Genomic DNA, 288358 nt, shown 5'->3' with positions numbered 1-288358 from the left:
CCCAGCCCCTGGTAGGCAACACACCAGCCCCGAGTCCCTACCATTACTTCCGACTCTCCTATCCGTCCCCTTAACTGTAGAGTCCCCAATCACGAGGCCCAATCTTTTACATCCCCTAACCACCTGAGCTTTCACACTAGGCTCACCCCCAGAGACCTGCCCCCTTCGGTTATCCCCAGTTGATTCTTCCTCAACTGTAGCCTCCAGGACCGAAAACCTATTTTGGAGGGGAACAGCCCCAGGGGATTGTCCCCCCAATTGCTTCTTTCCCCTCTTCCTGGCAGTGACCCAAGACTCATTCCTAGGAGTGACTATCTTCTTATAACTCCTATCGATGTCCTCCTCCGCCTCCCGAATTATGCGGAGTTCCTCTAATTCCACCTCCAGCTCCTTTACACGCTCCTCCAGAAGCTGCAATCTAACACACTTCCTACAGGTAAAATCACCTGAAACACTACTAGAGTCCCTCACCACATACATCCCACAGGAGATGCAGCTTACTGCCTGAACTGCCATCCCTGAAACAATTACCAGCAGAAAAATAAAAATATATAAAAAAAAAACCAACCTTCCCCCACACTTATAATTCGGTTAGAGGAGGTGGGAGGGTGGGATTCTCTACCAGTGTAGAGGATCGGGTATCCTCTCTGCACTAATTTATAGGGTTGGGGCCCGAGAGAAAAAAACTACAACTACCGGCAAGCGTCCTAGTGACGACTTCCGGCTTCTAACTAATTTTAAAAAAACCGCCGAAACTCGCAGCTTTAAAACTATAAATAAAAAGTTAAACAATATAAACAAAAAAATGTACCTTTCTGCTGCCTCCTCACACGCCCAAAAATCGCTGCCTCTCGATACTGCTCCTTAGGAACAGATAGGAATGTGTTAAGGATTTACGTCAGAGCAAGGAAGTCCCATTGGAGACTCCCAGGAATGGTTCTTAGGCTTTCTACTATTTGTGAATCAAATTTGTGAACTAATGCTAACAATTTTCCAGACGTCGCTGGATTCCGGGGAAGTGTCGGAAGATTGGAAAACGGCTAATGTTACGCCGTTGTTTAAGAAGGGTGCCAGGCAAAAGGCAGGGAATTATAGGCCGGTTAGTTTAACGTCTGTTGTAGGTAAAATGTTAGAATCCGTCATCAAGGTGGAAATAGCGAGGCATCTTGAGAGGAATTGCTTGATAGAGCAGACGCAGCACGGTTTTGTTAAAGGGAAGTCGTGTCTGACAAATTTACTGGAGTTCTATGAGGATGTGTCTAGGGCGGTGGATAGAGGAGAGCCGGTGGATGTGGTCTTTCTGGATTTTCAGAAGGTGTTTGACAAGGTACCTCACAGGAGGTTATTGCAGAAGGTCAGCAGACAGGGAGTTGGGGGTAGGGTGTTAGCGTGGATAGAGGATTGGTTGTCAAATAGGGGGCAGAGAGTGGGGGTCAATGGGTGCTATTCGGATTGGCGGATGGTGACTAGTGGAGTGCCTCAGGGGTCGGTGCTGGGGCCTCAGCTATTTACCATTTATATAGATGATCTGGAGGAGGGAACCGAGTGTAGGGTGTCGAAATTTGCTGATGACACCAAGATTGGGGGAAAGGCAAATTGTGCGGAGGGTGTGGAGAGTCTACAGAAGGATCTAGATAGGCTGGGAGAACGGGCCAGGAAATGGCAAATGGAATTTAATGTTGGCAAGTGCGAGGTGGTCCACTTTGGTAGGAATAATGGTAGGAAGGATTATCACTTACATGGCGAAAAACTGCAGCAGGCGACGGTGCAGAGGGACCTCGGGGTCCTTGTGCATGAGTCGCAAAAACCCAGCCTGCAGGTGCAGCAGGTGGTCAGGAAGGCTGATGGGATGCTGGCCTTCATAGTGAGGGGGATTGAATATAAAAGTAGGGAGGTCTTGCTGCGGCTGTATAGGGCATTGGTGAGGCTGCAGCTGGAGTACTGTGTGCAGTTTTGGGCGCCGTACTTACACAAGGATATTTTAGCCTTGGAGGGAGCGCAGAGGAGGTTTACTAGGCTGATGCCGGAGTTGAGGGGGTTGAGCTATGAGGAGAGGCTGAATAAACTAGGCTTGTACTCGTTAGAGTTTAGAAGAATGAGGGGAGATCTCATTGAGACGTATAAGATGATGAATGGGATGGATAGGATAGAGGTGGAGAGACTCTTCCCGCTCAAAAAAGACAGTAGGACTAGGGGGCACAGCCTCAAGATAAAGGGGGGGCGGTTTAGAACGGAGTTGAGGAGGAACTTCTTCACTCAAAGGGTGGTGAATCTCTGGAATTCTCTGCCCGTTGAAGTGGTGGAGGCTACCTCGCTAAATATTTTTAAGACGCGGGTTGATGAGTTTTTGATAAGAGAGGGGATTAAGGGTTATGGGAGAGGGCGGGAATGTGGAACTGAGCCATGACAGATCAGCCATGATCTTATTGAATGGCGGGGCAGGCTCGAAGGGCTAGATGGCCTACTCCTGCTCCTATTTCTTATTTCTTATTACATGGCAAGATCACAGCCAGGAAATGGCAAATGGAATTTAATGTTGGCAAGTGCGAGGTAGTCCACTTTGGTAGGAATAATGGTAGGAAAGACTATTACTTACGTGGCGAAAAACTGCAGCAGGCGACGGTGCAGAGGGACCTCGGGGTCCTTGTGCATGAGTCGCAAAAACCCAGCCTGCAGGTGCAGCAGGTGGTCAGGAAGGCGAATGGGATGCTGGCCTTCATAGTGAGGGGGATTGAATATAAAAGTAGGGAGGTCTTGCTGCGGCTGTATAAGGCACTGGTGAGGCCGCAGCTGGAGTACTGTGTGCAGTTTTGGGCGCCGTACTTACGCAAGGATATTTTGGCCTTGGAGGGAGTGCAGAGGAGGTTTACTAGGCTGATACCGGAGTTGAGGGGGTTGAGCTATGAGGAGAGGCTGAATAAACTAGGCTTGTACTCGTTAGAGTTTAGAAGAATGAGGGGAGATCTCATTGAGACGTATAAGATGATGAATGGGATGGATAGGATAGAGGTGGAGAGACTCTTCCCGCTCAGAAAGGACAGTAGGACTAGGGGGCACAGCCTCAAGATAAAGGGGGGGCGGTTTAGAACGGAGTTGAGGAGGAACTTCTTCACTCAAAGGGTGGTGAATCTCTGGAATTCTCTGCCCGTTGAGGTAGTGGAGGCTGCCTCGCTAAATATTTTTAAGACGCGGGTTGATGGGTTTTTGATAAGCGAGGGGATTAAGGGTTATGGGGAGAGGGCGGGAATGTGGAACTGAGCCACGACAGATCAGCCGTAATCTTATTGAATGGCGGGGCAGGCTCGAAGGGCTAGATGGCCTACTCCTGCTCCTTTTTCTTATGTTCTTATTTGCTGGCTGCTTATCTCATTACCTTTGTGGGACTGTGGGTGCAAGTTTTCTGCTGTGTTTGCCTACGTAACAAGAATAGTGTCTGCTCTTCATGGTAGCACAATGTTTGCACTGCTGCCTCACAGCAGTAGGCACCCAGGTTTGATTCCAGCCTTGGATGACTACCTGTGTGAAGATTGCGTCTTCTGTCTATGTCTGTGTGGGTTTCCTCCTGGTGGTCTGGTTTCCCCCCCCACAGTCCAAGATATGTAGGTTAGGTGGTTGGCCATGTAAATGAATGGAGTTATGGAGATAAGGTGGAGGGATTGGGCTTAGCTAAGATGCTCTTTCAGGGAGTCTGTGCAGACTCTCAATGGGCTGATTGGCCTCCTGAACTTCAGGGATTCTCTGATTCAAATGTAATGCATTGACTCTGATCTGGGACTTCCTGAAAGTCTGGGAGATTCTATATAAATGCAAATTCCTTCTTTGTTTCAAAATTTGAATGCAAACTGATTGAATTTGTAAATGATTACCAAATTATGATTTCTTTAGTCATTCTTTTCCTTTAAGTTCTGTTCAATCTTCTGACTTAACAATAACCTTTGCAGAATTGTACAGTTCTTTCCATTTCAAGCTATGCTTAATTTGATAAGTTAGCCATGGATGGTGCCTCCTTCTACTGTCTTTCTTTCTTACTGAAATATATCTTTGAGTGATAAAAATGTTCTTAATTGTCTACCATTAAACTAATTTCCCAGTTCACTTTAGCCAGCTCTTTATTCATACCCCTGAAATTTATTTTATGTTTAAAACAGTCTTACACTCACTTCGCGCCCTCAAACTGAAAGCAAAATTTATAAATGTTGCACTGATACCTGGATGCTCCTTTACTATGAGATCATTAATTAATTAATCCTGTCTCATTGCATGTTACTGGATCTAAAATGGCTTGCTTTTTGATTAACTCTAAGACATGCTTCTCTAATAAATTGCTCTGAAATTACTGTAATGAACCCATCATCAAGGCTGCCTTTGCCAAGCTGATTGGTCCAATCTTGACATAGATTAAAACTACCTGTGATCATTCCTGTATCTTTCTTACAACCCTCCATTATTTTCTTCTCCTACACTTCGGTCTACTAGTTACTGTCAGGGGATCTATAAACTATTCCAACAAATGACTACTTTTTGACTTTGAAGGGGTGTCTTGACAAGTGAATAGGCTAGGAATGGAAGGATATGGTCCCCAAAAGGGCAGGGGGTTTTATTTCAGTCAGGCAGCATGGTTGGTGCAGGTTTGGAGGGCTAAAGGGTCTGTTCCTGTACTGTAATTTTCTTTGTTCTTTGTAGTTACCTTTGCTATTTATTATCTCCACCCACAGGGCTTACAGCATCAGGGACCTAGGTTTGATTCCCGTCTTGGGTCACTGTCTATGTGGAGTCTGCATGTTGTCCCCATGTCCACGTGGGTTCCACCAGATGCTCCGGTTTCCTCCCACAGTCCGAAAGCTGTGCTGGTTAGGTGCATTGACCATGCTAAATTATCCCTCAGTATATCCAACCACGTGGCGACTAGGGGATTTTCACAGTAACTTCATTACAATGTTAATGTAAGCCTACTTGTGACACTAATAAAGTAAACTGTTCATACATTTTGATGTTTAGAATTTAAGTGATCTCACACTATTGCACTAATATCATTCTTAATTAAGAAAGCTACCCCACCACCTTTTCCTAGCTTCCCGTTCTTTCGAAATGTCAAGCACTCTTGAATACTCCAACTTTGGTTACCTTACAACCTAGATTCTGTAATGGCTATCAAGTCGTACAGATTAATTTCCATTGGAGCTGACAATTAATCCATTCTGTTAGGATATGTCAGATACAATGCCTTTAGTTCTGTCTTTTTACTATTTTTGCAAACTCTAGCCTTATCTGCAAGTGCACTGTTATAGATGTATGCTCTTTCCCTTCCTGCTTTAAGTCCAACCGATTAATTTATAAATCGGTTGGACTTAAACCTGGACTTGTCAGACTTTTTACTGTGTTTACCCCAGTCCAACGCCGGCATATCCACATCATGACTTTCCCTTCCTGCCATTACTCATATTGCTACCTGGTATAATTGTCTTGTCCATTCATAAAAACATAAGAAATAGGAGCAGGAGTAGGCCATCCAGCCCTTCGAGCCTGCCCCGCCATTCAATAAGATTACGGCTGATCTGTCGTGGCTCAGTTCCACATTCCCGCCCTCTCCCCATAACCCTTAATCCCCTCGCTTATCAAAAACCCATCAACCCGCGTCTTAAAAATATTTAACGAGGCAGCCTCCACCACCTCAACGGGCAGAGAATTCCAGAGATTCACCACCCTTTGAGTGAAGAAGTTCCTCCTGAACTCCGTTCTAAACCGCCCCCTAGTCCTACTGTCCTTTCTGAGCGGGAAGAGTCTCTCCACCTCTATCCTATCCATCCCATTCATCACCTTATATGTCTCAATGAGATCTCCCCTCATTCTTCTAAACTCTAACAAGTACAAGCCTAGTTTATTCAGCCTCTCCTCATAGCTCAACCCCCTCAACTCCGGTATCAGCCTAGTAAACCTGCTCTGCACTCCCTCCAAGGCCAAAATATCCTTGCGTAAGTACGGCGACCAAAACTGCACACAGTACTCCAGCTGCGGCCTCACCAATGCCCTATACAGCCGCAGCAAGACCTCCCTACTTTTATATTCAATCCCCCTCACTATGAAGGCCAGCATCCCATCAGCCTTCCTGACCACCTGCTGCACCTGCAGGCTGGGTTTTTGCGACTCATGCACAAGGACCCCGAGGTCCCTCTGCACCGTCGCCTGCTGCAGTTTTTCGCCACGTAAGTAATAGTCTTTCCTACCATTATTCCTACCAAAGTGGACCACCTCGCACTTGCCAACATTAAATTCCATTTGCCAGTTCCTGGCCCATTCGCCCAGCCTATCTAGATCCTTCTGCAGACTCTCCACACCCTCCGCGCAATTTGCCGTTCCACCAATCTTGGTGTCATCAGCAAATTTCGACACCATACACTCGGTTCCCTCCTCCAGATCATCTATATAAATGGTAAATAGCTGAGGCCCCAGCACCGACCCCTGGGGCACTCCACTAGTCACCAACTGCCAATCCGAATAGCACCCATTAACCCCCACTCTCTGCCTCCCATTTGACAACCAATCCTCTATCCACACTAACACCCTACCCCCAACTCCATGCCCCCTTACCTTCTGCAATAACCTCTTGTGAGGTACCTTGACAAACGCCTTCTGAAAATCAAGAAAGACCACATCCACCGGCTCTCCTCTATCCACTGCCCTAGACACATCCTCATAGAACTCCAATAAATTTGTCAGACACGACTTCCCCTTAACGAAACCATGCTGCGTCTGCTCTATCAAGCAATTCCCCTCAAGATGCCTCGCTATTTCCTCCTTGATGACGGATTCTAACATTTTACCTACAACAGACGTTAAACTAACCGGCCTATAATTCCCTGCCTTTTGCCTGGCACCCTTCTCAAACAACGGCGTAACATTAGCCATTTTCCAATCTTCCGGCACTTCCCCGGAATCCAGCGACGTTTGGAAAATAACCACCAAGGCATCCACTATCATTCCCCTTAGTTTACCCCATCCCACCCCACTTGAGATTAAGAAGCAATTTTTTTTTTTTGGGTTGAGTTTTCTTGAAATCTTCAGAGAGTTTCAACTAATGTCTTTACTTTTCCCCAGAATATGAAGAAGAACTGGCAGAAACGCTTAAAGGACGTTGAAATTTTGGCTAGTAGTTATCAAAAACACCCCATCAATCCGGCTTACAAACCTAAACTTTCGAAGCCATGGCAGCCACCATCAATTTGGAAGTTGTTTCATCGCCAGCAGCCAGCCTTTAATTTTTCCAAGAGCTGTAAGGCGGTAAAGTAAACTATATTGCTATATTTCACAAACCTGAATTAAGATTTGTTACACAGTGAATAACAAATGGACTTTCAGGAAGAAAATAGATATTCATTGAATTGCTGAGGTTTCTAGGGGTATCACAATACATTTTTCACACTGATCAAAGTGGGGGCAGGTAAGAATTAGGTGTGAAACTGCTACATGAGACATTAAACTGAAGCCCTGTACGACCTCTCAGATCTATCTCCTTTGTTTTGTTGACTCTGAGGGAGCGATTATTGTCATTGCATCAGTTCACCAGATCTCTACCTCTTTCCTGTGCTGTGGCTTGTCATTGTTTAAGATCCAACCCACTACAGTGTTGTCATCATGGTTGATAATAGTCTGTAGCTGGACTTTATGTTGGAAGGCATTAGTTAGATGTTCAAGGATAAATTAAAACAAAAGTAGTTGTATCAAAGGACGTCTTTGTCAGGAGATTATCATTTTTCTTTTTAGAGAGCCGAAGTGGGAATAAAATGCTATGTGGAAAAAACATAATGTAGTCGAGAAGAATTACATGAAATTAAGGCCGGAATTCTCCAGCCGTTCATGCCCACCTCCCCCCACACCATTGCAAGTAAGGACAAAGTATTTAGCATTCAACCAAATCTCTTCACTGCAGCAGGACCAGGGAATCCCATCTTCAATTAAAAATAAATAAATTGAGAGGTGCAGAGACAGAAGGGATTTAAATTGTCAGTTTATGGCACTAGATAGTAGAAGAGCACAGATTCATATGCCCTCTTTCCTAACTCATCCACCCTACGTGACACTTTCAGCCTTAAAACAGCAGCTGGTAAAGCAGAGGCAGCAGACTTCCTGTCAGTAATGAGGATGTAAAAGCAGCTGGTGAATCTTCTGATCTTGTATGTCTCTTAGTGACTAGTCAAGGATGACAATGATGTTAAATTGAGAGTGTGAGTCTAATCAATATTTTTAGATACAGAAACTAAAGGCAGAATTTTCCCAAAGGGTTTTAGGACCCTGCTGCCAGACTGGCTTGGGGGTCAGAAGCTCACACCTGTGAGGAACATTCACTCATCTGATTTTCCTAGTTGAAGGCCCACCACATCTGAACAAGCAGCAAGTTACCTTAGCAAGTAAGTGAGAGGGCACCCTAAGGGTTAGGTTCCTCGTCTCCAACTCAGAGGCCAGTCCAACACAACAGGAGTAGGGAGTGGAAGAGGAGTGAACCCCCTTGTAGGTAATTCTTGAAATGCTGGCCACAAGAAGGCTGCCTCAGCCTGCTACACTGTTTCTCAGTGCTTCTGCGGACCTTGAAGTCAATTGGAGTCTTTAGTTGGCCTCTGAAAGTTAACTGGTTATCAGCCCTTAACTGCTTGAATTGGCTACTTATCTCTTATGGGTGGGCAGCCCTGGAACTGTCCCCTTCCAATCCCCATGACCCAGGGACAGGATGGAGCCAGGGAATTGGCACAATGTTCTGTCCCTGTCCCCAGCAAGGCTAAAATTTTCACCTAAGTTCTGGGGATAGGAGGAAATAAGGAATGCTAAAAAGGGTATAACAAACAGGTATTTCAAGGGTCTGCTTTGCTGCTGATGCAAAAGTCAATACAGAGAAATCTAACCAAGCAAATAGTTTTGTTACTGTCAGATCTCAGGATCGCAAGCTTAACTCGCCAGGAACATATGGGCAAACTGAGAAAGGTATTCATATTTCAAATTGAAACATATTTAATATATCCTTATTCTCTCACTTCCATATACATCTCTATTACAAAAAAAGATATCGAACAGAACTTTCTAGCGGCCAGAGTATGTTAGGATTTAAAAACTTAAACACAGCAGGCAAAACAGGGATTAGTGCCTAAGCACATATTAATTTCAGCATTTTCATTGCAGGATGTTCATGTATTTGCTTTGGAGAAAGAAAGTGAAAAGGAAACTGTGCATGGACAGCGAATTTACCTTGTCACAACGTATACTGAGCTATGGTTTTACTATCAGTAAGTGATCATATTCCTGTTAATGATTAATTCATGTGAATTTCAAAGGTAGGGTAAATTTAAACTTTACACATGGGGCCTTACATTCTGCTGCTCCACTGGTGGAAAGCTCCTGTAAAATTCTGTGGGTATATTTCCTTCAGCCCTCCAAACCGTTGAGGAGAGTTACAGAACAAAGAGATCTAGGGGTACGTGTTCATAGCTCCTTGAAAGTGGAGTCACAGGTGGACAGAGTGGTGAAGAAGGCATTCGGCATGCTTGGTTTCATCAGTCAGAACATTGAATACAGGAGTTGGGACGTCTTGTTAAAGTTGTACAAGACATTGGTAAGGCCACACTTGGAATGCTGTGTGCAATTCTGGTCACCCTATTATAGAAAGGATATTATTAAACTTGAAAGAGTGCAGAAAAGATTTATTAGGATGCTACTGCGACTTGATGGATTGAGTTATAAGGAGACGCTGAATAGTCTGGGACTTTTTTCTCTGGAGTGTAGGAGGCTGCAGAGTGACCTTATAGACGTCTATAAAATAATGAGGGGCACAGACAAGGTAGATTGTCAATATCTTTTCCCAGAGGTAGGGGAGTCTAAAACTAGAGGGCATATGTTTAAGGCGAGAGGGGAGAGATACAAAAGTGTCCAGAGCGGCAATTTTTTCACGCAGAGGGTGGTGAGTGTCTGGAATAAACTGCCAGAGGTAGAAGTAGAGGCGGGTACAATTTTATCTTTTAAAAAGCATTTAGATAGTTATATGGGTACAGTGGGTATAGAGGGATAATGGCCAAATGCAGGCAATTGGGATTAGCTGAGGGGTTTAAAAAAAAGGGTGGCATAGACATGTTGGCCGAAGGGCCTGTTTCCATATTGTAAACCTCTACAACTCTATAACCGCCCTTATTTAGCTGCAATTTAATGTGGTAAAGTATGTATTAATCACAAGTAGGCTTATATTCACACTGCAATGAAGTTACTGTGAAACGCCCTAGTCGCCACCCTCAGGTGCCTCTTTGGGCACACTGAGGGAGAATTTAGCATAGCCATTCCACCTAACCAGCATGTTGTTCAGACTGAGAGGAGAAACAGGAGCATACGGAGGAAACACGTGCAGACACAGGGAGAACATGCAAACTCCACATGATGATCCAAGCCGGGAATCGAACCCGGGTCCTTGACGCTGTGAGGCAGTAGTTCTAACCACAGTGCCACCATACCGGTGGGGACAATACAAGCAGTGTGGGGGTTTTTTTTAAACACATTTCAGCAGAAATCTGCGAGATCGATTCAAAATATTGTGCAATTTTAAGCGCGTATTACATTCAGAGTAACATGAATTTCCTCAAACTTATGCCAGAGTTTTAAAAAAAATTCAATCTAGAATCAGGCCCAATCCACGAAATTGCCATCGGCTCCAAGGTGAATTAATCACTAATAGTTGCTTGTTAGTACAGAACTTGAAATTTTCTGAAAAGAGATATGTTGCTGAAGTTTTTCATCTTGCACTCATCAGAACATATGCAAGAATAACAGATTTCAAACTATCATATTGATTGGTAGGCCAGCTGAATTGTTTTTGTTTGTCATGATGAGTACAAGACAAAAAGCTTTGACAACATGTATCATTTTGGCTATAATTGGCTCTTATTGTACTTGTTTGTGGATCGTCAAGTCAGTTCTAACAATTAAACTGGGATCTTTTAGATGGAAGAGCACAAATGTGTGCATTTTGAAACTAATTTTTAAAAAGTCTACCACAGTCTAACTAGAAAATAGTTTTGTAAATCTTTCCATCTATTTATGGGGATCTGGGCATCGCTGGCTGGCCAGCATTTATTGTACACCCCTAGATGTCTGAGGACAGTTGAGAGTGAACCACATTGCTGTGGTTCTGGAGTCATATGTAGGCCAGACCAGGTAAGGATGGCAGATTTTCTTCCCTAAAGGAATTAGTGAACCAGATAGGTTTTTCTGACAATCGACGATAGTTTCATGATCATCAGTAGACACTTAATTCCAGATATTTTTGTTATTGAGTTCAAATCCCACCATGATGGGATTCAAACTTATTCAATAATGAAAAGTTTGATTAGTCACAGATGGAGAATTAGCATTGTGACTAAAAATGCTTCTTTATGTAATAAATCCATTTTCAGCTATATTAATCAAACTTTACCAATGTCACTATTCAATATATCAAGGAAAATTTTGAAACCAGAATTAAAAATAATTACATTTTAAAACGTTACCAAATTGAACTGGTTCATGGCAGATTTTGTGTCAATTGATTTGCAAATGAATTGAGTGGAAATTCAGAAAAAGCACTTCTCAAAACTGTTGCTTTTTTGACAATCAGAAGCTTGCTACCCCACATTATGCACAATATTATTGATTTATCTTTGTATGGAACTGTTTTTAATTCTTTAGGTACAGTATAATCATGTCATTGACAGGTGTGTCCATAGTCACGTACACGTATAACTATTAGAGTTCGAAAGGGCAAACTTTAAGCTGCTCCTTGAGCATGCAAGGTAAGATTGGCCCAGGTAAACAAAATTATCTTAATGACCCAAACTGGTTATGCCTTATCTGTTTTTGTCTTTTGACTAAAGGTTTACAAAGAGCTTTTGAAATGGTTTGTTGTACAGTCCGATATCTAAATTTTGGACTGAATTTTAAAGGTTATAACCCTCAAATGCAAATGAGTTCCATTTGCTCTCAAACTTATGGATAAAAATAAACCTATATAGCTATTCCAGGCTGGATAGGAATTCAATGCACATCTGGAATACCCCGAGCTTCCAACGTTTCGTGGTTGTTTTCCAGGAAATACCGGAAGTCATTAATGCATTGCTATGAAGTAATTCCAGAAGGATCTGTCTGCCATTTGTACTTTGACTTGGAATTCAATAAACAAACAAATCCAGAATGTGATGGGAGACGGATGGTGACAAAGTTAATTCAGGTGCTGATATATTTATTTACTTTACCTTTATTTTCTTCCTGACATGCTTTATTTAGTTTAGATTGATTTCATTTGATTAAAAAGAACTTTTTTTGATGTAGTGACTTTAATGCAGAAAAACATCCCAAGATCAGTCAGAGATGGTGGAAGGGGGCGGGATTCTCTGGCCTCCCCACTGTGGGTGGTGGTGTACTGTTCGCCAGCACGTGAGTTTCTGGTCCAACTGCTGTCAATGGTATTTTCCATTGACTGCACTCCATGCTGCCAGGAAACCCTTGATGTTGGTGCACCGTTGGCAGGACCAGAAGATCCCGCCAGTATGAACAGCCAGAGAGTTCCCTCCATAATCAGATGGTTATTGGTCAAAGAGATGGATTTTCAAGAGGATCTTAAAGAAGTTGAGGGAGTTGATGAGGCAGAGAGATTTATTAAACAGGAAGTTCTCCAGTGGGGTTGTAGGATTGGAGCAAGTTACAGAAATAAGAAAGTGCAAGGCCACATAAGGATTTGGACATGAAGGTGAAAAGTTAAAATTTGCAGGATTGGGGAATTGGAAATCAATGGAAGTCACAGAGCACAGAAGTAATGAGTAAATGGGACTTGATGCAACTACCATATAGACACCGAGATATTGGGTGAGCTGAAGTTTGTGGAGGCTGGAAGATGGGAGGCGTACTAGGAGAGCGTTGCAGTATTTGAGTCCAGAGCTAACAAAGGTGAACAAGTGAATATGATTTTGCCAGCCGATGCTTTTTGGCAGGGAATAGTGGACTTTTTTATTCTATCCTCTCGTTGGCAAAGCCAACATTTGTTTTTGCGACAATGGTAGTGAACAGAGTGAAGGTAGGCTGTCTTTGAGTTGGAAGGGAAATTGTGCCAGAGTTCAGATCAGGATTAAATAGGATGCCAAGTTTGCAAACAATTTGGTTCAATCTGAGAAAGTAGCCAGAGAGATATAATTGAGGAAAGGGAAATTACAGGGATGGAGCAGCAGGCAAAGATTTCCAATACTTAACTCATCCAGGATTAAGTGACAAACAAGCAATCTGACAGTATAGAGTGGTGGTAATCTAGAATCGGGTGTCAGTGTTCATGTGGACTCTGATGCCGTGACTGCGATTGTTTCAAAAGAATTCTAAGTTCTCAACGTGCAGGAAAATGGGAATAAATCCTGCTGAGTTTTTTAGCATGATTTCCAGAAGGAATTTCTGACACTCTGTGCACTGCAAATTGCCCCAGCATGATTCTCTCTGGAAATCTATGGGCAGGACCTGTTCCCACCTGAGTGGCTGGCAGCATAACTCTTCCCCACTCCTCCCATATTTATTCCTGTAATATGAGAAGAGGCCTGTCAGATGATGCAACTTCTTGTAAACATTTTTAAGGATACCAGTTAAGAGCTAGAACATTACTTTGTGGGCGTTGTGATTTTCTTAGCCACATGAACCACAAAAGTTTCAAGATAAATCAGAGTTAGCAGATTTCGTTTAGCAGGAAAAGCGGAACTGCAATCAGCCTGTGTCCCTGGGATAGTGGGATGAAGGTTAATGAGGTTTCCTGCCTCTAATTACTGTCTGCTGACCGCTGTTGGAAAATGGGAACGTGCAGATATTGGGTTGAGAACAGTGATGTCCTCCTAGTTTAGTGACTTGCTAATGTGGGGGGAGAAAAAGAGTAATTGTTGAACGTAATAAAGGACTGCTGGTTATTGTGGAACTTTAACTCCCAACTGAAGACACACTCTAGTATTCTAGACATGCTTTAGTAAATGTAATGTAATTGATTTTGCTAGAACATTATAAAGCAAGATTTAAGATTGCGCATTCAGTCATCTTTAAATCAAAAAGATGGTACAGTTAAAATCATGCAGTACAGTGAGAGCTTACAATCACTTTTAAGCATAGAATTGATACCTTTGTGGAAGGACTTCTGTGATATGTCCTGTGATCAAGCATTAATAGCTGAGTTTTACTTTTTTTTATTCAGTATGTTTGCCAAAAATTGGAAGAAATATACGACATAAACTGTTCATTGAAAGATATTTTGAACTTGGACTCCAGTACTCATCAAAAATTTAGCCGCCATCTCGTATTTCATCTTCCTAATGCAGCCTTTAAGAACAATGTGCATGTTGGTAAGTCTTCTATGAACCTGTATCTTAACAAGGTTTGATATCCTTGCAGCACAACAAAGGCAAAATATCCCACTGTCAACAGGGGCAGACAGCAATGTCAATAGTATACCTAGACTCCTGATAATATTACTCTATCTCTAGCATATTGGGATGTAAAATATTTTGTAGTACTTTCCAGCTACTATGGTTAATAGGGAAGCACAAAAATGAGCAATAGTTAGATTGAAAAATCATACAGCATTTGCAGTTAGAGAAAACGTTTTGTCAGCCTTAGTCGTTTTTTCCAAAAGGCAGAAAAGTTTTATTTAAACCGCAGATCTCATTAAGCACTGCACAAGTTTTCATCTGTTTAGAACTGGCAGCACTTTCCCTTCGATGGGCTGAATGGTCCCCTTCTGCACTGTAAGGATTCTATCTAGCTGGGATTTGCTGAAGGAAAGCTCCAGAGAATCTAAAGAGACAGAGGCTTTTTTACCCATTTATATTTAATTTTCAGTTTCACAGTTCGTTTTCAATATTAGTTTTATTAATGTTTTTATGAAAAGCTACATATTTTAAAATATTATTTTTGGAGGTTTTTTTGTCAGCGTAGTACATAATCCTGATATTGTCAAACATTTGTAACTGAAGCATTTCTAAGACCTTGGTTGGAAAGAATGAGCGAAAATATTTTTATTGAAAAACATGTTACAAATTTTCAGAAAACCACAAATGCAACCAAGCATCTTAATTCAAGTTGAATTTAAAGACCGCTCCAGGACAATGTTTCTTGATCGAAGAAAACATGTAAGGGTGATAATGGGTAACACAACCAAAGAGCCAGCATGCCTCTGACCTTACTTGTGGACTGTATATGGTGACTGAGGTGAGCAGGCTGCAAAATATGGGCTTGAAATTAATCTTCTAACAAAAAAATGGCAGGGACTGGATGCCTGTGATTTTTGTGTAATTAATGCCATGCTGATTTAATCATCAGAATATGGGCTTTGAAACGTGCAGTTTTTTTTGTCACTAATTGTACAGAAAATCAGGCGTTCCCCAGCTTCTATCAAAAGCAATTTCACCCTGCATTAAGCATGAAGTTGGTCACATTTATTAGTGGGTGATTGTCCATGGGACACTAAGACCTCTGATTAACATAGGTTCATTTAGCACAAACAAGGGTTTCAACCGAGGACCTTCCAGCTCTACTATAGTGTCAACCATCAAGTGTATATACTCATAAGGCATAATTTCATGATATCTGCTGCAAAACTCATTTCTACAAATGTATAAATGTACACAGCTGATTATCTATGAGCTTCTTATTTTCATGCACATGTCTATGTTATTTCTACTTCTCTGGGGAAGCAAAGGCTCAGGGGTATTATCGCTAGACTATTAAACAGAACCTCAACTAATGTTCTGGAGATCCGGGTTTGAATCCTGCCACGGCAGTTGGTGGAATTTGAAATCAATAAAAAAAATCTGGAATTAAAAATCTACTGATGACCGTGAAATCATTGTTGGAACAACTCATCTTGTTCATTACTATCCTTTAGGGAAGGAAATCTGCCATCCTTACCTGGTCTAGCCTACATGTGACTCCAGAGCCACAGCAATGTGAGTGACTCTCAACTGCCCTTGGGAAACTAGGGATGGGCAGCAAATGCTAGCCAGGCAGTGATGCCCATGTCCCACAACTGAATAAAAAATTTCAATTTTTGAAAATGTGGTCAGACTAAAATGGTGGCAAAGTGCTGCCTGTGAAGCACTGCTGCCTCACAGCGCCAGAGATCTAGGTTTGATTCCTGGCTTGGGGCACTGTCTGTGCAGTGTCTGCATGTTCTCCCCATGTCTGTGTGGGTTTCCTCCAAGTGCTCCGGTTTCCTCTCAAAGCCCGAAAGATGTGTTGGTTTGGTGCATTGGCCATGTTAAATTTTCCTTCAGTGTATTCGAAGAAGAAATAGCGAGGCACCTAGAAAAGAATGGTTTGATCGAGAAGACGCAGCACGGATTCGTTAAGGGGAAGTTGTGTTTGACAAATTTATTGGATTTCTATGAGGATGTGACTAGTGCTAGACTAGTGATAGAGGGGAACCGGTGGATGTGGTGTTTTTAGATTTCCAAAAGGCGTTTGATAAAGTGCCTCACAAAAGGTTGCTACAGAAGGTTAGGGTGCATGGAGTTGGAGGTAAGGTGTTAGCATGGATAGAGGATTGGCTGTCTAATAGGAAGCAAAGAGTTGGTATCAATGGGTGCTATTCTGATTGGCGGTTGGTGAATAGTGGAGTGCCGCAGGGATCGGTGCTGGGGCCTCAACTGTTTACCATTTATATAGATGATCAGGAGGAGGGGGCTGAGTGTAGGGTGACGAAATTTGCTGATGACACGAAGGTGAGTGGAAAAGCAAATTGCGTGGAGGGTGTGGAAAGTCTGCAGAGAGATCTGGATAGGCTAAGCGAGTGGGCGAGGACCTGGCAGATGGAGTATAATGTTAGCAAGTGTGAGGTTATCCACTTTGGCGAAATAATAGTAGGAGGGATTATTATTTAAAAGGCGAAAATCTGCAGCATGCTACGGTGCAGAGGGACCTGGGGGTCCTTGTGCACGAGGCGCAAAAACCCAGTCTGCAGGTGCAGCAGGTGATCAAGAAGGTGAATGGAATGTTGGCCTTTATAGCGAAGGAGATAGAATATAAAAGCAGGGAGGTCTTGCTGCAACTGTACAGGGTACTGGTGAGGCCGCAGTTGGAGTACTGTGTGCAGTTTTGGTCGCCGCACTTGTGGAAGGATATATTGGCCCTGGAGGGAATGCAGAGAAGGTTCACTAGGCTGTTACTGGAGATGAGAGGGTTAGCCTATGAAGAGAGACTAAATAGACTGGGTCTGTACTCGTTGGAGTTTAGAAGGCTGAGGAGGGATCTTATAGAGACGTATAAGATAATGAAGGGGATAGATAGGGTAGAGGTAGAGAGATTCTTCTTGTTTAGAAAGGATAGCAGGACTAGAGGGCGCAGCCTCAAGATAAAGGCGGGGGCAGTTTAGATCAGAGTTGAGGAGGAACTTCTTCACTCAAAGGGTGGTGAATCTCTGGAATTCTCTGCGCGTTGAAGTGGTGGAGGCTACCTCGCTAAATATATTTAAGTCACGGGTGGATAGGTTTCTGATAGGGGAATTAAGGGTTATGGGGAGAAAGCAGGAAAGTGGAACTGATCCACTTCAGATCAGCCATGATCTTATTGAATGGCAGGGCAGACTCGAAGGGCTAGATGGCCTACTCCTGCTCCAATTTCTTATGTTCTTACGTATCTGAACAGGTGCTGGAGCATGGCGAGTAGAGGGTTTTTACAATATCTTAATTGCAGTGTTAATGTAAGCCTACTTGTGACGCCAATAAATAAACTTTATAAACTAAAATGAAGATGCTCACAACAAATTATATATGGTAGCCGGGCATTGATAAAGATGTTGAAACTCTAGTAAGGCGTTGTGACCGGTGTCAATCATAACACTGCCTCCTTCAGCTCAGTCGCACCTGTGGGAAATGGCCTGGCCGATCTTGGGCATGATTACCTGTGAGTTTTGTTGGTCCTTTCATGGGCACTATGTTCCCAATTATTACTGATGCCCATTCCAAGTGGCTTGATATCCATGAAATGAGAATAACGTCATCCACAACGATTGAAAAACTATAACAAACTTTTGCTACGCATGTCCTGCCAGAAGTATAGGCCTCTGATAATGGCATTGTCTTTACAGCAGCAGAGTTTCAGCATTTTATGCTAAATAATGTAATAAATGACAAGTTCACATTTACCCAGCTGCCATATTTTTTGCCCAATCATTTAATCTGTCTATATTCCTTTGTAGAACTTAACCTCCTCTTGACAGCTTACTTTCCTACCCATCTTGGTGTAGTCGGCATCATCTAAGTTATTGTTAAATTGTAAATAGCCGAGTCTCCACGTTTAACTGCGCATGTGCTGAATCTGGATGTTACTATACTATTTGCCGCATACTACTTGCGGCACGGTAGCACAGTGGTTAGCACTGCAGTTTCACAGCTCCAGGGACCTGGGTTCGATTCCTGGCTCAGCTCGCTGTATGTGTGGAGTTTGCACATTCTCCTCGTGTCTGCGTGGGTTTCCTCCAGGTAGTCCAGTTTCCTCCCACAGTCCAAAGATGTGCGGGTTAGGTTGATTGGCCATGCCAAGAAATTGCCCCTTAGTGTCCTGGGATGTGTAGGTTAGAGGGATTACTGGGTATAATATGTAGGGATATGGGGGTAAGGCCTGGGTGGGATTGTGTTTGGTGCAGACTCGATGGGCCAAAGGGCCTCTTTCGGGTTCTATGATTCTATGATAATAGTACTGAGCGCTGTTATTCTGAGGGCAAAATCCAGGCAGTTATTTCTGAGGATTTTTCAGCAGCTTGGTCCAGAGACTTTAGATGATGGCTTTCCACATTTGGAAGAGACTTCAAAACAAAAAATTCCAAATGCTTTATGAAAAAAATTGAAATAATTGAATCTAATCAATTGAAGCCAACAGAGCCCTGTGATTGAATAACCACACTAATTAACTATGAAATTTGTTTTTTTTAAGGAAATTTTATACGAACAGTTCTGCAGCCTGTGATCAGAACATTGGAAACAAGATGTGGGAGAGCTGGCCAAGGTGCTGGTGGCAGTGCTGAGTTGTCAACCAGTACATTTATTCCAGCCAGCAAAGACACGAGGGAGCATTTTAATGTTGAGAGTTCTGAGAATCCCCCCTCAAAGAGGATTAAATATGCAGGGTGGGAAAAATTGGAGGAAAACCATTTGGATCCAGATTTGTCATTTCTAATTGTTAAAGATAAAAATGGAAGTGACCAACTGTTTGTGGATTTAGGTAAATACTTATTTCATTTATACCTACATGTGTAATTAATATTCAAGTAATAACTGATTCCTCCTGATTGAGGATAGTAACTGAAGAATGAGTTAGTTCAATAGCCTCAATTTGCCAAATAAAGTACAGATGATGTGGATGGACAGGGCAGAAAACCCCCAGGAGAATACATTTTAATTACACCATAAGCTGTTAAAAATAATTTAAGAACACATCAATTAGGAGCAGAAGTAGGAAAATTCAGCCCTTCAAGCCTGCTCCACCATTCAATCAGATCATGGCTGATTTCTCTCTGGTCTCAAATTTACCATTGTACCTGTTCCCCATCTCCCCTTATCCCTTTTTATTAGAAATATATCTTTCTCCTTCTTGAAACCATTCTACTCCTCCACTCTATGGGGTAGTGAGTTCCATTGTTTGTGACAGTAGCTGTTACAATTTGCAACAGTAATTTTGAATCTTTCATGGTTTTGAATTTCTCTAACTTTACTATTTGGCTTTAAGAATAATAAACATTAAAACTACAAGTTAGGAATCAGAAAGGTGGCAGATCAGCAGGTAAAAATAGTCTCTAACCATAACTACGGGAATGCTTCATGGGTCTGTGGGATTTCATACATAATGCTTCATAATCTAGATTCTCAAAGTCACGTTAGCCCATTGGTGAAATCTACAAAACAGCCTCATTCAGAAACAAATGCAAAAAGCAAAATACTACAGCTACTGAAAATCTGAGATACAAACTGAAACGGCTGACCAATTAAGTTTAGGAGAAAGATGTATTTAAATATTTTCCTCTGATGCGGGTAACGTTGTTAAGCACAGATGTGCTTTTATATGTTTGAGGCTTCCTCAAATTACAATGCAACCTAAATTGTTCCATTTTTAATTTTGCTGTAAAGACGTTTGCTTTGATCTTTGTTAAAGGCGTGTATACAAAGAACAGAAACTTCCGACTGTATAAATCATCCAAACTGGGAAAGAGCACTTATTTTGAAGTTGCTGAAGAAAATCAGTTTGTTCCCAAGCCGGAAAAGAATGCTTCTCGGGAAGAGCTATTTTTCTTAAGCTCTCTTGTCAGCAACGTTAGGTATGACATCAATAAAGTTACAACACTTTGGAGATGCTGGGGAAAACAACATACAATGTTATCCCACTATCTTAATTACTTTGAAATTAAAACACATAAAATGAGTTTGAAACTTCCATCTAATACGGAGTTGTTTTCATTGTCTTCCTGTTTAGTTAAATATTTAAATCTTGACAGGAACTGAAGAGTTGTGAGTTCTCCCAGTGTCTCTGTGAATCTTTCTCACTCAACCACTATCAAGAGAAGATTAAGTTCTTGTTTTATTTATTGTTGTTTTGATCCTGGATTTATGCACAGTGGCTGCTACATTTGCCAAAATGACACTTTAAATTAATCATACATGAAGTCTAGAGTGATATGCTAAAGTGTTATATAAATACAAATTCACTGTTTTTGTGAGAGTAACTTATGTGAAATGTTAATAATGGTGTAGATAAGATTCTAGCTTTGGACTTTTGTTAAGGTACGTATTCGAAACAACAGGCTATATTATGAAATTAGACAAGACCCCAGTTATTTGCTGGTTTTGCATTAATGTGAGGATAAGGTGTGTTTCACTCCCAAGTGTGATTTTATTTAACAATACAGTTTACCTATAACAAATGAATCAGTTTAACATTTAAATAGTACTTAAACATGACAAGATACAATTCTTAACTGCTAACCCATCTCTATTAGTTCCAGTTTAAGCAATATTCCTCTTACAGACTTAAAACCCCTCTTCATCTGTTAGCAAACACAAGCTTTCATGCATGTACTAACAGTACATTTCATGTATTAATACATGAATACATTTCATGTATTAACAGTACTAGAGCTTTTTGAACATCTCTGGAGAAAGAGAACCACCTCTTTTAAACAGCTCCAGTTAGTAACTGCTCTTGATTTTTAAAAATGAAACTGAAATACTGGGCCTGATTTTGCCATCAAGTTATACCTGTTTTTGGGCGTGAAAACTTGATACGTTCGAGTGTGAGGCAACTAGAGCGATCCACGCCCACCTCCGCGCTAGTTCCCCCTTTACTAAGACCCAAAAATGGTCATAATCAGGATTGTGCCCAAAATGCGTGCGACGGCCAATAAAATGCATTTGCATGTATTTAAATTGATTTAATCGGCTGCATGCCCAACTTTACCGGCACTTCCTCCTTTACCATTGGGTTTGCCCATCCAGAATCAGCGCGAAACAGACATGCTTCATTCATAAAAGTCCGATCAGGCACTCCAGTTGTGAGGAGGTAAGGACCGAGCGTCCAACGGTTCTCTGCTTGAGATCAGTGGGGTGTGGGGGGGGTCTGCTGCCACTCTGCCTGAGATCAGTGGGAGGGAAGGGGGAGGAGCCTGAGATCAGTCTGGGTGGCGGAGAGGATGGGGGATAAGAGGGAATGGGATAATGTCTGTGGGGGTCAGAAGGAGGCATTATCCAGCCCGGGAGTGATGTGGCACGGAGCTGCATTCTATTTTTTTTCTGTGCATGCGCAGTTGGAAGCGCCAATTGGAGCTGCAGGATTTTGGGCACGTTAAGCCCGCCCACCTACACGCTTCTGCAGAGCGATTCAGAATCACTGATATTCTTTCAGGCAGCATGCATATGGGGGCACCTGAGAGCGTGTCTAACAATCGGATCTGAAACACTCCCAGTTTCAAGTCTACCCAGTACTTTGAATCAAAATGGTAAAATAGGGCCCACTGTCTTTCCTGCAAGCCTGGCTCCTTCTATTAATCACATGGTCAATCAACCTAATCAAAACCCTACTCTCAAACCCAGAGGGAAACCTAAGTAAACGAAAGTGCATTAATTCTGCTTAAATATACCATTCACTAAAATAAATTATCCTGCATTCTGAACATTTAAGCTGCCCATCGCCCAGGCAAATCGGCACCCTATAAAACAGCTGACCTTTGAACATGCGCCTTACAAGAAACATGATTAAAAACTACACTTCTTAAAGGCACAGTATCATCACACCACATTTTTTTTACTTATATTGTTGTACATACAATAATCCTATTTTTGAATTTAATAATTTAATGCTGTTTGATCAAACAAGAAATTATGTAAGTATATTGCTATTTTCACTCAGATCATTGCCTATTGCATATTTAAACAAGCTATTTTCCTGATTACATAAATTTAATGATTTCATTGCATCATAATTTCTTCCTATAATTGTAATGAATAAAAGGGAAATACTATTCAAAGAGCACAGTAAATAGCATTTATTGACCTGTTTTTTTTAATATGTGATCCAGAGCAGCCAGTGAAGTATTGAAGATTTTGTATTAGAAAAATTCAAAGTTAAGTGCAATGATGCATGCTAGATGGTAGTTATCAGAAAGAATGTCACTTACTGATAAAATTATATTTAGGTACAATTTACAGTTTTGAATGACAAAAATACTATAAAATTTTCAGATTTTCTGATGGCTTGAGAGTTCTGACTTGTGATAGCTTAGATACAAAGAAAACCAAAGGAAGGCATGCTCAAGATAACACACATCTCCCTGCATCAGGTATTTTGTTTGCTCATAATTTGTTTGCATATTACTTAGATGGAGCATCAAAGTAGCCCTTCAATCTGCCATTATCTGTTAACTTAAACTTGTTTCTGTTATAATTATAAGGATAAAGATGTTAATGATATTTCTGCCCATCACTGATAATATACATTATTTTATTTGCTACATTCAATAAGCTCCAAATAGGGGTTTTCTCTATTTGTTTCAGTGTTAATTTTTCAGAATTAAGTGAAAAATGTTCAGTAGTGGAGTTATATACCTTTCATTTAGCTGCTGTTGCCATCTGATCCGCTGACCAGTACATTCATCACCAGTATCTCTTCCAAATTTTGAAGTATAAATGAGCATCATTAAGTATAGTCATGTTCATCTTTGCAGTTTGAGCCCTTGGCTAAAAACTAGTTTTTGTCTTACCCACAAAGTGAAATGTAGAGGAGAAAATAAGGGATTTAAAGTACACAATTCTGCATCTTTACTGAAAATATATGAACATATTGGATGAATTAGTAAATCTTAAAAGACATAAAATAGGACAGATGGAATTGGAAAAGAAATGGGGAATCAAATTAACTGGTTTGTTTTGTGCTACTGCCCCACAGTTAATGTGACTGGACTGGACAGGGCGGCATGGTGGCACAGTGGTTAGCACTGCTGCTTCACAGCACCAGAGACCCAGGTGCAATTTCGGCTTTGGGGACTGTGTACAGAGTTTGCACATTCTCCCTGTGGGTCTGAGTGTGTTTCCTCCAGGTGCTTTGGTTTCCTCCCACAAAGATGTGCAGGTTAGGTGGATTGGTCCTGGTATGGTCAGGGGAATTGGCAGGATAAATAAGTGGAGTTATGTGGATAGGGCCTGGGTGAGATTATTGTCGGTGCAGGCTCAATGGGCCGAACAACCTCATTCTGCACCATAGGGATTCTACGATTGATGCTTCAAAGACAAGTTCAAATCACACCATGGAAGTTGGGGAATTTAATGAATCTGGAATAAAATACTAGCATCAGTAATGACCATGAAACTACTGGGTTGTCATAAAAGCCCACCACAAAACATAATCTGCTATTTTTACCTAGTCTGGCCTCCAGATCTAAAGCAATGTGGTTAATTCTTAACTTCTGTCTGAAGTGGCTCAGTAAGCAGACCACTAGAAGATTAAAAAAAACATTATGGGTACACCTACTCCACATGGACTGCAGTGGTTCAAGGAGGTAGCTTATCACCACTTTCTCAAGGGCAGTTATGAATGGGCAGTAAATCCTGGCCTGGCCAGCGACGCTGTTATTCCAAGAGCAAATAAAAGTGTTAAAAGTGGAATTTCTCCTGCTTGCATCCTAAAAAGTAGAGACTGAGGAATAAGCAGGGGATGGGTTGGAAATAAATGGGGACCAAGAAACGTGGGTTTTCTCCGGGTGCTCCGGTTTCCTCCCACACCCCAAAAATGTGCTCTTAGGCTGATTGGTGTAACAAATTATCCCTAAATTAGTCTTCCCTCATTCTTCCCCCATAGGCGTAGACAAAGGTCATAGGTAGAGGAGGGCACTCATAATGTTAAAATGGCGGCGTGGGCTCGTTGGGCCGAAGGGCCTGTTTCCCATGCTGTGTTGTTCTTTGTTCTAACTAGGAATGAGTAAAGCTGAACAGAGAAAGGTAAGCTAAGAGAGAAGATAAGGGAGAACAATCAATGGAATGCAGGAATTCTTGAGAAAAAGCAGAATTTAAGAGGACATTATCGTTACATTATTCATCTGACTGTAGTTGACCAATACCACGCACTTGACCAAATCCAGAACGATTGGCAGCAAGCAATGCAAATATCCTACAATTCAATCCATATTTTTAGGCACAAAGGTTAATAGGACAGATAGCTTGAATGTTCTTCAAATGTTTGTTTTAGAGGAGGGGGAGGCAAGCGTTGGGTCAAGTTGAATCAGAAGTAACCAGGTTGGTGAATGATTGGGGGTGGGGGGTTGGTCAGTTACGTAGTTACCTGGCTTTTAGACTATGTTTTAAAGTCTCTAACATTTCTTGGGTAAGTGCCATGAAACTGTCCAAAGTCTCAGAATCTAGCTCAGAGTTAAAGACAATCAGGAGGCTCCGACAGAAGTTGGGAAATTACAAATCAGAAGTTTAAGCTTCCGGAGCAATTCCCACATAGATGTGTGCATTAGGCCTTTCACAGGGACCCAATGCACCTCTTCAGTTATATGTTCAGTCCCTGACGATCTAGAAACTGGAAATAATTAATATGACTTTTTGCAGATCAAATTTGACCAAGCTATTTAGAAATAATTGTTCACCCAGTCTTCTTGTAGTCTGTATGTATTTCACAGAGAAGGCTGAACTCTGTTTTACAGGTGCAATAGTCGGTTACCATTGTTCCCCATACCCTGAGATTGACAGTTTTATCACTAGTCAAGTAAACAAGGGAGGAATACAAGGTGGTAAGTTTTTAATCAATTTAACCATCAATACACACTGGTATTAAATATTACACAAAGCAGAAATGTCAGTTTCATATCGCTCTGATTTAAAAATAGCTGAATATAATTTAATTTCCTTAGTCTTGCGTCGATGGAATTACTTCTCCTCTGAAGAACTGATTGTATATGACATCAGCAAAAACCACTGGTGCAAGAACATTGGTAGAGCTCATAAAAACAACAATATTATGTAAGTACAATTCACACATTAGTGCAGTCTCTAATCATTGGTGGACCCTCAGTGTACAACAAGTCAGGCATCCCACTGGTTCAGTAAAGCAATGCACTAAATAGACAAACCTGAAAGCTTCCAGATTAGAAAAGCAAAATACTATCAATGCTGAAGTCTAAAATAAAAACAGAAATGCTGGAAATACTCAGCAGGTCAAGCAGCATCAGTGGAGAGAGAGACGAGTTAATATTTCAGAACTGATGAAGGGTCATTGACCTGAAATGCTAACTCTCACATACTAAAATCCCATTTTACAAAATGTATGCATAATTGCACTATCTTTTGAACTATTCTAAAAAATTCCATAGAGCTATAGAAAAATTAAAGCATACCTTTAAAGAATCAGGATGAGCAGGTATGAAGAGACTGTTTGTTCCTACAGCACACAACCTGTACAAACTGCTTAAATTAGCCTACAGTTCATTTTATGTCATAAAATTTTCTCCAGCTTGTGCATAGTATGAAAGGTTTAACTTCATTCCTATACTTTAATTAGTTCTGTTCCAATGTAGAGGCTTCAATGTTCATTCCGGGTACTTGTGAAATATTGGGCCTGAACTTACTGGGAGCGGCAATCAGATGTATTAGTGCAGCATGTTCCCAGGGCCTAGCATTGAGGGAAGTTCTGTCTGATGCAAAGTCATACCTCCCTTTATTTTTTTTTTAACAGCATTAACAGCCTTAATTCAGTTAAGCTTAAAGATCTAGCCAAGTCCTTGACCAGCCAGGGAAAAGGGCCCATGATAGGTAGCTGGGAGCGGGGAAGCAGGGGGGTGGTTGGTGGTGTTTCTGTTGGGTTTGGGATGGAGATTCTGTCTGAGTGTGGTCCTGTCGGTGGGAAGACGGGGGGTGTCAGGGACTGGGGTAGTCCTAAGGAAGGGCAGTCTGGCTCTGTATAATAGTTATCCAGAAGTTGAAGTGATTTTAATTCTTCTGTTTCTGGGTAACAATTGACCTAACACAGTTGGAACCATCTGAAGCTAGTCTTTTAAGTCATATTTTCAGATGATTCCCAGCACATTTTTGGAGTAACCTCTAAAATGACATCCTGTTGCAACTCATTGTGATGATACATTTTTTCAATGTTTATTTCTGGCTGGGGGAAAGAGTTCATGAGGAAGATCTACTAATGATTAATAGCTGGCAGCAAAATTTCAGTAACTATTTTTGAAATACGATGTAAGGAGTTGTATATTCTTTGGCACTTTCTTATATCATAGGATAGTGGTTGACTTGAAGAAAGAAATCTGGTACCAGAAATGTTATGATCCTGTGTGCCGAGCTCAGAAGTTCAGGTCTGAAAGTAAGTACTAATCTTATTCCATTGAATTATAACATTTTTTACAAAATCCAGTAGATCTACTGTAGACTAATTTATGCTGAATTCCTTTTGGATTCAAGGTCACCCATTACCCCATGAATGCTGTTTGGATTTCCTCATTGATATGGTATGTAATAAAACCAATGCATAGATCAGTATCATACCTTTGTATAAAACGAAAAAGAATTGAGTTCCCAGTAGAATAAGCATGTATTTCTTATTGAGCTGCATTTTAACAAAAGTTAATTCCATTGTACTATTGAAGATTTGAGTGGGCAAAACTATGGAAGATGCAGTTCAATGTGAGGAAGTGAGGTTTGTTAATGATGAGAATATGGTGTGGCAGAACGTATGGCTTCAGACATACATCATGTGAAATCACTAAAAGTTGGTGCATAGGTAAAAAGCTAGCACAAAGGGCAAATAAAGCTCAAAGAAATTAGAATTAAAACATTAACCGGTTGTATAAAGCTTTGGTTAGACTCCAGGAGTTGTGTGCAGTTTTGGGCACTGACCCTGAAAAGAATGTTTTGGCCATGGCAGATTCACCAAAATGGGCTTAAAATGATAAATTGTGAAGTTGCATTGAGAAATTTCATTAGGTTTTGGAGTGATAAATTGAACTGTTTAAATTAATTTTAACACGGTAGATGCAGAGCAACTACTTCCTCAGATAAGGAAATCCTAGAACAAAAAGGCATTCACTGTTCATAGTTAAATCGACTCACCTGATGAAGGAGCAGCACTCCAAAAGTTTGTGATACCAAATAAACCTGTTGGACTTTAACCTGGTTTGTGAGACAACTTAATAGTTAAATGAGAAAGCATTATTTCATACGAAAGTAAATAGAAATCTGGAACCATCTTGCTAAAAATGTTGTGGATGCTGCATCTGTTGTAATTTAAGGTTTGGATTGGTAGCAAATAAAATAGAAACAAAAGGAGATAGTGGAGTTGAGGTTTGGATCAGGATTAGCCATGATTGAATCGAATGGCTGAACAGACTTGAACTGAATGAGCAACTTCTCTTCGAAGTTTTCAAAAATTGCTAATAATAATCACTTTAAATATTTTGTATAAGAACACCAAATTATTGTGAAGTGCCATAAAGTAAGGTAGAAGTGGAAGCGAAGCTGTTTAAATTGATACTGAAAAAATCTTCAGTGATAAATGTTTAAAATTTTTTATCTGAAAGCAAAACGATGGTGTTCAAAATACAGTTCAACTGCATAATTTGTTAGTGATGAAGTCGATGGACTAGTTACACTGCAATTGTTGAGCATTTGTTGGTTGTTCTCTGGTATTTTGCAGGTGCAGCATTAAATTCAGTGTTTTCACTTGCTAATTCCTGTTCTATAAAATGTTTATTCAAACAGCTGAAATATCGTGAACCAAAGTGTTGCTCCTAACTTATCAGTGTGTATTTTCTTTTAATATCGTCTGAAAATAAGCTTTCACTGTGTAACATCAGATTTGTTTAAAGCTGAACCTGACTCTCTTTCAGGATAATGAGGTTGTTTTTACCATGGATGACAATGGGAACATTGAGCCAAGTCAAAATAATGCATGCCCAACATGGACTAATGTGCAGCTTGGTGACATTTGGCTACAGTCTGGAACACAAAATTCTACCCTTACAGAAAATCTGGATACAGCATTTATTGACAACAGTGATGATGCAATGTTATTAGAAGCTGTTGAAGACAGCGAATTTAATATTGCACTTGATATGCAGTCAGAATTGAGCATGAGCAGTGAGGAGACTGAAGTATTGTCTGATGATGACTTACTAGCAGCAGTGAAGGAACTGGAGGCATCTGTGAATATGGAGACTAAATAGCTACTGCTGAAAATACAACATTAATGTTTTAGCTGGGAGTAGTTTGAATCAAAAACAATGTCTTTGTATTTCACCCAGAAGTTTAATCAGCATCTATATTCAGGATAATCCCATGTTTAATTCTCTTGGAACATGAAGCTTCTTGCGTTCTCTATTTATAACTTTCAGGACTTTTTCTCTCCATTATGCTATATACAATGAGTGTGTGACATTTTATTTATGAGTTGTACATAAGTGAATTTTTCATTTAAGACATATTAAATACCACATTCTAAAATGAATGAGTATACAGAACTTTTATTTTGATGCATTATTTGCTGATACATGAAATATAAATTTAAGTTAGCGACAGAAGTAACTTCCTGCAATGCACAGCAAGAAAAAGGTTTCACCTATATAAATAGTCTTCCACTATTTGTGTTAAAAATACAATAAAGAAACTACAAAGTTTGTTTTATTAATATAAACCACATAAGTAAAAATAATACATGTCCATAAACAACATGCAGATTTTCAGGATTTCTGCAAAGATAGCTGATAAAAATAGAAGTACATACCCCTATCAGAGTCTATCCAATTTTCCACTCAATGGAAATGGCTGGCAAATTGCAGAGCTTCGTTACAGACACATGTTCATTGCTGCCTGATTTTTCTTTATCTGTTGTGACTAGTCAATTCAATAATCCCAAAACATTTGCCCTAAAATGTCTAATAAACATTACTAATTTGCAATAAAGCAATTTTAGTTCTAGGCTTCTTGGCTGTGCTCTTATTATACAACTGTTTTACTACTTATCCAGTGCTTGCTGTAATTTTGTATTTATTATCTGCAGCTGTTTTTCAGCTCCGAAAATGCCACGTGCCTCTAACAACAATGCAGGAAAACTGGAGATATTATACTGTAGATAAGAGAGAAGAAAATTAATAGTACCAGAGTAAAAGTTATATAAACAGTTGCTGTCATTCTTAGTTTTTGTCTTTTAGAATAACCAAAAAATGAATTACCTGAGAAATTTGTCTTTTTATTGTAAATAAGAAATGTTAAGGGAACTGTAAAATACCAAGTTAATTTCTGTCAGAAGTTGTCTTTAAATGAAATGGGTTTGCAGATATAATTATCCCAAAACCACAATTAATTAATTTCTAATTGGGACAACAAATAGTGAGCAAACATGTTATAAGCAGTATATTCTGAAGAACAAGAACAGTAAAAACAAATCTATCTCAAAATGTAAAGCTAAGTCAGGGGACAGAGCAAGCTATTTGTTCAAATATATACTTTAAAATTTCTGAATAAGTTGCAGCATTCCATTTTAAAATGTACTAAACTGCTGAAACATCTTTTTCAAATCTAATTTCCCAATCGAAGAGTTTGAATGTACCTGCCAGTAAGAGTGGTCACTGGCCTATGCTGTCAAACCCCTCCAGATGAAGCTGTTCTTTGAAACTGCCTTCCTTCTTCCCCAGCATTTATCTACAAACCCTTCACCTTCCCTTTGTTTCAACCCTCACCTCTATTTCCTCCTCGTTAAGAGCCTGGCAGGATAATTAATCAGTTAAGCTTACTGCTCGATCTGAATATTCCATTTGGCATCTTTCCACATGCAGTGCTGTCAGAGGCTGACTAATAGATCTTCAGAGTGGGAGTTAAACTTGCAAGTTAAAGAACAAAACCAGTAACCATTCCTCAGCTGTACAGTATTTTGGAAGCAAAAAATTGAGAGGCTCTACAAATCCAAGTGATCTCAAACTTTACCTCCAATATTTTCAATTAACTGTTCATCTATTTCCACTATTCTCATTGACCTGAACTTATTTCCTAGCTCTCCTTCCACACATGCCAAATTTAAAATTCTCATCTTTATAACACTCCACTCTCTAACCCCATCCACACACTCTCTCATCCTGAAACTGGTCTTCTGAAATTGGCTGCCTTTTTCCTACATTACAACAGTGACCGCACTTAACTGTTTCACTAGCTATAAAGCACTTTGGGATGTGAGTAGTGAGTACTAGGAAGCAGAGAGTATCAATGGGTGCTATTCTGATTGGCGGTTGGCGACGAGTGGAGTGCCGCAGGGATCGGTGCTGGGGCCTCAGCTATTTAGCATTTATATAGATGATCTGGAGGAGGGGGCTGAGTGTATGGTGACAAAATTTGCTGATGACACCAAGATGAGTGGAAAAGCAAATTGTGTGGAGGGTGTGGAAAGTCTGCAGAGGGATCTGGATAGGCTAAGCCAGTGGGCAAGGACCTGGCAGATGGAGTACAATGTTAGCAAGTGTGAGGTTATCCACTTTGGCAGAATAGTAGGAGGGATTACTATTTAAAGGGCGAAAAGCTGCAGCATGCTACGATGCAGAGGGACCTGGGGGTCCTTGTGCATGAGTCGCAAAAACCCAGTCTGCAGGTGCAGCAGGTGATCAAGAAGGCGAATGGAATGCTGGCCTTTATAGCGACGGGGATAGAATATAAAAGTAGGGAGGCCTTGCTGCAACTGTATAGGGTACTGGTGTGGCCGCAGCTGGAGTACTGTGTGCAGTGATGGTTGCTGCACTTGCACAAGGATATATTGGCCTTGGAGGGAGTGCAGAGGAGGTTCACTAGGCTGATACCGGAGATGGGGGGGTTGGACTATGAAGAGAGACTAAATAGACTGGGTCTGTACTTGTTGCAGTTTAGAAGGATGAGGGGGGATCTTATAGAGACGTATAAGATAATGAAAGGGATGGATAGGGTAGAGGTAGAGAAATTTTTCCCGCTTAGAAAGGATAGCAGGACTAGAGGGCACAGCCTCAAGACAAGGGCGGGGGCAGTTTAGATCGGAGTTGAGGAGGAACTTCTTCACTCAAAGGGTGGTGAATCTCTGGAACTCTCTGCCCGTTGAAGTGGTGGAGGCTACCTTGCTAAATATATTTAAGTCACGGGTAGAAAGGTTTTTGATAGACAAGTGAATTAAGGGTTATGGGGGAAAAGCAGGAAAGTGGAACTGATCCACTTCAGATCAGCCATGATCTTATTGAATGGCGGGGCAGGCTCGAAGGGCTAGATGGCCTACTCCTGCTCCTATTTCTTATGTTCTTATAAAATGATATATAAATGCAACTCCTTTTTCTCTACCAACATTTAATCATTTAAAGCCTGCAATTAGCATATTTTTCAAGCTATTATTCTCTTTTTTCAGCATCAAAAATCTCAAAATCCATCTCTTTAATCAAGCTTTTGGTCACTTATGCTAACTACTATAATGGCCATCATCCTCCTTTCATGAAGCACACCTGGACTTTTTTTTCTACAATAAAAGCACTATAAAAGAAAGAGTCTCGGTCACTATCATAAACTGTTATAGTTGATTCTACCTGAGGGCTTGATTTATAGGGAACCTGAATCTGTCTGTAAATACCAAGTCACTAAACAACATTTTACAGATGACCAACACTGATGGATATATTAAACAGGAGTCTTACCGTTTGTTTATCACCAGGGTTTTTGCTTCTATGTTGAATATACTGTGTTTGCAGTTGTTTAAAACCAGAAACAAATTGCTTTGCAAGTAGCAAATCTGATTTCTTTTGACTCAGTTCAGAATATTCCTTCCGCAAATATTTGAGTTGTGCTTCCTGCCTGTAAATAATCATAAATTTACTTCCTGATTTGGATTAGAAATGAAAGTATTTCAACTGATCTGAAGTAACTTAATTATGATTTAAATTCTTAATAACATTTCACCGTACATTTAAGTAACATTATTGGAGCGGCATTAGGTTAGCACTACTGCCTCACAGTGCCAGAGACCTGGGTTTGATTCCCAGCTTGGGTCACAGTCTGTGTGGAGTTTGCACGTTCTCCCCGTGTCTGCGTGGTTTCCTCCCACACTCCAAAGATGTGCTAGTTAGGTTCATTGGCCATGCTAAATTGTCCCATAGTGTCAGGTAGATTACAGATTAAATACGTCGGGTTACGGGGACAGGGACTGGGTGAGATTGTTGTTGGTGCAAGCTTGATAGGTGGAATGGCCTCCTTCTGCACTGTAAGGATTCTATTACAATGGTACTGGAATTAAGTATCTAAAATCATCAAAATGGGCAGAAAGAAAAATTAGTATGCTTGAAATAAAGATAGATTGTACCATTTATCCAATAACAACACAAATGGGGTACTTATTTAAGAAAAAGCTGAATTAAATTGGCATTACTCATTTAATTCCTTTTGAGCTACAAGGAAGTGCTGTCTTGTCTTGTTGAAAGTTGTCATCACCTATAAACAATGAATATTCATGTCAATTCAATTTTTCACAATTTTATACAAACTTGGAAACATTTGATATTGATATCAAAATAAATATTTACCTTTGCATTTTTTCTTGCCAAATTCTTCAGATCTTGCATATGTTTGCTCTTTAAAAAGGAAAGAAAATTGTCAATCTGGGCAACAGTTTGCTATGAACTGATATTTTCAGATAGCAATTTGGAGAAATGTTTCCACATTTAGAATTGCTGTTGAAAGTCTTAGGCTATGTGAAATTGTAGACAAATATAACACTGGATATAAAGTAGGTTGCCAGCTCTAAATCACACCTTCCAAATCCACAGTTTATAAGTGATACTGCCTTAAAAATATTAGTGAACTTCTTCAGACAGCTAAACGTATACAAAGAATTGCTGGATGATTCAGTGTATATGGACTGCCAAAAGGCTTTTGATGAAATGCCACATAATAGGTTTCTATTATAATGCTGTGCTATTAATATACTTAATGTTTAAAGTAAGACTGGTTTAAGATTGTGTTTTGTTGCAAAGTCAGTCAGTTTGTCTGGGGAGAATACAGCTGATGCTGGGAAGCAGAATAATTCCTCATTTTAACCATGTAAGTGTTTATTTAGCAGAAGGCTTACTGAGCTTTTGCTTACCAAAGAAGACTCTTTGGGCTGTTTTCTTGATTAAAGTAATGGAAAGCTAAATTAGGTATACAAAGTCATTTAGTCATATGCTATTAGAAATGGGTGGAGCTAGGTTTGCAGCTGAGAAAAACAGCTTTGAGTTTGGTTGTTGGATTTGCTGACTATTTTAAAGTGGGGTTTAAGATATTTAAGATAAGTATTGCTGAATTGGAAGTGAATGGTAATAAATTAGAAGTTGAGTTATTTCTTTTCACGTTTAAAGATTATTCAATGATTTAAGTGTTAAACTGTTTAATTTTGTAAGAGTTATATTTAAACTGTGTTATGAATAAAGCTCGTTTTGTTAAAAAGATTCCTAATTTGTCAGTGGAATTACTCCTGGAGTAAAGCATCCTTTCCTCATATTTATGCCAAAATATAAAAATTGTTGGGGTCTAGTTTGGCTTCACAATATACCTTGGGGTTTCTGATCTGGCACCCTACCTTGCCAGCAAAGTTGAAGCCCATAGGTAAAAAAGACAACTGCAGCAATGATATGAAGTAGGCTAAGTGATGAATAGTTTTTTTGTTGAAAGGTGGAAGATATACAGTGTGGTTCCTTAGGGTTTGGTACTTGGACCCCTGTTTTTTGATATATATTAATGGCCTAGACTTGTGGAGCACATTTCATAACTTGGATGCATTATGTATAGACTTCAAGGGGACACGGACAGAGTGGTGAAATGGGCAGACACCCGGCAGATGCTTTTTAGTGCTGATTTTGATAGCAAAAATTAGAATAAAGTGGAGGTACAATTTGAAAGGGAGTGCTGTAACAGAGATCTGGAAGCATATATGCCTAAATCGTTAAGGTGGAAAGACAGGTTGAGAAAATGGTTAAAAGGCATACTGAGATGCTGAGTTTACAAATTGAGGCATAGAGAATGACAGCAAGGAAGTCTGTTAAACCTTAATAAAATGTGGATACATTGAAGTATTGTGCCCAATCCTGGAATTAGGAAGATTTGTGAAGACATTAGAGGGTGCAGAAAAGACTTAAGAATGGTTCCAGGAATGAGGGACAATCACATGAAGAAACTGAAGATGCAGGGATTGTTCTCATTAAGAGAAGGTTGAGAGAAGCCTGCACAGAGTAAACATTACTCCCGTTGGCAGAAAGGTCAAGAACCAGAGGACATCAGTTTAAGGTGAATGACAAAACAGCCAATGGTGACATGAGGGAAGCGTGGCAGAAGCAGATTCAAACTTGGCTTTCAAATAAGCAGCTAACAAGAAAGGATGAGATTGTAGGGTCTGGAGTTGTTCCTTAGAGAACTGGCACAGATACAATGGGCCAAAAGATGTTTTTTTTGTTATAACCGGCTGAGCCTGTCTATGCCAATGTTTAAACTTCACATGACCATCCTACCACTATTTACTCCAGGTTCACCCTATAAAACTATTTTGCAATTTTAAAAACCTCTACAAAGTCTCCTAATAGTCTTTTCCAGATTAAAGAGCCCTCACCTTGCTCAATCTTCTTTGATAGTTATATTGTTTCAATTTTGGCAAAATCTTTGCAAATATTTGCTGCGTTTTCTACCCCAGTAGAAAATATCCATTTTTGTTGTATCAGAACTGCACACAGTAGTAGTCTGAGTAAGGAAGCAAATACATTTCCTTGCTACTTTTGTATTTGATTTTTCTAAAAAAAAATCACAATACTTTGCTTTCAATATTTATACTTCTAATATTTATTGCTTTGTAAACTTGAACACATCAAATACCAAAGTACTGAGATTAGAAAATTCCAGCTTCAATTCCTAGACTCTGTTGTGCAGCTTATTTTTACCTGCTTCAGCAATTCCTGATGATTGTTATTTAAACAGAGCAAAATTACAGTATAGTACTGCATTCACCTCCAGCAAATTACGTACAGATACAGACAGAGTCTAAACAGAGCAGGAAACTGATCAATATGTGCTGCCTTGTATCCAAAACCACTCCAATCTGTTACAGAGCTTCAATGTGCAGCTGACATTTGTGTACACACTCACTCACACTGAGCTCCAGGTAATTGTTGACTCTTGCTGAAGAATATGAGAACATGGACCTGTCACTTAATATCCAGAAAACTAAGTTCCTGTTTCAATTTCCTGGAAAAGTATAATCACTGCTTTACAACCTTCTGTAGAATCCACAGGAACCCACCTTTTCAATCCATCAAGTCAAACACCTTCCTCACACTTTCCCCTACTAGGAATTGAAGGCTATGCTCAGAAGTAGAGAATCATTAAGGGTAAATGGCATACATATAAATGACTTTCTTTACACTGAACCTTACCGCATCTCTTTAAATATTTACTGAAATATTGGCAGAATAATTTAAAACAACCAGTGTGATCTGCTAAAAAGTGTGATACGTTCCCTCGCAGGCACAGAGCTGGCACGCTCTCAGTAATTTGCAGGTGAAGAGGTTACAGCCAGAAATAAGGAATTCATATCAGGGAACAGAAAAAAGTGGCTGAGGAACTAAATTTGTACTTCCTTTGTGAAGACAGAAGCAATATACCGGAAGCTCTGAGAAACACAAGTTTTAGTGAGGTCACTGAGACAATGGGACGGCGGCGCGGGCTCGTTGGGCCGAAGGGCCTGTTTCCCGCGCTGTGTTGTCCTTTGTTCTTTGTTTGTTCTTTGAAATCAGTATTAATAGAGAAATGGTTTTACAGAATCCCTACAGTGCAGAAGGAAGCCATTCGGCCCATCAAGACTGCACTGACAATCCCACCAGACCCTAACCCGATAACACCACGTATTTAGCCTGTTAGTCCTCCTGACAATAAGGAGAAATTTAGTACGGTCAATCAACATACACACCTTTGGAGTGTGGGAGGAAACTGCAGCACTCGGAGGAAACCCATGCAGACATGGGGAGGATGTGCAAAGTCCACAGAGACAGTGACCCAAGGCAGGAAATGAACCTGGGTTCCTGGTTGGGGAAATTAATGGGATTGAAGGCAGATAGAAATAGTAGATCCATTGGCGGTCATTTTCCAAACTTTTATGGTCTTTGGAATGGTTACTAAAGGTTGGAGAGTAGCTAATACAAGCCCACTATTCAATAAGGGAGGTAGAGAGAAAACAGGGAACTATAGACCATTCAGCCTAATGTCGGTAGCAGGGAAGTTGCTGCGGTCCATTATCAAGAATTTCATAACACAGCATTTGGAAAACTATGGTTTAATCAAACAAAGTCCGCACAGATTTACAAAAGGGAAATCATACTTGACAAAGCGACTGGAATTCTCTGGGGATGTAACTAGTAGAATTGAAATGAGTGGGTGTGGTTTATGTAAACTTTCAGAAGACTTTTGACAAGGTCTCACATAACAGATTACTATGTAAAGTCAAAGTGCATGGGATTGCAGGAAATGTCTTGAGGTGGATAGAAAGGTGGTTAACAGACAGGAAGCAAAGTTTGAATAAATGGGTTTTTTTCCAATTGGCAGTCAGTGACTAGTGAGATACCGCAGGGATCTGTGCTAGATCCCCAACTGTTCAGCAGAATTTGGTTAGGCTGAGTGTGTGGACATATGCTTGGCAGATGCAGTATAATGTAGATAAATGTGAGGTTATTCACTTAGGTATCAAAAATAGAAAGGCAGCTTATTTGAATGGGTGTAAATTGAGAGAGGTGGATACTCAGCAAAATCTCGTGTCCTTTTGCATCAGTCACTGAAAGTAAGCGCACAAGTACGGCAGGCAATACAGAAGTCAAATGGTATGTTGGCCTCCACAGTGGGAAGATCTGAGTCTAGGAATAGTGATGTTTTACTGCAGTTATATAGGCCATTGGTGAGGCCACACCTGGAGTACTGTCTGCAGTTTCAATGTCCTTATTTAAAGAAGGATGTTCTTGCTGCAGAGGGAGTGCAGCAAAGGTTTACTAGGCTAATTCCTGGGGTGGCAGGTCTGTCATATGAATAGACTAAATCGGTTAGAATTATATTCATTGGAGTTTAGGAGAGTGAGAGGGGTTCTCATCGAAACTTATTATTTTCTAACAGGACTAGACATGGTGGAAAGAATGTTCCAGGTGGTGGGAGAGTCCAAAACTAGGGCAAATAGGGAACATGGTGATGGATACATAGGATTCTCACTGGATTCAGGGTGCATCACATGCTTCAGCAGATATAAGAGGGCCATATATGGCCAGTGGGCAGTTCATACGAATGCTAGAAAAGTTGGGAGGTGCACCTCTCTATGCTCCACATAAGGGAAAATAATGAAACTTTCCCCATCATTTCTTTAACCACGACCATCAGCCTGTGCAGAAGGGTCCTAAAACATCTACTTGACTCCAATTTAAATTGATCCAATGCCAGCTGCCAACGATGTCTAACAGCACTGAGCAATACTGCGGCTACATGCCACCGATGCAGATTAGTTCTAAGACCTCATTCCCATAAATTGTTAAACGCTAAACCCTTTTACACCTAAAAAAAGAGAGAAAAGGCATAATTTCAAACCAAGTGGAGTCAATTAGTTTTGCTTAATATAACTCATGCTTGATGTCATTTCAGCCTGTCACGTAAATGAAGTTCAACACCCCCGATCTAAGGCATAACAAAAAAAGGGAAAAAAAATAAAGGCTCATCGCTGCAGTACTCACTGTTTCAGTAAATTCCTCCTTCAAATCAGTGAAGAATCCATCAATTACTTTTTTACAAACATCAAATTCCACAGACTGCCTATTACATTGAACAAAAAACAATTTTAGTATGAGACATATACTGCAGATTTATAATTTTTCATGCTTATATTAGCTTTATTCTTCATGTAAACAATAAATTAGCATGGAACTCAATTTTTAAATATCACAATAGGAACAGATAGAAACGTGTTATTTAATCTGCTGCTTCAAGTTCTACAATGTGAGTTGCTGTGTTTTCATTCTCAGTATTCATCTCAACACAGGGATCATTTTGTTCGCTCCTACAAACAAGCTATGTATTATGATTGACAAGAAACAAGGGCATAGCATCAGTGATACTAGGTCAGGTCAGTCAGCAACAGACTACTCACTGAACCGGATGATTCTTAAACAGAAATTATACAACCCAGCAAATCAGAGGTGTGATTTCAGATTTCAAATATTACAGGTGGAACACGCTGGTCTACAAAAAAAAAAGCAATTACTGTGATCCAAGACGCAGTCAAGAGCACAGATGGAGACCAAATGCAGCCACGGGAGACTTCTCAGGCTGTGTGGCAATACTGAATTCATGAAATATGATGTAGCATTCACATCTGAGCACTGAATGAGTGGTCAACATGAGGTCTATGTAATACAGTGCGTGTTCGGCTTTGTAGTGATGACAAATTACTGTATGAATTCCTGCTTTTGTGCTATTTAGGGGCTGATTATTGGTACCTTTGGCCAAAGTATGGCTTTAATGTCTGATTTTGAGGAGTGAAAAGCCCCAGATTCCTTTACTGAATTACGCATAAAGCTCACTGTCATATTGTCTTGTAATATCCCATTATTACCTTTGAAATCCTAAGTAGGAAAATGCAACGACAATTCAGCACCCAGCAAAGTCCGACAAAAAGCAAGTTAATGGAATGACCATAAAATCGTGTTTCAATATTGTTGATTGAGGGAGAAATATTGAGGATGACACCAAATGCTACTTCTGTTCTTTGAATGCAATGGTAACTTTAATCTCCAACTGAATAGGCAGGTGGGCATTAAAGGATGCACTAATATCTCTTCGACAAGTTGTTCTGCAGTGGCTCACGGATATTGACTATTTTATCATATGTTACAATACCAGTCTTGGACTTACTTGTATTCTTTAACAATGTCCTCAAATTCTCTGAGAACTACATCCAGTTCAGTGACAGCTTTTGTTAGCCTCTTCTTACCCTCAGGACGTGAGACTTTTGTGGATGATGGACCAGCCTCTGAAAGGAAGGAAACTATCGATTATTATATATTGTTGTTCTGTTGTGTTGCTATCATAATTCCTTTAAATGCTACTTGTGAAACACATTATTTACAAGGAACTCAAAATTATGATACTTTCTCCCTATGATTTACATGTTTTATAAGGAATCAATGAATGAGAAAGGGAATTAGAGACAGGGTGCTATTTTGATATTAGCACAGTTAAACAAATGGAAATAAAGGAAGGTTTAAAACTTATCCATAAAACTCTATACTGAAAAAAGTATCTCAAACAATAGACAAGGTAATGATAGTCTTGTCTGGTCACCAGGCAAGACTGCTCCCTTCCTGTTGACAAACACTTAAGTGGTCACGGGCATTTGGCCTCTGATCTTCAGGTAAATGTTCTCCAAGGTGGCCTTCGCAACATACGACAGTGCAGAGTCACTGAGCAGAAACTGATAGCCAAGTTCCACACGCATGAGGATAGCCTCAACTGGGATCTTGGGTTCATGTCACACTATCTGTAGCCCCCGTGACTTGCCTGAACTTGCAATATCTCACTTACTGTCCTGTCTGGATACAATATACATCTCTTTAACCTAATCTTAATGCTATCTCCACTCACATTGTCTGCACCTTTAAGACTTGAATAGCAGATTAGCTATAAAGACTCGCATTCTAATCAGTATTCTGTAAACTGTGGGTACCTTTATATGCCCTGTTTCTGATCAGAACTCTCCACTCATCTGATGAAGGAACAGTGTTCCAAAAGCTTGTGGCGTTTACTATCAAATAAACCTATTGGACTTTAACCTGGTGTTGTATTTTCAATTGACCCAGCTCAACAGCATTTTATCTATCACCAGCAAGGTAGCCTAATCTCTTGGGTAGGAACTTGTTCTTGAAGTACTTGTATTTGAAAAGATGCTTCCCTGCATTACAATAAGAAAGAAATGTATACAATCACTGTTCCCATTAATATGCCTGTGCTGCATTATTCGTACCCTAACCTGGAGTAGAAGGTCTTGATACAGACGACTTAGGAGAAGTATCAGATCCAGTTGTTCTCCTGTCCAAAGATTTTTTTCTCTTCCGTCTAGAGGTTGCAATATTATTTTGTAGGGAAGTTTCCTGTCAAGTAAAAAGCTTGATTTTCAGTAAATAGTGCAGGGAAAGATCAAAACAACTAATCCTTGTGATTACACATCTACAAGTTTATTTTTTAGTATCACAAGTAGGCTTACATTAACACTGCAATTAAGTCACTGAAAATCCCAAGTTGCCACACTCCAGCACCTGTTTGGGTACACCGAGGGAGAATTTAGCATGGCCAATGCACCTAACCAGAACGTCCTTTGGATCGTGGGAGAAAACTGGAGCACCAGGAGGAAACCCACAGACACGGGGAGAACATGCATACAGACAGTCATCCAAGGCCGGAATTGAACCTGGGTTCCTGGCGTTGTGAGGCAGCAGTGCTAACCACTGCGCCACTGTGCACACATTGACAGTGTGCATAACAGTTAACATTGAACTTAAACCAATGCCAATTTTTAAAGACTTCTGTTTTTCCTGCTGAAATGTCTTCCAATCCGCCTTGAAGATGTTGACTCCTTGATGGAGTGCAGCATTGCAGGCACAAGATGTACTTGCAAACTCTGAAGCATCCAATCTATTCCAGCAAGGATTTTGTTACTGGCAACTAATTTGTTCAACTAATTTGTTAAAAGATTTTTGATGAGATAACAGAGGATTGATGAGAGCAATGCTGTTGACATGGCGCACAGACTCCAAAAGGCATTTGATAAAGTGCCGCATAAACAAAGTTGGAGTTTGTAAAATAAAAGAGACAGCAGCAACATGGATATGAAGTTGGGTAAATGACGGGAGACAGAGTAGTGGCTAACAGTTGTTTGTTGGACTGGAGGGAAGTTTGTATTGGAGTTTCCCAGGAGTCAGTGATAGGCTCTTCCTGGGGCACAGTAATGATTTAGACACTGGTGTACTGAGCATAATTTCAAAATTTGTGGACGATATAAAACTTGGAGGTAGAGTGAACTGTGAGGAGGATAGTGTACAACTTCGAATGGACATAGGTTGATGGAATGGGTGGATAAGTAGCAGGTGAAATTCAAAGCAGAGAAGTACAAAGTGATTCGTTTTGGTAGGATGTGGAGAGACAATATAAAACAAAGGGTACAATTCTAAAGGGAGTGCAGGAGCATCTGGGTGCATGTGCATAAAATATTGAAGGTGACAGGACAGGCTAAGAGAGCATTGTCTGCACCCATAAAGACTCGATTACCTGTTAAGACTCGTATTCCAACCATTATCTTGCAATTGAATCTATGTCTATGCATGCTGTGTCTGTGAACCCAACTCTCCACTCACCTGAAGGAGCAGCACTCCGAAAGCTCGTGCTACCAAATAAACCTGTTGGACTTTAACCTGGTATTGTAAGATTCTTACTAAGTTTCAAGATTAATGCTTCTAAACTACCAGGCATGGGTTTTCTCTTCCTCCTCTATCTATTGGCAACTAGGCGATTTTCACAGTAACTTCATTGCAGTGTTAATTTACTTTGAACTGGCCAAAACAAAAGGAATCACAAGTGAATGAAAAAGCATGTTCCTTACCCTGGAAGGCTCTACGTGAGAAGAGTCATCCCTGGTGCGAGTTGCTGATGCAGCTGCTCTCCTGTTACTTTGCTTTTTAGGTCTTGAAATTGATACCCGAGTTTCAACCAGTGACTTCTTTGGGACAACAGCTGAAGCAGTTCTCCGCTTAGCTCCAGACTTCCCCTCACCAGGATTCTTTACTGCATCTGTCTGTGACCAAATTTCCTTAGACTTCTTGGAAGCTTTACTGAACAGCGAACTGGATACTGTTTTTAACTTCACTTTCTCAGCTCCTGTCTGCGAGATATTATTGTTAATCAAACAAAGCACTCAAAACAAAAAGGCACTTTAGGCTGAAATACCCTGTGAATTACTTGCCTCAACATTGTCATTCATTCATGTGGAGGTACATTTCTCCTGACAACAGAGTAGCACAGTGGTTAGCACTGCTGCTTCATAGCTCCAGGGACCTGGGTTCGATTCCCGGCTCGGGTCACTGTCTGTGTGGAGTTTGCGCATTCTCCTTGTGTCTGGGTGGGTTTCCTCCAGGTGCTCCGGTTTCCTCCCACAGTCCAAAGATGTGTGGGTTAGGTTGATTGGCCATGATAAAATTGCCCCTTAGTATCCTAAGATGCTTAGGTTAGAGGGATTAGCGGATAATAATATGTAGGGATATGGGAGTAGGGTCTGGGTAGGATTGTGGTCAGTGCAGACTCGATGGGCCAAGGGGCCTCTTTCTGCACTGTAGGGTTCTATGGTTACAACTAAATTGAAACACATCAAATCCTTGTAGATGCTGAAAAAGTGTTTCCCCTGGCTGGGGAATCTAAAATACAAGGTCAGAGATTCAAACTGCAAGGTTTGAGATAAGGAAAACTTTCTTCAAGCAAATGAATTTGAATCTTTGTAAGTAACTTGCCTAGAAAATGGGAATACTCAGTCATTGAATATATTCATAAGAACATAAGAAATAGGAGCAGGAGTAGGCCATCTAGCCCCTCGAGCCTGCCCCGCCATTCAATAAGATCATGGCTGATCTGTCGTGGCTCAGTTCCACATCAGGACAGAAGCACACAAATCTTTGGGTACTTAGGGAATTAATGAATAAGAGCACAGTGTGAGTGGATGGAGTCAAGGTAGAAATTCAGCCATGGTCTTGGTGAATAATATTGCAGGCTCAAGGGGCCAAATAACCTATTCCAGATCCTATTTGCCATGTTGTGGAGAGAATAGAAATGTCAATGAAAGTCATCTTGGATATTATCTGATTTAATTTTGCAATAAAAAGAATATTTTTAATTGTACCTGCAATTTTCAAAATATTGTCATGTCAGTGTTCATAATATCCCTACAGTGCAGGAGGCCATTTGGTTCATCAAGTTGGCACTGACTCTCCAAAACAGCATCCCACCCATGCTTGGAGAGTCAATGCCCACTCTATCCCCATTCCCACACATTTTTAGTATGGCTAATCCCCCTAATCTATACAGCTTTGGACACTAAGGGGCAATTTAGCATCGGCAATCTTCTAACTTGCACATCTTTGGACTGTGGGGGAAAATCGTAGCATCCAGAGGAAACCGACGCAGACATGGGGACAACATGCATTGCCAGTTAACCTATACCTTCTTTGTAGTTCTCAACAGTAGATGGAAAGCCGAGGATAAAACCTTTCCTTGGGATTATGTTTAGTAATAAGAAATTTCCATTTTGCTGTTACATTATAAGATGACTTGTGGTAGTAAAATGATTACATTGATCATGAAAAGTTTCAACAAACGCAACATCATATGAGAAAGCACCTTTTGAACAGGTTCCATTGCATTGTCATTCAATGCCTCATTGCTAATACTTTCTGTATCCACTTCATCTTGTTCTGCTTCCACACGTTCAGATATACGTGTCAACGCACTGGAATATACAAGAAAAGAAAATCAAGAACGATGAGAGATGGCAGATTTGCAAAAGGCATCCAATTGGCAGCAAGGTTTATTGAAACCTGGTGTTATACTGGACTAATTGGATTCAGACTCTGAATATTAGAGTTCCTAATCACAACCACATTATTATGGGAAGGTAACTGGCAATTCCCCCACAAGGGAAGTAAAACTGGGAGAGGCACAAACTTTCTCCCACTGTTTCCTCCCTGCACAATTCATGGTGCTCTCAGAGCATTGCCTGCCAGTTCTCCTACTGGACAACAATCACAGAGATCAAGAAAAGGGAAACAGCAAGATGGAAAAGAAAGGTAAAGCAATTTGCATTTAATATTAAATAGTGCCAACTTGTTTATGGAAAATGAACACCAAGCAAGAAGGAAGATTAGGTGCAATAACAGAAGTGTGATGGGACTGTGGAGGGAAAGGCTTTCACAAGGTACCCCGTGGCCACAGCTGTGGTTAGGAAGATAGAGTGAGCCTTGAATCCTGCCTGGAGTACCAGCCACCAGACTGCCGCTAGAATGCCGTATCCACAAAGCTGCCTGGGTTGCAAAAATTCCAGTCAGCCTCTGACATGAGGCCTAAGGCGACCTTTAACACCCTGTCCTGCTATCCACTATTCCACCTCTGAGAAAAAGCACAGGGTGGGGAGTTGGGGGGGATGGCAAGACAATTCCAGCAAACCTGGCCAGTGATTCAGGATTTGGCACCTGTCCACCTTCGTGCATACCCTCCCTCATTAGGCCTGGAGGCCAAAATCCTCCCTACGCAATCTGACGACAGTGAGGATTATATAAATACAGCTGTTGCTATTGAAGCCTAATAATAAGGTGCCATTCTTCTAGTGTACATCTGACAGTAAGTAGTGGCAGATTTTTAAGATTGTGGAGCATTCTAGCTGTGCTAATTGTGCCCCATTCAATGTGTAGGGTTGCCAACTGTGATCAAGTGTTTCCTGGAGATTCCATCACATCACCCTGTGCTTGTGCCATCAGTCAGCCAACACATTAGACTCATTACGCAACAGGATAATGCGTGATTGTCAGCCAAAGAGCCTGTATTGTCCCATTTTCTATAATTTTTATATCTGTTCAAAGAAAATGACAGGAGCATCATTTTCTCTTACGTTCAATGATTTCTCTTCACTGCAGCACTCTAGAGATTGATCTTCAATTCCTGGAGATTCCAGGTCAATCCTGGAGATTTGCCAACCCCATCCATGCAAACAAAACTTTCAGCGAAAGTGTCTGAATGACACACAGGAGCAGGAGCAGAGGTTGATTTTTCCCCTTGGCTTGTCTGAGTCCCAAATTAGGCCTGAGCTAAAGAATTCCTGATAGGGAAGCTAAGTAAGCAACTAAATCATTTGTCAAGGAATGCTTTCTACTTATAAGTTTTGAACTTTTTACCTAAGAAGGCAGTTTAGCTAATTGATTCCTCACACAATCAAAATTACACTTTGAAGCAAATTCTGTAGCAATAAATAAAAATGTTTAGCCAGCTTTCTTACCATTTTTCACTCCGAACATTTTCAATCAGAGGCACAGGCCGTACAGTTGGCTTCCTTTGATTATTACTCTGTACAGGACTTTCTGCTTTACCATTTCCTTCATCATTTAGCTCCGATTCACCATCAAACACTGCCGTGCTGTGCAATGGATTACCTGCATGAAAAACATTCAAGCACAGGAGAAAGGTTAGGAATGTTTTGTGGCACTATAATTAAATAGCTTTCAAGGATCACAAACTGAATGTGTAGCAGGGCAATTCAATAAAAAAAAGGTGGTTCATGAAAAAAATACAGTGCTATAAGAATGCACTTTATTATTACTGCAGTATGCTTCGGGGCTGAAGATCAGGAAGGGAAATCTGTCAAGTTTTAGCAAGGAACAATCGTTGAACAGAATGGGCGGAACAGTGGCGTAACTGCTGTTGATTCCAGCCTTGGATGACTGCCTGTGTGCAGTTTGCATGTTCTACCCATGTCTATTTGGGTTTCATCCGGCTGCTCCCATTGTCCAATACATGTTCAGTTTAGGTGGTTTGGCCATGCTAAATTGCCCCTTAGTGTTCCAAGATGTGTAGATGAGGGAGATTAGTGAGGTAAATGTGTGGGATTACGGGGATAAGGTGGGAGTGGGTAAGATGGTCTTTTGCAGAGTCTGTTCAGACTCAATGAGTCTAAATTTAATGCCTATATTTTGATTTGACTTATTGGTACACAGTGAGAAAGAAGTATTGTTTCTTGCTATACAAAACATACCACTCACAGAGTACATAGGGGAGAAGGAGAGGATGCAGAATATAGTGTTATAGTCATAGCATGGTGGACTGGGCTATGTTCACATCCCTTTGTAGTTTCTTGTGGTTTTTGTCAGAGCAGGAGCCATACCAAGCTGTGATGCGTTCGGAAAGAATGCTTTTTATGGTGCATCTGTAAAAGAATTTGGCCACAGTCATAAATGTATAACGAGTATAGTAAGGAGCTGAGAACACAGCTTTGCGGGGCACCGGTGTTGAGGATAAATGTGGAGGAGATGTCCTTACCTTTACTTACTGATTGTGGTCTGTGGGTTAGGAAATCTAGAATCCAGTTGCAGAGGGAGGAGCGGAGCCCTAAACCAGAGTTTAGAGATGAGTGTTGTAGGGATAATGATGTTGATTGCTGAGCTGATGTCAATAAGTAAGAGTCTGATAATAGGTATCTTTGTTATCCAGGTGCTCCAAGGTTGAGTGTTTGATTTGATTTATTGCCACATGTATTAGTATACAATGAAAAGTATTGTTTCTTGTGCGCTATACAGAAAAAGCATACTGTACATTGCGAAGGAAAGGACAGAGTGGAGAATATCATGTAACAGTCATAGCTACGGTGTAGAGAACAATCAACTTAATGCAAGGTAGGTCCATTCAAAGGTCTGATGGCAGCAGGGACGAATCTCTTCTCAAGTCAGTTAGTATGTGAGCTCAGACTTATGTATCATTTTCCTGGTGGAAAAAAGTGGGAGAGAGAATATTCGGGCTGCGTGGCGTCCTTGATTTTGCTGGCTGTCTTTCTGAAGCAGCAGAAAGCGTAGACAGTGTCAATGGATGGGAGGCTGGTCTAAGTAAAGGACTCGGCTTCATTCACGATCCTTTGTAGTTTCTTGTGGTCTTGGACAGGGCAGGAGCCATACCAAGCAGCGATACAACCACAAAGAATGCTTTCTATGATGCATCTGTAGAAGTTGGTGAGGACTGTAGTAGACATGCCAAATTTCTGTAGTCTCCTGAGAAAGTAGAGGCATTGGCAGGCTTTCTTATCTATAGCGCATGCAGGGACCAGGACAGGTTGTTGGTGACTTGGACATCTAAAAACCTGAAGCTTGCGACCATTTCTACTTCATCCCCACTGATGCCGACAGGGGCATGTTCTCCTTTATTGCTTCTTGAAATCGATAACTATCTCTTTCGTTTTGTTGACATTGAGGGAAATGCTTTTATGGTCAATTCAAACATTTTTCCCTGGTTTCCATCTGGTTTAAGCCAATTGGAGACTACGATAGGCAAACAATGGAACCCATGTTGTAATGCAACTTGGAACCATAGAAAAGTTATAGCACAGAAGGAAGCCATTTGGCCCATTTTGTCTATGCCAGCCCAAGGACACACAGGTGCCCTTTCCAATTCCAGCCCATAACCCTATAGCTTACAACATTTAATAAATAACGGTGCAGATCCAGCTAATTTTTAAAGCAGTTTAGGGTCTCTGCCTCCACCACCACCTCAGGCAGCAAATTCCAGGCACCCACTATCCTCTGCATTAAAAAGTTCTTCCTCAGGTCACTCTACACCTTCTGCCATTTATCTTGAATCTATATCCTGGGTTCTAGAATTCTCCACCAGGAGATACAATTTTGTCTGTCCCCTCTATCGCTTCCTCATTTGTGGGTTTACTTGTATAGTGATAACTTAGAAAGAATTTACAAGGGAGTGGTTCTGCTCAACAAGTTTGATAAATGGATTTGTAGTTGGATGAAAAACTTCATGAATCCTGGATAAAATACAGCAGATATGAAACTGGTTAAAGAAAAGAGTAAAGTTGTAGTCTTAATGGCATTGCGGGCAGGGACGGGGAGTGGAAGTTTTTTTTATTCACAGGATGTGGACATCTACGCACAATTTTAGTACACTAAACACTATTGTAAAGTAGCAACCAAGCAGAAATAGATTATTTGAAGTAATACCTCAATTATTCCATAATTGAAAAATAAGCAATTAATCAGATGATAAATGAAAATCAGATTATCCTTATTTCTGTTTTTCTACCAGAACTCCTATCCACATGCCATGACAGCACCTGTGGTAAGCAACTGCATTTTTCTGCCAAAGCCCCTATTGAAACAAACTGTTCTTGACTAAGTATAATAGTAGATTTAATGAATAAGGCACTTGTGAAATATTAAGATAACAAATACCTCTCAAAATAATCCAGTATTTAATGTTTACGGCCATGTGTTTAGATGAACAAATCCAATTAAAATAATCCTTGCAACATTATTGATTAGTTAGCTTTTAACAGCAAAATGGTTTAGGGAGCCATCTTGTTTGTGTTCACCAAAGGAAGGAAAATTGGTTATATTATGTATTCTCCAGGACAGAGGCAGATATCCTATCAGAGCAAGAACAGTAGCAGGTACAGGGACATTGTCAGAGTTCCTGCTGGCATGAACCCCGAATACTGCCATTTCTGTCCGAAGGACTGAGGTGATTTTCCGCTCATTCTGGACTGGCCATCCATTTGAAGTTGTGAAAACTGTGGTGTATTATTGATAAGTATACCCTCTTGTTCTTTTGCTCTTTCTGCACTCTAGATATTCTATAGTTCTATGGTTAATGGTAGTCATGTCATTTATGTCCAGATAATGGGGGAGTGGTGGTGTCTTAGTATTGTCACTGGACTAGTAATCTAGAGAATCAGGGCAAGATGTGGGGACCCAGGTTCAAATTTCACCAAGACAGATGGCGAAATTTAAATTTAATATTTAAAAAAATCTGGAATTAAAAGTCTATGATGACCATGAAACGATTGTCGATCGTTGTAAAAATCTATCTGGTTCACTAATATCCTTCCGGGAACTAATTCTGCTGTCCTTACTTGGTCTAGCTTTCATGTAGCTCCAGATCCACAACAACATATTGTTTCTCAAATGCCCTCTGAAACAGAGGGCAGTTAGGGATGAGCAATAAATGCTGACCCAGCCAGTGGCAGCTACATCTCGTCAACCAATATTAAAAAAGTACAAATGTTCTGCTATGTCTTAAAATGTACTAAGCATAGTTCACACTGTCAAAATGGTGTCCCATTTTCATAATATCATAGAATGATATAACACAGGAGGTCATACAGGGTGTCTCAAAAATATGTAACTGCACTAGAAATGGGTTCAGAAAGACTCATCGTGTATGTATACAAGAGCTATTATTTCCTTCTTAATCTAGACTGGTAAGGAGAGCGACCATGAAATATTATCCCTCCTTCACTTTGTCCTCCTGTCTGATTCAGTTTGAGCAACTGATCAAGGGAGAACAGAACTGGATCAAAAGGACAGTTTTTTTGTTGCCAGGAGCCAAATAAGAAAGGCGAAATTAATGCTGAAGATGCACTGACTTCAACAGGACAATAGGATTGAAAGCAAGCTAGAGTGGCAATTCTCCGGAGATGGGTCAGAGGAGAGATGGCTAAGAAGAATGCATCGGTCAGTGGTATCAAGAACCGTGGAGAATGAGTAATAACATTCCATGATCATAGTCAAACAACATTTCACTGGTCTCACAGCATCTGTAAGGAGAAAAGAACTGACGTTGAGTCCAAATGACGTTTCGAGTCAAAGTGATTATCGGACTCGAAACGTCAGCTCTTTTCTCTCCTTACAGCTGCTGCAAGACTTGCTGAGATTTTCCAGCATTTTCTCTTTTGATTTCAGATTCCAGCATCCACAGTAATTTGCTTTTAACATTTCACTGGTGACTTAAACTAAGAAAGAAGTCTCACAACTCCAGGTTAAAGTCCAACAAGTCTATTTGGTAGCACAAGCCACTAGCTTTCAGAGCGCTGCCCTTTCATCAGGTAAGTGGGAGTTCTGTTCACAAACAGAGCATATAAAGACACAAACTCAATTTACAAAATAAGGCCCGCACACATGACGATGGCCTCAACTGGGGTCTTGGGTTCATATCACACTATCTGTAACCCCTACAACTTGCCTGGGCTTGCAAAATCTCACTCACTGTCCTGGGTACAATATACATCTCTTTAACCTGTGCTTAACGCTCTCTCCACCCACACTGTCGGTACCTTTAAGACTTGATTACCTGTAAAGCCTTGCATTCCAATCACTATTTTGTAAATTGAGTTTGTGTCTTTAAATGCCCTGTTTGTGAACGGAACTTGCAATTACCTGATGAAGGGGCAACGCTCCGAAAGCTAGTGGCTTATGGTACCAAATAAACCTGTTGGACTTTAACCTGGTGTTGTGAGACTTCTTACTGTGTGTACCCTAGTCCAACGCCAGCATCTCCACATCATGACTTAAACTAAAGTAGCCTTCATGAAGGTATCAAAATGAAGGGATTTTAGTTAAATATCAATAAGCATATGGCTCATTGAATATAATTGTGTCTTTACATGCCCTGTTTGTGAACAGAATTTCCACTTACCTGACAAAGGAGCAGCATTTCGAAAGCTACTGGCTTTTGCTACCAAATAAACCTGTTGGACTTTAACCTGGTGTTGTGAGATTTCTTACTCATTGAATATAAATTAGCTGTATTTAACCAGAATGGGGTTAATTATCATTTGGAAAATTTTATAACGATTGTGTCAGTTTAAAATTCCTCAAAACTAAAATCTCTCGGTGCACAGAGTGCCTGCAACTAGAAAGAGCTACTTCCATCAACTCCACAATGTACATCAGTGATAAATAAATAATGATTTCAACAATAAAATCTTATCAAAGCTCAAACAATGGGTTATGAACTGCTCCAGTCTCAACTACTCATTAAATGACCTACTCAGATCACCATCTCACAAGCCACACCTTGTCAATTCAATATACTGTATGCAATAGAGGGAAATTTTCTGATTATCAACTGAAGACTATAGGATTATTTTTCAAATGTGCAATAGTTATTCTACTGTCATTACCAACAAGACAGAAAATTAATGAGACATGTCACAAAGACTCAATTCATGTTGCACCAACAGCTGTGGACAACGCTGTGCCTTAGTGAATGGCTTTAATTTAATTAACCATGGTCTGCAACCTTAATTGCAGAGCTGATTCTTGGTGCACTGGGTTGTTGCCTCCTGTGATGTGTACAGCTTAGACACCACTAGGTGGTCCTGCAGAAGTTGTCAAGAATTCTTTATTAACATTGCTGAACTATCTACATATTAATAGTCGAATACATAGGTCTGGAGAACACTCCCTGGCATGTCATTACATGTTGCTGCCTAGCTCTAGACTGCTCTGACCTCTAGCCTTCATACATCACTGGCAGACAGTACCGTACTCAATCCCAGTTTAATCCTTAATGAACAAGATCCTACTACTACAATTCTAGCCTGTGGTCATGAATGAAGACTTTTTTTTTGCAGTGTGTCATTGGTATCACTGCCTTTAGTTTGAGTTTGGAAGAGACCTGGACTCTTTTCTGCTTGTCCGTAGCTGCTTTAGAATTGCCTTTAACTGTTTACAGACAACTCTAAAAAATTGGTATCCCAGCTGGTTTTGTACCTTGTTCCCAAAAATGATGTTTATCCAGCCAGCAGTTGGATGTCCCATAATACTGCCCATATACACTTTGGTAATATTTTGCTAACGCACTCGTGCACCTGGCTGAAAGATAGCTGGTAACCACTTAAATACAGATTGTTTTGGAAAACTGAACATTCATGTTTAGTGAAAGTATTGAATGTGTCTTTTCTTTTAATTTTGAAAAATAAACTTTATTCTATTGCTAAAGGTTTGTACAGCATTTCAGAATTGGATTCAATTTTTCACATTTTGAAAACATACAGGATTTCGAACTTCCACTCGGGAAATCTATAAATATTCTGCAGGTTAATCTTCTACATCTTTTTACAGAGCTCACGTAATTATTTCAGAGACACTGTGCACATTTCATGAACATTAAATAGTTTTCTGCCAATAAAAACTCTCTAAAAGTGTATCACTAGCTGATTTCCACCCAGTCTGCACTTTAAGGGTTTGGGCAAATATTGAATATTGCCAATAACAGTCACTTGCATTTTCTTTTATTCATTTGTGGGACATGGGTGTCGCTGGCCGGCCAACATTTATTGCCCATCCCCAGCTGCCCTTGTTCAGAGGGAAGCTGAAAGTCAACCACATTGTTGTGGCTCTGGAGTCACATGTAGGCCAGGTAAGAATGGCAGATTTATTTCCCTAAAGGACATTAGTGAACCAGCTGTTTTTCCTGATAATCAATAATGGTTTCATGGTCATCAGTAGATTCTTAATTCCAGATTTTTTAAAAAATTATAATACCACCATCTACTATGGCAAGATTTAAACTCGGGTCCCCAGAACATTAGCTGAGTTTCTGAATTAATAGTCCAGCGATAATACCATTAGGCCATCGCCTCTACTTATTCAAGAAAACAAAAATATTTAAGGTGCACTATATACCTCAGTGCTTACAATGCCCCCTTTAATGAGGTGCAAAATTAATCCTCTACATTTCAGTTTGTACAACTGAGAAACTTCAACCTAAAACAGAAACATTAAGAGGCATGAAAACATATAACTGAACAGAATTTCAAGCACTCGTGATTTTAATGCTATCAATTAAGGGAAGCTCTCCTGGGATAAAGGTCTAAAAAGCCCAATAAATGCTTCCACAGTTATATTAAGAGGTTGTTAAAATTAAAAGCCAATGCACTGTAGTAGGAATGTTATTGGCTAACTAGAGAAAAAAACCTCTCTGATGACATCTTGTGGCAAGTCTACATCAGCAAGTGATTTTCATTAGGCTAAAGGAGATTTGTTTTGGATTCAATTCTGGAGTAACCAAACACTCCTAATCCCACTGTTTTTTAATGTTCTCACTGGGCATGATTTAAAGATGTCTAATATCGCGTTCTAGTTGCTCAAAATAAATCAATTAACTGCCTGTACAGTTCTAGATTTCCATTCAGAATTCAAATCCCAGCAGTGACTACACAACCCTCAAAGAACAAAGAATAAAGAAAATTACAGCACAGGAACAGGCCCTTCAGCCCTGCAAGCCTGCACCAACCATGCTGCCCAACTTAATTAAAACCTTCTACCCTTCCGGGGACAATATCCCTCTATTCCCAACCTATTTACGTAATTGTCAAGATGCCCCTTAAAAGTCACTATCCTATCTGCTTCCACTACCTCCCCCAGCAATGAGCTCCAGGCACCCACCGCTCTCTGTGTAAAAAAAATCTGCCTCATACATCTCCTTTAAATCTTGCCCCTCGCATCCTTAAAGCTGTGCCCCCTAGTAATTAACTCTTCCGCCCTGGGAAAAAGCTTTTGACTATCCACTCAGTCCATGCCTCTCATAATCTTGTTGACTTCTATCAGGCTGCCCCTCAACCTCCGTCGTTCCAGTAAGAACTAACTATGTTTCTCCAACCTCTTCTCAAAGCTAATGCCCTCCACACCAGGCATCATCCTGGTAAATCTTTTCTGCAGCCTCTCCAAAGCCTCCACATTCTGGTAGTGTGGCGACCAGAATTGAAGCTATATTCCAAGTGTGGCCTAACCAAAGTTTTATAAAGCTGTAACATGACTTGCCAATTTTTAAACTCAATGCTCCAGCCATTGAAGGCAAGCCGTATGCCTTCTTGACGACCTTCTCCATTTGCACTGCCACTTTCAGTGACCTGTGCACCTGTACACCCAGATCCCTTTGCCTATCAATACTCTTAAGGGTTCTGCCGTTTACTGTATATTTCCTATCTGTATTAGACCTTCCAAAATGCATTACCTCACATTTGTCCAGATTAAACTCCATCTGCCATCTCTTTGCCCAAGTATCCAACCGATCTACATCCTGCTGTATCCTCTGATGGTCTTCATTGCTATCTGCAAATCCACCAACCTTTGTGTCATCTGCAATCTTACTAATCAAGTCAGGTACATTTTCCTCCAAATCATTTATATATATTACAAACAGCAAAGATCCTAGCACTGATCCCTGAGGAATGCCACTTGTCACAGCCCTCCCTTCAGAAACACACACTTCCACTGCTACCCTCTGTCTTCTTTGACCGAGCCAGCTTTGTATCCATCTTACCAGCTCACCTCTGATCCTATGTGACGTCATCTTCTGCACCAGTCTGCCATTAGGGACTTTGTCAAAGGCCTTACTGAAGTCCATGAACATCCACTGCCCTACCCCCATCAATCATCTTCATCACTTCCTCAAAAAACTCAATCAAGTTAGTGAGACATGACCTCCCCTTCACAAAACCATGTTGCCTCTCACTAATACGTCCAATTATTTCCAAGTGGGAATAAATCCTATCTCAAAGAATCCTCTTCAATAATTTCCCTACCACTGATGTAAGGCTCACCAGCTTGCAATTACCTGGATTATTCTTGCTACCCTTCGTAAACAAAAGAACAACATCGGCTATTCTCCAATCTTCTGGATCCTCCCCGGTACCCAGAAAGGATACAAAGATTTCTCTCAAGGCCCAGCAATTTCCTCCCTAGCCTCTATCAGTATTCTGGGGTATATCCTATCAGGCCCTGGGGACTTGTCTATCTTAATATTTCTCAGGAACCCCAATACCTCCTCCTTTTTGATCTCAACATGACTCAAACTAGCTACACACCCTTTCCCAGACTCATCATCCACCAAATCCTTCTATTTGGTGAATATTGATGCAAAGCACTCATTTAATTCATGTCCTTGCGTGGTCCAACCCTCTCCCTGGCTAACCTCCTGCTCTTTATACATGTATAAAAAGCCTTGGGATTTTCCTTAATCCTGCTGGCTAATGGTTTTTTATGACTCCTTTTAGCCCTCCTTACTCAAGTTTCTTTCTACTTTCCTTGTATTCCACATTTGCTTCGTGTGTTCCCAGCCTCCTGGCTTTGACAAATGCTCTCCTTTTCTCTCTGACTAGGTTCACAATATCTTTCACTATCCAAGGTTCCCAAAACTTGCCATACTTACCTTTCACCCTTACAGGGACATGGCGGTCCTGAATCCCTATCAATTTGCACTCCCACATGCCATATGTGGATTTGCCCTCAAACATCTGCCCTCAATCTACATTCTTCAGTTCCCGCCTAATATTGTGGTAATTAGCCTTCCTTCCATGGGTAGATTTTCACAATTCTTGATTGAACCAAGAAACGATCAACTTTATCTCTAAGTTGGGAAAGATAACCAAAATAACCCAATCAAATTCCACAAACTTTTAAACCTATCCAAATTGACAAGCACTGAAGGTAACCACAAGGCTATGGTCCAAACTATCTTATCTTTGTGTTAGAAAGCTTACATTTGAGACAAAGGGGCTGACAGAATAGGCAAGGGTGTCTAAACTGCAAAGTTCTGTAGAATGCAAAAACTATAAACTGCTCCCTTTACCATAGCATTCAAGTCTGAGTTGCAACATTTGCAAATTAATTTCCACTTAAAGGGAGTTTGGAACAGCCACATTTTTACTGTGAGTAGACCAAGCTAATTAATCTGAAACCACTATAGTTCATGCAAACTCAACCGATCTAGAAGATCCCTTAGTCGAACATTAAAATTATCATTGTGTATGATGGCAGGGCTCAAGTTTTAGATTGCCAAAGGCAAATATGAGGAGTTCATTTGCTGCTCAATTTCATATCTATCAGGGAAGATTTTTACTTCATTTCACTAAGTGGAAACAGGGTTGGGGTGTTCGCATTTAAAAACTTAAGGTTCAAATAACACCCACCCTGAGAGGGGCCTGAAAGAGAGCTGGCATTAGGCCTCTTTACAATGCTAAGCAAGTTATTATGAAACTTGTTTTGGGAAACAACTGGGCAAAGCCAGCACTGGATGAGATGCCCGATGATTGTACAATGTTCAGCACCATTCACGACTCCTCAAATACTGAAGCAGTCCACGTTCAAATGCAACAAGATCTGAACAATATCCAGGTTTGGGCTGACAAGTGGCAAATAACACTCGCACCACACAAATGTCGGGCAATGACTATCACCAATAAGAGACACTGTAACCACCGTCACTTGACATTCAATGGTGTGACCGTACTGAATCCCCCACTATCAACATCCTTGGGGTTACCACTGACCAGAAACTCAACTGGACTTACCACATAAACACAGTGTTTACTACAGCAGGTCAGAGGTTAGGAATACTGCAGCAAGTAACTCACTTCCTGAATCCCCAGAGCCTATCCGCCATCTACAGGGACAAGTCAGGAGTGTGATGGGATACTCACGACTTGTCTAGATGGCTGCAGCTCCAACACCACACAAGAAGCTTGATACCATCCAGGACAAAGCAGCCCATTTGATTGCACCACATCTACAAACATTCAATCCCTCCACCATCGAAGCTCAGCGGCAGCAGTGTGTATTATCTACAAGATGCAGCAATTCATCAAAGGTCCTTAGACAGCACCTTGCAAATCCACAACCACTTCCACCTAAAGGACAAGGGCAACAAATAAATGGGAACACCACCACCTACAAGTTCCCCTCCAAACCAGTCACCATCCTGACTTGGAAATATAAAGCTGTTCCTTCACAGTCGCTGGGTCAAAATCCTGGAATTCCCTAGCAGCATTGTGGGTCAACCCACAGAACATGGATTGCAGCGATTCAAGAAAGCAGCTCACCACATCTTCTCAAGGGCAACTAGGGATGGGCAATCCTGCCCATCGTGGGATGGGTGACGCCCATGTCCCACGAATGAATTTTTTTAAAATCCATCAGTGATGAGACCTAGCTTTCAAAACAGGCCAAACCTCTTGCTGTTTCTATTGGCTGACTGACAAAAAAAATTAAAATCTATATTGCAGAGTCATCACTTCAGTTGACAAAACTCAATAATTGGTTTAGAATTTGTATACAGTCATTCCTACTGCCATGTTGTATTGCAGCATTATATTTCTGGGATACCAAACATTCATACAAATGAGAAACTGAATCAAAGAGTAAGCACACTGCGTGTAGTATGTGCTTGAAGAATGTCCTACTTGCCACCAACTCCTTACCATAATCTTCACTTTCTTCATGACTGTCCAGATTTCTAAAAATGCAGGAGAGGTTTGGTGAAGGCTCTGGATGCTTCTGACTTGGCGATCTGTGTCTATTTCTCTGGGCAGGAGTCTTTTTTCTATTTGTTTGACTTACTCTATTTTTTTTAGACCTCACACCTTTCGAAGTCTGAATAAAAGAAAAGTCAAATAAATTCCGAGTTCTCATTGTTAATATGGTAAGAAAGAAAAATAGCAAAACTAAATCACCACAAACATAGCAAACTTCATGAGTTATTTTGGTTTTACCTTTTCTGGTATCCAACTATACTGCCCCCAAATAAATCCGCAGTGATATTCTCATAATTGTTAATCCTATGGTATGAAGATAGTGGCAAATACAGGAGCTGGTTGGAGGAGTGCGGTGGAGGGTGAGGAACAAAGGGCCAGTAATGATAATGGGCAGAATTTAATACCCGCTAGTGGCGAGTTTGACTGGGGGAGGCATTTAATCAGAGAGGGGGGCCCTGTCACTTTCCTGTCTCATCACCAACTGAGGCCCTTTAATAGGCAATTATTGTCCACTGAAGAGTCTCATTCCTTCTACTGCTAGCATTCTCTCCATAGTGGATGCAGAGGTCACAATGCAGGGAGCACAACAAGCAAACCTGTGCAGGATTGCTAGCAAGATCTGAATGCTTGGGTGGGCCGACTTGTTTAAAGGCATTTGGTGTCTGATCAAAAGATCCAACATTGGGAAGCAGCAGCCCACTGAAAGCCACCTCTGTGCCCTTGCTTTAAACTGCTGCCCTATCCCAGCTCAGATGGGTGCCATACAAGCATCAACCAGCCACCACTACCAGCAGCCCTGTTGTTTAATACATCTACCAGCCTCTGGTTCCTCCTGCTCCTGTTTCTTACATTCTTTTCAAATGTAAAACAACACAAAAAAAACAACTTGAAGAATGAAGCACCTCAATTCTTGTGCTTTGTTGCATTGACAAATTGGATCCTTTTGAAGTGGCAGCACCTTTGCTTTTTCTCATTATTACTTTTTTCAGATGTTTTGCATCAGGTCAAAATCTATGAATAAAAAATGTTGAACAGCAAAGATGAGACAGAATGAAGTTATTCGAAAGTAATCTTGATGCAACTTCTCTCAAAACAAAGCATGTTACATGAGATCCAATAAGAAATATTTGAAATATCCCAGAACAAATTACTCTGAAAAACAGAAGGACATTCCCTTACACACATGTTCATTTACACAAATAGTCAGACACAGTACAGAAATAGACTGTTTAGACTCTAGTCAATAACACCATGGCTGGTCTGTGACCTAACTTCATTTATATGCCTTTGCCTCATATCTCTCAATATGTTTGATAAACATTTGTTAATTAATCTCAAAGTTTAAACTTAATAATTGACTTAGCATGAATGCCATTTACAGACGAGCATTTTAAATTTCTACTAACTTTTGTGTGCAGCAATGTTTCCTAACTTTATTTTTTTATGCTAATTTTTTTTAAGACTTCTCAGCTTAGTCTTCGACCTCAACTAATGGAACAATTCCAAAGAGTCATATTGGGCTCAAAATGTTAGCTCTGTTTCTCTCTGCACAGGCACTGTCAGGCCTGCTGAGTTTTTCTGCTTTTATTCCAGATCTCCATGGAGCAGCATGGTGGCACAGTGGTGAGCACTGCTGCCTCACAGCGCCAAGGACCCAGGCTTGGGTCACTGTGCAAACTCCACACAGACATTCTCCCAGTGTCTGCGTGGGTTTCCTTCAGGTGCTCCGGTTTCCTCCCACACTCCAAAGGTGCGCAGGTTAGGTGATTGGCCATGCTAAAGTGCCCCTTTGTGTCACAGATAACTAAACGCATAGGGTCATGGGGATAAGGCCTGGGTGGGATTGCGGTCAGTGAAGACTCAATGGGTCAAATGGCCTCCTTCTGCACTGTAGGATTCTATAATTCAAGCATTTGCCATATTTTGCTTTATAGTAGAACAATTTGTCTCTCCGACCTGAGCCATTTCCCCTTAACATCTTGAAAACTTTGATAAAATCACCCCTTAAACTTTTAAATTGCCATGAACGCTACCATAATTTGTGCTATCTCTCCTTGTAATTTAATCATTAAGAGTCTAGAATTATTCTGGTAAATATATGCTGCACTCCCTCTTAAGCTAATGTGTACTTCCTTAGGTGTGATGCCCAGATTGCTCTCAGTACCTAAGTGTGGTCTAACCAGGCCCTTTGTATAGATGAAGTATGACCTCTACCTTCTTGTATTTTAGACCTCTAGGTATAAAAGCCAGCATTCCATTATCCTTTTGATACTTTTCTGTCCATGGCATTTTAATTCCCTTTGAACACAGATTTCCCGAATCTCTTTAGAAGGACATCTTCTAGAAAGCATTCTGTTTGAAACTTTTCAGATCCAAAGTGGTTAACCTCAAATTTGCCTACATTGAAATCCATTTGGCTCAGTTCTTCCCAATCATTTAAGCTATTAGTATCTGCCTGGATTTAAATCCAACCATGGTGAAATTTGAACTCAAAAATCTGGAATCAAAAATTTAGTGATGGACATCAAACCATTGCTGTAAAAGCCCATCTAGCGCATAAATGCCCAGCAGGAAATCTGCTGTCCTTACTTGTGATTTCAGGTCAGCAGCAATGTGGTTGACCCTCAACTGCTCTCTGAAATGGCCTAGCAAGCCACTCAGTTTAAGGGCAATTAGGAATGGGCAATAAACGCTGGCCAGCCAGTGACACACATCCAATGAATAAAAAAAGGTAGGATTTTCCAGACAACACGGAGGTGGCCCACCAATGACATGCGGCCAGATCTTCTGCTCCCATCAGTCTCAGCAGCGGTTCCCACTGAATGCAATGCTTGCTGCCAGGAACCCCATGGCAGGAGTGTGCCATCCAAAGGTTCGAAACATCCTGCCAGCCTGAATGGCCGCAAAATTCCAGCCGAATACTTCAGTCAAGCCACTTTTCACACTTCTAAACTCCAGGGGAAACAAGCCCAATACGTCCAACCTTCCTTACTCAACCTGTTTAGTTGATTTTTTAACCAGGCCAATAACTTGCTTTCAATTCCATGAACTTTCATTTTAGCGAACAGGCTCTTTATGGAAATATATCTGCACTCACTCACATTGGAGTACCACTCTCTATCTCCCCCATTAGAATCTCACTGTCGCTCCCATGGATTCTCACTAGTTTCCCACTCTCACTCCCACGAGATTCTCACTAGATTCCTGCTCTCACTCCCTCTGGATTCTCACTAGATTCCCACTCTCACTCCCACTGCAATCTCACTAGATTCCTACTCTCGCTCCCACTGCATTCTCACTAGATTCCTACTCTCGCTCCCACTGCATTCTCACTAGATTACCTCTCTCGCTCCCACTGCATTCTCACTAGATTACCTCTCTCGCTCCAATTGCATTCTCACTAGATTCCTGCTCTCACTCTCACTGCATTCTCAGTGGATTCCTGCCCTCGCTCCCACTGGATTCTTATTAGATTCCCACTCTAATTCCCATTGGATTCTTGCTAGATTCCTGCTCTCGTTCCACTGGATTCTCACTAGATTCTCGCTCTTACTCCCACTGCATTCTCACTAGATTACTGCTCTCGCTCCCACTGGATTCTCACTAGATTCCCACTCTGGCTCCCACTGGATTTTCACTAGATCCCTGCTCTTGTTCCACTGGATTCTCACTAGATTCCCACTATTGCTGTCATTGGACTCCCACTGGATCCCCACTAGATTTCCACCGTCTCACTGGGTTCCCGCTCTCGCTCCCACTGAATTCTCGCTAGATTCCTGCTCTCATTCCCACTGGATTCCCGCTCCCGCTGGATTCCCGCCATCACTACCACTGGATTCTCACCAAATTCCCGCTCTCGGTCCCACTGATCCGCACTGGCTCCTCACTGGATTCCCGGTCTCTTTGCCGCTAAAAAACAATCAAACTGTGTTCGCGATCCTGAATCATCCATTGGGGCTTTCGGGAACAGTTGGTAGCTGTCAGTGAAGCATTATTGAGGAATTAATTTCCTAGCAGTATATTTACCAGTTGTTTCCAGTTTGTAGGCTATCAGTTGTGTATTTGAAGCTGCTCTGAATCAGGCTCCCTCTCTCCCGCCCCCATTTTGAACCGTCTACGGCTGTGAGCGGTTGGAGAATCTGCGCACGCGCAGCTGCCTGGTGCTGGGTCGGTGGCGCCCCCTGTGGCTAGGAGGACTCAGCGTCAGTGGCTGCAGACTGAGCTGCAGCCCAGCTCCCTTCATTCAGAGTCAGTGTGAGAGGCTACAGCCCAGCTCCCTGCATTCAGACTCAGCTATAGCCCACCTCCCTCCATTCCCTCTCAGCTAAAGCCCAGCTCCCTCCATTCAGACTCAGTGTGAGAGGCTGCAGCCCGGCTCCTGGCACTCACAAACTGCTGGTTGCTAAATTCAGGATTGGCAATTCTGTGAGAGGCAATACAACAGGTTCAATTTCCTCCACTGGAAACCTTTGATGCATGGTGTGGAGATGCCTGCGTTTGACTGGGATAAACACAGTAAGAAGTCTCACTTGACGAAGGGGCAAACCCCGAAAGCTTGTGAGTTTACTATCAAATAAATTGGTTGGACTCTAACCTGGTGTTGTGAGACTTCTTACTGTACAACCTTTGATGCAGAGTGAAATATGTTTCATGCTATCTGAGGAGGCACAGAAATACATCATCTAAAAAAATTGATTTGCTTTATTATTGTCAAATATATTGGTATACTGCAAAAAGTATCTTTTCTTGTGTGCTATACAGACAAAATGTTCATGGAGTACATAAGGAGAAGGAAAGGAGAGGGTGTAGAATGTAGTGTTGCAGTTATATATGACAGGTCCATATGAATGGTATTTCACCTTACTCCCGTGATACCCCTCCGCTGCTCTGTCTGCCCTGGTTTCCAATCCCTTGTGTTGGGACCTACCAGTGTGGTTCCAGAGGGACCTCAGACTTCATTTTGTCTAAGTTTCATGGCTCTTCTCTTGCAAGCAGTCCCAACAGCTGAGTTGAAGACAAAATAGGATGTGGTGGGGGAAACAAAATGGAAAGTGAGATTTTTAAGAGGTGGACGAATGAACTGATGGAAGAAATTAAAATTTAAAAAATTTTTTTAATTATTGGGATGTACCCAGGCTCCTGTGAAAAGTGAGGGAGGAGATTGCTGAACCTCTGGTGATGATCTTTGCATCATCAATGGAGACGGGTGAGGTTCCGGAGGATTGCGAATGTTGTTCCTTTATTCAAGAAAGGGAGTAGAGATAGCCCTGGAAATTATAGACCACTAAGTCTAACTTCAGTGGTTGGTAAGATGATGGAGAAGATCCTGAGAGACAAGAGTTATGAACATTTTGAGAGGTATAATATGATTAAGAATAGTCAGCATGGCTTTGTCAAAGGCAGATCGTGCCTTAGAAGCCTGAGTGAATTTTTTGAAGATGTGACTGAACACATTGATGAAGGAAGAGCAGTAGATGTATATATGGACTTCAGCAAGACATTTGATAAGGTGCCCCATGCAAGGCTTATTGAGAAAGTGAGGGGGCATGGAATCCAAGGGGACATTGCTTTGTGGACCCAGAACTGGCTTGCTCGTAGAAGGCAAAGAGTGGTTACAGATGGGGTCATATTCTGCATGGAGGTCGGTCACCAGTGGAGTGCCCCAGGGATCTGTTCTGGTACTCTTTGTGATTTTTATAAATGACCTGGATGAGGGAGTGGAGGGATGGGTTGGTAAGTTTGCTGACGACACGAAGGTTGGAGGTGTTGTGAATAGTGTGGAGGGATGTCAGAAGTTGCAGCAAGACATTGATAGGATGCAAGACTGGGCGGAGAAGTGACAGATGGAGTTCAACCCAGATAAGTGTGAAGTGGTTCATTTTGGCAGGTCAAATAGGATGGCAGAATATAATATTAATGGTAGGACTCTTGGCAGTGTGGAAGGTCAGAAGGATCTTGGGGTCCAAGTTCATAGGACGCTCAAAACAGCTGTGCAGGTTGAAGCTGTGGTTAAGAAGGTGTATGATGTACTGGACTTCACCAATTGAGGAATTGAGCTTAGGAGTCGAGAGATAATGTTGCAGCTATATAGGACCCTGGTCAGACCCCACCTGGAGTACTGTGCTCAGTTCTGGTCGCTTCATTACAGGAAGGATGTGGAAGCCATAGAAAGGGTGCAGAGGAGATTTACAAGGATGCTGCCTGGATTGGGGAGCATCCTTATGAGGATAGGTTGAGGGAGCTTGGCCTTTTCTACTTGGCGAGACGAAGGATAAGGGTTGACCTGATCGAGGTGTATAAGATGTTGAGAGATATTGATTGAGTGGATAGTCAGAGGCCTTTTCCCAGGGCTGAAATGGTTGCCACAAGAGGACACAGGTTTAAGGTGCTGGGGAGTAGGTACAGCGGAGATGTCAGGGTTAAGTTTTTCACTCAGAGAGTGGTGGATGTGTGGAATGGACAGCCGACAACGGTGGTGGAGGCGGATTCAATAGGGTCTTTTAAGAGACTTTTAGATAAGTACATGGAACTTAGTAAGATAGAGGGTTAGAGGTTAGCCTTGTAATCTCTAAGGTAGGGACATGTTCAGCACAACTTTATGGGCCAAAGGGCCTGTGTTGTGCTGTAGTTTTTCTATGTTTCTAAGAATATAAAGGGATAAGAATAGATTAATAAGTTAAAAAAGAAATGAAATAAAATAATTGGAGGTGGAGTAGAGTTCATCTTCCTAAGCTGTTGCACTCAATCTTCAGCCCAGAAGGCTGTAAAGTGCCTGTAGAAAGAAATCATGGGTCCTAATGCTTCTTCTCTTTCTGGGCCCCTTATTCACCCACCTCCCCTCACCTACCCCCTCACCCTCCCAGCCCCCCCCCCACACACACATAATCACCCCAATTCACCCTCCCCCTCAATCATGCATTCTAATTTTACTCCTTTCAAGACTCAGCTATCAATTCATCAATCACAAAAAGGTGTTATTAAAATGATGATGCCCATTGTTGGTACCGAATATTGTGATATATATGCAGCATGGACCGTTAATATCTTTCTCTACACCCTAGCTATGACTGTAACACTACATTCTGCACTCTCTCATTTCTGTCTCTATATACAGTATGCTTTGTCTGTATAACATGAAAGAAACATGTGACAATAATAAATCAAGTCAAATCAAATTAATATTAAGAGCAGCAATGATTTAATGCAGTTTGTGTAAATCTTTTAAATTATCCCACCATGAGTATTAAACAAAAGAGAGTATAGATTTTACTTTCTAAATATCATATGAATTGATAATTTGGCAGGAAAATATCCTATTGGCTATTTATAACATTGTTCAGATGACAGTACTGTTTTTGGTGACAGCCTCAGCTCCTGTTAATCTGTTCTACACGTTGCTCTTATTAACATAGTGACAGGATGGAATGATGAAAAATTACTCCTGAGCAACAAAGTGGAAGGATTGAACAACATAGGCTGTCACCATCAATGAGAAGCATTTGAGCCTTCAAGTGTCTCTGTGCAACACGATCTTTGAAGAGGCCAGAAGACAAAGACAAAATGTTTCACAATTGTATTGCTGTTTTCTTGATCAGCAAGACTAACCAATTGCTACTTTGCACTACAATATATTTTCAATACCTACCATGCAACACAACTTTATCACAATAGTTAATATCTCAAAAAATTCATAGACCCACCAAGATAGTGTAGGATAATACGTAAGTAGACAAAAATTGAAGTCAAGCAGACACAATTGAAGTCAATAGAAAAACCTGAGGAATCAAATTACTGATTCACTATGAGCTCATTAGGCACTTCTGTCCTATCAATTTCACTGTACAAAGCCTACTCACTTCTATTAGCAACAAAATAAACAGCTGCAGTCATGATTTGATGCTGTTTGTAAGATAATTAATTATAGATGACAAATGCCAGCTTTTGTCATCTATAATTAATCCAACTCATCTCATCTCATCCATATGTATTTGGAGGAAGAGTAAGCCATTTGGCCCCTTGAGCCTGCTCCTCTATTTGATCACATTGCCTACATTACACCAGTGAGTAGTTTAAAGTTTATTTATTAGTGTCACAAGTAGGCCTACATTAAGTTACTGTGAAAATCCTCAAGTTGCCACACATCCAGCATCAGCTTGATTACACTGAGGGAGAAATTAGCGTGGCCAATGCACCTAACCAGCACATCTTTCAGACTGTGGGAGGAAACAGGGGCACCTGGAGGAAACCCACGCAGACGCGGGAAAAATGTGGAAACTCCGCACAGAAAGTGACCCAAGCCGTGAATCGAACCCAGGTGCCTGGCACTGCGAGGCAGCAATGCTAACCACTGTGCCAACCAGTACAACTGACGTGGATTCAAATGGCTGTAAAGTGATTTTAAGACGTCATGAAAGATGCTGTATAAATGTAGGTTTTGTCAATCTTTCATTGCACCTGCATGCAACAGGCAGAGTAACTGTAGCAAAGGTGAAATTGGAGGACCAATTCTGATTCCTTGAGTCAGGTCTTTCAGGTCTGCAGCCCTGCGTGGAGGTGAACAAGAAAATCAAGGAGCCTGGAGCCTTCTATCCCCCATTGTTTGGCACAGTCTGCACCACCCCTCCCAGACTCTGGTAGGAACCAATCTATGTAAATGGCAAGTGTTCTGGGTGTTTGGATGTACATATACCATTACCTATGATTTCCTCAGCAGCTGTTTGAAGAGATGGCTGAGAAGTAGTTTGTTCTTAGAATTACACTTTCTTTAAATAAAACCCATGCATTGATTTAATTGATCATATTTGTAAGTTAGAACATTTTTTCACATTGTGATAGGAAATGTTAACAATTGTGAGAATGGGTTAAAATAAAGCGATGTGATTTTGTTCGTAACTTATGCATTAAAGTAAATGCAGACACTGGAGGCGCAAGGAAACAAGGGATAAAAATTTGTCTATAATCTAAATGGTCCCAGTTACAAAAATGGGGAGGCAGGCGGTGATAAGAGATAATCTGCAGCCTAAGCCAATGGAAGAGGTGAATTTGAACTGTTGAAAATAGGACAGGAGGAATTTTGAGAAGTGAGATAAAAGTTGGAAAATCATAATCCTCAATGGCACAGTGTTACCATAACTTCTGGAGTATGACTCACCCAGACACATTTCAATGTCACTTCAAAGACAAAGAGAGAGACATCATCTGTGCTGGCAACATACAGGGTCTCCCAGAAACTTGAGGGATGAGGGACTTTCATGTTGTCTTCACTGCTTTGTGTTAAATAAGTCTATATGTAAAATTTTGCTCAAATTCTTCTTGATTCATAAATATTGGTTATTCATACCTTGTTAGATCAATGACCTTCATATTAGAAATTAAGAATTCAAACCTTATAGGTTTTAATTAGAAGAGTCTTATACCACAAAATCCACCTTACACTGAGAAGGCCAGCATTTGTTGCCCATTCCTAATAGCCCTTGAATTGAATGGTTTGCTCGGCCACTTCAGAGGTCAGTTTAGTTAAAAGTCAACCACACTGCTGTGGGTCTGGACTCAGATAAGGATGGCATACGTCCTTCCCTAAAGGACATTAGTGAATCTGATATGTTTGTGCAACTATTAGTAAAACTAACTTTCAATTCCCAGATTTTTATTTTCTTATTAATCGAATTGTCTATGTGGATTCCTCCAGGTACCTGACTTTCCTCCGAGTTCAAAAGACATGGTGGTTAAGTGCATTGACCATCCTAAATTTCCACGAACAGGTGCCAGAATGTGGTGACTAGGGAATTTTCACAGTAACTTCATTGCAGTGTTAATGTCAGCCTGTTTGTGATACTAATAAATAAACTTTAAACTTACCAAATTCCACCAGCTGCCAAGGTAGGATTTGAGCAAATGTCCCCAGAGCACGGGCCTGGGTCTCTGGATCACTAGTGCAGTGACATTACCACTACATCACCATCTTCCCTACATCTCAGAAGTATCTAAAAATAACGATTCTCAAAAATGTTACTTTAACAAGTAGCTGGAACTATCAGGGTCAATTTTCACACCACACAAGGGGTGGAGTCAGTGATGCATTGGGCTTGAGAATAGCACCTGAAAATACCTGTGTCAGTTTTCCCATCACCATTTCCGGCATGGTCATTTTAGCAGATGCATTTGGGGTCCAAGGAGCTACCCACCTCCACATGGTGGGTATCTGTTTAGCACAACTAAGACTTTTCAGTCAAATTAAAGGAGGAGAACTGGGATTTTCCAGCCAGCCTCCATATGTCAACATAGCAGCGACAGATCAGCCATGATCTTATTGAATGGCGGGGCAGGCTCGAAGGGCTGGATGGCCTACTCCTGCTCCTATTTCTTATGTTCTTATTCTTATGTTCTGCAATCAGTGGGAGTCCAATTTAGGGCTTGGGTACCTAGAGTGGGCACCTGGCAGAAGGCCTGGGAGCCAACTCTCCAGGCAGGTCCACAGGCCTATCTGCCTGCCTGTGGTGTGAGTAGCCACCCTTTGGAGGGACTCCCCTTCCCACAATAGTGGTCTGGCTTCAAAACTCACCTTTGAACTTAAGTTTTTATAAACTTGGAAAGAGGCATCTCCTTGTTGAAGCACGCACTATAATTTACCTACCACCACAGGCTGCTGCTTCATTCGACTGGGAAGGAATCCACTTGGTCTTCAGGTAGCTTCTGCTCTTTAATTGGTCAGGGAGCCTGTGTCCATGTCAATGAAAGGGCCACCTCTGTGCAATCCCAGGGAGTGTGTCACAATGGTGAGGGATAAAAGACCTCTGTCCTTTAATGTAACAGAGCATTCAGACAGAACACAACTCTGGACCCCACTGTGGAGCTGGATTCAACAAGATGACACTGCCTCCTGTGAGAAATTCCCTGCAGCTGCCACGGACTTCTGTTGGCCAGATCTTTTCCAGCATGGGGTAATGGAGAACATCATCTTCAGAGGAAGGAAAGAGAGAGAAGAGGGCCAGGGGTGATAGTGGTAAAGCCAGATGCTTGAGCACGGGTTAAAGAGGGGGCAGAGCAGAATCCAGGAGAAGCAGCAGCAGGGAGAAAGAACAAGAGCCTAAACAGAGCAGCCTGAAGCCTCCGCTGAGACAGTATAGTCAGTTCAGAACCTGCTACCAGTCTCAAGAAGCCCTGAAGGGCAAGGAGATGCCATTTATAATCTAGATAGCTCAAAGAGTAACTAGCAATGATTGCCATGTGTGTGCAGTCTTTCAACATTCTTCCTGTACTGCACTTCAACTTCAGGTGTAACCTCCAACCCATGTTGCGAAGAGACAGAATCATAGATAGAAATGAAAGGTTCAGGACCACTAGCCATTACTGAATACAAGGCAACGCTGTTGCCACGATTCAATGACTTAGTTTACAATACAACTGATTCAAAACTAGCAGTTAAACTTCCAACAGCTTCCTTTTTTCCGTCTGGAGTGTTGGACCATGGTCATCCATTTTAAGAAGTTAATTTCTAAACTTTTAAGACCTGATTCCAGAGCATCAAGCAAACAGGCCGTAGTTCAAAATCTCAACAGCTTGGACAGGCAAGTAACGTTTGGGAATAACCCTTGAAGGGGGATACTTGCTTGAGTGGTTGGGGGGGGTGGTTTAAATCAATATGCCAGAGAGATGGGAACCTTTGCAAGGATGCAGAGCAAGGGGTATTAAGAACAAGAGGAAAAGACAGCAAGGAGAATAAGGAAAGTGATAGGCAGAGAAATCAAGGGTCAGAGTCAGATAAGAACCGAGTAAAAAAATTAGCAGGAAAGGGAAAAATGTTAAAAGTGCTCACCTTAAGGCTTTGTACCTGAATGCTTGAAGCATTTGAAACACAATGGATGAATAGTTGTACAGATAAGTGTAAAGGGACGTGATATAGTTGGCATTATGAAGATGTAGCTCCTAGTTGACCAAATAAACAATAAGGGCTATTCATTGTTTAGTAAGGACAAACAAAGGAAAAGGTGTTGCATTGTTGATCTAAGATGATATTGAAGAAAGATATTAGCATAGATTATGTGGAATCTGTATGGGTCGAGTTAAGAAACAACAAGGGGTAAAAAATATTGGTGTGGATGGTATACTGACTACCAAACTGCAGTAGTAATGTTGGCAAAAGCATTAGACAGGAAATCAGATGCATGTGCTAAATGAGCAGTGATTATGGGCGACTTTAATCTGCTTATAGATTGGGAGAGTTAAATTAGTCACAATACTATAGAATTTTTGGAGTGCATTTGAGATGGTTTTCTGGAGCAACATGTAGAGGAACCAACAAGGGAGCCGGCCATCTTGGACTAGGTGTTGTGCAATGAGAAAGGAATAGTTGGCAATCTAGTTGCGAGAGAACCCTTAGGGACGTATGACTATAATATGATAGAATTCTTTGTCAAGGTGTATAGTGATGTAGTTGATTCTGAGACAAGGGTCCTGAATCTAAATGAAGGTAACTATGATGGTATGAGGCTCGAATTGGCCATGATGGACTGGGAAACATTACTGAAAGGCAAAACAGCGGACAGGCAATGGCAGGATTTAAAGAACGAATAGGTGAACTCCAGAAATTCATTATTCCTGTTTGGTGTAAGACTGGTGATGGAATTGTGGCCAAATCATGGTTTATAAGAAGCATTAGAGATGGTATCAGATTCAAGGAAGAAGTATACAAATTGACAAGAAAAAGCAATAGGCCTGAGGATTGGCAGCAATTTAAAATCCAGTAAAATTCAGAACCAATGGATTGATTAAGAAGGGAAAAATAGAATATGAAAGCAAGTTAGCAGAAAACATAAAAACTGACTGTAGAAGTTTCTATAGGTATGTAAAGAGAAAAAGACTGACAAAAATGAATGTAGGCCTCTTACAGTCAGTAATAGAATTCATAATGGGGAATAAAGAAATAGCTGGGGAATTAAATTTATACTTCGCTTTAGTTTTCACAAAGGAAGATATGAATAATGTAACCGAAGTTATGAGAAAAACAAGTGTGAGGAGCCAAAAATCAGCATTTGTAGAGAAATGGTTTTGGGGAAAGTGATGGGATTGAAGATAGCTATATCTCTAGGTCCTGATAATCTTCATCCCAGAATACTTAAGGAAGTGGTCATGGAAATAGTAGATACATCAGTAGTTACTTTCCAAAATTCTTTGGACTCTGGAGTAGTTCTTATAAATTGGAGGGTGGCTAATGCAAGCCCACTATTCAAAAAGGGAGGTAGAGAGAAAACAGGGAAATGTAAGACCAATGAGCCTAATATCTGTTATCAAGGATTTCATAAGCATTTGAAGGAAGTGGTTTAATCAGACAAAATCAAGTTGGATTTACAAAACACAAATCATGCTTGACGAATCTATTGGAATTCTTTGAGGGCATAACTAGTAGAGTTGACCAAGTGTTGACTAGTAGAGTTGACTAGTAGAGTTGACTGGAGAACATAAGAACATAAGAACATAAGAAATAGGAGCAGGAGTAGGCCATCTAGCCCTTCGAGCCTGCCCCGCCATTCAATAAGATCATGGCTGATCTGTCGTGGTTCAGTTCCACTTTCCCGCCCTCTCCCCATAACCCTTAATCCCCTCTCTTATCAAGAACCCATCAACCCGCTTCTTAAAAATATTTAGCGAGGCAGCCTCCACCACTTCAACAGGCAGAGAATTCCAGAGATTCACCACCCAGTGGACATGGTTTATTTAGACTTTCAAAAGGCTTTTGACAAGATCTCACATAACAGACTGCTATGTAAAGTTAAAGCACATGGGACTGCAGGTAGCATCTTGCTTGAGATGAACAGAAAGCTGGCTAGGAGATAAGAAGCAAAAGAGTTGGCATAAATGGGTGTTTTTCTGATTGCCAATCAGTGACTAATGGGCTTCTGAGGCATCTGTCTAGGCCTCCAGCTGTTCACATTATATGTTGATTTGGAAGAGGGAACTGAATGTATTATCTCCACTTTTGCAGAGGATACGAACTTGTGTAGGAGGGAGAGCTGTGAGGAAAATGCAAAGACGCTTCAGTGTGATTTGGACAGGCTGAGCATGTAGGCACATATATGGCAGATGTGCATATATGTACAATGTGGATAAATGTGAGGTTATCCACTTTGGTAGCAATAATAGGAAGACAGATTATGACTTGAATGGGTATAAATTGAAAGATAGATATTCAGCAAGACTTTGGTGTCCTTGTACATCAGTCGTTCAAAGTAAGCACGCAGATACAGCAGGCAGTTAAGAAGGCAAATCTATGTTGGCTTTCATCATGAGAGGCTTTGAGGATAGGGAATCAAGATGTTTTGCTGCAAAAGGGCATTGGTGAGTAACACCTGGAGTACTGTGTGCAGTTTTGGTGCCCTTATCTGAGGAAAGATGTCCTTGCTATAGAGAGAGTACAGCAAAGATACCAGGCAGATTCTTGGCTTGGCAGGTCTGTCAATTGATGAGGGACTACGTCGGTTAATGATTACATTCACTGGAGTTTAGAAGAGTGAGAGGGGATCTCAGAAATGTACAAAATTCTAATAGCATTAGACAGGATACATTGGCAGGGGAGTCCAGAGCAAGGGGTCGTAGTTTGAGGATAAGGGGCAAACCTTTTAGAATGGAGGTGAGGAGAAATTTCTTCACCCAGAGGGTGGCATTCACAGAATGTAGTTGAGGCCAAAACATTGTCTGATTTCAAGAAGAAATTAAATATAGCTCTAGTGGCTAAAGGGATCAAAGGGAAGGGGGGCAGCGGTGGGGAGATAAATCAGGATATTGAATTTGATGATCAGTCATGATCAAAATAAATGGCAGTGCAGGCTCAACGGGCTGAATGGCCTACTCCTGCTTCTAGTTTCTACGAATAGAAGCAGCAGGAGGATGAGGCAGCAAAGAGAGAATTTTCAGCTGTGGCTGGGAAGCACAGAGCAACGTGATCAATTTTGTTCAACAGTGACACAATGAGGAACACTGAATCAACACTGCACTATATCCCGGCGTAAACAGACTTGCTGCACAACATAAAAAGCGTGGTTAGTGACCCAAAAAAGCTTTGTAGACAAGTGTGGACCAAATGCAATACCTTTATTATCAATAGTGTTACTATATAATAATGGGCAATCGAACAAGAGTCACCATGGTCCACGAACAAAACATGTTCACCAAGCAGCAATCCTATAAGTGTCATTTGTTCCCTGATATAAAATCATTTTGTAGAAAACATAAAAACTTCCTTTCCTTTACGAAAATGAATGGGCCTCAGTACACCAAGGTGGATAGGCAAAATAAGCCAGCATCGCTTACTTGACTTCAGAGCACTGTGCATAATTCACACCTTGCTTTAGAGGCACAAAAACATAGGAAAAATAATTGGCATTTGCTCAGAGTGTATACCAGTTTAATGGAACAGAATCTTCAGAGCACACAGGGGGAATTAGATTTCACTGATTCTCCACCCCCGCCAGAAACGTGAATGAAGGGCTTTTAGGGTGGAGAAATACTCATGCCAACTTCAGTTAGTATTATTTGATCCTCAAATTTCAGAGTGTACCAGCACTGTACAATTTACGGCATGTTCGCAACCGGATGAAATAATTACTTCTGGAGTTTTGAGAGTTATGGACATTTCCTCTGCAATTATTCCACTTAAAGACTGCATGATGGTTGAGAGTGCAGAAGGTGCCAATTACAATATGTCGTTGAAACTGGTTTTATTGTCCAGGTGATAAAGTACCATTGAGCATGCAGTGAAAAAGGGTCACTTAACGCATACTTCACAAGGGGATCATATCCATCTCATTTCAGCACAGCAGGGCTGTGTTTTGTGATCAATGGACAGAATTTATTGCAGTGATGAACCAAGGTACACAAAAACATACTTTTATTTTAATTTTACTGACAAATTTTGCAAATTCTCTTTTGGTTCTGTGTACAAAATCATTTACAATGCCAAGCCTTCTTTTCCTTGTACATCAAATATTAAACCTCACGGAGACATTATAAATTAAATATGTAATCTTGTTAAAGCTTTCAGTGTTAATCTTCATTTCATCTTTAAAACATTTGTGCAACAGTTGCTGTGTACATAGATACAAAAAGAATGTTACTCAATAGTGCATTTGAGACAACTGTACATCCTTAAACTCAAGTGCAACTCAGTTTGTGCTTCCATTTCATTTCAAGTTTGCTATATCATTCCCCCATGATAGAGATGAATGTTTCAAATATAAGGCATTCTGGACATCCATATATTTAAACTGTGATCTGCACTGATATTTTTGGCTCGTAAGGCTTGTTGTACAAAATATGAATATATATTTTATATGCTCTTGTTGGAGATCATTGCAAAGCATCTGTTAACAGTTTATCATTATCAAAAATGATCAAGGCCATTAATTAAACTTGCTTCAAATAAGTGTGTATTTTTTATACAGTGACATTTTTGTAAAGTTCAGCAATCTGCGAGCTGAAGAATTTCTTCAGTTCTGCCCTCTTTGCTTTGAATGTTGGTGTCAGAAGGCCATTTTGAACAGTTAGCATCTCGGGATGGAGATAGATATCCTTCACCTATTCAAAATGAAAAGAATCCGTTATTAAACAAGTCAGGTCATCTTTCAGCTCGATTCAGCAGCAGGTTATCCCAAAGGTCATTAGCGACCCAGTTGGGATTAATTCCTCAATTGTCATGGTGGGACTGGAAATCAAGTCCCTGGATTATTAGTGTAGGGCGAAGGGCTGCAGGCACATGGGATGACCACCACCAAAGTTACATTCCGAACTTGGCAAATATTGGCGTTCTTCCATCACCACTGGGTCAAAATCCTGGAACTCCCTCGACCACGGACAACAGAAATTCAAGCAAGTGGCCACGACTACTATGAAATTGTTGCACATCTACCAACAGATTATACTCTGAAGATACTTAAATGGGTGTGAACTGATTTGGGATACCTGCAAACATGAAAGATACTAAATTTTTTAATAAATGACTGAACCACAGCAATTGGGTCTTGCAGTGTTAAGGTGAGCTAAAAGTAATTCACAATTATGTGGCCAATTTGAAAGCTCCTAACCAGTTATAAATTGCACAGTAGACAAAAATAACTGCAGTGTGTGAAGTTTTTGTAAGAAATGGAAGGAAACACAGACAGTGAAAACCACAATTTATAGCTAAAGGGCATCAACCGAAATGCAGTGACACATGGAGGCACAGATAAGTGCTCTGCATGTTGTGAAGAAGCGAACCATGCATGCATGGAGACTGATGTGGGAATGCCAGCGTTGGACTGGCGTAAACACAGTAAAAAGTCTGACAACACCAGGTTTTAGTCCAACCGATTTATTTGATAATACTCACAAGCTTTCGAGGGGACTGCCTCTTCGTCAGGTGAATGGAGAGTTCTGGCCTCAGACAGAGCATATAAAGATCAGTAATCTCTAAACTGTCTGTGCTTTATATGCTCTGTCTGAGGCCAGAACTCTCCATTCACCTGACGAAGAGGCAGTCCCCTCGAAAGCTTGTGAGTCTATTATCAAATAGATCGGTTGGACTAAAACCTGGTGTTGTCAGACTTTTTACTGTGCATGGAGACTACCAGCTTTGCAGTAATCACAAGAGTCACATGGCTTGCCAGAGGGATATACATGAGGATGAAGGATAAAAGGTGCCAAGGTGGAAAGTGAAGACATCCATAAGAAAATGGAATCTATATGTATAGCCAACTAAATAAACAAAAACAATTGCTGACCATGTTTTCAGCCTATAACTTAAAAAAACAAATTAAGGGATGTTTTGCTGACTGGGCCAGCATTTATTGCCCATCCCTAATTGCCCTTGTCGTGCATTTGTTTTAAAAAAATGAGCCAGCCACTCAACACTGCTGGAGTCACATGTAGGCCACACTGGATAAGGACGACAGATTTCCTTCTCTAAAGGACATTGGTCAATCAGATAGGTTTTTCTGACAATCAACAATGGTTTCATAGTCATCATTAGACCTTTCATTCCAGATTTTTATTCAATTCAAATTTCAATATCTGCCGTGACAGGACTTAAACTTGGGTCGTTGGAACATTATCCTGGGTCTCTGGAATATTAGTCCAGTGACAATACTACTATGCCATTAATTCCCCCTGCAATTGCAAAATAACAATGATTGAGAACTTAGTACAACAGCCCCCAAACCAGGAAAATGCCACTAAAGGAAACCCAAAAAATAATTATAATTCACACACACAGCTTGCAATTACAATCTCTTCATTTGGCAGTTTTACAGCTTTACACCTGACTTACTGAAGTGCCGCACCATACCCACCACCCTATCCTTCTCCCTTCCGACAATGTCTGATATTGTGCTGTAGCGATACCTCTCATAGCTTGGATTACAATTACCCTCATTCGGCTTCGGGGAGCCACACAGACACAATGTACTGAATGGCTGCCTTCAGTATTCTCCCACTCCAATCCAAATTGTTGTTGCTGATGTCTGGGATGCTCTGTTCTTTAGTAGTACAGCACACATCACTATCAGAAGCATGCTGTGGGTGTGGAATTAGCATTAGATCCAGTCCAAGATCAGGTTCATTGCCTTTTCTTGTCAGCCTGACTCTTGTATGTCTCTCTTGTGGTGACCACAAATTGGATTCAATTTGAATTTGAATTGATGTTTGGAGCAATCCAGGAGATGGACTAAACGCTCACCCAGTCTGTTCTGTGCTTTGGCTTTGTAACTATAAGAACGGAGTAAAAAGTTCTGCTATGTGATTACAATAGCGCCCAGAGGCAGAACGGTGGCACCGTGGTTTAGCACTGCTGCCTCAGAGTGCTAACTGCCTATCTGGAGTTTGCACATTCTCCTCTTGTCTGCGTGGGTTTCCTCTGGGTGCTCCGGTTTTCTCCCACAGTCCAATGACATGCAGGTTGGGTTGATTGGCCTTGTTAAATTTGCTCCTTAGTGTCGGGGGATTAGCAGGGTAAATATGTGGAGTTATGGGGATAGAGCTTGGGTGGGATTGTGGTCAGTGCAGGCTCAATGTGCTGAGTGGCCTCCTTCTGCACTATAGGATTCTACGATTCAAAATGGTGTAGAGGGCACGAAAATTCCCAAAATCATGTATCTAGAAAGACAAGGAAGGTTGAGCCCCTACCAGAGGGAAAAAAATGAATAGCTTTCATTATTCCAAAAATGTCCTAACCTACCAGGGCAAAAGCATGCACTTTAATTTATTTGCTACATTACAGGTACTAGTCTGTCATATATGCTTGCAAATTCTTATCTTAGGGGAAGCTGCAATCATTGCTGTTACTGTTCACATCTCATGTGCAAGATTCATAAGGTTTGGGTTTTCACAGGAAAGACGAGCTGAGGTAGAGAAGGTGTTGGCCAAAACAGTGGTTAAAAGACTTCAAACCTCATGCCATGGAAAATGTATTCTAACTTGGCTTGGGCCCGAGTTTGGCCCTGATATGCAGGTGGCAGTCTGAAAGCTGGAGTGCCAGTTTGTCAGCATCATTTTCACAGAACCCCTACCTCCCACCCCCCACCCACCCCCTTCCCCCACCTTAAATTATTTTGCAGCCCGATTGGAGGAGTAACGACTGCCTGCCTACCATCAAGTTACGGGCAATGATTCTGAAACCGAGTGGAATTTTTCCCTTTGAAAATTGGGAGCATGGCAAATTGTTGGGAGGTGACCTTTTGGATTGACGCAGCAGTTCCTACCGACCAAATGCTGCCTTGTTCCGTAATGGAGGTTTGGCAGCTGTGGCTTTTTTTTTTAGTTTAAATATTTTAAAGTTGCTGAAAGGGCAATTCACAATGGAGGCATCTAACTTTTCTCTCTTCCCCCCCGCTATGGGCCTTCTGATTTTGGGAGCGTGCCTTCCATCTTTAATGAGAATGATAAGCACACCCTCTGGCCATTAACTGGCCAATCCAAGCAAAAATCAATGTCAGGTGACCACTCAACATGATGCCTGAGCTCAGGACCTTTATTTGACTCTAGAGTCCTGACTGAAAAAGAGAAAAAAACTGCCCCTTAATGCTGCCGTCTAAGATTCATAGAGATTTACAGCATGGAAACAGGCCTAACTTGTCCATGCCGCTCACTCTTTAACCACTAATCTAGACCTAATTTGCCTGCATTTGGCCCACATCCTCTCATCTTACCGATGTAACTGTCTAAATACTTTTTAAAAGGCTAAAGTGTGCCCGTCAGATTGTTCCAGATATTCATCACCCGCTGAGTGACAAGAGGGTCTTACTTGAATTCTACATTTTGATTTAATTTGTTTGGAGTTTTCTGGAGCTGTAATTTTAAAGTGGTTGGTCATCTTTGAGTTTTTGTTTTAGTGAAAAACATCAGCCTGTATGGGAAATACATTCATACTTATTTTCACTCACAATGTGAATTGATTGATATGCAGAATCATAACACACACTCAGCAGCAAGTGGCCACATTAGTAATGGATGAAGGAAACCACTTAGTTTGAAGGAAGGAAGGAAGGAAGGAAGTGAAAGAGAGAGAATAGCCAGCAAAGGATGTAGAACACAGCCAGCAAAACAATCACTTGCTTACTTGTTCAAATGACTTGAGTCCAGCTTCTTTTCCAACTTGTATCAAATTTGCTAAAATAGCATCCTTTAAAACCTTTAGGAAAAACAAAAGTGCAAATAATTCTCCATTGGAAATGTGAAAATTGTTAAAGGCCTTGTGAATTATGAGACAAGTATTTAACTAATGCAAAAAAAGTGGCAAATTTATACAACACAACCAATGCTTCAAGTTTTTTTAGTCTACATGAGCAACTTCTTTAAGCATGCACCCCCTTTAATTTTTTCCCCCCACATACATGCTGTAATTTAAAGGAGTCAGCTGGAGCATGATGAGAATGGGAGCTTGTAGGTTGCTGCAGAGCTACACAGCTTAGGGGGAGCATTAAGCCAATCTCTTCCAAAACCAGCCCTCAGCTTGGCTCAGTGACTGCACACTTGCAGTCAGAAAATCAAGAGTCCTGCACAGAATCGGATAAGTAGTCATGATGTGGGTATGCCGGCGTTGGACTGGCGTAAACACAGTAAAAAGTCTGACAACACCAGGTTTTAGTCCAACCGATTTATTTGATAATAGACTCACAAGCTTTCGGGGTTAGTCCCTTCGCCAGGTGAATGGAGAGTTCTGGCCTCAGACAGAGCATATAAAGCACAGACAGTTTAGAGATTACTGATTAGAATGCGAATCCTTACACCTAACCTGCTGTTCAAGACCTGAAGTGGCTGACAATGTGAGTGGAAGGAGCACTGATCATAGGTTAAAGAGATGTGTATTGTCTCCATACAGTACAGTAAGTGAGGTTTTGCAAACCCAGGCAAGTCACGGGGGTTACAGATAGTGCGACATGAACCCAAGACCCCTAATCAGTAATCTCTAAACTGTCTGTGCTTTATATGCTCTGTCTGAGGCCAGAACTCTCCATTCACCTGACGAAGGGACTAACCCCGAAAGCTTGTGAATCTATTATCAAATAAATCGGTTGGACTAAAACTTGTTGTTGTCAGACTTTTTACAGAATCGGATAAGCCAGAGGGATATTTGATACCAATCCAGTGTTGCATTTTCAGGTGTGCCACCTTTCAGAGATGGAGGGCCTGTCTGCAAGTTTAGGCAGACATAAAAAAAATCCCAAAGCACTCTTCGACCCGTAGTAGGCTAGTCCTACTATTGGGCTGATTTTCATTAATGGCTCAGCCTACGCCACCAAAGCAGATTTCCTGCTGTCTGGGGGGAATTTTGCGATCTGGAAATTGGCTGCTGCACTTGTCTACAACACAGTAACTATATTCCCCAAGGAATTAAGTGGCTGGGAAGTAACGTGGAACACCCTGAAGATACAAGTTATTTTCTTTCCTCTCGAATCTAGTAATAGAAAGAATGATAAATATTTGTAACATAGACTGCATACTCCTCCCTACCAATCACAACTACTTTATGGCAATGGAAATAAAGTCACCCACAAGCAAATATTTGCTCTTCAATACTGATAAACACACAAGACTTGCCTTGTTTTTACACAATTCCTCAAACGACCCAGAAATATTTCTCTTTTGTGCCCACACAGGTAACACTTCAGGATCAGGTATTACAATTCCCACCAGAAAGGCCTGTAATAGAAAAAAAATCAACATGACACAACACGAGATAAGACTTGGGAGACCATCAAACGTCTTTGTCCTTGCTAGAAATGGGGATGCACAGGATTAATTCATAAAGAATATCTAAAATATTATCCTTGAAATTTCAAAGGATGCTGTAAGTATGCGTAGGGTAAGTGTGTGAACAAAAAAATGTTAAGTGTAGGAGAATCTCACATATTTAAAAAGAATATTTGTTTGCACAAACTGGTTTAAAAATGTATAAAATGTAAAAAAAAGTTCCTGCCTTCTAGTAACATCATTTAACATCAAACAACGCACAATAATTATTTTCTCGTCTGCAATGGCACATTCTGTGGCATTTGGGCAGCATGGTGGCACAGAGGTTAGCACTGCTGCCTCTCAGTCCCAGGGATCCGGATTCAATTCTGGTCTTAGGTGACTATCTATGTGGAGTTTGCATGTTCACCCCACATCTGAGTGGATTTCCTCTGGGTGCAGCAGTTTCCTCCCATAGTCCAAAGATGTGCAGTTAGGTGATTAGCCACACTAAAAAACTGCCCCTCAGTGTCCCAAGTTGCATAGGTTAGGTGGACTTAGGGGTTACGGGAGTTGGGCGAGTTGGGGGGTGTACGGGGGTAGGAGCGTGGGCGTTGGTAAGTTTCTGAGCTGATGCAGATTTGATGGGCTGAATAGCTTCCTCTTGTAGGGATTCTATAATTTCTTTGTGGTCTGAGGATAGAGAATAGAGATAATTGCGCCTGCAACTCTATAGCATCATCCTGACTCATCAAAAGGTCTCTAAAAAGTACGTAGAAAAATATAGAACAGTTTTCCAGTTTTTGATCAATTTTGATGAACAGTAAGTAGAGTTGGAAAGCCAACCCAGTTCCTTTCATCAGTTATTGGACAAAAATAAATTCATACTTTGTACAAAGTCTATACTCCTTATACAACAAAATATGACAAATCACATTTAAAATATTGATCCTGCGCTTTACATGCAAACCACTTACTGTGCATTCAAAATGTACGACATCCATCTCTTTATAGCATCAGGCCTAGCAACATTTTGCTTTGGCACAGATGGGAAGCATCTTGTTATTTTCCCAGCTCCGGGAGTAGCCTGACTGTCAAATACCCCAGGTGTTGCGCTTTCGCAGAGGTTGCCCCACACTGGGAGAATGTACACACTCAGCAGAAAAGCATGAAAGTAGGAGGTGGGGTGTGGCGGGGTCTTCAACCTGCTGATAGCAGGCAGAGCATGCAGCGAGTTAAACCCGACAGGAGGCCAAAGCTACGCAGCTTTCGTAGGCCTCTGGAACTTTTGTTCAGAAGGCTGCAGCATCAATAGAATATACATACAATATGAGTGTATTATCCTCTACCACCACCCACTTCTGATCCAACTCAATGGCCAGTGAAACTCGTCATGTAAAGGCCTGCATGGTCTGGTCAAATGGCCTGGTTCTGTATTGCCTGTTCTATGCAATTCCATGCACAAACCTGCAAGCTACCTGGCCATAAAGCACAGTGGCACAGTGGTTAGTACTGCTGCCCCACAGCACCTGGGATCCAGCTTCAATTCTGGGCATGGGTCACTGTCTGTGTGGAGTTTGTATGTTCTGCCCGGGTCTGCGTGGGTTTCCTCCGAGCACTCCAGTTTCCTCCCACACTCCAAAGATGTGCAAGTTAGGTTGATTGGCCATGGTAAATTGCCCCTTAGTCTGACAAGGGCTAGCAGGGGTAAATATGTGGAATTACGGGGATAGGGCCTGGGTGGGATTGTGGTCAGTGCAGACTAGAAGGGCTGAATGGCCTCCTTCTACACTGTAGGGATTATGCCTTGTCACTAAGCAGCCCCACCATAATTTATAAAACTATCTGCAAGAATTGCAGTCTTTTAAAAAAATTCACTCGCAGGATGTGAGCATCGATGGCAAGATCAGTATTTATTGACTGTTCCAAACTGTCTCAAGGTGGCGGTGGTGAGCTAACTTCTGAAACACAACCAAATTTGTTAGGCCATCTTGGAGAGCAGTTAAGAGTCAAACACATTACTGTGGGTTTGGAGTCACATGTAGGTCGGGCCAGGTATGATGGCAGATTTGCCTCCCTCAAAGACATTAATGAGCCAAATGAGGTTTTACAACAATCTGGTAGTTCCATTCTCACCATTATTATTAGCCTTTTAGTCCAGATTTCTGTTTATTAATTTATTGAATTTAAATTCTCCAGTCATGGTAGGTGTTGACCTGATATCTCCAGGCTTTTAAAACCAGCCTCAGGATTAGTGTTATATAACCACTATACCCCTCACAAATACTGTAGTACACACCCTGCACTGCACCAGAGCACCTATAAATATCCTTATGCAAAACAATACAAATTTCAGAACAAACTAAGCCAATTCTATTCAGCCTTTGGCTGGAAATCCAAATTTTACATTCAGACAATGCACACTTGGAGGGAATGGTGCCAAATATCTGGCAGGTTAACACTCCGGTCCATTCCAGATGCTGCTATGTTTCACTAAGGCTTACAATCATTAGTTAAAAGTTAAAGCTTATTTATTAGTCACAAGTAGGCTTACATTCACACTGCAATGAAGTTACTGTGAAAATCACCTAGTCGCCATACTGCAACGCCTGTTCGGGTACACTAAGGGAGAATTTAACATGGCCAATGCACCTAATCTGCGCATCTTTGGGCTGTGGGAGGAAACCCACGCAGACACAGGGAGAACATGCAAACTCCTCACTGATGGTGACCCAAGCTGGGAATTGGACCTGGGTCCTTGGCACTGAGAGGCAGCAGTGCTAACCACTATGCCACCGTGCTGCCCCAAGATCGATTTCAAACATCCACATATTAAACATTCTTTTGACAAAGTGCAGACACAATTTCTGGAGCCAGACAAAAGAGAACTTTGCCCATTGGCTTATGTGCCAATTTTCCAGCTCCTTCCACCCCCTGGCCAATTTCTTGAAGACTGGTGGTGGTGGTGGTGATGGTAGCAGGCTAGCTAATTGAAGCACTTAAAGGCTATTGTCTACAACCCACTGGGATTTTCCAGGCAGCCTCCAGATCCCCACAGCTGGCGAGGGGACAATGCAGCTACCTCTAGGCGGCTCCCCTGGTAACACACCAGGGTAAACACAGTAAGAAGTCTCATAACACCAGGTTAAAGCCCAACAAGTTTATTTGACAGTAAATCCACAAGCTTTCGGGTTTGCCCCTTCGTCAGGTGAATGGAGAGTTCTGGTCTCAAACAGAGCATATAAAGGCACACACTGTTTACAGAATACTGATTAGAATGCGAGTCTTTACAGCTAATCAATTCTTAAAGGTGCAGACAATCTCCACATCTTGACAGAACGGGGTGCCAATGCTCCAGGAAGGCCAAAAGTGGAGGGGGCGGGGGGGGCATGGTGAGGGCAGCACAGTGGTTAGCACTGCTGCCTCTCAGCACAAGGGATCCAGGTTCAATTCTGACCTCTGGTGACTGTCTTTGTGCAGTTTGCACGTTCTCCCTGTGTCTCTATGAGTTTCCTTTGGGTGCTCTCATTTCCTCCCACTCCACGGGGTTAGGTTAATTGGCCATGCAAAATTGTCCCTTAGTGTCAGGGGGGACTAGCAGAGTAAATGCTTGGGGTTACGGGGATAGGGGCTGGGTGTCATCGGTTGCAGGCTCAATGGGCCTAACGGCTTCCTTCTGCGCTGTAGGGATTCTATGAAAGGCCCTTTCCCATTTGCCTGGTTTTAGTTGCAGTCGCAGGTCACCACATGGATCTTTTTATTTTAAATTTAAGATTTTGGGATACCCTTGCCCTCATTTCCCTGTAATGACATCCTGCTGCTGCTTTTAAGCTGCAGGGATTCCTATGAGGCAGCAAAACTGCCCTCTGGCCACTAATTGGTCAATTCAGTGAACATCATATTTCCTCCTGATGCCGGCATCGAGAGGCCTGTAGGATAATTCTGTCCAAGTTTAAAATTCAACTTGGATAGCAGCATAAAACGGGCGACACCAATTCTTATTCAACAGCCTGCTCAGTGTTCAAACTAAAACTCACCTTATAAGAGGCAACAACTGACTTATGCCTCTATTCAGTGGTAGTCCCAAATTTAGAAATGAATCTTACTGGAATTACCTGCAGACTGTCACCATGAACAAATATCTGGGCCACAAGCTCAGACCGCAGATAGATGTTCTCAATTTTCTCTGGTGCAATGTACTCGCCCTGCGCCAGTTTGAATATATGCTTCTTTCGGTCAATTATCTTCAAAGTGCCATTCTGTCGAGGCAAAACAAGTTCCATTTTTTAATCACAAGCTGCTACATATTTCTGACAGAAATTAAATCTCATCACAGGAAGGTTTCACAGCTGTGAGATTGTATGTCAAAAGCATCCCTCTTTCCTTAGCTCAGTAGAGAGGCAGACACTGCAGAATGGAGTTGGGGGGGGGGGGGAGGTTTGAAAAAGAGAGATATTAGTAGATTTGGGGGGGGTGGGGAGGAGGAGGAGGAGGAGGAAACAGCAGTACAGCATGACTTTTGGGCCTTTGAGACCAGCAGTGATGATGAGACCAGCGGGTAATAATATCATGCAATAGGTATCTGCCTAGAATACAAGTGCAAACCATCTGATTTGATTTATCGTCACATGTATTAACATACAGTGAAAAGTAATGTTTCTTGCGTGTTACACAGACACAGCATAGAGAGGGAAAGGAGAGTGTGCAGAATGTAGTGTTACAGTCATAGCTAGGGTATAGAGAAAGATCAACTTAATGCGAGGTAAGACCATTCAAAAGTCTGACAGCAGCAGGGAAGAAGCTGTTCTTGAGTCGGCTGGTATGTGACCTCAGACTTTTTCCCAATGGAAGAAGGCGGAAGACACATCTGTCAACGTTAGTTAAAATCCATCTTTTCTTTTGTTAAGTTTAGCCATTATGTGGGAACCAACAACAACACTTTTTTCCTTCCTTAAATCCTGTGGTAGGTGATTGGCATGACAAGAGACAAGTTCCAAAGCCACAGTTAAGCCACCGCCAACAGTTCTCCACCGAGGTATGTTGAGTATTGGGATGGAGTGGGGAGAACAGGTCAGTGCTTTGCACAAACTTATTACTTCCTAAGACCTTTGTTCCATCCTTCTGACTGTATATTTGTTAGCAAATAGGCCAGCCTTTTGAATTTTATCTTTTCTCCCAAGGATGACATGTGGGAAGTGTGATGGAGGGGAAGTGATTCTGTTTATTTGTTGTGAGGATTGAGTGCAGTATTATGCTTGCAAGTCTTGAAAGTCATTATGCCGCAGTAGTAAAGTATGATCAAATACAGTTAAATCCAGTTAAGGTGAAGGAAAATTGCGACAAAAGTATTTTTAAAGGAACATACTTGAGAGGTAATAAGCCGTGGATAACGAAGGAGGTGAAGGAAAGTGTTAAATTAAAAGCGGAGGAATTTAGAGTAGCTAAGAGCAGTGGGCGAGAAGAGGATTGGGAAAGGTTTAAATGTCAACAAAGATTGACAAAGAAGTTGATAAAGGAGGGTAGGAGAAGCTATGAAGCTGGGCTAGCACTTAATATAAAAAAGGATAGCAAGAGTTTTTATAAATATATAAAAAGGAAGAGGCTGGCTAGGGTGAACGTTGGTCCTTTAGAGGATGAGAAAGGGGAGCTAGTGGTAGGGGATGGGGATATGGCTAAGGTCTTGAATAACTTTTTTGTTTCTGTCTTCACGGAGGAGGGCGTGAATAATTTGCCGGGTGTTAGCGATGGAAAGGTGGTAGGACTGGAGGGTCTTAATGACATTACTGTTACTAGAGAGGCGGTGCTCGACAGACTGGAGGGGCTGATTGTGGACAAGTCCCCAGGACCGGATGGAATGCATCCGAGGGTTCTGAAAGAAATGGCGGAGGTTATAGTGGATGCCTTGGTGGTTATTTTCCAGACATCGCTGGATTCCGGGGAAGTATTGGAGTATTGTGCGCAGTTCTGGTCGCCTCACTATAGGAAAGATGTAGAAGCTATTGAAAGGGTGCAGAGGAGATTTACAAGGATGTTGCCTGGACTGGGAGGCATGCCTTATGAAGTTAGGTTGAGGGAGCTGGGACTCTTTTCCCTGGAGAGACGAAGGTTGAGAGGCGACCTGATAGAAGTTTACAAAATGTTGAGAGGAATAGATAGGGTGGACTCTCAGAGGCTATTTCCCCGGTTTGAAATGGTCACTACGAGAGGACACAGATTTAAGGTGCGGGGAGGGAGGTTCAGAAGTGATGTTAGGGGTAAGTTTTTCACTCAGAGGGTGGTGAGTGAATGGAATCGGCTGCCGTCAGTGGTGGTGGAGGCGAACTCGCTGGGGTCTTTTAAAAGACTTCTGGATGAGTATATGGGGTTTAATGAGATTGAGGGCTATAGATAGGTCTGTAGGTTGGTAGGTGATGATGTGATCAGCGCAACTTGTGGGCCGAAGGGCCTGTTTGTGCTGTAGTGTTCTATGTTAAGTGCCGGAAGATTGGAAAACGGCTAATGTTACGCCGTTGTTTAAGAAGGGTGCCAGGCAAAAGGCGGGGAATTATAGGCCGGTTAGTTTAACATCTGTGGTAGGTAAAATGTTAGAATCCGTCATTAAGGAGGAAATTGCGAGGCATCTTGAAGGGAATTGCTTGATAGGGCAGACGCAACATGGTTTCATTAAAGGGAAGTCGTGTCTGACAAATTTACTGGAGTTCTATGAGGATGTGTCTAGGGCAGTGGATAGAGGAGAGCCGGTGGATGTGGTCTTTCTGGATTTTCAGAAGGTGTTTGACAAGGTACCTCACAAGAGGTTATTGCAGAAGGTCAGGGGACATGGAGTTGGGGGTAGGGTGTTAGCGTGGATAGAGGATTGGTTGTCAAATAGGAGGCAGAGAGTGGGGGTCAATGGGTGCTATTCGGATTGGCAGTTGGTGACTAGTGGGGTGCCCCAGGGGTCGGTGCTGGGGCCTCAGCTATTTACCATTTATATAGATGATCTGGAGGAGGGAACCGAGTGTAGGGTGTCGAAATTTGCTGATGACACCAAGATTGGGGGAAAGGCAAATTGTGCGGAGGGTGTGGAGAGTCTGCAGAAGGATCTAGATAGGCTGGGCGAATGGGCCAGGAAATGGCAAATGGAATTTAATGTTGGCAAGTGTGAAGTTGTCCACTTTGGTAGGAAGAATGGTAGGAAGGACTATTACTTACGTGGCGAAAAACTGCAGCAGGCGACGGTGCAGAGGGACCTCGGGGTCCTTGTGCATGAGTCGCAAAAACCCAGCTTGCAGGTGCAGCAGGTGGTCAGGAAGGCAAATGGGATGCTGGCCTTCATAGCGAAGGGGATTGAATATAAAAGTAGGGAGGTCTTGCTGCAGCTGTATAGGGCATTGGTGAGGCCGCAGCTGGAGTACTGTGTGCAGTTTTGGGCGCCGCACCTGCGCAAGGATATTTTGGCCTTGGAGGGAGTGCAGAGGAGGTTTACTAGGCTGATACCGGAGTTGAGGGGGTTGAGCTATGAGGAGAGGCTGAATAAACTGGGCTTGTACTCGTTAGAGTTTAGAAGAATGAGGGGAGATCTCATTGAGACGTATAAGATGATGAATGGGATGGATAGGATAGAGGTGGAGAGACTCTTCCCGCTCAAAAAAGACAGTAGGACTAGGGGGCACAGCCTCAAGATAAAGGGGAGGCGGTTTAGAACGGAGTTGAGGAGGAACTTCTTCACTCAAAGGGTGGTGAATCTCTGGAATTCTCTGCCCGTTGAAGTGGTGGAGGCTGCCTCGCTAAATATTTTTAAGAAGCGGGTTGATGGGTTCTTGATAAGAGAGGGGATTAAGGGTTATGGGGAGAGGGCGGGAAAGTGGAACTGAGCCATGACAGATCAGCCATGATCTTATTGAATGGCGGGGCAGGCTCGAAGGGCTAGATGGCCTACTCCTGCTCCTATTTCTTATGTTCTTATGTTCTTAGTATGCAGAATGACATTTTTACACTGTTTAATGCTTGGAACACCAAGTGGCTGATGATCTACAATTTACACCACCAAGTTAGAGAGGTCCATGTCTAGATCATATGTTACAAAGTGTCACGTTTGGAAGGTACCTTTGGGTATTTACCAAATCCAGTGGCACTGTGGGTTTATAGTATCCTGTCACCCCTGGATCTGAATATATCCTATATCAACAGGGTAAAAAGGTCACTAGCTTTAAAGATTCTACATCAACGGGCACAATCCCAATCAATTCCCTTATGGTGGGCAATGCAATACCCTTTATTTTAGCTCTGACTAATAATCTCTTGATTTAGGGAAGGCAAAAGGAATAGTGTGACCTGGAGAAGGTGATACTTCTCAGAGGTGGGGGCTGAGACATATTCTGGGCAGGAGTGGAGGAAAACTTTGAATCTGCATTGAATACCAGTTATTGTTAATACAATGAGAGTTTGAAATAGGCATGGATTCAATTGCTCAGTAACTCCTCGTTCTAGCTGAACTTATTCTAATTGTTTTAGCTTCTTCTGCAGTAAAGAGTATTCAGACAATACATCATTCCTGTTTTGTTTATATTAGCTGGATTGGATTCTCTGATCTCATTCACTGCCACTACCTATATTAGAATGCACTCTTCCCAATAACATGCCTCAGCTCCCACCTCAGAGTATTGCCCTCTGCAGGTTACACTATTCCTTCCAACTTCTCCAAGAAAGCTTATTAGTCAGTGAGAATGGAGAATCTGACACCCAGCCAAAACTCCATTCACCGCCGTGGGACTGAAGAATCCCAGCAGCGGGCAAGGTCAGACAATTCCAGCCATAATTTTCATTTCGTTAAGATAGAAGCACTGAAAAAGTGCCTACTGACACTTAGGCTCAGTCATTTAGTTGAAGTGCTATTTCTATTCACACTAATACCGTCAAATGTAAAGATATCAGGTAATGTAGATTCCAAATTGGGATACAGATTCAGTGGCACCACTCAGAACAGTTACCCAAGTATACCAGCATTCATTTCAGCTCCCATTCCTAATTGCTATCCTGAACCCTCAATGAAAGTTCGAAGTGACAACAGAATCACCATGATATTCCATCCCTTGAATAACCATTTCATAGAACCCTTACAGTGCAGAAGGCAGCCCTTTGGCCTCCCAAGTCTGCACTGACTCAGCATCTTACCCAAGCCCAGTGCCGCCCATGGGACTGAGTTGCCAGAAGGAGAGTCGGTGAAAAAAATCATTCAGAGTGCTGTATCGAAATAGAAGTCCACATCTCATAAAAAAGTGGTGGATATTTGTAACAAAGTACAGAAGGGAAAAAAAGAGGAAAAATGAAGAGTGTATTCTAATATAATTGGTATTTAGGAAAGTCAATATCACTTCTGGGTCTCTGGGACTCATTTATGTCCTAAAGCAGCATTAGTTATATTAAAAACCAATTACACTTATACTGTACAAGGAGATGATCAGAAAGAATTTCCTCCTTACCGGCAGCCATTTTCCTACATCCCCTGTGTGCAGCCAGCCACGGTCATCTAGAGCTTCTGCTGTTTTCTCAGGGTCTTTTAGGTAGCCAAGGAAAACATTTGTCCCTTTTACACAAATCTGGAAGATGAAACACAAACAAGTTTCCAGCCCTGTGAGCAAAGTGTTGATGATTAAAAGTTTATACTTACAAGTTATGTCCGTCATTTCTCCACAAAATAATGTGATGCAAACAAGGAGGATATCAATGCTTGGTTTAAGCAGACTTGGTACACCATGTGCTATTTCCACATTTTGTTTTCAATCAATTTCCCAATTAAAATCAAAACTCCTAATATTAATGCCACACATTCTTAAATTCTATAAACTGACTCATATGCACATTTTCCCCGTGTCTGTGTGGGTTTCCTCTGGGTGCTCTGGTTTCCTCCCACAGTCCAAAGATGTGGGGGTTAGGTTGATTGGCCATGCTAAATTGCCCCTTAGTGTCAGGGGGATTAGCAGGGTAAATACATGGGGTTATGGGGATAGGGCCTGGATGGGATTGTGTTCTGTGCAGATTCGATGAGCCAAATCGCCTCCTTTTGCACTATAATAATTCCATGACTCCAAGATGAGCATCTGGACCATTCTGGTTCAACAGGTTTTGAGATGACTGAGATGACCAATGTGTGACTGACAGACTGTGCCACACGAGGCATGTGGTGCTTGAAGGAACCTTGGGACATCTGTGTGCTTTCTCTGACACGTTGACTTTGCCTCTGCACATTTCTGATGTAGTGTCTTGATGTGTTCGGTGCCTTTTCGGATGAGCTTTCTCCATTCTGGTTGGTCACAATCCATGGACTCCTATGAGTTGGCGGGCATGTTTGACCTGCTTTGGGACATCACTAAAACATGTTTTTGCTGACCTCCTGGGAATCTTCATCCATGACTGACTTTCAAATAGAGCGACTGCTTTGGGAATCTAGCTTCAGGCATATCAACAACATGTCCAGCCCAATGGAGCTGGTTTCGAGTGATTAGTGCCTCAAAACTGGCCACATTGGCTTCGCAAAAAGCATGGCTATAAGGCCATCTTTCCTGCTACCAGCCAAGGCACCACTGTAGATACTTCTCCAGTGCTTCTAGATACTTACCGTAGGCTCTCCAAGTCACCAAAGCTTATAGAAACATGGCGATTACTGTTGCCTAGTAAACTGCGACAGTAGTTTTGGGTCTGAAATTTTTCTTTCAGTTGCTTTTTTTTATTCATTTATAGGTTGTGGGCTTCACTGACTAGGCTAGCATTTATCGACCATCCCTAATAACCTTTGAAAAGGTGGTGGTGAGCCACCCTCTTGAACCGCTGCAAACTCCGAGGTGTAAGTACACCTTCAGTGCTGTTAGGGAGGGCGTTTCAGGATTTTCACCCAGCGATAGCGTAGGAACAGCAATATACTTTGAATTCGAATGGTGTGTGGTTTGGAGGGGAAATTCTCACTGGTTCCCATGCATCCCCTGTTCTTCTAGATGGTGATGGTGTAGAGATGCTGACGTTGGACTGGGGTAAACACAGTAAGAAGTCTCACAACACCAGGTTAAAGTCCAACAGGTTTATTTTGGTAGCAAATGCCACTAGCTTTCAGAGCACTGCTCCTTCGTCAGGTGAGTGGGGAGTTCTGATCACAAACAGGGCATATAAAGGCAAACACTCAGTTTACAGAATCTGATTAGGACTCACATTCCAATAAGTATTCTGTAAACTGAGTGTGTGCCTTTATATGCCCTGTTTGTGATCAGACCTGGGGAATCCTGTCAATTGCCTCATTGTTAATAGATGACGGTCGGTTGAGGACGGCTTCGAAGCGTTCAGCCCATCTCTGCAGGTTCTGAGCCCTTTGAAGCCATCCTCATCCGACCGTCATCTACTAACAATGGGGCAATAGACAGGATTCCCCAAGTTGATATCAACAGCGCCATGGATGACCCCACCGGTAGTAGCCGAAGTCACGAAAGCTGTCAGCCAGCTATCCAGTGGCAAAGCCCCAGGGGCAGATGCCTTACCCGCAGAGATCTACAAAACAGCTGCTGGTCCTGTACTTATCAAGAAGCTCACCGAGTTTTGGAAGCAAGGATCCATTCCTCAGGAACTTAAAGATGCTTCTATCGTACACCTCTACAAGAAGAAGGGCAATTGGCAAGTATGCGAAAACCACTGAGGAATCTCGCTGCTTTCCATTACAGGAAAAACCCTCGCAAGAGTCCTGTTAAATCGTCTGGTCACTCAACAGGAGCTGGGCCTGCTTCCAGAATCACAGTGTGGCTTCCGCAAAGGTTGCGGGACTATTGACATGATTTTTGCTGCGCACCAACTTCAGGAGAAGTGTCAGGAGCAGAATCGCGAGCTCCACACAACCTTTGTTGACCTCGCGAAAGCCTTTGACACTGTCAGCCAGCAAGGCCTGTGGAGGATCATGTCAAAGTTCAGCTGCCCCCCCCAAATCATTCAGATGGTACGCCGGTTCCATGATGGCATGATGGCCAGAGTACTGGATGGCAGAGAATCCTTTGAGGCATTCCCAGTCACCAATGGTGTCAAACAGGGCTGTGTGCTTGCACCCACTGTTCAGCATGATGTTTGCTGCCGCCATGCTGAATGATGCCTTCCAGGATATTGTTGCTGGAATCAAGTACAGAGTAGATGGGAAGCTCTTCAACCTGAGGAGACTTCAAGCTATTACCAAAGTGAACGAGACTGTTCTGAGAGATTTCCTCTTTGCCGATGACTGCGCCCAGTGTACTGGCTTAGAGCCATAGTATGGACAAATTTTCCACGGCTTGTGACAACTTTGGACTCACCATCAACATTAAAAAGACCGAAGTCATACACCAGCCTGCTCCTTATGCACTGTGCACAGAACCCATAGTCACAATCAAAGGGCAGAAACTACAGGCGGTGGACCAGTTCACTTACCTTGGCAACACCCTCTCCCAAGCAATGACTATTGATACAGAAGTTAACTGCAGAATAGCAAAGGCAAGTTCTGCTTTTGGTAGACTGCGCTCCACTGTATGGGAACGTTGAGGAATCAGCCCAGCAACAAAACTGAAGGTCTACAGCACCGTGGTACTCACTACTCTCTTGTATACCTGTGAAACGTGGACTGTGTATCGAAGACATGCAAGACAGCTCAATCATTTCCACATGACTTGTCTTCGCAGAATATTACACATCAGATGGCAAGACAAAGTACCAGACACTGAAGTTCTCTCTGGAGCAAATCTACCATCAGTCCACACACTGCTGACGAGAGCACAGACCCGGTGGGCAGGTCACGTCATCCATAAGCCAGACGAGTGCATACCCAAGCTTTCTGCTGGAATACACTCGCATAGAGGGCAGAAGAAATGTTACAAAGACACCCTTAAGGCCTCCCTGAAGTCGCTCGACATAGACACGACCACCTGGGAAACGCTGCCACAAAAATCGCCCTACCTGGCGCTGCCTCATCCACAAGGGCTGTCAAGTTTACGAAGCAAGGTGCATTGCTGAAGCACAACTTAAACGCAAGCTGCACAAGTCTACAGCCAGCAGCACAACAACTACAGTGCCTACACAAGTCTGTCTAATACGTGCCAGGATATTCTGTGGCCGAATTGGCCTGATCAGTCATCTTTGGACACATCGCATCCAGCCGCAAAATGACTAACGGTGCGGTGGTCCTCATCAACGACGATGGACGAACAACATTACATTGTGATCAGAACTCCCCACTCACCTGACAAAGGAGCAGGGCTCCGAAAGCTAGTTGCACTTGCTACCAAATAAACCTGTTGGGCTTTAACCTGGTGTTGTGAAACTTCTTACTGTGCTTCTAGATGGTAGCAATCATGGGTTTGGAGCCTTGACGAGTTCCTGCAGTGCATCTTGTAGATGGTGCACACTGCTGCCACTGTGCATCGGTGGTGGAGGGAGTGAATATTTGTGGATGGCCTGCTTTGTCCTGGATGGCATAAAGCTTCGATAGTTGTTGGAGCTGCATTCATCAAGTCATGTGCAGAGTATGTCATCACACTCCTGACTCATGTCTTTGTAGATGGTGGACAAGCTTTGTGGAGTCTGGAGGTGAGTTACTCACCACAAAATTATCAGCCTCTGACCTGCTATTGTAGCCACTGTATTTATATGGCTGGTCCAATTCCATTTCTGGTCAATGTTAACACCCAAGATGTTAATTGTGGGAGATTCAGTAACTGTAATGCCATTGAAATCAAGGGGTGACAGTTAAATTCTCCCTGGTCAGTGGTGATCTTAGCCTGGCATTTGTTTGCCGTGTGTGTTACTTACCACTTATCAACCCAAGCCTAGATATCATCCAGGTCCTGCTACAATTGGACATGAACTGTTTCAGTATCTGAGCAGTCATAAATGGTGCAATCAGTAAATTTCCCTACTTTGGACCTCATGATGGAATGAAAGCCACACACCAACTTGACCTGGAACTATGTTCTCATTTCTTCACGGTCATTGGGTCAAAACTCGAACTCCCTCCCTAACAGCACTGTGGGTGTACCTACACCTCAGAGACTGCCATGGTTCAAGAAGGTAGCTCTCTCCTAGCTTAAGAACAATTAAGGAGGTTAAACACATGCTGGCCTAGCCAGTGATGCTCACATGCAATGAGCAAATAAGAACACAATTTATAAAACTGACTGCAGTATCTACAGTGCTATCACCCTACAGTTAACAGCTACTGAATTATTGGTTTGGGTGGCACTTGCTTTTGTTAAGAACTCTATGACAGACAAACACCACAAACAACAGCCATGAGAATAGTTCAACCGTTGAATAGATATTTATACTAAAGCAGATGGCAGCTAAATCATGCAAATAAATACATTTGCTATGACAATCTGAAAAAAAAGCTTTTGATTCACCGAGCAGAAATTGGATCAAGTGTCATTCAGAAAACATTGCATCATAAGGTTTAAGTTGGCTATAGAAAAGGACACAGAACAATCCAGAGTAAGAATAACTAACTGGGGGAAATGCAACTTCAATGAGGTAAGATTGGACCTGAGCCAGGTTAACTGGAATTAAACATAAGAACGCAAGAACTAGGAGCAGGAGTAGGCCATCTGGCCCCTTGAGCCTGCTCTGTCATTCAATATGATCGCGGTTGATCTTTTCGTGGACTCAGCACACCACTTACCCACCTGCTCACCATAACCATTAATTCCTTTACTGGTCAAAAATCTACCTTTACCTTAAAACATTCAATGAGGTAGCCTCAACTGCTGCACTGGGTAGGGAAGTCCAGATTCACAACCCTCTGGGTGAAGAAGTTTCTCCCCAGCTCAGTCCTAAATCTGCTCCCTTTCATTTTGAGGCTATGCCTCCTAGTTCTAGTTTCACTTACCAGTGGAAACAACCTTATAAATTTATGAAGGGAATAGATATATTTCTGTAAGATCCCCCCTCAATCTTCTACATTCCAATCGGTATAGTCCCAGTCTATTCAGTTTCAAATTGGCAGAAGCAGAGGGACCTGGGTGTAAATGTCCACAAGTTATCAAAGATGACAGCACAGTTGAGAGAGTGGTTAATAAGGTATACAGTACTAAGATTTGTTAATAGGGCTGCAGAGTAATGTTAAAATTGTATAAAACACTGCTCTGGTCTCAACTGGAGTTCATTGCTGGGTTCAACACTTTAGACTTTGGAAGGAGTGCAGAATGGTCCCATGAGGATGAGGGACTAGTTACACAGATACGTTCCAAGGGGTGAAATTGTTCTTCTTGGTGAAGAGATTTGATCGAGGTATTCAAAATTATCTGGACAGAGTAGATGGGGAAAAATTGTTGCCGTTGGCGGAAGGATTAAGAATGAGGGGGCACAGACTTAAGTTGGTGTAAAAAAAAAATTCTGTTTTCTGGTACTCTACCGATTGGAACTGTACATGACAGGGAATTCAATGGGTTGGGTCAGTTTTTTGATTGGATTTGTTACTGGTAGTCTACTCACTTCGGTCTCAGCCGCAACCCCCGCATTACTCTGCAGCACTCCTGCCTCTTAGCACCACGCACTTGATGTGCGCATTCCTGTACCCCTCCAGCCTCCTCAACGCCCACATGATCATCCTGGAGATTTCTCCTTGGATGAAAACATGGAACTTACATCTCAGTTAACCAGAATATATAATTAACCAGCACTTTTCATTCCTGGAGCTTGCCAGATAACAGATTTTCCTGTTACTGGCAAAAGGATCAATGGAGATAAGAGGAAAAACTTTTCTGTGGTGAGTGGTTAGGATTTGGAATGTGCTGCCTGAGTGCACAGTGGAAGCAGGTTCAACTGAGGCACTCAAAAGGGAAACGAATTATTCAAAAAGGAACAATTTACAGGGTTACCGGGAGAATGCCACTAAGTGCATTATTCAGAGAGCTAGCATAGTTACAATGGGGTGGATGGTCTCCTTCTGGGCTGTGAAAATTCTGTGACAAATGCTTAGAAGAAGAACAAGCCTTTAAGGAGAGCCTTTAAAGGGGATGGTGGAGGGAGGAGGGGTTCAGGGAGGAAAGATGCCCAGTCAGCTGGCAATCACCTGCAGTTACGTTATTGCAATATTCAGATCCAAAACAAACCTTTATAATATGCTGTTAATAATGCAAGAACACAGAACATTTTCCACCTACCTCACCCTCCCCTTCTCTTGCAAAATAGTTCATTTCTTCCACATCAACAAGCTTAATCAGATTGCAAGGCATTGGAGCTCCAACATGGCCTGTAGGTGAAAGCAGAGAAGTGGAATTGAAGGAACTAACCTGTACGTGCTAGAATGCTACCCTTAATGGGGAGTCTGTTTTAATAGTGAATAATGTTCAGTATTTTAACTTAAATGGCTTCAATCAATATGCTTACTTCAAAATCCATATAGCATTTGTATGGGATGTAAAACTGACCATGGTAACAAGGGAAAAATATATAGTTCAGTATTCTGGGCTGACTTAGTGTTGCAGAGCAAAATTTACCGACAAGCTCAAGCAGTTTTTTTCCTCCTTTGAAATATTTTCAACCAGCATTACAATATTTGCTCCTGGTTGGTGATTGAATATTATAGGTACTCTCCATCATTCTGTGAAGCACACATTATATTCACGTATATTGCTGGTAATATTTCAAACTCAAATCTGAGTGTTATGGGTATACGCATGCTAAAATACACATTAACTACACTACTGCAAGTGAACAAATTAACTTCAGTGCAACTGAACCCAACATTTACAAGATATCACAAATCAGGAACAGAATTTGCGGTACAATCTTTGGTGTAGGGGCTGTGTGGCCATTGTACTGTAAACTCTTGGCAAAATTGATACATATTTTAACCACTCAGGTTGTTTTGTAATCTGAAACATAAAGTACTGTGCTAAGCTTTTGCGTATTCTCACTACTTTGTAACAATACCTTGTGGTCAGAAAACTCAATACATTCAAGTCAGAAATGTGACCGTCAACAAATTTCAAAACGTCGCAGTCTGTTTAAACAAAAAAAAAACACCTGGCTAGAGAGGGTCTACTGGAGAAATAATAGATTTCTAAAAGGGAAGCAAGGAAACAAAGCTAGGAGATACGTATCAAGCAGTTGTGTTCTATATACTGAACAGTAGCTTATTATCATGAAAGCCTGCCCACTATTTACATTGATAGACAAGGTGTGTCGGGGAAATCACTTTTGTACAATCCATCATCCAAACCACTCATCTCCTGAAAGCTCTTGTATGGACACTAGTGGGAATACAAGAGCAGGAGTAGGCCATTTGGCCCTTTGAACCTGCTCCACCATTCTGTAGGATCGCAGCTGACTGGTTGCGGTCTCAAGCTTTACTTTCCTGAGAGCTGGACTCTTTGGCCACACGCATCTGAAAACTAGAGTTCCTCTCCCACACCTGCGCTAGAATTCCAGTGGCAGACAGAATGAGAGAATTCTGGCATTGGGGGCAGTTCAGAGGAGGTTCACTAAATTGATTCAGGGGATGAAGAGGTTGACGTATGAGGAGAGATTAAATAGTTTGGGCTTGTACTCGCTGGAGTTTAGAAGGAGCAGAGGGGATGTGATTGAGGTATACTAAATTTCAAAAAGGATTGATAAAATAAATGTAGACCAAATGTTTCCTCTTATGGAGCAATCTAGAATAAGAGGTCACAGATATAGGTTGAGAGGTAGTAGATTTAAATCGGAAATGAGGAACTACTTTTCGCAGAGGATGGTGAATTTGTGGAACTCGCTGCCCCATAGCGTGGTGGAGTCTCAATCATTGGATGGTTTCAAGAAGGAGATAGATATATTTCTAATAAAAGGGAAAGAGGGATATGGGGAAGAGTTGGACGAGGTGGATTTGAGACCAGGAAGAGATCAGCCATGGTCTCATTGAAGAGCTCGAAGGGCTGAATTTGCCTACTTCTGCTCCTAATTCCTACATTCCTATATTCCTATGTTGAAGAGACACCAACGGTTTACGTTAGGGATGGGGAAGCAAAGGTAAAAGAGGAGGATCCTTTCGATTTTCTTTTTGAACAGTTGGGAGATTGGGAATTCTCGAGAGCTGCCAACAAGACTGTGACGATAATGCTGTTCAACCAAAGTGTTTTTTCATTCCATTTCTTATAAGGCTTTATCACTGGATCGGAAGACTGAGATTACACTGACATCTCTAAAGTGGAACACTTCTCCTTTCATACTTAGCATTTACTTTGTCGTTTTGAGTTTTCAATTCTCAAGCTGATTAAATCTATCCCCCGATCCCCAACTGGAGAAATGAGATATCTGCAGCTCTCAATCAGTAGAAATCATGAACTTGTGTACTTGTCTTCATTCTTGGCACTTCTCATAATTTTTTATAAATTAGCGCAAAAAGGAGCAAGTAATTTTTACACTTTGGCAGAGGATGGCTGAGTGGTGTTCCCCCAGCTGCCTTTCATTGCCCTGCTGAAAAAAACCCCACAGACAGGCCGGGGGGCCCCACCACCTTCCTCCACAGACCGGCCTGAGGGCCCCGCCCCCTTCCCCCATAGACAGGCACGGAGACTCCACCAGCTCCCGCTCCCAGCCCAGGGGCTCCACCACCTTCCCCACCAGGCCCGGGGGTTCCACCCCCCTCGCCCAAACGGCCCGGGGGCTCCACCACACACCCCACCCCACCATCCCCCACCCCACCCCACCCCACCTCCCCCCCCGCCCCCCGCCACGGCCCGGGGACACCACCATCCCCCCCCCACCCCCCCAACCTCCTCCTCTCCCATCGGCCTGGGGGCTCCATCACCCGCAACCTCCCCCCGCCCAAAGCCTGAGGGCTCCACCACCTTCCCAACATGTGATTTACCAGGGGTCCCACGGCAGCAGACCGATTCTGGGATGGTGTGCAATTATCTCACCCATGATTCAGCTGGGCAGACCCAGAACTCACCAAAAGTAACCCATCAGACACTTCTGAATTCATTTGCTGATTTACCACCAGTGGTCACTTCAATTACCTTTGTCAAAAATGACCATTTAGTGTGAGCAGTGCAGTCCACTTTCAACCCGGGAATCCTGGTTTTCATAGTGCGAGGTGTTCCCACCCGCATCAGGCAAATGCCTGGGCCACCCTGATGGAGGTCCAAGCAAAATGAAGGCAAGCAGGCCAGCAGCCAAGAGCAATAAGCACTGACGTTGGGACGACTAAATCAAATTTGCCCCTCATGTTTCTTTAATCAACCAAATCATTGCTCAAGTTTATGAGGAAACAGAAAAGACTTGCCTGCTGACCAGTCTCCAGGAATAGACATGGAACAGCCTGCCGTGCACTCAGTCTGTCCGTAGCCCTCATAAAACTGCAAAAAGAAAGACCAAGACTAAAGTGCATTACTTTTAAAACGAAATATACTGAAGAGAAAATTCTCCCTCCCCCCACCGCACCCTCCCGGACCCAGAGAATAATCTGTCAGCAGCTGGCAGTTAAGGTGAAAATAAGAATCAGAATTCTGAAGTGACAAATACTCCATTTGATGTATGTGACAATTGCAGCAACTGTTCGAGTTGGCATTTTTGTCAACTGACCCACATAACACAGGGCTGGATTTTAGGGGGCACCGCGAAGCACTTGTGCACCCTGGTGAAAATGTTGAGGGGAAAGCATACAGACATCTAATGCTTACAGGGGCGTTAGGTGAGATGTTTCTACCCCCCCCCCCACCCCCCCAACTCCCAAAATAAAATCTGGTCAGGAGATCCCACCTCTGAGCTGCCAGCCAATCAAATGGCTGGGGCACCTTTGCAGTCCCAGCACTGCCCATCAGGCGCAATAATAACGAGGAGTCAGAATGAAAGGAAATTGCAGGGATATCGCTGGGGCCAAGCTGGCAGGCCGTGGAGGGGAGATGGGTGGGGCTAACTCTGGCAAGGGGCTGGACACTTGGCACGGCCCTTTGTTACTGATGCTTAGATCTCACCGGCAGTGGAAATGAGGCTCGTAAGGTCTCAAATGGGCACAAATTGGCCCACGGACAGTCAGGATGCAGTGACAATGAACTGCTTTGGGGAAGAGGGAGACGTAGGACTGGGTGTTCAGGGAAGAGCGTAGGTGTGGGGCCCAGCACTTCCTGAAGGGCCGTTGAGCAACAGCAGTGACAATGTGGTGAGTGGCAGCAGCCTGTGAGAAAGACAGTCAGTAAACAGATAAGTGAAATCTGGGAACTTCAGTGTGGGAAACCAAGACAAGACTAGTTTCTATTGGTGGGTGAATTGAAAAAACCAAGGGGAAGTGAGTATCTTAAGCAGAAGCATGTTAGATCACGAGATGCTTCACAAGTGACTAGGGGGGTATAAACCAAAGCACCAGTTAAAAGGAATGGAATAATTATTTGAAAAGGAGGAACATAAAAGGATCTGGAAAGTTTGAGGTTACAGAAGCAAAGAACTGTACTAGAGGCCTACTCCTGCATTCCAATTTCTATTAAAAGTTGGCTTTATTCACTTAAGTGACTTACACATATTGAACTGAATTTAGGATGATTCATCCTGTAGGAGGTGTCCCAAACGTCAATCTTTCAGGTGCAGGTCATTCTGCACATGTCTGTCTTGACGTTATGGAGTCCAAGTACAGATTGGATCCGTGTGAAGGAGGAACTGAACTGGGAGCCTTGGCAAGAACAAGAGCCCGAGGAGATAGGGCAATGGCGAGACCTGATAAAAGCAGTATCAGAACCTGACCATGTACATACAGGAGTCTGGATGTATTCACAGTGTGAATACAGCAGATTAAAGAATTACTATTAGATATAGGTAGAATTTCAGATTATTACACCTGTTACCACTAGTTACACATGTGTCATTGGTGAGTTGGTTATGAAGGGAATTGAGAATTACCAGTGTTACTTTGATGGATGGAACCAAAGTTCCTCCATCTTTGGTTTCTCCAAAGAAGGCGTTTGATAAGGTGCCTCACAAGAGGTTATTACAGAAGGTCAGGGGGCATGGAGTTGGGGGTAGGGTGTTAGCGTGGATAGGGGATTGGCTGTCAAATAGGAGGCAGAAGTGGGGGTCAATGGGTGCTATTCGGATTGGCGATTGGTGACTAGTGGAGTGCCCCAGGGGTCGGTGCTGGGGCCTCAGCTATTTACCATTTATATAGATGATCTGGAGGAGGGAACCGAGTGTATGGTGTCAAAATTTGCTGACGACACCAAGATTGGTGGAACGGCAAATTGTGCGGAGGGTGTGGAGAGTCTGCAGAAGGATCTAGATAGGCTGGGAGAATGGGCCAGGAACTGGCAAATGGAATTTAGTGTTGGCAAGTGTGAAGTTGTCCACTTTGGTAGGAATAATGGTAGGAAGGACTATTACTTCCATGGTGAAAAACTGCAGCACGCGACGGTGCAGAGGGACCTCGGGGTCCTTGTGCATGAGTTGCAAAAACCCAGCCTGCAGGTGCAGCAGGTGGTCAGGAAGGCGAATGGGATGCTGGCCTTCATAGCAAGGGGGATTGAATATCAAAGTAGGGAGGTCTTGCTGCAACTGTACAGGGCAGTGGTGAGGCCACAGCTGGAGTACTGTGTGCAGTTTTGGTCGCCACACTTGAGCAAGGATATTTTGGCCTTGGAGGGAGTGCAGAGGAGGTTTACTAGGCTGATTCTGGAGTTGAGGGGGTTGAACTATGAGGAGAGGCTGAATAAACTAGGCTTGTACTCGTTAGAGTTTAGAAGAATGAGAGGAGATCTCATTGAGACGTATAAGATGATGAATGGGATGGATAGGATAGAGGTGGAGAGGCTCTTCCCGCTCAGAAAGGACAGTAGGACTAGATGGCACAGCCTCAAGATAAAGGGGGGGCGGTTTAGAACGGAGTTGAGGAGGAACTTCTTCACTCAAAGGGTGGTGAATCTCTGGAATTCTCTGCCCGTTGAAGTGGTGGAGGCTACCTCGCTAAATATATTTAAGACGTGGTTTGATAGGTTTTTGACAGACAAGGGAATTAAGGGTTACAGAGAGAAAGCAGGAAAGTGGAACTGATCCACTTCAGATCAGCCATGATCTTATTGAATGGCGGGGCAGGCTCGAAGGGCTAGATGGCCTACTCCTGCTCCTATTTCTTATGTTCTTATGTTTACATTAACACTGCAATGAAGTTACCGTGAAAATCCCCAAGTCGCCACATTCCAATGCCTGTTCAGGTACACAGAGAGAATTTAGCATGGCCAATGCACCCAACTCCCAGCATGCCTTTTGGACTGTGGGAAGTAACCGGAGAGCCCGGAGGAAACCCTCACAGACATGGGGAGAACGTGCACACTTCGCACAGACAGTGACCCAAGCCAGGAACTGATTTCAGGTCTCTGGCATTGAGACAGCAGTACTAACTCCTGTATCACTGTTCCACTCATGTCACTGTACATGACAGGTTAAGTTGGTGTTACCAGCTTGTGCCAAAACTGACCTCAGGCTATGAATGTTGATGTCAAGAGATCATACGCAGACCATTAAAAAGAGAAACACAGATACAACCTTGAAGCACGTCCCACAGAGACTGCACTGGTGCAGGAGAAGAAAGCATTCGAGGAAATGTGACTCCTGTAAATCCACAAGGATTTCACTATATTTCTGTCTTGCAGGGAATCACCCAGAATTACAGTCTGAGTCAGCAAGACTTCCTGCAGAATTCCAGGGCCCCCCAATGCCTGCATTGGCACTGATGGCATGAGAATCAAATGATAGCAGGTCAGCAGTTGGGAAGAATGGTTAACAGTGCATTGAGGAGGAAATGTCAAGAATGACAAACAAATGTCAAGAATGACAATGCCACTTGGTCAGTGGCATTGGCCAGGATATTGCAGATGGCAGGGACTCAAAAGGAGAAATGAGATTGCTTTGGGGAGACGAAAGCTTGGGGGTGGGGGTGGGGGGGAGAGGAGGTGGGGAGAGAAAGAGGAAGGAAGGAGGAAAGAGAGAGATGACAGCTCCTGGCATGACTACTGCCTCTCAGCACTGACTAATACCACTCAAAAATCCAACCTCTGATTGTGCGTCTGAAAATAAGACTGGCCAACAGTTCCAGGAAACCAGAAAAGCTAATTTCCCACCAGAATCAAAACCAAAACAAAACAAATGTCAGCAAAATTTAAATATGAATATAAATTGAAAGCACAGCTTACCTGACAACCGATAGCAACTCTGATAAAGGTAAGCACAGTCTCAGACACAGGTGCAGCTCCAGTTACCATCAATCTTATCCGACCACCAAGACTGTCCTGTAGACAGAAAGTGGATTGGTAACTATAATATTGATAAAATCCAACGGTCAAGTACTGACTGAACTTGAATATTTCTGAGATTTATTAAATGGAGGATCAGTATTTTTGTTGTTGAATTATATATAAAACACCATGGAACAAATTTCCTTGAACAACTAATTTGAATTTCAATGCCAGTGTGATGGTAGATACATCAGTCAATATGTTGCAATGATTGACTTATTTGAATCAAACAGCATGTGCCTTTGATTGCTTGTAACAGGCTGAGTACAGACTGTACTCAGCCAGCCCATGCTGGCAAAACCCAAAACAGAATTTCTATTGTTAGATGCGACTCTGCAAGTGGGCAGCACTTGCTGAACAATCCAGGGTGTGCTGATAGTTACACTAACAACCAATTGAAAATCAATCAAGCTTGTAATGTGGCTCATTTGCGAAAAGCAGCATATATTCAGATGCCGAGATCTGTTCTCTGCAAAAAGGCACATATTCAGGACTTGCCCCTTGAATTACCCAGAAGCTTGGGGAGCCACAGAAGCATTGAAAACAGGAGCAAGAGTAGACCATTCAGCCCTTCCAGCCTGTCTCTGCCATTCATTATCATGGCTGATCATCCAATTCAATAACCTGATCCTACCTCCCCACCACCCCCACCCTGTCGATATCCTTTGATCTCCTTCACTCCAAGAGATCCCCTTTAACTCCAGCTTGAAAGCATACAATGTTCTGGCCTCAATTTCTTTGTTGTAGTATATTCTACAGGCTCACTACTGAGTGAAGAAATTTCTCTTCTCCTCAGTCCTAAGACCGAGGTGCAGACTTAAAGTTTTGAATGACCTCCTTCTGAACTGTCAGGCATTCCATCAATTAGCTTAACCTGGTAATCCAGGTTAAACTAGCTCAGTATCAGTTGGGCCACAGTGCCTGATTTACACTGGAGCAAGAGTCAAATGGAAGAGAACCAGCTCCTCTCACCTCGATGCTAAAAAAGCTCAGGAACTTTTGATCCAAACTGTGATTTTGTATTCCTGCCCTAGATAACTCCATGTGAAAGCTTCATTTCAGGGCATATGTGAGAAATCTTAGCATTACCGCTCTGTTAGGGCCTTATGATTTACATGATTTGGCCTACAATCTGCACCCACATCCCTGATAAATCCGTAACTTGCCCAAGCTACAATTAATTCCGCACGAGTTAATTACAATAATTCATCAACATGCATGATTTAAGTAAATGGAGAAATTTGTCCTGAAGATTAATCCAGGAGGAGGATATGTTTGGTGTGAAGACAAAAGTGTCATATTGATGTACAAAGCATGGCCCATTGAGAGCTGGTACTAACAGTTTTCTTACAAATGCCCCAAAGCAGCAGCTCTTGATACCAATGGTTAGTGAAACTTGCACATCAAGTTGTCTCGAACAGGAATTCAACATCACAGTTTAGATCAATAGGCTAACAGTTTTTTAAGCTCACAGTATCCAGAGGGATGAGCTGATTCTCTATCACTCAGCCTTTAACTCCAGCTAAATCCAGCGCCGCAGGCTAACAAGCAAAACAAGATAGTTTTCAGGCTAAGCAAATTTTAAAATACTTTTCATCTTTTTGTAAAGTATCCCAGGCCCCACACTGAACATCAAACAATCATTCCAGATTGAAGTTTACGTTCAGACAGCCAAACAGTAAAGGGGACCAAACTGATCCAATAAGACAGGAAGAAAAAGGATGTCCAAAGGATCCCAACATATAAAAGCAGGAGCACAAGGACCTTGCAGAATTTGGAGCATGCATTACATTGCTAAATTAGAAAACATGAACATAAACTAGCAGAAGTGGGTGGGCCAGATACAACCGCTGCCCCCCACCCAACCAGAACCCACCTCTCCAACCCCCGCAATACCCAAAGCCTGCTCTGCAATTAATTAAGAATCAGGACTGATCTTCTACCTCACCCCATGTTCCCACTTTGTTGCCATATCTCCCGATTCCCTGAGTGCCCAAAAATCTGTCAACCTCAGCCTTGAATAAATTCATTAGCTGAGTGCACACTGCTCCCAGGGTGAATTCCAAAGACTCACAACACCCTTGAGTGAAGAAAGTTTTCCTCATGGTCCTAAATGGTCAAAATCTCATCCTCAGACTATGATGCCCAGTTCTAGACTCTCTGACCAGAGGAAACAGTATTTAACCCTGTCAACATCTTGTATGTTTCAATCAGATTACCTTTCATTCTTCAAAAATCCATAAAATAGGGGTCGATTCTATTCAATCTCTCCTCAAGACTTGGGACACGGTCATCATAGAAATCAATCAACTGTGCAATGATGGTTAGCATCCATAGCAGTTGGTGAATTTTGGAGCTAATGCTGATGCTAATAATTAGCCATCAGGTCCAAGTCTTTTTTTTGAATGAACATCAGACAACCATGAGCCACAGATCTTTCAGTTAAACTACAGTTGTAATGCCTAGGATATTTGAAACAGGGTAAACCTGTCTCAGGAGAGATTTTGTACAGCAGAGCATTGTCAAACTTTTCCCTTCATCAACTTTTTATTAAATGAGAAAAAAATTTGCATTGTTATGCTACCCTCAAAAGTAATCACAAAAGTAATGTACGAGGTATTTGGGTAGAGTCAAAGCATCAATTAAATGTAATTTTAAAATGGCCATGTCTGCAATAAAACCTCTCTCTCTCTCATGTACATTTTCTTTACACAGTGAAAAAGAGCAACAGAATAGTACTTCCACATCAGGATTCATTGTTAAACAGTCATTATTGAATAAAACCTCTCTTATTTCTCCAGCAATCACTCATGTCTGACACACACCTGGATTTTACGAAAGACCAACATGTCCCATATGCTGCTGCGTCGCATTATTCCCTTTCGAAGTTCTGCTGTTTTTCTCCAAGTAGCTAACTCCAATATCCGCCGTTTTATAAAACTGTTAGCTTGGCTGTGAACCTTCAAATCAAACTCAAGTTAGATTATCAAAAGAAGCAAATACTGGAGTTATTATAAAATATGAACTGACAAGCGAGTGGGAAGATTTACAGAATCCAATTTTCATCCTATTCCCAAATTAAACAATTGCACACATTAAAACAAAAGGGCTTGTCATGTGGATCCATGACCAAAGACTTTTGCTTCACATCTGTTAGGAGGACCATAAATTTGGTAATACAATTATTCACTAATGAACATACAAATTAGGAGTAGGCCACTCAGTCCATTGATCTTTTGTCATGGAATCATGGAAAAATTAGGAGTAGGCCACTCAGTCCATTGATCTTTTGTCATGGAATCATAAATTGTTGCAACACAGAAATGGGTCATTCAACATAAAGTTTGGGGCTTTCCTAATCTCCACCAATCATATTGTCTAATATCATGCTCCTGATCAATCCCATTCATATTCTTCTATCTGGGGCAACTCTCCACTTGACCATACATTAGACTCCCTACAGTGCAGAAAGAAGCCATTGACCCTGCACTGACTCAGCGAAAGAGCATCTCATCCAGGCTCTCCCCTCCGCTCTATCCCTGTAACCCTGTGATCTAACCACGGCTAATCAACTAACCTACACACTGTTGGGTGCTAAGGGGCAATTCAGCATGGCCAATCCACCTAACCTGCATATCTTTGGACTGTGGGAGGAAAATGGAGCACTCGGAGGAAACCCACACAGACACAGGGAGAATACACAAACTCTACACGGGCAGTGACCCAAGGCCAGAATTGAACCCAGGTCCCTGGCACTCTGAGACAGCAGTGCTAACGACTGTGCTACCATACTTTATAAACAAAGTCTCAGAATCAGTTAACTGCTTGTGGCAGAAAACTCAATATTCTAACCTAAATGTCATTACTGTGTTGAAACCAGTGGAAATATTCTGCTGCTATAATTCCTCATTATAACTGTGACCAACCCTTATTCTCCAACTCTGGTAAGAAAAACAAGATAGTAAGAAGCCTCTCAACACCAGGTTAAAGTCCAACAGGTTTATTTGGTAGTAAACGCCACTAGCTTTCGGGGTTTGCCCCTTCGTCAGGTGAGTGGGGAGTGTCCTGTTTGTGAATAGAACTCCCACTCACCTAACGAAGGGGCAAACCCCGAAAGCTAGAGGCGTTTACTACCAAATAAATCTGTTGGACTTCAACTGGTGTTATGAGACTTCTTACTGTGTTTACCCCAGTCCAATATTGGCATCTCCACATCAAGAAACACAAGAACAAAGGAAGCTGGAGAAACACAGAAGGTCTGCCAGCATGTATCAGGATAGAAATACAATTAATATTTCAAGTCATGGCCTGTTTGTCAGAAATTAAAGGAGGCACAATGTCAGAGCAAAATAAACAAAAAGCAACAACTTTAAGAAGAAATGACAAATGGCCAGGTTTGAAAGGGGGTGTTTTGCATTGAAGCAATATGTGTATAGAATATTTTAAAAGCGAAAAAGAGAGGGGAGGGGGTTTAAGATGGAGGCGAAAGGTTAAAATCTAAAAGTTGCCAAACTCAGCGTTGAGTTCTGAGGGATGCAACTTGCCCAACTGGAAGATGCTATGTCGATCCTCCAGCTTCACTCAAGCACTGCAGCAGGCCAGGGACAGACACATGGGTAATTTCTCAAATCTGTCTTCATAACAGTAAACCCCAATAATAGAACCCCTAGCCCATCAAGCGTGTACCGACGACAATCCCACCCAAGCTCTATCCCCATAACCCCATGTATTTATCTTACTAATCCGCCAGACATTAAGGCACAATTTACCATGGCCAATCCACCTAACCTACGTATCTTTAGACAGTTTGATGAAACTGGAGCACTTGGGAGGGAATCCATGCCAACACAGGGAGAATGTGCAAACTCTACACAGACAGTGACCCCAAATGATGGGTCAAGAAGTTTAAACAGTTTGGGAAAGGTACAAAATATCTGTTGGTAGCTGTAAATCACTTTGATGTCTATCATCTAGAACAGTGGTCGCAGGGTAATTCCCACCAACTTCTTTTTAAAAGCCCCACCAACTATTGTATTCATCTTCTAGAGAAAGCCACACAAGGCCCCAGGAATAACAGAGCACTTAAACAAAACATAATACAATTATCAGAAGGGGGTCAGGAGAATTAAAAAGAGACAGGCTGGCAGGCAAAGAAACACACAGATGAGGAAGAAAATGAGCGAGTGAGTGGAAATGGCTGCCGTCGGTGGTGGTGGAAGCGAACTCGTTGGGGTCTTTTAAGAGGCTCCTAGATGAGTACATGGGATTTAATGGGATTGAGGGTTATAGATAGGCCTGGTAGGTAGGGATATGATCGGCACAACTTGTGGGCCGAAGGGCCTGTTTGTGCTGTAATGTTCTATGTTCTATGTTAAAATGAACAAGCATGACAGATATTATTGGATGATTTAATGGAGGTGTTTAAAATTATGATGGAATAGGAGTGGATAGGTAAAAGTACAGATCTCGAACAAGATTAAATACTTAAGAGGTTTAGGACATGGAGCATGAAAATCTTCTATTGTTATGTAGAGGGCTGACAGATTGTAGAATGCATGGTCATAAGAACATAAGAACATAAGAAATAGGAGCAGGAGTAGGCCATCTAGCCCTTCGAGCCTGCCCCGCCATTCAATAAGATCATGGCTGATCTGTCGTGGCTCAGTTCCACCTTCCCGCCCTCTCCCCATAACCCTTAATCCCCTCTCTTATCAAAAACCCATCAACCCGCGTCTTAAAAATATTTAGCGAGGCAGCCTCCACCACTTCAACGGGCAGAGAATTCCAGAGATTCACCACCCTTTGAGTGAAGAAGTTCCTCCTCAACTCCGTTCTAAACCGCCCCCCCTTTATCTTCAGGCTGTGCCCCCTAGTCCTACTGTCTTTTTTGAGCGGGAAGAGTCTTTCCACCTCTATCCTATCCATCCCATTCATCATCTTATACGTCTCAATGAGATCTCCCCTCATTCTTCTAAACTCCAACGAGTACAAGCCTAGTTTATTCAGCCTCTCCTCATAGCTCAACCCCCTCAACTCCGGTATCAGCTTAGTAAACCTCCTCTGCACTCCCTCCAAGGCCAAAATATCTTTGCGCAGGTGCGGCGCCCAAAACTGCACACAGTACTCCAGCTGCGGCCTCACCAATGCCCTATACAGCTGCAGCAAGACCTCCCTACTTTTATATTCAATCCCCCTCGCTATGAAGGCCAGCATCCCATTCGCCTTCCTGACCACCTGCTGCACCTGCAAGCTGGGTTTTTGCAACTCATGCACAAGGACCCCGAGGTCCCTCTGCACCGTCGCCTGCTGCAGTTCTTCGCCACGTAAGTAATAGTCCTTCCTACCAAAGTGGACCACCTCGCACTTGCCAACATTAAATTCCATTTGCCAGTTCCTGGCCCATTCGCCCAGCCTATCTAGATCCTTCTGCAGACTCTCCACACCCTCCGCACAATTTGCCGTTCCCCCAATCTTGGTGTCATCAGCAAATTTCGACACCCTACACTCGGTTCCCTCCTCCAGATCATCTATATAAATGGTAAAAAGCTGAGGCCCCAGCACCGACCCCTGGGGCACTCCACTAGTCACCATCCGCCAATCCGAATAGCACCCGTTGACCCCCACTCTCTGCCTCCTATTTGACAACCAATCCTCTATCCACGCTAACACCCTACCCCCAACTCCATGTCCCTCGACCTTCTGCAATAACCTCTTGTGAGGTACTTTGTCAAACGCCTTCTGAAAATCCAGAAAGACCACATCCACCGGCTCTCCTCTATCCACTGCCCTAGACACATCCTCATAGAACTCCAGTAAATTTGTCAGACACGACTTCCCTTTAATGAAACCGTGCTGCGTCCGCTCTATCAAGCAATTGCCTTCAAGATGCCTCGCAATTTCCTCCTTAATGACGGATTCTAACATTTTACCTACCACAGACGTTAAACTAATCGGCCTATAATTCCCCGCCTTTTGCCTGGCACCCTTCTTAAACAACGGCGTAACATTAGCCGTTTTCCAATCTTCCGGCACTTCCCCGGAATCCAGCGACGTCTGGAAAATAACCACCGGGTGTTAGTGATGGAAAGGCGGTAGGACTGGAGGGTCTTAACGACATTACTGTTACTAGAGAGGCGGTGCTCGACAGACTGGAGGGGCTGATTGTGGACAAGTCCCCAGGACCGGATGGAATGCATCCGAGGGTTCTGAAAGAAATGGCGGAGGTGATAGTGGATGCCTTGGTCAGAGTTAGTGATCACAGAGGAGACAATGTCGACATTTAGATAGGTAATTTAAGCAAAAGCCAGGGAGGGGTGGGTACAGGCTCATGAAATGGGTACATGGGATTAGGATTTTAGCTCATAGATGAATAAGCACCAGGTTGGGCTGTTTGGACCAACTGGCTTGTTTCCATGTTGCAATTCCTTTATAATTCTATGTAAAATCCAACTGAGAACTCTTTAGACCTATTGTCAATAGATCAGACAGGATTAAGCTGACTGTTGGGTGTCGGAATTCACCGAGTTGCTTGGCAGTATATACAAAGTTTATATAATAAGAATCAGAATATAATAATAGAATAATAATAATAATAATATAATAATCAGAATAGTATAATAGAATTAGAATTGCGGCTCAAAAGCTGGCATTCAGCTCTGGCTTTTAGACAAAACCACTTTCTCAACTTTACTTACAGGTATCTTATGATTTTAGCTTTATTTGGAAAATATCCTGTTATAAATCACTAGCCTGATCTACAAGTTACAATCGGAAAAGAACAATCAAAATTCTGATTTGCTTCACCAAGGAACATAATGCATTTGATTTGTTCTTGCAAATTCTAGCACATCACAGATATGGAGAGAATTTAGGCACACCTTATCATACATCCTGTTCAGCAGCCGAGGAACCACAGGGAAAATAGTTGGCCGCAAAACTTTGATGTCATCCATCAACAGTCTGATGTCTCCCTGAAAGAATCCAATCCGTGCACCATGAGACAGAACCACAATCTGCAAAGGAAATCCCAATCTCAGTGTAAAAGTCATCATTTTCATATTTTAAAGAAACAGGAAAAAACTGCTGCTGTTAGTCCGCATTGGTTAAATTCCTGGGCTCTGACATTGGGTTATTCTCAAAACATTAATTGGTCTTTTCTCTTTATAGAATCACAGAATCCCTACAGTACAAGAGTTGCCAATTGGCTCATCAGGCCTATACTGACACCAATCCCACCCAGGCCCTATTCCCGTAACCCCACATATTTACCCTGCTAATCCCGCAACCCTAAGAGACAATTTAGCACGGCTAATCAACCTAACTTGCACATCTTTGGAGTACGGGAGGAAACCCCTGCAGACACGGGGAGAACGTGCAAACTCCACAGATATTCGCCCAAGGCTGGAATTGAACCTGGGTCCTTGGCATGGAAGGCAGCAGTGCTAACCACTGTGCCACCCACAGATCTGGACTGAAGTTGTTGCACGTTTCTTGCACTGTTTTGGTTTCCTATAATTCTGATGGCCTCTATTCCAGAAAGCCAGTGAAGAATAGCTAAGGAACCAAATCTTTTACACACTTCTATAAGCAGTTATTTACAGAGATGCACAGAACCCACCTCAAAACCCAACAACCCCAGTTTCAGTCTTGTTCTTATTCCCCAGTAAACGCCCACCACCTACATACAATTAAACACTACTAATAATCTCTCTTAAGTCTTCAATATTCAGGACCACTTACAGTTGCAGCACACAAAATTACAAACTTGCAGTTTAACACAATATTTGACGATCATAATAAATGGTGGAGTAGCCTCAAAGGACCGAATGGTCTCCTCCTGCTTCTATTTTCTCTGTAGGCTCTGACATATTTTCTTTCTGTTTAATTGCACTGAATGAACAATTGCAGTTTCCTGTGAATCCTTAGATTCCAAAAGAAAATTGTGGAACTCAGTAATTCTGTAACAACCGATGCTTTCTCTTTATTTGCATTGCAGCTCCACTGTGGTGGGTAAATTGTTGGAAGGTATTTTGAGAGAAAGGATCTACAGGCATTTAGAGATGCAAGGACTGATTAGGGACAGTCAGCATGGCTTTGTGCATGGAAAATCATGTCTCACAAATTTGATTCAGTTTTTTTTGAAGGGGTAACCAAGAAGGTAGATGAGGGCAGTGCAGTTGAAGTTGTCTACATGGACTTTGGCAAGGTCTTTGACAAGGTACCGCATGGTAGGTTGTTGCATAAAGTTATATCTCACAGGATTCAGGGTGAGGAATCTAAATAGATAGAGGGTGGTTGTAGAGAGTTGTTTTTCAAACTGGAGGCCTGGATCCACTGTTATTTGTCATTCATATTAATGATTTGGATGAGAATATAGGAGGCATGTTTAGTAAGTTTGCAGATGACACCAAGATTGGTGGCATAGTGGACAGTGAAGAAAGTTATCTCGAATTGCCACGGGATCTTGATCAATTGGGCCAGTGGGCTGACGAATGGCAGATAGAGTTTAATTTAAATAAATGCAAAGTGATGCATTTTGGTAGACTGAACCAGGGCAGGACTTAGACAGTTAATGGTAGGGCGTTGGGGAGAGTTACAGAACAAAGAGATCCAGAAAAAACCAAAAAAACCAAACACACTTAAAAAAAAATCTTCATTGCTCTGTTTAGTGCGAGAGCAGCAACTCAGTCAATTTTAACTCCCGTACCTTATTAAACACACCACTCTTTGGCCACAATGGGTGGAGGGTCAGTGGATAGCAGCTACCAAATGGCAGAGGGCCAAGGTGGCCAGGGAAGGCACTGCTTCCAGGAAAAGCCCCTGGCACAATGTAGATGGATCAGAATGGGTCGTCAAGGAATTCACCCCCCCCCAACCATTTAATTCTTTCTAGAAGAAATGTAGAATTTCAAGAAGGGAACTATTAATGATACGAAGAATTTCATGCTTCCCCAAAAATGCACCTTTACTTCAATGTCTGCATCACTCTGATTTATTCACTTTTCACGATGAAGGAATTCCTTTCTCCAGACACCACTCAGTATTATGTATGATATATAGCACAGAGACTTGCAATACAGCCCAGTCAGTGCATGCCGGTATTGATGCTCCACTCAAGCCTCGCCTTATCTTTTCTCATCCAAATCTAACATCGTAACCTTTCTCCCACATAAGTTTGTTTAATCACCTCTTAAATACATCTATGCAATCCACTTCAACCACTCTCTGTAATAGTGAATTCACCATTCTCACCACTCTTTAGGTACACATGAACTAGGAGCAGCGGTAGGCCACTCAGCCCCTTGTGCCTGCTCCATCATTCAATAAGCTCTGATTGTAACTTCCCCATCATCCCCGATAGCCTTTCAACACTTTGTTTATCAAGAATTCATCTGCCTCTGCCCTAAAAATATTTGAAAATTGTGCTTCCACTCCCCTTTGAGAATTGGAGTCCCAAAGAATCACTATCCTCAGAAAAAATTTCTTCTCATCTCAATCTTAATTTGGCAACCCTTTATTTTGAAATGGTGACCCTTAGTTCTAGATAAAAAAGTTCCTTTTGATTCCATTTTTGAAGTTTTGGTGACTCTCACCCTGATGTCCACTTACCCACATCCTCTTGAGCCATCTATAAACCTTCCAGAATTTTAAAGACCTCTATTCAGTTCAAAGTTCAACAATTTGGTAAACTTCATCATTAACAAACTTGGCCAACGTGAAGCAAAAGTGGTACATACTTACCTTTCCTCTGTCCAGAAAGATAATGGACAAATACATATTGAAAATGTTACTTATACACATTGCAAATTATTGCAGATACTTTATTGAGAAAGGATTGAGCTGTGTGAGAATGCAAGTAACTATCTGTAATTTTTCAAAGCAAATCATTCTGGCCCCTAATAATTTCCAATCAATTTGCCTTTTGAAATCAACTATGCACAATCTTTTCACTATCTATCAGATCCAAAATGTACAATATAGAATATTTGCACAGCTTTCCAAGCAAAATGGTTTGTTTTTAAGTGAATTGGTTTAAACTAATTCTCTATTTTTTTGAGGGTATCAAACTTTAAGTTTGTATATTATTCATACAAAAAAAATCTGAAGGTAAACTCTTTGTCTCTTTATACGGTTCCCCGGCTGATCTATTAAATTTAATGGAGCTACACAGAGGTATTAAATTATATGTCATCAATAAATTTATTGCATAGACTTGAAATGTGTCATTTACGGGACTGTGACTATTCAATCAAAATGCTGCAAAAGATGAAGTTTTGTAGTTTTCCACGGCTACAGAATGAAAACCCAAAACCTTACCGTGCTATACAAATACCTAACATTAATAACAGTTCGTGTGAATTGTGCACGGTCTTTCTTAACCATTTTAAATTTTTAAATACAGCTCAAGGTCCTGAAGTTCTGTTTTCTTACCTGTACCAAGCGTTCAAACATGTGTGCAAGTGGTAAAAAGGAAATGTGTATGTCAAGGGGTGAAGCCACCCACTGTCCCTGTAAAAACACAACACACAACTCAGGCTTGGGTTTAATCAAAAGAGACCTACCTCCACCAATCGTTCAAACATATGACCCAGAGGCAAGAAAGAGATTAGAACATCATCTGGAGTTGGGACGTTCATATTCTGCATGATTATGGAGGAAGGAAGGAAGGCAGGCAATGAAGTGAAAGGAAAAAAAGATAAGATAGATGCATCCGTGTTTGAATTGAAAGCAAAAATCAAAGTATAGAAGAAGAAAATTTTGAAATTTTAACATCCAAAGTACTCCATGCTTGTCAATCATATTTGTTTAATTGTTAAAAGCTCAAGTGTTCAAATAACTAATTACCTCAGAATATTACAGCTAAAGATTTTATAAACAACTGCTTATTGCTTATGTCATAAAACGTTACATACATAGGGAATCACAGAATTCTGCAGCACAGGAAAAGGGTGTTCAGTCCGATACAGCAGTATGAGCTCTCTGAAACAGTTACCTGCCTCAGCCCATTTCCCATACATTTCAAATATTTAATAATAACTTTGCTTTTAAAAATTATTGTAGATTCTGCTTGTGGCTTGACATGCTATGTGCAGTTGACACTGTAAAAAGAATACAATATATACCAACTTTCCAATCGTTTCTTTCGTGGAGACTTTGCAATCATGTCCCATTAGTCACTGATTCATTGAATTGTGAAAATAGTTGCTTTTTTAAATCTAAAGCTTTCCAAGTCTGAATACCTCTCATCAGGATTGTGAAGTGAAATTGGCAATTTCATTACAATGCCAGTGCTAGAGTTCTGCAATAAATGCTACTTGCTTTGAAAGAGAGCGCTCCATAAAACAAACAACTCATTAAATATTTAATGTCACAGGAGACCGCCAGTAGGAATACATAAAGATGATAGAATAGACACAATTGACACACTGCCTTGTAAAAGTTTCTGGCCATCATTCTGAAGTTGGTCGGAAAGCAGATCAGATGCTTAAATTTCCTCTGCATTAAGCAGTATTATGTCACTTAACTGCCAATGTAGCCTGTCCCCTTTAAGGTCATTCCTGTGGCTATCCAGGTAGCTGGAGCGACTCAAAACGTATTCAGGTCAAATGGAAGTCAGTACAGGTCTCTATAATTTTATAAAATACTTAACTTTCTCTCAGTAAGAGAAGGATATGTTTACATTAAACCTTTAGCATCTTTACCATGGATTATCTTTGTAATATGAAGTCAGCTTTAAGGCCTGGTCTAAATCCACAGAGAAACAGAGAAGGTTACCTCAGAAGGGTTAGACACAATGCTTTGGTTTGACATCACAAATAGAACAAGGTGTTCTCCTGGCACACACACCAACATTCTGCCCTCAAATAACAAAAGAACATACAGGCAATAAGATAGTTCATGTCACAGCAGGAAGTGGGACATGGCTGTTAATTAAATGGCTGCTGCAGTACACACGAAACATCTTCCAAGCCACATAATAAATACAGTATAAAATCGCAAAAACCCAGCTTGCAGGTGCAGCAGGTGGTCAGGAAGGCGAATGGGATGCTGGCCTTCATAGCGAGGGGGATTGAATATAAAAGTAGGGAGGTCTTGCTGCAGCTGTATAGGGCATTGGTGAGGCTGCAGCTGGAGTACTGTGTGCAGTTTTGGGCGCCGCACCTGCGCAAGGATATTTTGGCCCTGGAGGGAGTGCAGAGGAGGTTTACTAGGCTGATACCGGAGTTGAGGGGATTGAGCTATGAGGAGAGGCTGAATAAACTAGGCTTGTACTCGTTAGAGTTTAGAAGAACGAGGGGAGATCTCATTGAGACGTATAAGATGATGAATGGGATGGATAGGATAGAGGTGGAGAGACTCTTCCCGCTCAAAAAAGACAGTAGGACTAGGGGGCACAGCCTCAAGATAAAGGGGAGGCGGTTTAGAACGGAGTTGAGGAGGAACTTCTTCACTCAAAGGGTGGTGAATCTCTGGAATTCTCTGCCTGTTGAAGTGGTGGAGGCTGCCTCGCTAAATATTTTTAAGAAGCGGGTTGATGGGTTCTTGATAAGAGAGGGGATTAAGGGTTATGGGGAGAGGGCAGGAAAGTGGAACTGAGCCACAACAGATCAGCCATGATCTTATTGAATGGCGGGGCAGGCTCGAAGGGCTAGATGGCCTACTCCTGCTCCTATTTCTTATGTTCTTATGTTCTTATTTTCACCCAAAAGATTTTGGTGCTGGTTACTACTCGTGCTCACTTGGAAACTATTACATCTAGAGAATCAACGTGCCTGATTACTGCACAACATAAAGACAAAAGTAGGGACACCATGTGGAAATATAGAATATTATGATAGCGCTTGGTGCTTACCTCTGTGGCTTTCACAAAAGCAGAGAAATTGGACACGATGTTTCTATGCGTCAGCATTGCGCCTTTGGGATTTCCTGAAAGAGTAACAGTAATAATGAACCCATTGTCAATCAGCATCAGTCCACTGTCAGAGTCAAATCTGAAAAATATGTGAATATACATCAACATGATTTGAAGAGAGAACTCATCAGGTTGATATCGCACGAATGAACTATCTGGCGGGCTGAAGATTCTCTGCATTTTACAACCTGAAACTAATCTGGATGAAGTATGAAAAATAACTGATTCACACCTTTTAATACCAATACAGTTTTGTGATTTTAGTTCCTAGTGGAAAAGACATTTTGACATCGGAACTCAGGAATATGTACTGGAAAAGAAAGAGGTGAAAAGGACTTTTAAGCCCCAGTTGTACTTGCCTGTGGTTCCACTTGTGAAACAAATAATAGCCAAGTCAGTAGGCTGCGGTGGCTGTGAAGACAGAAAATAAAGTTAGTTTATTAGTCACAAGTAGGCTTACGTTAACACTGCAATGAAATTACTGTGAAAGTCCTCTAATCATCACACTCCGGCACCTGTTCAGGTACATGGAGGAGGAATTTAGCATGGCCAATACATCTAACCAGCACATCTTTTGGACTGTGGGAGGAAACTGAAGCGCCCGGAGGAAAACTCACGCAGACACAGGGAGAACGTGCAGACTCCGCAGTGACAATGACCAAAGCTGGGCAATCAAACCCGAGTCCCTGGCGCTGTGAGACAACAATGCTAAATAACAGGTTACATGTTAAAACAGCCTGAAGAAAATCTCCTGATGACCTTTTAAAAATTATTTCATTGGACTGGGGGTCGTGGGCAAGGCCTGCAATTGTTGCCCAAACCTAATTACCCTCGGAAAAGTGGTGGTGATGAGCCACCTTCTTGAACCTCTGAGTCACCCACAAAAGAAATAAGGCACAAAATCTGAACTTAGAAGAATCTGAAAATCAAAATACTTGAGCCATTAGGTGTCAGCTTGCCACAAAAGCCATATTCTTGTTTTGGAATTGTTTCTCAGCCTCTTAGCAGAGATCAAACCCAAGATGGGATTACAATGCCTTATCTTGTCAGCTTGGAACTTGTTTGTCTCTCTCGTAGGGACCATGAATTGGATTCAGTTGTATTCTGAATATGATTTTTGGAGCAAGAAAAGGAATGGATTTGTGTTTGCCCGGTCCACTGGGGGCATTGGCTTTGTCACTTTTAAGAACGGAGTAAAAAAAAATCTTGTTTCCTAATCAGAAAATAATCAGAAGGGACATAAGTAATGCAGGCTGACATGTCAGTGAGGGAATGAAGAAATGTTGCTAAATTGGGAGGTTGCGTGTTTTGAATGGAGCTTAGGCTCCACTGGTCCGTTTTCCCTTTCGGTTGAGTCAAAAACATGAGCTGATACTTTACCTCATTGACGTTTGTGGGACATTGCTGTGTGGGACGTTGCTGGGTACAACTTATCTGCCTATCTAACAGCAGTGATTGAGAGACAGAGCACAAATCCAAAAATGATCACTATTGCTTCAGTTAAACTGTTTTGATATATCCCCTTAGGATTTGTGAATTTTATAGCTCTAGCCAGAGGAAAAATACTATCCTGGTTGACCAGATAAAATGATGACAGGTGCCAGGATTCTAAGTTATGAAGAATGAGAGATTGGTTAGTCAATAGGAAACGAGGACAGGCAAAAATGGATCATGTTCTTGTTGGCAAGATGTGACGAGTGGTATGCCACAGGGATCAGGTTGATGCCTCAACTATATACAACATTTATATCAATGACTTGGATAAAGGGACTGAATGCGCAGTTGCTAAACTTGCTGATGATGCAAAGATAGGTAGGAAAGCAAGTTATGAAGAGGACAAAGAATCTGCAGAGGGATAGAGACAGGTTAAATGAATAGGCAAAAAATTGACAGAGTGGAATGTGGAAAATGTTAACTTATCCACTTTGACAGGATGAATATGAAAACAGCACATTATTTAAATGGAGAGTTAACAGAACTCTGTAGGTACAGAGGGATCTGGATGTCCTGGCACATGAATCATAAAAAGTTAATATGCAGGTATAACAAGTGGAAAGCAAATAGAATATTGTAGTTTATTGTGAGGGGAGTGGAATATAAAAGTAAAGATGTTTTGCTACATTTGTAGGGTATTGGAACTCTAAAAGATTGTGAATGTAGCCTAATCCTTCACACAAACCAGCCTCCCATCCATTGATTCTGTCTACATTTCCCGCTGCCTCGACAAAGCAGCCAGAATAATGAAGGACCCTACACACCCCAGACATTCTCTCTTCCACCTTTATCCTTCAGGAAAAAGATACAAAAGTCTGAGGTCACATACCAAATAATTCAAGAGCAGCTTCTTTCCTGCTGCTGTCAGACTCTTGAACGGACTTACCTTGCATTAAGTTGATCTTTCTCTGCACCCTAGCTATGACAGTAACACTACATTCTGCACACTTTCCTTTCCTTTAAGAACGGTATATTTTGTCTGTATAGTGTGCAAGAAACAATACTTTTCACTGTATGTTAATACATGTGACAATAATAAATCAAATCAAACTATTGCTGAAACCATATCTGGAGTGCTGTGTACAGTTTTGGTCCTTATTTAAGAAATGGATGCATTATCAGCAACTCACAGGAGGTTTTCTTGCTGATACCTGGAAATAGAGAGCTATCTTACAAGGAAAGGCTGCGCAGGTTGGGTCTGCATCCATTTGAGATTGAAGAATGAGTGGTGACCTTAGTGAAACATGTAAAAAAAAAGCCAGGAATTGAACCCTGGTTCTTGGCGCTGTGAGGCAGCGGTGCTAACCACTGTGCCACCCGAATGTTTATACCTGCTCCTACCATGTTTAATCTGCATGTGTCTTTTTTCCCACTCCTGGCTAAAGAGTTTTATATGGACAACTGCCTCCACAAAACATGCATGAGCAAATCCCAACATTGGTCCATTTCCACTCTCTGCAAAAACGTTGAGTGTTGTGTTCCGGAAGGGACTTCTGAATTTCAGCCTCTTCCTCCATTTTGGCAAATACAGAGAGGTTCTCCATCTTTGCAAAGCCCGAATCTATCCATTGTTAGCACAAAAGCTGTGACATTGTCTCCAAGTGTAAATTCTTTACACCTCCTTCCCAGTAAAATAACCTGGGCCCCCTTTAATCTCTAACAATCAGGCCATCAGGCTTGCTGTCAGGTGGGCTTTAACACAGGTCACATAACTCCCTTCATTTTACCCTACATTGAAAGATACAGTCCCAAAACAAAATAGTCTTATAAACCTCATAATTGAAATACCAGCACCTTGTCAAGAACAATTAGAGGTGGGCAATAAATATTGTGCTAGCCAGAAACGTCAGATGCCATAAATGAGTAATAAAAGAAAACACATTTAAAATCACACTCTTGAAAATGCAAGGTATTTAGGAATAAGATAAATGTCTTTAAAAACAACTGAATTTTTTTTTAATCGTTAGCTTAATAGTGAATACTGGGTAAACAAAGTTTACTTACTCTTGGGTTCCATTTTTTAATCCTTCCCGCATTCTAGGAGAAATATAGAAATTAATAAATTTGCAATTTATGTACACATTTTGGTTCTGGCGTACAGATAAAATACATTTAATAGATCAGATCTACATCACATATTTGTTAAGGAAACAGCATACTAGTGCCTCGACCCTGATCCAAGTTATTCCAGTTCTACCCTGACAGAGCAATCAGAGAAGTACATCAGCAGGAATTATGAGGCACATTCTAAATGCTGCCCCTGCATCATCCAAAAACACAACATCAGTTTCTATATATACACCCACCACTGGATGAGCAGAAATGTCCTCCGACTAAATAGTGAGAAGGCTGAAGCCATGGCCTTCAATCCCACTAATTGTTCTCTATGAGTGACTCCATCCTGCTCCTAGGTAACTGACCAAGGCTGAACCACACCTTCTGTTGTATATGACCCTGGGATGAGATCCCAATTACATGTCTGCATCATGACCAAGACCGTCTAATTCTTTCTTCATCACAAAACTCAACTCCACCCTGCCTAGCTCATCTGCTGCTGAAACCCTTAAATCACACTTTCTTAACCTCTACATTTAATGCATTACTTGCTTATCCCCACGTTCCACTGTATGCAAACTTGAGGCCCTCCAAAGCTGTGTTTTAACTCGCACTGAGTCCCATTCATCCATTACCTTGGTTGTCTACAGTGACCACCCCCCCCCGCCCCCCACCAATTATGCAAAGGAAATTTTAAAATTCTCATCCTCGCTTTCAAATCCATTCATGAAGTCACTCTTCCCAACCTCTGTATAATCATCTCCTCCAGCCCCACAAGCCTCCAAGTCAATTGGTGCCTGCTAATTCTGGCCTTTTAAGCATCCCACAATTATTGTCTGTGCTTTCAGCTGGAATTCTCTCCCTGAAGCTTTCTTTCTTTAAAATGCTCCTTAAAACCTCTTTGACCATGCCTTTGGTCAATCGCCTAATGTCTCTATATGCGGCTTTAAAAAAAAAATTAGTAATAGGAAGATCGAGACCAATTAGAAGAGAAAAAATGGAGACTGACACATGGAGACAAGATGTGCTGGGTCATGGGGAAAGGGCCACTGAATCAGACTAGATAAATTGCTCTTGCAAAGAGCTGGCATAGGCTCAATGGGTCAAATGGCCTTCTAAGCTGAGCCATTCTTGATTGTCTAATGCTCTTATAAATGGCTTTAGGTGTTTTACCATGTTAAAGTGATATACAAATACACTTTGTAATCCCTTTGAAATACTCAGATCTCATAACAGCAAGTGGTTATGTGAGAGCAAAGGGTGGGGTGAGTTGTACATACAAATCTGAAAGAGAGATGGTTTTATGCTCAATCTCTATGTTGCAGTAAATTAGAATGTTTCATGGTTCATGCAAAAGTGCTTCCGGCAGCAAACATGAACACTGGTTAGTTCTTGACTCCTCACCTCTAATGCCTTCATAGAAACAATTTCAACTCCATGAGTTATTGCTCGGTTCTGTAGGTCAACTCCAAAAGGATCCATGATGATGATGGTCTTAATGTCTGGAGTTTCCCCTTTTTCCACACCCTGCAATACAGCTTCTGCTTTGACCGCTGTGTCACAGAACACAATCGCAATATTCGCTAAGGGCAAGGAGGCATCTGGTTAATTTTTTATTTAAACATGGTGTAGTTAAAATTGCAAAAAACACTTAGGTCCTTAAAAATATTAGATTATGCTCCTGTTTCATTCATATTGTAAGGTTCTTTGTGAAATTAGGGAATTAAGATCTGTTCTGTTGTCACTATCCTTGATGTGTAGTGCTTGGGCAGCAAGAAGCAGTTGTTGAAGCTAAAAAGAAGTCTTTATTAATATTACCAATCTATGCTCTATGGAGAGGATCCCATACTAGGTCCTTTCCATGTTGCTACCTATCCTGAGGTAGGCTCTAGTTCGAGGTCACGTGCCTCCTTACATCACTGTGTAGGCGATTATCTACTCATAGAAACACAGAAACTAGGAGCAGGAGTAGGCCATTCAGCCCTTCAAGCCTGCTCTGCCATTCATTTTGATCATGACTGATCATCAGATTCAATACCCCAATCCTGCCTCAACCCCCACCCCCACCATATCCCTTGACCCCTTCAACCGCAAAATCTTAGATAATTTCTTCTTGAAACCACTCAACGTTTTGGCCTCATCTACTCAGTCATGTTAACCTTTTAGGTACCAGGTTCTTCTACTACAGCTTCAAGAACAGAAATGTATGTACAGGCCAGGCCCCACGTACTGACAGTTGCTCCACGTGAAGTTGAATAGGATAGTTCCTGTAATGGTGCTCAGATTATCACAGCCATCTTCATTGGATGGCTGACTGAAAGCATCATTTTATCTCAATGGCATTTTTTGAAAGAGTTATGAATAACTCGGTTTTGAAAAAAAAATCAACGTTACTGTGAGTCAGGCCTAGATCCAACAAGAAGGTTGACAAATGTTTTCAAGACATTGAAGAAGAATGAGTGGTTTGGGTAGACAGAGATTGTTGCCACTGCTTGGGAGCCTAGGATCAGGGGTCTAATCTAAAGATTGGGGCCAGACTTTTCACGAGTAAAGTTAAGAAGCGAAGCCGGTAAAAGTTTGTAACGCTCTTCTGCAAACAGTACCTGATGCTAGATTGATAGATTTATATTAGCCAATGGGTAAGGAAGGACAAGGGGCAAAGACTGGCAGATAAAGTTATGTTGCAGATGAGCTGAGTTCAATAACTGGTGGAATAGTTTTCATGTGATTAAGTTGTCTACTCCTGTTCCCTAATGGTCAATACTGCACCTGACAGTAGCACATGATTTCACTTCTGGCTTCTCTCAAATCAAGGACCAGGAACCCAGCGGCCAATCGTAGTCATTCTCAATACACACAACAGGGGCAATTCTCCCATCCCACGGTGCTGATTTTTTAGTGCAGTGGGTGAAGAGATATAGGCATCAGCAGATTTGCATGATTGCGCTGGACATCTGGCCCCAAACGCATCTCCCAGTGCCCTCTGCACCCCCCTCCCCCCACCCACCAGGAGTATTTCATTCCAGCAGGAATTACTATAGCTCCCCATTTGCAGGGAGCTAGTGGCCTGATCCTGCTGGAGTGAAGGGGAGGCAATTGGGGCCTCCCAGGGGGTCAGGCAGCTGGAAGTGAGGGGGCGGGGGGGGGGGTGGGTGGGGATGTCCCTGGACATTGGGCACCTTGGCAATGCCAGCCTGGGCCTCTGGCACTGCCCAAGGTGCAAAATGCCAATGCCATGGGGCAGTGCCAAGAGGGTGGGGCCTGCTGGTGGAGGAGTAGGTCCAGGCTACGGGGGTGCGGAAGGAAATTTTATAGATGAGGAAGGCACGGTGAAATTCAAATATTACATATGTGCAACTACAAGTGCAGAAAGGAAAGATAGACAGGCATTAGAAGCAGTCTAGAGAAGGTTCACTAGGTTGGTCCTGGGTTTCGAGAGATTTTTTAATGAGGAATTTGAGTAGATTGGGCTTGTACACATTGGAATTTAAAAGAAACGAAAGACTTATTGAAACATATGGGATTCTGAGGATAGATGCTGAGAGGTTGCTCCCCCTTGTGGGAGAGTCTAGGACCAGAGAGCATAATCTCGGAGTAATGGGTTGCCCACTAAAGACAGAAATGAGGAGGGATTTCTGCTCTCAAAGGATAGTGAATCTGTGAATTTTTTTTAACCACAGAGGGCTGTAGAGTCTGGGTCATTAAATATGTTCAAGGCTGAGATTTTAATCAGCAAGGGAATCATGGGTGGAGTTGAACATTGTATTAGATCAGTTATTATCACATTGGATGGCAGAGCTGACTTGGTGAGCTGAAGGGCCTACTTCTGCTCCTATGCCTTACTGTCTTATAGTTCTGTGAACCCGTATAAGTGTCTCTGAAGCTCGTACTTTTAATCAGTTTGACAATCATATCAAAGCTTCAATGGGCTGTGCAATGCTATTTACTTCTCTGCTGAAAGAAAGATTTGTAGTTAGATAGAACCCAAAGCACCTCGCAGATAATAAAGTGCATTTGAAGCGCAGTCACTGTTGTAATGCAGGAAATGCAGCAATCAATTAATATATAAGTAGTTCCCACAACAACAGTTTGATAATGATCACATAACCTATTTTGGTGATGTTGATTGAGGGATAAACATTGACCAGGACACCAAGTATAAATTCAAACATTGTTTCTCTTTACGTCTACCTGAGAAGCTGACAAGGACTCAGTTTAGCGTTTCATCTGAAAGATGGTACCTCCAACGGCGCAGCATTCCTTCAGTACTACCTTGGAGAATCAGCCTCGATTTTTGCACTAGTCCTAGAGTGGAATTTAATCCCCGAACCTTAAGACTTAAGATGAGAAGCAATAGCTAACACGCTAAAGTTCATTAATGCCATAACCTCTTGCTCAGTGTGAAACCCCTAACGAGGCACTAACTATTAGTGATTTGGAGTCATCAATGATTGACTTTATTCCCTTTCTCCCGGCCAATATTTGTCCCTCATTGAATATTGCAAAATAAACCCAGATGATCTGTTCATTATTATTAAACTGGTGGCATGCTGAGCACCTATTAACTGTCTTGCTTCCAACATTTATAAATGTAAGTCTTACTTTTACATAAACATACTTACTGTCCCCAATCATGAGGGAGAGGCTCCTTTCCTCAGAATTATTAACACAAAAGGCGTCGTTGAGGTGAAGTTTAGATACATTTAAGGTGAACCAGATTAAGATCACAAAGGAGAAAGGAGTAGATGGTTATGCTGATCGGACAAAGTGGAGGGGGGCGGAAAGAGAGGAGGCTTGTATGGAGCATTGACAGCAGCATAGAGACATTCACTGAAATTCTACTACCTAGTCCACCACAGAATCAGCAAAAGGTGGGCAATGGAAATGTCCATTGACCTCGAGGAGGAATTTCCAGTCTCACTCGAGCAAGGCCATAAAATCCCGGCCATTCAGTCAGAATGTCCAGATTCCATGCTGTATATTTTAAATCTAAAATGTAATTCCAAAAAAAACTGTGCAGAAAATCTGAACAGTTAGGGAAATAAGGTGCATAAAAAGGCACAAGTCAGTGGAAGGAGTTCCCAAATTCATATAGTAGCATCTACCTTTAAGGTCTTGAGTGTTTAGGTCACTAACTCACCACTCACAGCAAAGGGAGACAGCAACTTGCTCTGCAGTTTCTGCTGTTAGCTCTCTGCCAGATACAGAAATGACTTGTTATTTCCTTCCGGTCAGGAAATGCAGAAGCTATCTCAAATGGGTTGGCCATAATGAAATAACCACAAACAAAACCCAGCTAATTGGTTTTCCTGGCAACTATCCAATCTAAAAAGAAAATTATAGCCGTACGTGTGTCCCTGCTGGTTGTCAACTCAACTAGAGCACTTCAAAGACACTAAAATGTTCTGTGAAGTGAATATCTATATCATCCATGCCAGCGACGTTCCTTATAGATGACTCACTTTGCTTAATGGTGAATTGACTATCAAAATTATTGGTTGACTGAACAGGGAAAATTCAGGAGTTTAACCATTTTGAACAAAGTTTCAAATAGAAAGTTTTTTTTAATAAAAGAGAAAGTCATTTAGCCTTTTGGGTTAATAAAACAGAAAACACTGGCAAAACTCAGCAGGTCTGATATCATCAGTGGAGGCAGAATAAAATTAACACTTTGAGCCCATATGACTTTTCTTCAGATCCTTAAAAGTAAAAGTTAAAAAGTTTATTTATTAGTCACAAGAAGGCTTACATTCACACAGCAGTGAAGTTACTGTGAAAATCCCCTACTTGTCATACTCCAGCACCTCTTTGGGTACACTGAGGGAGAATTTAACACGGCCAATCCACTAACCAGCACATCTTTGGATTGTTGAGAGGAAACCGGAGCACCCAGAAGAAACCCACACAAACATGGGTAGAATGTGCAAACTGCACGCACATAGTAACCTAAGCCGGGAATCAAACCTATGTCCTTGGTGCTGCGAAGCAGCAGTGCTAACCATTGTGCCACCATGCCACTTGGCGACGCTCATAAAATCCCACCCAAGGCCAACAGAGAATTCCATTCTGTGAGCTGCGCCCACCCCAATTCCAGGGCAAGTGTGACAGTGAAATCCTGGCCTTTGCGTTTCTTTCTTTACATTTTTGAGCACTAATCCGCTTTTTCAACAGGCATGATTATATGTTTTAAATCAATTCTTGTTCCAGATTTTTACATTTCGGCAATTCTGAAGGTCAAATGATGGAACTGCCAAACCAGGGGAACCGCCAAGATACACACTGCAGTTTGGATCTTTAGTTTGTGTGTGGAGAAATTTCTTTCCGCAAAGAGTCGAAGTACGTAGAAGGAACTTATTGAGGCAAAGGCCATTGTATTGTTTAAGAGAAAATTGCATAAATATTTCAAGCAAATACAAGTACACAGAGCCATGGGATAGAAGAGGAAAGAGGGATTAATTCTGACCTGTTCTAACATAATTCTGGCTGACATGAATGCACCAAATGGGAACATCACCACCTGGAAGCCCCATCGTCCTGACTTAGAAATATATTACAGTTCCTTCTCTGTTGCTGGGTCAAAATCCTGGAACTCCCTCACTAACAGTACTACATGTTTACCTACCCAACAATGGACTATAGGCAGTTCACCACCATCTTTCCAAGGGTAATTAGGAATGGGCAGTAAATGCTGGCCTAGTCAGTCAAGCCCACATTCCATAAATGGAATAATAAAAAGGGTTTGTTCTGTCTTAAGAATTGATCATATAAAAGGGAAATAAATAGCATGAGGAAGTGAGCAAATTAATTTAACTTATTTGTAAAAATAAACCTACCTTTGTTTAAGATATAGGAAATAGCTTCAGCTCCCAATGTGTCATACAATGGCACCACCACCATGGAGTAGGTGTAACAGGCCTGTTCAATAATCACCCACTGAAATGAACCAGAGAATGTTTAACACTTTCAGCTGACTGATTATATCGTTAGATCATAGAATGGGAACAAGCGTAGGCCATTCAACCATCAAGCCTGCTCCACTATTCAATATGATCATGGCTAATTGGATACTTCAATGCCTTTTACGCCCACTATCCCCATAACACTTTCTGTTATTGTTAAGCAGAAATCGATCAGTGTCTGCTTTGAACATACTCAATGACTAAGCTTCCGCAGCTCTCTGGGGTACAGAATTCCAAAGATTCACAACTCTCCATGCAAAGGAATTTCTCATCATTGGATTCAAAATGGCATTCCCCTTATTTTGAAATTGTGGAATCTGGTTCTAGGTTCCCCACCCAGGGGATTACCTACATCTATCCTGTCTATTCCTTTCAGTATTTTGTAGGTTTCCATGAGATCATCTTTCATTCTTTGAAACTCCAGAGAATATAGGCCTAGTCTGCCAACAAATCTGGTAAACTTTCTTCGCATTCCCTCTATGGCAATAACACCCTCTTTGAGGTCAGAGGACCAAACCTATCACCAATATTCCAGGTGCGACCTAACCAAACTTCTATACAATTGAAGCAACATTTCACTATTCCTATACTCAAATCCTCTTGTGATAAAGGCTAACAAGGTCAATTTAATAAACGCACAATAAATATCAGAAACTGTCAAAATTTCAATACAGTTATAAGGCATTCAGCTTATCCTCAATGCTAATCAAAGGGAGCATGAAATATTATTTTCTCAGAGAAGGCAGCTGTGATTTGGATTCTCCCAATTAAAATTGTACCTGGGACACTGCACTGCACCTGTTGTGGCTGCCTGACTGTAGGATAAATTTCATACTCAGGGACAATGTTAATATTGTGAATAATTATTCTACATAATGCATTTAGGAAATGTAGGGGCAAGCACATAAGAACAAAAGAAATAGGAGCAGGAGTAGGCCATCTAGCCCTTCGAGCCTGCCCCACCATTCAATAAGATCATGGCTGATCTGTCGTGGCTCAGTTCCACCTTCCCGCCCTCTCCCCATAACCCTTAATCCCCTTGCTTATCAAAAACCTATCAACCCGCGTCTTCAATATATTTAGCGAGGCAGCCTCCACCACTTCAACGGGCAGAGAATTCCAGAGATTCACCACCCTTTCAGTGAAGAAGTTCCTCCTCAACTCTGTTCTAAACCGCCCCCCCTTTATCTTGAGGCTGTGCCCTCTAGTCCTACTGTCCTTTCTGAGCGGGAAGAGCCTCTCCACCTCTATCCTATCCATCCCATTCATCATCTTATATGTCTCAATGAGATCTCCCCTCATTCTTCTAAACTCTAACGAGTACAAGCCTAGTTTATTCAGCCTCCCCTCATAGTTCAAACCCCTCAACTCCGGTATCAGCCTAGTGAGCCTCCTCTGCACTCCCTCCAAGGCCAAAATATCCTTGCGTAAGTGCGGTGACCAAAACTGCACACAGTACTCCAGCTGCGGCCTCACCACTGCCCTGTACAGTTGCAGCAAGACCTCCCTACTTTGATATTCAATCCCCCTCGCTATAAAGGCCAGCATCCCATTCGCCTTCCTGACCACCTGCTGCACCTGCAGGATGGGTTTTTGCGACTCATGCACAAGGACCCCGAGGTCCCTCTGCACCGTCGCAAGCTGCAGTTTTTCGCCATGTAAGTAATAGTCCTTCCTACCATTATTCCTACCAAAGTGGACAACTTCACACTTGCCAACATTAAATTCCATTTGCCAGTTCCTGGCCCATTCGCCCAGCCTATCTAGATCCTTCTGCAGACTCTCCACACCCTCCGCACAATTTGTCGTTCCACCAATCTTGGTGTCATCAGCAAATTTCGACACCATACACTCGGTTCCCTCCTCCAGGTCATCTATATAAATGGTAAATAGCTGAGGCCCCAGCACCGACCCCTGGGGCACTCCACACTAGTCACCAATCCGAATAGCACCCATTGACCCCCACTCTCTGCCTCCTATTTGACAGCCAATCCCCTATCCACGCTAACACCCTACCCCCAACTCCATGCCCCCTGACCTTCTGTAATAATCTCTTGTGAGGCACCTTATCAAACGCCTTCTGAAAACCAAGAAAGACCACATCCACCGGCTCTCCTCTATCCACCGCCCTAGACACATCCTCATAGAACTCCAATAAATTCATCAGACACGACTTCCCTTAACGAAACCGTGCTGCGTCTGCTCTATCAAACAATTCTCCTCAAGATGCCTCGCTATTTTCTCCTTGATCACGGATTCTAACATTTTACCTACAACAGACGTTAAACTAACCGGCCTATAATTCCCTGCCTTTTGCCTGCCACCCTTCTTAAACAACGGCGTAACGTTAGCCGTTTTCCAATCTTCCGGCACTTCCCCGGAATCCAGCGACGTTTGGAAAATAATCACCAAGGCATCCACTATCACCTCCGCCATTTCTTTCAGAACCCTTGGATGCATTCCATCCAGTCCTGCGGACTTGTCCACAATCAGTCCCTCCGGTCCGTCGAGCACTGTCTCTCTAGTAACAATAATGTCATTCAGGCCCTCCACTCCTACCATCTTTCCATCGCTAACACCCGGCAAATTATTCACGTCCTCCTCCGTGAAGACTGAAACAAAAAAGTTATTCAAGGTCTCAGCCACGTTTGGGACACTATCACTTAACATTGTTATTATTTCACTAGTTAGCTAACCACTGAGAAAGACAGTCATCACATTCCCCTGGAATGACTACCTCCACTGTGGGTGTAGATGTGTGCTGATTAAAATGGCCAACCTTCCACATTTAGACAGAATGATTATCGCACCCAGTCTCATTAGAGTTTGATGTGCAATGAGAAAATGTATTGAGTTTCTTGCAAAAAGGTTAGAGCTGTCCAATCTTTCTCAAGGTATGCAAAGATCATTTCTCCCCCTCTTGCTCAGTTGGTTGAGCCCCAAAATATTGGAAAATATCAATGCCAGCTGTGATGGGAAGGAATTCAAGTTTGGCAGGTCTGTGTGGGACTCTATAGAATCATCAATTGATCTCAACCTGACTCCAGACACCTTATTTAGGTCTCGTTAGGAATGGAGAATAGGATAATATCGGCAGGATTTCAAATACCCTCCTCCCACCCTGGGCCAGGACTGTGTGGGTCAGCTGATTGTACCTGTACAACCAGCCAGAAATAGTGTCTTTCTTAAATAATAAATGACAAGGTTTTCAATGCAGTATTTTCTTGTGAAGTTTGTATCAGGTTATGAATACCTCTGCTTACTGATTGCTTCCACATCTTGGATATTGCCTCACATCAGGAATGGTAGAAACAGATATTAAAGAGCATTAAAGTATATTTCAATGTCACATATGAAAAGTATGCTAATTGTTCATATGCCTTTGATTCACAAATGACCAAAATAGTTGTGATGGCCAAGAAAAAAAATACATTGGGTGGGATTGTGCGGCCCTTCCTGCCAGCAGGATTTTCTGTTTCCACCGAAGGTGGCCACCCCACCCTGCAAAACGTAGTAGACTTGGCAGGACTGGAAGATTTAAAGTAAGGTAAAGTTTATTTATTAGTCACTAGTAAGGCTTACATTAAACGCTGCAATGAAGTTACTGTGTAATTCCTGTGGTCGCCACGCTGCGGTGCCTATTCAGGTCAATGCACCTAACCACCACATCTTTCAGATTGTGGGAGGAAACCGGAGCACTTGGAAGAAACCCACACAGACATGGGGAGAACGTGCAGTCTCCATACAGACAGTGACCCGAGCCAGGAATCAAACCTGGGTCCTTGGTGCTGTGAGGCAGCAGTGCTAACCAGTGTGCTACCATGTCACCCGCTGGAAAACATGCTTAGTGGGGTCAGTAAACCCTTTGCATTATCTCCAAGAAAAAATACTTGCCTCTGGTCTGTTCTGTGCAAATACTCCTATAAATTGTTCATTCCCTGGTCTGTATCCTCGCGTGAGTAATCCTGAACCCACAAATTCTGCTCTGTTTATAACCTAAAAGACAAGTTAAGGAACATAAATGTAAACATAACCATCTCATTCCCCCCATCAATAATGTAACTACTTACACAGAGAGAAGAAAAATGATCTTACTAAGACCCAATTCCCCAAAAACATGACAGCCTCAGTATTTTGAATGGATCTACCTTATATTAAGTTGATCTTTCTCTACATCCCATCTATGACTCCTTCCCTTCTCCTCTATGTACTCTATCAACAGTATGCTTTGTCTGTATAGCAGTCAAGAAACAAGACATTTCACTCTATACTGATATGTGATAATAATAAATTAAATCAAAAATCCAAGCATACAAGACCAGATTGAGATTTGATAAAATCAATTAACATAAATGAGAATACTTACGTAATTGAAAAAATAAAAACGTTGCAAGTTAATGCTAACAATACATTTCAACAACTTTTCTGGATAATGAAGCTCCAAGAAATGAAGCTAAACAATTATGTGGATTAATTTTGGGGCCTTCTGATTACAAATCTAAACTAATCACAAATACTTAAAGCCCACTGAAGTATATCCTCCCCATTTCTGTAATCTTTACTAATCTTCTAACACTCCGAGATCTCTGCACTGCACAAATTCCATCATCTATAATTAGCAGCCGTGGCTTGGGGTGCCTAGGTCCCAACTTCAGAATTCCCTCCTCGCCTCTCATGTCCTGTAATATTTCTCATTCACCAGTTAAGGGAAAAACCACAACACGCTTATTCACAGATAAAGGCTATACAGAGACTGCAGACAGCTGTCTAGAATGTTCTTCAACAGCAAGCCCTGTTCACCAGGATGATCCAATCCCTTCTCCTACGTGAGTCATGTGACCCTTACACTGCAGGTTGATACTTAAAAGGGGCAATCACCACATCCCTCCACACAAATGTCAATACTCAATTTACACAGTCCCAGATAATTAATCATTGAATACATAAACTCAGTCCCATTATGAATTAAATCTTTCAGTTGGTCTCCAATTCTTAGTGGATGGCATAACTCCTCTGTCTGGTCTCAGTAGAAATCACAATCACAGGTGTCTCTTCAGGTATAGGCATCTCAGTTCAATCTGTTTCCATGGGGATGTCAGTTGCGCCTGTAACAGGATGACCCGGTGCTTCAGTGCTTGGTTGGTCGACAAAATTTCCAGATGGCAATGTAGCTCATGATGGCAGAACTGGCTGCTGGGACAACTCTTGTTCTTTCAAATGGTCTACATGTTTGCAGGCGATCCTTCTTCTATATCCACTTGATAAGACAAGGTTTCTGTTTGGGATACAACAACTCCAGAGACCCAAGTCAACCCATTTCCAAACTTTTCCACATACATGGCTTCATCCACTGAAAATGACAGTGTTGACTTACACGAATCGTGACTGCTTTGGCTGACCACGAGGCTCAGTCTCGCTCTGAGACAATGGTTCATCAACAATTTTGCTGGCAGATATTCTATTGCTGCATGAAGAGTGGTCCAATAGCCTGGGAGGAATTGTGAGATCCTTGTCTCTCTTGCTTCCTGACTGCTTCTTTAGGACAGAGACAGTTTTGGATAGTTTGTTCAGTTAGTCCATTGGATGTTGGGTGATAAGGCGCAGTTCTAATGTGCTTGATACCACTGAGGATGGCGAAGTTCTGAAACTCAGCACTAGTGAAGACGGGTTCATTACCAGACACTACAGCTTCAGGTGTTCTGTGGGTGGGAAAACTTTGACATAATTGCTCAACTGTAGCGTTTAGAGACTTCTCCTCAAACGCTTCCATACACTTTGAATGTGCATCGACAAAGAGCAAAACCACTGTGCCCATGAATGGGCCAACATAATCAATTTGAACTTGTATCCAGGGTTGGCCAGGCCACTCCCAAGGGTGGATTGGGCTACAACAGACAACCTTTGTTGTGACTGGTAGTGCTCATAGTGCTAGACTAGGCTCACAATGTCAACATCAATGCCAGGTCACCAGACATAATGCCTAATGAGCATCTTCATCTTAAATATACCTAGATGGGCACTGTGTAATTCAGTTAGGTGCAACTTCCTTCCTGCTACAGGGACTCTTGCTCTTCAAACTTGGAGCTTAAAAACAGCGAGGTTATGTCTTAGCTGTATAAGGTGCTGGTGAGGCCACATCTGGAGTACTGTGTACAGTTCTGGTCTCCTTGCTTGAGAATGAATGTACTGGCACTGGAGGAAGTGCAGAGGAGGTTCACAAGGTTGATTCCGGAGTTGAGAGGATTGGCTTATGAGGAGTGACTGAGTAGACTGGGCCTAAGCTCATTGGAATTTAGAATTTTGATGGGAAATCTTATAGAAACATAAAATTATGAAGGGAACAGATAAGATAGAAGCAGGGAGGTTGTTTCCACTGGTGGGTGAAACTAGGACCAGGGGCATAACCTCAAAATAAGCAGGACCAGATTTAGGACTGAGTTGAGGAGGAACTTCTTCACCCAATGGGTTGTGAATCTGCGGAATTCCCTGCCCAGTGAAGTAATTGAGACTACCACATTGAATGCTTTTAAGGCAAGGTTAGATAAATTTTTGAACAGTTAAGGAATTAAGGGTTATGGTGAGCAGGAGGGCAAGTGGAGCTGAGTCCACGAAAAGATCAGCCGTGATCTTATTGAATGGTGGAGCAGGCTCGAGGGGCCAGATGTCCTACTCCTGGAGGTGTGGTAGATTGTGAGGAAGGGTGTCGAAGTTTGCAGGGTGACTTGGACAGGTTGCAGAGCTGGGCCGCGAGGTGGCGGATGGAGTTTAATGCGGAGAAGTGTGAGGTAATCCATTTCGGTAGGAATAACAGATGTGTTGAGTATAGGGCTAACGGGAGGACTTTGAATAGAGTGGAGGAGCAGAGGGATCTAGGTGTATGTGTACATAGATCCCTGAAAGTTGGGAATCAAGTAGATAAGGTTGTTAAGAAGGCATACGGTGTCTTGGCGTTTATTGGTAGGGGGATTGAATTTAGGAGTCGCAGCGTCATGTTGCAACTGTACACAACTCTGGTGCGGCCGCACTTGGAGTACTGTGTGCAGTTTTGGTCCCCACATTACAGGAAGGATGTGGAGGCTTTGGAGAGGGTGCAGAGGAGGTTTACCAGGATGTTGCCTGGTATGCAGGGGAGGTCCTATGAGGAGAGACTGAGGGATTTGGGGTTGTTTTCACTGGAAAGAAGGCGGCTAAGAGGGGATCTTATAGAAACATATAAGATGATTAGAGGTTTAGATAGGGTGGATGGTGATAGCCTGTTTCCTCGGATGGAGAAATCTAGCACGAGGGGGCATGGCTTTAAATTAAGGGGGGGTAGTTATAGGACGGATGTCAGGGGCAGGTTCTTTACCCAGAGGGTGGTGAGGGACTGGAATGCCCTGCCTGCTGCAGTTGTTAATGCGCCTAGTTTGGGGGCGTTTAAGAGATTGGTGGATAGGTTTATGGACGAAAAAGGAGTGGTTTAGATTAGTGGGTCAATGTTTTTTTTTAAAAATAAGACTGGTCGGCGCAACATTGTGGGCCGAAGGGCCTGTTCCGCGCTGTAATGTTCTATGTTCTATGTTCTATGCTCCTAATTCTTATGTTCTTATGTTGCAAGTATGATGCCATCTTGGCAACTCAACTCAGTTTTTTGTATGAAATATGGTTTCATCTCTTCAGAAACTGGTTCATTAGACAGCAGCAAGTCCCGACTGATCCAGAGCTTGATCTGTTTCACCGAGACTGGCAACATGTCCAAGAAATTAAAAGCAATGACAATTTCCTGCGGTACTAGAGAAGGTGCAGCACTCTCCTGCAAAAGTTGGCAAAAAAGCACAACTGCATTTGCTGTGTGTTCAAGGCCTGTGCTTGAAGGCATATTTATAGTTGGAGAGTATTAATGCCCAGCATAAAATCCTTGCCAATTCAACTGTCGTCTTTAAAGAGATGCAAAAGTGGTTTGTCATCAGAAATAATGGTGAAGTGCCAACCATACAAATACTGGTGGAATTTCTTGACATCACAAACTATTGATAATCCCTTTTTCTCAATTTGAGAGTAGCCTTTTTTGGCTCCCGAGAGTGTTCTTGAGACAAATCCTATTAATCTTCTAGATCAATTGTCCACCTCATGAGACAACACCAAACGCCATATGGAGATGGAGGGGCATCACCAATTACCCCAGTTCCTCAGACAAGCTGAAATGCACAAACAAGTTTGAAGAATGCAGCTATCGTTTTATTCTATTGAGAGCTTCTTTCTGGGGAATCTTTAAAAGGGCAAAGCTGGTGTTTCTTTTGCAGAATATTCAATAATGTCAACAGGTTTGGTAAAAAACGCCCATAGAAATATACCATTCCCAAAAATGAACTGAGCTCAACTGTGTCTTGGGTGCCATTGCCTTCCTTATGGCCTTGATACCATCTATGATTGCATCATAGGATGCAATCCTTGTGCATTTACAAGGTACCATAGGTAGGTTCTCTCAGTGGCTTGAAAAGTACATTTCTCCTTCTTGAAGCAAACTTGCCTCTTGAAATCTCTTCAGCACCTCCTCTAAGTTTACTTGATATTTGGTTTCTGTCGATCCAGTTATGACATCAAGGTATACCGCAACTCGCAGCAAACTCTCCATTGTCCTCTGTAAAATACACACGCAGAAGAGGGAGTGCAGAGGAGGTTTACTAGGCTGATGCCGGAGTTGAGGGGGTTCAGCTATGAGGAGAGGCTGAATAAATTAGGCTTGTACTCGTTAGAGTTTAGAAGAATGAGGGGGGATCTCATTGAGACATATAAGATGATGAATGGGATGGATAGGATAGAGGTGGAGAGACTCTTCCTGCTCAGAAAGGATAGTAGGACTAGGGGGCACAGCCTCAAGATAAAGGGGGGGCGGTTTAGAACAGAGTTGAGGAGGAACTTCTTCACTCAAAGGGTGGTGAATCTCTGGAATTCTCTGCCCGTTGAAGTGGTGGAGGCTACCTTGCTAAATATTTTTAAGACGCAGGTTGATGGGTTTTTGATAAGAGAGGGGATTAAGGGTTATGGGGAGAGGGCGAGAATGTGGAACTGAGCCACGACAGATCAGCCATGATCTTATTGAATGGCGGGGCAGGCTCGAAGGGCTAGTTGGCCTACTCCTGCTCCTATTTCTTATGTTCTTATGACATGCCAAAAGGCAGGCATGTGTATTGGAACAACTTTTGTGTGTGTTTACTATGGCATAACCTTGGGAAGCATTGTCTCATTCAAGTTGCTGATATGCACGACTCATATCCAGCTTTGCATAAGATTGATTTCCAGCCAGCTTTGCTTACAGGTCTTCAGCCTTCAGGATTGGATGCTTATCCAACTTGGCAGCCTGATTAACTGTTAACTTAAAGCCCCACAAAACACAGACAGTCTTGTCTGGCTTCTACACGACTCAATGGATGCTGCCTATTCTACAAACTGAACTGGCTGGATAATGCCTAGTTCTTCCAATCTCTTCTCAATAGTACTGGATTTGTCCGGAAAAAAATCAAGGGGTTGCCTCTGGATTCACTCAGATCTTCACCTGCAGGTCTTTTATCTTGCCTAACCTATCACTGAAGATACTCTCATATTTCTTCATCAGTTTGGCAGACCACCCTCCCATACTTGGGAAATTCAGTTCAATTTAACTTAATTTCCTTAAGCCAATCGTGGCCTAGAAGGCTTTGTCCTTCACCTTACACTTATTACTGGATGCCTGAATGGGTAGAGAAACCATTTCTGAATATGCTCTGGTTAAGATTGATTCGAGTAAGAATGAAAATAATTAAGACGTTCTGTGGAAGAGAGACACTGAAAAAGAACACATCTCAGACTTAAAACAACCTGGCATCTTTTATTGGGCGAGTTCTCTGATGGATCATCAAACTGTTTACCTCCAACGTCATCATAAATAGAAGTATGACTTACTATCCACAGATTTCCTCAAACTTTTTGAAGCAAACAATAACTGGCCCTTAACCCACCAACAAAACTTTTCAGATCTTGGATTTCCACATACCTATCAGAATAAAAAACAAAATATTACTTACTTCCTGGTATGTTATCCAATTGTAAGGCTGGTTTGGGTTCCTGAAACCCAAACAGGGACCATTATCTTAAAAAAAAATCATAAAGCAAAATTGAACTCTTTGCATATAAAAGATCCTAACCTACCATGATGAGATATGTTCTTTAAAACTGCCCACACAATAATTTTGATGTTTTAAACTAAAAATCCATTTGCATTGCTGGTGCAAAAATACAATTTTTGCCTCATAATTACTCTGGAACATTTTACACAGCTAAAATGCTGCATTAACGCAAGCTGTTGTACGCCAATTTCAAAGCCTTTTTGTGTTTGCAGGGGCATGCACAATTTGCACATATTAGCTCCATTGGAAAACACCTTCAAACAGATAAAGAGGGGTTAGTGTTTAGCTGAAGATACTTCACAAATTTCCTGTCAGTATAAGAATCATACAATGAAAAGATGAATAACATACTATTATTGAACAATACACCACAGAAACAAGACATTCAGCCCATTGAACTTACATCCTTTTCTGCCCTCCATCTCATCTAATCCACCCTACAGCCCACATGCCTTTTAAATGTTGATTTTTTTTTTCAAGAATAGCCCCAATTTGCTTTCAAAAAAAAAAAATGAGTTTGCCTCAATGGTAGTTAGTGGCAAAATCCACATTCTAACAACTCTCTTTGTAAAGGAGCTTCCACTGATGCCCCTTTTAATTTTTTGTGAATACCATGAATTTGTGCCCTCTGATTACAAATGGAGATCATCGCTATTACTTTATCGTTCACAATCTGGAGGAACTCACCAAAAGTTCCTTGGATAGCACCTTGCAAACCCATGGTCGCTACCATCTAAAAGACAACGGTGGCAGATACATGGAAACACCATCCAGCTGGAAGTTCCCTTCCAAGCTACAAACCATCCTGACTTGGAAATGTATGACTGTTTGTTCACTGTCGCTGGGTCAAAATCCTGGAACTCCCTCCCTAACAGCACTGGGGGTGTACCTAAATCACAGAATCTGCAGGAGTTCGAGAAGGCAGCTTACCACTCATGGGAAATTAGGGATGGGTGTAAAATACTATTTCCCTCAGCACCACTCACATTCCATGAATGAGTAAAAATAATTTTGAAGATTCCATAACACTCTCTGCTCAAGATAAAAAAAACTCATCAGAAACTTACAGTACAGTAGCACAGTAATATAGCGGCACAGTAGCGCAGCGGTTAGCACTGCTGCTTCACAGCTCCAGGAACCTGGGTTCGATTCCTGACTTGGGTCACTGTCTGTGTGGGGTTTGCACATTCTCCTTGTGCCTGCGTGGGTTTCCTCCAGGTTCTCCAGTTTCCTCCCACAATCCAAAGATGTGCAGGTTAGATTGATTGGCCATGCTAAAAAGTGCCCCTTAAATGTCCTGAGATGCGTAGGTTAGAAGGATTAGCGGGTAAATACAAAGGAATATGGGGGTAGGGCCTAGGTGGGATTGTGGTCAGTGCAGACTCAACGGGCCAGATGGCCTCTTTCTGCACTGTTGTAGGGATTCTATGATTATCTAATCTCGGTTGACATTTTAGTGAATGTACTAAATTTTTCCATTATTTTAGAGAAGTTCTGTGCGTAAGTGTATGAAACTGGACGCAGTACTCCAAAAGACACCAAGTTCTTTGCAGGAATTCAACATTATAGTCTCAAATTGCTTAATACCTTTTCTTCTCCCACTCCACTTGCAAAAAGAAGCTTTAATCATCACTGAAGGTTCCTTAATGATTCTCACCATTCCTTCAGCACCAAAGCAAGTAAACATTCTCCTTGCTATCACTCAGTCAGTGCTGAATTGTAGCCTGCTCCATGCAGGTACAGTTGATTGCCCATGCAACTTTGCCATCTCCTCTACTGCACATTTCTACTCAAAAACTGAACATGATAACTAACAAAAAATTGAATTTTGCTATAGATATATCCCTGTGGTGAGATATTAACTTCCATTTTTTGCCATCGACACAAACAGCATATAAGGCCTATAATACTGACCTGATACAACCAAACCCCTTTTTAACACATCGTACAGCGTTTTTACATCCTGATAGTAGAAAGTCAGCAGCTCATCTCCTTCAAGTAGCACACTTCTCCGAGCATGTTCATCACCCTGAAATACATCAAATCATTAAAAGCAATAATTCAATGTATGCCCAAACAATGCCATTTTAAAAACCAAGCAATTATTTTTGGGCGGTTTACGTCAAGGTTTCATTTACGCAAATGATTATAGAATAATAGTACCTTACAGCACAGAAGGAACAAGCCTGCCTGTGCCAGAGCTTTGTTAGAGCTATCTAATAAATCCCACTCCCCTCCCTTTCCTCACAGTTCACCGATTCTTCTTTTTGATGTATATTGACTTGAGGTCAGAATGTGTAGTCAGGGGATAAATAACATAATGGATAGCAGGCTGGCTACAGAACGGAAAACAGGATTAAAGACAGTTTTTCCAATTGGCAAATGGTGGAAAGTGGCTTTCCATGCGTCAGCATTAGTTGTCCAACGTTCACATAACGCTGGAAAATGTCAGCAGATCTGACAGCACCAGTGGAGAAAGAATGGAGCCAATGTTTCAAGTTTGGATGACTCCCATCCAGACTCGGATTGTTGGCCCCACTCTCGTTCCACAGATGCCTTCAGATCTGCTGACTTTTTCCAGCATTTTCTGTTTTTGCTTCAGCATCTGCAATAGTTTGTTTTGATATTAACAAATAAACTAGCTGGTCTGACAAATCTGAAGTACTATTTAAAATTTGAGGTTTATTCTAAATTGGGAGGTGCAGCTAACACAGAGGACAGCAGTGATAAAATTCCAGAAGACATGACAATACAGAATCAAGATTCACTACGTTGATTCATTAGTAGATGTCTTATGAGGAAAGTTTCAGCAGGCCGGGCCTTTACTCATTAAGAATCTGAGGTGATTTTATGGAAATATACAAGGTTCTGAGGAAGCGTGCCAGGGTTGATGCTGAGAGGATGTTTCCCCTTGTGGAGGAATCTAGAACTAGGGGGCACAGTTTCAAGATAAGGAGTCACCCATTCAAGACTGAGATTAGGAGGAATTTATCCACTCAGGGGGTCGCTAGTCTTTGGAATTCTCTCTCACTGTGCGCAGATAAGGCTGCATCATTCAAGGTCGTGTTAGACAGATTCTTCATCTATAAAGAATCAAAGGTTTAGGGAACAGGCAGGAAGATGGGTCAAATGGCCTCCTTCTGCGCTGTAAGCACCTCTGATCGAAGATAATGAAAGAGGGAATTGATAGAAAGTAATTCCAGTTAGGAGGAGACCAGGCTTAAAAGACCACAATTTCTAATAACTCCAATTGGGAATTCTGGAGAAATATCTTTGCTCAGAGGGTAGTTAGCTGCAATTTGATCTCAACTTGAGTTAAACAGCATAGGTGCATTTGTGGGGAAACTGGATAAGCACATAAGCAAAAAGGAATAGTATGATATGTTAATGGCATTAGATGAAGTGGGTTGGGAGTTGTAAAGCATAAACACAGACTTACACCTATGGGGCCAAATGACCTGTTTGTGCTGTAAATACTACGTATATATTCAATTCCCCTTCTGAAAGTTACAACTCAAATCCGCATCCACCACTCGATTAGGAAATGAATTCCAAATTGTCATAATGTGCTGCATACAAAGGTCTTTTCTTTAGCCTCACCTCTGGCTTTTTGTCTATTATCTTAAAACTGTGCCTCCTGGTTCCTGAGCCTCCCAGAATAAATGTTGAAGGTTGCCAATTGTTCCACTGTGCCCTGTGGCAGCTCTTTGGTCGAGCAAGGCAATTAATCCCCATTCTCCTGTTCTTTCCCCATACCAATGGAATTCTTTTCCATTCACGAGTCATCCAAACCCTTTTTGAAAGTTACTGTTGAATCAACATCCAGCACCCTTCCAGGTAGTGCACTCCAGATCAAAACATGCTGCGTAAAAATAAGTTTCCCCTCGTTTCCTCTGGTTCTTTTACCTTGTACTTGAAATCTGTATCTTCTTACCAGGCATTCTGAAAACAGATCTCCATATTTGCTCCATCAAACACAATCGTAATTTTATTAACACCTCCACTTAATCGTAGAATCCTTACAGTGCAAAAGGAGGCCATTCAGCCTATCGAGTCTGCGCCAATAACAATTCCTCCTAGGCCAAATCCCCGTAATCCCACATAATTACCCCACTAATCCCTCTAGTTTACACATCCTGGGACACTAAGGGGCAATTTAGCATGGCCCAATGCACCTAGCCCACATATCATTGGGCTGTGGGAGGAAACCAGAGCACCTGGAGAAAACACACGCAGATATGAGGAGAACGTACAAACTCCACAGACAGCAACCCAAGCCAGAAATTGAACCCGGGTCCTTGGAACTGAGAGGCAGCAGTGCTAACCACTGTGCCGCTCTTAATCTTCTCTGTTCTTGCAAACAATTTTGTCCTTAGTCCCTCCACACATCTAAAGTGACTGATGTTATTGTCATATAATAACCTGACCACTTTAGAACACATTTCTCCAGTAAGAAACTACAGAAATGATCCCTAAAAGTACCTGATATCTTTCACATGGCTAACTTACTTTTTTCGCCAGGGCATGACTGGGTTTTTGCCCCAGGATCCAGATCCAGACATCAGGATGAATTCCAGGTCAGGAGCCCAGAACTGCCAATAAACAAAGAATCCCTACAGTGCAGAAAGAGGCCATTTGGCTCATTGAGCCTGCACTGAGAACAATCCAACCCAGGCCCTATCCCCATGTGAAAATCTCCTAGTCGCCACACTCCGGTGCCTGTCCAGGTCAGTGTGCCTAACCAGCACATCTTTCAGATTGTGGAAGGAAACCGGAGCACCTGGAGGAAACCCACACTGACACGGAGAGAATGTGCAAACTCCACACAGACAATGACCCAAGCCATGAATCGAACTCTGTTCCCTGGCATTGTGAGGCAGCAGTGCTAACTGCTGTGCCGCTGTAACCCCATGTATTCACCCCGTTAATCTCCCTGACACTAAGGGGCAATTTAACACAGCCAATCTGCCTAAACCACACATCTTTGTGCTAAGAGGGGAAACCGGAGCACTCAAAGGAAACTATAGCAGATATGGGGAGAATATGCAACTCCACACAGTCACCCAAGGCCGGAACTGAACCTGCCACTGCCCACCAAAAAGGAAAATCGACCCGCTGCATGCCAACCCACCCCATAACATGCTGTAGGTGACCTCACTGGAGAGGAAGCCCCACCTTTGGCAGCTGCCAGCCAATTCAGACCAAGGACTTAAGACGCCAACTCCAGTGGCACAAGGCTCATGGGGCAGCTGATATTCCCAGCCTTCATTCTGCTGGGGGAAAAAACATGCAAAGTGTGCAATATTCAGGATTTCAGGAATTATTTAAGGGAAATATTAAGAGTTGAGATACATGTTTTATCATGTTCTATAAGGTGGCACAGCAGTTAGCACTGCTGCCTCACAGCGCCAGGAAGCTGAGTTCAATTCATGGCTTGGGTCACAGTCTGTGTGGAGTTTGCACATTCTCCCCATGTCTGTGTGGGTTTTCTCCGGGTATTCCAGTTTCCCCCCACAATCTGAAAGACGTGCTGGTTAGGCGCACTGACCTGGACAGGCACTGGAGTGTGGCGACTAGGGGATTTTCACAGTAACTTCATTGCAGTATCAACATAAGCCTTACTTGTGACTAATAAATAAATGTTAATCTTGGTGGGTTATTCACCCCCTTTTAAACCAAATTAATTTCATGGCATGGGAATTCACAAAATATCTATGAAAGCGTTAGACCAAGTTGATAATGCTGTTTAAACAAAAACATTGGAGGCATAGTGAAGTTATGGTCATGTATAAAGTTTTGAGGAGGGGACACTTTAGAGAAAATATAAAAACATTAGAGCGGGTGCAGAGAAGGATTGCCAGTATGGTACCAAGGATAACAGACCGCAGTGACTCAGAAGCCAGCGAACAAGGGATTGGTCTCCTTTGAGCAGAGGGGATGAGATCAAGTAGAGGCATTCTAGAATCCTACAGTGCAGGTAGAGGCCATTCGGCCCATTGAGTCTGCACCAACCACAATGCTACCCAGGCCCTATCCCCACTAATCCCTCTAACCTATACATCTGGGACACTAAAGGGCAATTTAGAATGGCCAATCAACCTAGCCCGCACATCTTTAGACTGTGGGAGAAAGCCGGAGCACCCGGAGAAAACCCACGCAGCCACAAAGAGAATGTACAAACTCCACATAGACAGTGACCCAAGCCGGGAATCAAACCCAGGTTGCTGAAGCTGTGAAGCAGCAGTGCTAACCACTGTGCTACTGTGTCGCCCCAAAATCATAAGAAAACCAGAGCAAATGGCCACATGACCATTCAAATTTCCTCCGCCATTCAACTAGATCATGGCTGATCTTCTGCCTGAACTCTGTTTTCCCACTCTATTCCCATATCCCTTAATGTCTTTAATATCTAGAAATCTAACCAATCTCCATCTTGAGCGTACTGAATGACTAAACCTCCGCAGCCCCACTGGGATAGAGAATTCCAAAGATTCATCACCGAGTGAAAAAATTCCTCCTCAACTCAGTTCTAAATGGTCTGCCCCTTATTCTTAGATAACAATGATTTCTGATAATTAGCTAAAGAACCAATAATGGGAAAGGCAATAATTTGATTTCTTTTAACATGCAGTGAATAGTAATGATCTGGAATGCACTGTTGAACCGGTGCTGGAAGCAGATTTAACATCAATTTCAAAAGGGATTGGATGAATCAGGATTCATCCCATTTCAATCTTTTACTCATTGGATCCTCTCTTCTGTGTCATAGAAACATCTGCAACACAAGTGTTCTTTCTGTATAAACACATTATACAGCAGAGGGTGGAATCGTTGTGGGTGGAGATTAGGAACAGCAAAGGGAGGAAGACGCTGGTGGATGTCATCTATAGGTCCCTGAATAATGATCTGGAGGTGGGGCGGGCTGTTAACGCGCAAATAAGTGCGGCGTGCAGGAATGGGACGGCCGTAATTATGGGGGATTTCAATCTGCAGATTGATTGGTCGACCCATGTTGGATGCAGGGGGCTCGAGGAAGAGTTCTTGGAATGCTGCCGGGATAGTTTCCTTGAACAGTGTGTGTTGGAGCCGACGAGGGAGCGAGCTATCTTGGATCTGGTGTTATGTAATGAGGCGGGTAGAATTAGGGACCTTGTGGTGAAGGATCCTCTTGGGGAGAGTGATCATTGTATGGTGGAGTTTCTGGTGCAGATGGAGGAGGAGAAAGTGGGTTCCCGGACACGCGTCCTTTGTTTGAATAGAGGGGAGTACGGTAGGATGAGAGAAGAATTGGCGAATGTGGACTGGGGGAGCGCGTTGGAGGGAGGGTCTGTTGAGGAGCAGTGGAGGATCTTTAAGGAGATCTTTCTTGGTGCTCAGCAGAAATTTATTCCGATGGTCAAAAAGGACCGTAGGAGGAGAGGTAATAAGCCGTGGATAACGAAGGAGGTGAAGGAAAGTGTTAAATTCAAAGCGGAGGAATTTAGAGTAGCTAAGAGTAGTGGGCGAGATGAGGATTGGGAGAGGTTTAAATGTCAAAGATTGACAAAGAAGTTGATAAAGAAGGGTAGGAGAAACTATGAAGCTGGGCTAGCGCTTAATATAAAAAAGGATAGCAAGAGTTTTTATAAATATATAAAAAGGAAGAGGCTGGCTAGGGTGAATGTTGGTCCTTTAGAGGATGAGAAAGGGGACCTAGTGGTAGGGGATGGGGATATGGCTAAGGTATTGAATAACTTTTTTGTTTCTGTCTTCACGGAGGAGGACGTGAATAATTTGCCGGGTGTTAGCGATGGAAAGGTGGTAGGACTGGAGGGTCTTAATGACATTACTGTTACTAGAGAGGTGGTGCTCGACAGACTGGAGGGGCTGATTGTGGACAAGTCCCCAGGACCGGATGGAATGCATCCGAGGGTTCTGAAAGAAATGGCGGAGGTGATAGTGGATGCCTTGGTGGTTATTTTCCAGACGTCGCTGGATTCCGGGGAAGTTCCGGAGGATTGGAAAACGGCTAATGTTACGCCGTTGTTTAAGAAGGGTGCCAGGCAAAAGGCGGGGAATCATAGGCCGATTAGTTTAACGTCTGTGGTAAGTAAAATGTTAGAATCTGTCATTAAGGAGGAAATTGCGAGGCATCTTGAAGGGAATTGCTTGATAGAGCAGACACAGCACCGTTTCATTAAAGGGAAGTCGTGTCTGACAAATTTACTGGAGTTCTATGAGGATGTGTCTAGGGCGGTGGATAAAGGAGAGCCGGTGGATGTGATCTTTCTAGATTTTCAGAAGGCGTTTGACAAAGTACCTCACAAGAGGTTATTGCAGAAGGTCGAGGGACATGGAGTTGGGGGTAGGGTGTTAGCGTGGATAGAGGATTGGTTGTCAAATAGGAGGCAGAGAGTGGGGGTCAACGGGTGCTATTCGGATTGGCGGATGGTGACTAGTGGAGTGCCCCAGGGGTCGGTGCTGGGGCCTCAGCTTTTTACCATTTATATAGATGATCTGAAGGAGGGAACCGAGGGTAGCGTGTCGAAATTTGCTGATGACACCAAGATTGGGGGAACGGCAAATTGTGCGGAGGGTGTGGAGAGTCTGCAGAAGGATCTAGATAGGCTGGGCGAATGGGCCAGGAAATGGCAAATGGAATTTAATGTTGGCAAGTGTGAGGTGGTCCACTTTGGTAGGAAGAATGGTAGGAAGGACTATTACTTACGGGGTGAAAAACTGCAGCAGGCGACGGTGCAGAGGGACCTCGGGGTCCTTGTGCATGAGTCGCAAAAACCCAGCTTGCAGGTGCAGCAGGTGGTCAGGAAGGCGAATGGGATGCTGGCCTTCATAGCGAGGGGGATTGAATATAAAAGTAGGGAGGTCTTGCTGCGGCTGTATAGGGCATTGGTGAGGCCGCAGCTGGAGTACTGTGTGCAGTTTTGGGCGCCGCACCTGCGCAAAGATATTTTGGCCTTGGAGGGAGTGCAGAGGAGGTTTACTAGGCTGATACCGGAGTTGAGGGGGTTGAGCTATGAGGAGAGGCTGAATAAACTGGGCTTGTACTCGTTAGAGTTCAGAAGAACGAGGGGAGATCTCATTGAGACGTATAAGATGATGAATGGGATGGATAGGATAGAGGTGGAGAGGCTCTTCCCGCTCAAAAAAGACAGTAGGACTAGGGGGCACAGCCTCAAGATAAAAGGGGGGCGGTTTAGAACGGAGATGAGGAGGAACTTCTTCACTCAAAGGGTGGTGAATCTCTGGAATTCTCTGCCCGTTGAAGTGGTGGAGGCTGCCTCGCTAAATATTTTTAAGACACGGGTTGATGGGTTCTTGATAAGAGAGGGGATTAAGGGTTATGGGGAGAGGGCGGGAAAGTGGAACTGACCAGCGACAGATCAGCCATGATCTTATTGAATGGCGGGGCAGGCTCGAAGGGCTAGATGGCCTACTCCTGCTCCTATTTCTTTTGTTCTTATTTAACCATATGGATTATTTATATTTTGTTTTACTTACTTCATATATAACTAGTTTCTGGTACTGAGAAACAATTGTACCAAGCTGTGGAGGTGTCTTTGACATCTCCAAATGTTCACTGGCCTGTCCAGTCACATACTGTTTTCTTCTCAGACATCTTGTTGCTGTGCAGGGTCCCTCTAATTCTCCCCTGGATCGCTCCAACCTCTGGGTGCCTTCTTAGAGACGAAAACCCATTCAGCCCAGAAGCCAAGCTCAGCTTTGATTTGTTCAGAATCATGTCATCACGTGCTTCATCTCTCATCTTGGGAGCACTTTTCTTTCCTTCATACATCTTGCTTTCAGGCAAACTTCTTTCACAAACTTCCCTCACAGGCATCCTTTGTAAAATGCTTGTTATTTATCAGCTTTTTCAAAGCCAAGCCACATGTTGACACATTTAGTCATCCACTTGTGACGCATTTGTTGAGAATGGATGGGAAGGGGACAGCATTGTGGTAAACTTCCGGTGAGCCCCTTGGAACTTTCTTCGGCAACCTAAAGAGGTCGCAGATTCCGAGAGGCCACAGAGCCCCCTTACTGACAACCCAGGGAAATACTTGAAAATGAAGAATTTTCAAGGCAATGGGGAAAGAGTTAAAGCACTGGCAGTATTTGAATAGTTCTTTCAGAGAGCTGCCACAGCCACCATGAGTATTATAATAATATCGGATTGCAAGAATGAAAATTGGCAATTCTAGAAGTCAACAATGACCACATAAAGCCAACTAATTAATTTACATCAGGAAATGGCGCAACTATCTCAAAAAAAATGCAGCTGCAAATCATTTTTGAAGAAAATAATCATTTGCATAAGACAACAGGCAAGCTGGCTCCAGAACAGACTCATAGGAAAAACAGCTAGGCATTTGTTATATCTTGGAGCAAAAGCATTAAGAAACACACTTGTAACTGTGGCACTCAGAAATTACCTGATTATTTGGAAACAAATGTTGTCTCAAGCTCATGTACCAATAACGGCAAGGGACAGAATTTCCAACCAATGCTTGGCAATGAGCTTATCTCAGTTCCCGTGAGAAAAATGAACATTTCTTGCAACACGTTAGCTTGACTGACTGTACGTAAGCGCAATTCTGGAACTGGCTATTAAGATGCATATTTGAGGGCAAGATCCAGCCCACTGGAGAAGCACAGTTCTAAACACGGGCATACCCAGGCGTGTTACATCAAAATCTCAAGTGGGAGTTGTATTAATGTGCATTTGGATTTTCATCCGAGTTATATAAACACAGTAATCCATCCCAAAAAAAACTTTAAACCTCAGCCTTTGTTTGGCAAACATTTTAGCATTCGTGTCATGAGTTGGCCAAGCTGACTTGTACTGAACATTCATTTAGTTACCAAAGAATTGTTTCTTGAAATATTTTCAGAATATTGCTGAAAAGAGTGACATACTACCAAAATCTTTTGTCTTACCCTCATCAGAACAAGTGCAAAAATGCTAAATTTTAAGAAACCATCACAATTTAGGTTAGCGGGATTAGCGGGTGTAGGTTAGTGGGTAAAATATGTAGGGATATGGGGGTTGAGCCTGGGTGGGATTGTGGTCGGTGCAGACTTGATGGGCCGAAGGGCCTCTTTCTGCACTGTAAGGTTCTATGATTCTATGAATTTATTTTACAGGAGAAAATGGAGCTGATTGTTTGGCTGAGACCTTATAATGGAGAGCAATGAGGCTCCCCAAGTTCCAGGTAATTCAAAAAGGTGCAAGGCTTAAGAACATAAGAAAAAAGAAATAAGAACATAAGAAATAGGAGCAGGAGTAGGCCATCTGGCCCTTCAAGCCTACCCCGCCATTCAATAAGATCATGGCTGATCTGTCGTGGCTCAGTTCCACATTCCCGCCCTCTCCCCATAACCCATCAACCCGCGTCTTAAAAATATTTAGTGAGGTAGCCTCCACCACTTCAACGGGCAGAGAATTCCAGAGATTCACCACCCTTTGAGTGAAGAAGGTCTTCCTCAACTCCGTTCTAAACCGCACCCCCCTTTATCTTGAGGCTGTGCCCCCTAGTCCTACTGTCCTTTCTGAGCGGGAAGAGTCTCTCCACCTCTATCCTATCCATCCCATTCATCATCTTATACGTCTCAATGAGATCTCCCCTCATTCTTCTAAACTCTAACGAGTACAAGCCTAGTTTATTCAGCCTCTCCTCATAGCTCAACCCCCTCAACTCCGGCATCAGCCTAGTAAACCTCCTCTGCACTCCCTCCAAGGCCAAAATATCCTTGCGTAAGTACGGCGACCAAAACTGCACACAGTACTCCAGCTGCAGCCTCACCAATGCCCTATATAGCCGCAGCAAGACCTCCCTACTTTTATATTCAATCCCCCTCGCTATGAAGGCCAGCATCCCATTCGCCTTCCTGACCACCTGCTGCACCTGCAAGCTGGGTTTTTGCGACTCATGCACAAGGACCCCGAGGTCCCTCTGCATTGTCGCCTGCTGCAGTTTTTCTCCACATAAGTAATAATCCTTCCTACCATTATTCCTACCAAAGTGGACCACCTCGCACTTGCCAACATTAAATTCCATTTGCCAGTTCCTGGCCCATTCGCCCAGCCTATCTAGATCCTTCTGCAGACTCTCCACACACTCCGCGCAATTTGCCGTTCCACCAATCTTGGTGTCATCAGCAAATTTCGACACCATACACTCGGTTCCCTCCTCCAGATCATCTATATAAATGGTAAATAGCTGAGGCCCCAGCATAAAGGCTTAAACATATTTCTTTTATTTGCAGAGAAAGGCCGATACACCAATGCATGTCACTTCCAGTAAGTGTAAATGAGCTACGTTATGAGCTCAACTGGTCATCATAAATTGGTTGTTGGTGTAGCTATTAGTACACTCAGTCAACAAGTGCGATCTTGGAATCACATCCATCATATCTAACAGTATATGCTTTGCTTTGGGTTTTGCAAATGTGAGTTGGTTCTCCATTGTTTTCTCCAGAACGCTTCAACCAGAGTCACCTCCCCAGCCAATCAGCATCCTTTTCTCATGCGGTATAAGCTTTTGTGATCATGTAAAATTTGGCATTCTTGCACTAGTCTGCATGAGTGCAAAAAGAAAAGCAACCCATCCCTCTTCTTGGCAATTTTCCAAATGATTCTTGCTTAGGCTTTTAAAATCCACAATGGCGCCGGAGCAAGATGACTTCTTACAAGCTGTGTCCAGCACACCTTCTATCTTTTATTCTTGTTCTATGCTTCTAAAGCTTTACTCTAACTCTTATGACTGTAATATTACATTCTGCACTTTCTTCTTTCCTTCTCTATGAGCTATATGCTTCGTCTGTACAGCACACAAGAAACAATACTTTTCACTGCAAACCAATACATGTGACAACAATAAATCAAATCAAACATTTAACTGCTTCAAAAGTGAGGAGAGGACCTGCTTTGAACAGCATGAATGCCGCAGAAAGGGTGACATGGTGGCTCAATGGTTAGCACTGCTGCCTCAGTGCCAGGGATCCAGGTTCGATTTCAGCTGGGATAACTGTGCGTGGAGTTTGCATGTTCTCTCTGTGCCTGCTTGGATTTCCTTCCGGGGATCCCGTTTCCTCCCACTGTCCAAAGATGTGAAGGTTTGGTGGATTGGCCATGCTAAATGCGTGGAGTAGTGGGGATGGGAGTATCTGGGTAAGATGTTCTCGCAAAATCAGTGCAGACATGACAGGCTAAACGGCCTCCATCTTCACTGTAGGATTCTAACAAAGCAGGAAATGGACGTGCGTTGTACGAAGCTGCGTATAAGAGTGCAAAGTGTATACGATTATAAGGGTATTGACAGACTGATGGGTGGCAGCTGTTCTCCTTGGTGGAGGGGTCAGTCACTGGGGGGTGGGGGCTATAGTTTTAGGGTAAGGGACAAGAGATTCAGAGGAGATTTGGGAAAAGAAAATTCCATTCAGAGGGTGGTAAGAATCTGGAATGCACTGCCTGGGAAGGCAGTGGAGGCTGGAAACCTTAAACAACCTTTAAAAATATTTGGATGAGCATTAGAAACATCATACTATTCAAGGATATGGGACAAGTGCTGGAAAATGAGATTGTTGGTGCAGACTTGATGGGCTGAAGGTCCTATTCTGCACTGTATGATTCTATTATAGTACTAATAGAAGCAAAATTATAGCTCATGTCTGATACAGCAAGATGTGCATGTGTGCTTCACATTTCCCCCAACCACTACCTAATCATCTCAAAGCCTTTCCTTCAAACTATCCACCTAAATGCAAAGCTTCTTCACTGGCAATTGTTTGGGGAGATCCGGATGTTTTCAACTTGTTGGTCTCATGTAAACAAGTTGAACAAGGCCCAATACTGTTTTTTGTATTCATTCATGGGATATGGGCATCACTGGCTAGGCCAGTATTATTGGCCATTCCTAATTACCCTCAAGAAGGGGTGATCAGCTGAAGTATGTGCAGTGTTGGTACACCCAGAGTGATGTTAGGGAGGGAGTTCCAGAATTTTGTTCCAGCAACAGTCAAGTAACAGCAATATATTTGCAAGTCAGGATGGTGAGTGGCTTGGAGGGGAACTTAGACGATGATGTTCCCATGCGTCTGCTACTCTTGTCTTTCTACATGATAGCAGTTATGAGTTTGGAAGGTGCTGTCTAAGGAGCCTTGGAGAGTTCCTGCAATGTATCTTGTAGATAGTACACATTGCTGCCACTGTTTGTCAGTGATGGAGGAAATGAACGTGTGTGGGTTGGGGTGCAAATCAAGTGGGCTTCTTTGTTACGGATGGTGTCGAGCTTCAAGTGTTGTTGGAGTCACACTCATCCAGGCAAGTGGAGAGTATTCCATCAAACTCATGACTTGCGCTTTGTAGATGGCAGACAGGTTTTAGAGAGTTAGGAAGCAAGTTATGCACTGCAGAACTCCCAGTCTCTGCCTTGCTCTTACAGCCACATTATTTATATGGCTGATCCCATTCAGTTTCTGGTCAATGGTAACTCCCAGGACGTTGCTAGTGGGGGACTCAAATACGAAAGAAAACACACCAGTATCTCAAGAATCTGATCTAATTTATGCAGTCACCTTCAGGACTATTATCTTCTGTCAGCCTTTACAGTCGGTTTTCTAATGGTTCCTCAGTGCAACTATGGGGATTTAAATTTCAGTTTACAAATATCAAGTTAGAGATCCTATAGAGAAGTGAACAAAGCCTATTGGAGTGGTGAAGGATGGGGAAAAAGGTAAATCACAGGTTGGAATTCAATCTGGGGTGTCAAGATATATAAATCACCCAAATTTCACTCCCACAGTAAAAGGAATCTGTGGTGTGTTTGCCAAACTAGTTAAAGAGATTTTCACATTTCATTATTCTGTACATAATCCCCATTATCAATGGTCTGAATTTCCATCGGGTAAGGTTTCACCCCAAGCTGCTTCCAACCAGTTTTATTGTTCAGCAGTGATTATTTGCATTCAAACCCAAACTCTATATGCATTATGTAATTAGCCAGTTAAAGATTAGTTTAATTTTACATTCCAGCAGTGACAATGTTCAGTTTTAGGGAACTTGAGAGCTTCCCCGCCCCCTCCCCCTCTGACTCCTCTTACCCACTCATTCACCCTACCCCATCACCCATTTACCTTCTCTCTGTAGCTTTGGGGCATTTTACCTTACCAGAATACAGCAACTAGTGCTGTAGCTCGGGAGCATGGCTTAGTTTCCCCTCATACCGCAGCAGCATTGGAAGGATTCTGGAGAACTGGGATGTTCTGAGTTTCTGAGGAGACCTAGTGCTGAAGCCCAGGTGAGAAATGTGGAGCTCCAAGGCAAGGTAAGGAAACAGAGGGGACTGGCAACCTAACAGTTACTGCCATTCCTCAGAAGAGTCACCCATTGGAAAAACTAATGTAAGTCACAACTTAAGACATTTAAAGAGATGCATCTCCACTGATTGGGTTTTCAGAGAGAAAAAAGATTAACTATTTTGAAAAACTCTGGCTACATAAAAGATAAAAGAGTAAAGAGTAACAGTGCCACACACCTCTGACTGACCACGAATTATTTCAATACACAGTGGCAGAAATGAGGGCAGAATCATGAAGCAAAGAATGGAAATTTGTTTTCATTTCTCAAACAGCTGGATATCTTTCATCAGCTCCGACTGTAGGTTCTGGACAGAGCAAAAACACCCTTCCTAAAACAATTAGCTCTTCAACTGAAAATTATAGATTGCAAAAGCTTTTTTAGTTCATTTAGTGATATTTATTATGACACAGCTACGTGCAAGTTAGTTATATTGCTCATTATTAAAAACTTCTTTGAACTTGTGTGTATGGCTTTGAACACACTGGCAATTCATGTTGAGAGACAAGATGCACTGTGATAAACAAGGTGTTGACAAGCCAATGGAAGAGAGTATTAAAAAAAGAAATCACCCCAGCTGTTTCAGCCAATCAATTTAATTCTCCCAGCTCCTCCCCAGTGCACTGAGCTGATGTTTCGCAACAGATCACTCAGAACAGCTCTTCTTAAAACACACATCTTACAATAAAACTAAGCACAGTGTTAGAGCATCCTCAGTGACTGCAAATTAATTCCAAATGCTGCAGGACCATCTGCATTAGTAACTAATCATAAATTCAAAAAAAGTTCATGATAAACTTCACTCAGTGGGTGGTGCTAATGGGTAACTCGCTGTTTGATTTTAAGGGGGAGGTGGGCAGATACAAGGGAGGAAAGGATCGAAGGTGGGGTTCACATTGATCAGTTGGGCTGAACGGCCTGTTTCTCTGGTGCACGTTCCATATTATGCTATAAAGCTAAGGCTATTTTGCCCTCAAACATATGGACAATACGTTATAAAGGGCTGCTCTACCAATAGCATAATATTCTGAATCTGGAATGAGTCTCAAAATTTCCTTTAAAATTCACTCGTGGGACACTGGTGTCGCTGACTACATGAGCATTTATTGACCATTTCTAGTTGCCCTCTCGAGTTACCATTGTTGCCTTCATTTTGAATTCTACTTCCAATTAAATAAGCAGCTGGTGCTGCAACACAATTAGGTTATGAGTTTTGGTTACTGTTCCATTCTGCAGTTTAGTGCTATTATCCAGAAAGCTCAGGAGTCTTTGTACTCCCCTGATAGTTTAGCAGGCTTATTTATCCACTTCAGTCAGTTCACAATGAATGCGAGGGGAAGCCAGAGGAGTACATGAAGGAGAAAATAGATGGTTCTGCTGATGAGGAACATGAAGAGGATGGGATGAAGTACATATGCAGATACGCATCAGTGGGTCAAACAGCCTGTCTCTATGATATAAATGAAAAATAACCCAAGTTATGTTTCATAAGAACATAAGAAATAGGAGCAGGAGTAGGCCATCTAGCCCTTCGAGCCTGTCCCACCATTCAATGGATCAGTTCCACTTTCCCGCTTTCTCCCCATAACCCTTAATTCCCTTGTCTGTCAAAAACCTATCTACCCGTGACTTAAATATATTTAGCGAGGTAGCCTCCACCACTTCAACGGGCAGAGAATTCCAGAGATTCACCACCCTTTGAGTGAAGAAGTTCCTCCTCAACTCTGTTCTAAACTGCCCCTCCCTTATCTTGAGGCTGTGCCCTCTACTCCTGCTGTCCTTTCTGAGCAGGAAGAATCTCTCTACCTCTACCCTATCCATCCCTTTCATTATCTTATACGTCTCTATAGTATCCCCCCTCATCCTTCTAAACTCCAACGAGTACAGACGCAGTCTATTTAATCTCTCTTCATAGTCTAACCCCCTCACCTCTGGGGGTTAGTGCCTAGTGAACTTCCTGTGCAGTCCCTCCAAGGCCAAAATATCCTTGTGCAAGTGCGGCGACCAAAACTGCACACAGTACTCCAGCTGCGGCCTCACCAGTACCCTGTACAGTTGCAGCAAGACCTCCCTGCTTTTATATTCTATCCTCCTCGCTATAAAGGCCAGCATCCCATTCACCTTCTTGATCACCTGCTGCACCTGCAGACTACAGTTTCCATATAAATACACACATGGATTTAGGATTTGATTTAATCTCATATCATTCAAGTTCTTGCTTTTTTTTGTAAATTTGTGATATAGTTAAAACTTGTGGATTCCTATAATGCTGGAGGATGGATGGTTTGATTTGTCAGGGTATAATTTAGCTAACACTGCCTTTTAGGTATTTGCTGCAATGGCAGGGTGTTTAAAATATGCCTCCTGTAATGTTTTCATGGCCACTCTGGAAGCTGTTGGGCAGGGCTGTTTTGAGAGATGAAATGGAACAATAGAAGAACAGGATGAAGACAAACTGGCATCCGTTGTTTGATGAAAGTACATCTATTTCAAACAGTTAAACTATCAAAATGAACTGACACCAACAGGGTTTGAGAGAGACAGACAGTAAAAACCTATTTTCTCAAGTTGTAAAGCAAGTCAGAATTAGAAAGGATCAATGACAAAGTCTCATCTCTTCCACAGGGGAAGAAAATACAGTCGTATGGGTTATTTTTCTGTATGTTGACTGATATTTAATCATTCTTGGTCTCGTACAATAAATGAAAATAAAATCTTATTCTGGTGTCACAAAGCAAACTCATTGTATTAATACTACGAAACTTGAGTATTGCTGAGAAATGACATTTTGTTGAAACTTGCACTCACCAGAACAAGCAAAGGAATGATCCCTGATCCAGGGAAACAACTTTAAATATATGAGGATAGAGTGCTGATTGGCTGACAAGTAGACTCAGATTTGTAAAGGCATTGCCTTGGAGAATGCACCAATTAGTTAATGGTGACTGACAGTTAACTGCCAAACATTGTTCAAAAAATTTAAACCAGGCAGTTCAACTGAACGGTTATGGCATTGCCCTGAGGAATGAACCAGTGAATGGCTTTCACTTTTGTTTAGCTGAAACAGGCACATGTTCTGTCTGCCTGCAAAGACCAGGGCCCGATGTATTAATATATGTAGCCTCTAGTACATGCAAAAGCACTATTCCATGAGCCTGACTGGCAATCTTAAATTGGTTAGCATAATTTTTACCACACTGAGGATTATTTAGTAAATGTTATCCAATTGCAGAATCGCATCTAAATGTTGGACACTGTGTTTTGGGTTTTGCAAGCATGGGCTGATGGGGTACAATCTGCACCTTGCCAATTGCAAACAGCAGCTGGGACATGTTGTTTGATACGATCAGCCAGTCTTTGAGATATAAGGCTTACCCTACTTAGCATCACACTGGCACTGAAATTCATATCGTACATTTATGTGTGTGATAGACAAAACATTTTTTTGGCTTGACGGCAGTACCCTCTTAGTTGCAAATACCATTTATGTTGGTACTGCATAAAAGCAGCATAACTAGTTTCACTGGTTGTTCAAAATACTGGAGATGTGTTGAAGCTAGATGCTTCACGTTGCTACTAAGCAGTAGCACAACTTATTTATGTGGCTAGTCCAGTTCAATTTCTGGCCAATTGTTGATATATCTCGGATGGTGATTCCTTGCTTATGTAGAACTACATGGTATTTGAGTACTGCTGAAATAAGACGTCTCACTGAAGCTTTTTGTCTCGCACTCATCGGATCAAATTGCAAATATATCATTATAAAAATCTCTTTTCTTATCAAGTTGCAGATCGTATCAAAATTAGAAAGGAACAATGACAAAGATTCATCATTTCAATAGGGGAAGAAAATATAACAATACTCAAGAAGCTTGACACCATCCAGAACAGAGAAGCCCACATGACTGGCATCTCTTCCACAAACATATACTCCCTCCATCACCAATGAACAGCAGCAGCGTGGATTGTCTACAAGATGCACACTAGGAACTCACCAAAACTCCTTAGACAACACCTTCCAAAATCACGACTGCAAACATCAAGAAGGACAAGGGCTTTACAAGAGGTGGCACAGTGGCCTTGCTGCCTCAGCTCCAGGGACCTGGGTTTGATTCCGGCCTCAGGTGACTGCATCCGGTGGGTTTTCTCCAGAAGCTCTGGTTTACTCCCACAGTCCAAAGTAGTGCAGGTTAGGTGGATTGGCCATGCTAAATTGCCCCTTAGTGTCAGGGTGATTAGCAGAGTAAATATGGGGATAGGGCCTGGGTGGAACTCGTGTCAGTGCAGGCTTGATGGGCCAAATGGCCTCCTTCTGCATTGTAGGGATTCTATGATTTATTAAAGCATGTGGAAACATCCTGACTTCACAATCAATGGGTGAAAATCCTTGAATTCCCTCCTTGACAGCCCTATGGGAGCACTTACACCTCAGGGTTCAAGAAGGCAGCTCACCCCCACATTCTCAAGTGCAATTTTGCATGAGCAATAAATGCTGCCTCATCAGCAATGCCCACATTCCATAAATTAATTTTTAAAAATTGATGCACATAAATGGCAGCAAAGTAGCGAAACTATTTGTATTCACCAATTTTGTACATAGCCCACCTTTCTTACAACTCGAACTTCTGATCTGAATGTGCATGTTAAACTCTTCAACCACCGGCCCACATTACAGCTAAAAAGACTTCTACCTCTTAGTATGATGAAATGTAGTTACTGTATAGCATAAACATTGATGCATTTCACAACAGGCTTCCAATTTAAAAGAACTGGTATATTAATAATTTGATTCCCTCCTACTGCATTAGCCATGAAGTGATTTGAACAGGAGGATGAAAATTTTCAACTGGAGGCATTGGGGGAGAAAGAGCATTGCGCAAGAGATAGAACTGCAGCCATAGAGGGGAGAGACAACAGAGGTGGGTGACCAGGAGAGACATGGGAGAGGAAACTAAGGGAGGGGCTTCTTTGGATGAGTGAGAACAATTCCTCCATGTGCTCTGGTTTCCTCCCAAAGCCCAAGATGTGCGGGTTAGATTGATTGGCTATGCCAAATTCACCCTAGTGTCAGGGGGACGGGCAGGATAAATACATGGGGTTATGGGAAGAGAACTTGGATAAGATTGTGGTTGGTGCAGACTTGATGGGCTGAATGGCCTCCTTCTGCATTGTAGGGATTCTACATAAAATCATTCTATATGATTGTAAAGCCGAGATAAGGAAGATGATGGGATTCTCAAAAGGAAGAGATAAGTGGGGGTGGGGTGTGCGGTATAAAATCAGGCCCCAAGTGTCAGCGTTAGGGTTTGAGCAGAAAGGGTCTGAGGGCCAGAGAAAGATCAGAGGAAGAGCAGAGGGTACCAACATGCAAGGAGACAATGGTAAATGTCTCAGCGAGCACACTGCAGAATAGCACAACTGGAACAGTGACAATCCGAGGACTGGATTGTCTGGGGTTACGGATTTGGGGAGTGGCCAAAGTGAGAAATAAAATTGGCATAACTGGATGACAACAACAGGATCTGGAATGGCAGCCAAAATGACTACACAAGTGGGCACAGCATTTCAGGTTACACGGGCATGACCTAGCTTAAAATAAATAAAATGCACAGCACAAAGACTAAAAAATAAAAAGGAAGCATCATGGTGCATCAATATCTGCAATTGCAAAGGATTCTTTCCCCCACAGGAAGTTCCCACTAGAAAGCAAGTAGTTTTGAACAGGGAGTTTCGAGGCCACGTCTCCAGCATACTGGGCTATTTATCTCCATCTACAGGATTGGCAGAAACTGGACTTTGTAGACAACTGGAATCAGATAAAGACGCCAAGGTTTTTAAAGTACCACTTGAAACTTTCTGTGCAACATAATCTGGATGCTGTCACCACACAGAAAGGATAATTCAAATTAAAGGAAAACAAACATCGATCACAATTAAAAAAAGCAAATCCTTCTTTGTCACTTGTATCTTTTGAATTTAACACCATGGAAATCAGCTTTATTTTGCATTTCCGGTCCAAGTCTCAAAAATGTTACTAGCTCTTGGCAAATCCACATCAACATTGTTTGAAAGCAGCAAATGCTGGAATCACTCAACAGGCCGAGCAGCGTCCGTAGAGGGTGGAACGGTGTTGATGTTTCAGATCAGAACTGACCTGCTAAGTGTTTCCAGCATTTTTTTTTTGTTTTCCAAGTTTGCAGCATCCGTAGGATCTTGCTTTTGCTTTAGAATTTGGAAGCAACTTGTCCTGACAAATAAGAACCATAGTTATCAGTTGGCCAGTGTTGTTCACAAACAAACTTCATCATTACTCCATAATACTCCGAAGAAAAAGCAATGACATTTCAAACATTACCTCCACTTCAACGGACTGCTTTGACAGGTCACATGGTGGCTTCTGTGCCTTGGGTCTTGTGGCGTACCAGTACGCTACGAGCGCTGCAATGGTGCCAATGCCTATTAGAGTGGATGGTGGAAGAGAGTATATGAACCGCTTGACCTCCCCAATTTCTGGTATCCGCAGGTGCGTCAACAGCTCACTTGCTTGCATGGTCGCAAAGATATTTTCACTTCTGTGGCAGTGAAAAACAGAACAGATATTAGAGCATGTTCACTGAATCACTGGATAAATATAATTACAGCTTGAACCAAGGCCATTCAGTCCAGTGTGTCAGTACCAGTCTACAAATAACAATCTAACATAATCCCAACTTTCGAGCTCTGGTCCACAGCTCTTGTGGTTACAGCACTTCAAGCTCAAGTCCAAGTGCTTCCTAAATATTATGAGCATTTCTCTCTTTCAGGCAGTGAGATCCAGATCCTCACTACCCTCCAGGTGAAAGTAATTTCTACTCAAATCCCCTCTAAACCTCCTGCCCTAAATCTAGGATCCCTAAATAATGGACTCCTCAATCACAGGGAATAAATAGGTCTTCTTATCTACTCCATCCAGACCCACATCAATTAGGTCATCCAACAGTCTCCTCTGTTCCATATAAGAAACAACAATTTCCTAGCCAACCTTTTCTTGTAGTTGCAATTTTCCAGTGCAAACAACTTCCTCACAAATCTCCTCCGTACTCTCTCTAGTGCAAACACCTTTTCCTATAGTGCAGTACTCCAGCTGTGGCCTAACTAATATTTTTATACAGCTCCAGCAGAAGCCCCCAGCTCTTAGATTCTATACCTCAGCTGATAAGAGGAAAGTGTCCCATATGCTTTCTTTACCATCTTGCCTCTCCAGTCACCTTCCGCAATCTGTGAACATGCACTCCCAAGGTTCTTCTGTCTCTCTGTACTTCTCAACACCTGGCTTATGTTGCATATGCCTTTGCATTGCTAGCCTTCCCCAAATGCATTATCACATACTTCTCTAGATTAGACTCAACTTGCTACTTCTCTGTTCACCTGATTAGTCCATTGATATCTTCCCACAGTATCAACTACACGGCCATTTTTCATATCTTCTCCAAAATTCTTGATCATAACCCTTGCATTCATACCCAAATGACTTATATAAACCACAAAAAGAGACTTAGTACACAGTCCCACAGGAAACAATCTTCCAGTCACACAAACACCCATTGACCACTACACGTCAATAACGAAAGCAGAAAATGCTGGATAATCTCTGCAGGTCTGACATCATCTGTGGAGAGACAAACAGTCAACATTTCGAATCAGGATGATCCAGACTCAAAACATTGGCTCTATTGTCTCTCCGCAGATGCTACCAGACCTGCAGACATTTTCCAGCATTTCCTGATTCTGATTTCAGCATCTGCAATATTTTGCTTTTATTACACTTTGCTTCCTGCCTCTGAGTTAGTGTTGGATTCCACATGCTACTTTGCCTTGGATCCCATGGTTATTTACTTTTGTGAACAGTCTGCCATATGGAACCTTGACAACAGCCTTGCTAAAATCCACAAATAGATTATATCAAAATGTACCACCCTCATTGACCCTCCTCAAAAAATCCAATCACATTAGTCAGACACAGCCCCCCCTTCACAAATCTGTACTGACTATCGCTGATTAATCTGTGTCTGGCTAAATGAAGATTTATCCTGCCCCTCAGAATTTTTTTTCCAAATTGTTTTCCCACCACTGAGGTTAGGCTGACTGGGTCAGTATTAATTCAATCTATCCCTTTTTCCACAGTGGTACAGCTTTAATTTGTCTTCCAATCCTCTTGCACCATACCCGTCGTAACAGAGGATTGAAAAATGATGGTTAGAGACTCTCTGATGGATATATTTAATCTGGGCCTGAAGTTTATCCACTTTCAAAGATGTTAAAAAACTCAAGTACTCTCACTATGATAACTGCTTCTAATATTTCACACTCCTCCTTCCTGATTGCAATGTTTCATCACAACCTTTTTGTGAAAACAGGTGCAAAGAACTATACAGTACTAGATGGAAAAGAATGCAGTTGAAATTCAGTGCTGAAGAAACAGAACTTCTACTTTGTCCTACATCAGCTCATTTGGTATCCAATGCCAATATAAACCGCTTTCACTTTATCTAATATAGATTAAAAGCAGGGTAAAGCTAAATCTACATTATTGAAGATACTTGCCATGAACTATCCTTAGAGTGACCCAAACCTAATTGCATCAATATGACATTTTTATATACACACACACACCACACGTGAGAATGACTAGTATAAAGAATAATTGCAATAGTGTTTCCAGTTTACACTTATTTCTGTTTAGTGCAGAATGCCAGTTAATTTGCTTTCTACGGTGCTTTCTATGCTTTCATAGAATTCATAGAATTTGCTTTCTATGCTTTCTGTAGCATTTTGGGTGGTGGTTTAGAAGTATTGCCAGAGATCATCTTAAAAACTTACTCAATTTTTTCAAAGTTTTCTAGTCAAGGCTGCACAGTGAATCTGTTAGCAGTGAAGTAATATCAAGACTTTTCTTTCCCCGAGGCAATTGCACTAGAACAGCAAAGAGGAACTCTTGGGTAAGATTCAGTGGAACATTTCTACCCAAATCGATTTAGATTTCTCACATACCAAACCACCCACCCAAGTATAAGACTTTACACATATTCTTTGACTATTCTGCATTGAAATGTGTCAAGCTAAAACAACATGCTTGACAATGATGCACATTAAGGCACAAATTAGAATTGCTACAATGTTTTAAAGCAATTCATCTCATGGACTGCTATATTGTCATCCCTCCCTCGCGTAGTTTTACAGATGTACCATAAAAAGCGTTCCTTCTAGATATATCACAGCTTGGTGTGTCCCCTGCTCCGTGCAAGATTGCAAGCAACTATAAAAGGTCGTGAAGGAAGCCCAATCTATGACTCAAACCAGCCTCCCATCCATTGGCTCTGCCTACACTTCCCACTGGAAAAGCAGCCAGCATAATTAAGGGCCCCACACACCCCAGACATTCTCTCTTCCATCTTCTTTTGTCTGGAAAAGATAGAAAAGTCTGAGCACACATGCCAACTGACTCAAGAATAGCTTCTTTCCTGCTGCCAGCAGACTTTTGAATGGACCTTCCTGGCATTAAGCTTATTTTTCTCTGTACCCTACCTAAGACTGTAACACTATATTCTGTACTCTTTTCCTTCTCTATGTGTGGTATGCTTTGTATGTACAGCACACAAGAAACAATATCTTTTACTGTATACTAATACGTGACAATAATCAATCAAATCAAACATATAGACTCCTCATTGAAAGTAAAGTAAATCCCCCAAGTCCACATTTTTGTAACAGTCTACGTTGTAGTCTTTTCTTGCAGCATAACAATGGGATTTTGCAATGGCATTTAGTTTATGTGGTATGCAACAACAATTGGCAACTTTACAATATTAAAAAAAAAGGCACGAGGCTCCTCAGGTTCACTACATTAATTCCCATGTCCTTAAAACATGAAAGATTATAAACTGTTCAATCAAACCATACCTCTTTGCTTACTTAAAAAGTGGACTTCACTTAACCAAAAAAAGGCTGCAATGGGTTACACGATCCACAGATTGGAAATTTCAAGATACTGTAGCCAATATAGTTACAGGACAAAAGCTCAATCCTCATCCTTATGGAACTTCACACCTCTCACTGAGAGGACATTTAACAACTAATGAAACCAAGGACCAAGAGATGATCCATCCCCCTGGCCTGGCCTTATAACAAAGGAGAAGCCATCAAAACTCATTATGCCTGTTGAGGTGCTAAAAGCCACCATTTATGTTCTAAAGGTCAACAATGGACTTTGATCAGAGGCATAAAACAGCTTGTTACCCTGTAACTGATTCATCAATAGGCATCACATGACTTAAGTTATTGGCCTTTGGAAAGTTTTAGTATTACATTTTGAGACTTGCAACTCAATCTGCTGCTTAAACCCCCAGGCTGCAATCCTCAAAGCAGGACTCCAGGGCCTGCAAAATGGCCAAGCCTTAACAGAGATTGTTTCTCTGTAGGGTTCCTGCCATTGCCTGCTGAGCAGATCCTGTGTCTGTATACCAACATCATCTTGCCGTGTCACCAAATTTAAAAGGAATTCTGCAAAATCCTTCAGCTATACTCTTAACTTAAAGGTCCTTCATGGAGGAAGTCTCACTGGACTCTGACAATCATGTGAGCTGATATGCACATCCATGGTGCTTTATTTTTAAATTATTCCCATTTGTAAGACCTCCTCTTTTTATTGTGTGCTTTTTGTATGTATGAAACTGCGACCATTCTCCAAGTTTGAATGTGTGAATAAACTAGATTTCTGATTTAACCCTAAAGAGAATTTGCTGCAAACTACTTTAAAAACTGACTTGAAAATAAAGGAATCCTTTATTTTCTCGCTGTCCATCCATAAGCAAAGGTGATTTAAGTTTTGAAACTGGGCGTGTTTTTCCCAAACCCTCAGCTTTATCTCACTTCCTTGTGAATGGAACTCTCCATTCACCTGACGAAGAGGGAAACCTCGAAAGCTTGTGAGTCTATTATCAAATAAATCGGTCGGACTAAAACCTGGTGTTGTCAGACTTTTTACTGTGTTTACGCCAGTCCAACGCCGGCATACCCACATCAAAAGAGAACAAACCCAAGGATGAGCAGGAGCAGAAGAAAATACAGCTGTGCATGCAGGAGAAACAAAGGTTGCTCAAGTGGAAAAACAGGAGATGGTTAAATGTCAGAAGTGATATCTATCAGAGGCACATGGAGGGAAATTAAAGAAACGTAGAACATAAGAACACAAGAACATAAGAAATAGGAGCAGGAGTAGGCCATCTAGCCCTTCGAGCCTGCCCCGCCATTCAATAAGATCATGGCTGATCTGTCGTGGCTCAGTTCCACATTCCCGCCCTCTCCCCATAACCCTTAATCCCCTCTCTTATCAAAAACCCATCAACCCGCTTCTTAAAAATATTTAGCGAGGCAGCCTCCACCACTTCAACGGGCAGAGAATTCCAGAGATTCACCACCCTTTGAGTGAAGAAGTTCCTCCTCAACTCCGTTCTAAACCACCCCCCCTTTATCTTGAGGCTATGCCCCCTAGTCCTACTGTCCTTTCTGAGCGGGAAGAGTCTCTCCACCTCTATCCTATCCATCCCATTCATCATCTTATACGTCTCAATGAGATCTCCCCTCATTCTTCTAAACTCTAACGAGTACAAGCCTAGTTTATTCAGCCTCTCCTCATAGCTCAACCCCCTCAACTCTGGCATCAGCCTAGTAAACCTCTTCTGCACTCCCTCCAAGGCCAAAATATCCTTGTGCAAGTACAGCGCCCAAAACTGCACACAGTACTCCAGCTGCGGCCTCACCAATGCCCTATACAGCCGCAGCAAGACCTCCCTACTTTTATATTCAATCCCCCTCGCTATGAAGGCCAGCATCCCATTCGCCTTCCTGACCACCTGCTGCACCTGCAAGCTGGGTTTTTGCGACTCATGCACAAGGAGCCCGAGGTCCCTCTGCACCGTCGCCTGCTGCAGTTTTTCTCCACGTAAGTAATAATCCTTCCTACCATTATTCCTACCAAAGTGGACCACCTCGCACTTGCCAACATTAAATTCCATTTGCCATTTCCTGGCCCATTCGCCCAGCCTATCTAGATCCTTCTGTAGACTCTCCACACCCTCCGCACAATTTGCCGTTCCACCAATATTTGGTGTCATCAGCAAATTTCGACACCATACACTCGGTTCCCTCCTCCAGATCATCTATATAAATGGTAAATAGTTGAGGCCCCAGCACCGACCCCTGTACCGTGCAGAGAATTTATAAACAGTGGAGTCAGTATGGTGAGAGAAGTGAGACAGCAATGTGAAAAAAATGGAAGCACAGTGCAGGCATCAACAGTCCAGAAAGGAATTTAAAAAAGCACCTACATCTACAGAAGTAGCCTATCTGCTAGAATGGCAAGTGAGAGAGATAGTGTGTGCATGGACACAGATGGAGGACAGCATGCAACCGATATCTGTAATTCATTGGCAATACAAGAGTTTCCTTGAATGAATAAATCATACATCATACCTTGACATCAGATATCTTTGCAAATTTTGGTGTGAAACCAATAAGAAAATTTTCCTCCTTGTTGATTAATGAGGTCACAACGTGCAATTCTTCACTACTTCTTCCCACCCCCCACCATCCTCCACACACAAAAATAATAATTTCCCCATTGATATGGTAATTAGATATAGTATTGCTGTTGCTTCAATTGGCGACACAAAATAATGCAGTCTCAGAAGCATTTTTTAAGTAAACAAAGGGTGGTTTTGTTCGTGACAGCAGTGGGCCAAGATTCCACATGGTGACATCCCTCCCTGGAGGAGTCACTCACACAATGATATAATTGTGCACATTTAGTGATTGGGAGGGGGAAGGGATAAAATAATGACACCTCCTTATGGTACTGAGCATTTGACAAAATCCAACTCAATACTAAGTGCAAACAATTACTGTAACTCATGACCTGATCAGTTAACTTCCCTGTGTGATCGGATGCAGCAAGAACTGAACGTTCAGGCTTGGGCTGATGAGCGATAAGTAACATTTGTGTCCCACAAGTGTCAGGCAATGACCAATAAGCGAAAGCCGAACCACTTCATCTTGATATTCAATAGCATTGCTGTGGTTGAGTCACCCACCAACATCACTGACTAGAAACCTAACTGGAGCAGCCACTGTTCCAACAACACTCAAGCAGCTCAACATCATTTATGACAAAGTAGCCTGCTTGATCCACCCCCTATCCACCACCTTAAATATTCACTACCTCTATATCACTGATGCACTGTAGCTGCAGTGTATGCAGTCTATAATTTGCACAGCAGTAACTTGTCAAAGCTTCTTTGACACATCTCCATAACCAATGGCCTCAATAACCTTGGTAAAAAGTCTCACAACACCAAGTTTATTTGGAATCACGAGTTTTTGGAGTGCTGCTCCTTCATCAGGCGAGTGCTGCTCCTTCATCAAGGCTACCCTCAAGAACCTTAAGGGTAGACATGATGAATAAATGGGGCAATAGGTGCACCGACACCACTCCTACAAGTTCCCCTCCAAGTCACACACTATCCTAACTTCAAACTATTTCACCATTGCTTCTCATTGCTAGATCAAACATCTTGTCCAAAGAGTACTGTGGGTCCTCCTACACCAGACTGGACTGCAGTAATGTTAGTCACAAGTAGGCTTTCACAAACACTATAACAGAACATAGAACATAGTACCCTACAGTGCAGAAACAGGCCCTTCGGCCCATCAAGTCTGCACCGACTACAATCCCACCCAGGCCCTATCCCCATATCCCTACACATTTACCCACTAATCTGTCTAACCCACACATCCCAGGACACTAAGGGACATGTTAGCGTGGCCAATCAACCTAACCTGCACATTTTTGGACTGTGGGAGGAAACCAGAGTACCTGGAGGAAACCCACACAGACACGAGGAGAATGTGCAAACTCCACACAGACAGTGACCCGGGCTGGGAATTGAACCCAGGATCCTGGAGCTGTGAAGCAGCAGTGCTAACCACTGTCGCCACACTCCAGTGTCTGTTTGGGTACACTGAGGGGAAATTTTGCAGGGCCAATGTACCCAACTAGCACGTCTTTCAGACTTTGGGAGGAAACCAGACCACCTGGAGGAAACCCGTGCAGACACGGGGAGATCATACAAACTCCACAGACAGTGACGCAATCAGGAATCAAATCCAGGTCTCTGGCACTGTGAAGCAGCAGTTCTAACCAGCATGCCAACAGTTCAAGAACGTGGCTCAGCACCACTTTCACAAGGATAATCATGAACGGACAACAAATATCCAGGACTGTTCACATCTCCAAGAATGAATTGAAAGAAAATATAGCCACTCGGCCCCTTGAGCCTGCTTGGCCATTCAATAAGATCATGGCTGATCTGACTGTAACCTCAACTCCACACTCCTACTTACCCCCGATAACTTTTCACCCCCTTCCTTGTTAATCAACAATCTAAAAATCTGCTTTAAAAAAGTGCTCAAAACTGCCTCATACATCCGCAATTAGCCAAATGCGCAGTTTTTCAAACTTTCCAAGTGGCTTTACTGCCTTCTGCAAAAAGTAGTGCAGCTGCCAGCTACCAAAACAGAATTTTAGCTGTCCAACTTCTGGAACACACAGTGAAGCAGAGATTAATCAATCGACTCTGTACTCATGAAATAAAAACTCTCAGTAACTATTGTGATCCAAAACTTCAGATTCGCCATTAAAAAGATTGAAAAATCAAAACCAAGCTTTTGGGATTTGCCTGGGGCTCATGGCCCGCATCACTTCACCACAAAAACAAATCAAGGATGACACAATAAAAATACACTAGCCTGCGATGCGCACACTCCTGTAAGCTTGCTGCACAACCGGTTTTCAGAAGTTTCAAATGGACCTGAAGGCTCGATGGAACTTTTAAAAATTGACCAGTGTGTGTACTCAACCACTGCTTTTTCTTTGCAGCCAGATCACGAGATTACTTCAGAGTCAATAATGTCATTCTCAAAGGTCATACTGCAGGTTAACTATTCCATGTTAATATGAGGAGATGGTGCTAACAAAGCTGGTGCGCAATTCACTGTAACTAATAGTCTTTCCAGACCTTTCATCAGATAGCAGCAGAATCTGCTTCCAGGTCCCTGAAATACAGAATGCATTCGGGGGTAAATATTGCACTAGCAGGTCCGCATTCCAAGGTATCAGATCAACACAAATATCTAAATGGTTTCAAAACATATAAAAAAGAAACCAGCTCAGTAAAAGCGATCGCAAATGATGGTAAATGTTAACAAGTGTTTGAGCACATAGTATAAAAGGATCCCTCAGAACCCACTCACCATCTTTCTGTACAATCCTTCATTCTCAAAAACCGAGCACACAGTGCAGAAAGAGGAAAAAAACTGTTGTGAGCTGCTAAATGTTCCACAGCTAAGATCTCAAAGGGAATTAGGCACTCTGAGCTCCAGCTTACCGGGGCAAAGGTGAAGAGCTGCAAATTACAGGTCTTAGTTGGCAAGTGCAGCCAAGATACCAGGAAGAAAACAGACTGGCACCTCAACGTCACTCCATTTTTAGAAGCGTGTCTGACAAACGTGATGTGCCAAACACTTCCAACATTGTTGTATTCTGAAAACCAGGATCAACTTCACTTTAATATTCAGCAGGGAGCATCTGTCAGATGCTTTGAAGAATGGCTTCACAAATGTGCAGACACTTTCCCCTAACTGTACAGAAACAATCAATCCTCATAGTTAGGCTTAGTACTTGCATCCATACTGGCATTCCCATTAACATGAAGGCAAAATAAAATTGTTTAAACACTATGAATTCAAGCAGTTCTTCACAAGATAACAGCATAATGGTGAACCTTAATGAAGCATTACCAAGGCTAAGTCAACACTGGATGAAAGTCCAGCTTGAATTAGTAACAGTGTTTTTTTGCACCTCTTGGGGAAAGTTTTCCAGCCCAGTTATCAACCCAAGCTGATCAGAGTTAAACAGCCAAAACGTTTGCACAATTTCCTGTGAGACGTTGGAGGCAAATGGTGAATGAGGCATTTAAAAGAGAGGCTTCAGTGACTGAACTTGCTTGACGTATTGAGTTTGCTTCTATTGGGTATTGGAGAGCATTATAGTGAGGGAGAAAAACTGACGCCAAGGTCTCAGATGCCTTTCAGGAGTGGTTGTTAATAAAATAAAGTTTATTGATTAGTGTCACAAGCAGGCTTACATTAACACTGCAATGAAGTGTACTGTGAAAATCCCCTACTTGTCACACTCTGGCATCTGTTCAGGTATACTGAGGGAGAATGTAGCATGGCCAATTCACCTAGCCAGCATGTCTTTCCGACTGTGGGTGGAAATCAGAGCACCTGGAGGAGACCCGCACAGACACAGGGAGAATGAGCGAATTCTACACAGGCAGCTGGACAGAGTGGTGATAAAGGCATTCAGCATGCTTGGTTTCATTGGTCAGAACATCGAATACAGGAGTTGGGACATCTTGTTGAAGTTGTATAAGACATTGATAAGGCCACACTTGGAATACTGTGTGCAGTTCTAGTCACCCTATTGTAGAAAGGATATTATTAAACTAGAAAGAGTGCAGAAGAGGTTTACTAGGATGCTACTGGGACTTGATGGTTTGAATTATAAGGAAAGGCTGGATAGACTGACACTTTTTTTCTCTGGGAGCATAGAAAGCTGAAGGGTGATCTCATGGAGATCTATGAGATAACGAGGGGCACTGATCATCTAGATAATCAGTATCATTTCCCAAAGATAGGGGACTCTAAAACTAGAGGGCATAGGTTTAAGGTAAGAAGGGAGAGATACAAAATGGTCCAGAGAGGCAAATGTTTCACACAAAGGGTGGTGAGTATCTGGAATAAGCTACCAGAGACAGTAGTAGAGGTAGGTACAATTTTGTCTTTTTAAAAGCATTTAGACAGTTACACGGGTAAGATGGGTATAGAAGGATTTGGGCCGAATGCAAGCAATTGGGACAAGATTAGGGGCTTAAAAACAAAAAGGGCAGCATGGATAAATTGGGCTGAAGGGCCTGTTTCCATGCTGTAAACTTCTATGACTATGACTATAGTCGGGAATTGAATCCAGGTACCTGGCACCGTGACGCAGCAGTGATAACCACCGTGTCAGGACCAGTAGTGGTTTGGTTTTCATACGAAGTGGACTGCTCAACAGCCTCACCCAAAAAGCTTGGAAAGTGGCCGAGCAACTCAGCTTTACGAACATCCCCAAGAACCTTGATACAGCGAAGAAAAGGATCCCAGGACTGCGAAAGGACTTGTTCTCAATCTTAACTCTACTCTCCTTGGGTGGATGTAGCTGTTACTAGGGGGCATAACTTTAAGGTTCATGGGCGGGAGATGTAGGAGGGAAGTCCAAGATAGATTCTTTACTCAGAGTGGTTGGAGTGTGGAATGCACTGCCTGTTGTGATAGAGGAGTCGGACACTTTAGGAGCTTTCAAGCCGTTATTGGATAGGCACATGGAGCACACCAGAATGATAGGGAGTGGGATAGCTTGATCCTGGGTTCGGACATAGCGCGGCACAACATCGAAGGGTGAAGGGCCTGTACTGTGCGATAATGTTCTATGTTCGATGTTTAATACACGTAACTTTTGGGCAGCACAGTAGCAAGCACTGCTGCTTCACAGCTCCAGAGACCCGGGTTCGATTCCCGGCTTTGGTCACTGCCTGTGTGGAATTTGCACATTTTCTCTGAGTGCTCCAGTTTCCTCCCATAGTCCAAAGACGTGCGGGTTAGGTTGATTGGCCATGCCAGAATTGCCCTTAGTGTCCTGAGATGCGTAGATTAGAGGGATTAGTGGGTAAATATGTAGGGATATGGGGGTAGGGCCTGGGTGGGATTGTGGTCAGTGCAGACTCAATGGGCCGAATGGCCTCTCTCTGTACTGTAGGGTTTATGATGATTCTGTGATAAGTCAAATGTACTTGGTAGCAATTGTACAAATGAGTCAGAATGTTGTTGGCTCAAGAAAATCAGGAAAGTACTCCTGTCTTCCCGACCAATCTCATAGCCCTTGACCAACATCAACATATAAAATGGAAGCCCGATTATTACAGTGGCACAGTGGTTAGCACTACTGCCTCATCGCGCCAGGACCCAGGTTCGATTCCCTGTGTGGAGTTTGCATGGTCTCCCTGTGTCTGCGTGGGTTTCCTCTGGGTGCTCCGGTTTCCTTCCACAGTTCAAAGATGTGTGGGTTACAGTGGATTGGTGATCCTAAATTGCCTCGATGTGTTAGGAGGACTACCTGGGGTAAATGCATGCATGGGATTATGGGGAAGAGCCTGGGTGGGATTGTGGTCAGTGCAGACTCGATGGGACAAATGGCCTCCTTCTGCACCATAGGATTCTATGACTGCTGTTTGAGAGAGCTTGCTCTGAGCAAGTTGGCTGCCCTGCTTCCTGCGCCTCAACTACACTTCTAAACTATGTCACCGGTTGGAGGTGTACTTTGGGATGTCCAGGGATTATAAGAAGTGCAATATAAGTTAAAGTGTTTCTTATATCTACTCCTTACTGTCTTTCATTGCTTTAACTAACTGAACATTTATCCCATTTGGTGTCAATTGAAGAACCTGCAACTCCACTTGTAATTCCTTCCTCCATTCACACTCATATGACTTCCCCATTAACGATTCCCTGTTCTCAGCTCAAAATGCAAGTTAAAATTCCTGCACAGATTTGAGAGAATGCTACACGGTCAGCGGTGCTGTCTTTTGAGTGAGATGTTAAACCCACGTGCTCTTTCAGGGGAATGTAAAAGATCCCCCAGCACCATTTCAAAGGGGAATTAACAGAGAGCGCTGATGGGGATAACAAGATGCTCACACATTTCAAGAAAGTTGTTTTTCCGCTTGTGTTGAGGATCTAACCTCCTTCCACTGGATGTCTCATGTTCATCCCTCATCTCTTGTGGAGGGGCACAGGGCACAAGGCTGATGAAAGGCAGCTGGAAAAAGGGCTGCTAATGTTCCTGATGGTGGAGCTGCTGGTGTCTGTTCTTGCCTCTCGTAAGAGATTCAAAGTGGAGCTGTACGAGCTGCTCCAATGCCATGGTAAAGGCTAGCAATAGGAGAATGCATGAAGGTGAGTAAAGTGCAAGACAATGTGAAGTGTCTTCCAAGAAGTTGGCAATCATCTGTCGAGCGGTGAAAGCATTTCAGAGAAATACTTCTTCGAACAGCAATGGCAATGGCTGGAGCTCTTCAGTACAACTGATCAAAGCCTTTCCAGCTTCTCAGCTTAATTAAAGAAGCTCTTCATGCTGAGCAATCACCTCAAGAGGCCCTGGTGAGCTGCTGACAGATCAGAAAATAGGTGCTCTGATAGGGAAAAACAGAATTGGAAGGTTGAAACAATTCTTGATTGGCTTTTTAAGGACCTTAATTACTGAACCAACAGGTCCGGAGTGTGTGTGTGTGTGTGTGTGTGTGTGTGGGGTGGTGGTGGTCGTGGTAAGAAGGGAGAAGAAAGGAGGGCGGGGGAAAGAGAGAGAGAGAGAGAGAGAGGCCGAAAATTCCCTTGAAGTTGAAGTCCATCTGCCACTTCTCCACCCAGTCTCGCATCCTATCAATGTCTCGATGCAACTTCTGACATCCCTCCACATTATCCACAACACCTCCAGCCTTTGTGCCTTCAGCAAACGTACCAACCCATCCCTCTATGCTCTCACCCAGGTCATTTATAAAAATCACAAAGAGCAAGGGTCCCAGAACAGATCCCTGGGGCACTCCACTGGTGACTGACTTCCATGCATAAAAAGACCCATCTACAACCACTCCTTGCCTTCTATGGGCAAGCCAGTTCTAGATCCACAAAGCAATGTCCCCTTGGATCCCATGCCACCTCACTTTCTCAGTAAGCCTTCCATGGGGCACCTTATCAAACGCCTTGCTGAAGTCCATATAAACCACATCTACTGTTCTTCCTTCTAAATGTGTTTAGACACAATCAGGCTCACAAGGCATGATCTGCCTTTGACAAAGCCGTGCTGACTATTCTTGATCATACTATATCTCTCCAAATGTTTATAAATCCTGTCTCTCAGGATCTTCTCCATTAACTTACCAACCATTGAGGTTAGACTCATTGGTCTATAATTTCCTGGGCTATCTCTTCTCCCTTTCTTGAATAAAGGAACCACATCTGCAATCTTCCAATCCTCCGGAACTACTCCTGTCTCCATTGATGACACAAAGATCATCGCCTGAGGCTCAGCAATCTCTTCCCTTGCCTCCCACAATAACTTGGGGTACATCCCAGCCAATCCACGCGACTTATTGAACTTGATGCTTTTCAAAAGCTCCAACATATCCTCTTTCTTAATGTCTACACGCTCAAGCTTTTCAGTCCGCTGCAAGCCTGTACTACAACCACCAAGATCCTTTTCCACTGTGAATACTGAAGTATTCATTGAGACCTCTGCAATCTCTATCGGTTCTATACAAACCTTCCCACTGTCACACTTGATAGGTCCTATTCCTTCATGTCTTATCCTCTTGCTTTTCACATACTTGTAGAATGCCTTGGGGTTTTCCTTAATCCTAACTGCCAAGGCGTATCTAAGGATGGATGTGCTGGCTTTGGAAAGGGTCCAGAGGAGGTTCACAAGAATGATCCCTGGAATGAAGAGCTTGTTGTATGAGGATCGGTTGAAGACTCTGGGTCTGTACTTGGAGTTTAGAAGGATGAGGTGGGGAAATCTTACTGAAATTTACAGGATACTGCAAGGCCTGGATAGAGTGGATGTGGAGAGGATGTTTCCACCAGTAGGAAAAACTAGAACCAGAGGGCACAACTTCAGGCTAAAAGGGACGATCCTTTAAAACTGACTGAAGAAATTCCTCCTCATCTGAGTGGTGAATCTGTGGAACTCTTTGCTGTAGAAGGCTGTGGAGGCCAGGTCATTGAGTGGCTTTAAGACAGAGATAGATAGATTCTTGATTAGTGAGGGGGTCAGGGGTTATGGGGAAAAGGCAGGAGAATGGAAAAGAGTCATAATTAATTGAATGGCAGAACAGACTCAAATGGACCAAGTGGCCTAATTCTGCTATGTCTTATGGTCTAAAATTCTTATCCTTTATTTTAATCGCTCCAAAGCCTTGCTTCATTCTGTTCCTGTAACTATCTCCCCTCTTACGATTTTCTGCAATATCCACATCCAACAGTGAAAATGACAGTCACCCAAAGATAACACACAACCGATGATAGACAGGAGAATAGCCATTGTTCCATCCAGCAGCTCCCCCACACTACTGCAATGCCTTGAACATCACAACATACATGTGCCCCACCCCACCTGACAGCCACTTTATTATCCTGGGGGAAGCAAAATAAAACGTCAAGCCAAATAAATTTCTCTGACTCCTTAAGCAATTGAAACTAATTTGACAGATAAGATAAAGGGATAAAAGCAAAGGTCAGAGTACAAAATGTGAGAACAAATACAAAAGCAAAGAAAAAAATTACTTGTTAAAATAAATCAGTTTGAATGAAAAATAACATTTTTCTTTACAGTAAAGATGCTATCGGATTGGGCATACAGCAAGAAATAATGTGGTCTTGTAAGAAAGTCAGGGTAATTATCATGGGCAATTTTAATTTACATATGGATTGGACAATCAGTTTGGCAAAGGTAGCCTGGAAAACGAGTTCACAAGTGCGCTGTCATTTCACAGTAACTTCACTGCAGTGTTAATGTAAGCCTTACTTGTGACTAATAACTAAACTTTAACTTTAAAAAAACTTCACTTTCAATTTCTTAGAACAACGCATTCTACAGCCAACCAGAGAGCAGGCTATTCTTGACTTGGCAGTGTGCAATGAGGCAGAATTAATTAATGACCTCACAGAAAAAGAAACCTGTAGGTAGCAGTGATCATAACATGATTGAATAATGCATTCACTTTGAGGAATAGATGGGGTGGAGGATCTAAGACTAGTGTTTTAAACTTAAATTTAAGGCAATTAGAAGGATACAAAGACGAAGCTGGCTAAAGGGAACCGAGAAAGTAGGTTAAGAGGTATGTTGGTGAAAATGCAATGGCAGATATTTAAGGAGAATTTAGAACATTCAAACATAACCTGCCATGGTCTTATCAAATGGCGAAACAAGCTCCATTGGCCAAATGGCCTTCTCCAGTTCCTAATTCATATATTTGTATTTTATGATGAGCATATAGCAAAACATACTAAGACCACAAAGAGTTCAACAAGTCAGTCCACCATCTGGGTAAGGTGGGCCAGTTAGACAAAGCTTTTTAAGCACAAGAAATAAAACAAACGAGTTAGAAGCTGACAAACATTCAGCCTAAACTGTATGATGCAAGAGCTAATACAGTGACGCAGTTACCAGCTGGCTATGACAAAGCTAAATTTTCCAAGCTGTGGGGTGTTTAGGAAGGAGAGAACAACTGGCAGAGAAGTAGCAAGACTGTGACAGCAGCAGAAAGAAAGGCTCTTAGTGAGAGCAATCCAGCAGTGGAAACACCACAAATAGAACGAAGAGAAAACAAAGAACGCAACACAGTGGCAGATTGATGAAGTTTTGACAGGCAACAGTGTCAAGGTTTAGTGACTAATGGTGAGCAAATGGAATTGAGTTATTTATCAGCTTTGATTACATTGAATTTATCATTCGGTCCGCTCTTATGCGCCTCAGATTCAATTCCCACATAGGTGGCATGGTAGCTAGCACTGCTGCTTCACAGCGCCAGGGACCTTGGTGCAATTCTGGCTTCAGGTCACTGTCCGTCTGGAATTTACACGTTCTCCCCATGTCTATGAGGGTTTCCACCAGGTGCTCCGGTTTCCTCCCACAGCCTAAAGAAGTGCAGGTTAGGTTTATTGACCATGTTAAAATCTCATATCAAGGGGATTAGCAACATAAATGCGAGATTACAGGAATTGGGCCTGGATGGGACTGTGGTTGGTACAGGCTCAATGGGCTGAATGGCCTCCTTGTGCACTGTAGTGTTTCTATGAGGATGGCAAGAACTCTGACTTTTCTGTTAGTTCCTTTAGGAATGCTGCCATGCCATATTGCATAGGATAGAATTAATAGAACCATAGAATAGTTGCAGCATTGAAGGAGGCCAGTCTGTTGTGTCTGCACCAGCTCTCTGCAATTCCTCTACGACAGTCCCAGTTAGTGGTCCAGTTAAATGAGGAACACACCAAAGCAGCAGCACAAATCTCTGTTTAGACCACCATACCGTTCACATTGGAAACTGCAACACCAAGATTCTAAGAAATTGGCATTGGGCCACAGGATTCTCAACTAAAAATTTAGCATCATATTTCTGTTTTGGATACAGAATGGGAAAACTGATAATACAGAACTTGAGTACTATTTCACAATGCGAAACTGTATTTGAAAATGCAGGATTTTTAGTAGTAAGAAACTCTCAATTTGGAGTTAAAAGTGTCATTATGGCACAGAAAGAGACCATTCAGCCCATTGAGCATGTGCTAACTAACTGTAGAGCAATCCAGCGAGTCCTGTCCCTTATTTCCTAGAGAGGTTCCTCCACCCATTTGAAAATCATGTACTTCACATTCAACAGAAATGTCAAATCATCCTGTACACAATTGCTCAGCAAGTTTTTTTAAAAACAAAGGATGCCATGTTATCTCTCTCCACATACTGTAAAAAGCAGAACCCTTAGAAACATTAAAATAGAGGGATTTGGGCATGTAGGTTCACAGTTCCCTAAAAGTGGCAACACAGGTGGCCAAGGTAATTAAGTAAGCATCTGGCATGCTTGCCTTCATCAGCCAGGCACTGAGCACAAGAATTTGGAAATCACGTTGCAGCTATATAAAACCTTAAATAGGCTGCATTTGGAGTATTACATGCAGTGCTGATCACAACACTACCAGGAAGACATGGAAGGTTTGGAGAGAGCATAAAGAAACTTCACCAGGATGTTGCCTGATCGCAAGGGTGTTGACTATGAGGAGAGGTTGAATAAACTAGGATTGTTTTCATTGGAAAAATGGAGGCTGAGGGGAGACCTGATAGAGGTCTACAAAATTATGTAAGGCATAGACAGGGTGGATAGTCAGGGTCGAAATTTGATTTGCTTTATTATTGTCACATGTATTAATATACAGCGAAAAGTATTGTTTCTTGTGTATTATACAGACAAAACATATGTTTACAGAGAAGGAAAGAAGACAATGTGGAATGTAGTGTTACAGTCATGGCTAGGGGGTAAGAAAGATCAACTTAATGCAAGGTAAGTCCATTCAAAAGTCTACAGCAGCAGGGAAGAAGCTGTTCGTGAGTTGATTGGTACATGACTTTTGTATCTTTTTCCCGACAGGTGGTGGTAGAAGAGAGAATGTCCGGGGTGCGTGGGATCCTTCATTATGCTGGCTGCTTTGCCGAGACAGCAGAAAGTGCAGACAGAGTCAATGGATGGGAGGCTGGTTTGCGTAATGGATTGCACTACATTCACGACCTTTTGTAGTTCCTTGCAGTCTTGGGCAGAGTAGGAGCCATACCAAGCTGTGATACAACCAGAAATAATGCTTCCAATGGTGCATCTGTAAAAGTTGGACAGAGTTGTAAGTCTTATGCCAAATTTCCTTAGTCTTCTGAGAAAGTAGAGGTGTTGGTGGGCTCTCTTAACTATAGCATCGGCATGGGGCAGGACCAGGACAGGTTGATGGTGATCTGGACACCTAAAAACTTGAAGCTCTTGACCCTTTCTACTTCATCCCTGTTGACGTGGACAGAGGTATGTTCTCCTTTATGCTTCCTGAAGTCGATGACCATCTCCTTCGTTTTGTTGACGTTGAGGGAGAGATTATAGTTACCGCACCTGTGTCAATTACAAGTCTTCTTACTCTGAAATTCTGCTGCTTCAGGGTGAATCTTTCTCCGAGGTTCTGCTGTATGAGGGCCAGAAGACAGGTGTCTGTCTGAGTCCCTGTCTGGAGGTGTTAAAAAACTAGACATCTAGCATTCAAGTGAGCGTATCTGCTTTTGGTGCTAACTGAAGAAGGGATTTATGTCAACATGGCTTTGTGAGTGGAAAATGGTGTTTTGCAAATTTAATTGAGTTTTTTGAAGGGGTAACCAAGAAGGTAGACGAGTTTGGCAACATGGACTTTAACAAGGCCTTTGGCGAGGTACTGCATGGTAGATTGTTGCATAAAATTAAATCTCACAGGATCCAGGGTGAGGTATCTAAATGGATACAAAATTGGCATCTTGACAGAAGAGGGCATGGACAAGGTGGGCTGAAGGATCTGTTTCCATGCTTTATGAGTCTTTGTCAATGGGATGCTGCTTCTATTGGAACTATAAAAATAACTAGCTGAAAGAATTATAACTTGTCAGGTTTAAGCATTTAAATTGGTAAAGGTTATGCTACTTTTTTTGTTATATTCTAACTGTATTCTTAAATAAAGTTTGTTTTGATAAAAACTTCCCAGTGGATCAATTGAATCATATCTAGAGTGGAACACCTTATGCTCACCCTAATGCCAAAATCATAAAAAGTTAGGCTCTAGGCCAACTTCCTAATATACTTCCTTGGAGTTTCTGATCTGGTCCCTTAACCTAAGCGACAGGATCAATGGCCCATGCATTTCTGCAGTCGAAATATGTATCCTCAATGGATATTTAGCAAAATGATACCTCTTATTAATTAAATGGAACTTGCTTCATCATAGTTTTTCAATGTAATCCTTCACCGGGAAGTTTTAGTTTTTTTTAATAAAAGGAAATAAAACGCACAGCAGACCAATTGCTGGAATGAGCAGCAGCCTATTGGAAGAAAGGGAAAAGTAATGGCATGCAGTTAGTTACCAATAATCTAATCAAAGAGTTCAGATAACAAATCGCAAGGCACTCGACCTTTGATCAGTTTACAGCAATGATCAGATTGGATCTCAGAAATCATATCAAGCGTGAATCAGTATTTCCAACTGACTGCCCAGTGAAACTCATCTTAGTTACAATGCCAAAATTTGACTGAATTACAGCCTTAAAAATTCACCGCCTTTATAACTCACCTTTGATTTGTCACATGTATTAGAATACAGTGAAAAGTATTATTTCTTGTGCGCTATACAAACAAAGCATACCATTCACAGAAAAGGAAATGAGAGAGTGCGGAATATAGTATTACAGTCATAGCTAGAGTGTAGAGAAAGATCAACTTAATGCAAGGCAAGTCCATTCAAAAGTCTGACAGCAGCAGGGAAGAAGCTGTTCTTGTGTCGGTTGATATGTGACATCAAGCTTTTGTATTTTTTCACAATGAAAGAAGGTGGAAGAGAGAATGGTGCGGGGAGTTCTTAATTATGCTGGCTGCTTTTCTGAGACAGCGGGAAGTGTAGACAGAGTCAGTGGACGGAGGTTGGTTTGTGAGATGGATTGGGCCACATTCATGACCTTTTTAGTTTCTTGCGGTCTTGGGCAGAGCAGGAGCCAAACCAAACTGTGACACAACCAGAAAGAATGCTTTCTGGTGCATCTGTAAAAGTCAGTAAGAGCCGTAGCTGACATGCCTAAGGGGAATATTATGGGTATAAGCAGTGAAACCCAATGTTTTATATTTAAACTACAGACAGACCATTAGGTTTATAAAAAGATAAATGAGCAGGGGAGGGTGAGCAAGCCAAGCATCAGCAGAGGTCTCACCTGTGCATTGCACAAGGTAGGAGATTTATTATTAACACTGTGTGCAGTGACCATTGGTAAACTGGTCTCCTTGCCACACGTAGTGTACAATTGGACACAAACTGTCATTTGTGAATCGCATATACTAAGTTCTACTTTTAAATGTATTCTTATTTTAAATTCAACCATTCTAGTCATTGCATGCATCCCAAGGCCAACAACTTGAGTATTAATCTTCACCAGGAATGTCATGACACAAGGTGCTGGGGCACAGTGGGTAGCATCCCTGCCTCTGAACTTAAAAGTTCCAGGCTCAATCCCACAACAGGATTTATCAAACTGTACATCCTTCGAACATGCCTATGACAAGCGATAAGAGACTGAAGTGTGTCCTGGTCAGCTATGCCTGATGTAGTGGTGGCCCTCAAGCATATAGCTACCAGCTTCAGACTAGTGAGCTGCTCCAGGAAAAAAGGTATAGAAACAGATAGAAATAAGCATGTGCTTTGTCTGCCTCATGTATCTCTAGACAGAGGGAGCCTTCCAAGTCAACATGGCCACAATTGCAAATGCCCATGAAAGCACACTGAGCATAAGAAAGAAAGAAAAATGAAGCTCAAAGAGGATCAGAAACATTTTGGAATATTCATGCAGGAGACAACCATATAACTGTGTGTGTGCCAGAACCTGCTTTCAGAGTAAACTACTGCAATCTCTTTTTCTTGTACCTATCAAATATTTATCCAAATAATGTTTATTCAAGCAGTTTTTGACAAAGTTATGCTACAGTTTAAGGCAAAGTCCAATTTTGCGTAACTGCTCAAAGTTTGTTGTGGCCTAGAACATTGCACCCTCAAAAGTTGGAGTTGCTATCTTTTCCATTCTCCTAAGGCATTTCGTTCCTCACCTACCTGTTAATTTATGTTTTAGTTCCCAACATGATGATTAGTACATGACTAAAACTGAAGTACTGCAACTCTGTGGGGACTGGCACTTCACATATGAACATAAGAAATAGGAGCAGGAGTAGGCCATCTAGCCCTTCGAGCCTGCCCCGCCATTCAATAAGATCATGGCTGATCTGTCTCAGTTCCACATTCCCGCCCTCTCCCCATAACCCTTAATCCCCTTGCTTATCAAAAACATATCAACCCGCGTCTTAAATATATTTAGCGAGGCAGCCTCCACCACTTCAATGGGCAGAGAATTCCAGGGATTCACCACCCTTTGAGTGAAGAAGTTCCTCCTCAACTCTGTTCTAAACCGCCCCCCCTTTATCTTGAGGCTGTGCCCTCTAGTCCTACTGTCCTTTCTGAGCAGGAAGAGCATCTCCACCTCTATCCCATCCATCCCATTCATCATCTTATATGTCTCAATGAGATCTCCCCTCATTCTTCTAAACTCTAACGAGTACAAGCCTGGTTTATTCAGCCTCTCCTCATAGTTCAAACCCCTCAACTCCGGTATCAGCCTAGTAAACCTCCTCTGCACTCCCTCCAAGGCCAAAATATCCTTGCGCAAGTGCGGCGACCAAAACTGCACACAGTACTCCAGCTGCGGCCTCACCACTGCCCTGTACAGTTGCAGCAAGACCTCCCTACTTTGATATTCAATCCCCCTCGCTATGAAGGCCAGCATCCCATTCGCCTTCCTGACCACCTACTGCACCTGCAGGCTGGGTTTTTGCGACTCATGCACAAGGACCCCGAGGTCCCTCTACACCGTCGCCTGCTGCAGTTTTTCGCCATGTAAGTAATAGTCCTTCCTACCATTATTCCTACCAAAGTAGACAACTTCACACTTGCCAACATTAAATTCCATTTGCCAGTTCCTGGCCCATTCGCCCAGCCTATCTAGATCCTTCTGCAGACTCTCCACACCCTCCGCACAATTTGTCGTTCCACCAATCTTGGTGTCATCAGCAAATTTCGACACCATACACTCGGTTCCCTCCTCCAGATCATCTATATAAATGGTAAATAGCTGAGGCCCCAGCACCGACCCCTGGGGCACTCCACTAGTCACCAACCGCCAATCCGAATAGCACCCATTGACCCCCACTCTCTGCCTCCTATTTGACAGCCAATCCCCAATCCACGCTAACACCCTACCCCCAACTCCATGCCCCCTGACCTTCTGTAATAATCTCTTGTAAGGCACCTTATCAAACGCCTTCTGAAAATCAAGAAAGACCACATCCACCAACTCTCCTCTATCCAACGCCCTAGACACATCCTCATAGAACTCCAATAAATTCGTCAGACACGACTTCCCCTTAAAGAAACCATGCTGCGTCTGCTCTATCAAACAATTCTCCTCAAGATGCCTCGCTATTTTCTCCTTGATCACGGATTCTAACATTTTACCTACGACAAACGTTAAACTAACCGGCCTATAATTCCCTGCCTTTTGCCTGCCACCCTTCTTAAACAACGGCATAACATTAGCCGTTTTCCAATCTTCCGGCACTTCCCCGGAATCCAGCGACATTTGGAAAATAATCACCAAGGCATCCACTATCACCTCCGCCATTTCTTTCAGAACCCTTGGATGCATTCCATCCGGTCCTGGGGACTTGTCCACAATCAGTCCCTCCCGTCTGTCGAGCACTGCCTCTCTAGTAACAATAATGTCATTCAGGCCCTCCACTCTTACCATCTTTCCATCGCTAACACCCGGCAAATTATTCACGTCCTCCTCCGTGAAGACCGAAACAAAAAAGTTATTCAAGGTCTCAGCCACGTTTGGGACACTATCACTTAACATTGTTATTATTTCACTAGTTAGCTAACCACTGAGAAAGACAGTCATCACATTCCCCTGGAATGACTACCTCCACTGTGGGTGTAGATGTGTGCTGATTAAAATGGCCAACCTTCCACATTTAGACAGAATGATTATCGCACCCAGTCTCATTAGAGTTTGATGTGCAATGAGAAAATGTATTGAGTTTCTTGCAAAAAGGTTAGAGCTGTCCAATCTTTCTCAAGGTATGCAAAGATCATTTCTCCCCCTCTTGCTCAGTTGGTTGAGCCCCAAAATATTGGAAAATATCAATGCCAGCTGTGATGGGAAGGAATTCAAGTTTGGCAGGTCTGTGTGGGAAACTATAGAATCATCAATTGATCTCAACCTGACTCCAGACATCTTATTTAGGTCTCGTTAGGAATGGAGAATAGGATAATATCGGCAGGATTTCAAATACCCTCCTCCCACCCCAGGCCAGGACTGTGTGGGTCAGCTGATTGTACCTGTATAACCAGCCAGAAATAGTGTCTTTCTTAAATAATAAATGACAAGGTTTTCAATGCAGTATTTTCTTGTGAAGTTTGTATCAGGTTATGAATACCTCTGCTTACTGATTGCTTCCACATCTTGGATATTGCCTCACATCAGGAATGGTAGAAACAGATATTAAAGAGCATTAAAGTATATTTCAATGTCACATATGAAAAGTATGCTAATTGTTCATATGCCTTTGATTCACAAATGACCAAAATAGTTGTGATGGCCAAGAAAAAAAAATACATTGGGTGGGATTGTGCGGCCCTTCCTGCCAGCAGGATTTTCTGTTTCCACCGAAGGTGGCCACCCCACCCTGCAAAACGTAGTAGACTTGGCAGGACTGGAAGATTTAAAGTAAAGTTTATTTATTAGTCACTAGTAAAGCTTACATTAAACGCTGCAATGAAGTTACTGTGTAATTCCTGTGGTCGCCACGCTGCGGTGCCTATTCAGGTCAATGCACCTAACCACCACATCTTTCAGATTGTGGGAGGAAACCGGAGCACTTGGAGGAAACCCACAGAGACATGGGGAGAACGTGCAGTCTCCACACAGACAGTGACCTGAGCCAGGAATCAAACCCGGGTCCCTGGTGCTGTGAGGCAGCAGTGCTAACCAGTGTGCTACCATGTCACCTGCTGGAAAACATGCTTAGTGGGGTCAGAAAACCCTTTGCATTATCTCCAAGAAAAAATACTTGCCTCTGGTCTGTTTTGTGCAAATACTCCTATAAATTGTTCATTCCCTGGTCTGTATCCTCGCGTGAGTAATCCTGAACCCACAAATTCTGCTCTGTTTATAACTTCCTGGTACGTTATCCATGCAAGCACAATGTTTAACATACCTTTTTAACTAACACCTAACTCCATTTAACATGGTGAAGTGTGGCAAAACAAAAAGGTTAGTCTGTTGACAGTCCAGATCAAAAAGATCAAAGAAAAGCAAAATACCACAGATGCTGGAAAGCAGAAATGAAAACAGAAAAAGCTGGAAAACTCAGCAGGTCTGGCAGTAGCTATGGAGAGAGGAACAAACTGCCAGCATATGCATTATTTACTATGGGCATTAACTGACATGTTAAATTTCAAAAATGGCGCATCTTAATTTCAGTAATTGTAATTTCCCTTTTCAATGGCGTATTATAATACTTAATGCAAATAGGTCAGTACTGTGAGCAAGGATAACATGACCATTGTAAGCCTGTATATATTGCTATTAGTTTCTGGTTCTCTTTTATAGTAAGAAGTCTCACAACACCAGGTTAAAATCCAACAGGTTTATTTGGTAGCAAAAACCACTAGCTTTTGGAACGCTGCCCCTTTGTCAGGTGAGTGCGAGTTCTATTCACAATTCCATTCCACTTCTACTCCACTGTCACTCACCTGATGAACGGGCAGTGCTCCAAAAGCTAGTGGCTTTTGCTACCAAATAAACCTGTTGGACTTTTAGCCTGGTGTTGTGAGACTTCTTACTGTGTTTACTCCACATCATCTCTTTTATATCCAAGTTAACTCTTGAACAATTTTTTTTTGGTGCAATACCATCTGCTCTTCTCAATTGGAAATACAGAACAACAGTGCACTCTGTAAAGGGAAAAGACAGAACTCGAGGAATATAAGGTGTATTTATGAATGCAAGGTGCCTGTTCCTAAAATGCTATGAATTTCATTTAAAAACAAAATGTAAAAACAGCACTGACCAACTTATCCTATGGCCAAATTCTTAGGATTTCAAGTAGGGTCGACAGGAAACACATACCAGAGCCAACATCACAGAGATTCTGAAATGGCGGGGGCGGCGCACATAAGGGGTTCTCTCCAGTGTCTGGTGGGTTTTCTGACCCACCACGGCAGATGCTAGTGGAAGGTCTGCCAGCATCAAACCAATTAATTTCGACAACTCCCGTCATGTTCTACCCGTGCCCCCACCCAACATCAACTATCAAACCCACTCGTGGAGGCTTGGGAGAATGTTACCCTCTTTTATTTAAACCATTTGATTCAAATTACAGAGCTTCAGGTCTTTTTCCTATAGGTGAGAGAACTTTGAATTAACAGAAATGGACAGTACATGCTGGATTTGATCAGAACAGAATATTGACAGTCCAAGCTAATGTGAAGAAAGACTAGGTTATTGGGTCATACTCTGGACAGAAAATATCTGTGGAGAATCAGAAGTCAGTCAACACTTCAAAGTCTAGCTTCATATCCAAATGCAATGTGCAATCTGAATTACAATGTTGGTTCATCCACTCAGCAGTTTTACCGGATATCAACCGTCAAGCAAAATAAAACCCACAGCAAAATCCAAGTCGGTCGCCATCTTTTCACAATGGATTATTTTAACTGCAGCAACAACTTGTGCTTGTATGAAACTTTAAGTGCAGCAAAACCGCCTAGGGCTACTTTATGGGGCCATTATAAAACAGAATATAACATCAAGCCACCTATGATATTAGGGCAGATAATAGAAGGTTTGATCAAGGAGATATGTTTTAATGAGGGTCTTAAAGGAGGAGAGCAATACAGAGAAGTGAAGTGGAGAGATGCACAGAAGGCACTCCAGAGCTTAGGGCAACTTCTGAAGGCACAGCCACTAATGGTAGTCCCAGTAAGTAGTGTCACAACACCAGGTTGAAGTCCAATAGGGTTAATTGGTAGCACGAGCTTTCAGAACATTGCTCCTTCGTCAGGTGAGTGATGAAGGGGCAACTCACCTAATGAAGGGTTAACGCTCCAAAAGCTCAAGCTACCAAATAAACCTGTTACACTTTAACCTGGTGTTGTGAAACTATTTACTGTGCCTACCCCCCAGGCTAATGCCAGCAACTCCACATCATGACCAATGGTGGAGCAGTTAAAATGAAGACACCAGAATTGGAGAAGTGCGGATATCTGAAGGTTGTAGGACTGGAGATTCCAGGAGGGTGTGAGGCAAAGGAGGGTTTTGAAAACAAGCCCATGGGTAAAGGTGAACAAGAATTGGTACATTCTGGGATACCAGCAAAGTTCTTGGATTAAAAAAAGGGTGACACTTTTTTCTCTGGAGCATAAGAGACTGAGAGGTGATCTTATAGGGGTCCATAAAATAATGAGGGGCACAGATCAGCTGGATAGTCAATATCTTTTCCCAAAGGTAGGGGAGTCTGAAACTAGAGGTCATAGGTTTAAGGTGAGAGGGGAGAGATACAAAAAAAGTGTCCAGAGAAGCAATTTTTTCACAGAGGTGGTGAGTGTCTGGAACAAGCTGCCAGAGGTAGTAGTAGAGATGGGTAAATTTTGTCTTTTAAAAAGCAATTAGATAGTTACATAGGTACGATGGGTATAGAGGAATATGGGCTAAATGCGGGCAATTGGGATTGGCTTAGGGGTTTAAAAAAAAAGCAGCATGGACAAGTTGGGCTGAAGGATCTGTTTCCATGTTGTAAACCTCTAACTCTGTGATACGGTCACACTGATTAGCACTGCTGCCTCATAGCACTAGGGGCCCAGATCCGAATCCAGCACTTTTCCACCTTCTCCCTCTATCTGTGTGGGTTTCCTCCAGTTGCTCTGGCTGAGAGGGGGGACTTAGTGGTAGGGGATGGGGAAACGGCTGAGGTCTTGAATAACTTTTTTGTTTTGGTCTTCACGGAGGAGGATGTGAATAATTTGCCAGGTGTTAGCGATGGAAAGGTGGTAGGACTGGAGGGTCTCAATGACATTATTGTTACTAGCGAGGCGGTGCTCAGACTGGAGGGACTGATTGTGGACAAGTCCCCAGGACCGGATGGAATGCACCCGAGGATTCTGAAAGAAATGGCGGAGGTGATAGTGGATGCCTTGGTGGTTATTTTCCAAACGTCGCTGGATTCCGGGGAAGTGCCGGAAGATTGGAAAACGGCTAATGTTACGCCGTTGTTTAAGAAGGGTGGCAGGCAAAAGGCAGGGAATTATAGGCCGGTTAGTTTAACGTCTGTTGTAGGTAAAATGTTAGAATCCGTCATCAAGGAGGAAATAGCGAGGCATCTTGAGGGGAATTGCTTGATACAGCAGACGCAGCACGGTTTCGTTAAGGGGAAATCGTGTCTGACAAATTTATTGGAGTTCTATGAGGACGTGTCTAGGGCGGTGGATAGAGGAGAGCCGGTGGATGTGGTCTTTCTTGGTTTTCAGAAGGCGTTTGATAAGGTGCCTCACAAGAGATTGGCGGTTGGTGACTAGTGGAGTGCCCCAGGGGTCGGTGCTGGGGCCTCAGCTATTTACCATTTATATAGATGATCTGGAGGAGGGAACTGAGTGTATGGTGTCGAAATTTGCTGATGACACCAAGATTGGTGGAATGGCAAATTGCGCGGAGGGTGTGGAGAGTCTGCAGAAGGATCTAGATAGGCTGGGCGAATGGGCCAGGAAATGGCAAATGGAATTTAATGTTGGCAAATGCGAGGTGGTCCACTTTGGTAGGAATAATGGTAGGAAGGACTATTACTTACGTGGCGAAAAACTGCAGCAGGCGACGGTGCAGAGGGACCTCGGGGTCCTTGTGCATGAGTCGCAAAAACCCATCCTGCAGGTGCAGCAGGTGGTCAGGAAGGCGAATGGGATGCTGGCCTTCATAGCGAGGGGGATTGAATATAAAAGTAGGGAGGTCTTGCTGCAGCTGTATAGGCCGCAGCTGGAGTACTGTGTGCAGTTTTGGTCGCCGCACTTGCGCAAGGATATTTTGGCCTTGGAGGGAGTGCAGAGGAGGTTTACTAGGCTGATACCGGAGTTGAGGGGGTTGAACTATGAGGAGAGGCTGAATAAACTAGGCTTGTACTCGTTAGAGTTTAGAAGAATGACGGGAGATCTCATTGAGACATACAAGATGTTGAATGGGATGGATAGGATAGAGGTGGACAGAGTCTTCCCACTCAGAAAGGACAGTAGGACTAGGGGGCACAGCCTCAAGATAAAGGGGGAGCGGTTTAGAACGGAGTTGAGGAAGAACTTCTTCACTCAAAGGGTGGTGAATCTCTGGAATTCTCTGCCCGTTGAAGTGGTGGAGGCTGCCTCGCTAAATATTTTTAAGACGCAGGTTGATGGGTTTTTGATAAGCGAGGGGATTAAGGGTTATGGGGAGAGGGCGGGAATGTGGAACTGAGCCACAACAGATCAGCCATGATCTTATTGAATGGCGGGGCAGGCTCGAAGGGCTAGATGGCCTACTCCCGCTCCTATTTCTTATGTTCTTATGTATGGAACAACTGAGTTGAGCTATATTTTGGCAGTCATTTTCAAATGAATTGCTGTGAAGTCAGCATATGCAGAAAACGGGTGATCTCTGAACTCATTAACCTCCTGAAGACAAGTCTTCCAGTGAGGTCCTCAGAATGAGGAGCATTCTCTTGTACACTGTATTTTTAAAACCACTGTCCTCAGCCATGTACTGTCAGAGTGAGGAGCACATTTTTTTCTTGGTTGCTAGATCATGAGTAGGTCTGCTAAATCATGACTGATTTCTTGTGATAAACTGGAGTACTGCTTCCTTCTGCTGCTGGGTGGCCTGACTTAGATGGAGAAGAAGGAAATTTAAACCTCTCCCAATCCTCTTCTCGCCCACTACTCTTCGCTACTCTAAACGCCTCCGCTTTTAATTTAACACTTTCCTTCACCTCCTTTGTTATCCACGGCTTATTACCTCTCCTCCTACGGTCCTTTTTAACCATCGGAATAAATTTCTGCTGAGCACCAAGAAAGATCTCCTTAAAGATCCTCCACTGCTCCTCAGCAGACCTACCTTCCAACACGCTCCCCCAGTCAACATTCGCCAATTCTTCTCTCATCCTACCGTACTCCCCTCTGTTCAAACAAAGGACGCGTGTCCGGGAACCCACTTTCTCCTCCTCCATCTGCACCAGAAACTCCACCATACAATGATCACTCTCCCCAAGAGGATCCTTCACCGCAAGGTCCCTAATTCTACCCGCCTCATTACATAACACCAGATCCAAGATAGCTCGCTCCCTCGTCAGCTCCAACACACACTGTTCAAGGAAACTATCCCGGCAGCATTCCAAGAACTCCTCCTCGAGCCCACCGCGTCCAACATGGGTCGACCAATCAATATGCAGATTGAAATCTCCCATAATTATGGCTGTTCCATTCCTGCCCGCCCCACCTCCAGATCATTATTCGGGGGCCTATGGACGACACCCACCAGCGTCTTCCTCCCTTTGCTGTTCCTAATCTCCACCCACAACAATTCCATGTTCTGCTCTTTGGTTCCTATATCATCCCTTGCTACCACCCTGATGCTATCCTTAATCATCAGAGCTACGCCCCCCCTTTTTCCTCCCACCTATCCTTCCTAAACACTTGATACCCCTGGACATTCAGCTCCCAGTCCCTGTCACCTTGCAGCCACGTCTCTGTAATGGCCACCAGATCATATCCATTTGTGCTGATCTGCGCCACCAGCTCATCCACTTTATTCCGAATGCTTCGTGCATTCAGATAAAGTGCCTTCATCCCAGCCTTCACCTGGACCCTACTTGCCAGAACGCCACCAACCATACTCACGCTCCCTACTCCCTTTATTATTGGGACATCCTTGGCCTCTTCCCTTACCTGTACCCTCTCCTTAACTTTAGACCCCATAATGTCACCTACCCTCGCACCCTCCCCCCCCACAATTAGTTTAAAGCCCATACACAGCTCACAACTCAAGTTGTTATAATTAACTAACACATTTCAAACAAAACTATCGCTGTTGCAATGCGAAGCATCAGTTTCAAATTTAGCCAAATCTTTATTTAGTTCTGTGCTTATGAATATTACAAAGAGCACCTCAAGAACGTAAAATGACTTAAGTTCAGCACAGATGTGGGTGGCACAGTGGTTAGCCTTGCTCAAAGCACCAGGAACCCAGGTTCAATTCCGGCTCAGGTCACTGTGCGGAGTCTGCAGATTCTCCCTGTGTCTGCTTGGGTTTCCTCCGGATGCTCCAGTTTCCTCCCACAGTCCAAAGATGTGCAGGTTAGATTACTTGGCCATGCTAAATTGATCCTAGCGTCAGGGGATAGGTAGCAGGGTAAATATGGGGGGGTTACAGGAATAGGGCTTGGGTGGGATTGTGGTTGGTGCAGACTCAATGGGCCAAATGGCCTCCTTCTGCACTGTAGGGGGTTCTATGAATCTACGATCCTAATAAGATATGCAGAATTACATCTGAAGACCGATTAAAATTGCTTTACCGGGACATGCTTTAACCTTTTTGTGTTTTAAAAAAATGGCATCTAGTTCACATATGCCAAAAGGCACATATACTTATAGTGCTGTACAAAACTAACCCTAAGGCACATTGTAGAAGTGCTGGGTTCCCAAACACCAACAAGGACTTATAACAAACAATACTTTATTTACTAGTTGAGCAGCTACTCCATGCTTGCACGCACTCCCAGGGAGAACCCACATATTCCCACCACATGATTACTCAATCTACATCTTTCCTGTTTAAGTTGTAACACTGTACACAAACCAAAATTGTGTACAAACCATGTTATAACATACACCTTGAACAGGCTAACAATGCATGACTATTTACAGCTGGTGAGACACAGAGTAAGGTGTTGCAATTGGTGCACAGCCCATCGTGTCTCCTGCTTCCACCACCCCTTTGTTTTTCGGACATGCAGAGGCCAGTTGCAGACTAGGTGATAGCATAGCCCTATCCCTTGTGTTGGTCTGATCAGACGAGCTGAGCATGTGGCTATGTCGATTGGTTGTGCTGTAGTTTTTCCTCAAGCTGGTATCCTCTATGTGGACAACCATGGGATCCCTATGGTGCAGAGAGAGGCCATTTGGCCCATTAAGTCTGCACCGTCTCTTTGAAACAGCACTGTTGTAGGCTAGATGACTGGAGTGCTGTGGCGTCTGTTGGTGCTTGTTCTGATGCCTGTATGAGGTGACATTTTTACATATACAATCATGCAACTATTCAGTTGCAGGGCATGGTTATGTACCATCGCCAAATTGTCTTGGCCATGTGTGGTCTGGATTCTGACCATTTGTTAAAGGCCCGGTCTATAGTGCACTTTGCTCGTCAATCAGCATTATAAGAGTGCATCATTCACATTGGTTTCAAGTTGGGCTGCATGAGGGTTTAGCAGTAATTGTGGTCCTGAGTTGTACAATTGAGGACAGATCCAGTTGCGGCAGATATCTCAGGCAAAGGGGTGCAGCATAGTAATCTGTATGATACTGGACACATTTCTTAGAAGATGCTTAACTGTGGGAACCGCCCGTTCCATCAGGCCGGAGCATGGGTACAGGGGGCTACTCGTGATATGGTCAAAGTCCTGTGGTTTCACTGTTTTGGCTGAGTTTCACCTTGCTGATGCTCCTATCTTTGGAGGGTTGACTGGTTGCAATGTGGCTGATGGCAGAGGAATTCTGCTGTGGTTTTGATCTGTGCATTTTGCAAAATGATTCCACTTGCTACATTTATTGCAGCATTTACTGTACGGGAAATATACTGTTTTAAAAGTTGATGGCCACTGCAGTTGGGAGAGGGCATGCCCAGTATCACGAAAACTTGTTTTCTACCCAAAATCTCTGTTGCTTTCGTCTGATTGTTTGTTACACATGCAGATGCCAATGACTGTGTGTAGTGTTAAATCTTGCTTTTGCAGCAGCTGCTTACAGACTAGATCGCTGTGGACTCCAAAGGCTATTCAAACACATCAGTAAGGGTGCCAAATGCACGTTTCTTTGATAAGCTTTTCAAGGATGCCATATAAAATTGTAACTGCTCTTTGGTTTGCTGAATTAAACACTTGCTTGTTGAGTATTAAATGTTTAACCGGAAGATAAACGTTCTCAAACTTGTTTAGAATTACTTCAAGGTCTTCTTTCTGCTCCATTTGGAAAACAATTGGAAATCCTCAATGGCCTCTGGGCACACTAAGGCATAAGCTTATCCTTTTTTTTGATTTGTCAGATAATGCAGTACCAAAGTACATACACCACTCCTTCCCAAACTTCTCCCAACTATCTGCTTCGTCAAAGGCAAGAGGATCAATGTGGCAAAATCTTTGTGCCTTACTGCCAACTCCTGACACCATGTAGAAGTGCTGGGTTCCCCAACACTGACAACAAAAACGTGTAACAAACAATACTTTATTCACTAACTGACCAGCTGCTGCATGTTTGTGTTCTGCCCGCACTCCCGGGGAGAACTCCCGTGCTCCCCAACATGTGACCCTTTTTGTCATCGCGTGACCACTACAGTCTACACACATTTTCATACAAAAAAAAATCAGTGTTTAAACTTCTGTGGCGATTGTCCCTTTAAGGGCAACACAGCAGAAGAGGATCACCAGGCTTGAAGGACCAATTGGGACTGAGTGTGGATAATCATCTCAGGGGGTGGAGTTCTATCTTGGGCAGAAGACAGTCTGAAGACATGTAGGGATTGGGACAACTGGTGGGCTGATCTCGGGCAGCTGGGGAAACTGCCAACCTCTGTACAGTTTTTCCTTATTAATAAATAGCCTTTGTGTTTCTAACAAGTCTAAACATGGGTCATTATAACTTCAAAATTAAATGTACCTCCAATATTCTGATAAAGGATACTTGAACATAAGGCATAAAGAAAACAAAATGTTGCAGATGAATTAAAGTTCAAACTCTTTTTAAAAAAAAATGGGGAGTTGTTTAAATGCAATCATTTATCAAAATCATTTGAATCTAAAAAGTATCCTTCAAACATAAATTCAATAATCAGTTACATTTAAAATGGAGTCTTTGTATTGCATGTTTCTTTTTAATATGTTCATGAATTATAATTAATATCTGTTGCAATTGGTGCTTATAATAAAGGTGCAGATACACACATTAGCAATAGTGATTTAAAAAGGTGATAAGCAGCTACAGAGTTAGCAAATGCAGAAACCCAGTGACCACAGTGACTATTCCTCATCTACATAATTTGAAACTTACACTCTGAAGTGGTGCTCAGCCAGTGGTACTGGTATAAAGTAATGTGAATTTTCAGGTCAAACTCGAGCATCATTTTTGAAGGAACAGAAGCCAGTCAAAGTTTTAAGTGCAAGACTCAGGTAGGGTCTTAAGACATGAATTGTCAACAGACTGACTTCAGTTACTCTACACTATTGCCACATGTTGTCTTAGAAATGCAGGAAGGTGAAGAGGAACAATAAAACATCAGTGTTTTGCTCACGCTTACGTGTTTAAGCGCCTGTATCAACAAGACTCCAATTTCAATTATTTACTAGTTTGTGTTAGTAACGCAAGACATGTTCGAGGGGAAAACAAACAAGACCCAAGTTGACAGGGTGGGGCATTGCACCCCATCTTGGGCTTAATCTGACAATTCATCTTATCCAAAAGGCCAAGACGGCTTTTAAAAATTGCATCAGGAGATGCCTCAGTTAAACCTTAGCTACCCTGACCATTGACTCCATCCTAGACTCAGTAAACCATCTGCATCAGCATGGTTTCACCCTTGCCAGGTAATGCTCTTTAGTTTGTCAGAGTTCCACAAAATCATCACAATCGGTGAAGTATAGTCTGTGTCAACGTGTCAACAATTACACACTTTGTCAATTACATGGTTAATTGGCTCAACCTCCAAAACAGCGCAAATGGACACAGCTGCAATAGTTGGGGTGGGGCAGGGGAAACCATAAGGAGTTTGTAACTCTACTAAATTGCAAGGGAATAAACAAAAAATTGTTGCATTATTCCTCCAACATATAATATTATTGATCTTAACAGTCTGCACCAATATGTGCACAGCAAGCTCCCACAAACAGCAGTGTGATAATCATAGAATCCCTATAGTGCAGGAGACAATTTGCCCCTTCAGGCCTGCACTGACAACAATCCGACCCAGACCCTATCCCCTTAACACTACGTATTTACCCAGTCAGTCCCCTGGACACTAAGGTGCAATTTAGCACAGTCAATCAACTTAACATCTATGGAATATGGGAGGAAACCGGAGCACCTGGAGGAAACCCACAGACACGGGGAGAGTGTGCAAACTCCACAGAGCACTCACTGAACGTTAAAATGGCGGCACGGGCTTGTTGGGCCGAAGGGCCTGTTTCCTGTGCTATGTTGTTCTTTGTTCTTTGAGTCACCCAGGGCTGGAATTGAACCCAGTTTTCCTAGTGCTGTGAGACAGCAGTGCTAACTGTGCCACCAAGATGAATAGATCATTGTTTATTGTAATATCAATTGAGGGATATAAATATTAGCCACATTGCTGGGGATAATCCCCTGCTCTTCTTCAAAATAGTGCCATGGGAGTGTTCACATCCACCCGAAAGGGTAGAGGAGGTCTTGAACCTTGTGATACTGAGGTACCTGTGCTACCAACTGAGCTACGTTGGCACTAAAAGTTTAGCACTTATGATTTTCAATAGCTATTTAGCATCATACAAATCCAAAGTTAAGACTCAAACTCACTTTGCAAGAGACTTCTCCCTCCAAGGATACTTCCTGCAGTATTCTCCCTCCACCTAAAGGCTGCATTTACATTCATCGTGCCAAGTCATTGCAAGGTGCAAGTGCTATACAGCAATGCCCAGCCACAGATATAATAAGCCACCACTTTTAACCACATGGCCGCATAGTGGTTAGCACTGTTGCCTCACAGTGCCAGGGACCTGGGTTCAATTCCTGGCTTAGGTCACTGCGTGTGGAGTTTGTACGTTCTCCCCGTGTCTGCGCGGATTTCCTCCGGATGCTCTGGCTTTCCCCCCCACCGTCCAGAGACGTGAAGGTTAGGTGGATTGGCCATGCTAAATTGACTCTAGTGTCAGGGGATTAGCAGGGTAAATATGTGGGCTTATGGAAATAGGTCCTGGATGGGATAGTTGTCAGTGCTGGTTCAATGGGCCAAATAGCCTCTTTCTGCACTACAGTGATTCTATGATTCTTTACATTCAAAGCATTTTTACCATCAGAAAATGTTGGCACAAGTTTTTTTCTACACTGTTCAGTATTCTGTAAATAGCCTACCAGTTTTTGCCCCTTCTGCCTGATGATACAAATTCAAATGATTTTCTCATTAGACATTTCTGCCATGAATCCTGGTGAGCAAGTGGAAACTTAGTATCGACTGCTCGCTGAGTCCAAAGCAAAAGGCAAAACTCTGCAACACAACTGTCATATTAGTAGCTACATTCGACACAAAAGGTCTCTTAAGAATTTAAGTGCACATTCTTCAAAACAGCGCAACTTTAAAAAAAGTACTTCCATATCATTAAACATGCTGAAATCCTTTGTGCCAAAAATCAGTGCTGTTCCCACCCTAATTTTATTTATTCTTTGGTTATCTAAATCATATCTACTTCCGCAGGCTCCCTTTGAAGTCATTTTTTATAAACCCGATTTCCTCTCCTTCCCTACCAGAGCATCATTTTTCCTTGACTGTTCATATAAATCCAACACAAATACAACAATTAGTTCCCCCAATCAACAGTCACTTTGCAAAAATGTATTTACAGGATGTGAGCGTCGCTGGCAGTATTTATTGCTCACCCTCCATTTCAGAGAGCATTTGAGAGTCAATCACTGTGACTCTGGAGTCACATGTAGGCCAGCCCAGGTAAGGACAGCAAAATGTCCTTCCCTGAAGGATAATCAGCATCACTAGATTTTGAATTAGTCTTTTTTATTGAATTCAAATTGCACAATCTGCCATGATGGGATCTGAAACCAGATCTTGCCCTGGGTCTCTAGATTACTAGTGCAGTGAAAATACTACTCCACCATTTCACCACTTATGATAAGTCAGTAAATATTCAAAGAATCCTTTAGGCATCCATACAGCATTTCTATAAAGTGGCTTTTGAATGATGCATACTGCCACAGAATCCAGAGCCAAAATTTTACATTGTTCAGGCAGGCACGTACCATGAAAATAAGCCAAAAATTAACGTTTTAGTTGCGCACATAGATCCTGCCCACCATTTAGGGGCTTTAGGAATCCATGCAGCAGTTAAAAAGTGGCCTTTGAAATGCTGCATATTATGTCAGAACCCACAGCTAGAATTTTACATTGCTCGGATGGGCACGCTCCCAACCCAGAAGCACCTGAAATTGCTCAAGAAAATATTGGGCACACATCACATTTCATTGGGATAATAACTTGCGCGATAATAGTCATCAAGTGCACACAAAAGTCAGAACCCACTCACCAAAAATTAAGCAGGTAATTTAGCTCAGTAAGAGGACAACTGAATGCAATCTTGTAGCCCGCCTCCTTTAACAGATTGGGTGGGCCAATTGGCCAGGTGGCCTTTAAATCTTAGTTGCAAACTCGATCCACAGAAAGATGAACGGTCAGGGTGGAAATAGAATTTTCAAAGGTCTCCATGAACTGAGATTGTGTGTTTGAATGTGCTACCTAGACACTCTTTGCAGTGTTTTTCCATCACAATTCTCTCTTGAAGAGAACAGATTTGCAGCTCCAAGACAGCTCCACAGTGGCTGACCCCTGAGGGACCATATTAGAGGTGGCAGCTTGCACCTTCCCTTTGTTCCGTGGCCACTCCCTTTCCGCTTTCCCCAGCGGCACTGAGTCTTTCCCAGTGTGCGTTTCAAGCTGGTTACCCATTAATTGGGCAGCCAGTGTGAAATCATGTTCTGGGGCCGCTCATGTCTAGGGGCATAGTTCGTGCCCACATCCAGACCCGCCGAGTGCACGGGCCTGACCATAACATGGTAGAAGATAATCAGGAATATCTGACATGCAATGGTAAAACAAATTTAGTTTTAATTTCCCCAAAAATATTTTTTAAGAAGGAATTGCAGTGTATATAAATTGTATCAATTTTCAGTTATTAAAGTGACACATAAAAGATGGATTACAAAAATGAAGGAACAAATAACGGAGAACACAGCCACATGAGCATGGATCCGAAAGTAGGGGTAAGTGTTGTTTTTTGGCTTAAGGGGATGTATGTGACTTGTGTTCACACCAGTCTTCCAGTGCCACAGGTGGAAATGGGACCAGGTTCGCAGGTGGCCAGTTGCTTGCTCTCACACACACCACACTGTTTCATAAACTACATACCACATTGTTTCCTAAACCAACTGCAACACAATGGAATAACATTTCTAATAAATTCAGCAACTATCCAAATATTCACCAATACAACAGACATCATTGTGTGAATACTCAATGTGCCATGTTCTTGGTCCTAGTAATATTTCTTCATGGAATTTTAAAAACAGAAATTTCTGGCCAACAGACTCTCCATGCTGCTGCAGAGAGCCGTTAACTCCCAAGATGCATTCTACAGCGTCAACCTCAACACTTGAAACTTGAGCCTGTGCCCTGTAGTAACCCTGGAGTCAACCACTTAATTGTCTCTTTGGCTGGGGGCCAGGACGACGGCTGTGCTCCTCCCACTTGGCTCCAAATTCACAATGAACGGAGTTCAGTGTGGTAAAGGTCAGCAAGTCTGCCTGCTGATTGCTATGTGTGCTACTCGTGTGCGCACAGAGGAGCCAAGCTGAATGAATAAACAGAGGGCAGAGACAGAATTGTACCGCTGCACTGCATTGTACTGCTTATGTGGCAAGTTAAATTTCAGCAAATGTCTTTCAAATCAGGCATTCGCTTTTTGTTAAACGAAGACATCCAAGAATTTCATTACACAACAAACCGAAAGTGAAAGTTTCTTGTAGTTTTACAGAATAATTTAGTTTGCTATGTGAGAATACTCTTTTTGAAAAAGAAAACACTGCTAATTATCAGGTATGGGTTGATAAGTGGCAAGAGTGACACATTGGCACAGTAATTAGCATTACTGCCTCTCAGTGCTAGGGACTGGGATTTGATTTCCACCTTGTGTGGAGCCAGTGTGTCCTCCCAGTATCTGCATGGGTTTCCTCAGAGTGCTTTGGTTTCCTCCCATAATCCCAACAAAATGCATATGGTGGATTGGCCATTTGTGTCCCAAGATGCTTGATTAGGGGGATTAGCAGGGTAAATACATGGGGTTACGGAGATAGGGCCTCAGTGTAATGCCCTGTCAGAGAGCCTGTGCAGAGTCGGTCAGCCAAATGGCCTCCTTCTGTACCGAATCGCATTGTTTGACATTCAACAGCATTCATCATTGAATCCACCACTAACAACAACCTGAAGACTCTATCATTGACCAGAAACTGAACTGGACCAGCCATTTAAACTGATTTGGTGTACTGTTGTCACATGTATTAATATACAGTGAAAAGTATTATTTCTTACTCACTATACAGTCAAAGCTTACCATACATTGAAAAGGAGAGAGTGCAGAATGTGGTGTTACAGTCATAGCTAGGGTTTAGAGAAAGATCAACTTAATACGAGGAAGGTCCATTCAAAAGTCTAATGGTAGCAGGGAAGAAGCTGTTCTTGAGTCAGTTGATACATGTCCCTCAGACATTTGTATCTCATTTTCCAATGCAAGAAGGTGGAAGAGATTATATCAGGGGTGCGTGGGGTCCTCAGGTATGCTGGCTGCTTTTCTGAGGCAGCAGGAAATGTAAACAGAGTCAATGGGTGGGAGGCTGGTTGAGTGATGCAGTGGGCATCATTCATGACCCTTTGTAGTTTTTTTGCAGTACTGGACAGAGCAGGATCCATATCAAGCTGACGTGTGCCAGAAAGAATGTTTGGTGGGAGTTGTAACAGATATGCCAAGTTTACTTAGCCCCCTGAGAAAGTAGAGGCATAGGTAGGCTTTCTTAATTATATCATCGGCATGGAGGGACCAGGACAGGCTGTTGGTGCTCTGGGCACCTGGAAACTTGAAAGTTCCCCCCCAAGCCACGTAACATCAAGATTTGGATGATGGTGGATGTACCTATACCACATGAACTACAGCAGTTCAAGGCGGCAGCTAATCATCTCATTAAAGGGCAACTAAGGACAGGCAATAAATGCTGGCCTTGCCAGTGAAAGAATTTTAAATATATTGAAAATGGATTTTACAGTAAGTTTTGCCTCAGCTTGTGCACTGCATATTAGTAAAAGGTTTTTTCATCTGCGGGATGTGGACGTCATTGAATGGGCCAGCATTTATTGCCTATTCCTGACTGCCCTCAGAGGGCATTTCAGAGTCAACCACATGGCCGTGGACTTGAAGTATGCCAGATCAGCTTCCCTAAAAGGGCATTAGTGAACCAGGTTGTTTCAATCGACAATGTTTCATGGTTATCATTAGACTCATTTCAGATTTCTATTGAATTCAAATTCCACCATCCTGTGATGGGATTCGAACTCAGGTCATCAGGGCATTATCCTGGATCTTTGAATTACTAGTCCAGCGACAATACCACAATGCCACTGTCTCCCCTATAAAACTTGGTATTGACAAAAAGCAGTTTAGAAGCAAATTTTCTATTACTTAATTCCCTGCAGCCAAACACTAGGCTACTACATAAAAGAAAATTAATCACAGAATGCAAATACTCAGCTTTCCACCACAAACAATTCAGTTCTCTGAAAGGTACATTAAAATATCATGGAGGTATTGCCAGAACAGCCCAATCAAAGCAATCCAAATTAATTATGTGTAATACTTTTGAGACATTATGAGCTTTCATTAAACTCCTTCTCCCCAACACCATTGTTCCCATTAACCCCCAAAACTCCCCCAACCAGCCAAACTCACTACCATACATTAAATACCAGCTATGAGGAATCCAAGAACTGCTTTTTTTCTGAAATGGAGGCTGTTATTTTATCTGATTACATTATCTGACTATACCTTTCCATTTCTTGACAACTTCTTGCTCACTCACTGCCTCTACCTGAACACTCAGCTCATAATATTTGACAATAGCTCGACTTGTCCAGCCAAGCCCTCAATGTCAAATTCACAGAGAGCACATGATTGGGACTATGACAGATTATCCTGCATCCTTCAACACAAATAACGAATATTGCCTTCTCCACTTGCTTCACTTCTGTTGTCCATTACTTCCGAGACTCCAGTTATCTGTCCCAACCTGGCCATCACTCTCACAATGATTCCATCTTCTGTGCTTTAATGTCCCCCCAAAGATCCATCCTCAATCCCTCAGTGATGTTACCCATGCCCATCAGTAATGTTATCCTGAAGTTAGTTTTCATGTGCACATCAGCAGGACTCGTTTTCATTACCATTCTAGATTCTGACATGGCTGTTGCTTGTTCAACATCAAGTCACAAGTGAGCAAGAATATTAGCTCAGCAATGCATAGAATGAAACCATACTATTTGGCCCTGCCAAAATTCTGCCTCCTAGCTTCCAATTCCCTCTCAGAATATCTACTCAAGCTTAACTCAACAATACACAACTTGTGCTCTGTTGATTTTGAGCAGAATTGCACTTAGTCTATCATATATCTGCTTCTAAATGCAAACCCATGGCTACCTTATCCTCCCAGCTGCTGAGCCCCTTATACAGTTTGTTATTCCAGACACAACACCATTCTCCTTATTGCATCCCATCCAACGCAAAATCTTGTTCCACTATCACCTAAATCCTTGCCAGATTCCATAAGCTTCCTCCAACTGCCTCAGTCCTCTCTACCTTGACAACATCCTGAAACCATAAACTCACTACCATACCTCTCTCAATGCTGATGTGTCACACGTTTCCCTTCTTGTCTCCCTACCACTTGGTGAGAGTCAGATCTCACACTTAAAACTTCCTTTCTAAAACCTTGATACATCTCAGAAGCCCTCCTGAAAAATCTTTTACTAATACCATCTTTACCCCATCCACTTACTAAGTCAGGTCCCTAAAGGTAAAGTATATTTGGACATACTGTATTAGAGTTATAGCTCAGTATTGCATTTGAACCTGTTTCTGGGTACCTGGGTTTGAATCACGCCACAGCAGATGATTTAATTTAAATTCAATATGAAAAAAAAATCTGGAACTAAGAATCTCCTGATGACGACAAACCATTGTCAGAAAAACCTACCTGGTTCACTAATGTCCTTTAGAGAAGGAAATCTGTTGTCCTTACCTGGTCTGGCCTACTTGTGACACAGTAAAAAGTCTGACAACACCAGGTTTTAGTCCAACCGATTCATTTGATAGTAAACTCACTAGCTTTCGAGGGGATGCCCTCTTCTTCAGGTGAATGGAGAGTTCTGGCCTCAGACAGAGCATATAAAAACTCTCCATTCACCTTAAGAGGGAATCCCCTCGAAAGCTAGTGAGTTTACTATCAAATAAATCAGTTGGACTAAAACCTGGTGTTGTCAGACTTTTTGCTGTGTTAAACTGCAGCAGGCGACGGTGCAGAGGGACCTCGGGGTCCTTGTGCATGAGTCGCAAAAACCCAGCCTGCAGGTGCAGCAGGTGGTCAGGAAGGCGAATGAGATGCTGGCCTTCATAGCGAGGGGGATTGAATATAAAAGTAGGGAGGTCTTGCTGCAGCTGTATAGGGCATTGGTGAGGCCGCAGCTGGAGTACCGTGTGCAGTTTTGGTCGCCGCACTTACGCAAGGATATTTTGGCCTTGGAGGGAGTGCAGAGGAGGTTTACTAGGCTGATACCGGAGTTGAGGGGGTTGAGCTATGAGGAGAGGCTGAATAAACTAGGCTTGTACTCGTTAGAGTTTAGAAGAATGAGGGGAGATCTCATTGAGACGTATAAGATGATGATTGGGATGGATAGGATAGAGGTGGAGAGGCTCTTCCCGCTCAGAAAGAAGAGTAGGACTAGAGGGCACAGCCTCAAGATAAAGGGGGGGTGGTTTAGAACAGAGTTGAGGAGGAACTTCTTCACTCAAAGGGTGGTGAATCTCTGAAATTCTCTGCCTGTTGAAGTGGTGGAGGCTACCTCGCTAAATATTTTTAAGACGCGGGTTGATGGGTTTTTGATAAGAGAGGGGATTAAGGGTTATGGGGAGAGGGCGGGAATGTGGAACTGAGCCACGACAGATCAGCCATGATCTTATTGAATGGCGGGGCAGGCTCGAAGGGCTAGATGGCCTACTCCTGCTCCTATTTCTTATGTTCTTATGTTCTTACCCCAGTCCAACGTCGGCATATCCACATCATGACTACTTGTGACTCCAGAGCAATGTGGCTGACTTTCAACTGCTCTCGGGCAACTATGGGTGGGCAATAAATGCTGTCATGATGTGGAGATGCCGGCATTGGACTGGGGTAAACACAGTAAGAAGTCTCACAGGTTAAAGTCCAACAGGTTTATTTGGTAGCAAAAGCCAATAACTTTTGGAGCTCTTGCTGCCCCTTTGTCTGTAGTAATGACACAGGGGCTTGCTGTCCTTTGTCTTTATATGCCTTGTTTGTGAATAGAACTCCCACTCACCTGACAAAGGGGCAGCAAGTGCTCCAAAAGCTAGTGGCTTTTGCTACCAAATAAGCCTGTGGACTTTAACCTGGTGTTGTGAGACCTCTTACAATAAATGCTAGCCAGCCAGTGACACCCATGTCCCATAAGTGAACAAAAAGTAGCACCTAAAGTACTTTTTTCACATTTATTCATTCATTCATGGGATGTGAGCGTTTACCAAGACCAGTATTAATTCTTCAGTCACAGTTGCCTCTTTAGGTGGTGGAGGTGAGCCACCTGTTTAAAACGTTGAGGTCCGTCGTAGCATACGGGTTTTCTCTCTAATTGCGTTAGTAAATGAGTTAAACTAAGGTTTTCAACAATCCAGCAAGTTTTATGGGTCATCATTAGTTATATTAACTTTTCATTACATATTTATTTAACGAACGGTGTTTTCCATGATGAGATTTAGGCTCACATCTTCGACTTTAATCCATAGTTCTTGACTACTATAGTCGAGTAACAACTAACTTGACTCTACAGTCGAGTAACAACTACTGTGTCACCATTCCCGTATCTAACAGAGAAGCAACTTTGCAGCCAAATATTACAGCTAATGATTTCTGGACCGAAACAGAGGGAAACATGTCAAAGAATACAAAAACAATTAATTGCTTTTTAGAGCACAACCTATGCAGAAAAATGAACAATCCGGAGAAATCCCCATACTTTGCAATCAAACGTACATTCTTTCTTAGCGCGATTAGTTCCTCCCTCTTCCCACAATAAAAAAACAACTTGCAGCCATGATAACTTATCTGAACTACCTCCGACTGTCTTTCAAGAGGGTAAAATGTCCACAGGTTTGCTTTGAAATGCACAGCCAGTTCTATTGCAGTGATGTATAATGGGCTGGGTTCGGCAGCGAAGCATGGCCCTTTTCCCACTGGAAAGGAGAATCAAATTCCATAGCGGAAAAAAAAACTGCCGGGAGGAGCAAGTCATCAGAGACGGTTCTCCTTCAGCCCGTGTTCCGCCTTAAATTGTCTATAATTTGTTGTGAGTGCTGGCTGGCAAACCCGATGACTTAATTTTGTAAACCCCACCCCACACAGAAGAAGATGTTTCTATGATGTGGTTGTGCCGGCGTTGGACTGGGGTAAACACAGTAAAAAGTCTGACAACACCAGGTTTTAGTCCAACCTAAATCGGTTGGACTAAAACCTGGTGTTGTCAGACTTTTTAAGATGTTTCTACCCAGAGTTTCAAATTACACCTCAATTGTATGGAGAGACCAGCGCTCTGAACTTGGAAGATGTAAGGGATCAGTTTGTGGATTCACACTCAAATTACGCACTGACACCAGACAAGGTTCCAAAACCACTTCACAGTCAATGCGAAAAAAAACTTAAGGCATGAATGCATGGAGAGATACATACATTCGATTTACACTGAAAACAGGATATCGTCTACTTTCCCAAAGACTGCGCCTTCAAAAGTAGCAATGAAACATGGGCACCAAGACCACGCTGCCTTGATCACACTGTAAAGTTTAAAGGCAAAAAAAAAGGCTCATAGAAGGATCCCCAAAAACCAGGATTTTGATTTGAAATCAAATGAGGTGACTGAAGTAAGCACATGGTAGAGAGGATGACGCACAATTGTAAGAAAGTGCATTCAAAAGGGTCAGAAAATCTGGAGAGCTACAGCGTTACAGTAAGAATTGGATCACAGTTTGAAAAAAAATGTAATAGCAGCTGAAAGTGCTGGCTTTTGTTGAAAAAGGAGAGAAGCGTAATGAATGAATACAACTCAAGCTGCTTCTGTCTCTTAATGTCCGTGGGATAGGGGAGGGGCATGATGTGTGGTAGCAGGAAGAGCAAGCACTAATCAAAGCTTTATTTTGCAATTTTCAAGGTCTGAACTCTTGGACACAGAACTAAAATAGTTCTGGGAACTTAAAACTGTTTATGTCTGCTTAGACAAACTCCGTTTGCAGAATGCAAGTCATGCATTGTGGAGTGACACTGATCGCCTGTTCTCAGAGTACAGACTAGTTACTTTGCCATGAAATATCAGAGACATGGTTGGCACAAAGAGCACAATAGAGGTTAAAGAGGTGTGTTAATGGGACACAATGAAGTTCTACTGGTTTCAAAATTAAATTTTAGCAATGGTTCAGTGAGTAAACACACTACATAGTGTGACAGGGAGCAAAGCCGCTCATAAGGAGCTGGTATATCTGGCCTGAGCAAAGAAATTCCTAGAAGGAGGAGGGGAATTATCAGATTTCCAATCCTAGTTCAATGTACACCTGCAATTACCAGACAAGGATAAAAATTGGGCTCGCTTGTGACATTCTCATTACAAAATAATCAACTGACAATTGTTATCCTCTGTACTACCACCGCATTAAACCTGGCACTTTATCAACTGAGCAATCGTTGGAGCAAAGCAAATCACTGCAGATGCTGGAATCTGAACCAAAAACTGAAAATGTTGGAAAATCAGCAGGTCTGACAGCATCTGTGGAGAGAGACAGAGCCAACGTTAAGTATGGATGACCCCTTCATCAGCTCTGACAAAACGTCGTCCAGGTACAAAACATTGGCTCTATTTTCTCTCCACAGCTGCTGTCAGACCTGCTGAGATTTTTCAGCATTTTCTGTTTTTGTGTGCAAGCAATCATTGGAGCTGTGTTGGTTGGCTGCATTAAACCAGCAAAACCAATATACCTGTATATGATTATATTGTGACGTGCAATTTCACAACCAATAAGTCAATGCCTCAACATTAGAAATAATTTTACTGAGAACATTTAGAGTTCCAGGTCTTCATAATGAAGCAATCAAAAATTGGGCTTGGTTGAGACATTCCCATTACCAAAACAGTCAATTGACAATTGCTATCCTCTATATATTATCACAGCATTAAACCTGACATTTTCTCATCGCAAATCTGCACCAACTGCTGCAGGACATTACTGATACTGGCAAAGCAGATATCAAGCAGGCTTTGGCAATTGCATTGTCCAACAAAAAGATCTTGTTAGGGGGAAAAAAACTAGTGAAACAAGTTCAGCAAGTGCTCACGTTCATGCACAAAGTAGACTTTATCAGCTTCAAACTGCAGATGGTATTTCCAAGGAGCTCAATAGAAGCTCGATCAGAAAATAAATGACACTTTCAATTTACCATTCAGGAGAAACAAGGTGGGATTTGAACCCACTGGTTTAACAACAGCAGTGCTTTTTACACCAGCTGCAAAACTAACCAGGTGCATGTTGAATTATGATGATCAAGCCAGCAGTGACATTACACAATAGGAATTAGCATAGCATCACTCAACGTAGCCACAAAACAACTTGTACTTCTGTTACATAACATGACAAAATGATCCAAGGAACAATATGAAGCAAAATTTGACACTGAGGTAGATAAGGAGGTATTAGGGCAGAGGTCCAGAAGTTTGGTCAAGAGTTTGGCTTCATTGAGCATCTTAGAAGGAAAAGAGACCAACAGGAACAAAAACAGAAAATGCTGGAAAATCTCAGCGGGTCTGACAGCATTTGCAGAGAGAGAATAGAGTCAATGTTTTGAGTCTGGATGACCCTTTGTCAGAGCTAAAGACAAAAAAAATTCTTTACTTTCTTTGTCTTCAGCTCTGATGAAGGTTCACCCAGGCACAAAAAGTTGGCTCTAGACTCACTCCACAGATGCTGTCAGACCTGCTGAGACTTTCCAGCATTTTCTGTTTTTGTTTCAGATTCCAACATCTGCAGCATTTTGCTTTTATCTTAGAGGCAGAGAGGTATTGGCAGGGAACTCCAGAGCTTAGGACGTGGGCAGCTGAAGACACACCATGAGCAGTGGAGTAATTAAAATCAATGCTCAAGAGACTAGAATTAGATGAGTGCAGTTACCTGAAGGTTGTGGGATTGGAGGAAATTAACAGAGAGATGGATGGGTGAGGACAGACTGGCATTTGAGAACAATGGAGGAGGGTTTTGAAAATTGGGGTGTTGCTTGACCGAAAAACAATTCAGATCAATCTGCAAGCACAGGGGCGATAGATGAATGTGAGTAAGGACACTCACAGGCAGCAAAGTTTTGGATGACCCCAAGTTTACAGAGGGTGGAAGGTGGAAGATGGAAGATCAGCATGAAGTGTGCCGCAATAGCGTCGACCAAAACTAGCAAAAGGGATAATTGAGAACTTCAGCAGCAAAAAAGCTGAGGCAGGGATAAGAGCAAAGTCTAGGCGGAGTTACTGAGGTGCAAAGAGGCAATTTTTGTAATTGCACTGATACGTGGTCTTCAGCTCATCGAAGTCTCCAATATGGCACCATGGGTGCGAATAGCCTGTTTCAAAGGAGGGGAGGAACAGAGTCAGCAGTTAGGGAACAGTTTGTAGTGAAGAGTGAAGAGTGAAGACAATAGCTTTGACCTTCCTAATATTTCACTGATAGAAATTTCTGCTCATCCAGTTCTGGACGTTGGATAAGCTGCTAATTTAGCAACCGAAAAGAAATGGACAAGTTGAGAGAAGTGGTGTTGGGTTGCATGTTGTCAGCATACGTGTGAAAATGAACACTGTTTTTGGATGATGAAGAATAGAAGACCCCCTCCCCACCCCCACCAAAACTAAGTTATTGGTGGACACCAGAGGTAACGGTGCAGGTGTGAGAGGAGAAACCATTTAATACTCTGGCTATGATTAAATAGATAAAAATGGAACCAGGTGAGAGCAAGGCGATTGGAGGAGAAGGATGGTGCCATCAACTGTGCCAAAGGTGAGAAGGATAAGGAGGAAGAGTTTACATTTGTCAGTGACACAAGATATCATTTGTAACTGATAAGAGCCATGGTCAGGTCAAACTGCAGCAGAGAGGCTGAAACATGATTGAAAAGTTGTGTAAATGACAGACAATACAATGCCAAATTTGTCTGACCGAGAGTATTATTCAGACTAAATGAAAGAAACAAGACTGTTTAACGTTAGGATGACAGTTAGACGAATCTTTGATTCAGGCTTAATTATGCCTTCAAGAAGCCAAAGACAATACAAAAGATTTTGGCACCAAGCTAATTTAACGTTGAAAGTATTTAATGTAAAAAGTTAACAAAAACTGCATAAAAAATAAATTGCCAACAGAGCACACAGATGTGGCAAGCCTGAATCAGCATATTGCAAATTTCTTACACTGATGCTTTCTAGGTGAAGGCAACACATTAAAAATGTGGTTTACTGTACCTGCATTTGACAAATGAGACTTTCCAACACCGTAACACTACATTCTGCACTATGAATGGTTTGCTTTGTCTATATCGCACGCAAGCAACAATACTTTTCACTATGCTAATACATGTGACAATAATAAATCAAAACTAAAATTCTCCATAACCATAAATTTTACCTCACTTAACTCTTTCTGACAAATGAATAACTTTACACAGACCATCCAGAAAAACTATTATGAAATTTCTCCCTGACTTTTTTTTGAAAAGAAAGCAAAGGTTCATGATATTGATCTAGAAGCGACAATGACAGAACTGAACTTTGACTGGCTGAATTCCACAAATAACATTTCCTGGACTCTTTATCATAGCAAATATCATCCATGGCTGTACCTTCCCTGTGGAGGTACTCCTCAGGAGACTGCAAATGATGCAAGCATATGGTTCACAGTGGGCAACAGTGCGAGGGGGCAACTTCATAATGCCTGCCAGAAACTACTGTTTTGAGGAAGAGATGGGGATGCATTCCCAGGTCAAGTACTTGTAAAGTCAACCTCAGGGTAAAATTTCCTTCAACATACCCAATACAGCAGCTTCAACGCTTAGCAAAAACGTATACAACTTTTATTTATAAATGTTTAATCCTATTCTACCAGACACTCATTTGACTCCTTTCTCATGATTTGATGTGGCTATGCCACATGACTAACTTTGTTTGTGGAGAGACAAGTTCTTTTAATTGAGTTCATTGGCTTGAAATAATTTAACTGAATTCATGGGGGGTGCAAAAGAACATAAACTACTTCTCCCAGATAAGGACAAACATGTAGTGACAGCTTCAAAATTCCAAGCCTGGTCAGGAATTCTGCCTCTACTATATTGCAAGCACCATGCAATGAATTTACACTGGGGAATTACACAAGATAATATAGTCACGTAAGAATCAATGGCTCTTGTACAGAATGTTATATATCCAAAATTTATTTTGGCAGAAGAAAAGTTCCCTTAAAGGCACTACCCATTTGGTAGCTGCTGTTTTGGTAAAGACACGCTAATTGTCAGTTTATTTCTTAAATCGAGAAAATAAATATTGGCTAGCAAAACAGGTTCAATCAACATGCCAAATATCTCAAGCCAAGATGATTAGGGCAAGATAGTATTTAGGGCACTGTCGTATTCAAGGAAAAAAGAACACATTCAGCTCTTGGCAATTACTTTATAGTTCTAGGAAACAGCAACGCAATATAAATAGTACACACCTGATAAGCATGAAATGTATTAGTGAGAATTAGTAGCTCCCCACATCATCTCCCCCATGTGATTTCATTGAGATGAATAATTTATTTCAGTTTTGCATGGCACATGCTCTCCCGAATGGGGAATCTAATAAAACTGGCCACACAAAAGTATATTTATGTAGTACCTTTACAGCCTCATGGTATGCCAATCTTCTGACTCAGAAGAGACTGCTACCAACTCAGCCAGAGCTGACATTTAAATAGCCTGCAGCAATAGTTGAATCATCAACAATTATAAGCTATTTAAGCCAATTTCAGGGCAGGGAGACACAATCTGATTGCTGAAACTTCAGTGCAGAATCGCAGGAGTGCTGCATCATCAGTAGGTTTGTTGTTCAACTCCACCATTAACTGAGGCTCTGTCTAAGATGCCTTGGCAAAATGTTCAACATTGATCCCTCGGCTAACACCAAACAGGTTGCTTACCTCAGTGATCACTTGATCTGGGTATTAGTGTCTTTTGCACTAGTAATTGTTTTAAAAAAATACATTATTTATAAAATTATGTTACATGACCAAAGACAACATTACACAAGGTGCAAAGAAATCAGTTTCTTCCAATACTGTATATTACTCACGACATTTACAATTGGTCAATTTTTACAATGTTCATTACATGTTAAACAAGGGGTTTTCCAGTTTCCAGCCCCTAAGTGCAATATGGCTGAAGCATGTTAGACAATGGCTTTTCCCCATGGCTTTTTGAAGTTGCTGCCCAAGCTTTAGTGCAACATTCAGCACATTTTCCTGGATCTTGGGAATGAGTCTGTCTGTAACATTCGGTCATGAACAGCTCTTCTGCACTGGAAAACCAGAGTGTCTTGGTCTGACCAAAAGATATTTTTCACCAAGGTGACGGTCCTCCAGCAGTTGCTATTTTTCTCAATGTGCATCCCAGGGAACAGCACCAGTAACATTTCAATTGCTCCAAGGACGAAACAAGTTACCATGGAAGAGGCAGAGCTTATTATGAATTGTTCAGCTGCTCTATTACACAGCAAGCTGAATATACCGAACAGTAATCACAATCTAGTTAGTGGATCTGGGATCCAATTAGTTCAAATGGTATAACATAAGAGCAAACACTCTGTTATCCACTTCTGTCGACCATCTTGTTTGAGTTAAGCAGAAAATTAATTTGTCCATTTTCAACTGAAGGCCTTTTTTATCATGGCCTTTCTACTGCAGCACCACTCTTGTGGCAAAAATTAGGTTACCGTTATACTACCATAATGGGTATGTCACTGGGCTAGTAACCCAGAGCTCTGGGGATTGGGGTTCAAATCCCCCCCTAGCAATTTAAATTAACACATCGGGAATGTAAAATTAGTCTCAGTAATAGTGACCAGGAAAACTATTGTCGATTATTTGAAAAAGCCTCCTGGACAGCAATGTGGTTGACTTTTAAATGCACTTTGAAATGACCTAGCAAGCTACTCAGTTCTGCCACACATGTTGTCAACAGCATTGTCAAGTGGCACATACACAGCAATAACTTGCTCACTGATGCTCAGCTTGGGTTCCACCAGGACTACTTACCTCATTACAGCCTTGGTCCAAACAAAGACAGAAGGGCGGAGTTCCAAAAGTGAGGCAAAGTGACTGCCCTTGGCATCAAGGAGTCCTGGCAAAATTGATGTCAGTGGGAAAACTCAGTTATTTCTGTGTATGTGCTGCATGGCAGTGCTGTCGACAACACCGTCCATCATCTTGCTGATGATTAAGGATTGACTGAAGGAGTGGTAATTGGTCAGAGACTCAGAGGTTTACAGCATGGAAACAGGTCCTTTGGCCCAACTTGTCCATGCTGCCCTTTTTCTCTTTTAAAAACCCCTAAGCTAATCCCAATTGCCCACATTTGGCCCAAATCCCTCGATACCCATCGTACCCATGTAACTATCTGAATGCTTTTTAAAACACAAAATTGTACCTGTCTTTACGACCACCTCAGGCAACTTGTTCCAGACACTCACGACCCGGTGTGAAAAAATTGCCCTTCTGGACACTTTTGTATCTCTCCCCTCTCATCTTAAAGCTACGCCCTGTAGTTTTAGACTCCCCTACCTTTGGGAAAAGATATTGACTATCTAGCTGATCTGTGCCCCTCATTATTTTATAGACCTCTTTTAAGGTCACCCCTCAGCCTCCTATGCTCTAGAGAAAAAAATCCCAATCTATTCAGTCTCTCCTTATAACTCAATTCATCAAGTCCCAGTAGCATCCTAGTAAATCTTTTCTGCACTCTTTCTAGTTTAATATCTTTTCTATAATACGGTGACCAGAATTGCACACAGTATTCCAAGTGTGGCCTTACTAATGTCTTGTGCAATTCAACAAGCTATTCCAACTCATGTATTCAATGTTCTGACTGATGAAACCAAGCATGCCGAGTGCCTTCACCACTCTATCCATCTGTGACTCCACTTTCAAGGAGTTATGAACATGTACCCCTAGATCTCTTTGTTCTGTAACTCTCCCCAACGCCCTACCATTAACTGAGTAAGTCCTGCCCTGGTTCAATCTACTAAATTGCATTTGTCTAAATTAAACTCCATCTGTCATTTGTCAGCCCACTGGCCCAATTAAATCAAGATCCTGTTGCAATCAGAGATAACTTTCTTCACTGTCCACGATACCACCAATCTTAGGTGTCATCTGCAAACTTACTAACCATGCTTCCTACATTCTCATTCAAATAATTTATATTAATGATAAATAACAGTGGACCCAGCACTGATCCCTGAGGCACACCACTGGTCACAGGCCTCCAGTTTTGGTTCGTTTTGATTTTTCCTGCTTTCCTGGACAGAAGATACCTGGGCAATTTTTGACATTGTCAGGTGTTGGGAGTCATACGCATCACAAAGATAGATAGTTGTGGTCTTTTGAGGTCAATAATATCAGTCCCAGGATACTGCCCAATCATCTTCCAGATGTTTCATCACTGACCTTACCTCCATCATAAGGTCAAAAGTGGAGATGTTTCCCAATAATTGCACAGTGTTCAGTATCATTCGCAACTTCAGATATTGAAGCAGTCCGTGTCCATATGCAGCAAGACCTGGACAACACTGGGCTTGGTCTAATAAGTGACAAGTAGAGTTTACACCACACAAGTACCAGGCAATGATCATCTTCAGCAAGAGAGAATCCCACCACCTCCCCTTGATTATCTTATGGAATTACCATTGTTAAATCCCTCACTATCAACATCCTGGGGGTTACCATTGACCAGAAACTGAACTGGACCAATCATTTAAATACTGTGGCTATAAGAGCAGATCAGGGACTAGGAATTCTGCGATGACTAACTCACTTTGACTCCCCAAAACCTAGCCACCACCTACAAGATGCAAATCAGGACTATGATGGAACACTCTCCAATTGCCTGGATAAGTGCAGCTCCAACAATACTCAAACTCGACACCCTATCCACAAACATCCATTCCCTCCACAACTAATGCACAGCAGCAGCAGTGTGTACCATCTACAAAATGCATGGGTTTGATTTATTGTCACATGTACTAACATACAGTGAAAAATATTGTTTCTTGTGTGCTACCCAAACAAAACATGCCGTTCATAGAGAAGGAAATGAGAAATTGTAGAATGTAATGTTACAGTCATGGCTAGGGTGTAGAGAAAGAGCAATTTAATGCAAGGTAGGTCCATTCAAAAGTCTGACAGCAGCAGGGAAGAAGCTGTTCTTGAGTCGGTTGGTATATGACTTCAAGACTTTTGTATCCTTTTCCCGAAGGAAGGAGCTGGAAGAGAGAATGTCCAGGGTGCGTGGGGTCCTTCATTATGCTGGCTGCTTTGCTGAGGCAGTTGAAAGTGTAGACAGAGTCAATGGATGGGAGGCTGGTTTGTGTGATTGATTGGGCTACATTCACAACTTTTTGTAGTTCCGTGCGGTTTTGGGCCGAACAGGAGCAGCTGTGATACAACCAGAAAGAATGCTTTCTAAGGTGCATCTGTAAAAATTGGTAAGGGTTGGAACCAATATGCCAAATTTCCTTAGTCTTCTGAGAAAGTAGAGGCTTGGTGGGCTTTCTTAACTACAGTGTCAGCGTTGGGGTGGGGGGGGGGGACAAGAACAGGTTGTTGGTGATCTGGACACCTAAAAACTTGAAGCTCTCAACCCTTTCTACTTCATCCCCATTGATGTAGACAGGAGCACGTTCTCCACTATGCTTCCTAAAGTTGGTGGCAATCTCCTTCGTTTTGTTGACATCGAGGGAGAGATTATTGTTGCTGCACCAGTTTACCAGATTCTCTATCTCATTCCTGTACCCTGTCTTGTCATTGTTTGAGATCTGGTCCACTACAGTGATGGTTGTCAGCAAACTTGAAAATCGAATTGGAGGGAATTTGGCACACAGTCATTAGGCGTATAAAGAGTATAGTAGAGGGCTAAGAACACAGCCTTGTGGGGCACTGGTGTTGAGGATGATCGAGGAAGAGGTGTTGTTGCCTATCCTTCCCGATTGTGGTCTGTGACTTAGGAAGTTCAGGATCCAGTCAGAGTGAGGTGATGAGGCCCAGGTCACGGAGTTTGGAGATGAGTTTCGTGGGAATAAACGTTGAAGGCTGAGCTATAGTCAATAATAGGAGTTTGACCTAGGTGTCCTTGTTATCTAGGTGCGCCAGGGAAATGGCGTCTGATATGGACCTACTGCAGCAGTCGGCACATTGTAGTGGATCCAGATGAGTCCGGGAGGCTGGAATTGATTCGTGCCATGACTAACCTTTTGAAGCTCTTCATAATGATGGTTGTCAGAGCCACCGGCCAATAGCCATTAAGAAAAACCAAGCAGCGTGCCAGGATGATGGTTGTCTTCTTGAAGCAGATAGGAACCTCAGATTGCTGTACGGAGAGCTTGAAGATGTCTGTGAATGCCTCCACCAGCTGATTCGCGCAGGATTTGAGTGCACATCCGGGTACCCCATCCAGGCCAGCTGCTCTCCGTGGGCTGACCTTCAAGAAAGCTGCTCTGACATCTGCAATGGTGACCCCAGATACAGGTTCATCCAGGGTGGAGGGCATGCTCTTGCTGATGGTTTGCTCAAAACGTAGAATGCGTGGAGCTCATCAGGGAGAGGTTTGTTGGAGCCAGCAATTTTACATGCCTTCATCTTGTAGCCTGTTGTGTCTTGCAGACCTCGCCATAGTCGGAGGGATCAGTGTGGCTTGCCTGGGACTCTACCTTGATCTGGTATTGTCTTTTGGCATCTTTGATGGATCTCCTTAGATCATATCTGGCTTTCATGTATCGGTCAGTGTTGCCTGACTTGAACGCCTCAGACCTGGACTTCAGCAAGTACTGGATATCCCTGTTCATCCATGGTTGCCAGTCAGGGAACATACAGGCTTGCTTCTGCACTGCACTGCAGCAACTTATCAAAGTTCCTTTGACAGCAACCTCCAAACCCGCGACCTGAAAGACAGCAGATGCACGCCAGCAGACCATCACCTGGCAGTTCCCCTCCAAGTCACTCAGCATCCCAACTGGGAACTATCGTCATTCCTTCACTGTTGCTGGATCAAAATTATGGAAGTCCCTTCAAAACAGCAGTGTGCGTGTACCTACACTACGTGGACAGCAACAGTTCAAGGCAGTGCTCACCACCACCTTCTCAAGGGCAATTAAGCGATGGGCAACAAATTCTGTCCTTGCCAAAAGCAGCCCACATCCCATGAAAGAAATAAATTTAAAAAACTGACTTCAATTTTTACTTCACCATTTCAAGATATAGAAGTAGATAAATGCCCTTACCAAATATCCAGATATTTTAAAACTTGGTAATCAATGGCCATGTCAGCTCTAAACACTATCATAAAAATAACATAAGAACATAAGAAATAGGAGCAGAAGTAGGCCATCTAGCCCTTTGAGCCTGCCCCGCCATTCAATAAGATCATGGCTGATCTGTCTTGGCTCAGTTCCACTTTCCCGCCCTCTCCCCATAACCCTTAATCCCCTCTCTTATCAAAAACCCATCAACCCGCGTCTTAAAAACATTTAGCGAGGCAGCCTCCACCACTTCAACGGGCAGAGAATTCCAGAGATTCACCACCCTTTGAGTGAAGAAGTTCCTCCTCAACTCCGTTCTAAACCGCCCCCCCTTTATCTTGAGGCTGTGCCCCCTAGTCCTACTGTCTTTTTTGAGCGGGAAGAGTCTCTCCACCTCTATCCTATCCATCCCATTCATCATCTTATACGTCTCAATGAGATCTCCCCTCATTCTTCTAAACTCCAACGAGCACAAGCCTAGTTTATTCAGCCTCTCCTTATAGCTCAACCCCCTCAACTCCGGCATCAGCCTAGTAAACCTCCTCTGCACTCCCTCCAAGGCCAAAATATCTTTGCGCAGGTGCGGCGCTCAAAACTGCACACAGTACTCCAGCTGCGGCCTCACCAATGCCCTATACAGCTGCAGCAAGACCTCCCTACTTTGATATTCAATCCCCCTCGCTATGAAGGCCAGCATCCCATTCGCCTTCCTGACCACCTGCTGCACCTGCAAGCTGGGTTTTTGCGACTCATGCACAAGGACCCCGAGGTCCCTCTGCACCGTCGCCTGCTGCAGTTTTTCGCCACGTAAGTAATAGTCCTTCCTACCATTCTTCCTACCAAAGTGGACCACCTCACACTTGCCAACATTAAATTCCATTTGCCATTTCCTGGCCCATTCGCCCAGCCTATCTAGATCCTTCTGCAGACTACACACAGTTCAACATGTTTCATGCTTCAAGTGGTGGATCCATGTGCTCAGCAATTGTTTCCATTTCATTTCAAGCCCCAGGTATTGAGCGCTTGCTTAATCTCATTAAAACACCTCCTCTACATTTTCCTATTGCATCACACCACCAAACAGTGGCCATCAGTATTAAATTAAGTTTGGTCTTTGCATTCTGTTCAGCAATGCAAATACTTTTCTCAATCCTTACTTTCATCCCAACTGTTGATGCACCTGACAGATGCAAAGCACTGCAGATACTGGAAATATGAAACAGACAAAATTTTGGAAATGTTCAGCAGGTCTGGCAGCATCTATGGAGACAGAAAGAGAGTTCTAAAGGAAGGTCATTGATCTGAAACATAACTCTATTTCTCTCTTTACAGATGCCGCACGACCTGCTGAATATTTCCAGTTTTTTTTTGTTCTTACATTTGATCCTTCGTCCCACAATTTTTTAAAAAAAGGCCAAGGATCAAATATTTTGTGGGCGGCACAGTGGTCAGCACTGCTGCCTTACCAGCACCAGGGACCTGGGTTCAATTCTGGCTTCAGGTCACTGTGTGGATGTAATTTGTAATCTGTAAACTGTCTGTGCTTCATATGCTCTGTCTGAGGCCAGAACTCTCCATTCACCTGACGAAGGGACTAACCCGAAAGCTTGTGCGTTTACTATCAAATAAATCAGTTGGACTAAAACCTGGTGTTGTCAGACTTTTTACTGTGTTCAGGTCACTGTGCAGAGTCTGCACATTCGCCCCGAGTCTGTGTGGGTTTCCTCCAGGTGCTCTGATTTCTCCCACAATCCAAAGATATGCAGATCAGGTGACTGGCCAAGCTAAATTGCCCCATAGTGTCAGGGGGACTAGCAGGGTAAATTCATGGGGTTACAGGAATATGGCCTAGATGAGATTGTGGTCAGTGCAGACTTAATGGGCCAAATGGCCTCCTTCTTCACTGTAAAGATTCAATGTCATTAACCATAGAATCCCTACAATGCAGAAGAAGCCATTTGGCCCATCAGGTCTGCACCGTCTCTCTAATCGCCTTCCAAAGTTTAGAAAGCCAATATCACTCCTTACATCTTCAAAGAAAGCCTAAGCAACTGAATGAGACAAAAAAAAGAGAGACACCCAGACAGGCAAAGATTCCATTGTATGTCATTGCTGTTCCCTTATTGCTTCTGAAGTCAGTCAGGGCGATATTCACAGAACAGAGGGTTAGATATAACTCTCCACAATTAGCTTCCAAAAGGTCAAAGCAAATCATTTCACTGTCAAAAGCTACCCTCATTGACCAACACTTTCTCTCTGTATCAAGTAAAACGATATGGATTCAGATACCAAATAAATATTCTCAACTACTCCTGACCCCTCACCTCATAACTTTCTTCCACGAAACAATATTTCTGCAGAAGTTGCTTTATTTTACATCACTTGCAAATTACTATGAATTAGTTTCTTTTTTAGTTGCTTCACACAAGATTTTCCTCCATTCTTGCTCTGTCCAAAGAAGGACTAGCTAACAGAAACAAACACTCTGGCTGGAATTTTACCACCCCAGCCACCCAGGGGAAAATCAGAGCAGGCAAGGGGCAGACAATGGAAGAGGCCCATCGACTTCAGGCAGGATTTTACAGTTTTGGGACTGTAAAATCCCACCCATTACTTCTGTAGTTGTCAAATACATGCAGTTAGTTACTCTAGCTGTTGAAAAATCTTTCAGTCGTTTAAGGCTGGGACCAGCATTAATTAGGAAGAAAGCTCAGTGCAAGTACCAGTAGAGCTATAAAATGGTCCATGAAAGCACATTACCTATAGAAATTCATTTTCCAAACCCACAAAGTGCTGAAAAGACTTTCAAACCTCTAATCTGTGCAGGTGGTCCTATTCTCTTTAACAGTGCCGGTATGATTATGAAACTGCTAGATAGAGATCTCATGACAACAATATGTAGTACAAAACATTACTAAAATATGAGGAACTACATGGCTAGATCAGACAGGCTAGGGTTGGTCGCACTGGATCAGGAAAACTCAAGAAGGGCTTTAACAGAGGTAGTCAAAATCATGAGATGTCTGGACAGCAACTGCTCCCATCGGCAGATGAATCAAGAAACAATGGACATCAATTTAACAATTTTAGCCAAAGGAATCAAAGGCAACGGGAGAAACATTTATTTTACATTTTAAGTGGTTGCAATCTGGAATGCACCAAGGAAGTTTAATCGTTGTTTTCAAAAGTGAACTTTATGAGCAACAGAAGGGGAAACAGCTTGCTGAGCTACCGGAACAGGGCAGGGGAGGGGAACCAGCTAAACTGCTCTTACAGAATGCCAGCATGGACTTGCAGGCCAAGTCCTTCCCTGCTGTAACCATTCTAGAATATCACAGAACACAATATATTGTCAGAGGGTTAGCTTAGGTACAAAAATCCAGTGCAGTATTGAGGGAGTGCTACACAATCAGAAAATCTTCCTATCAAATGAGTCGTTGTTAGCAGGGAAGTTGCTAGAGTCCATTATCAAGGATTTCATAGCACAGCGTTTGGAAAACAGTGGTAATCAAAGTTAGCATGGATTTACAAAAGGGAAATCATCCTTGACAAATCTACTGGAATTCTTTTGAGGATGTAACTAGTAGAGTTGACCAGGGAGAACAGGTAGATGTGGTTTATTTAGGCTTTCAGAAGGCTTTCAATGAAGTCTCACATAGCAGATTACAAAGTTAAAGCACGTTGGATTGGAGGCAGCGTCAAGATGGATAGAAAGCTGGTTAGCAGATAGGACTCAAAGAATTGGAATAAATGGGTCCTTTTCCAATTAGTGTCAGTAACTAGTGGGGAACACATGAGTCTGCACTAGGGCCCTAACTATTCACATTATATATTAACGATTTGGAGGAGGGAACTAAATGTACGGTCTCCAAATTTGATGATGATACAAAGTTGGGTGGGAGGGTGAGCTGGGAGAGGATGTGGAGATGTTTCAGTGTGATTTGTTCAGGCTGACAGATGCAGTATAATGTAGATGAATGTGAGGTTATCCACTTTGGTAGTAATAATAGGAAGGCAGGTTATTTGAATGGGTGTAAATTGAGAGAGGAGAATTCTCAGCGAAACCTTGGTGTCCTTACGCATCTGTCACTGAAGGTAAGCATGCAGGTAAAGAAGGCTGATAGTATGTTGATCTTTATTGCAGGAGGATTTGAGGAATTGTGATATTTTACTGCAGTTGCATATGGCATTAGTGAGGCCACACCTGGAGTACTGTGTGCAGTTTCGGTGTCCTTATCCGAGGAAGGATGTTCTTGCTATGGAGGGAGTGCAGTGAAGTTTTACAAGGCTGATTCCTGGGATGGCAGGTCTGTCATATAAGAGACTAAGTCAATTATGATTATATTAATTGAAGTTCAGAAGTGTGAGAGGGAATCTCATAAAATTCAAACAGTATTTGACAGGGTAGGTTCAGAAAGAATGTTCCTAAAGGTGCAGAGGTCCAGAACTAGGGGTCATAATTTTGAAGGCAAGAGGTAAACCTTTTAGGACTCGGCCAGAGAGTGATGAATCTGTGGAATTCACCAGCAAGAAAGTAGTGAGGCCAAAATGTTGTGTGATTTCATAAAGGAATTAGATAGCTTTTGGGGCTAAAGGGATTAAGGGATATAGTGGGGAATGCAGGATCAGGGTATTGAATTGGATGATCAGCCATGATCATAATGAATGGTAGAGCAGGCCTGAAGGACCTATTCCTGCTTCTATTTTCTAAGCATGTTTCTATGTCAAACCAAGATCTCAGCTGTTGTCATGTGGCCCTAAGAGATCCCATGGCACTTTTTCAAAGAACTGGGAAGTTATCCCTCGTGTCCAAGCCAATATTTGTTCCTGAACCAATTGTCACTGAAAACAGTTCATCAGGTGATCATTACATTGCTGTTTGTGGGAGCTTGCTGTCTGCAAATTGGTTGTGCCATGTCAGAGTCTTTCATTTTCTGAGATGCCTTGGAGATTCTGAGGTAGTGAAAGACTTTTGTTTTTAATTGCAAGTTTTTCTTTCAACTGCTCACTTTTTAAATTTTTATTTTACACAGAAGATTAAAAAGGTGAAGTATGTTACAGGTAAATGTTTTGGTTCAGGACATGTCATGAAGCAAATTCTTTTATGAACATAATGGAATAGTAGTAGAAGTAAGTCATGCTATTAGGTTTGGAGAGATTACTTTGTATAATATTATTATACATAATAGTACACCAATGTCTTAATATCCATTTGCCCTGCACAGATGCTGCTGCATGTACAGTTGCATCAATTACATCACAAACATCGGAAAGAAACACTTACCATAAACTATGTGACTACTGTAGCCACCCCCACAAACTTCTGCCTTTAAAGTGTTTCATGATTACCCAAAATTAAACACACAAATACAAAAATCATGACAACACATAGCTAAAGAAGTCACAATACAGCAAGACAAGTAGCTGAACAACTCTCTAGCCAATGTGGGCCAATTTGTGCATTACACAAATGAGAATGCAGCCAAAATGTGCACTGGAAGTCTGTGACCCCACCCCCCACAATTCGTTCTGGAATGAAGTTTGGACAGTAATTGGTGCTCTCGTTCTGTCATTGTAGCTCTACTTAGCACTGTAATTCTAATCTACCAGATTAAAAAAACAAAAAACTGCTTTCTTCAAATTATAGAACAATATGTCACAGAAGGATATCATTTGGCCCATAACGCCAACTCTTCTGGACCTCACTACAAACTTTACTCCTTAGCTAATGGCTCCTAACTCTTCCTGGCAACCATGCAAGGCTAAACCAAACTGTCCACATCTTGTTGTTAGATCTGATCCAGAGTTTCCAATGACATATCTATGCCATTACTAAGACCACCTATTTCCACCTCCATAACATTGGCCAACTCACATCTTTGTGCCAGTTCATCTATTGCCATTAATCCATGCCTTAGACACTCCTAGGTTTAACTATTCTAACAGTCTCCTGGCCAGCCCTCACACATTCTACCCTTTGTAAAGTTAAGGTAATTCAAATCTCTGCTGCCCATATCCCAACCCACAGCAGATCCCATTCATGTGCCGTCATCCATAGGTTGGCTAATGTATACTGCCTCCCAGTTAGGCAACACCTAGATTTTAAAATTCTCATCCTTGTTTTCATATCTCTCATGGCCTCGCCATTCCCTATTTCACAACTGAGATATTAGCATTTTTGGTTTTGAGCATCTCCGATTTTAATCTCTCCACCACGGTAGCCGTGCCTTCAGGTGCCCGGCACTCGAGCTCAGGAATTCCCATCCTAAGCCACTCACTTTAAGGCACACCCTAAAGTTTACATTGTTGACCAAGCTTTTAGTCATGTGCCCTGATATTGCTTTATGTGGCACAGTGTTTTGGAATGTACCTGTGCTCCAGAGCTTTGACTTAGCAACAACAACAACAACAACAAAGGAACAAATGATGATATGCGACTTGGAAGGAAGGTTGCAGGCAGTGGTGTTCCTATGCACCCACTTGCCCTGTTCTTCTAAATGGTAGAGGGTGGGGGTTGGGAAGAAGCTGTCAGAAGCTTAAAAGCACAGAAAGGAAGAGACTTACATTTAACAAGCACCTTGCATGGCCACTGGACATCTCAAAGCAGTTCACAGCCAATAAAGTGTTTTTTTGCATTGTGGTCACTGTTGTAATATAGTAAACCTTTGTGACTTGCTGCTGTGCACCTTGTAGATGATACATACTGCATCCATCAGGCCGCCCTGTGATGAAAGAGTCAATGTTTAGGGTGACGGATGTGCTGCCAATCAAGTGGGCTCCTTCGTCCTGAATAATAGAGCTTTTTGAGTGTTGCTGAAGCTGTACCTCAGGCATGTAGGGAGTATTCCATTATCCAGGGATTCAGGTGGTGAGTTACTCACCTCAGAATTCCAAACCTCTGACATGCTCTTGCAGTCACAATATTTATACGACTGATCCAATTCAGTTTCTGGTCAGTGGTGACTTCAAGATATTGATGGTCAGGGAACCAGGAGTGCTAATGCTGTTGGAAGTCAAAGGAAGATGGTAAGATTCTCCCTTGTTGAAGATGATCATGGTCTAGCACCTGTATGAAGTGACATTACTCATCATTTATCACCCCACGAGAAAGGTTGTCCAAATTGCGCTACGTGACAATCTGCTTCATCAGTTCAGGTGTTGCAAATGGAGGTGGATACTGCAATTGTCAGCAAACATCTTCATGTCTGACTAGATGGTGGAAGAAGGTCATTGATGAAACAGTTGCAAATGGCTGGGCCTAGGTACATTGCCCAAGGATGTCTTACGTCTGAAACAATTGGTCTCCAACAACCACAATCGGTCTCCAACAACCACAATCAACTTCCTTTCTGCTTAGTAAAATTCCAGCCAATGGAGATTCCCATCAACTGCCATTTCACCAACGGTCCTCATAGTGCCTTGATGTCAACAGCATTCACTCTCACCTCCTTTCAGTTGAGCTCTTTTATCCATGTCGGACTAAGGCTGTACTAAGTCAGAAGCTGAGTGGTCGTGGTGGAACTCAATGGATATTTGTGAGCAGTTTACTGCTGAATAAATGCGTTTGATAGACTATTTTGCCAACAGGGGCTATCACTTTATTGATGATTATTTCTGGCAATTGGCCTTGTTGTTTTTTCTTGTGCTTAGGACACACCTGGTCAATTTTCCACATTGCTGGGTAGATGGCAGTGTTGTAATTGTACTGGAACAGCTTGCTTAAGAGCACAACTTGTTCTGGAGTTCAAATCTTTAGCAGTACAGCTGGGATGGGGCTGTTCCTGACATGTTCACCTGTTTTCTTCATTGAGCCCAATTTGGTCCCTTGCTTGCCGGTAATATTTGAGTAAGGGCTGGACCATAAGGTTAAAGATCACAACGGAATACAATTATGCTGCTGCTAGTGCCCACAGTGCCTCATGGATCCCTGTTTATGCCTCACGGATCCCTGTTTATGCCTCACTGATGCTCAGTTTTGAGCTGCAAATCTGTTACGAAATAACCTGGTGATAGTGTCAATGGTGAGCATCCTCAATAGGAAGACCTGACTTTTTCTCCACAGGACTGAGGTGATCACTCTGACAAATACAGTCATGGGCAGAATCATCACTCTTACCACCTTTCTCAAGCCCAGTCTGGCAGGCATATCCTTCGAGACCTGACCAACTCAGACAGTAGTCATGCTGCCAAGCCACTCTTGGTGATGGACATTGAAAGTGTTGAACCAGAGTACAGGGGAATACAGCTCTCCCAATTTTGACAGACCACCAGATGTTAGTGAAGATGACTCACTAACACCTCACAGGGGTGATTTGGCAGGATTTGCTTCAGCTTCACCTACACTCTAGTTCACTGGCTAAAGCTTCACCTTCTTGGGCAAAGTATATCTCCGTCACATCTGGATCTTATAAAGGCCTCCAACTTTACCAAAATTGGTCCTCCCACCTCTGGATTTTCAATCTCAAAAGAAACACCTCCATCACTATGTCCTCCAACATTCTACTCCAAATAGCTTCTGGGTTTCATTCACGTGAGAACACCAGCCATCATCTCACATGAGAACACCATCCGCCAGGTACGCAGTACATACGCTGCAGGAAAGAATGTCCCGAGGCATGGTGCATTGGCGAGACCATGCAGACGCTACAACAACGGATGAATGAACACCACTCGACAAGCACTAGTCAGGAGTGTTCTCTTCCTGTTGGGGAACACTTCAGCAGTCGTGGGCATTCAGCTTCTGATCTTCAGATAACCATTCTCCAAGGCTGCCTTCACAACACACAACGCAGAATTGCCAAGCAAAAACTGATAGCCAAGTCCCGCACACACGAGGGCAGCCTCAACCTGGATCTTGGGGTCACGTCATACAATTTGTAACCCCCACGACTTGCCTAGGCTTGTTTTAAAAAAAACAGTAACCAGCCCATGTAGGGCTGAGACTTTAGGATTAGCAATTATTATACTTGCAGTAATGTGTCTCTCAATGATGAAGTCTCACTCAAGGTTACTATGGCCCCTAAACATGAAGTTCAATTTATTGCAACTATAAAACAAGATTAATAACCTAACAATGTCTTGCCACATAGAAAGAAAGTAACTAATTCTGCAAGATAATTATTGAATAACAAATTGAATCTATTTCTGTCTCCTCGCTTGTCTCCACTTTCATGAGCATATCTTGCAATCAGCATTTTTAAACATACTTCACACCAAAATGCCACTAAAATATCTGACCAACTTCAGCATTCTTTCAAACTTCATTCATAAATTATTTAGTTATTTCAACCTCCAGTTTTTAGACAGAACGATAAATGATAGTACTTTCACAAATCAAACTAACAAACGCTACATACATATTGGCAATTGGGGGAAGTGGAAAAAGACAATTTTTGACTGCATTTCATTATGTTCCCATGTTTTATGCGCATTCCACAATTCATGTGCAAGTGTAAACTTCACCCCAAAAGTTAATCAGATAATAAATGTTGACTCAACATTAAAGAAATTTCCAGAAGTCACTTTCACCTGCCTTGGTGACCTGGAACAGATGCATTCTCTTCTCTCTCATCCACAGGTAATAACTAATCGCCCATTTGTACAGCCTTAGCTAGGATTTCAAGAACATTGACACCATTGTGTAAATTGACAGGCAGTAGAGGCAATCATTGAGCAAAGAAAGGTATGAGGAAGCAACACATGATCCTACGGGATACTAAACAACAGAAGTATTTAGTGTTGTAGAACAGGCAGTGCTACTCTGGAGGAAAGGTCACAAACCAGCAGTTCAGGCAAAGGCTGCCAAGAGATGATAATTAATTTTTAACTGTTTCTTTCCAGGCTCAGGACAGGGCTCTAACAATGGGACATATTGCAGGCTAAATATCCTGGGTGATTTTAAATGCGAGGAACTATCACAGCTGAGGTTGATCATAAAGCTTTTTTTTAAATCCACTCATGGGATGTGGGCAATGCTAGCTAGGACAGCACTTAATTCCAATCTCCTATTGCCCTCAAGAAGGTTGTGGTGAGGTGTAGAACATATGGCTTAGGTACACCTAGAGTGTGGTTAGGGAGTTCCAGGACTTTGATCCAGCAACAGAGAAGGAACAGTGATATACTGGGGGGGGGGGACTTCCAGGTGGTGGTGTTCCATGCATCTGCCGCTCTTGACCTTTTAGATCCTAAGCTGTCATGAACAGACTGGGAATCGAGGAGATACAAATCGATGGTCTAGTTAGGAACACATGATCGGTGCAGGCTTGGAGGGCTGAAGGGCCTGTTCCTATGCTGTATTGTTCTTTGCTCTTAGATGGTATTAAGTGTGGGTTTGGAAGGTGCTGTCTAAGAAGCCTGGATGAGTTCCTGCAGTGGCACCTTGTAAGTGGTACATACTGCTGCCACAGTGTATTAGTTGAGGGCAGGGGGTGGGAGGTAAATGTTTGTGGATGGATCAATTAAGTAGGCTGCATTGTCCTGGATGGTGATGAGCTTCTTGAGTGTTATTGGAGCTGCATACATTTAGGCAAGGTGAAGACTGACCACCAAGTTGACCCATGACTTAGACAAATCTAGGCAAGATTACAAAATAGTGGTCAGCAACTGGTAACCAAGTCAATTACTCCCTTGCACGAACCCATCCTGGGGACAATGATACCAACTAAATTAACCTAGTTGAGATTGGCTGCCTGAATGAAGACCATGGATCAAGTTTTGTCAACATAGTTCAGTTCAACATCTCACTGTACATGAACACAGATGCTTCTCATTTCCTTCAATACAGGTAGTCAATTGTACACAAATTCCAAAAATAAACAAATGCTCTCAAGTCACAGTTATCATTTCACCTCTTGCTTCTGAGCAACTATAAAGGAGTAGAGTTTCACCATGATATAATTTAAGCTGACAGAACGCAACAAAAAGAGAGGGAACTGATTTGTGCAGGATCTGTAGCAACAATTGTGATCAAATTACTATCTAAAATTAAGAGTGGGACTAGTTAAAAAGCAGCTTAAAAAATTCAAGGGGATCCGAAAGATACATCAATTCACCACATTTCCCACTGCATCGCAGACAATATTTGCATATCACCCTTCCAGCACAAAGCAGCTGCTGTGGTTATGCACTTCTACGCCTGGTGGGCTTTAGAAATAATAGAAGCAGCAGATCTCCACACCTATTCCAGCATCACGATTGCACAGAGGCAAGAAAATAATATCGTAGATCATTTCATAGATCATAGAATGATCTGACACCTGATTGATATTTGACAAGAAAAATTACTTCACGAAACTGGTGGATTCACTATTCATTTTGAGGCTATTACATGGTATCTTGTATCTATTTTCACATTGCTATAACATTGACTCAGTTCGCAATGTTGCAATTGAAACTGAGATGTATGGCTCAAAGATTCCAGTTTCCATTTATATAGTGAGTTAGCTCATTGCAGGCACAGCAATATAGGGATGAAAAAGTTGGGTCTTGACTCTGCACAGGAGAAGAAAACAAGAATCCAGGAAGTAACTCTCCAGCCAAAACCAAGCATGTGGACAGTTAAAAAATTGCCAATGTTGTCAAAATGCGCTTAGACTATTCTCACTTTGAATCAACAAAGCAAGCAAAGACCAAAGCAGCCAGGGCCCTTTGGGCTGTCAGACGTCAGGGCCAACATTTTAAAAAGCTGCAGTTTGAAGATGACATGCAAAAAGATTTGGTCAGAAGAGACCGAAACAGGTAAAAATTTAAAGAGGCAATATTGTTAAACAGGTGGCTACCCACAGTTACAAAAGCTCCACAAGAATGTTCCAAAAGTAAAAAGGAGGCAAAGAAGGAATAAAAGACCTGGTAATTAATTACAGATTAATCTGTCTCATCAGTGGGGAGAAAACTACTCAAGACCATTGTCAGGTACTGGATGAGCAGAAATTTCCTCCAATTAAATATTGGGAAATCTGAAACTATTGCTTCCAGGCTCGGTTCCAAACTTCATTCCCTAGCTACACCACCTCTCTCTTCTTGGCAACACTGGAGTTTAAACACTCTGTTTGCAAGGTGTCTTAATGAGAGATCCGAACCAGATACTTGGTCCATCAAGAGTTTCATAACATTGCCTGAATTTGCCTCTGCAGGATCAGAAATGTACACTCATGCCTTTCGTTACCTCTAGACTTGGCTATTACAGCCTGTTACTATCCTGCACCTTCCTATTTCTGTCTGGTCTCCTACATTCTACCCTTACCAAACAAGAAATCATCCAAACCCCTGCAGCGCTCACACCAAACTCCATTCACCCATCACCCTTGTGCTTATTGACTGATGTTGGTTTCGCAGAATCATTACGGTGCAAAAGGAAGCCATTTGGTCCATCATTTCTGCACTGGCTCTCCAAATGAGCATTATGACTTAGTTAATTAAAGGCCCCAGCAAGGATTGAACTTACAACCCTTGCTTTCCAGTCAAGTAAAATCTCAAGTTCAAATTCTTATCCTAGGCTTTCAAACCTCTCCACTGCCTCACCCCATCCCATGTAATTTCCTCCTGCCTCAATCCTGTGGCCATTTAATTCTGACCTTGAGCATCCCTGATTCACCATGGGTGCTGTGCCTTCATTTGCTGAGGCATTAAGCTCTGAAATTCCCACCTGACATCTCTCTTCCTTTCTACCTTTCTTTCCTCCTTTTAAGATATTCCTTAAACTCAAGTCTTTAATTAATTTTTGGGCCATCTGCCCAAACATCTTCTCAAGTGACTCAGTACCTAATTTTGTTTAGTGCTTGCCTGAAGTGTCTTCGAATGTACTTCATTAAAAGGTAAACATAAATGAGTTTGTTATTCTCGTTGTCAGGGACAAAATTAATTGTCACTCAGAGCAGCCTGGGTAAATAAAAGCCAGCACAGATTTTAATATATTTGTTCAAGGGATGTGGGGGGTCACTGGCAAGGTCAGCATTTATTGGCCATCTGCAATTGTCCAAGGTTGAGATGTGCTGTCTTTTTGAACTACTACAGTCCATGTGTTGTAGGTACACCCATAGTATTGTCAGTTAAAGAATTCCAGGAACTTGACCCAGCGACAGTAAAGGAATAGCAAAATATTTCACGTCAGGATGGCATGGGGCTTGGAGGTGGTAATGTTCCATTGTAGCTGCTGCCTTTATTCTTCTACGTGGTAGAGGTCACAGGTTTAAGGCATGCTACTGAAGAAGCCTTGATGAGTTGCTGCAGTACACCTTGTAAATGGTGCCACTGTGCTCCAGGGGAAGAGGGCAATGAGTGTTTAGGGTGTTGGATCGGGTGCTAATCAAGCCAGCTACTATGTCCTATGTCCTAGATGGCATGTTGTTGGAGCTGCACAGTGGGAACATTCTGTTGTACTTCTGACTTGTGCCTTGTAGTGATGGACAGGCTTTGGGGCCTGACAAGAGGTTCGACTAACCTAACTAAGCTCTTTGAGAAAATAACAAATGAGTTGAAGGTGGCCACGTGATGGTTGTTGCACAGATACAGACTTTTAAAGGCAATTGATAAAGTGCCTGACTATGCCAGAAAATAGAACTACATGGGATTTATAGTGGTAATGTGCATACCCAACTGGTGAAGGACTAGAAGGCAGAGAATGGTGGCTAATAGATGTTTTTTTAAACTGCAGAGAAGAATGCAACATAATTTCCAGGGATGGTCATAGGCTTTTCTTGTTATACATAAACAGCCTCAATCTATATACAGAGAGTACAATTTCTGAGTTTTGCAGATAATAGGAAGGAGCAGGATAGTAACAGGCTTCACATAGACATAGACAGACTAGCGAATGGCTGAGAAGCAGTTTATTGCAGGGAATGTGATATGATATTCAGGAGAAGCAACAAAAAGAGGCTGTACAATCTAATGGGACTATTCCAAGGGGGTGCAAGAGAAACCTAAGGGTGCACATTCTCAAATCCTTGAAGGTGAAAAGGCAAGTTGATAAGGCAGTTAATGTAGCATAAATAATCCTTTGTAATTAGAGACATTGTGTACAAAAACAAGGCAGTCACACTCAGATGTTTAAGTCTCAGCTGGAGCACAGCGTGGCATTCGAGGCAACACACTTAAGAAATGATAAGACATTGGTGAATGCAAACAGGAGGTTTACCAAGATGGTACTGGGTGAAGGACTTTAGTTATGTAGAGAGATTCGAGAAGCTGGGATTATTCTTCTTAGAGCTGAGAAGGTTAAGGGGAGGCTGATTAGAAGTACTCAAAGTTATGAAGAGTTTTGATAAAGCAACTAGAAAAAAAAATGTATTCCTCTGGTGGGTAAGTAACCAGATTTAAAACTTTAAAAAGAACAAGGGGTATTCAAAGGAATTATTTCATAGAGAGGTTTTCTGATCTGGAATATGAGTGGACTGATATTTGAAGCAAACCAAGTTTGCAGGAATGTGGGGGCTTAATTGGTCAGTGGGACTAAATCAGATACCACTTTCAAGATTCAGTACAGGTATGACAGGTCAAATGGCCTCCTTCTCCTCCTGCAATTACAATCCTTCTGCACTGTAAAATCATAATGATTCTAATACCTCCACAGTCTATCACATCTTCTACCTGATGCCAGTGGATTGCACAATTGTCCTCTGAAATGAATGGGAAATTGGACAGCAGGATTTTTTTTAATGCCTGAAGTTAAATAAATAATAGCATGATTTCTGGAGCTGGGGTAGGATTCTTCACCCACCAAAAAGCTGTCCACAGTTGAAATTAGGACCAAGGTCTTTGCGTGATCCTTCTTTTAGGTGACACCAGATAAGCAAGGAAAATACTGGGATCAGCTGTGAAGTCCACAATTGTTGAACAGCCATCTCCTTGTCATTCATCAAGTGGATTCACATCAAAAATGGCTATTTGATTAAAACATCAGGTGGCAACCAGAAACCATAGAAATCAATTCCAGTACCAAACAACACCTTCAGGAGAAGGCTGAAAACAAAACAAAAACAAAAGGGAAGTCACCTCAATCATCTTAAACTGTATTTGCCATATACCAGGCTTAGGAGCATGATTGGATATGGACAGATAAAACCATAATTCAACTGCCTTTAGCAATTAGAACAAGACCATTAAATCTTGATTTTATTTATTCTTTCATGGAACGTGGGCATCACTGGCAAGGCCAGCATTTATTGCCCATTCCTAATTGCCCTTGAACTGAGTGACTCGCTAGGCCATTCCAAAGGGCAGTTAAGAGTCAATCATATTGCAGTGGATCTGGAGGCATATGTAGGCCACACCTTGTAAGGATGACAGATTTCCTTCCCCGAAAGGAGATTAGTGAACTTGATAAAAGTTATTTTTTACAACACCGCTGCCAGTTTAGTCACCACTACTGAGATTATCAATTCCAGATTTTATCACTTGAATTGAAATTCCACATGCTACTGTGGTGGGATATGAACCCATGTCTCCAGAGCATTAGCCTTTTCTCTTTCATTCATGAGACATGGGTGTCACTGGCTAAACCAGCACGTATTGCCTGGATTACCATCACTAGCCACCCACCACAATTCCATCCAACATGCAGATAACTACACCTCAAAAGTCTTTAACTGGCAGTAGACCAAGTTGGGACCTCTTGAGATCATGACAGGCAAAATGCAAAACTTTTGTTCTTTTTCATATCGAAATGCAGAGAGACACAAAATCATGCTAGTAATAACAGGCATCTTCAATCTACTTAGAGACGCTTTGTATTCTGCAGTGTTACATTACTCCAGTTCTTGTACAGGAGCCAATAATGTTCTTCTATCATCTCAGGGCCAGGAGTACTAAAAAGATGAGACTCTCCTTCTATACAAGTTTAGATTTTCCCAATGAATTTGCTTAATACCGGCCTTAAACTAAACAGCATCACAAATAACCCTCAGAATCACAGCGAAAGGGCTCAGGTTATTGAAAGCAATACTATATCACTTCAATTTAAACTAATTGTAGGCTCCAGCATAATCTAATTCAATCACAGAAACAAGAAGCAGCATACCATTTACCTTATTGAACCTTTTCTGCCATTCATTTTGATCATGGCTGATCTGCAACGTAACTCAATTTACAAGCTTTCACTGTGCATCAGTGGTGGAGGGAATGAATGTTTGCGAATTGGGATGCCAATCAAGCAGGTTGTTTTGTCCAGGATGGTGTCGAGCTTCTTGACTATTATTGGAGTTGCACTCATCCAGGCAAGTGGAGAGTATTCTATCCCATTCCTGACTTTGTATATTGTAAATGAGGGACATGCTTTGGGGAAATTGGGGGATGGGGGTTGGGGCAGTTGGAACACACTTCCTCCACCTCCATCATCCTGGAAAGGCACAGCTCTCTTTTTAAAGTTATGTCTCCTTGAGCTAGGCTCTTCGCACCACAGGAAATAGAAATCAACTCCTTTAATCATTTTAAAATACCTCACTGAGATCGTGTGTTAATATTTTATATTCAGGAGTATACAAGCCTTGTTGAAGCAACTTGTCCTCATGTAACCTTTTCAAATTCCTTATGCTCATATTAAAATAAATTATAAATGGCAAAGTGTGCCAGATACGAGATGTTCAGTGTTACAGGCTCATGGCAAACAGCCATTTTCCATCGGCACAGTTTCTTTTGATCCAGAACCCGTATCTTCATAGGCAAAGAGTAAGAGATATGAAGAAACAAAGTCAGGAAGATGGTATTGGGGAACAAGTGAGGGCAAAACTGGATTCATACAGGCTCTTCACATTCAGTGAAGTATGAAGTGTCACTGTTATAAAAGGGGACATATGGAAGAGATGAGGTTGTAGTTTTAACAACCGGCCTTTGCAAATACGAGAGTCAACCTGAAAATATTGTGGATGTGCATCAAATTCTCTTGTTTTCAGTGAAAGACAGTAAAATAAGATGTCAGAATGATGTACAGAAGCCAAAATTATACTCAAACAGTTCGCCCCCAGGGATATTTCCTGGGACCTCAAATTATCATTGCTTCTTTAAGGATTGGCCATATAGCTAAGTTACCTGATAAAGAAGTTAAAAGTTTATTAGTCACAAGTAAGGCTTACATGAACACTGCAATGAAGTTACTGTGAAATTCCCCTAGTTAGATGACACACTAAACAACATACTATATAAGAGCAGAAGATTGCAAAGGAAAATTGATAGACTGAGTGCCCAAACCAATGGCAGATGGAATTTAATGTGGGAAAATGAGAGTTCATTCACTTCGGACACAATAAAATACTTTGATTCTATCTTTTTAGATAGATCACAGATTCACCAAATGGATTGTAGAAGCTGAAGGGTTAAATTATAAATGACAGCCTGCACAGACTAGTCTTGCATTCCCAGAAGATTAAGGGTGATTTATTTGAGGTGATCAAGATGATTAAACAACGTGATAGGGAGAAACTGTTCCATGCAACAGAAATAACTTCAAAAATTAGAGCCAAGGCCATTCAAGTATGACTAGTCACAAAAGGTAGTGAAAATCTGGAATCCTCTTCCGTCAATAAGCTTAGGATGGGTCAATTGAAAATTTCAAAACTCCATTGGATTTTTTTTTGTTGAGAAAAGGCATCAAGGATTACAGAACCAAGACAGGTAGATGGAGTTAAGAGACAGATCAATCACGATTGAACTGGACAACAAAATAGATGTACCATGCTGAATGGCCTTACTGTTTCTAACAAAAAGGAAGGCATGTGGAAGTAGCCAGATTCAGCTAATAGGAGTTAAAAGTATTCTTTACATCATGTTTCTTACAATAGGAAAACCACACGTTCATAATCATAACATGAGGAATATCACAGCACTGGGATATATATAATTTTAGGATCAGGAACAAACAACAGGAAGCAAAGGAAAAGGTTAATTTTGCTCCACATTCAGTAAGACAATACCCAAGGTGCCTCAACACTTACATTCGAGTTGAATTAAGTAATTTAACATATGTAGATTCGGGAGTGAATTTGGAGTAATGAAAAACATACAACATAGGCAATACAATAAGAAAGAGAGACTTGTAATTTGCTGAGCAACATTATACATGTGCAAAGTAACCTCTTTACTAATTCATGGGATGTGGGCATCACTAACCAAAGCCAGCATTTGATGCCCTTCGTTAACTGTTCTTGAAGTGTTCTTGTAGTGTAGGATCTTCCAGAGTGCTGTTGGGGAGCGAATTCCAGGATTTTGATCCAGTGATGAAGAAGCAATGATGATATAAGTGTAATTCAGGATTGCACATGGCTAAAGACCAACTTAAGGTAGTGGTATTCTGACCCAACTGCTCCTCTTATTCTTCATGTCAAGAGAAGATATTGATTTGAAAGAAGCTTCAGAGGAGTCTTGGTAAATTGCTGCAACACATATGTAGATGGTCAACATGACAGGAATGCTCACCAGTTGTGGAGAGAGAGCATGTTTAACGTGGTGAATGGGTTACCAAATCAAGCGGGCTGCTTTATCTTGGATGGTATCAAGCTTGAGTGCACACATCTAGGCAAGTGGGGAGTAATCCATCACTCTCCAGCATGTGCCTTGTAGATTGTGGGCAAACTTTGGGGAGTCAGGAGTTGGAACTACTTGCTGCAGACTTCTAAGCCTCTGACCTGCTCTTGTAACCACTGTATGCTTATAGTTGGGAGAATTAAGTTTCTGGCTAATGTGCCCTTCAGGATTTTCATGGTTAGGGATACAATCAACTAATCACTGAGATGCTTGGCCCATGCAATACCAGGTATACAGGCATAGGTGTTGCTCAATTGTGTGATAGACAAAGTCTTTTCAGACTGATGGAGGCATCCTCTTAGTGGAACTTATTAATCCCTTACCTTTTGCAGTCAAACAGCACATTTCTATCAAAATACCAACTCTATTCAACCAGCCCATGCTTGCAAAAATCCAGATTAAACAAGCATTGACTGTTAGATGTGATTCTGCGATTGGGCACTGCTTACTGAACAATCCTGAATGACCTAACAGCTACACTAACAACCAGTTTAGCTCAGTACGTGGCTCTTTTACACTTGCTAGCAGCAACATACATTCTTCTTGTGGAAAGTCTTATGTGCAAGCCTTGTGCCTTTGTTGCATTACCCTGGCGTTTGGACAGTGTATAGTTCTATATTATTTTCTCCATGGTAATGCCTCAGAGTCAAATTGCCAACCAAATATCCTCTACTCCTGTAATACAAATTGTTATGGAGGTTTGAAATTTGGCATTCTTGCATTTATTCTGATAAGCTCAAGATGAAAAACTTTAGCAACAGGTCTCCCTTTTCAGCAATATTCATTTTTAGTACACTGCTATAGGGTGCTCCATTTTCTTCTCTAAAGCTTCAAGTATTTGTGATTTCTGTCCCCAACTCTTGCATTTATTTTTCATACTCTACTAAATGTGCTAGTGTTAACACAGCACCATTTGATGAATCACTCACAGCTGCTGACAACTCTCTGAACGGAAATACGATAATCTATCATTGCAACACCAATGTATCAGTTTTCTGAGCAGAAATGAACTTCATTTAAATGCACTACAAACAATATCTGCTGTAATATTCAACAGGAGAATGTAATATTTACATAAATGTGGTTAAATGAATTTAATGTGTCCTAACCCAGTTTAGAGCTCAACTTGTTGGAAAAGTCATACAATATCATTTTCAGAAGTACAGCAAAAAAAAAATCAAGAGTTAGAAAAACTGCAATAAATTACAGTAAATGTTGTGTTTAGAGCTCAAATAAATATTGTTACTAAAGAGGTGGTGCTCGACAGACTGGAGGGACTGATTGTGGACAAGTCCCCAGGACCAGATGGAATGCATACAAGGGTTCTGAAGGAAATGGCAGAGGTGATAGTGGATGCCTTGGTGATTATTTTCCAAACGTCGCTGGATTCCGGGGAAATGCCGGAAGATTGGAAAACGGCTAATGTTACGCCGTTGTTTAAGAAGGGTGGCAGGCATGAGGCAGGGAATTATAGGCTGGTTAGTTTAACGTCTGTTGTAGGAAAAATGTTAGAATCCGTGATCAAGGAGAAAATAGCGAGGCATCTTGAGGAGAATTGTTTGGTAGAGCAGACGCAGCACGGTTTCGTTAAGGGGAAGTCGTGTCTGACGAATTTATTGGAGTTCTAGGAGGATGTGTCTAGGGCGGTGGATAGAGGAGAGCTGGTGGATGTGGTCTTTCTTGATTTTCAGAAGGCGTTTGACAAGGTGCCTCACAAGAGGTTATTGGAGAAGGTCAGGGGGCACGGAGTTGGGGGTAGGGTGTTAGCGTGGATAGGAGGATTGGCTGTCAAATAGGAGGCAGAGAGTGGGGGTCAATGGGTGCTATTCGGATTGGCGGTTGGTGACTAGTGGAGTGCCCCAGGGGTCGGTGCTGGGGCCTCAGCTATTCACCATTTATATAGATGATCTGGAGGAGGGAACCAAGTGTATGGTGTCGAAAGTTGCTGATGACACCAAGATTGGTGGAACGGCAAATTGTGCGGAGGGTGTGGAGAGTCTGCAGAAGGATCTAGATAGGCTGGGCGAATGGGCCAGGAACTGGCAAATGGAATTTAATGTTGGCAAATGTGAGGTTATCCACTTTGGTAGGAATAATGGCAGGAAGGACTATTACTTGCGTGGCGAAAAACTGCAGCAGGTGACGGTGCAGAGGGACCTCGGGGTCCTTGTGCACGAGTCGCAAAAACCCAGCCTGCAGGTGCAGCAAGTGGTCAGGAAGGCTAATGGGATGCTGGCCTTCATAGCGAGGGGGATTGAATATAAAAGTAGGGAAGTCTTGCTGCAGCTGTATAAGGCACTGGTGAGGCCGCAGCTGGAGTACTGTGTGCAGTTTTGGTCGCCGCACTTACGCAAGGATATTTTGGCCTTGGAGGGAGTGCAGAGGAGGTTTACTAGGCTGATCCCGGAGTTGAGGGAGTTGAACTATGAGGAGAGGCTGAATAAACTAGGCTTGTACTCGTTAGAGTTCAGAAGAATGAGGGGAGATCTCATTGAGATGTATAAGATGTTGAATGGGATGGATAGGATAGAGGTGGAGAGGCTCTTCCTGCTCAGAAAGGACAGTAGGACTAGAGGGCACAGCCTCAGGATAAAGTGGGGTGGGGGGGGTGCGGTTTAGAACGGAGTTGAGGAGGAACTTCTTCACTCAAAGGGTGGTGAATCTCTGGAATTCTCTGCCCGTTGAAGTGATAGAGGCTGCCTCGCTCAATATTTTTAAGACGCGGGTTGATAGGTTTTTGATAGGCAAGGGGATTAAGGGTTATAGGGAGAGGGCGGGAATGTGGAACTGAGCCACGACAGATCAGCCATGATCTTACTGAATGGCGGGGCAGGCTCGAGGGGCTGGATGGCCTACTCCTGTTTCTTATGTTCTTATGTGTTATCTGGCACTCTACCAAGCAGTATCTGACAGCTGAAGTTTCTTTCAAAAAGCCAATCACTTTCAATGTTTATGTCGTGACTTGAGGCTACAAATAGTTGAATGCATTGTTTAAAAGAAAGAACTCCTTTACATAAATAAATCACACGTTTAACAATAAAAGCAGCACAGCGGCACAGTCGTCAGCACTGCTGCCTCACAGCGCCAGGGACCCAGGTTCAAACCCAGGCTCGGGTCACTGTTAGTGTGGAGGCTGCATGTTCTCCCCATGTTTGTGTGGGTTTCCTCCTAAAGTCCAAAAAGACGTGCTGGTTGGGTGCATTGGCCATGCTAAATTCTCCCTCAGGTGTACCCAAACAGGTACCGACTGGGGGACTTTTCACAGTAACTTCATTGCAGTGTGAACGTAAGCCTACTTGGTGACTAATAAATAAAATTTTATTTTAACTCAGCAAAATAGTAATAACTACAAAGACAGAAGCACTAGTAAAAGAGATCTTGCAGACTGAAAAAACACACCAAAGCCTGCACATGCTCAGAATCCTAAAAACAGTTACATAGGAGAAAGAGCAGTCTGTACTCAAATATGACACTTAACACCTTTCCCCTCAAATTTCAATTCCCCATCAGGACGGAAATACAAGAGTCTATCAGGAGCTTTGCAGTTGCACTGCGACCTATGCAATACCACTGGTGGGCACATTAAGAAGTCTCACAACATCAGGTTAAAGTCCAACAGGTTTATTTTGAATCACAAGCTTTTGGAGTGCTGTTCCTTCATCAGGTGAGCCCCCGCCCAACACCGATATTTCCATATCATGAATATCACTGGTGAATCATATAACATTTAATCTGGGATCATAGGTGAAGAGATAAAATAATCTGTACATGAACATTCCTCTTTCATTCCTCCACCAGAGTCAATTCACAAACCTGGAAACACGAACCAATTCCTGGTGAACATTCAATAGCAGCATTAATTTCTGCCACATTATCTATAACTCTGAAACTTTTTCTGACTGAGTCAGAAGGTACACAAATATGGTCTTAGTGTCTGCAAATCAACTCTTCATGTTGCAGTCTCATGACCCAAGATACTGGAACACTTTGGTTTAAAATCCCAGTAACCACTTCTGGTCACTACTAAAGTTCCAGTAGCCACTTTGGGTCACTACCAAAGTTCCTGACGTAGACCTGATCATGTGGTTTGAACTGCCCCTCTTTGGCACAGTTGTTATGTCCCTCATTCTGCTTCTCTTGCCTCCTGTCACTTTTATTCAGATCTGGCGAAGCAGATCCAGGTGAACCTTCAGCTTTCCATCTAACAACAATTCCAATGAAGAGAGCTGGTTGTAGATTATGGCATGATACGATACTGGAACAAAAATCTTGAGAGCAAGTATCACTTGACATTAGCTCCAATCCCTCCTCTAGATTTTGAGCAGCTTGCTCTGCCAAACTAATTGAGAAGCTGGATGAAACAACACAGTACATATCATTCTTTTACATAAGTTCTTGAAACACTTCATTTGTAAATGTAGTGCCGTTATCAAAAACAAATGAATCTGGTACAGCACGAGTGACAAAACTTTGACGTTGCCTATTTATTTTGAATGCGCATCTACAACAACCAAAAACCATGTTGTTCACGAAAGGTCCTGCAAAGTCCACATGCAGTCTGGACCACAGCCCATCAGGCCACTCCTGAGTATGAAGTGCTGCTTGTGGCACCATCTCCCAGTTTATCTGATATGCCAAACAGGAATTCACCTTGTCCTCCAAGTCTAGATCCATATTAGACCTCTAAATGCCCTGACTAGATTTTTCATAGTAAAAAGTCTGACAACACCAGGTTTTAGTCCAACCTATTTATTTGATAATATACTCACAAGCTTTCGAGGGGACTGCCTCTTCACCTGACGAAGAGGCAGTCCCCTCGAAAGCTTGTGAGTATATTATCAAATAAATAGGTTGGACTAAAACCTGGTGTTGTCAGACTTTTTACTGTGTTTACACCAGTCCAACGCCGGCATACCCACATCATAGATTTTTCATCCCAGAAGCACTTGGGACGACTCTCAAGAATTTCATCCATGACTTGCGAATGACTAGAGGGCAGGATAACTTTCGGCCCCTCCAGTATGTATCAATCTTGCACACTTAACACAAGATTTCAACTCATCATTTTCCATCATAGCTGGCCACTCTTGCATTAGAAATCTTTTAACCTGCAACAAAATAGGATATCTATTGATCCCCTATTAATCTGCTTCACACTTACTGAAGAATACACAAGTCCCTCAAGTAAGAAAATTGCCCAAGAAAAACACAATACCTTGGATGGCAAATCCAGTGAAAAGAGACAACTCAACATATCTACTGTTGTATTGTCTTTTGCTGATTTGTACACTACATTGTACTGATTAGCTGACAATGTAAGCAGCCAGCATTATATTCTTGCTGAGGAATACATTGCGACTCACTGAAAGGACTCAACATCTTGTGGTCAATACATATGGTGAGTCGATGGCCATAGAGATTCTGATGAAGTTTTTTCACCGCTGAACCCTTTAGTCCAACTGTAAGTAAGTATCCCTTTTCAGCCTTTGTCAGATCCCCGATGAAAAACTGGTGGGTTTTTCAGACCTGCCTCCATTAAATGAGGAAGTACCACCCCCATAGCAAGTTCCTTGTCTACATCAAAATGGACTAACATATATATCGATTGCAGCTGCACTTTCACATCCTCGAAAGCAGCCTTCTGTGCAGATTCCCACTTCCGTTTGGTTTCTTTGTGCAGAAATAGGTACAACGTTGTAGATGGGTCTGACAGAACAATTGCATAATAGTTATCAAACCCAAAAATGACCCAAGCTCATACCTGGATTGCGGCGATTCCTTAATGGCTCCTCTACAGGAGATGAGGATTTGACATTGAATCTGTGACCTAGAAATTCCACACTGTGTGCCTAGAAAATGCACCTGCTCTGCTTCAGACATAGCCTCACCTCGGAAAACCCTTGCAAACTTGATTCAGATTAGTGGGGAGGAGCACCCCACCAATTAAGATGTCATCCAAACAGATTGCAACTCAAGGAATGCCTTGCAATAGGTTTTCAATCATCCTTTGAAAGACTGGATTGGACGACACACCAAAAACCAAAAGATTGTACTTGAACAACTCAAATGCATGGTGATAGTTTTGTACTGCTTCGAATTTTCCTCCAGCAGAAGTTATTTGATGTGACTGGGTCATATCAAGTTTTGAAAATGTCTCACCCCCACAAGAGTTGGAAACAAATTTCCACCTGAGGTAATGGATAAGAATCTAACTTGGAAACTTGGTTAATGTTGAGTTTGTTGTCACCACGTATGTGTACTATAGCATCATTTTTAAAGGGCAGGAACGACTGGAGCTGCCCAATGAAAAAACTGATTAGGCTTAAAATGATTCCAAATCTTTGCAGCCATTCCAACTCCTCCTCCACTTTCCTTCTCATAGCAAACAGCACTATCTCAGGTTTGAAAAAGTGAGTAGCCCGAGGATCTACATACAACTACGTACCACACAATGCACCCAGTTTGCCCTTGAAGACGTCTGGATACCTCTTAAACATCCTCAGTCAGCCATTTTTGTGTGCTTGATCTTGCCAGTTTAATGGAAGTTTACTGAGCCAGTCACACCCTAGGAAACACAGCCCTCTCTTTGACCACAAGGAGGCAGGCTTCTGCTTCCGCTTCCAACAAGTCAGCTAAATGTATGTACTCTCCAGTGAACACTTTAAGATTAATCTGTGCTGGTGCCTGATAAGAGTCCCACGTTGACTTGTAGGTCTTGTCATCAATTTTAGTCATGCAGGCTCTCATGTCCATGTTGTTGCCCTCAAAGTTTTCAAAGTTGGATCAAATAATGCTATGCATGATGACACAAGTTATTGTATAACAAATCTCTTTTATTGTACTGTGCCAAGTTACCACAAAAAATATCAAACTCTACTACAAAACCAAAGCCCACCAGGCATCAACTTCGTTGTACACAAAAGTATTCAACCTCTGTCTTTACTTCGTTATACATAGAAACATAAAACTAACATCTGATTAGCCAAACTCGCGGCTTGGACTTGACAAATATCCATGACAAGGTGAACTGGTCAGATTCCCTCCTGATAGGCTTTCTTCTGTTATCTCCGAGTGCAAGACTCAGGGTCCTGCTGCTGCTTCTACAGTGGTTGATTCTGGATTACTACTGCCGATGTGTCAGAATTTTTCCTTCGTGTACAGATGTTGCTGGCACTGATCATGCTTCCAGTCATGTACTGATAGGGCAGTCCTTTTGGTGACAAATGCTGAAAAGTCGTGCCTCCAGAGGTTGTAATTCTCTCAGGTACACGAGACAGAGGGGTCTGCGTTCAATCACTGTCTGTTCAAGGCTTTGTAATAGCCACTGTCTAATCGCCTCCTGTGCTTGGTCCATGGCTGCATTTCCTTCTTCACTACATCTACATTCCTCAGCCTGGTACTGAGTTAGCTCTTTTAACTAACTTTGAATTTAAGTTTTCTTGTTCAGCATTTGCCTTGCTCTGCAGACCCCTGCATTTCTTCATTAAATTCCCTTTCATGTTGCACCAGCAATAGACAGCATCCATAAAATTGCAATGATGGACGTAGTGACTTTCCACACTTAAAACACTCCATCATTTTTACCTTTTTGCTTGCAACCTCTTTCTCCATTTGATGCAGAGACCCTGCCTAGGCACCAACATTAGCCTTCTAAATATTACTTCTTATACTAATTCATGTGAGAATAAATCAAAATATTGTACTATACAAACAAAGCATACTGTACATGAAGGAAACGAGAGAGTGCAGAATGTAGTGTTACATTCATAGCAAGGGTGGAGAGAAAGATCAACTTAATGCAAGGCAAGTCTTTTCAAAAAGTCTGACAGCAGCAGGGGAGAAGTTGTTCTTGAGTCAGTTGGTTCGTGACCTCAGGCATTTGTATTTCTTCCCCAACCCCCGAAGGAAGAAGGTGGAAGAGAGAATAGCTGGGATCCTTAATTATGCTGGCTGTTTTGCCGAGGCAGCAGGAAGTGTAGACAGAGTCAATGGATGAGAGGCTGGTTTGCATGATGGATTGGGCTACATTCATGACCTTTTGTAGTTCCTTGCAGTCTTGGGCAGAGCAGGAGCTATACCAAGCTGTGATACAACCAGAAAGGATGCTTTCTATGGTGCAGCTGTAAAAGTTGGAGACAGTTGTAGCTGACATGCCAAATTTTCTTAGTCCTCTGAGGAAATAGAGATGTTAACAAAACTTACCTCCAAACTCTGTGGCCTGGGTTTCAGCACCTAATCTGCTTCTTCACGATCATCCTCAACAGCAGTGCCACACAAGGCTATGTTTATACACCTATGACTGTGCGGCCAAATTCCCCTGCAATTTGATTTTCAAGTTTGCTGACGACACCACCGTAGTGGGTCAGATCTCAAACAATGACAAGACAGAGTACAGGAATAGGGGAGAATCTGGTGAACTGGTGCAGCAACAATAATCTCTCCTTCAATGTCAACAAAATGAAGGAGATTGTAAATCGACTTCAGGAAGCGTAAAGAACATCATGCCCCGTCTGTATCAATGGGGGTGAAGTAAAAAAGGGTCGACAGGTGTCCAGACAACCAACAACCTACAACCTGTCCTGGTGTGGAATTTGCTTTCGGAAGTCGGATCAAAAACTGATGAGACACGGGTTTCTCCGCAAACCTTCTTTATTGCATCGGAGGAGAGATCACTAGACCATGCACATCAAGCATGGGTTTGTGAGTCTCTGTCTGGCTTACAAAACAGTTTCAGTTATACACGACGCAGATACAGCCACATTACTTCTGTTACCCAATAAGGGCATAGCTGTATTGTTACATTTCAATTAGATTAATTTCAAGAACAAATGGCGATAGCCACGTAAGGACATTGCTATTAAAGTTTCTGATTAGATTATTTTCAAGAACAAAAGGCCAATCAATAAAGGCCCTGCCCTCCAAAGCCAGAACCACAATTACCTATTAGCAGTTTCTTTAACGTGATCATTAGTTTCTTTGAGCCTTGTCACCCACGCCTCAGACCCTTTCCATAACCAGTTTATCCCTCAACTGATTTCTAGTTACGCATTCCAATTTTAACCCTTTCCTCTTCTCAATCTACCTTATACACATTCTCATTCCCTCCTTTTGTCATTTCATGACAATCCGCAGTGTCCATGAATGGGTGATGGGCAGGGGTTAGGGGATCACATTCGGTTATGTTAACGAACAAGGCCCATTTTCCAGGTAACAGAACCCGCATGGAAGACATCATACGTTGTAGAGTGCACTTAAGGACAGCAATCCCCATGAATATTCCCATGACCACCATTTCCACATAGATTGCAGCATTAATTAACCAATCACCCCATCCCCGTATCGCCAGTTTCCCCAGCTGCCCCATCCTTTTCCTTCCTTTATAACCCCTAACTGTTGGTCAATCTGGTTCACAAAACAGGTGATGTTAGCTGTGGTATCATACAAACCCAAAATACACTTCCCCTCAACTATGGAGCATATCCCACCTTGGCGTACTAATAGATAGTCCAAGGCATATCGGTTTTGCAGTGAGAACAGTCTGAGTTTTTCCAGGCTCTGAGTAATCACCTTAAGGGCTCCCCAGGTTGAGTTGCCCAGAGTGGTGAGGCCACAAGAAAGATAGTTGCAGTTGTCAGCGGCCATCCGTCCAGAGGCAGCTCCCAGGGAGAAGAAACCAGTGGCACCATAACCATGAAGTTGTCCTGGCGATAGGGCTGTCAACTCTTTATAGTCTGCACAAAACTCTTCAGATACCTCTCATTTGTGAATCCGTGCCAGGAGTGTATAATATTGACCCCCAGGTCTCCATTGTCCAGGGCAGGGTACAGCTGTTGGGTATAGGGTACCTATAGCTACTGAGTCAGGGTAAAGGTATGTGAGATAATTAGTAACCATTCCATTATAGAAAAAGAAATACCCATAGTCTGTGTACATAGTCTCGAAGCGTTCATACCCTTAGTTTCGACCTTATAGTCAGTACTCGCAGTACCTAGATAGACACCTAAGTTAGAGCAGTTTACCAGTCTTCGGCCATGATCATCCAGGCGAGTGAGATTGAACGTTTGACTATGAGCCTGAAGGTGGATACCGTTCATATGGCCACAGACAAGTTGTTCTCCCTTAACCAAAGGTGTGCACCTGGAATCAGTGCAGATGCACGTTACCCCATGTTCCTTACCCTGGTATGCACAGTGTCGGTGGTGACAGGCTTTGTGGGGCAGGGGTTTTCTTCGCATATATAGATCTTGGAGCACCCCCATCCATGTCCCACAAAGCAATTTTCGTAGCCCTGGTTGTTCCTGGGAGGATAGGAGCCAGGGACTCTGTTTCCACCAGCTACCTCCCATCTCTTGTTCACCTTCCTTCGTCAGGGGTGGATAATAGCAATCTGCCAGCGGGGCCAAGTTAGGATCATATTGGAGCTTAATACATTCGGTTTCAGGGAGTGTCTTACTGGCAGTAGCACAATTAAAGGGGAGTTGTTCCTGGTCCCAAAGGGGATAGAGGGGATAGACTGAAAAGAGGCAATCAACGCCGATGGGGTTGGGATAACATACAGTGGTATTTGTACCATAGAGGTATTGATGTACCTTGACAGAAGTAGTTGCCAGTGATGTGGTTCTGGGGATGGGGAAGGTCCTGAACATCCAGGTTAGGGAATTCTCATTTGTAGGACAAGGGAGTCGTCTTCCGCTCTTTCCTGCAGGAGGGGATCATCAACTAAGGCTTCCCTGAAGCACTTTCCGTAATCGAGAAAATGATCATATTTTCCGTCCAAGGGTTCACTTTTACAGGTAAATTCTAATTTGCATCCCCAGTACTAACATGGCAAGGTCCAAAGATTGCACTTATCTAAAACGAAATTTTCTATCTGCCTGGCCTAGGTACCTGTTACAGAAGTCTATTTTAATCACATTCCACAATCCAAATAAGCCTTCACGGGTGTCATTACAAACAAGAAAATCCCATGAGTACAAATGATGTACTTGGTTGGATTAATTAGCCTTGCAAATAACGGTTCGAGCTTCTGACTCAAGGACTAGAGCCACTAGAACTCGCACATTTACCCATAAGCCCACTCCCTTTATACTAACTCCAAATTCCATCAACTGTTACCTGCGAGGGTGACAGCAACGATAAGATCACACCTTATTACAATCAAAAAGCGTTGGGGAGGAACAGTTAGAAAATCCAGAAAAATTCTGAGATCCTGGGTTTTGAAGTTGACAGGTCTTTCTTCATTAGTCGTTCTGGATTAGGTGTGATCAAGCTGTCCAACGCTTACAGTCACTCAGATGTATCTCTTGCCCTTTCACCTTCACCGCGGTTGGGGTCTGTAGCAGAACTTGGAAGGGTCCTTTCCAGCGAGGTCCTAGTTTGGGTCGTTCCCAGTCACGAATCAGCACTCAGTCCCCAGTTTCGACTCCTTCCCAATCTCCATCCTTGTCGGGCGGAGGCCTGGTAGATTCTTTCACCTGAGTGTGTAAGGACTTGAGACATAGTCAATTGTTTAAAATATTGCTGGAGTTGGTCAGACCTGACAGGTAGATCTATCTGGGGCGGAGGAGGTATAGCGCTATCCCATGGGGTTCTAAGTGGGCGCCCATATATTAATCTCAGCGGCATTTAAACCAGTATTGGTATGGGGGGTAATGTGCATATGATAGAGTGCCAATGGGAGGACCTTTAGCCAATTCAGTCCTAACTCAGTCCTGTCTCAAGGCTGAGTTTGGTTAGCTTATCCTTAAGGAATCCATTTGCGCGTTCTACCATCCCCGCAGCCCTTGGGTGATGGGAGCAGTGGAATTGTTGGTTAATTTTAAGCACAGAGCATAGTTCTTGGTTGATCTTTCCAACAAAGTGTGGCCCATTAATCGGGAGAAAGTCTTTGTGGTATCCCAAGCCTCGGGATTATTTCCTTTAGTAGGATCTGCCCTACTGTGGAAGCCTTGTTGTTTGTTGTTGGGAATGCTTCGATCCATTTGCTAAACGCATCAACAATTACAGGAAATACTTATAACAATGCGCTCTGAGTAGTTCGATAAAGTCCATCTGCAAAGTATCAAAGGGACTGGCTGGAATTGGTGTACTCCCTTTGTTGCAGCCAATAGATTTGCCGGGGTTGACTTTCTGGCATATGCGACAGTTCTTTGCTCGTTCCTCTGCCGCCTCATTGGGTTGCGGACTCCACCATGTCCTTAGAAGGAGTCTACACATTCCCCCCTTTCCAAGGTGAGCGTCGTATGTAACTGATCAATTAGCAAAAGCAAGAGGGTATCTGGAACGCAGGCTTGACAATAGGTGTACACCAAAGGGCGGTATCAGGATCCAGATGGCAGTGGTGCTGCCGCAAGATGTCCCGTTCCAAGGCAGGGGCATCCCCTTGAAGAGCAAGAAGGATGGGCATGTCTGGATTACCTTTGCCAGTCTGCACAGTTAAGACTCGTGTGCCCAAGGAAACAATAAGTAGCTGTGAAACCGAGGCCTGTCGAGCCGCTGTTTCAGCCACGGAGTTCCCACGGGTGACAGGGGAGTTGTCAATGAGATAGGCAGCTCATTTGATAATGGACAGTCATTTGGGCAGAAGAATGGCCTGGAGGAGGTTGTCGATATACACAGAGTTAGAGAGGGGGGAGCCAGATGAAGTTTGGAAGCCCCGGGTAGCCCATAAGGCACCAAAATCGTGTGCAACCCCAAACGTGTATCGGAAGTCCATATATATGTTGACCATTCTATTAGCGGACAGAGTACAGGCACATGTGAGCACAAAAAGGTTCCGCTTTGAGCTGAAATAGCGGCACTAATGCCGCAGCTTCGAGAGTGGAGGAGTCAGAAACTACTGCGTAACCGGAGAGGCGGTCACCAGCAGGTGAGACGGAGGAGGAACCGTCTACGTAAAGGACGAGATTGGGATCGGGGAGAGCTTGGTCTGTGAGGTCGGGAGAAGGAGGTCAGGAAGTGATTGAGCTCGGGGCAGGGATGGGAGGGTTCTGATAAATGAGTAGGGGCTGTATCCAAGAAGGTGGCGGGATTAAGGACGGAACAAAAGGCAAAAGGTCAATAAGGGGTTGTGGAGGAGGGCAATTTCATATTTGCATAGTCTAGCCTGGGTGAGGTGTTGAGTCTGGTGGGTAGTGAGGAAAGTAACAACCGTGTGGGATGAGTAGACAGTGACTGGCTGTTGAAGGGTAAGATTGGCTGCCCGCAGTGACCATCAAGTAGATAGCAGGCAAGATCTGAGTACACGGGGGATATCCAAGGGCTACTGGATCCAAAGAGGGTGAGTAGTAAGCTACCAGGCGTTTACGGTCGCCATTTATTATGTTCTTATGAGACTGAGTCAGCACAGCTGACACAGTCAGAGACAATGGAGACATACAATTGGAATGGTCGGTCATACTAAATAAACCTGGGGACTCTAACTGCCAGGCACATGTGGGGACTCGAACCACTCACTTTCTAAAATCCTCAGGCTTGGTCTTTTTGTCAGGGGCGTTATTCATTATCATCCATATTTCCTGTGGTTTCCACAGGGTGTAAACCTCAACAGTGCCTGGTTGCCCACCGTCAAGGTTAGGATTAGGGACCTGTCACATAGGGAATTGCCTAGGCGGGCAACCCGACTGCTGAGGTTCCGGATTAGAATCTGACTCTGTTTCTGTCCCTGAGGAGGAGGAGGAATCAGTATGGTTTGGAGTCTCCCACACACATATTATGTAATCATCTTCTACGGCCCTTTTGTTTCTTTCTGGTCAAGTGCAAAGTGTTTTTAGTCTTTGGGGCAGGGCCAGGTGTCTTATCAGCATTAACTTTAGTCTGGCTGTGGGTACGTCCAGCTATTGGATCGGTGAGTACTCCCGATGTACCGGGTCCTGACCCTCCAGAGGAGGGGGAGGGTGGTTGTGGGATTATTGGAGAGTAAGGGAGAGGGAGTGATACCACCACAGAAGGAGATGAGGGATATAAACTTTGGCTAGAGGTCTGAGGATGGTGGACTTGGGGCACAGTAGGATGCAGCCAGGACATGATGTAGTCCTCAGTCTTGGTTTCTTCCCCTTTATTAAAGAGGGCCTGCAATCCAGACATATCCATGGGCCACATTTGTTTTTCCAAAATCAGTCAGTCACGACAAGAGGCCTCGCATTAACCTTTATACTGTGATCATGTATCACAGTATAAATATATATATGGGATCACATAAAGCTTTTAACACTTGCCAATGTCTAACATTGCCGGTATCATCCTTCGAGGGTATGTTTCTCCTTTTCGCATTAACCTGCCATGAATTTTGTTTTGATTTCTCATTTAATCTAGTAACTACTTTAGTCCATCCAGACAAAGTTTTTCCACTTTTAGGAGGCATTTGATTTCCATACCGCTTCCTCTGCCTTTTGACACTTCTCTAAATCCCAAGTACCTCCCAATGGCCATAGTTCGTTACCCAATTTCTTATTTAGGCGTGCACTTAGTCTCTGATACTTCTGATCATCCTGTGGATTTTCCTTGCATAATTTCCCCAGCGGGGTGGATGGACCCGTCTTATCTAAAGTTTGATCTGTACGGACTGTAGGGCTGAGGACACAGCCTTGTGGGGCATCAGTGTTGAGGACAATTGTGTAGGTGGTGTTGTTTCATATCCTTACTGATTGTGGTCAGTGGGTTTGGAAGTCAGAAGGGAGAAACCAAGCTCCAGGCCACGGAGTTTGGAGATGAGTTTTAGGAATGATGTTGAAGGTAAACTGTAGTCAACAAATAGGAGTCCGACATATCTTGGACACACATCTCCATTACGGATGGTCACTCAGCAGCACCTCACTGTGCCGCAAGTCCACAGATAACCTCACGATGCTCCACTTCTCCAGCTTCCACCCTAAACATGTTAAAGAAGCCATCCCCTACGGACAAGCCCTCCTTATACACAGGATCTGCAAGATGAGGAGGATCTCAACAGACACCTCCAGATGCTAAAAGATGCCCTCATAAGAACAAGATATCGTGTTCAACTCATCGATCGATGGTTCCAACTCGCCACAGCGAAAAACCACACCGACCTCCTCAGAAGACAAACACAGAACACGGTGGAGAGTTCCCTTCGTCGTCCAGTACTTCCCCAGAGCGGAGAAGCTATGACATCTTCTCTGGACTCTTCAACATGTCATTGAAGATGACGAATATCTCGCCAAGGCCATCCCCACACCCCTACTTCTTGCATTCAAACAACCGCACAACCTCAAAAAGACCATTGTCCGCAGCAAACTACCCAGCCTTCAGGAGAACAGTGACCATGACACCACACAACCCTGCCACAGCAATCTCTGCAAGACATGCTGAATCATCGACACGGAAGCCATCATCTCACGTGAGAACACCTTCCACTAGGTACACAGCACGTACTCTTGCAACTCAACCAACATTGTTTACCTAATACGCTGCAGGAAAGGATGTCCCAAGGCATGGTACATTGGGAAGACCATGCAGAAGCTATGACAATGGATCAATGGACACTGCTCAGCAATCACCAGGCAAGGCTGTTTCCTTCCCGTTGGTGAACTATGGGTACAGGCATTCAGCCTCTGATCTTCAGGTAAACGTTCTCCAAGGCGGCCTTCATGACATACAATAGTGCAGAGTCGCTGAGCAGAAACTGATAGCCAAGTTCCGCACACATGTGGACGACCTCAACCGGGATCTTGGGTTCATGTCACATTATTTGTAACCCCCATGACTTGTCTGGACTTGCAACATCTCACTTACTGTCCTGTCTGGAGACAATACACGTCTCTTTAACCTATGCTTAATGCTATCTCCACTCACATTGCCTGCACCTTTAAGACTTGATTAGCTGTAAAGACTCGCATCCTAAATCAGTATTCTGTAAACTGTGTGTGCCTTTTGTATACTCTGTGATCAGAACTCCCATTCACCTGACGAAGGGGCAAATCCTGAAAGCTAGTGGTCTTTACTACCAAATAAACCTGTTGGACTTTAACCTCGTGTTGTGAGTCCTCTTACTGTGCAGAAACTCACCAGTGTTACATGTCTGAGCAGTACAAAGAAGGCAGTACAAAAGTAACTCAACAGAATAGTAACTACAAAGAAAAAACCAGTAAAATAGACCTTGCTTGCAGACTGAAAAGCTCATCAGAGCCAGCACATGTACAGATACCAGTAAAACTATTACATAGGAAAAAGGCTTATTTATAAGAACACTTGACTCAAAATGCATTCTTTAAAAAAGTAATATGTTGTAAATCTGTAAATTTAATCTTCAGTTTTACACTGAAATTATTACTTTATTGGGTCAATTTTGATTATTGTGCCTGAACAATAATATACCACATCTAATCTTGTATCCAGACTAATGAAATTTTCCATGAACCAGGTCACCAAATAACAAAGGTTTTATGGTTATCACTATTCCCCAGTGAAGGGAATGTGTACATTGTACATTGAAAGCTAAAGTTGAAGATACATTTCACCAACTCCTTTAGACACTTATGAAGCATGTTTAAAAATTGGGCACACCAATACTACAATATAGCAGCAATCTTTCAATGGATATATGGAAATAGTTAGAGTGCACTCTAATTCAAGGTTTCAGAGGACATCATTAGCTACAAAATCAAAGCTTTAGCAGTTATCCAAGTCCCAATATCAGATCACTGCCCTATAACTACTCCCATGTCTCCAAATATATATCAAATGTATTTAGAGAGCTACTCATTATGTGGTGAAGACTCCCAAGATCACGCAACGTGACTAACAAACAGGAAAATTTTGAGTGGAGAACACCAAAGACACTATAAAAGAAGTGATCGTTAGAACCCTTTGAAGACCAGGAGGGCTATTCTACAGCAAAGTAATTTGGGCAGAGATTTCTACTGACAGAAAGAAAAGCAGAAAAATATTGGAAATACTAAGTGGCTCTGGCAGCATCTGTGGAACAAGAAAGAGTATACAATTCAGGTCTTTCACTTGAGCAGTTCTGAAGAAGAGGTAATTGACCCAAAATGTCAAAATAAGTTTCTCTATCCACTTATGCTGCTAGACCAGAAGGTCTATGTTCAGCATTTTCAATTCATATTAGTTCAGTAATTGAAAAGAATCTGGTGTTAAGAGATGAGCTCAGATACCCAAACCATGGAGGGGTTCAGATCAAGAATCTGGAAGCAAAACTTCTGGGGTTCACGCAGCTCTGGCCAGGATAGGAATGGTGAATATGTTGAACTTGTTTGGAATAGGACACAAGCTACAGCATTCTGCGTTAATCAAAGTTTATAGGGAGGAGGATTTGGGAAGGCTAGAGGGAAAAGTGGGGGTGGGCAGGAGACTGCCAGAGAAAGCACTGGATAAGTCAATTTTAATTGCTCATCAGTTGCCCTGGTCAGAGGTGGAATTGATTTGGTAACATAGGCATGAAATTCTAATTTCAGAGTGGAAAGGATTCTGAAGTTTATCCAGAACTAACTGTCATTAAGGGATTGCAGCAATTCAACAGAGGAAGAAGTGATCATTGTTGGCTGCCCTCTGATCAATGGTTACAAAACGTCATCAGTCTTCATGCGACTAAAAGGCCAAATCTCAACTCACAGATCTTTGACCACATGGCACAGGACTTCCTCAAAAGGTAGTGAATCCAGAGTGCAAGATTTTCTTCCTTTCTTTTCTTCTCTGCCATCGCTCTGCTCATTGTTATGGCACAGTGGTTAGCATTGCGGCCTCACAGCTCTAAGGACCTGGGTTCAATTCCAGCCTTGGGTGACTGTTGGGGAGGACATGCAAACTCCATGCGTCAGCATGGGTTTCCTCCAACAATCCAAAGATGTGTAGGTTAGGTCAAATGGCTATGCTAAATTACCCCTTAATATCCTAAGTTATGTGGGTTAGATAGATTAGCTATGGGAAATGTGTGGAGTTAAGGGGATAGGGTGGGGGAAGAGAGCCTGGTTAAGATGTTCTGTCAGAGACTCATTGGGCCAAATGGCCTCTTCTTCTGCAATGTAGCGATTCTATGATTGAGACTCAAAAGCGTGATGGACAACTTGTCATCATTCTGGACATTGCAAGTTCTTCCTAGTCATAAAGGTCAATGCTGCTGCGCTTCAAAGAAGGTTTCAAAGTGTCTTTGAAATGTTTACTTTGGCAATTTGAGAGTTCAAAGAACTCTTTGGAGTGGCACAGCAGTTAGCACTAACTCCTGCCTCACAGCACCAGGTCACTGTCTGTGTGGAGTTTGCATGTTCTCCCAGAGTCTGCATGGGTTTCCTCCAGGGGCTCCGGTTTCCTCCCACACTCCAAGAATCTGCAGGTTAGGTTGATTAGCCATGCTGAATTGCCCTTAGATGTTAGGGGGATTAGCGGGGTGGTGTGTGGGGTTGCAGACTCGATGGGCCAAATGGCCTCCTTCGGCACTGTAGGGATTCTATGATTAGTACTTGATAGGAAATGTGGTTTTAGGTCATCTGGACACAGGGTGGAATTTTCCAGTCATGCTCATCTCAAAACCAGAAAGTACTGCCCAAGATCAACGGACGTTTGCATGGTCCGTTGCCCACTACAATTACCATGGTGGGCAGGACTGGAAAACTTCCCCCCAATCCCCTCTCACACATGTCCAGTCCATTGAAATTGATTTTGTAGGAATTTTGCCCGAATGCTTGCGGAATTGGCATCCTGAAGGACATTAGTGGGAGAACGGTCGAACAAACACTAAAATCTGGAGGACACAGTGGAGATATTCCTGATGAAATTTCTCTCACTCTCTTATACATTGGTAGAGCCCAGGTCTCACTGCATTACAGGAATGTGACAACAACTGCTCTGTCCACTAGGGCCTTTTTTTGACTTGGAGCCCTTTGTTGTCAAACACTCACTTCCATAATTTGTGGAAAACGGAGTTGGCGCAGCTGATCCAGTATTAGATCTTATTGTCATCGTTGGCCTTTTGAGAGTTGGCTGCTAAGGTCTGAGAACTGCTCAACCCACTCTAGAGTGTCTCCTTCAAAGTATATGGAAGGTGAAATATTTGACCAGGTATGGGTTGATATACAAGTATCTTGTATGCAGAATTGAAGAGATCAAGAGCAGATTTCAAATCTGGTGCAAAGCAGCATATGGGAGAGGTTTAGCAGCAATGACATCTTTGGGAACTTGGGAGAAAGTTAAAATTATAGCTTATATGTAAATAGTAATTAGGAAAAAAGACTACAGGTGTGTTTTTGGGTTGCAGAAAAAGCCAGCACACAAGTACATGAGAGATAGAAGGCAATAGTGCATACAGTATGTCAAGTTTGCTCCACCATTCAATACAATGGCTAATCTTAGGCTTCAACTCCATTTTCCTGCCCCCTCCTCAGACACCTCAAATCCCTGAGACACCAAAAATTTGTCTATCTCAGCCTTAAATATATTCAATGATAGAGCATCCACAACCTTTTGAGCAGATGTTTCCGAAGATTCGCAATCCTTTGAGCAAGGTCATTTCTGCTCAGTTTAGTCCTAAATGATCACTCCTTTATCCTGAGACTGTGCTCCAATTTTCAACATTCTGCAGCCAGTGAAACAACCTCTCAATCTCTACCTTGTAAAGTCCTTTCAGAATTTTATATGTCCCAATAACATCACCTCTTATTCTTCTAAACTCCAGACAATATGGGCCTCATCTCTCATCACAGGGGCAATCTAATGAATCTTTGCTGTGTTGCCTCCAATTCAAGTGCATCCTTTCTTAAATATCGAAACTAAAACTGCACACCATATTCAGGATGTGGCCTCACTAAAGCCCTGTACAACTGTAGCAAGACTATTTCATTCCAGTACTCCACTCTGCTTACAATATAATCCCCTTGCAAAAAATTGGAAGAACACAGTTCTTGATGGTTGTAGGATTGGAGAACACTACAGAGGAACAGGCAAGTCAGATAACAGAAAGGGTAGAACTCAGAACAAACAACATTGATAGGGAAAAGGTAATCAGCAAACTATTGGGATTGAGGGCAGATAAGTCCACTGGGCTTGATAGCCCACATCCTAGGGTATTAAAGGAAGTGGCGGCAGAGATAATGGATCCATTGGTATATTCCAAAATTCTCTGGACACGCAAAATGTTCCAGTGGATTGGAAAAATGCTAATGTAACACTCTTATCCAAAAAGAGAGGAAGGCAAAATGTGGGAAATTACAGGTCAGTTTGTTTCACATCTTTTGTTGGGAAAGTGTTGGAATCAATTGTCAAGAGCAATATCAGGACATTTGGAAATTCAGAACGCTATCCATCAGAGCCAGCATGGTTTTATGAAAGGAAAATCACGTTTTAATATTTTGCTAGAATTCTTTGAAGGTGTAACAAGCAAAGTGAATAATGGGGATCCCGTGGATGCAGTAGATCTGGACTCCTGGAAGGTACTGCCACACAAAAGGTTAACTCACAAGGTTAGATCACATGGGATGAAGGGTAATTTACTATCTTGGATAGGTGACTAGCTGATGGACAGAGTTGGGATAGATAGGTTTTTTTTCTGGACAGCAAGTTACAACTAATGGGGTGCCATAGGGTTCGGTTCTTGAGCCCCAGTTATTTACAGTCTATATTAATGACTCTATAGCCAAATTTGCAGATGACAAAAATAGACGGAACAATAAGTTGCAATGAGGCAATAAGAGCCTTACAAAAGAATACAGATAGGTTAGGAGAGTGGGCCAAAAGGTGGCAGATGGAGTTTAACATGGATAAGTGTGAGGTCATGCATTTTGGTCGAAATAATAGGAAGGTGACTTATTATCTAAATGGGGAGAGACTTCAGGGTGCTCCAGTGCAGAGGGATCTGGGTTCCTCGTTCATGAGTCACAGAAAACTAGCATGCAGGTACAGCAGATAAAAAAGAAAATGAAATGTTGGCATTTATAGCTAAAGGAATAGAATATAAAAGATAAGGAAGTATTGTTGCAAATATACAAGGCATTGATGAGGCTGCACCTACAGTATTGTGTACAATTTTGGTCGTAGTATTTGAGGAAATATTTAGTGGCATTGGAGGCAGTTCACGGGAGGTTCACTCAACTGATCCCAGGGATAAGGGGTTTGTTGTATGAAGAGAGATTGAACAGTTTCAGCCTATGCTCTCTGAAATTTAGGCGAATGAGGGGAGATCAAATGGAGGTACTGATGACACAAAGATGAGTGGAAAAGCAAATTGTGCGGAGGGTGTGGAAAGTCTGCAGACGGATCTGGATAGGCTGAGCGAGTGGGCGAGGACCTGACAGAAGGAGTACAATGTTAGCAAGTGTGAGGTTATCCACTTTGACAGGAATAATAGTAGGAGGGATTGCTATTTAAAGGGCGAAAAGCCGCAGCATGCTACGGTGCAGAGGGACCTGGGGGTCCTTGTGCATGAATCACAAAAACCCAGTCTGCAGATGCAACAGGCGATCAAGAAGGAGAATGGGATGCTGGCCTTTATAGCGAGGGGAATAGAATATAAAAGCAGGGAGGTCTTGCTGCAACTGTACAGGGCACTGGTGAGGCCGCAGCTGGAGTACTGTGTGCAGTTTTGGTCACCGCACTTGCGCAAGGATATTTTGGCGTTGAAGGGAGTGCAGAGGAGGTTCACTAGACTGATACCAGAGATGAGGGGGTTGGACTATGAAGAGAGATTAAATAGACTGGGTCTGTACTCGTTGGAGTTTAGAAGGATGAGGGGGGAATCTTATAGAGACGTATAAGATAATGAAAGGGATGGATAGGGTAGAGGTAGAGAGATTCTTCCCGCTTAGAAAGGACAGCAGGACTAGAGGGCACAGCCTCAAGATAAGGGGGGACGCAGTTTAGAACGGAGTTGAGGAGGAACGTCTTCACTGAAAGGGTGGTGAATCCCTGGAATTCTCTGCCTGTTGAAGTGGTGGAGGCTACCTCGCTAAATATATTTAAGTCACAGGTAGACAAGGGAATTAAGGGTTATGGGGAGAAAGCAGGAAAGTGGAACTGATCCACTTCAGATCAGCCATGATCTTATTGAATGGCGGGGCAGGCTAGATGGCCTACTCCTGCTCCTATTTCTTATGTTCTTATGTATACAACATGAAAAAAGGTATGGATAAAGTAGATGTGGAGTGGATGCTTCCTCTTGTGGGGAATTTCAGGATGAGTTTACGGAGAAGTTAGACAGATTTTTAATTGGTAATGCGTGTAAGAGTTATGGGGAGAAGGCAGGAAAATGGAGATTAGGAGCATATATCAACCATGATCGAACGGCAGAGTGAACTCAATGGGCCGAATGGCCTAATTCTGCTCCCAAATCTTATGAGCTTATAAGGTGGGGGTATGCCGGCGTTGGACTGGCGTAAACACAGTAAAAAGTCTGACAACACCAGGTTTTAGTCCAACCTATTTATTTGATAATATTCTCACAAGCTTTCGAGGGGTTACCCTCTTCGTCAGGTGAATGGAGAGTTCTGGCCTCAGACAGAGCATATAAAGCACAGACAGCACTGTCTGTGCTTTATATGCTCTGTCTGAGGCCAGAACTCTCCATTCACCTGACGAAGAGGGTAACCCCTCGAAAGCTTGTGAGAATATTATCAAATAAATAGGTTGGACTAAAACCTGGTGTTGTCAGACTTTTTACTGCTTATAAGGTGGGACAGAGCAAGGCTATGAAGGGGTTTGAGCACAAGGGGGAGTATTTTAAATAAAAACAGAAAATGCTGGAAAATCTCAGGACTGACAGCATCTGTGCAGAGAGAACAGAGCTAACGTTTTGAGTCTAGATGACCCTTCATCAGAGCCATTTTACATTTGAGACATTCATGGACCAAAACCAATGCAGATTATTGAGCACAGCTCAGGGTAAACAGAACTTGGGAGTGAGTTGGAATATGAGCAGTGAAAATTTGGATGAGCTGCTGTCTGTGGAAAGTGGAAAATGGGAGGCTAGCCAGAACATTGTTACTTTTTATACTTGACTGTTCCAAACATATAGGTGAAGATTTCAGCAACAAAAGGACTAAGGCAGAGACAGAACATATTAGGGGGATGGAAGTAAGCAGTCTAGGTGGAGATCGGGTGCAAAGTTCAGCTTAGGGTCAAATAAGCAAAGGTTCAAGGATTGATCATTGTGAGACACCAGAGCTAACGGTGCAGAACACAGAAGAGAAGCTAATGCGATTTTCTGGCCACTTGTTTTAAGAGACACCAGGATACAGACACAATTGAAGACCATAGGGGACAAATATCAGCTAGGAGATCTTGAGACAGTTGAGGGTATAAATGATGAATGTTGATAAAAGTGTTCAACCACAGAGGAGTGCATGCAGATAAATAGAGTTTCACATCTTAATGGAGGACGGGGGGGCGGGGGGCGGTGGCTGGTCCCCTCAAAAGGGGAATCTGACATGTTAGTAATAGAAGTTTTAGTGAAGCTGAAGATAGTCAATGTATGAGCGTAGAAAAGAAGCACATGTAGAGGCAGAGAAGTTCAGGCTTAGATCAGCAATTAGTTGTCTGCTGAAGGGAATATTAACAGATTTGATTCCCAAGAGCTTTGAACAATTTGTTTAATCCAAACTTTGCCTTAGGAATACTGGACACCCCCACCCTCCCTTTGCAAAGTGATATTGGAATACACTTGTGGTTCCAAACTAAGACCTGAAGAAGGATTATAGCATTCAAGCTCTCAGTGTGGGAACATCCAAGATCATGTGGGACTGTGACAGTCAAGTTTCTACAATCAAATTTGAAAATTCTGTGAAGCTTAGGTTTCCAATGTCGGGGAACAAATGGGACTCTGGCTTGCAGGAATTCAAGCAAGGAGTACTGACAGTTGACCTGCCTTTAGGTAGAAGTCAGAAGGAAGGTGTGTTTTTTCTTCTTTTCGTTTTCGTGATGGGCACCCTCAACAAGACCGGCAATTATTCCCTACCATTAGTTGCAAATGTAACAGGCTATCTTACTGAAATTCATGGTGGCCAGTTCAGGGGCACTTAAAAGACAGCCTGGTTGGACTTAAGAATGGGCTAGACTAGGTAACAATGACAGGTTTTCTACCTTAATAAAGACATTAGTAGCCTCCAGTTGGGTTGTTATGATGTTGGAGCTTCATGATCATATTTTATTAATACTAGCTTTTTATTTCAAGATAGAGTCATAGAGGTTCAGCCCAACTTGTCCATGCTGCCCTTTTTTTTGGAAAACCCCTAAGCTAATCCCAATTGCCCGCATATCCCTCTATACCCATTGTACCCATGTACCTATCTAAATACTTTTTAAAAGATAAAACTATACCTGCCTCTACCACTACCTCTAGCAGCTTGTTCCAGACACTCACCATCTTCTATGAAAATATTGCCCCTCTGGGCACTTTTGTATCTCTCCCCTCTCACCTTAAACCTATGCCGTCTAGTTTTAGACTCCCCTACCTTTGGCAAAAGATATTGATTATCTACTTTGTCAATGCCCCTCATTATTTTAAGACTTCTATGAGGTCACCCTCAGCCTCCTATGCTCCAGAGAGAAAAGTCCCAGTCTATTCAGCCTCTCCTTATAACTCAAACTATCAAGTCCCAGTAGCATTAGTAAATCTTTTCTACGCCCTTTCTGTTTAATAATATCCTTTCTATAATGGGTTATAATAGAACACAGTATTCTAAGTGTGACCTTATCAATGTCTTGTATAACTTCAACAAGACATCCCAACTCCTGTATTCAATGTTCTGACGGATGAAACCAAGCATGCCAAATGCCTTCTTTACCACTCTGTCCACCTGTGACTTCACTTTCAAGGAGCTATGAACATGTACCACTAGATCTCTTTGTGCTGTAACTCTTCCCAACACCCTACCATTAACTGAGTAAGTCCTGCCCTGGTTCAATCTACCAAAATGCATCACCTCGCATTTGTCTAAATTAAACTCCATCCGCCATTCGTCAGCCCACTGGCCCAATTGATCAAGATCCCATGGCAATTGGAGATAACTTTCTTCACTGTCCACTATGCCACCAAATTTTTAAAAATTTTTTTAAAAGCTGAATTCAAATTATCAAATTGTCACTGCGGGATTTAAACTTGCAACCTCTAAGTCCAGATCAGTGTGGTGGTGTAATATAGCCACCAGGTTGCAGAAGCAGGGAAGTCATGTTTGAATTGTATAGAACTTTGGTGAAGACAGGCTCGAGTGCTGTGTGCAGGTCTGGCTGCCACATTATCAGAAGGATGTAATTGCTTTGGAGGGAGTGCAGAGGTGGTTCACCAGGATGCTGCGTGGGATGCAGCATTTCTTGACAGAAGCCAGAAGGTGGTTGCAGAGGATTGTTTTTCAAACTGGAAGCCTGTGACCAGTGGTGTGCCTCAGGGATCAGTGCTTGGTCCACTTTGTCATTTATATTAATGATTTGGATGAGAACATAGGAGGCATGGTTAGTACACTTGCAGGTGACACCGAGATTGGTGGCATGGTGGATAGTGAAGAAAGTTATTTCCAATTGCAATGGGATCTTGATCAATTAGGCCAGTGGGCTGATGAATGGCAGATGGAGATTAATTTAGATAAATGCAAGGTGATGCATTTTGGTAGACTGAACCAGGGCAGGACTTACTCAGTTAATGGTAGGGTGTTTGAGATAGTTACAGAACAAAGAGATCTAAGGGTACATGTTCATAGCTCCTTGAAAAAGTGGAGTTACAGATAAACAGAGAAGGTGAAGAAGGCATTCAGCATGCTTGGTTTCATTGGTCAGAACATTGAATACAGGAGTTGGGGTGTCTTCTTCAAGTTGTACAAGAGATTGGTAAGACCACAGTGGAATACTGTGTACAGTTCTGGTCACTATTATAGAAAGGATATTATTAAACTAGAAAGAGTGCAGAAAAGATTTACTAGGATGCTACCAGGACTTGATGGTTTGAGTTATAAAGGAGAGACTGGATAGATTGGGTTTTTCCCCCCTCTGGATTATAGAAGGCTAAGGGGTGATCTTATAGAGGTCTATAAAATAATGAGGGGCATTGATCAGCTAGATAGTCAATATTTTTTCTCCAAAAGGTAGGGGAATCTAAAATCAGAGGGCATAGGTTTAAGGTGAGAGGGGAGAGCTGCAGAAGTGTCCAGAGGGGCAATTTTTTCCCACACAGAGGGTGGCGAGTGTCTGAAACAAGCTGCCAGAGGTAGTCGTAGAGGCGGGTACAATTTTAATCTCTTAAAAAGCATTTAGACAGTTATATGGGTAAGATAGATATAGAGGGATATGGTTCAAATGCGGGCAGTTTGGATTAGCTTAGGGGGTTTAAAAAAAAAGCGCAGCATGGACAAGTTGGGCCGAAGGGCCTTTTCCATGCTGTAAACCTCTGACTGTAAGTTATGAAGAGAGGTTGGATAGGCTTGGGTTGTTTTCATCAGAGCAGAGAAGACCGAAGGGCGACCTGATTATGAGACATGGGCAGAATGGATAAGGGACAGCTGTTCCCGTTAAATGAAGGTTCAGTTACAATGGAATATAGGTTAAAGATAAGAGGCAGGAGGTTTGGGAGGGGGAATGTGAGGAAAAAAAAAACTTTACCCAGAGCGTGGTGACAGTCTGGAATGCACTGCCTCGGAGCGTGCTGGAGACAGCTTACCTCACATTCTTTAAAAAGTGTCTGGATGAGCACTTGGCACATCATAACGTTCAGGGCTATGGGCCAAACGCTGGCAGATGGGATGAAGTGAGAGTTCAGGTGTTTCTAACGTGTCAATGTGAATCAATGGGCCAAAGGGTTTCTTCTGCACTGTATGATTCTATACTATCATATTCATGCACGCTTTGTTCTGAACATAGCCTCTGAGATTTCTGTTGCACACCCCAAACCGCTATATCGTTCTTCTAAACTAGTTTAATTTCTTGTGATCTTTTATTCAGAAAACGGACAAACAAATGAACAATGATCACAAAAAAACCTCAAAAATATAAAGCAATCAGCAGCTAAAAATGTTTTTTCTTGTTTGTTTCTATAATAAGGATTTTTTTCTCTTACATTTGTTCTCTTACATCTGTTCTCTGCCCGTTGAAGAGGTGGAGGCTGCCTCGCTAAATATTTTTAAGATGTGGGTTGATGGGTTTTTGATAAGCGAGGGGATTAAAGGTTATGGGGAGAGGGCAGGAAAGTGGAACTGAGCCACAACAGATCAGCCATGCTCTTATTGAATGGCAGGGCAGGCTCGAAGGGCTAGATGGCCTACTCCTGCTCCTATTTCTTATGTTGTTACGTTCTTATTTCCTACTGCTATTTTTAGCATGTAATACAAAATGCTATCCATCTGATCTTCACAAGAAACAGATTCTTGCAGGTTAAATCAAGAAATAATCCAAAATTAATCGTCAAATGATGCAACAAAAGATCTGTTCTCTACGAGTGTCATGATGCGGAGATGCCAGCATTGGACCGGGGTAAACACAGTAAGAAGCCTCACAACACCAGGTTAAAGTCCAACAGGTTTATTTGGTAGCAAAAGTCACTAGCTTTCAAGCCTCTGACCCTTCGTCAGGTGAGTGGAGAGTTCTGATCACAAACGGGGGATGTAAAGACACACACTCAGTTTACAGAATACTGATTAGAATGTGAGTTTTTACAGCTAATCAAGTCTCAAAGGTGCAGACAATGTGAGTGGAGATAGCATTAAGCATAGGTTAAAGCGATATGTATTGTCTCCAGACAGGACAGTAAGTGAGATTTTGCAAGCTTTTGCAAAATGTGTAATATATGTATTTTGTCTTGCAATGATTTTGCAAGACAATACACATCTCTAACCTATGCTTAATGCTATCTCCACTCACATTATCTGCACCTTTAAGACTTGATTACCTGTGAAAACTCACATTCTAATCAGTATTCTGTAAACTGAGTGTGTGTCTACATCCCGTTTGTGGTCAGAACTCTCCACTCACCTGATGAAGGGTCAGTGACCTGAAAACTAGTGGATTTTGCTCCCAGATAAGCCTGTTGGACTTTAACCTGGTGTTGTGAGTCGTCTTACTATCTCTACGAGTGTGCCAACTCGAAAAGAAAGTGTCAGAAAAAAATCTAAAGCACTCTGACAAAATCTATTTAACAGAAAGAATCCAAATATTACACACAACCACTGGTTTAAGTAAAATGACTTCTCGTCACACTAAGATTCAGTTGCTAAATTGCAGTTACAAATGTTCAACAAACATGCAATAGAAATAAGACTTTCCTTGTGGTAGCTGCCACCAGTTTTGGAACCCTAGTGTCCATTTTGACCCTCAAGTTGAGCTTCTGGCACCATATCTTACCCCATCCCCAAGACTACTTACTTTCACTTCTGCGTCATTGACTTTCTCCAACCCTGCCTCAGCTCATCTGCTACTGAAACCCGCACCTGTGTCTTTCCCACTTCTAAATACAACAATTCCAATGGTTTCCTAATTGGTCTCTCATCCTCCGCAACTCAAAGCAAATAATTCCTGACTAGATTTACTGGGAACTAAACTATTTTTAGTCTCCCCCAACAACTGGAAATACCTGTCTACAAAATGAAACCTCCTTGCAATTTGAAAAGATTTGCATATGGTCATTCCTCAGACTTCTGTTTCCTAGAGAAAGAGGCCGCAAGGCTTTTCAGCCTTTTCTGATAGTTCAACTGAAAGCTAGATCGAATGACGGTGACAGCTGCTCAGTAGGGCAGATCAGCATGCATAAATGGTTGCAGGTCAAGTACACACCAGACAACAGCAGTGAGGCAGCAAACTGTGGGAAAATTTGTTCCAGCAGCCAATGTCTTTGTGTCCTAGTCAGTGAGCCAAACTAATGGTCAAAGATGGTGGTGGAGAAAGAAACATGGGAAATGACATAGTCTCCTCATGTCATCTTGACGAGCATAACTGCTCATCAAGGCCATTGTACGATTCAACAAAGTCATTCCTGTATCCTAAGGGACTACTGATTCAGGGAGGGTACATAAGAGAATTTTCCATCAGACATCAGCTCAATAGAGGAATGGTGCAAGAATAAGGGGATCACCGACAGAAATCCTTCCGTTGAGTGGGTGATGAACATCCAAGTTTGCAAATTTTCTTCATGGTGCTTCCAAATAGCACCCAGCAGATGCAATATTGTGCAACTTTCCTCATACTTCTCCAACTCCCTTTAATGTCCAACCAGAATTTCCTCCATAGCACTTGACTGCTCCTGAAGATTACGCATCAACAGAAATGTTAATTCTGATCAAGATCACCACTGAACCTCCCACAGTCAAAGGGCCTGCTTGTTCTTTTTTTTATTCATTCATGGAATGTGGACACCTATCCCAAATTGCCCTTGAAGGGACAGTTGAAAGTCAACCACATTGCTATCGATCTGGAGTTAAATGTAGGCCAGACCAAGTTGGGATGGCAGATTTCTTTAAGGACATCAGTGAACTAGATGGGTTTTTAACAAGAATTGACAATGGTTTTGTGGTCAGACTTTTATTGAATTCAAATTTCACCATCTACCACAGTGGGATTCAAACCCAGGTCCCAGAGCATTAACCTCAGTTGCTCTGTTACTAGTCTGGTGACAATTCCACTATGCCACTGCCTCCCACATTACTGATTTTTTTTTACTGCCTGTGTTCATATGTGAAGGAAAATCTTTTGGGAAATGTACAGGAGAAACAGGAAGCATTAAAGGTGAAATTGTTTGCCAAGAGTAGCTCAAGTGAACACCTGTCCACCCTGCTGCGAGGGCTAAAAACCACTTGGCTGCCCATCTGCCCAGGGGGTCATCTGGTTTGGTTGAAATTCCTGCATGGACATCCCCAAACAACTTCACCTCCACAGCAGGAATGCTCACACACAAGATGCTTGACAGGACTTACAATGGAGAAGCTTTGTTGAAAACTTCACCGCAACCTTTGCCCCTCTCTTACCCAAGTGCATTTGTACAATTAATCTAACGGTGAAAGCACTATTGATTATTTTGACAGCATTCCATTAATATTAGTGATCCTGGGACTCAGAATCTAAAGAACTAACTTTAGATCCTAAACAATTAATCTTTCGGCATGGTGGCATTGTGTTTCTCCTTGCCCAATGTTGAAATAGGTCAATGGCCTGATCTAAAGTCACAGAAGCTGACAATTGTGTCGTCTAGCAAGCATTTTGAGAGTGTGAGCATTGTTGGAAGTTTGTTCTAATAGGGAATAAATTAACTTTTAAGCGTTTATATCATTCCACTTAGTTAAAGTTAAGAGATAAAATGTAGTCTGTTATCAAAATGGTTAGTTATTTCATAAATTGGGACAATTCCAAAATACACATATATCCAGTGATATCAGATATTTCACAACTTGCAAGAGCAGGTCGCCAGATAAAACATATTATTTTGTAAAATTGGTTTGGCAAGGACACAAACATTGAGGCATAAAGGAGGAGGTTGTTAAACCAGAATGAAATCCTGCCAATAGCCACTGAAGGTGTTAAGATGACAATTAACTAAACATCTAAAACAAAAATTGTTTCTAAAGTGAGAAGTAGGATTAGAGTGGATTAGTTTCTAGGTGATCAAACACAGACACATTATAATGGGCTGCATGGCCTCTTTCCATGCTGAATTTCCTATGATTCAATAAAATATCAAGTGAATTTTTCTTGAGGAAGTAACAATAAAGCTGAAATTATTTTAGATTTACTGGCCTGCATATTTTTGACAGCTATCCAATATAAATGTGTCTCTTTATATGTAAAGATCCAAATACACAGTGTTCCAAACATATATACAATGACACCCAACTCTACCTCACCACTCCTCTCTCGACCCCTCCACTGTTTGATTTGTCATACTTCTTATCCGATACCCAGCACTGCACAGGCTGAAAATTTCATCCAACAAAATAGTGTATTGTGAAGGCTGAGGCACTAGAGCTTTAATCTATGATACAACTGGACTGTTCACAATCTTGGCACCAAGATTGACCAAGATAAGCTTCCAACCGTATAACCATTCCATCATCGAGACTGACTGCTTGCACTGGCACATCATCATTTGTCCCCACTACTGCCTCAACTCATTTGCTGCTGAAATATTCATCCATGCCTTTCTTACTTTGCATTTTGCCTATTCCAATGCTTATCCGTCTAATCTCTAATTTTCCACTTTCCATAAACTTGAGCTCATCCAAAACTCCGCTTGTCGCATCTTATCTTGCACCAAGCTATCTGTGCGTAGTCACTATCAGACACTGATCTCTAATCCAGCATTCTTGTTTACAACTCTTTTATATAAGAACATAATAAGAACATAAGAAATAGGAGCAGAAGTAGGCCATCTAGCCCTTCGAGCCTGTCCCGCCATTCAATAAGATCATGGCTGATCTGTCGTGGCTCAGTTCCACAGTCCCGCCCTCTCCCCATAACCTTTAATCCCCTCGCTTATCAAAAACCCATCAACCCGCGTCTTAAAAATACTTAGTGAGGCAGCCTCCACCACTTCAACGGGCAGAGAATTCCAGAGATTCACCACCCTTTGAGTGAAGAAGTTCCTCCTCAACTCCGTTCTAAACCACCCCCCCCCTTTATCTTGAGGCTGTGCCCCCTAGTCCTACTGTCTTTTTTGAGCGGGAAGAGTCTCTCCACCTCTATCCTATCCATCCCATTCATCATCTTATATGTCTCAATGAGATCTCCCCTCATTCTTCTAAACTCTAACGAGTACAAGCCTAGTTTATTCAGCCTCTCCTCATAGCTCAACCCCCTCAACTCCGGGATCAGCCTAGTAAACCTCCTCTGCACTCCCTCCAAGGCCAAAATATCCTTGTGTAAGTGTGGCAACCAAAACTGCACACAGTACTCCAGCTGCGGCCTCACCAATGCCCTGTACAGCTGCAGCAAGACCTCCCTACTTTTATATTCAATCCCCCTCGCTATGAAGGCCAGCATCCCATTAGCCTCCCTGACCACCTGCTGCACCTGCAGGCTGGGTTTTTGCGACTCATGCACAAGGACCCCGAGGTCCCTCTGCACCGTCGCCTGCTGCAGTTTTTTGCCACGTAAGTAATAGTCCTTCCTACCATTATTCCTACCAAAGTGGACCACCTCGCACTTGCCAACATTAAATTCCATTTGCCAGTTCCTGGCCCATTCGCCCAGCCTATCTAGATCCTTCTGCAGACTCTCCACACCCTCTGTGTTCCGACTGTCAATCCCACCCAAGTCTACACCCTCTGTGCTTTTCTAATTCTGCTCTCTTCCACATCCCGAGTTTTCATTACTGTATGATTGACAGTTGTGCCTTCAGCTGTCTCAGATCAAAACTCTGGAATCCTCTCCCTAAATCTGTCCAGCTTTATGACACGCCTTCAAAGCTTTCTCTGTCATCTGCGTAATATCCCCTCAATTGAGGGAACACTGGCAAAGCAGGAATGTCACTTCACCAGTAATCCAGAGATCCATGCAAATCCTCTGAGAGCACAGGTTCAAATCCCACCATGGGAGGAATGTCAATTCAATTAATAAAATCTGGAATTCAATACTAGTCCTGCCTCAGTAACAGGTGACAAAAAGCTATCTGCGATTATTGTAAAAACCCATTTCATTCATCAACCGGAAGGAAATTTGTATCTGGGGCCCACCCAGTGCAAGGGCAATTAGGGATGGGCAACAAATGCTTGCCTTGCTAGTTTCACCCACAACCCATGAAAATTTTTTTTTAAAATTATGGCTCTGTATTGTACTGCGCATTCTCTTATGAAATGTGTTAGGCTGTATGTTGGCAAGTGTGAGGTTATCCACTTTGGCAGGAATAATAGTAGGAGGGACTACTATTTAAAGGGCGAAAAGCTGCAGCATGCTACGGTGCAGAGGGACCTGGGGGTCCTTGAGCATGAGTCGCAAAAACCCAGCCTACAGGTGCAGCAGGTGATCAGGAAGGCAAATGGGATGCTGGCCTTCATAGCGAGGGGGATTGAATATAAAAGTAGGGAGGTCTTGCTGCAACTGTACAGGGTACTGGTGAGGCCGCAGCTGGAGTACAGTGTGCAGTTTTTGGTTGCCGCACTTGTACAAGGATATTTTGGCCTTGGAGGGAGTGCAGAGGAAGTTCACTAGGCGGAGTTGAGAGGGTTGAACTATGAAGAGAGGCTGAATAGACTGGGCTTGTACTCGTTGGAGTTTAGAAGGATGAGGGGGGATCTTATTGAGACGTATAAGATGATGAAGGGGATGGATAGGGTAGAGGTAGAGAGGTTCTTCCCGCTCAGAAAGGACAGCAGGACTAGAGGGCACAGCCTCAAGATAAGGGGGGGCAGTTTAGAACGGAGTTGAGGAGGAACTTCTTCACTCAAAGGGTGGTGAATCTCTGGAATTCTCTGCCCGTTGAAGTGGTGGAGGCTACCTCGCTAAACACATTTAAGACACGGGTAGATAGGTTTTTGGTAGGCAAGGGAATTAAGGGTTATGGGGAGAAAGCGGGAAAGTGGAACTGAGCCACTTCAGATCAGCCATGATCTTATTGAATGGCGGGGCAGGCTCGAGGGGCTAGATGGCCTACTCCTGCTCCTATTTCTTATGTTCTTATGTTTTAGGTTAAAGGCACTATGTAAATGTTGCGAGCTGTTGCTATTGAGGCATACAAAGCATCTATACTGAAGTGGAATCTTACAGCTTGAATTTTTTTGATATGATTCGAAACAATAACAATCTGTCCTGAACAGATGTACCTGTTTCCCAGCAGTGGCCAGCTTGTTATACGCGTGCTGCTTTGCTGTTAGTTAGTGTATTCCTAAAATGGGATCTCAATTTATCATACAAAAATTACTTATACCTTAAAATTGATTTCAAATTAAAATTTATGCCAATACTTTCCCCCTTCTACATGTTGTGCTCTGGTGACATTACTCACAGCTTAATCTATCAGCTTCCAGTGCCAGTTCCCTTTAGGCCACTCCCATCAATCTTTCTTGCCTTTGCTGCCTGATTGTTTTACCAACATCACTGTGAATGAGAAAAGCTTTCCAGAGTCCATAATAATTTTCTGCCACACACCTAGTGAGCCCACTTTAAACATCCGACCCATCGCCAAGATCACTCATTTTCACCTCAGTAATTCTGCCTACTGCTGCTCCATATTCACATCCACTGAAACTCTTATCCACAAGACCTTTTTATCCTCTCTAGTCCACTGCCTTATCCTCCTTCCCAGTTTTTCATTCCTTTCGAACTCCAACTTGTCCAAAATTCAGCCACCTGTATCCAATCCTGCACTAAATTTTGTGCATCCATGTCCATTTCCCTATTGACTTGTGCTAACTTGCTGTTGCCAAATTGCATTAAAACTAAGATAAAATAATTGAATGGTATAGCACAGAATGAGGCCATTCAAACTCCAATCTACTACACACATCCAAAACGCTGATCATAAATTGCACTCCCATTCATCTCTCACCCCTGTGCACACTGAGCTCCATGGGCTCCCTTGGCAACACCTCAACTTTCAAAAAAAAGTCATCATATTATTCTGTTCAAATTCCATCCCACCCTCCCCTCATTAACCTCTACCAGTGACCTTCCACTCTATAACTCTCTGAGAACTCAGTGCTCTTACAATTTGGGCCTCATGTGCCTTCCCAGTTTCCTGTACTCCAAAGGACATGAGAAAAGTGAAGAAAGCAGATAGTAAGTCACTAACCTCTTTTCTTTTCTCACGTCCTTTAGCAAATCCTTCAATTTGACCAAGCTTTTGGTCATAGATCCGGATATGAGGCTTAATGTCATCTTTGTTTGCTAATGCTCCTGAGCAGCCTATTGGCATGATTTTGGTAGGCTATACAAATGCAAGCTTTTGTTGCTGAATGTAACAGTCACATAACAAAACAAGCCAAGGCAAAAAAAAATCAATCACAATATGGTCCAGATGGAACTTAGCTGGCATTTCAGTAGCGCTGCTTAGTCTATTTTTCCCTGGACAATTACAGGGAGCATCAAAAACATTAAATGTAAGAAAAAGTAAATGTACAATTTCTCCTCAAATTTAAAAGGTACAAGGACACATATTTAAACATAAAATGGATACATTGCATTTAAAAAAATACTGTTTGACAATTTTACATGCCCATGCAGAGACTCAGAGCTCAGGTTGCAGGGAGTTGGGGAATTAGATACCTTTGCTCTTAAACAAGTGGGATTTTCTTTGAAGTTTATTTATTAGCGTCACAAGTAGGCTAACACTAAAACTGCAGCGAAGTTACTACGAAAATCCCGTAATCGCCACACTCTGGCGTCTGTTCGGGTACATTGAGGGAAAATTTAGCATGGCCAATGCATCTAACTTGTCAGTCTATGACAGACCGAATAAGGTGAGGGTCACCAGCTCCGGGCTGAATAACGTGGTACCTATGCTACTATATCAAATCTTACAAGGCGCTGTGGCGGAGGGGGACAGGCGAGCAACAACAATCTCGCACTCTCTATATCCAAGTGAGGCTCACAACCTGTATAGGAATGTTAATACTTCCGAGGAAGCAACATTTAGTTATTTCACATTCCATCTTCAATTCACTCGGATACATTTAGTAACAATGTGCTCTGAACATTCTGTCACTCAGCATGAACGCTCCCCCCAACAACGCTACTACACATGCGCAGTGACCGGTTTCGCTGTCTTGTGAGGTAGGACAGCAGCAGCAGTGGCGGCGCGCGCGCACACACACACACACACGCAGAATAACCGGGAGATGTTGCTAATGTTGCCACCTTTCATTCCTGCCTGGTTATAATCATGAATTGCAACATTGTTTCTTTTTGAAAGATGAGGAATTCTCTCTCTCTCTCTCTCTCATACACACACAAACCTGTCCGCACTCCGACGCCTCCACCATGTGTGTCCACCTTAGGCTGCAGCCTCTCAGCTCTTTACTGAGCTCTCTCCGGCAGCTGCGGCCAATCACTTCGCCCGCTCAGCCTGGGCGCCACGGGCAGGATTCCGCGCGGTCCACACGCCCCAGACTCGTGTTTCGTCCCTGTCTCCAAATCGCCAACTCTCCGTCTTCCACCTTGGCTTTAAGGGGATGTTGACCGATTCTGAATCGCTGTCATTGCGAGGGTCATGTAGCAAACACTGCTGTTGTCAACATTCACCAAACGAATTGAAGTGGGAGAGACCCCGCTTTAATTTTTGGAGAGTCTCTTCACTTTCACGAGGGTTGGATGCTGATTTCTGTTTCGGTTTGTGTAGCAGTAAGAACGTTAAATGTATTTAATTGAAAGAACACTGGCGGGGGGGGGGGGGCGGTTGTTGGTGATAATACTCAATTAGATTTAAAGTATTTATGGAAAGGGACTATAATCCAAAAGTTAAAAATACCCCAGTGGAAAAGAGCCGATTTCAATGGTTTGTGAAGGGATTAAGCTCAGGTGCAGTGAAGCAAAGGATGGTCAAGAGCAAGCTGTCAATGGAGAAATAGTTTAGGTACAAGCCAAACATACTCCCAAAAGAAGAAAAATGGGACACCCAAAGTTAGTGCCCTGGAAGAAGAAATGAATGAATATTAAATAAGTATAAACTAATGTTAAGTCGAGGACAGTAAGAAGTCTCACAACACCAGGTTAAAGTCCAACAGATTTTTATGGTATCACGAGCTTTCAGAGCGCTGCTCCTTCAGGTGAATGGTGAGATGGGTTCACAAACACATCATATATTGACAGAGACACAGTAGCAACATCTTGCAGAATAGATAAGGAGAAACCAATGGATGTTGTGTGTTTGGATTTTCAGAAGGCTTTCGATAAGGTCTCACACAGATGGTTAGTAAGCAAAATTGGAGCTCATGGGATTGGAGGTAATGTAGTAGCATGGATTGAGGATTGGGGTTAATGGGCAGAAAATAGCAAATAGGAATAAACAGGTCATTTTCAGGTTGACAGGCTGCAACCAGTTGAATATAACATGGATCAGTACTTGGGCCCCAACTGTTCACGGTCAATTCAATGATTTGGATGTGGGGACCAAACTTAATATTTCCAAGTTTGCCAATGACATAAACTTGCTGGGAATGAGGGTTGTGACAAGGATATAAGGAGATTTAGACAGGTTGTGAAAGGACAAGAACTGGTAGGTGAAGTATAGTGTGAGAAAATGTGAAGTTATCCACTTTGGTAGAAAAACAAAAATAGAGTATTTCTTAAATTCTGAACGATAACGAGGTATTTATGTCCCAGAGGGTCTTGGGTGTTTTTGCTCATGAAACATTGAAAGCTAAAATGCAGGCGTAACAAGAAGTTTTTAACGTATTTATTCCTTCATGGAATGTGGGCATTGCTGGCTAGAGCAATATTTATTGCCCATCTGTAATTGACCTTGAGAAGGTAGTGGTGAGCTGCCTTCTTGAATTGCTGGAGTCTATACATGAAGGAATACCCACAGTGCTGTTAGGAACTGAGTTCCAGGATTTTGACCTAGCAACAATAAAAGAACACAATGTTGTTTGACTTGCAGGTGATGTTGCTACCCTGGTCATTTCAAGGTGGTAGAAGTTGAGAGTTTGGAAACTGTTGTCAAAGGCAAAAAGTGTGTTGACCTTAATTGAAAGAGAACTTGTGTACCGGAGCAAAGATGCAATTGTAGAGGGCCTTGGTAAGATCACAACTGAAGTATTGAGTACAGTTTGGTCTCCTGACCTACAGAAAGATATACTTAAAATAGAGGGAGTGTGGGGAAGGTTTACCAGACTGATTCCTGGGATTGTCCAATGAGGAAAATTTGAGGAGACAGGCCCTGTATTCTCAGGTTTAGAAGAACGTGAGGTGACCTCATTGGAGCATACAATGAGGTTCAACAGGGTTGATGCAGGAAGTATGTTTCCCCCGGCTGGAGGGAGTCTGGAAACAGAGGATGTAATCACAAAATAATGGGCAGGCCATGTGGACTGAGATAAGGAGGAATTTCTTAGCACACCGGATGGTGAATCTTTGGAATTCTGTACCCCAGAGGCTATGGAAGCTCAGTTGTTGAGTAGGTTCAAGACCAAGATTGATGGATTTCTAGAAATTAAAGATGTCAAGGGATACAGGAAAATGCCAGAAAATGACATAGAAGTAGAAGGTCAACATGATCTTGTTGAATGGGGGAGCAGGCCTGAGGGCTGAATGGCCTACTCCTCCTATTTCCTTTGTTCCATTGTGACATAGACTCAAAGAGCAATACAGCATTGCAACAGCCCTTTGTCCCAACTGATTCATGCCACCATGGTGCCCTCCCAGCCAGTCCCAATTGCCTGTGTTTGGCCCATATCCCTTTAATCCTCTCTCATGCATATACTTATCCAAATGCTTTTTAAATGTTGCTATTGTACCAGGTCAACCAGTTTTTCTGACAGTTCATTCCATATATGAAGAAGTTGCCCTTCAGGTCCCTTTTAAATCTTCCTCCTCTCACCTTAAACCTAGTTTTCAATTCCCCTTTCCTGGGGAAAAGACTATGTTCATCTTATCTATACTCCTCATGATTTTATACACCTCATTATACACCTTATTCTCCTACGTTCCAAGGAATAAAGTCCTAACTTGGTTAACCTCACCCTATAACTCAAGCCCTCTGGCAATATCCTTGTAAATCTTCTTTGCACTCTTCCCAGTTTATATCTTTCTTTTAACAGGGTGACCAAAACTGTAGACAAAACTCTAAGTGCGGCCTCATCGTTCACTTTTACAACTGTAACATAATGTCCCAACTCCTATACTCAGTGTCCTGACTGATAAAGGCCAATGTGCTAAACGCCTTCTTCAACACCATGTCTACCTGTGATGCTGCTTTGTATTTGAAATCTTTGGTCCCTCTGTTCCTCAGCACTCCCCAGGATCTTATCATTCACTGTATAAATCCTACCCTCGTTTGGCTTTCCAAAATTCAACACTTCACACTTATCTGTACTGAAATCCATTTGCCAATCCTCAGCTCACTTCCCTAACTGATCAAGGTACCCCTGTAATTTTTAATAACCTTCTTCACTATCAACGATACTTCCTAATTCAGTATCATCCACAAACTTATTAACCATACCTTGTACATTCATATCCAAATCATTTATATAATAATGAATAACAAGGGTTTCAATACAAACCCCTAACGCACACCACTAGCCAATGAGAAACAACCTTCAGCCATCATCCACTGCTTCCTACCACAGAGCCAATCTGGAATCCAATTAGCTAACTCTCTGGATCCCATGTGTCCTAACCTTTCAGACTAGTCTGTTGAGAATGTGTATAAGGTAGATTGAGATGAGGAAAGGTTAAAATTGGGGTGCGTAACCAAAAATCAGTTGAGGGATAAACTGGTTATGGAGAGGGCCTGAGGAGAGGGCGACAAGGCTCACCGAAACTAATGATCACGTTAAAGAAACTGCTAATAGGTAATTGTGGTTCTGGCTTTGAAGAGCAAGGCCTTATCAATAGGCCTTTTGTTCTTGAAAGTGGAGGGTTCGAGTCCCCCACATGTGCCTGGAGGTTAGAGTCCACAGGTTTATTCAGTAGAATTGGTGAGCCAATACCAAAGGGTTCAAGTCCCTAGTAAGATATAAGTGGGTTAACAAGAAAGAGGTTTGAGTCCTCAGAGAATTAGGCAGTTAACTTTGAGGTCATGGGGGTTCGAGTCCCTGTAACGATTGAAAACTAATAGAACTGCACGTCTGAAACTACGTCCTGCCTTAGACTGGTTGTTAAGAGGAGAAATCTCCCACGCGAAAATCAGGACCCTGAAGTGGACGTAAGAGCAAGACTGTGCAGTCCGTATGGGTCAAACTTTAGATAAGGCAGGTCCATCCACCCCGCTGGGGAAATTACACACGGAAAATCCACAGGATGATCAGAAGTATCAGAGATTAAGTGCGCGCCTAAATAAGAAATTGGGTAATGAATTATGGCCATTGGGAGGTACTTGGGATTTAGAGAAGTGTAAAAAGGCAGAGCAAGAGGTATGGAAATCAAATGCCTCTCAAAAGTGGAAAAACCTTATGTCTGGATGGTCTAAGGTAGCTACTCGATTAAATGAGAAATCGAAACAAAATTCATGGCAGGTTAATGCGAAAAGGAGAAACATACCCTCGAAGGATGATACTGGCAATGTTAGACATTGGCAAGTGTTAAAAGCTTTATGTGAAATACATGATCACAGTATAAAGGTTAATGCAAGGCCTCTTGATGTGACTGATTTTGAAAAACAAATGTGGCCCATGGATATATCTGGATTGCAGGCCCTCTTTAATAACAGGGAAGAAACCGAGACTGAGAACTGCATCATGTCCCGGCTGCATCCTACCGCACCCCAAGTCCATCATCCTCAGACCTCCAGCCAAAATTTATATCCCTCATCTCCTTCCGTGGCGGTATCACTCCATCCCCCTTACCCTCCAATCAATAATTACCCCCCCCTCCTCTGGAGGGCCAGGACCCGGTACATCGGGAGTACTCACCGATCCGTTAGCCAGATGTACCCACAGCCAGACTAAAGTTAATGCTGATATGACAGCCGGCCCTGCCCCAAAGACTAAAAACACCTCGCACTCGACCAGAAAGAAACAAAAGGGCCAAAGAAGAAGATTACATAATATGTATGTGGGAGACTCAAACCATTCTGATTCCTCCTCCTCGGAGACAGAAACAGAGTAGACTAAGCAATTGTGAAATTGCCCTCCTCCACAACCCTTTATTGACCTTTTGCCTTTTGTTCCGTCCTTAATCCCGCCACCTTCTTGGATACTGCCCCTACTCATTTATCAGAACCCTCCCATTCCTGCCCTGAGCTCAATCACCTCCAGACCTCTCCTTGTCCTGACCTCACGGACCAAGCTCTCCCCAATCCTGATCTCGTCCTTTATGTAGACGGTTCCTCCTCCGTCTCGCCTGCTGGTGACCGCCTCTCCGGTTACGCAGTAGTTTCTGACTCCTCCACTCTTGAAGCCACAGCATTAGTGCCGCTGTTTCAGTTCAGAAAGCGAAACTTTTTGCACTCACATGTGCCTGAATACTGTCCACTAATAGAGTGGTCAATGTATATACAGACTCCCGATAAGCTTTTGGGGTTGCACCCAATTTTGGTGCCTTATGGGCCACGTGGGACTTCCAAACTTCATCGGGCTCCCCCCTCTCTAACTCTGTGTATATCCAGGCCATTCTTCTGCCCAAATGACTGTCCATTATCAAATGAGCTGCCCATCGCACTGCCAACTCCCCTGACCCCTGTGGGAATTCCGCGGCTGATACAGCAGCTCAACAGGCCTCGGTTTCACAACTACTTATTGTTTCCTTGGGCACACAAGTCTTAACTGTGCAGACTGGCAAAGGTAATCCAGACATGTCCATCCTTCTTACTCTTCAAGGGGATGCCCCTGCCTTGGAACGGGACATCTGGCGGCAGCATCACTGCTGTCTAGATCCTGATACCGTCCTTTGGTGTTCAACTATTGGTCAAGTCTGCGTTCCGGATACCCTTCTGTCTTTGCTAATTGATCAGTTACATACGGATGCTCACCTTGGAAAGGAGGGAATGTGTAGACTCCTTCTAAGGACATGGTGGAATCCGCAACTCAATGAGGCAGCAGAACAACGAGCAAAGAACTGTCGCATATGCCAGAAAGTCAACCCCGGCAAATCTATTGGCTGCAACAAAGGGAGTACACCAGTTTCAGCCACTCCCTTTCATACTTTGCAGATGGACTTTTATCGAACTACTCAGAGCACATTGTTATTAGTATTTCCTGTAATTGTTGATGCGTTTAGCAAATGGATCGAAGCAATAACAACAATGAACAACAAGGCTTCCACAGTAGTGCAGATCCTACTAAAGGAAATAATCCCGAGGTTTGGGATACCACAAAGACTTTCTCCCGATAATGGGCCACACTTTGTTGGAAAGATCAACCAAGAACTATGCTCTGTGCTTAAAATTAACCAACAATTCCACTGCTCCCATCACCCAAGGGCTGCGGGGATGGTGGAACGCGCAAATGGATTCCTTAAGGATAAGCTAACCAAACTCAGCCTTGAGACAGGACTGAGTTGGCTAAAGGTCCTCCCATTGGCACTCTATCATATGCACATTACCTCCCATGCTGGTACCGGTTTAAATGCTGCTGAGATAATATATGGGCGCCCACTTAGAACCCCTTGGGATAGTGCTACACCTCCTCCACCCCAGATAGATCTACCTGTCAGGTCTGACCAACTCCAGAATATTTTAAACAATTGACTATGTCTCTTAAGTTTTTACACACTCAGGTGAAGGAATCTACCAGGCCTCCGCCCGACAAGGACAGAGATTGGGAAGGAGTTGAAACCAGGCACTGGGTGCTGATTCATGACTGGGAATGACCCAAACTAGGACCTCGCTGGAGAGGACCCTTCCAAGTTCTGCTACAGACCTCAACCGCGTTGAAGGTGAAAGGGCAGGAAAGATGGATACATCTGAGTGACTGTAAGCGTTGGACAGCTTGATCACACCTAATCCAGAACGACTAATGAAGAAAGATCTGTCAACTTCAAAAACCAGGATCTCAGACTTTTTCTGGATTTTCTAACTGTTCCTCCCCAACGCTTTTTGATTGTTATAAAGTGTGATCTTATCGTTGCTGTCACCCTCGCAGGTAACAGTTGATGGAATTTGGAGTTAGTATAAAGGGAGTGGACTTATGGGTAAATGTGTGAGTTCTAGTGGCTCTAGTCCTTGAGTCAGAAGCTAGAACCATTATTTGCAAGACTAATTAATCCAACCAGGTACGTCATTTGTGCTCAAGGGATGTTCTTGTTTGTAATGACACCCGTGAAGGCTTACTTGGATGGTGGAATGCAATTAAAATTGACTTCTGTAATGGGTACCTAGGCCAGGCAGATAGAAAATTGGTTTTAGATAAACGCAAACTTTGGATTGGTTAATTAATGCTGCAATCTACGTGGGAATGGTGGTCATGGGAATATTCATGGGGATTGCTGTCCTTAAGTGCATTTTACAACGTATGATGTCTTCTATGCAGGTTCTGTTACCTGGAAAACGGGCCTTGCTCGTTAACATAACCGAATGCGATCCTGTAACCCCTGCCCTTGACCCATTCATGGACACTGAGGATTGTCATGAAATGACAAAAGGAAGGAATGAGAATGTGTATAAGGTAGATTGAGAAGAGGAAAGGGTTAAAATTGGGATGCGTAACTAGAAATCAGTTGAGGGATAAACTGGTTATGGAAAGGGCCTGTGGCGAGGGCAACCAGGCTCACTGAAACTAATGATCACATTAAATAAACTGCTAATAGGTAATTGTGGTTCTGGCTTCGAAGGGCAAGGCCTTATCGATTGGCCTTTTGTTCTTGAAAGTAATCAAATCAAAATGTAACAATACAGATATGCCCTTATTGGCGAACAGAAGTATGTGGATGCATCTCCATCGTGTATAACTGAAACTGTTTTGTGAGCCAGACAGAGACTTACGAACCCATGCTTGATGCACATGGTCTAGCGATCTCTCCTCCGATTCAATAAAGAAGGTTTGCGGAGAAACCTGTATCTCATCAGTTTTTGATCCGACTTCCGAAAGCAAATTCCACGCTATAATGCAGGACCTTCTGGAAGGCCTTACTAAAGTCCATATAGACAACATCTCCTGCCCTCCCCTCATCCATCCTCTTGGTTACCTCTTTGGAAACTCTAAAAGATTGATCAGAAATTACTTCCCATGTATAAAGCCATACCAACTATCCCTAATCAAACTTTGACTATCCAAATGTTGGTAGAACCTGTCCCTCAGAATCCCCTCCAGTAACTTAGCCACCAGTGATGTCAGGCTCACTGGCCTGTAAATTCCTGGCTTGTCTTTGCTACCCCTCTTAAAAAACGGAACATTAGCCACCCTTCCGTCTTCCGGAACTTTGCCAGTGGAAAGAGATAAAGCATATCCAATTCACTGCTGGCCAGACTTCCATATTCTACCCTTTGTGAACTCAAGATCACCATGCTTGTATTCACATCAAATTTAACCCCTCTTTCATCTCTATGTTCAGTGAGCTATATTGGCTCCCAGTCAAGCAACAACACAATTTTAAAATTCTTATCTTTATTTAAAAGTTGATACATAGTCTTGCCTCCTCCTATCTCTGTAATCTCCTCCAACCTTTTTAAATATTTGCATTTATTTAAAGCCAGCCTCATGCATTCCTGATTTTAATCACTCCATGATTGATGGCTGTGCCTTCACCATAAACTCAGGAATTCCCTCGCTAAACCTTTCTACCTCTCTGTTCTCCTTAAGATGCTCCTTAAAATCTGCCCTTTCACCAGGCATTTGGCCATTTGCCCTTATATCTCTACATGTACTTTAGTGTCAAATTTTGCTTTTTAATGCTCCTGTGAAATGCCATATATGTTTTATCATGTTAAAGGCACTATATATATTAATACAAGTTATTGTCAGATGCATCCCACGTTGCTGAGGGAAGCTCAGGTGGAGATAGAAGCCCTGACAGGTCTTTCAATCCTGTGGGAGGGATAAGCTTGTTGTGACTATTGGCCAATCATCACATTCTAACAACAATGGTGGAAGACTATTGCATACCAATTTTCTCTTGGCGAAGCATGGGATAAAAAGGATCAATCAACACAGATTTGTTGAGGGCAAATCATGTCTAACCGTTCTTACTGAGTTTTTTGATGAAGTAACAGAGAAGTGTGATGAAGGTCGTTTATTTTTAAATGCAGTATATATTGTATACATAGACTTTCAAAAGGCATTCGATAAAGTGCTACAAAACGGATTTGTTCAGAAATATAAAGGCACAAGGGATTAAAGGATGATGGTGACTTGGGTACAAAGTTGACCAAAGAATTAAAGAGAGAGAGCAGTGTCGAATGTTATTTCCCTAAGTGGGGTGAAACACGAGCGGAATTTAAGGGTTCGCTAGTCCCAAAAATATAAAATCCCACCCAAGGTAAATTGACTTTCCCCTGTCCAGCCTATCACCCGCACCAATTCCCTGCTGGGCAAGCTGGTAAAATTCTGGCCATGGTGTGGTCTCCCAGGGGTCAGTAATTGGAACCATTGTATTCCTTATTATATATGAATGATCTAGATTTGGTTGCAGGGAGTAAAATTTCAAAACTTGTATGTGACATCAAACTTGACAATGTGGTAAATGGGGTAGCAGCAGACTATGGGCGGCATAGTGCCACAGTGTTTAGCACTGCTGCCTCAGCGCCAGGAACCTGGGTTTGATTCCTGGCTTGGATCACCGTGTGGTGTTTGCACGTTCTCTCCTTGTCTGCGTGAGTTTCCTCCCATGCTCCAAAGATGTGCGGATTAAGTGGATTGGCCATGATAAATTGCCCTTTAGTGCCAGGGGGACAAGCTGGAATAAATGCATTAGGTTACAGGGATAGGGCCTGGGTGGGATTGTGGTCGGTGCAGACTTGATGGGCCGAATGGCGTCCAGAACGACCAAGTTAATGTGACCAAGTATGGAGTGATACATTTAGGGAGAAACAACATGGAGATCCAGGATAAATCTAAATGGTCCTTTCTTAAGGGATTTGTAAAAGTAGAGGAACCTGGGGGTGCATATTCATTAATCCTTGAAGTCGACAGGGTGAGTTGATAAGGTGGGGCCAAGAAGAGAAGATTTTCTGGTCAGCAGTTTAGTGGGAGCATGGTCAAGGAAGCAGAAGTGGTTCTGATAAAAATTATGTACTGGAGAGAACATAAGGGGATAAAAGAGAGAAACTAATGAAGACATGAGTTCAGGCTTTGGGAGAATTGACTTGGTGGGCAAGGAGAAGGGACATATGGCAGAGGCAGTTGAATTGATGGTGGTCGATTAGCAGTTGGTTAGCTCAGATGGTTAGAGTGTGATGTTAATAATGCCAAGGTCGTGGGGTCAAAATCTGTACTGACTGGTGAGGTTTTATGGGCAGCACAGTGGTTGGCACTGCTGCCTCACAATGCCAGGGACCCAGATTCAATTCACAGCATGGGTGACTGTCTCCCCGTGTCTGCGTGGGTTTCTTCCAGGTGCTCCAGTTTCCTCCCCACAGTCAGAAGACTGTTAGGTGCATTGGTCATACTAAATTCTCCCTCAGTGTATCCGAACAGGTATGGCGATTCAGGGATTTTCAAAGTAACTTCATTGCAGTGTTAATGTAAGCCTATTTGTGACTAATAAATAAACTTTACTTATTTGATGGTTCCAACCTAAGAGATAGAGAAGCTTTTTGTACAACAACCTGCATTCATATAACCCGTTAGTAAAACATGCCACTGTACTTCACAGGAGTGTTATTAAAAAATACATATTGTCGAACATGAGGGTGGAATGGGCAAAAGAGACAAGTTGACAGAGATGGTCGGTAATGGAGAAAAGAAACTAGGCATTGCACATTTCAAGGATGCTCCTGTTTTAGTGATTGGTTTTGACAGAACAGAACAAAGCCTTCTTGGAATCCAGACAGATTTGGTAATTGATGACTAAACCAGTTGTATGCCGGATATGTTCAAGTGTGTGTCCCTTAGATTTGAGTGAATGAAGATAGGAGGAGAGACACTTGATAATTTGAAAATGCTGTTGTATAGTGACTGTAGATCCTGACATTAGCGAGGAGATTAAAGAGCTTATTATGAACATTATGTAATTTTAACCATATGGGATATAATTTTAAAAGCAACATCTGTACATTTACCAGACTGTAGAGTGCTCTAAGCAAGTATTTCCACTCAAATAGATTAAAACGTCCTTTCAGCAAACTGCACACTTTTTGGATGTGAATTACTCATTATTTTTCTGTTTTCATCCTTTGATTTTCAAAATGCTCATGGAAATCTCTAATTTGAGGAATCTTAGAATCTTTATGGTCTTGATATGCTGTTAACATACATGCATTTTTTGACCTTCTGTGATTGTCAAATTGTTTTTCAGTCTACTTCAGACATTCTCAAATCTGAGGGATTGGGGGCAGTGGGAAGGAGGTAAATTGAGATTAATTGGGGCTTCTAAGGAGAACAGGATGGTCAAAAAGAAGGGCCATACAGCCAGTTGAGGTGCTTCATGTGATAATCTAAACAAAAATCGGAATGTTGATTGCTAGAAGTGGAGAGTGATGATGCAGCAATAGTTGCTAAGTGCCTGAATCAGATTGAATAGATATAATCAGAACTGCTTCTGGTGTACAGTAATCACTTACTACGGACCAGAAGCAGCTCCATGATCTGCTTTTAGAAAATGGCAGAGATGCAAAGAAGTGCTGAGACCATCCCATAATGACCTCTTCTGGCTATCTAAGGTTGTACAAGTTAAAGTGAAATTTCTGTGGCACCTCCTGAGGCAGTTGGTTATTTGAGACACACAATCCCAACATGACTGAAAGAAAGACAGGATGGGCCAGTTGATGCTTGGGTGGCACGGTAGCACAATGGTTAGCATTGCTGCCTTCCAGGGACCCGGGTTCAATTCCAACCTTGGGTGGCTGTCTGTGTGGAGTTTGCACATTCTCCCCGTGTCTGAATGGGCTTCCTCTCAGTCCAGAGATGTGCTGGTTAAGTGGATTGGCTGTGGCAAAATTGTCTCTCAGTGTCCCAAGATGTGTGGGCTAAATGGATTAACCATGGTAAATGTGTGGATATGCAGAGATGAGGTGGGGAAAGAGAGCCTGGTGGGTGCAAATTTGATGGGCTGAGTGGCCTCCTGCATTGTAGAGTTTCTATGACTATGATTGTCTCAGTCCTTTTCCCTGGTTTTTGAAACCAGTAGGGTTGAAGTGTGCCATTTTCTTCAGGACTATTAGATACAGATTTTTAGGGAAATGCGATCAGTGCATGAATGGGACTTGGATTGGCAAAGGAAGCTTAGCAAGAAAGATGTTTAAAAACCTCTGGCTTAAAAATTGCAGCTGCAGAAAAATGTGGTTCTCTTTTCGTTTTGATCTCTATTTCTGTCTACGACCAACACCACTACATACAACTTTTACTATTATCTAATCAAAGGTCAGGAACAATTGGATGACACGGTAGCTTTTAAAGCAGACTTCCACTTGATGACAAAATAGCTCAGATTAATGAGATAAAAGTCATCTCCACCTGCTGGTTGCATGTTAAATGAGTTTGGACAGTGGACAGATCTGAAGCACAGAACTTACCCTAATAACAGCATTAGTTGTCAGTGCCTTTCAGACAGAGGGCTAAGGGTGACTGAATGTGATAAATAGAGAAAGTGTCATACAAGTGCAGTACAAGTGCTGTCTGGTGATGGAACTGAGACGCATTGTTGGCAGAGAGCAAATAACATTTCATCCAACTACCTGACCTGGGAGCATTTGTCACTGCCATTGGTAACTGGAAATGAAAAACGTCCATTCCTAGTGCTAATCTTTCAACTTCATACAAAAAAAAGGGGATTTGCCCTATCACTGATATTAAGCCAAGATAGTAAAAAGTCTGACAGCACCAGGTTTAAGTCCAACTGATTTATTTGATAGTAAACTCACTAGTGAGTTTACTATCTCATAAATCGGTTTCCCACTCTCACGTAATCTTGCACATTCTCTTTTCAGATAACAATCCAGTTACCTCTTGAATACCTCAATCAAACCTGCCTCCAGTTCCTTCCAAGGACTTTGGACAGTTATGCAGCAATGAATGCACATACTTACAGCACAGCTATTAACACTGCATTTATATTAGTTGGTATCTTGACTTAATGATGTGAGTTTACTACCAAATAAATCGGTTGGACTTAAACCTGGTGTTGTCAGACTTTTTACTTCTTTACCCCCCAGTCCAACGCTGGCATATCCACATCATTAAGCCAAGATACCAACTAATAAAATTGCAGTATTAATAGCTGTGCTGTAAGTGTGTGCATTCATTGTTACATAACTGTCCAAAGTCCCTTAAGCCCAAAATAGCCCTCAGATCATTTTAACCTTTCATGGGACGTGAGGGTCACTGTTGCTCACCCCTAATCCACAGAATCTTTACACTGTCTGGTCATCACTGGCTCTGTGAAAGAGCATTCTCTTCCCACTACCACGTAATCTTGCACATTCTCTTTTCAGATAACAATCCAGTTCCCTCTTGAACACCTCAATCAAACCTGCCTCCAGTTCCTTCCAGACACCAACCATCCTCTGGGTGAAAAATAAAATCCTTACATCTCTTTTACTCTTTTTTGCCCTATATTCCAAAGTCCTATATTTATCAATGAAGCAACTTACAGAACTCACGTGATATTATTTTTAGATTTTAGCTGTAAACCCCTGGCTCTCTCTCTGAACTCCCACTGCATTATGGACTCTCTCTCTCTCCAAATTCCTACTGCTTTATGATCTGTCTCTCTCTCTCTTTGCCGGAATTCCTCTGCTTTAGACTTGCTCTGTCTCTAAATTCCTGCAGCTTTCTGAGTTCTCAGAGTTCCTGCTGTTCTATGGCCTATTTTTCTCGAGGCTTCCACAGCTTTATGGACTGACTCTCGCTCTTTCTTTCTCTCTGAACTCCCACTGCTTAATGGGCTCTATTTCTCTGTAAATTTCTGCTGCTTTTGAGTTGCTTTTGAGAAGATGGTGATGAGCCACTTTCTTGAACCACTGCAGTTCATCTGCTGTCGGCACACACGGAGTATCGTTAGGGAGTTCCATGTTCTTGACCCAGTGGCAGTGAAGGAACACTGATAAAATTCCAAATCAGGATGCTGTATGATTTGGAGGAGAACTTTCAGGTGGAGCATTCTATTTGGACGGTGCTGTTGAAGGAGACTTAGCGAGTTGCTTAACCCAATTGAGATTCAATGTATATAACTAAAAGAGTAATAAGTTAATTTACATATATTTACACAATTGACAGACTTGTAGACCTCTTCTATGGCTACTGATTAAACTCAGTACCAAACATTTTTTTTAATTGATTGATTTTAACAGCAGATTAACTTATTTATTTAGCAAAGTGGATAAAACACATGAGCACTATAATAGAGCTGAAATCCTAGGGCACGTAAGTAATACTACAAAAGTATTCGGCACCGGGATGGGAAAAGAATAACAGTTTTCAGAAATAACATTCCTAATGCTTTGCACTCTATCGGGATAGAAAAAGGGAAAAGGTACAAGGAAGCGCCAAAGTAAAACTTACGTTCCATATTAAATCGTAGCGTGTTGCGTACAAATGTTTTACTGTGTACTCAAATAGGATTCCAGTAGGCTAAAGGTTAATATGTATTTTTGAACAGTTAAAGAAGTCATAGCCATCTACAAAATGAAGATACAATTTGTCCTCTCGCCAATCCCTTAATCTAGTTCAGAGCTGAATATGGTAGTAGCTGTAATACTATTCGGATCCATTTATGGATCACAACTGTGTAATGTGTAGCAGCTGTGCGTCGTCAGCTTCTCAACATAGGTACAATTCACTGTGTTGTAAACTGGTTTGAACGTCAGTTGGGAACATAGGAGTCTAATTTCAAACAAGCTAATAAAGCGTGGCATTGTCAGATTCCATTGTTATTCAATGAATAGTAGAGAGTAAATAGTCCTGTATGGCAAGTCTCTTAAGACCCAATGTTTAGAACTCACTAAATACGATCGGCCTCTTTCTCAGCCACTACCAACCGCTCCACTGTATATATATTTAGATATAAAATCTATATTGGTGAAAGGGATGGGAGCAATTGAGGATCGCATTTCTCCAAAACGACCTTCCCAAAAACTGCCTGCAGTAATTTCTGGCTCCTTTTGCAATTACACACAATGTCACAACACCCATCATATGGAGGGAGAAACACAAAAGAGAGAAAAAAAAGTTAAGGGAAGGAAAGCAGAAAAGACAGAGCAACAGAATCAGAGGGGAAGAGGGAGTTGAGAGAAACGTGGAATAGTAAAACCAGGTACGAGAGAAACCAAATTTCCTGCTTTACCCAGCTGAGCCATGCTGCAGGAGAGTGAGCGATGAGACATTAACTGCCGGATTTTACAGCCTCGCTCGTCCTGAAACCGTAAAATCCCGCCTGAGGTCAGCGGACCTTCCCATTGCCAGCCCCTTGCCTGCTCCGATTCTCATGGCGGGTGGGGCAGTCAAAATTCCGAAGTCAGTTTTTGGCTCACACTCCCTAGTACAAAACCTTGCTTGCTATTGTGATGTTCCTGTCAACTTCTTCCTACGCTAAGTTTCAATCCCAAACTTCAAGTTAATCAGAAAAACAGTGCCTGGATCAATATTGACAAGGTGAGAGGGATGGGTGTAAAGACCCGGAAGACTCCGATTAACAAGAGCCCAGCTTGAACACGTTGATGATATCTTCCGCTGTTCTGGATCGCTCATCACATAAGATGCAGTTTACCAAGGGTCGTGGTATTGTGAATATGGAGTGAGTATGGAGTAGCCATAGCATTTCAATTGCAACAAAAAAGTTCGTTCCTGAAAGCCCTGGTGTGGCCGGTATCAGTGTGTGGCTGTGAAAGCCAGAGCATTAACAAGGGTCGAATAAGAGCGTTGGAAATGAAAGGACTCAGACGGATATTATGTATGTCATGGATAGCCAAGCGGGTGCTCAAGGAAGCTGGTGTTAAGAGAAACTAGTTTGCGTGATATCAAGGAAGCTCATATACCTTGGACAGGAGGGGAGTGTTTTGGATAAAAGATAGTGCAAGGCTAAACACCTGGAAGTGTGCCCAAGGAACACACAAGATAATGTGAATGGATAATATTGGAACGAGGGCTGGCCTCTCTATTGAGCAGGCGGTCAAGACAGCAGCGAATAGAAATGAGTGGAGAAAGGTTGTTCATATAGTTCGATCAACCCTTGAAATGAGGACAGATACAAGACAAGATCCAAACTTCCATTCTTGTCAAGCTGCAATTACATCCTCCCACTGTGGTGGCACTTTACCTTGATCTTATGACCCGTGTGATCAGTGCTCCACCTGTCACCACTCTGCTCAATGATCTTTGCTATCTTCTGAATTACTGCATATTACTTAACATTGGGCATTACACCAATTTGGTGCTTTTCACAAAATTAACTATATTAAGAAATTTTGAATAATGCATAAGCTGAAGTTAACTTTTGTCCTTTCTAAACAAATTATTAACTGCTTTGAAAAATTCACTGAAGGGATTTGTAATGTTTCAACCAACTCTCTTGGAAGAAAACTGCCAGATCAAAGAGCCCTGTTTATTTTAAACAATGTAAGTTTTCCATGATGCCTTGCCTTCTGAGACTAATTGTTTCCAGTTTCTGCTGATCTTCACGATTTTCTCTGAACTCAGGCTTATCCCATCCATCTTTTAATGGTGAAAACAGTTGCAGAATAATGAAGTTGTTCTGCCTTTTCCCTGTCCTTGGGTATCGGCTCCCCGTGCTCACTGGGATTTAGAATCCTACTGAATTCTTCTCTTAACCAGATATGCTTGAAAACTATTTTGTCATTGTATTTTCGTTTATATTAAACATTGGAAAATTTAAACCATCGTCTCTGGCCCCTAACATGAATACCAAATCCACACCTCCAATTCCACCCACCTCCTTGGATAATGTCTCAAGTTGAAGAGAATTTGTCTCAAGCTCGGAGTCCTATTCAATGCCAAGCTGATTCTTGAATCCATATCTCTCCATAACAAAGATTGTCTATTTTAACTTGTGTACTATTGCCTACCTCTCAGCCCATCAGCTGCCAAACCTCAAGGCTTGACCAATCCAACACTGTCCTAATTGGTCTCCCATTCTCCACCCTCTGTAAATTTAGGCCCATCCAAAACTTTTCTATCCATATTCTAACATGCAGGGAGCTGCACTCACTCACACATTCGATTTCTGCTGAAAGACCTACTTTGACTCCCAGTTCCTCACTCCTCAATTGTTATCATCATTTTCAAATTCCTTCAAGTCCTCAGCCCTCCTTATGCCTGTAAATTCACCATCTGCAACTTATATGTATCATGCACTCCACTTACTGCCCACCATTGGTAGCCACGCCTTCAATTTTTAGGATCTGGTATTCCTCCGTAATTCTCTCCACTTTACAACATCCCACTCCCCCTTTAGCACACTACAAGTGCAAAAGTCAGGTCTCACTATATGTGATTCCTGGTTTAGTTTGCTTCTGTTGGGCAGACTGCTAAAGTTATTCTTTGATGGACTGTGACTCTTGGGGCTAACAACATCATGACCTACAGAGCCTAAATGTTTCTCAATTTCAGTTGAGCTTATTGCCTCCTCCTCATTATTTCCAACAAAAAAATCTGTTCATCGTGCCTTCCCCTTTGTGAGTCCCCATATTGCTGTTCAAGAAAAAAAAACATTATGGAAGAATGTCAATAAGCTCCTGACAAATATAGATGGACCCATCTGTAAGTTGAGTCCATCAGGAGAGTTAAAATCCAAAAAGCTTTAGCAATGATCTTTTTAATTACATCCCAAAGGTGCTGGTCAGTAACGTAATTCTAGCACTTCCATTTGCTAATTTTGACCTTCTGAGTCTTTCCAGATAGACTCTGTGCCAATACCCAGATCATTCCTCTGTCACAACAGAATAGAAACCTCCTATGATTGATAAAGTCACCCACGAATATTATTTCCACCCTGAAGTTCCGCTTCCTGATGTACCCCCAACCCTGCCACAGATGTGATTGTTCTTTGCTCATGTGCTTCCTTTAACCAAGAGGCAAATTTTCAATGGAATAAAAATTGGATAGATTCTTTATGGCCTAGATTATCACCTAGGCAGTAAAGACAACATTTAATTACACCTTCCCCCACCATGACTTCAGTTCTACTTTTGATATCTTTTAACTCCTCTATATGCAAAAATCACAAAATTGTTAAGGTGCAGGAGGAGGCCATTTGACCCATCGTGTCCACACCAGCTCTCCAAATGATCATTATGACTTAGTGTCATTCTCCTGCCTTTTCCCCATATTCCTGTACATTTTTTCTCTTCAAATAAACATCTAATGCTCTCTTGAAAACCTCAATTGAACCTGCCTCCATCCCACATCCAAGCAGTACATTCCAGACCTGAGCCACTCATTGTGTAAAAAAAGGTTTTTCTCACATTTGCATCTTTTACAAATCACTTTAAATCTGTATCCTCTTGTTCTTGATCCTTTTACAAGTGGGAACAGTTTCTCTCGATCTACACTGTCCAACCCCCTCATGATTTGAGCATCTCTATTAAATTGCCTCTTAGCCTTTTTCTCACCAAGAAAAACTGTCCCAACCTCTCCAATCCATCCTCATAACTGAAGTTTCTCATCTCTGAAACCATTCCTGTAAACCGCTTCTGCACTCTCTCCAATGCACTCATGTCCTTACAGTGTGGTGCCCATTACTGGGCACAATATTCCAGGAGAATATTTCAATATTCTACACCATTGCATCAAACCAGTCCATTTTATTTATCATGCTAATGGTTTTCATATCAATACATTTTAATTCATCCTTATGTATTTATGTAATTTCTTCCTATTAGATGGTTGACAGTGTTAACCCCTCCACCAGCTTCCCTTAATTTAAATCCTTTTAGTTTTTAAAGTTATCTTACCATGGAATCTTTACAGTGCAGAAGGAGGCCATTTAGCCTACCAAGCTTGCACCGGCTACAATTCCACCCAAGCCCTATCCCCATAACCACACATTTTTACCCTGCTAGCCCCTATGACACTAATGGGAATTTACCATGGCGAATCAACCTAACCTGCACATCATTGAAGTTCTTAGCTTGGCTAAGGTGAAAAATTGCCTCCTCAGTTCAGGTGAAAGCTGCACCTAAGGGAAGTGCATTACTTCTTCAAGAAGCGGACCCAATGGGCCAATATCCCCGATTTTATACCTCCATTCCCTGCACTCAGCATGGGCTGTACAAATGGTTAACACAGGTGAAGAGAAATTACGTCCCTGTATAAGCCACACTCCCATCTACTTCTGTTTGACTTCAGGAAAGTTGTGAACCAGTCACTGCAGATTGGTGCAGGCCTCTTAATGATGTGAAATTCAGGGACCTATAAGACAAACAGGACCTCGTTGCAGCTTCTAACATATGATCGCACATCTCTTGCTGAGTGCTGAACCATCCTGAGGAATTTGGCAGGAAAGTAAGATTGGGGCCAGAAGAGATTTACCTTCTCATGGTTTCCTTATAGGCTAGATGGGCGAGTTATACTCTTCTAGAATCTAGAAGAAACTTACACCTTCCTTGTGTCCTGGTCTTGCCTAAAAACCCCTTTGACTGCAATTATTTTCCCAGCGCCCCCATTCCCTTATCAGCTTGTTGGGAACTGTTACCTCAGATTTTGTCTGCAGCTATCTGCCATCAGAAATCTTTCTTCTATCACAGGGTAGTTTAATGATTATACCTGGGTTTAGGTGCAAATCTCACTTTAAACATTGCAAAGAGATCTGGACCTCATGCTGGCATGGCCAAGCAAACTTAGCTCTCCGCTGCGCCCATTCCTCCCACTTTCCATCTCCTCATCTTCAAATGCACACTCATCCTGAG

At 42.5% G+C, this 288358-nt stretch overlaps 3 protein-coding genes across 5 annotated transcripts; 1 reads left to right on the top strand and 2 right to left on the bottom strand.

Annotated features, from left to right (window-relative positions):
* The first annotated feature begins 7098 nt into the window (after positions 1–7098).
* primpol (primase and polymerase (DNA-directed)) lies at positions 7099–28724 on the top strand. The gene is made up of 12 exons (XM_080189739.1): positions 7099–7278; positions 9169–9272; positions 12094–12232; positions 14219–14366; positions 18952–19239; positions 20167–20329; positions 22746–22843; positions 25205–25291; positions 25412–25520; positions 26783–26865; positions 26964–27010; positions 28388–28724. Exons 1-12 carry the CDS (start codon positions 7099–7101, stop codon positions 28721–28723), a joined length of 1782 nt encoding a protein of 593 aa, XP_080045865.1. The 3' UTR covers position 28724.
* A 293-nt stretch (positions 28725–29017) lies between these two features.
* cenpu (centromere protein U) lies at positions 29018–61558 on the bottom strand. The gene is made up of 13 exons (XM_080189738.1): positions 61462–61558; positions 58338–58446; positions 57382–57553; positions 45625–45778; positions 43977–44085; positions 42193–42471; positions 40567–40687; positions 39453–39570; positions 38276–38354; positions 33074–33121; positions 32920–32981; positions 32192–32348; positions 29018–29622 (listed from the first exon to the last, which is right to left on the bottom strand). The coding sequence occupies exons 2-13, from the start codon at positions 58407–58409 to the stop codon at positions 29512–29514; spliced, it is 1482 nt and encodes a 493-aa protein (XP_080045864.1). The 5' UTR covers positions 58410–58446; positions 61462–61558; the 3' UTR covers positions 29018–29511.
* An 11000-nt stretch (positions 61559–72558) lies between these two features.
* On the bottom strand, positions 72559–268770 carry acsl1a (acyl-CoA synthetase long chain family member 1a). 3 transcript variants are annotated; one of them, XM_080189404.1, is made up of 21 exons: positions 268701–268770; positions 159139–159355; positions 139343–139457; positions 137327–137391; positions 131178–131279; positions 127158–127257; positions 121729–121907; positions 120274–120306; positions 117135–117186; positions 116716–116789; positions 114425–114502; positions 110741–110875; positions 105689–105823; positions 102762–102857; positions 98873–98945; positions 95769–95857; positions 89094–89210; positions 83745–83888; positions 79498–79599; positions 78017–78088; positions 72559–74004 (listed from the first exon to the last, which is right to left on the bottom strand). In XM_080189404.1, exons 2-21 carry the CDS (start codon positions 159331–159333, stop codon positions 73864–73866), a joined length of 2097 nt encoding a protein of 698 aa, XP_080045530.1. In that variant the 5' UTR covers positions 159334–159355; positions 268701–268770; the 3' UTR covers positions 72559–73863. The 3 variants fall into 3 exon arrangements, with proteins under 3 accessions (XP_080045530.1, XP_080045531.1, XP_080045532.1); XM_080189405.1 differs by lacking the exon at positions 114425–114502 and adding an exon at positions 114294–114371; XM_080189406.1 differs by lacking the exons at positions 114425–114502; positions 268701–268770 and adding exons at positions 114294–114371; positions 221256–221357.
* Positions 268771–288358: the final 19588 nt, after the last annotated feature.

The sequence above is a fragment of the Carcharhinus amblyrhynchos genome, chromosome 5 (genome assembly GCF_965287045.1).
Source record: "Carcharhinus amblyrhynchos chromosome 5, sCarAmb.v2.hapA, whole genome shotgun sequence".
Lineage (NCBI taxonomy): Eukaryota > Metazoa > Chordata > Chondrichthyes > Carcharhiniformes > Carcharhinidae > Carcharhinus > Carcharhinus amblyrhynchos.
This window is presented reverse-complemented; position numbering and strand designations above follow the sequence as displayed.

Excerpts from the sequence above, each read along its gene's own strand:
- primpol (XM_080189739.1), top strand. The coding sequence starts at position 7,099 with ATGAAGAAGAACTGGCAGAAACGCTTAAAGGACGTTGAAATTTTGGCT. Across the intron at positions 20,330-22,745 it reads TCTCTTGTCAGCAACGTTAG|ATTTTCTGATGGCTTGAGAG; the intron begins GTATGACATCAA and ends TAAAATTTTCAG. Across the intron at positions 22,844-25,204 it reads CACACATCTCCCTGCATCAG|GTGCAATAGTCGGTTACCAT; the intron begins GTATTTTGTTTG and ends TCTGTTTTACAG.
- cenpu (XM_080189738.1), bottom strand. The coding sequence starts at position 58,409 with ATGAGAAAAAGCAAAGGTGCTGCCACTTCAAAAGGATCCAATTTGTCA. Across the intron at positions 40,688-42,192 it reads CTCACGTAGAGCCTTCCAGG|GAAACTTCCCTACAAAATAA; the intron begins GTAAGGAACATG and ends TTTACTTGACAG. Across the intron at positions 32,982-33,073 it reads TGGCAAGAAAAAATGCAAAG|GTGATGACAACTTTCAACAA; the intron begins GTAAATATTTAT and ends CATTGTTTATAG.
- acsl1a (XM_080189404.1), bottom strand. The coding sequence starts at position 159,333 with ATGCAAGCAAGTGAGCTGTTGACGCACCTGCGGATACCAGAAATTGGG. Across the intron at positions 110,876-114,424 it reads TGTTTGAACGATTGGTGGAG|ATTGTGGTTCTGTCTCATGG; the intron begins GTAGGTCTCTTT and ends TTTCCTTTGCAG. Across the intron at positions 98,946-102,761 it reads GAGTTGCTATCGGTTGTCAG|TTTTATGAGGGCTACGGACA; the intron begins GTAAGCTGTGCT and ends TTCTTTTTGCAG.